Source organism: Barbatula barbatula (genome assembly GCF_947034865.1).
Source record: "Barbatula barbatula genome assembly, chromosome: 16".
In the NCBI taxonomy this organism is placed as follows: Eukaryota; Metazoa; Chordata; class Actinopteri; order Cypriniformes; family Nemacheilidae; genus Barbatula; species Barbatula barbatula.
In genome coordinates, this window is record NC_136779.1 from 14,899,096 (window position 1) to 15,127,577 (window position 228,482).

At 38.3% G+C, this 228,482-nt stretch overlaps 12 protein-coding genes and 1 long non-coding RNA gene across 21 annotated transcripts; 5 read left to right on the forward strand and 8 right to left on the reverse strand.

The window, feature by feature from the left end:
- Nucleotides 1-22,165: 22,165 nt before the first annotated feature.
- tob1b (transducer of ERBB2, 1b) lies at nt 22,166-25,987 on the reverse strand. The gene is made up of 2 exons (XM_079476068.1): nt 25,646-25,987; nt 22,166-24,264 (listed from the first exon to the last, which is right to left on the reverse strand). Exon 2 carries the CDS (start codon nt 24,119-24,121, stop codon nt 23,147-23,149), a length of 975 nt encoding a protein of 324 aa, XP_079332194.1. The 5' UTR covers nt 24,122-24,264; nt 25,646-25,987; the 3' UTR covers nt 22,166-23,146.
- A 33,959-nt stretch (nt 25,988-59,946) lies between these two features.
- On the forward strand, nt 59,947-61,056 carry LOC306905385. Its single transcript, XR_013787728.1, has 3 exons — nt 59,947-60,081; nt 60,744-60,841; nt 60,962-61,056. It is a non-coding gene; the product is annotated as an uncharacterized lncRNA (long non-coding RNA).
- Nucleotides 61,057-62,142: 1,086 nt separating this feature from the next.
- LOC306905940 (uncharacterized protein) lies at nt 62,143-64,964 on the forward strand (the record flags this gene model as incomplete). Its single annotated transcript, XM_079476933.1, has 2 exons — nt 62,143-62,343; nt 62,514-64,964. The coding sequence occupies 2 exons, from the start codon at nt 62,143-62,145 to the stop codon at nt 63,504-63,506; spliced, it is 1,194 nt and encodes a 397-aa protein (XP_079333059.1). The 3' UTR covers nt 63,507-64,964.
- A 10,981-nt stretch (nt 64,965-75,945) lies between these two features.
- spag9b (sperm associated antigen 9b) lies at nt 75,946-109,694 on the reverse strand. Of its 4 annotated transcripts, XM_079475984.1 has the most exons (32): nt 109,052-109,602; nt 98,900-99,020; nt 98,043-98,113; nt 97,738-97,829; nt 93,925-94,075; nt 90,316-90,399; nt 88,466-88,676; nt 88,064-88,157; nt 87,767-87,888; nt 87,467-87,478; nt 87,313-87,327; nt 87,134-87,191; nt 86,168-86,320; nt 86,020-86,071; nt 85,597-85,727; nt 85,467-85,523; nt 83,654-83,830; nt 83,425-83,554; nt 82,703-82,795; nt 82,459-82,632; nt 81,982-82,153; nt 81,670-81,879; nt 80,576-80,774; nt 79,937-80,059; nt 79,205-79,285; nt 79,033-79,100; nt 78,707-78,855; nt 78,386-78,557; nt 78,195-78,308; nt 77,838-78,014; nt 77,576-77,707; nt 75,946-77,496 (listed from the first exon to the last, which is right to left on the reverse strand). In XM_079475984.1, exons 1-32 carry the CDS (start codon nt 109,349-109,351, stop codon nt 77,378-77,380), a joined length of 4,014 nt encoding a protein of 1,337 aa, XP_079332110.1. In that variant the 5' UTR covers nt 109,352-109,602; the 3' UTR covers nt 75,946-77,377. The 4 variants fall into 4 exon arrangements, with proteins under 4 accessions (XP_079332110.1, XP_079332112.1, XP_079332111.1 ...); XM_079475986.1 differs by lacking the exon at nt 90,316-90,399 and having other exon boundaries at nt 83,654-83,832; nt 85,466-85,523; XM_079475985.1 differs by lacking the exons at nt 87,313-87,327; nt 87,467-87,478.
- A 546-nt stretch (nt 109,695-110,240) lies between these two features.
- daglb (diacylglycerol lipase, beta) lies at nt 110,241-118,486 on the reverse strand. 2 transcript variants are annotated; one of them, XM_079476399.1, is made up of 16 exons: nt 118,309-118,486; nt 117,993-118,214; nt 117,602-117,753; nt 117,341-117,515; nt 116,967-117,231; nt 116,571-116,693; nt 116,105-116,232; nt 115,363-115,489; nt 114,769-114,852; nt 114,368-114,445; nt 114,115-114,195; nt 113,893-114,020; nt 113,304-113,372; nt 113,034-113,106; nt 112,702-112,952; nt 110,241-111,020 (listed from the first exon to the last, which is right to left on the reverse strand). In XM_079476399.1, the coding sequence occupies exons 2-16, from the start codon at nt 118,085-118,087 to the stop codon at nt 110,825-110,827; spliced, it is 2,025 nt and encodes a 674-aa protein (XP_079332525.1). In that variant the 5' UTR covers nt 118,088-118,214; nt 118,309-118,486; the 3' UTR covers nt 110,241-110,824. The 2 variants fall into 2 exon arrangements, with proteins under 2 accessions (XP_079332525.1, XP_079332526.1); XM_079476400.1 differs by having other exon boundaries at nt 118,447-118,485.
- A 925-nt stretch (nt 118,487-119,411) lies between these two features.
- kdelr2b (KDEL endoplasmic reticulum protein retention receptor 2b) lies at nt 119,412-123,236 on the reverse strand. Its single transcript, XM_079475750.1, has 5 exons — nt 122,648-123,236; nt 121,832-121,932; nt 121,242-121,400; nt 120,891-121,143; nt 119,412-120,043 (listed from the first exon to the last, which is right to left on the reverse strand). Exons 1-5 carry the CDS (start codon nt 122,736-122,738, stop codon nt 120,009-120,011), a joined length of 639 nt encoding a protein of 212 aa, XP_079331876.1. The 5' UTR covers nt 122,739-123,236; the 3' UTR covers nt 119,412-120,008.
- Nucleotides 123,237-123,588: 352 nt separating this feature from the next.
- mettl9 (methyltransferase 9, His-X-His N1-histidine) lies at nt 123,589-126,797 on the reverse strand (the record flags this gene model as incomplete). Of its 5 annotated transcripts, none has more annotated exons than XM_079476599.1 (7): nt 123,723-124,667; nt 124,774-124,811; nt 124,902-125,086; nt 125,170-125,379; nt 125,469-125,659; nt 126,290-126,451; nt 126,605-126,769. In XM_079476599.1, the coding sequence occupies 5 exons, from the start codon at nt 126,449-126,451 to the stop codon at nt 124,789-124,791; spliced, it is 771 nt and encodes a 256-aa protein (XP_079332725.1). In that variant the 3' UTR covers nt 123,723-124,667; nt 124,774-124,788. The 5 variants fall into 5 exon arrangements, with proteins under 5 accessions (XP_079332723.1, XP_079332722.1, XP_079332725.1 ...); XM_079476600.1 differs by having other exon boundaries at nt 123,948-124,667; nt 124,788-124,811; nt 126,605-126,797; XM_079476597.1 differs by lacking the exon at nt 124,774-124,811 and having other exon boundaries at nt 123,589-124,667.
- A 413-nt stretch (nt 126,798-127,210) lies between these two features.
- cdr2b (cerebellar degeneration-related protein 2b) lies at nt 127,211-131,973 on the forward strand. The gene is made up of 5 exons (XM_079477061.1): nt 127,211-127,441; nt 128,076-128,188; nt 128,456-128,604; nt 128,690-128,854; nt 131,114-131,973. The coding sequence occupies exons 1-5, from the start codon at nt 127,363-127,365 to the stop codon at nt 131,694-131,696; spliced, it is 1,089 nt and encodes a 362-aa protein (XP_079333187.1). The 5' UTR covers nt 127,211-127,362; the 3' UTR covers nt 131,697-131,973.
- Nucleotides 131,974-133,468: 1,495 nt separating this feature from the next.
- Nucleotides 133,469-152,370, reverse strand: polr3e (polymerase (RNA) III (DNA directed) polypeptide E). The gene is made up of 21 exons (XM_079477060.1): nt 152,155-152,370; nt 147,892-147,972; nt 147,738-147,788; nt 147,480-147,557; nt 147,282-147,397; nt 147,119-147,201; nt 146,818-146,925; nt 146,673-146,722; nt 146,438-146,557; nt 144,716-144,801; nt 144,575-144,619; nt 142,749-142,840; nt 142,538-142,658; nt 142,243-142,324; nt 142,081-142,140; nt 141,833-141,990; nt 141,327-141,388; nt 140,774-141,252; nt 136,632-136,709; nt 136,420-136,545; nt 133,469-134,984 (listed from the first exon to the last, which is right to left on the reverse strand). The coding sequence occupies exons 2-21, from the start codon at nt 147,928-147,930 to the stop codon at nt 134,928-134,930; spliced, it is 2,091 nt and encodes a 696-aa protein (XP_079333186.1). The 5' UTR covers nt 147,931-147,972; nt 152,155-152,370; the 3' UTR covers nt 133,469-134,927.
- Nucleotides 152,371-154,930: 2,560 nt separating this feature from the next.
- LOC306905945 (WD repeat domain phosphoinositide-interacting protein 1) lies at nt 154,931-163,100 on the reverse strand (the record flags this gene model as incomplete). The annotated part of the gene is given in 13 exon segments (XM_079476941.1): nt 154,931-155,052; nt 155,147-155,239; nt 155,242-155,267; nt 157,002-157,084; nt 157,088-157,109; nt 157,416-157,574; nt 157,783-157,890; nt 158,523-158,593; nt 158,674-158,766; nt 158,853-158,950; nt 161,856-161,952; nt 162,028-162,194; nt 163,070-163,100. Coding segments are annotated over 13 exon segments (1,170 nt in total).
- A 2,016-nt stretch (nt 163,101-165,116) lies between these two features.
- Nucleotides 165,117-190,660, forward strand: LOC306905786 (arf-GAP with dual PH domain-containing protein 1). The gene is made up of 11 exons (XM_079476695.1): nt 165,117-165,533; nt 174,497-174,627; nt 176,535-176,626; nt 177,597-177,679; nt 185,431-185,543; nt 186,455-186,601; nt 187,991-188,074; nt 188,254-188,316; nt 189,158-189,229; nt 189,328-189,556; nt 189,717-190,660. The coding sequence occupies exons 1-11, from the start codon at nt 165,449-165,451 to the stop codon at nt 189,743-189,745; spliced, it is 1,128 nt and encodes a 375-aa protein (XP_079332821.1). The 5' UTR covers nt 165,117-165,448; the 3' UTR covers nt 189,746-190,660.
- A 2,418-nt stretch (nt 190,661-193,078) lies between these two features.
- On the reverse strand, nt 193,079-195,950 carry sox8a (SRY-box transcription factor 8a). Its single transcript, XM_079475981.1, has 3 exons — nt 195,344-195,950; nt 194,805-195,034; nt 193,079-194,433 (listed from the first exon to the last, which is right to left on the reverse strand). The coding sequence occupies exons 1-3, from the start codon at nt 195,727-195,729 to the stop codon at nt 193,763-193,765; spliced, it is 1,287 nt and encodes a 428-aa protein (XP_079332107.1). The 5' UTR covers nt 195,730-195,950; the 3' UTR covers nt 193,079-193,762.
- A 536-nt stretch (nt 195,951-196,486) lies between these two features.
- lmf1 (lipase maturation factor 1) lies at nt 196,487-227,395 on the forward strand. The gene is made up of 11 exons (XM_079475693.1): nt 196,487-196,725; nt 197,116-197,425; nt 197,610-197,620; nt 204,041-204,189; nt 210,350-210,415; nt 222,847-223,014; nt 224,044-224,224; nt 224,689-224,842; nt 224,975-225,158; nt 226,143-226,255; nt 226,620-227,395. The coding sequence occupies exons 1-11, from the start codon at nt 196,506-196,508 to the stop codon at nt 226,792-226,794; spliced, it is 1,731 nt and encodes a 576-aa protein (XP_079331819.1). The 5' UTR covers nt 196,487-196,505; the 3' UTR covers nt 226,795-227,395.
- Nucleotides 227,396-228,482: the final 1,087 nt, after the last annotated feature.

A 228,482-nucleotide genomic window follows, 5' to 3' on the forward strand; every position in this document is an offset into this window, starting at 1 on the left:
AGTCATGACTAACCACTGCTGCCAATATCTGGTCCGATGATAAAGAATAGGAAAGTGTCGGCTGTGTCAGTTGAGTCTCTGCCGAGTCTTCTTCCATGGCTCAGTCTTGCTGTTATGGCCAACTGAGATTAAAACCCGGGTCTCCCGTGTAGCAGGCGAAAGCATTACCTTTACTTGAAAAGGCAGGTCAAAAGTATCCACTAAGGAACATGCAAAAACAAAAGTAATCCGCATCAAACACAGGGGAAAATACTCTAACACTACTCACAGACAGGTTCAGTCAACGTGACTTCACCAGTGTCAACTCAAGACTGAGCAAGGAACTCAAAATGACAGGGGTATTAAATAGGCAGCTTAATCAAGGTTCAGGTGAAACCAACAAATCAATAACGAGAACATCTGACAAAAAGGAAACTATGAGGACCTCACATGGCCAAATAAGGAGCAGTCACATAATTCATGACAGCGTGAAAGCAACTCATACTAAATTGTACGAATGAGATCGTACAAATTAATTTAGCCACCTCGCTAAATATTTACATGAGATTTACTTTACATAATCATTCACTTACATTTACATTAACATTTAGTCATTTGGCATACGCTTTTAACCAAAGCATCTTACAGATGAGGAAACATTGGAAGCAATTATAACAACATAGGCAACAAAATACATAAGTGCATCAAAACTAGTCATTTAAAGCCTAGCACAGTATACAAAGCTAAGAATAGTGAGGTTAGTAATTTTTTTTAAGAAGGAAAGGGAAAAGAATTAGGATAAATCAATCAGCGACGTGTTGATGGAAGAGACGCGTTTTTCGGCGTTTTTTAAAGATGGCAACCGAGTCTGCTGATCTTGTAGCAGCAGGTAGATCATTCCACCAATGTGAAACAGATCCAGAGATGCTACGGGAGAGTGACTTTTTTCCTTTTTGGGATGGTACCACTAGTCGTTGTTCCTTTGCAGACCGCAGTGATCTGGCAGTGATCTGGCAAAAAAACGTACAAAAACAATTCTGACGTCCCAGCTGTCAGAATATAACAGTTTTTACCTTAATTGTTTTACTGTAAGGTCACAATGTAAAATTAACAATACATTTATGTAAAATATTATTTTTGAAAAGTAAATGTATCGCTTTCACATGATTCTTCAAGTTTTACGGGCAAACTCATGCTACTGTATTGGTTGACTCATTGTTCCTGTTTCGAGCCACTCAAACATATTGAAAATGCTAAAAGTGCCACAGAAACAGTGTTTACATTTGTCATATCTTTTCAATATGTGAATGGTTTGCTTGTAGTTTCTCTACATTATACTTTTCCAATCACGTTGTACATTAAATGGACATTGACGAAGCACCAGGTTCAAGCAGCAAATGTTAGGAGAGTCACGACGGAAAGCCATGTCATCTGCTCACACATGATGGGTAGATCACCGCTGACCTTAACCCTCTTTACCAATTGTCATTGTAATTCTGCTCAGGATCATCTCATGAGCTGGAGTAAAACCATGTTCAGTTTAATCTGTCCACAGAGTTCAGAAGAGGATTAAATCACACTGGTTATGATCCTGCCGTTATATGCATATATAAATTATTTTTATATATTATACAGTATATGTTATATTTATGTGGTACATTTTGTACAATAAATCCGATTCCCTTGCTTCTGTTCTCATTACACATATAAAACATGTAAATGCTTGAGCCATAGAGCTAATTTCACATCAATTACATTTATATTCCAATTGTTTTACTTTCATTTAATGTTCAAATAAATCCTCTTTTAAACTAAAATCATAATGATAATATATAAATGAACAATAAAAACAAATATATCACAACAGAAGCCTTTCTGTCTGACTTTATATTCACACACACCTTGAATGTTGAATATCCCAATATATTTGTATTTAACCAGGTTTTGTGTATGCCTGCATGGTGACAGTTTTGAGCGTGTTTGTGGTTTTTATGGCTACACATGTGTTCACTAAATGCATTAAGGCAAACATTCAGCCAGGGATGAGTGCAGCTGATATGGATGACTCACTCAGCCTCTCTTCCTTCTCTTCTCTATTTCTGGAGTTTATCTCCAGGCTTTTAGCCCAACAGCCCAAAAAAGAGGGTGACGTGGTGGTGGGTGTGCATAAAGTCAATTAAAGCTTGGATGTCCTTTCCACATCTCACAAAGCAGATGTTTACATCCACTCTTAACTTTATTTTAGGAATCAATTTGGAAAACGTAGCTCAGATAATTTGATATGAGAAGAATCTGACAAGAATTTTTTGTATTTTTGGCAAATCTGAGCAAACCATCTGACATATTGTTGAGATCTCTTCTAGAAAAACACATATGTAATGTCTTTTTTAAGAATAACCAGACATTTAATCTCATTCTCGCTAAGAGAAATAAGTTTGGGAGAGACTAGGGTGAGATCTTTCTATTCTTTTAGTCAGTTGAAATGGGATTATGATAAAATTATATATATTAATAAATGATAATAAAATGGATAGTGTGAATTAATGATCAATGTCATTGTTACTCTGTCTTTCCCATTTTAAAACTGCACACATAGGATTGAACTATACAACTGTAAAACACTGCTTTTAAAATCAACCAGATAATGATGTTTGTGGACAAAATGTTACAGAAACATTGAATTACATGCTGCTTGTGAAGGTAGCACTTCCAGCTTTTGTACCTTCGGCCCTGTTCTTAAACACCACCATTGAGACTACTTAAAATTCTTGTGGAAATGAAAGTGTGAGTGAGAGTTTTGAATGTTCCCTTGTCTCACCTTTAAAGGGATAGTTCGACCCAAAATGAAAACTATGTAATAATTTCCTCACCCTCATGCCAACCTGTGTAACATTCTTTCTTCTACAGAAAAGAATATATTTTGAAGAATGTTGGTAACCAAACATATTCCTTGTCATAAACAGATTTTGAATTACATGAGTGTGACATAATGACTGAATTTGTGTTTTTTGTGAACTTTTCATAAATGTCACTATTCCTGTAAGCACTGTAAATTTGCTCATCATCTAAACAAGTCAACAAAGGCTCTGGAAGCATCTGATAGATGACCAAATGCTGTCCATCATCAAAAGCCCATCTTTCAACACCATTGTCCAGTCCAAGCTTATTGCTCAGGTCAATCTTGAGCTTCAGAAAACTTCTTTAACTAATCTTCCACTTTCTAACCACAAATAACAGAAAATTCTTTATTCACTTTAATTTCATTACAGATATGAGCACCGGAGCAACACAGGGATGCGTGCTTACCGCTCTCTGGTATTTTCTTCTATACTGTGATTGCAAATTTTCCTACAGCTTCAATTATGTTATCAAATTTTCACATGACACCACAGTGGTTATCTTTATTACCAGAAATGATGAATCCGCTTACAGGAAGGAGACAGAACATTCCCATTTGTTTCCCAAATCTAATTTTCTGGACTAATTGTTTGCTTAGTTTTGCAATGTGCGAGTGATCAAGTTAAATATTTGACGTAGTCGTTTTTATGAATATCAACATCAATTGCTGCAGTGATGGCATCCGCATGCCTCCAGACTATAGAGCTAACTAGAAGTGAAGAGAAATCACCTATGATACTCATGGTTGATCAATACCTTCAAGGTTCTTCCAAAACCAACTCAATACTAGGCTTTTTGAAGCATCCACGATCCTTCCAGCTTACAAAATGGTACTGAATGGAGTGAATGGCACCTTATAAACGTGTAAAGACTCAGTTTGCTATCTGCACTTTGGTTTAATCAATAACTCTCTTAGTAATATAAGCTACTTATTAATCCCCACCTGTACCGATAGAAGACAGCTCAGCTGATGTGAGATATGGTTAGCAACTGCTATTGGATGAGGAGTATAGTAGATTCCCTATCATGAAGCAATTTATTAGCCATTTATTTCTGTAATAACCAGTCTTATGACTGAGGTGTCTTTTAGTGGCAGAACTTATCGAGGATCTCAGAAAATGTACATATAAGGATGTACCGTAGATGGTAAAGTTTTTAGAATGTAACATTTTAGACTCAAAGTGAAACGCTTTCTCGTTTAATAGAGGAACCATTTATGGCTCATTGCTGTCTTTTTGTGTTAGTGCAGATGACTGTCATTGTGAACACAGTCTCTCTCTCCCTTCTCAGAGCACTCACGACAGTCAATATACTGTCACTGACCTTGAAAGGGTGCTGAGCCTCTTACACTAGCCATCCCTGCAGCTTGGGGGAGGGGGGTCAGTGGGTTAGCACAATTAACTAATAGTAAAGTGGTAAAGCGATGAACCTGATAATCTCCGTGACATGCTTCCCACACACGTTCACGCAAGCACACACACACACTGTTCGGCATCTCGTTCTTCAAACTGGGCCATGTCATATGATTGCATCATTGACACTTGCCATGAAGGGAACAGGTCTAGGGCAACAAAGATAATGATCGTTTCACTCTGACCAGAGCCACTGACCTTCATGCGCTGTTTGTTTGTCTTCGACTGTGCATTATAGCGGCTTAATAGTGGGATACTGCATAATCTTTCCCCTAGTGGAATATTAGCAGTCCTATACTGTGTATTGTTAGACTCGGCTAAGCAGATAAAGTTTCTCTCCCGTTCTCTCACTCTCTCTCTCCTTCCATATTATCTCACAGCCTGTGTTTACACCGTAGAACATGATATGACCTACCAGCATGTGACTTCAGAAAATAGAGCGCTTCTCTGTGGTGCTTGTATGAGGAACACTAGGGTCTCTTTACCATCTGTGATCGAGGGAGACAGATTTGCTCAGCTCATCAGGTTTGCTTTTACCATGGGAACAAGCTAAAATATTATTTTACAGCAGAATTTTGAAGCGTGACTTTTTGTCCTACGATTGAATTATTTCTGATTTACTTCTGCAAGATGTTTACACTGGTCCAGCAGCACTTTTATTTTTGATCTTACATATTTAATAAAATCTTAAAGGTATTTGTTTAAGTTATAAAACAAAACAATACAATACAATACAAAACAGAATATGAAATAAAAAAACTATTTATATATTTGTATATATGTAGACATACATATATTATGTGACATATTTACATCTGTGGAAGCTTATTAATAACGTCACGAATGGCGCTTAACATTTAATCCCCTACTTGCACAAGGCTGACATCACAAGGTTATATCATTTTTCCATTTCTTACAGCAGATAACTGACGGTTCATTCCAGCCTGGGCTTCCGTTCCTCACAATGACTCATTCTGTAGAATGGGCAATCCTCTTGCCTGCATAGGCTTCCATGCATATGCAGTCATCTCGCTCTTTCTGAAAGAAAGATTCTGTTAAGACCTTAGGCAGCCAGTTTGTTATATGAGCTTAGCAGAGCAGAATGAATCGGACACAAAGCCAAGCACTGTGAACCTTAATTGCATTCCTATTAGCTAACCATTTTTATAGAAATACATAACAGATGATATTCAGAATGTTCTTTTCAAAGTACTTTCTTTCCAATTTCTTTTCCATTTTCACACTTTTTCACAAACTTCAAATTATAAAACGCGACAATATAGATTGTGTTATACATTATCAGTGGAATCTACTTTTACATTTGTACTGTGACCTTTGAACTCTGCTGTATTTTTGCTGTCTCCATACTATACAAACACATCGTCGGAAGGAGTTTCGCGCATGCTGTTTCAGTTATGACAGATCATACATTTAACTTGACCGCACATAACAAAATATTGATTTTCTACAAAAAATTGTCGTATGTCCACTAGTGACCGTTAATCATTCACCTTTTTGTGTGTTAGTTATTTGTGTGTGTTTGCTGGAGGTGGCGTGATTAACAGCCAGTTTTGCATATAGATTGGATTCGGGCTGAACTCACACCCATGGCAACATTTCATGTCAAAACAATCTGTTACAATCCATGCTTTCTGTGCTTTATTGGAGGGCATAGACAGATATTACATAAGGCAATCCCAGTAATGCATCTCAGGCTAGGGATTTACAGAGCAAGATAAAGGTGGGGGCAGGACACTTGTTACTTAACACTGGTCTACGGGCTATGGCCTTTCCCTGACCTGCCCACAACATAGATATGAGACGATAGAGAGTATAGCAACAGAGTGCAAAATCCTCACGAATGGTTCTAAAGGGATTGTTCGCCCCAAAATGTTATTACTCACACTCTTGTCATTTTTAACCTGCATGACTTGTGTTGTGCTATAGAAAACAAAAGAAGGAATGTTGGTAACCAAACAATGACAGTACCCATTCACTTGCATTGGTTTTGTGTCCGTCCAATTTAAGTGAATGGGACCCATGTACTGTTGTCCATTCTTCAAAATATCTTTGTGTTCTGCAGCAAAAAGTCATACAGGTTCGAAATGACAAGAAGGTGAGTAAATGATGACCGAATAAACATTTTGAGTAGTACATTAGTACAATATTTGTAGGTGTAAACACCCATGTAGGGAATACAAATATTAAGTGTTTATAGGTATCAAGTGATTTTAATTTACATACTTCGTGCTTGTGCTTATTCTAATAGAGTATAAAAACAATCGAATGCCAATTATTTCCATCTTCTTTTCAAAGAAACAAAAAGCTTCTCATTAGCATGACAAAGAAATGTGTAACTTTCACACCCCAACTCACTTTTCACTTGGTACACTTCTCTTGTCATCATCATCTTTCGTTACAGTAAAAGAAACCCTGCTATCTGCTAATCAGAAGTACGAGAAACACACAAAACTGGGTCTTGTCACGAATGTCAAGAACTCGCTACCATTAAAAGCGTCAAGAAGCTGTGGATTAAGAATCTTATCATCTCTATAAAAGAGATCCATGGCTGACGTTCATGTTTAATGTGCCCCTGTCATCACAATATAAGGATGCTTTGACATTACACACATCATATAAATATATTTGAGGCCAGGGAGAGAGAACAATAGATGCGTTCTGATTCACAGGGTCACCACACAGAGTTCACGACTCCCTACACTAAGCAGGGGTAGAGGTAAAAGTTCCTTTCATTACAAATAATGCTAAGAATCATGCATCTGAGTTTTTATACATCTAAGTGTACACATTATATAACATATATATTATTTAAGCAAGAAGGCAAAAGACTAAAACATTAACAGATGATTTAATATATTGGTAGTAAATACATTCCCTTGCAATTGATATTTTATGGTTCGAGTGAAAATGTGAAATCCATAACATCGTAACTGCCTGACTGTAGTCACAATTTGGCATTGCCTCCAGTGCCTTATTGCTTCTGAGCATGCGTTTTACTGTATTTGTCCATGTTTTGTGGCTTGCTGTCACTTTCAGGGGACTTTAAAGTCATTTGACATACTCAGTTAGTGTCAGATTTTGCAGTAATCCTTCATGTCACTAGAGTTTTACTTAAGTGGCATAAAGCTCATGTAAACTTAATAACAAGTTCTATAACTTAACAGTGCTATAACTTAACAAACTTAATATACGACTAATAATGAAGTCTTTCTCAAAGGTATCGTGAAGGCCATTAAAACAGAGGTCCAGTCTTGTCTCTTCACTCCTCCGCAAGAAATAGACTCTGTCATTACCTCCTGCTGAAAAACTTGTGATAAATTCTGTCCAATTTTACTTTCTGCTATGTGAAGGGAGTCAGTCGGGGCATTGTGCTGCAGGAAATAAATATAAATCGACGTGAAAGGAATTCAATCTGTGAAAAAGCCTATTTACCAACACCGAACAATCATAATAGCAGCAAAAGGTTGCCATTGCTGTCTTTAAAGTTATATGTTAGAAGACAGGAATCATTGTGAGTGCTTTACCGTCATCAACCATAATCCATAGCCCTGCAAATCTCTCTGTTACCATGAGTATGTTTATACTGTACAATGAGTACAGAAAAACTCTCTATTTTTGGTCAGGGACTCTGTGGGAATCTGTGACAATAAAACAGAATATCTTCCACGAAGAACTGTTACTAAAAATAGAACCTGATGTGTTCTTTCCATGTTTGCACTCAGTCTTTACGAAAAGCCTAAACATATATCTACTGTACTGCCAGAGAAAAATCATATGGTTGACTAAATGCTACAAATAGCACCCATTTTCTCCAGAGGCATAGTAATGTAAATTTCTTTGTGTTATAGATAATTCTTTGATTTAATACGACAGCACGATGCTGTCACAATGTTTAGACAGATGAATCGATGACTGCCTGCCAATCTGCAGCTGACTTTTAAGTATTGTACTGTGGAAACCTCATGGCTATTCTATTTCAAATCAAATAGAAGTCAAAATAAAGAAGTTATTTCTGTTTCAATCATTTTTGTAAAATATTTTTTGTCACATATTGAGGTCAGACATTTTTTACTTTGCATTGTAGTTTACAGTGTATAATTATTATAAAAAAATTTCATCGTTGTTTTATCCATTAAAGCTGTCAGAAATGTTTTCATATTTGGTTTTACAAATTGGCACACACGTTTATCCAAAACGATATTTGTGCATTTAAGTTAAACATGTTCTCATAAGTTTGTATTTTGCCTGCAGAATCAAACCTATAACCGTTCATGCTACAAGTACATTCAAATCTAAATGAAGAGTAGAATAATCATACGCATTTCAATATTCAAATTGTGTGAAAATAATATCAGTTTTTGCAAATATTATTGATTCTCTGTTATGGCATCGTCACCAACGATTCAATTCAATGTTATCGAATGTTACTTGGTTACCAAAAAGACAGAAATATCAGTGAACAGCATGCTTAGAAAATTATTCAGTTCGTCCTATAAAATGTGTGAATAAAACCTATATTCAAATTTTAGATAAAATTAAACTGTGCTCTACAAGTATTCGTGACCAAAAGTGTACATTTCTGTTCACTGAATTCTGCTAAATATGTTTTACGTGTGTTACGTAAGATGCTGCAGTACGTCTCATTGCTGTACGCACAAAATAATGAGTTAGAGAACACAAATAAAGCTGAAGCGAACTCTACAGTTGAGTACACACAGGAGGGTGATATCTATGTAGGGCGCCATCACTTTGGTGTCGCCAAGAATGGGGGTAATGCAACTTACAGCGAGCAGTGATGATGTTTAATGAGCACCGTTGCTCTTCTCTGTCTCATAGGTAATTTGGGAAGGGATGTTAGTTATCAGTTAAAATCTGGTGCTCTGACATTTGTCGGTGTCTGAGACACAAGCGCACTAAAAATAATTGTGAAGGAGATGAACAGACTTTGTGTTCAACGGCTGTTCTCATACCTCTTCCTTCTTGGCTCAGACGTCTCACACTTAGTCCATAAAGGAAGGTATGCACTTTATTTTTATACATGACATTTAGAGGGCATTCATCCAGTTTTGGCAATAACAGTCATATCAGTGTTCAAATATTTATGACTGTTTATGTTTTGTTTAAAGACAGTATACTGTATGTTAGGGGTTGGTGTGTGCTCAGTAATAACATACAGTAGAACTTAGACCAAGAAACTTAAATAAAGCAAACAAACAATTGTAAATAATGCAGAAAATATGCATAATATATAGTTTTAGTTGTTCGCGTCATTTACAGGGACCTTTAACCTCACAAACCAATTTAAGTCATTTTCATTATTGATTCAATTCATTTGTTTCATTAGATTTTTTAGTAAAACATGACATATTTTGACAGATCTTATTCTGTGGCATTCACCCAATGACTATTCAGCTGTTCATGTGATGATGGTCTAATTTAACTGTATTGTATACACTCACCTAAAGGATTATAAGGAACACCATAATAATACTGTGTTTGACCCCCTTTCGCCTTCAGAACTGTCTTAATTCTACGTGGCATTGATTCAAAAAGGTGCTGAAAGCATTCTTTAGAAATGTTGGCCCATATTGATGGAAGTAGCCATCAGAGGATGGGTACATGGTGGTCATAAAGGGATGGACATGGTCAGAAACAATGCTCAGGTAGGCCGTGGCATTTAAACGATGCCCAATTGGCCCTTAAGGGGCCTAAAGTGTGCCAAGAAAACATCCCCCACACCATTACACCACCACCACCAGCCTGCACAGTGGTAACAAAGCATGATGGATCCATGTTCTCATTCTGTTTACGCCAAACTCTGACTCTACCATCTGAATGTCTCAACAGAAATCGAGACTCATCCGACCAGGCAACATTTTTCCAGTCCTCAACTGTCCAATTTTGGTGAGCTCATGCAAATTGTATCCTCTTTTTCCTATTTGTGGTGGAGATGTGTGGTACCCGGTGGGGTCTTCTGCAGTTGTAGCCCATCCGCCTCAAGGTTGTGCGTGTTGTGGCTTCATAAATGCTTTGCGGCATACCTCGGTTGTAACGAGTGGATATTTCAGTCAAAGTTGCTCTTCTATCAGCTTGAATAAATCGGCCCATTCTCCTCTGACCTCTAGCATCAACAAGGCATTTTTCGCCAACAGGACTGACGCAATACTGGATGTTTTTCACACCATTCTTTGTAAACCCTAGAAATGATTGTGCGTGAAAATCCCAGTAACTGAGCAGATTGTGAAATACTCAGACCGGCCCGTCTGGCACCAACAACCATGCCACGCTCAAAATTGCTTAAATCACATTTCTTTCCAATTCTGACAATCAGTTTGGAGTTCAGAAGATTTTCTTGACCAGGACCACACCCCTAAATACATTGAAGCAACTGCCATGTGATTGGTTGATTAGATAAATGCATTAATGAGATATTGAACAGGTGTTCCTAATAATCCTTTAGGTGAGTGTATGTAATCTGTAATCTCATGCGAGTTAACATCACTTGAAACATGTCTGTATTACTAATTTCCTTAAGAGGTAAAGCTTTTTGGAAAAGGTTATTTGCAAAACCAACCAAGATCGCAAAGATAATTGATTTAACATCACATCAGTGTTGAGAATAACCAATTAAACATTGATTCAACATCACATCAGTCTGCTGTCTGTTCACCTTAAAAGCTCATCATCTTGTAAAACAAATGCATTTACATTTAGGCCTAATCAACTTTCAGCTTTTCCTATTTTGGTGTTCGCAGAATCCCTAACACAGCTGGCATCTGGTTTACTGAAGTTACATTAACGCCTTGTTTTTATTCTGCGCTGCTCCCGTTACCCAAAGCAGGCTTGCGTGCGCACATTGTGTTTAACATTCATGCGCGTGGCTCCCTCTCGCTGTTTAGTATTCTGCACCGCAAAGGGCTCGCACTCTCTCAGAGAAAACAAACAGGAGTTAGTGGAACATATCTTTATTACCCGGTCAACCTGGCTCAATTAATCACACCCCCGTGAACGCTAGGCCTACTGCTAAAATTAAAGCCAAAGTGGCAGAACAGTGGTCATTTACACAGCAACACTGGGAGGTAAAAGAGAGCAGAAATAGAGTGTTTAATGTGTGTTTAGTTAATAGTGCATTTATCTGAGCAGCAGAGAGATGTTTAAATAAAAAACAGGAGATGGGAAGATTCGATACTGACTACATTAAGTACTGCTTAAAGTCACCATAAAATCCAACAGGAAAATTCTGAATAATTCAGATACGTTTTTACTCGGTGTTGCAGTTATTATTATAAATTAAAAATCCGTGCACGCAAGAAAATAATTTGCACTTGTAATCTTTAATCAGAAACATTAAGCTCCTCTCCACCTCTCAACAAAAAGTCTTCACCAAATGACGTAAGCAACAAAAAAGAGGTAAGAGCAAAATAAAGCCCGCCCTACATTTTGTCTCATTTTCTCATCACGATATGGAAAAGAAGTAAATCGCATCTTCCACTTCATTGTATATTTAATGTCCAGTGTGTAATTTTTTGGAGGATCTTTTGATAGAAATGAAATATAATACACTTAAACTATGTCTTCAGAGTTGTATAAAGACCTTACATAATGAAGGATGTATTACCTTAGAATTAGCTATTTCTGTCTACATACACTGCGGGCCCCCTTGCATGGAAATCAGCATGTTGTTTCTATAGTAGCCCTAAATTAACAAACTGGTCTATGGAGTCTTTGGTAATTGCTTTATCTCCTTCGGCAAAGAAGTAATAACGTGACAACATCTTAGTTCTGTGTCAGCCTCCACAGTACTTGGAAGGGGGGGGGGGTGGTGAATGGTCGTTTGAGTCGTTGGTTGCAATTCACAACCTCACCGCCAGATCCTGAAAATTTTTATACACTGGACCTTTAAAGCAAGGGTAGGTAGTGTTTTTCATAAAAAAAATGTGTTATACTGCTTGAAAGTCTCTTCACATCCCAATAGAAATCAATAATAAAAGTGATTTAAATATTAAATAATACATCTATAGCTTCTGTGGAGGTCTTAAAAAGTGTCTAAATGCAATGGCGTCATCCCATGAAAATGCGCCTCTATGCACCCTGCTTGCACATTTGAACAATGACTGTATATACGTTTTTATTTTCATTTTACGTCCTTCGTATTGCAACAATGTCTGACAAATGAGACATGGGGAGGATGACATAAGGAGGCATGGCTTTAGAGAATACTTAAGGAAGGGTGAAACCTTCCGCTATTATGCTTTAAAAGCTAGCTTGAAACTACGCTACGAAACTGCCTAACACAGTCTCAGAGGAATTCGTAACTATTTTATGAGGTTGCTAGTTCGTATGAATTGTTCGATAACATTCGTACGTTTAAGTATTATTTGCTTCTGCGCTAGTGACGTTTAGGAGTGGGGTTAGGGGAGAAGCTTCAGTATTGATTTTTCTAGTAATTTTTTATACAAACTCAGATAAATTAGCCACCTTGCAAAATAGCTTTGAATTTAGGTTGTGTGAAATCAGGTTGGACAATATTCGACAATCAAGCCTTAAATAAAATGACCAGGAGAAAACGTCACATTTTTGCTTCTAAAGTATATAGAAACCAATATAGAGTGAAGGACCCTCACCTACTGTAAGTGACCCTTCTTGACTCCGTATCTAGCAATCATGCTCATTTTAGAGGTTTCACACCATTAAGCATTTTTTCATGTGTGTGTGTGTGTACATGTGTGTGTGAAAACAACATCCATGACCGACCTTAAAACTGAGTACCGCAAAGTTAAGCCCTTCACAGACCCATCCTTTTTATAACTGTGATGTTGTAGACTCCCAGCCAAAACAATAGGCAAAACAAGACACTGAGCATACTGACAGTCTGAACATTGAAGTATAAATGGCATGCATACAAATATCCATAGCCTGAGGGATTATGATGATATCAGCATTAACAAGCAGTTTTAGAGCTCGGTCTCTGACACGTCATGGGTTTGCCTTGCCGTCCGGTTCAGGTGCACATTGTACTGTAAGCCCAGTACACGCAAGTGAATGGAACATTCCATCCCATTCTGACTCTCTGGTTACAATCTAGTGGCCTGGACCTTTGAAACGGAGGAAAGAAACAAGACCCAAGCAGTTAGTGTGTGCTGAGGTAATAAATTCCGGACTAACCTTTCCTGTTGGTGAACAGATAGTAGGCTGGTGTCAGTTTGAGTCTAACGTTGTGTTTGTTTGAATGATGGTTAAAAAGGGTGCCACTTCTTTAGTCCTCTGTGCAGATAAACATATCCATACGGAAGCATCCCAACAATAGTTATTAGACATATTAAGTTGCAAATATGTTAATATTTATATTAAAATGTGCTCATGTGCTTAGCATTATAATATAAATATATAATGATATTTGCATCAATACTATGGAGTACGAATAAAATACAAGTAACAGGAGGCAGGAGTTTGTTGCATCTGCTATCATTTGTGCTGTTATGTGGATTTAGGAAATTACTTTCAACAATATCCTGACGTTAAATCAGAATCAGTTTAGGAAGGTTCAGATTAGAATTTTGTAGAATTAGAGTACCTTAAGAGCTTTATTATGTGGTGTCTTTCATCTAGTTCTTTAATTCAACTGCGGCCCGAGGGAGATGGGATTAGAACAAAGCTGTGTTTCTCTAATTGGACACGACAAGCTCTGGTCAGTCAGATAAGGTGAGGACTTCAGGCCATGGTTCGGTTCTGCTGTGGACAAGTGCCACGAGTATACACTTCAAGTGACCCAGAATGGATAGACGACTTCGGCAATGTTCTTTGTGCATGACCTTCTGATGCAGATGATGCATATTGAAATTTTGTATCTAACCTATAGGAAAGAATAGATAAAATCTATTATAGCTACATATGCACAAATTATATTTAAAGTCCTTGTGAACTTGGGATCATTTTTATTTCCGTATTTTGACGCAGTTCCATTACAGTGAAATAGAATTTTGAATGAGATGAATAGTGAACGTGGCTTTCGTCTCTCTATGCGATTTCATTGTATGCATGAAGAGGGCCGTTGCATTTTGAAATGGAACTGTGAGCAGACTGCCAGTTGAAGGGGAGGAGTTAACGGATGCTCCACCCAAGCCATCTAACGTACGTCATTTAAGATGGACAGTCAGTACAGAACAGAAGTGCATTTATCAGATTTTAACTGAAGATTATGAGGGCACACAAATTTTGTAAAGAGAATGACCCACATTGATAAGCTGTTTACAATAAACGCTGCAATATTTAATGAAAAAATAGGCATTGACATTTTTTACTTCACTAGGACTTTAATTACAGATGAAAAATAGACAAATAAAGAATACGTTTACAGTAACAATAAAGTTAACACAACATTTTCAACCATTTGTACTTATCAAATCTTTGCATGATATCCATCAATTGACTGGATTATGAAAAATTTAAAAACATTTGTCATGTCTGTGAAAACAAAGTTGTATCAAGGACCGGGCAAGTTATGACACCTTGATAAAAGAGTATCAAGATCATTTTAATCTTTATATTGATAATTATTCATTTTAATACCATTTACGGTTAATAACTGATAAATGAGACCCAAAAGACCAGGAGCTTCTTTAAAGTAAACAGGGTCATTGTCCACCTATTATAGCTTAAGCTTCATATTCTTTTACAGCCTTTACCTAATTAGACAGATTTCCAGCAACATATCTTTATTCAGTTGAGGTTTATGCCTTAAAAAGTTCAAAGTCCCTAGAGAATGTGTCAAGCATAAAATATTTCAGACAGCTTTGGCTCTGCTCCAGTTTCAGAGTATGGATGAGGTGATGCTGCTTTGTGCTGAGCGTTCGCATCAATCTTTTACTGCACTACATTAAAATGGTATGTCATAAAATTTCTCCCACTCATCCAACGAGACCCACACAAGATAACATTTGACGGTACTGACTGACGTTTTTATTCTAATGCTGTTTCATCGACGAATGAGATATGAGGCGATTGACACGAGGAGGCGTGGCTGTGGAGAGAGCTCCGATGGGAAGGTGACATTTTTGTTTAATAAATAAACAAAATTTTGTTAAACAAAATTTGGCTTGTTTCCTTTATTATATGAGTTGGAAAAGTTGTCACAAGTATTTTGGTTTTATAACTTTTTTGTTACCTTTAACACTTGACCATTTTTTTTATTATTTTTAACTTTGCTGAAAAGCCAATGAGTTACAAAATGTACCTTTTGGGTATATGAGTATCCTAAAAGGACCCATTGTGAACCATTAAAAGTACAGTCACATTTTTCGTAGCCTAAGAAATTGTACCTTCACAGTACATTTTTGCTAAAAAATTCTATAATTTTTTTTAAAGCCAAAACTTTAAGGCATGTGTCTATATAGAAATCGCTCACCCTGAGAAAAAATATATATTTCCCCTAAGATTTGGGCCTCTGGTGTGTTGCTATGTACTAGACACAAGCTGTTAATGCAACTACACACAAGTTTATTGTTCAATCCCCCATTGTCAACACCTTAATACATTTTCCTGTCTCACAGAATGTTAATGCACCTTTCTCTGAGCTCATGGAAAAGAAAGAAATCATAGTGCGGGTGATCATTAATCTTGAGTCCGAGAAGCTTTCTCATGTATAAGAAAGGGCCTTCTTAAAAGGGTTCCCAGCATGGTTACAATTATTATGTGCGCTCTTTTCTCAATAGTCCTTCTTTGACCTGAGCTATCCTTTTGGCTGATCGCTGGACCAAGCTGTGAGTTTAAGTATGTGCTTACCATTCAATGAACCTGTGCTGAAGCTGAGCAGTCATGACCACCAAACAGGGATGAAAGGCGAGTACTGAATAGTGACGCTTAACCGGTAATTCATCCTGCTTGAGCTGGTGCCAGGTATTCGGATAGAGTTCACACACATAGGCTACGCAAAGACATCCTGGGAACAAATGGGAAAAATACTTCAAACACAGGTAAACAGTTGAAAACATATGCAATGGGATTTCATATTTTGAAACCAATAGTTTCAGTATTTTGCATTCTTTTTTAGTCAGTAACACATTTAGTAACCTTTGACCAAAACAATTGCAGGTGGTTAAATGAATAATGTAAATATGTTCGCCTCTCTATTGCCATCTCAACTTGAAACATAAAATTGCAGGTTATATTTAGTATTTTCTTTACGTTCAAACTGAAATTACCTGCTAAATTGTAAAGTACAACTTATCAACTGTTATTATTATAAGATTAATATTGTGAATCGAGGTAAGGAGACAGACTTAAACAATAATGCTCAGTAACTGCTTTCTGTTCATTTTCAAGTGCAAGTTAGGAGTCGTTCCAATACTGTACATCTCTCTAATGGCTGGATATGTTTGCTGTGCTGAATAAATGCAGAGTATGGACTTATAACACAGCAATTTCTTTGAGGGTTGAAGGAGGTCAAAATCGACTGCAATCTGAGCTCCAGAGTATTCAACAAAGCTTCCATAATGTTTTAAAATGATGCCATGCCTTCATTCTGGGGTTCATAAAAGCCCCCAAGAATTTGATGAAAAATGGGAACATCATGATTGCACAGGATGCATTGGGTCCTGTGAAAGGGGGTCATCTTCCATACCCTTTATATAACCACACAGACCAATCATTTGACCTGTGACTCCCACATTATGGCTGGCCATAGCATTTGTGGATTCCATACTATGTTGGCGATGCACATTGTGGTTTGTAGGCCTCTTTTGCTGTTTGTTTTTTTGTTGTGTTTCTTACAAATCATGCAATGTTGTATGCTGACCTTAGATATAGGATATTACACCAAATATAGCGGATTATAGGATTTTCAGCTAATTTGAAAAAGAAAAAAAAATTGACAACCAAAAAAAATATTAAAACTGTAAAAAAAGGCCTAAAACCCCAAATTACCTAGACATTCTTGAGAGCATTTGATATGTCGCAAGCATCTATTAAACAAAATGAATCACAACTTTTTGTTAGTGTTGTCAACTTAAAGGAATTTTATAGATGGATTCAATAAACATGTTCTAAAAACTACAACACTTATAACACTTTATTACATATTGCTGCTGAAACGGTTATACGATAAAATAAATAAGCAAATAACACATTATGACATGGCTTATTTTAAAAGAGGACTATGCCTAAATTGAATAAGTCTATTTAAGCAGATTTTATAAAAAACACTTTAGTAAAAACATTACAGGTGTGCATCTTGAGACAAAGCAATGGCAGTGGTATATTTTAAGATATGTCGGTCCAAGTGATTTAGGTCAATACAACTCAAACTTGCATTTTAGACTGGGACTATAGGCTTAAGTCTGACTGTGAAACCAGGCTTTAATGTTTAAGTGAAACTCTATAAATAGAAGTTTATTTTCTGAAGATTTTCATCCCATTTATGACCTTTATTGAAAATCATATAGCACAGCAGTCCTTTACTGGTACTGAATCATTTGTAGCAGCAATGATTTACTTACATCACTGGGTTCTTACATGACACTACTGGTGCATTAAGATGATCTTCCACAGTGCCCAATTACAATAACATTTAGGCCAACAGACATTTAGCGTTACCATTGTTATCAGTTGATCATGTCACACGTGGCAACAGTGACATAAACAGTGAAGTCATGTCCTATGGTGGTTACTGCTTTCCTAAACATCACAAGCCACCTGACTGGGATTCCTTTGCTTTGAATCAGAGATGGATTCCTAAGCCGTATGGGGTGGTGACGTATGGGGTGTTCTAAATGGGCCTCTTTAGATAGGCCTCTGAGCTCATACCGATATAGCAAGACCAAAAGAACGGCTTACATAGTCATAAGAGTGGGCTTAAAGTCAGGCCATCCAAACATTGAGGCTGGGAAGCCAGTGTCTTTTTTTCACAGCCATGGTCCATGTGACGCTTAATGAACCGTGGAATTGAGTAACACCTTTTATTCATAATGTGCTTTTCATAACCAAAACATGTTCAGCAATTATTTTTTAGATAACACAGCTAACATTACAATGTTGCCCAGACAGTAACAATAACCATTAGCAAAGAAAAACACAGCTGATAAATCACATTAGCACATCAAATAATTCTGCACGTTTCAAGACACTTCAATGGACCTTTAAGATGCACTAAAAGTGTTGTGTCGAGAGAAAGAGTACTGTCCTCTGCCTGTATTTTCTTTGCTTTTAAAATGTTGAGGGGCGGTCTCTAGGAGGGAACTTTTGACAAGTGTGTGTGTGTGTGTGTGTGTGTGTGTGTCACCCAGCCAATAACGAGTAATGACACATAGTTGAGGGCGGGACTTAGAGAAATGCAGAACCATGTAAAGCAGCTACAAAAATGGCTGACGCTCCACCGAACAAAAAAAAAATTATCTAAGGCACAACTTCAGACAGACAAGGCTTGTTGTAAAAGTCAATCTAAAGATATAGTTTTATAAATTTGTAAATTTAAGTTTAAATTGACTAGCTAAATAATGAATTACCTTGTGGACTTTTGGCACTTTCTGCCAGATGGGAGGGGCCAAGTTTGAATGATGTGTAACTGAACTTTGCGTAACTCTTTTCTTGACACCACTTTTTTCTCAACTTTGGTTTCATTGAATTTCCCATCTCTGACGTATTGCCAATTAAAATGTAGAATTATGGAGCGACGCCTGGAGTGGCAAATCAAATTTTAAGGCACACGCGATTTGGACACGTCCCTGTGAAAAGTGATAATACAATGCATTTGATTATCCCATCTGTGTTATCTTAATTCAATCTAATATCAGACAGTACAAGATCAGTTAAATTCTGATGAAGTCAGGGCCAACATTCATTAACCCAGGCATAAAACTAACAACAATTCTCAAAACAAACTGCCGTCTTATCTCTCCTGAGCCAAAGTGGCTATATTAGAAGACATTGTGTTGCTGCGTATCGCTATAAGTGCAAATGTTATGGGCAAGAACGGTAGGGATCCGAATGCATCCGAGATTAAATTACACAGGCCAGGGACATTGAATACCTCAGGGACCAGCGAAGAGAAATGGCCCCCACTGCCACACATACACTCATAGAGAAAGGCACTATGACTGCATCTTACATCCATCACACTGCATCTGTGACGGAGTGCTGCTTGTCATTCATTGTGTATGAGGGTTTGTTGGAACTGCTGTTTGAGCTGAGACTAAAGCTTAAGCTCTTCTGTTGTGCCCTGTTACCGACTGATGGTTTTGAGTTCAACTATAGGCCATCTGTAGAAACGATGCTTCTTATGTTTAGGTCATAGCATGGATTAACTTGGCCTAAAAGGCAGCTTGTTATTTGTTATATAATGTTAAATGTTTAGGTGATTAAGAGAAATATGTAATGCAGTGCAATTACAGAGACCTGTCTTCAACCCATGCATAATTTAAGTATTTACGAGGATGTATTAGAAAGCAATCATTTTATGATTTTAGTACACCACGATTCTCCAATGAGCCCGATGTAAATTTGTTCTACTTTTAAACCTTTGTATTTTTTTCTAATTTTAGATTTCATGGGTGGCCCATAGGGAAGAGTCCCAAATATGTTTTTTTGTAGCGAAAGCTTGTTATGCTGTAACATTGATTTGTTTTTTTAAAGACATAGTTATTGGTTTACTGTGATAGTGCTAGATAATACATTTAGGCCTTGTTAAAAGGAAGTCTTTAAAGGACAAATGTGGCTTTGATTCTGGTTGATCCCATAATCCAAGGATAAATGTTGATTGAATACATTCTGTACCTTTGGAGAAAATTAAACTATTTGGAATAGTAAATAAATAATGTAATAGGCCAAATCTTGTTATGTCATAATCTGTAATGAACATGAAAAATAGTAAGATATTGAAGTTAATCTTTTGGACTACACACTTGAGTCTTACACTTTAATTACTGCATACCACAAAAAATAAAAACCTTGTATTAACCAGATGTTCCTGACTTTCAAGCTTTTCTCTAGCAAAGATACCATGCATTTTTACTCAGGGTGTTGAACGTCACACGGCTATGACTACACCTTCAGTCTTCAGTTATTTACATTCAGAATAATGCTTGTATATACATTCACTTTTGTATGTCTACAATGTTATATTAATAGCTCTACTAGTAATAAAAAGGCACATTTATTACCTGTGGATATATTTAATACAACACTGTGCTCGTATTTTCACCTTCAGCTGACCTTGGTGAAGTATTTTCACTATTGGACTAGTCTGCCCCTAAAACATTTAAAACATGTCAGGAAATATACTTTGAATGTGGTAGATTACATTGACCTGACACTGACGAAAGTTTGACATCTGCGTGTTAAAACACATTTTTTAAAACACAATGAATGTTTAGGCTCGTAGTATATTTACCTTTGATGGTACTGTATAGAGTATATTGGTTTTACATACATACAGTATATTGTTAGAAATTTCTATCTGGGATGAATCCTGCTACTCAGGAAATGGTTTTAATATCGCCAAGAATTCTCTCATATGTTGAATTTTCCTTGCCATTATACAGTGTATCTTGTTTTCCTTCATCAATGTCCCTATCCTACCCTACAGGAGTCCAGGCTTGGAACTGCTCCAGGTAATAGCAAATGTTCATCAGGCCTGGCACTGAATGGGTGAAATACAGGCCGCATTAATGAAAGTCGATGACTGGACTTGTCTGTTAACACAATCACACCAACAAAGTAGCCTAGCCTGGCTGTGTGCTTTCAGAATCTGTAGACAAACATGTGATGTGCTTAAGTTGCTACCAAAATAATTCACTGTGCCAAAACATGCCACACAGTCTACCTCAGAAAAGCAGATGGTGCTATATCGGTGTCCACGCTGGCATCAGCAAAGTCTCAAACTGCAGTATTAAAAATAAACAAGCGCACATTGTGAATGCCATGACCACTCTAATCTCCACTTTCCAAAGGCCACTGAGGCTTCAGCTGTAAAAACAAGCGTACATTTGAGGCTTAATTGTTGAGCTACGCTAGTATGTCCACAACAGCAATAAGCCTCTCACAGCAGGTGGTGAGATGGAGTAAGAAGGAAAGGACCACGAGTGAGTTGTTCTCAACCTTGCAACATGTGGGACTGTTGAGGCAGATATGAAGGCACATGGACAACGGCTCAGATTGCTGCCGCCTGAAAGCCATGCTTATATGAGGAAATGTCACGGGAGCATTTGTTTTAGTTATAACATGGAAATTAATGGGACAGTGAATTAACTTAGCTTCTATTCAGCTTTTAAAGGTCACCTACACCACACCTTGCTGAAACCAGACACATACTTGCACAGAAATGTGTGGGATGTGGAAAAATGGGTTTGCAAACGTGGTTATAAAATATGGACACAAAATTATTTCCAGATAAAACATATCTTTAAGCCATCTTAACTGTTGAAATGATTTCTGGGTAGGGCCAGGATGCAGCTTAGAACCGATAACATTGTTAGATTACATGAACATACCTTCTATGTTAGGGTCTGTTAGTTACAATAATGAAATAGGGCTCTTTGTCAAAAACCAGAATATTTGAGAAGCCATTTTGTGAAATAGATTTGGTATTCATATTCAACTTGAATCATCATCTTTCTGTGCCGCTCATGGATGCGGAACCATAGCAACTAAATGAAACCCAATCAGTCAAGATCTCAGAGCGTTCGACATAAAAAACTGTCAATAAAAGTATAAAACCAGCCACAGAAAAAACTGAATCTTAAAATAACAAACACCATCAGCTGATGGCCTCAGATGCCATTAAAGTTGTTTTTTTCCATGAAGACTACAAGCCATTTTACGATTGACATACCGTTAAAGAGATAAAAGACAACAAGAGTTTTTTGCCTAAATTTTCTTTTATTGAAAAAGGCCAGGGTGCAAATGTCAAATAAAAAAAATAAAAGACAAGCATATATTTCAAGCATTTTAATACAAACTTAATATAAACCATTTCAGTCCCTCTTGACATGTAAGACACTGACTCAAAATACTTTGTTATACCATATTTTATCAAGTATTGCACAATGTAGGTACAAAATTAATATATACGATTACATTGTCCATAATATAGCAAAAATCTGTTTAACTCTTAACAGAAAATACAACTCTTTTTGTTTCAAAAAAAGCAAATATTCCTACACTGAAATTCCAACACTAAGGAATATTCTGTACACCATCTTTATAATTTTTGATCTATTCAAAGATGAATTTCTTTAACAATTTAAAAAATAAACAAAAACAAAATATATTATAACATAAAGCTTCTGCAGCCATCACAGATCACTGGAGTAGTAAAAAGATATAAATGCAATTCCATGTTGTAGAAACAATATATATACTCTGATATTTTACAAACTCTGTACTCAATTAAATTATACAATTAGAAAAAAGACCACGTAACCCCCGATATATGCATTAGTGCCAATTTCTTAAAAATCAGCCAAGTCTTACCAACTTTAAAATACTGTAAGAGGCCAGAACTTGAAGCTTTTGTCTTTTTTTTCAATGTTTTAGAGTATTTTTTCCAAAAGGTAGTAAAAAAAATATTTTTTGCTTTATTGGCAAAAAAGGAAAAGAAAACAATGACGCGTATTGACTGAATGTAACCAAAGTTTGGACACATCTGTAACGCAAGCTTTTAGTACGAACTCAAGGGGCAGAGTACAACACTAAGGAAAAAAACACCCTTGGGCACATGCGCTTATCATTGTCTAATAGGGATTTTAGTTTTCTCGTCCTCAGTTCTATGAACTAATAAGGTCTTTAAACCAATGTGCGTCTTGCCTTTCGTTTTCCTTTTGCCAACAATCATTAACTCTTAAACATTAGTTAGCCATAACTGGCTGGAATTGCTGGTTAGAATACTGCATGTTGCTGAGACTGAAGTTTAAGCCGTCCATGAGGGACTTGTCGTTGATGCCTCCGTAGGCTGTGAACACATCGAAGGCATTATTATACTGAAGAGGACTGAGGCTTAGGGGGTTCTCGGTTCCAAACACTGCACCAGAGCTCCCTTGGCCTTGAAGGTTGGGAAACACAAACTCCTTGGCATTGGGAGAAAGAGCGGAGGCCTTCTGCTGTTGACCTCCGAGGCCAAAACTGTAGAGCGAGTGCATGGAGTTGGAGATGGCTTTCTGCTTAACTAAGCTGTTCACATTCAGGCCCAGGTTGGTGGGAGAAGTGCGTGCAACTTTTCCGCCATTACGGCTGCTGTTCTTCATCTTGGTGGAGCCGAACTTGGTGGCGGCGAAGGAGGCTGTAGTGAAGGTTAAAGGCTGATTGGAGCGTGGCATAAAGGAGGGGCTGACCGCAGCAGACTGGCCAAATGGCGGGGATGGAGAACTGGATTCTGAGGAGATGCCCACGGGGTCACTGATTGGCATGAAGACCTGAGCCTCAGGGTTAAAACTGTTTCGGATCTCTTTGTCCAGCTCAGACCCATTCTCATTGTTATCATCCACGTATAGCACCTTTACAGGTCCCTTTTCCCCGATTTGGTAGGACACCTCAAAGGGGTCAATCCAAACACTGAGGTCCTGAGGCAAGTTATTGCGGACATCTTCGATGTCCAGCCCACTCTCTTTGGCTGCTTCCTCCACTACCGGATCCACCTTCTCGCCCACATGTATACACCTGAACCCAGATCCTTTGTATGGCTTGTCGGGGTACCAGTGTCCTTCATATTTCTTCTTCAGCTGTCTATCCAACTCCTCGCCAAAGATGTTGACTCGCCGCCGCGGGAGTTTGTTGTACAGATAAGAAATGATGAAGTTCAGAGCTACTTGGATTTCAAGCTGCATAGCGATGTGTGCCTGTGCCGTCAACAGTTGCCTTAGACGAGTGTTGCAAAAACCTCCGAGGCAGTAGCGATCAGTGGGGACCAACAGAAGTGCTGGCAGATGAGAAAATGTTTGCTGTTCCACAGGAAAATCTTCTCACGCTCCTTGAAGAAGGAAAGAGAGGCAAGGTTTTCAGCTTTGTATGACAGTGGATGTATTGAATCATGACTTGGCCCTTCTGAGCATGCATATGTAAACACAAATGCTAACAGCTGCTTGATATAAAAAGTGATAAAAGGACAGATAAAAGACAACTAAAACTCAAAAAGGAAAAACTATAGCAAAGCCCAAGGACAATAAAAGAGAAAACATATTTTAGTGAACACAAAATATTTAAATTCGCCTTTTTTTGCCGAGTGGGGGCTGTACAAGCCCAAGTGAGATATCTACGGGATGGGTGAGCCGTTTAATAAACATTCTGCAGGAATCAAGAGACATTACATAATATGGACCCTCTTGCCGACTTATTCCGTAAACTGTTGCGTAAAACGCTTTTGTGTGAATATGGGGCATTCGAACACAATGCGACACATTGAGGCATCGTTGCGCAACAGATCGGAGATCGGATTTCCCTACGATCGCGACCAATAGCGTGACGCTGTATTCGGGGTGTGTAGCTAAAACGATGCTTCACAGAAGGTTTAACGCAGAAATGTGCGCAAACAAACGCGATTCTTTTCACAACGTGACACGAAATTCGATACACGAACGCCGCGAGACATATGGCAAGAAATAACGCCTTTACATGCGTTAAAAATAAATTTGTATTAATAGATATGGTCGTTTTTAGAAAACAGATGCTCGCTGACGAATCAACGAATTGACGGAACCCATGACTCCCAAAACCCTGTGCATGACTGCACGCTGAGATATTATGTATGGCCCCTATGAATATATGATGGGAACATTCTCACCGCCCAGGCTGGATCAAATAAACACAAACGGTTTAAACAGCTACATGTAAACAGAGAGCTTAAAGAAATCGCTGTGGAAATACACCACAAATGGTGCTAAGCTCTAGAAAAGTAAATGACGAGAGAAAACAAAATCAGGTTTCCAGCGGATCGTACGGGATTTCAGACGCACTGAACTTGGCACTGTAAACGAGAAGACGTCCTGGTCGTGCGTGCGTGTCGTGTGGTCAGTAGAGCTGAAACTGCCCTGATCAGTCATTTCCGTAAAACAAACTGACGACAGCGTTAACACGTTGAAGAGGAGCTCACATGACTACAAGGTTTTAACGAAGGCTACGTGGTCGTTTTACTAATACAAAGAATATCAACACAGCTGCTTTAGACGAAATGCGATAATCTCATGTCATCTTCCACTGTATCGACCCCCAGACGTCCATTTAATCAGTAATATCCAGTTTCTTCGTGCAATAACATTGAGGTAAACGCTTTTTTACGCCAAAACATACGTTTGCATACACGATCGGTATGAAACGTCACAAATGTGCAATGCCAAAACTCGCCATATACTTACATTAAACGACTTCTCCGTGTATTTCTCTTCGGTTGACTTGACAACAACCTTCCGCAACAATTCCTAGCTAACACTTATCGAATTGGTTATTCCAGTAAGGTTGCATGAATATGTTTAGTTGTTTGTTCTTCAGGGTGTTATGATATATATATTTGGTTGGAGTCAATCTTCAGGCAATCCTACTCCCCACTGCCTGGGAGTTTTTACAACTCTGCCCTTTAAACTCCTGACTGAATCTGCTTTATAGCGGCTCCTCCGCCACGGACATGATGGGGGCGGTGATGCGGTTTTCAGAGGTCAAAACCTCAGCGAGGCTTGGGATTGGACCGACGCCCCTTCGTCACACATTTGCCTCCCATGTCTCACTTCTTATTGGTTTTGCGCCGATGTCAATGATTTAAACGACCCACCCACGACGCGGCTAGACCAATGAACGAAAAGTACATTTATGACAAGCGTTTCTCGTTGTGTATTAAGTGTCTTCCTCCCACACGCAGGCTGCCTCCTTTATTATGATAATATGTTTTATCGAGACACCCTTGCAACATTGTGCTGTTCGCATCACGTCATTAAATCCTTGATGAATTTGTGCTGGAGCTTTTACACGACCTGAGAAGGATTCAGGCTAATATATTGCGGTTGTATGAAGGTCGAATTTAAGGTTCTGATAGTCTCTGTTAGTTTCAGAAATATGCAGCCTAATAGATCACAGGTAAAATCTATATACATACATTAACTGAAGAGTGCAAGGACAGAGCGGAGTGAGCCTGGTCATTTGGCTACCCAAGTCGTCATCTGCCCTTGTGTGTTTTGGTGGAAAAATACTCCAAGGCTATTGGCTGCCAGGGCTTTCGTCATGATGGTCTATAAAAATATATTACCATGCTCTGTTATATGATTTCAATCTTGTTGTGATCAAACAGTTATTTTCTTTCGCCATATATAGTATAGATATATGTTCACATGGGTGTATGATGTAATCAAGAATAATCTTTTTAATTTCAACCAATGGGGAGAGGGACCTATGCGTATAGGTGTATATAACACTTTTTAATCTATATGAAAATATACTGTAAGATGATATAGCCATGTTGTGTTGCTTTTTCTATAGCTTCATGAATAGAATGCTGACCCCCTCAGTCATCTCATATTTCATTTGTTGGGTAAGCCAATCTCCCATATGCAAGAGGTTTAAGGTTCTTGGCGTCATGAATTGTTATAAGCCCAACCAAATATGGGCTCTGTTTGCACAATAATCTGGCTACCAAATGGGTGAGTATTGGGAATGGTGTGGGGAAAAGCGATGCTTCTGTGAGGAAGATTGCATGTCATATCTTAAAATATTTGGAGATGAACGGTTATATCTAAATGTAGAAAATGATTCCAACATGTTAAATCAATATCATTAATTCAGAGGTGTAGAATGACACATTAACAAACCAGAACGTTTGTTAACATGTATTTTCGGGTTCGAAAAATAAAGCCAGTTTGACCTCAAATGGTGTATTCTATCCTAGCTTCTATTCACTACAATACTGTTTGTCTATGCAACATTTTCTTATTGGCCTAATTACACAGAGAGGAGGAACATGCAAATGATTGCAGAATTCTAAACTGGGTAGTCAGGATAAGCTCATTTGCTTAGCAGGGATATTGGGAACGTTCAAAGTTCAGAGAAAGGCATTGGGAGGAGGGAATAGAGACACAGCCAATGCATGTTTGGTTATTACATCCTTCTTTGGTTACTGATAAGGAGGGTACTGTGACTTGACTGCTTATGATGTGTTTCTCTAGGTTTGTTGTGAAATGAATAACATCATATGTTGCCAAGGAATCCAAACACTCTGATTTAAGTTGTGTTTGAGGGTTATAAGCCATTTCATTGTTCAATATTCTAATTCTCTGGGTTTTGCGAAATTGAAATGCCAGAAAGAGCAGGAAGTCTATGCTTATTCTTAAACAACTAAATTGTCACAAAGACGCTGGCTTTCTTTTCTGTGTGAAGTTAAAATTGAAAGCTTTCTTTACTGTCGCTTTCATAGGTATGATGGTAATGCTGTAACGTAGTAACAATACTTCAATTCAAAACAAACTCATGACAAGCAAGTCGACACCCTCACACCCTTGCCGTTCTTACAATGGCACAGTGACGTGTTTCAGGAACTTTCTACGTCTAAAGAAAGGGCCTCCCTGCATTCCACATTCAATAATTCCATGACAGTGTTAGAATACAAGTATGCAAACTGTACCTTAGATTGTATCTGTTTACAAAACACGTCATGAACCAGATATAGTCTACACATAAAGAGACAAACAAAATCCACATTACTAGCTGAACAGGTACAGAACGGTAGTAGATTCCAGATTGCTCCTCTGCAGGGGTGTGAATTGAAGCATGCAGAAGACACTACATAAGCATTTCCAGCATTGCACTGACTCACATTGTGGAATCCTGCCAGTATAAGGTGGAACAGGCAGTTTACGTGATATGATAAGAGTATTATGGTTTTCAGTGCCATTATAAAGAATGTAAAGCACAAGATTGCTATTCGGTACAAACATACCTATCTCTTTAAAATAAATGGATTCAGTTTGGATGTTGTATGGCTTTGTTAAAGGGATAGGAAATTCTATCATCATTTACTCACCCTCAATGTGTTCCAAACCTGAATACATTTCTTTGTTCTGCTGAACGCCAAGGAAGATATATGAATGAATCTTTGTAACCAAACAGTTCGGGGGTACCATTGACTACCATAGCAGAACCATACATTTCTTTGTTCTGTTGAACACTAAAGAAGATATTTTGAAGAACGCATGAAAGCAAACAGTTCTGGGGCTCTTTTAATACCATTGATTTTTTACTATGGTAGTCGATGGTGCCTTTAATCTGTTTGGTTACAAACATTCTTCCAAATATCTTGCTTTGTGTTCAGCAGAACAAAGTAATTTATAGAGATTTGGTGAGTAAATGATGACAGAATTTTGCATTTTGGGTGAACTGTACCTTTATTGTAAATACTTTTTTGCAGATATACACATATTCTAGAAAACTGAAATGGATCTAAATTATCACACTCACAGATGTATCCCCATTTTTGTTCAACCTAATGCTTTCTAGAATGAGTATGTGCACTGCCCCAGTACACTACCAGTGGCAAGTTCCAAATCATTGCTGTCCTTCTGAAACATCGGATGTCCAAATTCGGTAATTCGGAAATAAAAAACGCTGTACTTATTATACTTATTACTACATTATCGGGTAGCTGTAGAGCTATTATGATATGTTCAGATGCCCTCGAAAAACTTTTTCATCAAGTCAAGCTATTTAGTGGGATTGTTAAACCCTGGTTTCTATGAAAAAGACATGATTATAATTGTATCATCTTAAATCCAAGCCCATCTGAATGACAAGCATTTCACAGCACTGCCTATACCTGTTTCTCTTTTTGACATAATAAATACATTCCGAAATAATTTTTTCAGTTTTTGTCATTATTCATATCATGTTCACGCAGGTGTAATTTAGAAAAGAGGGCAGCTTCAGTGGTTGCTGTTTATAAATGAGTTGCCTAAAAGAGGGCTTTAGCTAAGTCACAAGTGCTTGCCAAGAGCTTGGAATGCCATCCGTACAAATAATACAGGCACTCTCGATAATATTTACCATCTGTGTTGCAACCCCTTTAGATGAACTAGACTGCTCTCAGTTACAGTTTAGTAATGATTTTGCACTTAGGAAACTGATTATGACATACGAGCAGACATATTATAGCTAGCATTGATCTGAGAGAAGGGAAGTTAGCGGTCAAACCGAATGTTCATCAGTAACTCGATTGCCCATGAAAGTACGCAATCTTGATTTATTAGAGAGGGCAGACTTTTTAAAAATCTTGTATTATTTTAATCGTTTCTCCTTTAGGGAGTTTCTCTCTTCATGAACAGCGCCGAAGTGACACTGCAGGTCTAACAAGGAGGCAGAGCTGATTTTCGCTGACAGATAACTTCAGAAAGAGAGTGTGTAGTTAAAGGAGATAAGTGTGTCGAAAGCACATACAGCTTTGAAAAGAGAGGAGTTATCACATATTCAGTAAAATAATTTAATGGGGAAAATTGTAGTGTGGCCGCATAACCTGCGGAATAACAAAACAGCCTGGAACCATTAGGATGTACGCACCAACTCAGTCTCACAGGAATTCGTGGCATTGTCACGAACTGTAATCTATTAATTTGTGTTTTTTCGTGTCAGTAAGCACAACTTTTTTCATATCACCCAGCACAACTTTCAATCGAATGTATTTTAATATGCTGTATCTTTCATATGTATAAATTTATCGACGCAATTGAATAGAAATTCATACATATTTTACAAGATGACTCATTTATTTGAATTCCTCTTTCCTACGATCTCATTGGTATGTTTGGCTATGATTTGACTTTTCCCCTGAGACGTTATAGTTAGGGGCGGAGTTGGGGAGCCGTTTATCATTGTTTTGCCACCACGTGAAACTCACGTTTTTAGCAAAATTAGCATTTGCGGCTGTGATTTTAGGGTTTGGGGTGAAGTAAGGTGTTGGTAACTCACATCCTAAAATATGTACGACTAATTTTATAATCAGATTATAAATATATAAATGTAAAGACACACGCAGTCTGTGTTTTGAAAGTCATGCTCACTGACACAAAGAAATTTATATTCGTGTCCATTAACACGAAATTAGCCTAATAGATTCCAAATTTTGTGTCTATGCCACGAACTGCCAAGAGACTGGTATGTTCCAACATACAGACGTATTGTTCAGATATGCTGCAATTCTTTTCACATCGCTTGATTAGCCGTATGCCTCCATCAAAGACATATTCATCTTCATAAACATCATGTGCTCCACTTTTGCCATCAGGGTCTGTCTGAGACACCTGCTATGGTAAAAATTTCTTCCATTTCCTTCATAGCATTCAATTGCTAATCTCAGTAGCTGTAGCAAGTGAGAAGGGTCAATATTTGAATCAATATTTACTGAAATATGCTCTTATATGTTTTGTTGAACCTGATTTGAATTTGGTTAGCAGCATCCAGTCCAGGTGTAGGCTACTAATGTTTGAGGGAACACATAGCCAAATGAATGATAAGTAGCAAGGGTCAGTGGGGTCTGACCTGTGCGCCAGGTTAGTCCTGTTGCTCTGGGCAAGTCCGTAGACTGTCATATCAGGAGGGCATGTCCGGCCAACCACTTTGTTAGTGATATTAGGTAAACGCCCTCCACAACAATGACCCAGTTTATTCGAACAAACACCAAGCACAGCCCAAAACAATAGTACTGCATGAGTTAACTCTTTCAAAATCTTGAGGTGGCATGGTAGGGCTCACCCCTGCCTAAACCAAGACATTGTTCTTGTTTTAACTAGTAACTTTGTATTAGCACCTGTTGTATTTTTGCTCCTGTATGACATATCGCTTATTGCTCCCTGTTCTCTTTGTAAGTCGCTTTGGATAAAGCGTCTGCTAAATGACAATGTAAAATGTAAATAATACTCAAAATACACTTTGAAAACTGCTGGGTTATTTTCAACCCAACGTTGGTTCAAAATGCTAGGTTGCTTTAACCCAAAATGTTGAGTTGTTTTAACCCATTGTTTGGTAAAATATATACATTCTCTGGGTTTAATTAAAGGTTGGGTTTGTCAATTTTGACCAAACACCGGGTTGAGGCAGAGAAAGAGAGAAAGACTTAGTAACCAGTTTGGCTCTAAAATGTCCACTATCTATTGTATCTATTGAAAAATATATAATATACATAACTATGTCTCCAGAGGTGTATAAGACCTTACAAAATGCATGGAATTCGGCATGTTGTTTCTACGGTAGCCCTAAAGAGACAAACTTCTCTGGAGCATAGTTTCATAAATATGTTATTTCCTTCATATAGAAGCAAAAATTTGACAACATCTAAGTTCTATGTCAGCCACCGTAGTGATTGGAAAGGGAGGGGTGAAGTGAGCCATCACTGCTAGATGCCGCTTAATTTCATACCCTGGGCCTTTAAGGCAAAACATTTTAATGGGTGATGCATTTTTTATGATATTATGTATGTAAGAAAACCACATTGTCTGTTATTGTCAATGCTGATATACCGTATACCCCTAGTTCCTATGATGCTATAAAACCCTTTTAACTACACAGCTCTTTAAAAATTATTTATGCACCTTTGCTTTACCCAGAACAATGATAGTTTTAACCAATATGCTGATCCGAAGGATTTTATACATCTCTAACAAACCGTATAATCAACTCAAGCGAAATTCATTATTGATAGGAGAAGAGTTCTTCAAATTTAACACTTTTATTCCTATAAATTTTTTTTGCTCCACTGGAATATCAGCTCTATGAACTTCGTTGACACTTTGAGGGTTGTTCTGTGCATCAAAGCGTTTCCTTGTATTCCTCTCATTTAGAACATGCTGATGATGATAATGTGCGTGCATGTGAAGCGGACAGTCTAATTACAGCCTCTTCATCGTAGAAAATGTCAGGGAGATTTATGAAATGTAAAGAGCTTCTCGTGGTGCGCGCTTTCGTGGCCTTTTTGTTTTGTCCTCAAATTAAATTACGTCCCTTTTGTCCCAGCCTGTCTTAAGTTGTTCTTTTAGATCTCTCAAGGGGAGTGCAGTTGGTCTGGTGCATCAACCTCTAAACTGACCCTTTACATCAAAATTTGATTTTCATTCTTATCCGATTGATTCACTGGCCACACATTTAGCTGTATATATTTTGTTTCACTCATACCAAACGTTATGTCATATCTTGGCTAGAATCTTTGACAATGTATACATCAGGGCTGCTAGCTCTGAAGCATTCACTGTGATTCGCTATTTACTCTTTTCTCACGCCACACATCCATTTTCTCACACAGGGTCAGACCCACCATTTTATTCTGTGGTGTGTAATAAAATGTGTTAAATAAATGCCCCAAAATCTGTATTTTCTAGCAGTGGACCTCGTGGCCAATTAAATGTAAGAAGGAAGGAGTTACTGTTTAGAGAGCTGAGCAGTGACCAATCAAATCTACCACCTTTATAAGATAAGTCCATTATATACAACCACAATATTTGTAATGCAAGGGGTTTGTGCTTTTTTACAACTTTCCGCTATCAAATACCTCCTTCCTTTAGTTCCCCCCCCCCCCCCCCCAAGGACCAAAAATCTCACTCTTAGCTTAACTGAAAAGTTGGTAGCCCTGTATACATTACATAATAACTTTAAAATAAGGCATGACATCATATACTGTAGATATTAGTATGGATCTTCCTTAAACTTTCAGGATCATGAAGTTATCCTACAGCAGGACACTCCACTTTAGATCAATCATTTCCTAAAGATCTTTGAATGAAACCCCCAAAAATTCCTCACATATTTTCTCACTGAGGGTTTTTTAAACACCCCAGTAGTGTGTCGTATGGCCGGGACCTCACAATAAAATCTCGATCTGACATGGAGTTGGCAGTTGTGTGTAGAGATGAGCTAATGTAAGAATGTCGCGGGGCTGTGCTGTCTGCTGCTGAGCCAGTGTGAAAAGCTATTCATCACCAATTCCACAGATTGAACCCATGAACGAAGCGAGGCACTTTAAGCCTTTCCTTCAGTGCTGTACTTCATGAGAGCCTGTGTTTAGGTTTAGCCCAAAGTAAACATGGCTTGTGCAAACATATAGCTCAACTGACTTTTCTTCTTCCCATGAACCATCATCTAAAGCATCACCACCACAAATATTTTTCAGGCATCCAAAGCAGTTAAATTGCAGCGTCCAAAAAATACTTTGTTTTGCCCCTAAAAATAGAAGTAATTAGCAGTAACCATTTGCGAATACGTGTGTGCGAAACTGAGAGGCAAATAGAGAGAAAGCATTGCCAGTGTTTCAGGGAAACACATGTCAGTTGTCTATATAGGCCCATCTGTTTTGAAAACAGCTCTTACACTGAGCTGTGTAGGAGAGAATATGAATATTTCATCTCTCCCAAAAGAAGAGCAAAGCAAACAAAGACGATCTTCAAAGGGACTATGTCGACCAGTATCTCTGGCCATCATAACAAAATCCTCTTTCTGTTCTGTTTTACATTAAACTAGGTGCCACGTCACAGACAACATATTTTTCTAAAACATATATTTTTTTAAATATTCAGATGATTTAAATGTTTTGTCTCCTTTGAGCCAGGCATTGACATGTGGTTGCAGGTCACTTGTGAGAATTGTGTCAGTGTGTGTGTGTGCGTGTGTGTACGTGCGTGTAGGTACGCGTGCATGCGTGTTTTGTCCAGACACTCATTAAGCAAAATGTCCTTATCACCCTAAAATTCAAAGCGAAACTTGAAAGGCTCTTTGGCCAGCAGAGTCTCATTATTCGTTTCTGTCTGTGAAAGCTGCAGAAGGGCTTTTTTCTGGTCTTCCTTATTCAGCGTCAGATAATCCAACAACTATTGATTAACTACACCAAGGCAACTTTTTAACGTGTACTCTTTCCGTGACGTTCATGGCGTTCGTTTACTTCTTACTAATTTGGCCAACATCTGATCTGATACTTTGACTCCGCCCACTTCCGCATTGAGACTGCTGCCATGGCGCTGCTGCCTTCTGACTGCTGTGACGTATGGTTCTGCTCTTCTGCAATCGGTCACTATTGGTGGAAGAACGCCCTCTGTAGAGCAGTTTGTCTGATTAGGCTACTGTAGAAACAACATGCCAAAACAACAACTGTAGAAACAATATAGTTCGTTGTATTATATTGCATTTCAACCAAAAAAGTACACACTGGACATTTAAGAAAAACATTTTTAAGTTACATTATTTAAACTCATCATCGACCAAATTTGAGATGAAAGCCGAAATATTTGAGGCAGTAAATTATTTTTACAGTGTATAATTTTTTGGGTCACCATTCCTTGAACAAACCAACAATAGAGAAAGAGCCGATTGTTGCAGTGTCTGCATTGTATATGTGTGTGTGTTTGTGTGTGGGCATATTTTCTCCTTTGAGAGGACGTGCTTCTCCTATTTCCAGCCTCTCTTTTGGTTTCGGCCTATTCCAAAGTCCACTAATTAATCATGCATTATTGAGAGCCAACGTTGGATGAGGTTTTACCCTTGTTGTAGTCCCAACACACACTTGAACAATACTGCTTTTAAAATCTCCTTCTGTAAACTTACCCCATCTGAAGGACCATGCTGGACTGTAAGAACATTCAGGGTCACGTTTGCTTGTTTCGAAAAAAAATATGTGTGCTGAACAGTTTATGCCTCTGTTTACAATTCCATCAGATCTCATCATGTTCATCAAAATTAGATGCTGTTTGCAATCTGGCTATGGCTGTACTCCTATGATAGGTCTGCTGTTGTAATGTTTTTAAAATGTGAGCAATGGTTCATTCTGGTCTTCATTGAGAGCAATATTACAGGATAAACTGTGGCTATTTCTCCTCTCTTGTGCAATGTTTGTGATGATCCAGGGCTAATCCCTGTTCTCCCCGGGCCCAGATGACCGTAATGGCGGACGATATGCAAGCCACCCGCTCAGAGCAGCTTGCCATCACGGGGCGTCACCTGCACTTCCTCTGTGGACACTGGGCTCTCTGCTAACTCACCGTCTGCTTTTACATTGCTCACCAGACATGCTGACTGTTCTGCCAAGTCTTTGCAATACCCACTGCCTGCAGTAACATGGCTCAGGCCTAGTGTGCAGGACTAGTAGAACTACATACCACGGACTGTACTGTTTTTAATTACATGCATTTTTGGGGCATAGGGTTGGCATAAAGTTGTGGTTATTTGGCAACAACTACTATAATGAATATCTGGTGCCAAATTTCAAAAAGTGTTATTACAAAAAAATGTCCATGAACATCAACATATATCACTTTAAACTATGTTGTTTTTTTCATCAGGGCTTGTCATCTTCCTTGTGTTAAATCTCACAGCTTATTGCACATTTGAATGCAGCAGGACAAGTTAACAATTTCGAACAAAATCTGACACTAAAATGACATGCACAATGAGGTTTCTCTTGGTCTAGAGCCAGGATCATGACAGAACCTCATGTTTAGTGTGGAGAGAGGCAATTATTGTTGTTATGGCTTGCCATACACTCTTCTCTGTGCCCGCCCTCTCATCTCCTCATTATTGTTTGTTAGTTATTTCATGCCCCCAGCTGTCCCTCTTGATTTGTTCCCTTATTTAATCCCCCTGTGTCTTCTGTCTTGTGCCGAATCATGTTTGTATTGCTACGTTTAAGGTCTTGCCTAGTCTTTGAAGGGGGGAGGTACATTGAAGGGGGGATCTCCTCAACCACCACCAATGTGCAGCATCCACCTGAAAGATGATGTTATACACAAATTAGCATATTCATGATTACATCATGTCATGTTTGCAATCTGTCTCAGCTCTTTACATGTGTTTTGCTTTTTCCTAGTCCGCATATGCAGAATGCCAAATACACCTGTTCTGGTTAACATTTTTTTCCATAACTGTTGTCAGACAACAGAATGAGTATGAAATTGTGACTGAACGCAACAGTCCAAAAAGTCTTAGATTTGTCGCTAGTCATATGTTTGAAAAAAAAAGTTGCTAAAGTAGTCTAAAGAGTCAAGACAACAGTCAACCTACAACACTCATAACGAATCAACAATGCCCAAAATGAAAAGGTATGTTGTGTGTTTGTACCAAAGTGTGTTTTTCAGCCAGATGGTAATAGAAAAGGAAAAAGATCTTACCTTCCTAACAGTGCTCCCCAGAGTAAACCTCTCAATATTTTATGCAGAGCAGCAACTCTGGATGTTACCAGACATACAGAGTACTTTTTAAAAAGGCTGTTGTTTGCTGTGGAAATTTGGCAAGATGAGCCGTTCAAATGAACTCTATGAATATCTGAAAAAGAAAGAACCGTTGATGATATTGTTGATGACTAAAAGCGAAGGTGAAAGGTTCACAACTGACAAGTCTTCCTTCCAGTTGTTTTTTCTGGAGAGCTTGCCTTGTTATTTTGGACACAGATATCTCAACATGTGAAAATAAAAGTACAATTAGAAACTGGCACAAACCGGTTGGAACAACCATACAGATTAGACAATGTCGTTGTGATATTTAGTCATTTTTATAGAACCAGAGTAATTAAAAGGTAAAATTGTGATAGACCTTGTGGATTATCTTGAAGTTCGTTTGTGCTATTATACTGATTCAGACTGCGTTCCCCTTTGGTTTGTGCACTTTTGTCCTATCCTGTCCCATGTTGTAGTCTTTTGTAGTTCTTTTGTTCATTGACCCTCTGTTAAATTCTCCCTCTGCGTTTTTTGTTACTTCATTTCCCCCAATGTATTTAAACCCCAGTGTTTCAGTTATTGTACATGTAAGAGTTCTGGTGTTATGTTCTCAGTTTGGTTAGCTTGAGTCCCTGTTCAAGTAGTTCATTTGTATCTTTATTTTACGTTTTTAAAAGCATTTGGATCCGCTCCCTTACCTGCCTGGTTACTTTTGTTACAGTACATCAAAGGAATTTTAGATATTATAATACAGATGTAATTATTGCAATTTTTCTAAAAAGACAGACATGCCCTTCAACGCCTCTAGACCTTCTGCAAAATATAAATACATGAAGAGGAAAAAAAAGAACCTGCTCTCCTCAAGCAACTCTGCCGGGTTTTAACTTGAAATGACTTTGAATGACATTTGTTTTTGCATGTGCTTATTGGCCCAGAAACATGGATTCAGACTGTTATTGGTCACAGTCATATGAGAACCGATACTATCGCCCCTGCTCACCAAAACAGGAAGCAGTTAAACCGGAGTGTGTCCTTGTGTCCCCGGGCATGTGTGTGTGTGTGTGTGTGTGTGTGTATGTGTGCAGGAGCTGACAGACACTGGGAAAAATAGCACCTCTCACATGACTAGCCAAGACACAAGACCCAATAAACACTCCCGACACGACCTCAACATTTGATCCATTTCATGCAAGCTCCAAGGTTGTTTACTGCTTAATTCATGGCGTTGGGTTGGGTGTTTGCACGGACCGTAAGCTCGGGTCTGGGAAGGATAACAGATGAAGCAGCCCTGTGTATTTTCAGGGTGGGGGTTGGAGCGCTTTACCCCACAGCACAAACAAGCTCTTTTTATAGACGAACAACCAGCTGAAGACTTAGGATCAGCAGAATGCAATTTACAGCCTGCAATCTCTTAAGTTACATCACAAGACTTGCTGAGGATGTGGCCAACATACATAGATGAACAATATTTTGCAGCTGACTCTTTTGGGTGCAACACTTGACAGTTTGGCCCAGAGGGGAAAAAAAGCACGCTGTTTCATGTTTGCCCTAAGATTAAGATTAGCCTAAACGGTGCATTTGCAACAGATGTTTTGTTATTTGCATGAGCCTTAGATGATTTTGGTTGTTTTGTGAACCGTTTCGGTTTGTTTTAGCAAGTCGAATGCGAACAGCGAAATCTTGCCCGTTCAGTGTCACAGTGTTTGAATTTCAAATGAGGGCACCGTATTTCAGAATACTGATGGAAAATATCCCAGAGCAAAACTGTTAAATATTTTGGACTAACAATTAGAATGTTATTTATTGCACATAAGATAATTGAAATTGATTTATCATATTGCTTCAAAACCTCGCCTGTCCACTTGCAGGAATTATTGTTTTTGAAAGCAATATAATCTCCAAGAGAGAAACATTATGAACAATATCAATATGGCTTAGAGGAATGGGAACAAGCTAAAATCAATCCCGGTGAAGTAATGCCTGAATGCAGAGGGGATGACCCTGAGACCTTCAGTGTTGAATTCATATGTGAATGTGTCGATGCTTTTTGTTTCATAACAGTCATGATGGTCAAATAACTGTTTTTCATCTGCTAGCCTGTATTTGAGTACAGATGCCGGAGCATAAACTGTATTTGGAGATATGAAAAGCTCTTGCTTTAATTTAAGATTGTTTAACCTGTTATGTCTCCAATTATCTCTTAGTTTGAGTGTCATGAGATTAAAAAGAGCAAAGATTGACCTTTGCATACATCTGCAAATTGCAAGTGTCTGCAAGTTACACATTGCACATCAAATCTGAGCTTTAAATAATCAGCGTTTAAATTACCTCACCACACTGTAAACATTAGAAGTTACTCGAGGCACTTGGTTTCTCAACTACCACATAGCAATTCTTTTGTCCATAAATGGAATAGAATGGAGCTTCCCGCAGCCTTCAGGTTCTTTAGTTTTTTCTAGTTTTCTTTCTTTGACAACAATTATCCTGTTTGTCTTTAAAAAAAACACATTTGATGTTTAAATAAAGCATACATATACACTTAAAAATAAAGGTGCTTCACGATGCAATAGATTTTTGGTCTAAATGGATCTATAAAGAACTTTTAACATCTGAAGAAACATGGCTCCTTATAGAACCTTTGACTGAATGGTTCTTTGCAGAACCAAAACCGGTTCTTCTCTGGAGATTGCAGTGCGTACACTCATTTCACACATTATATACAACGTCTTGCAATTTATTACTATGATATACATAATGTACTATACTGTATGTCAACATAGGAATAATAATAATAATAATAATTCATTATATTTATATAGCGCTCAAAGCGCATTACATTGAAGTGGGAATCTCCTCGTCCACTACCAATATGCAGCATCCATCCAAGTTGCACCAGAACGCCCACCACACAGCAGCATATTGGTGGAGAGGAGACAGAGTTACCAAGCCAATTGGTAACTAAGGGGATGATTTGGACGCCATGATGTATAGAGGCGAAAGAGCGAATTTGGCCAGGATGCCGCGGTTACACCCCAACTCTTATTCGAAGGACATCCTGGGTGTTTTAATGACCACAGAGAGTCAGGAGTAGTTGGTCTAACAGCAAGCTGGCTGTTGGTATTCAAGTCAAGTAGACACAAAGAAGGAAGAACTACAGTGAAAAAAGGACAATAGTGATCACTTTAGAATTACATTCACTTTTATTAGCCAATGCATTTGAATTCATTTTGATCATATTGTAAATCATTGTATGTCCAAAAGGCAAAAATGGATATGGTAAATATAGTTGCAAACATGCAAGGCATACCACCGAATACACAACCAATCCAATGTAGAGACAACAGGGAAGAGAAAAACACTACTGTACCTTAAAAATAAAGGTGTTTCACAATGCCATAAAATAACCTTTTTTGTCTAAATGGTTCCATAAAGAACCTTTCAAATCCAAAAAACCTTCTGTTTTTTCGAATTATAAAAAGAGGAGAAAAGGAGGGTTCTTTAAAGAACCTTTGACTAAATGGTAGAGTGAAAAGTGAATTTCTGGTTGTGGCACTACGATTGAATGACCCTACAAATGGCCTATGACAATAAACACAGTGATAATACTGTCCATATGTGTACATATAACAATAAACAATTTTATTTATTTTGCTTGAAACCAATGTACACTTAAACTATCTGTAAAATATTGTTCTGAATAACAATATTATAAATTATTTTTATTAATATAGTTAATTAAAATTCCTTGTTTGTTTGAACTAGTTGTTTAACCCTCTTCAAATGCAAATGAATATTTCAAAACATTAAAAATATGTTCCTAACAAATGCAGGAAGAAATAAAATAAAGAAAAGGAGAGAAAGAAAAAAAATCACAAAGCTTTGGAGCTTGGTCTCCATCTGTCACTGTTTTCATCATCTGCAATATCAGTAGAACCAAATGGCTTTAAAGTTAATACCATCTAAATTTGGCACCCAAAAACCTCTTTAACTTCTGGTGGAATTATTTTGCCCAAAGAGAAATCTCTTTCTAAAGGGTAGAAAGTGTGTTTACAGTACGTGTGTGGGAATGAGTTTACGCAACCATTGCTGTTAGTCCTGAGGGGAGGATTATGGGTAACAATGCATTTACATAGCTGTATGTGAATGGATTTTATAGTTCACAGCACCTGCTACACTGAACATGCATGTAACCTCTGCAAAGGTGAAGGTGCGCCCGAAATATTTTTGCCCCAAACCGCTCTCTGGCAGTACTATAAGACATTAGCATGTTGGATATAGAAATGTGTTCTGTGGATGACTGAACATAGATGTACATTACTAGAGCTGTCAGCTAATGCATGAGGTCACAGGAACGCATTGATTTGTCACAAACCACATACTGTTTAGCATGAGGAGGCATGTTCTCTTTAAACTCTGTTGAACTAAACAACTTTATAAAACCGCATAATATTTTCACATACTGTCATTAATAAATTGTTGAGTTCATTGAGTTCACGGAGAGAATATTTTTGATTGAAATTCATTTGCTGGGAACAAAGATTTGATGCAAGTCACTGCAAGGGAAAATATAATGCATTCAGTTTGACTAGACTTCAGACTCTCACTAGTAGTGAACATGCATTATTAATGTACTTTAATAGTACTTAAAGCCCAAAAAAGGTTCACGGTATTCATTCAAACCCACAACGTTGAAACACATACTGTAGGACGATGCATGGCTAAACATTGAATCCCTTTCATATTTATCTTGCAGATAATAAGATATTATACAGTAATTGTTATACAGTAAATATATAGATTTAAATAAACACGTGTCTTATAAATGTACAGATAAACACAGGATAATTATGCCATCACATCAAAGACATATTTATTGGATCCAATCCTAATACACAAGTATTTCATTAAATTATAACAAAAATGAAATGAAATCAGGGGAAGAAATTCCAGAATAAATAAATCTAAAACAAATGGTAATAAAAAAACAGAGGTCTTTTCCAACTGCCTTGTATAAAAAAACATCAAATTCAGCCAAAGAAAACAGCTGGACACTCCTACGCTCTCACTTCTAAATGAAACATTGCAATAATGTAAAAACTGGTCTTGGTCTGCTGATCAGAAGGAGAAAGCATGGATCACTACAAGTATGGCCCAAATTTACAGTGAGCTCTACAAAGTTTATTTAAAAACTGCCAATCCTGTGATTAGAGGCAGGAAAACTAAACGTATAAACACCTATAAAGAAAAATAACAGCATAGGCGGCGCATAAAACTTTAAGAACACGAAGGGCAGAACTCCCTCTGACATCTAAATATACACTGGTTTAAGGTTTTAATAGAGGCAGAGCATAAAACACTGAGTATTTCTTGAGAACATAACATATTCATAACATACAGGGATTGGAATCATACATTCTGAAAATTGTAGACAGTTTGGTCTCTGTTAACAACAAGGCGCAATGGAGCCTATGTAAACTTTAGACTGTCAAGCTAATAGAAAAGTTAAAGCTCTCTTCCTGCGGTTCCCGAGCAAACCAATGGTTCAAAGCAAATTTGGGGTATTTCAAGAAAAGTAGTTAGAAAAAATACAAGATTGATTTAACCCATGGTTGGATAAAATAAGAACAAACCCAACTGTTAGTTAACATAAATATAGAAAAAGACATAGAACGTTTAACCCTATTACTCTAACCCACCAAAAGTTTTTTTTTTTTTACTTTTCGTCACAAGTGTCTTCAGATGAACAAATTAAAACAGTTGGAGTTTTCTGAAAACTCAAAATGACGAAAAGTTATGGATCGAAATAAATAGAATTCAAATGAAAAATATTTAACCATTGATACGATGTTCAGGAGAATATGAAAAAGAGAGCTTTTTGAGATATTTACATCTCCAACCTTTGTTTCTCTGCAGTAGTAGTGCACATACAGGACTACAGGGCTGAGTTTCTTCAATTTATGTCCTCTAATGTTCTTCCCATAGTTCTTTAAAATGAAGAAGAAAACCAAAAGAAGTACAGCTAACAGCACCTTCAGTAAGTCATTGTGCTTCTAAACAGAGTAAGTAGGGGAAAGGGTCCTGAACCAAGGAGGGGATGTCAGTATGTCAGAGGGGACACGTCTATGTTGTTCACGCACTGGCTGGCCCTCAAGGACATCTCACACATGTTTACATGGTTCAACAAATGAGGGATGTGATTTATGATGCTGTTGAAAGGGCACAACAGCCACTAGGTGAGTCTCATAATATCTGACAGCAGTGTTCCATTATTTTACTCCATTCCTGGCACATGTTTCTATTATGACCATGTTGGGGCCTAAAGTAAACAGCGTTCATCCTTTATACTAGGTAGAGAGAAAAGAAAACTTAACTCATCTACATGAACATACTTCTCTGGTGTATTTTAGTGATTTTACTTCAGATGTTTACAATCTCCCATCCCCATCGTTTCTCTTGGAAAGAAATGGTCTGTTATGGCTATAGGACACCCCTCGCCCCTTTCTAATGATGTGATCCTGCAGAATCAGATGCAGACCAGCAGGTGCTGCACTGAATGACAATAAACAGCTCGAGGTTTAACAAACTTTCCATCATTATTACATCAAATAAAAAATGTAAAAGTTACGACGTTCAGAGCAAGTCATTTTTGCAGCTTAAGTTCAATAAAAGCTCCTTTTGGAACTTGAAAGTTGTGAAAGTTGCATTATGTTTCTATAATACATCAAGCTCTTTTATCTCCAAAGATCAAGGAAATTTGGTTCCCCGTTAAAAAACCCTTTTAGCAAGTTAGGAATTCTGCGAGTGCTCATCAGAAACTGATCAAAGGAGAACTTTGGAATGACTGCATCTTACAGATAAGAGCCGACCCTCCGTTCAGCTGATGAACAGACGAATGGGAATTTGAGCAGGTGGCGAGCTCAGTCCATTTGAATTCAGTCCACGATGACAGAAAAACCTCTTCATCTGTCTATCTTTCATTCTTCTCTCCCTCACCGTCCACATTTCTTTCCTATATTTACCATCCTGTCTATCATTAAGACCCAAGTGGGTGCAACAACCCCCGGGCGCTGTTTTGTGAAGTCACCATGCAATACATAGACGTGCATCACTCAATGTTTTTAGAAGTGCTCCATACTTATCCGCTTATTTGAGATGTGCTACGTAAACAATTGCTCACTTCGACCTGAGACAAAAAATCACTGGACTGATCAAAGGTGGGATTTGCACATCAATATACACAATAGGAGATGAATTAATGGAGCACGTGTTTGTTTCTCTCTCCATCTGCCTCTCGTATACACCGGCTTTCTGTATCGCTGAGATAAAAGGCTGGGCTAGTGCAGCTATTCTTGTTGCATTAGCGTGCGTGGAGATCTGACAAAGATATTTGCGTCATTAGAAACCTCTCTCGTGCGCATGACTGCAAATAGCACCCATAGCCATCATGCCCTTTGAGAGTTCAGTTGTGTCACCTGTGTTTGCTGTATAATGTTCGTGTAAACTCCTGACGAATGGATCAATGTAATGTTGGCAAATATCTAAATCATCTGCCATTGGAAACTAAAACACAACATTTCAATTGTTTCTGTTAGACAGCAATGAGATCAGATGGAGAGCTTCTTGAGACTTAAAGGGATAGTTTACCCAAAAAACACAATTCTGTCATTATTTACTCGCCCTCAAGTTGTTCCAAACTTTTGTACATTTTGTTGTTCTGCTGAACACGAAGAAAGATATTTGGAAAAAAAATGTTTGTACGTCAACAGCACTATTGACTTCCATAGTAGGGAAAAACCAAAATACTGTATAAAGAAATACTTTTTCTGTAATGTGATGGTTTTTACCACATCTTAAAATTACAGTTTTTACATTTTACACGAAAGGTCTGTAAAAATAACAGTAAAATGTGAAAAAAACAGTGGTGACTAGGAACAGTTGTTACCCACAGTCTTCAAAATATTTTCTTTTGTTTTTTAACAGAACAAAGATTTTTATAAAGTCTTGGAACAATTTGAGGGTGAGTAAATAATGACCGAATTTTCATTTTTGGGTGAACTATCCCTTTAAGGCTCCTGATTCTGACGTCTTTCTTCAAAACAAACCCCAGTGATCTAACACGTGTCTCCTTCAGAGCTTCAACTGTGTGCAGATTTTCTAAGACACCAAAGTCATAACTGCGATTTTTATTCTTTATTTATTAGCCCTGCATGTGCTATTCAGAATAAAAGAACAATACGCCTCGTCCATTATTATCTTCCCCCAGGCAATCCATAGTGTTGAATTAGAGCTGCAAAACCCTACTTTGCAAAAGAAACATTTGCGTAAGCTTTGAAGAGACTAGATAATTCCCACTCTGTTCTCTTGCCACCATCAGCCATTTAAATAAAATGAAAAGCTGCTGTGCGGTTGAGCCGACGTGCCAAAATCCTTTGTCACCAAAGCACCTGCCTCGGTCACATGACCCAGACCCTCTTCCCCTCTCGCATGCAGTATCCCATTAATGTTTTCAAAAGGTAGCACGTCCTTTAATAAGTTGTTTGACCTTTAAAGAGATGAATTCTTCTAATGGTTATTCAAGTTAAATGGCTACCAACTGCTGTAATCATTCATAAACAAATGAAGTGTAACAAGAGACTGGGTTGGTATCATGGGAAACCGAAGGGAACAGGTAACATTAGATCTTGACATCTACATTCTATATCTGTGCCAAACACTTTTTTATACATATCGCGTACATATGTAGCCTTGAGTATATCAAGGTCAACACAGTTGCCATACAGTGGAATAGAACATGTGCAAAGTGTACGAAAGTCAGTATTAACATTTGATCTGCTCAGTAACCTCGCCACAGAGAGAATAGCAGTTTTTGAGGTTGGAGCATTGGCACCTGCCTCTTGTGTTCTGTTCTGGCTGAATGCTTGAAGCTCTCTCTAGTATGAGCCTGCAGCGTCAGCTGTCCCCAGCAGCTGAGCATCAGCAAATGCTGGTGTCTGTCAGATACCAGATACCAGAATGACAGGACACATTCAAACCAGTCCCGCTATTGAACCTAGAACACATATCATTTTCCATCTATTCTCTCATATGTCCTATAAGCAGTTAGCTGTCTTTGTCAAATACAAGTTACGACCAGAGCGAATCATTCATACAGACTTATTAAGTTCATTTTAACGCCTTCAGTGAACAAACAAAACGTCTGTACAAACTGCGATATGCAGATTTGTACTTCATAAATAGCTGTTTTCTGCTGTGTTTTCTCTGAAGAAATTGGTAAACAAGCTGTAAATGAGCAGCCCGAAGCCAATTTGCCAGTTTCTTCATCCCACTGCATTGAGCCAAGTCACATTTCCGAATCCGCAAGAAATTGGTTGAATAACAAACTGCCGTGAATCCGCCTGTTAATAGAGACGAACACAAAACACACACACATACAGACGAGATGGGAAACCGAACATTTGTGTTCACTAGACATCTGGTGGTCTGGAGAGGCAACTGTCGCAGCAGGTTTGCGCTTCAGGGGATTGAAAAGAAAGAACGTATTCTCTCCTGATTTTTTCCCTCGACTTGTGCAGGGCAGGGGAATTGGCCTTCTGCCATACACTTTCACAAAGCGATCGCCAGTGCGATTTTCTCCAGCCAATTGACGAATTAAACCTCGGGAGGTTCTGATCTGCTTGTATAATGACGAGGAAGTGAAAAGGTAAATTAAAAACTAAAACAGCTACCTAAGCTTTTGCTGTGCTTCTGTCGTGTGTTTAGCTGAGTCATAAGATCCGTTCCAAGACCATAGTCACCTGCATATATGTATAGGCCTACCTACTGCCTACACAGGCAACCTAATGCTTATTGTCAATTTTAAATAATGGAAATGAGTTTTTTTACATACATTTCTCTTACATCCACTATAATTTTAACATCTCAATGCATACTGGGATTGCCTTTTCTACTGTAGTGGCCAAAGGTGGAAAACTGACCTCTTTTCCATTTATACAACTATATATTTAAAAATGTATTCTTTTTATGTGTGTTGCAAAGCTGTTTCGGGATTGTAAACTCAAGCAGCCTTTAAGATAATAAAAGGACGCTTAGAAAAAAGGGAAAAATTCCACACAACTCATGCGCAAAGCTTCTTCAGTGAGGGCCCGTGAGAATGGCTTGCTATTGAAAAAAAACAAGAGAGGATCAGTAAAATATGAATAACTTATAAAATCAAAGCATATATTTCCTGTGAGCTTTTAATATGTGTGTGCCTTTTTCAAATCACAAAAATATTCTCTCATATACTATAGTTTTCCTTTTTTTTGTAAAAATCTAAATCAAACAAACATCCTCAATTTAAATTTTCTCCATTTTGTACCCACGCCTTAAATTGAATCTACGATGCATCCATGCATTTGGTATGTAACGTGCAGTGCATTTAAGCAATAGATCCTCAAGCACTTCTGGTTTCAGTTTAAACATCTAAAATATTAGTTTAACATTTTAAATAAATTTAAAATATTCTGCTGATTTTATTTTTTAAAACGTTTGCATAGTGAAACAGGAAGTTTTTCTGGACCAGCGTTGATTACGCGTTGAATGCCATACGTGCTTAAAGTCAGTATTGATATAAGGTTTCAGTACATCACATACTGTACTTTTAAGCTGTGTACGAGCATGAGGCATCACTGTTATTTATTATTTCACAGCCAACATCCAACGCTGTGGCCCCAAGGTTATGAGCAAGCACTGAATGTTGACCCCATCCTTTGCTGGCATAATGTTCGTGATATGTTCGTGAAAGCAGGAACACGCTGGGCATTTCAGCAACAGCAGGTGCAAAAGGAAACTACACAAACTGCTACACAAAGGTCAGCCAAGTGGTCAACCTGTGAGCCATAGTCCGTCGGGATCTCTCTTTAAAATGCTACATTCCCTCTCTAGCCAGTTCGTGGCATAGGCAAGAAATTTGGAATCTATTGATTCGTGTTCATGGACAGGATTTCAACCTAAAGTTGGGCGTTTTAACATGGGGCTAAATGAGATTCTGCTCTGTTTTGGAGCCAGTCTCTAGCAGCCAGTCAATGAATTGCAGTTTATGTCACTTCCATGTTGGTTTCACGAGAGATACATGAAGGATTCCACTTTAGAACAGTAGAGCAGAGACAGAGAAAGTACAGATAGAGACATAGTCAGTGAAGAGTATCTACAGAAAAGCCAAAACACATTTTCCGTGTTTCACATGTGATCACATGTGTATGTGCACATGTTTTAAATGTTCTAGTACTTAGTACCTACTACATACTTAGTACCTACTACATACTGTATATAGGTGCAACATGTTATATGGAAAATATGTGATCACATCTGGAGACATATCACCACTTATTACACGGCTCATTTCAATGCTTGATTCTGATTGGCGACATTCCAAGGGTCGTTCTTTTCAAATAACAACCGCTCAAAACTAATAATACCGTGTAACCCGGATGCTGCAAATCATTTTGAGAGGGCCAGTTGAATAATACACAAAAATGAATTATAAATTTGTCCTTTAAAAAGATATATGACATTATATTTACAAATGATTAAACCATTTTGCCTGTTCGTGACGTTTAAACGTCGTTTCTTACTTTAAAAGAAGACGTCTGCACTCGGTAAAAATGATTTTATAAAATCATTTAAATTCACATTTCATGTCCAGTTTTTTTCTCATGTTGCAAGTAGCCGTGTAATAAACGGGATAATGTACAAGCAGCAGGCTGTTATCGTGAAATAAGCCCCTTCAGTGTGATACAAAACCCTCCCGCTTCCGGTCCTGAGCACAGTTTATGTCTGCAATAATAACCGGCTGCTTGTACATTATCCCTTACATGTTATACATGTGACACCATGGGTTATACATTGGAATATACATGGAAATCACAAAAAAATTACTTTATCACAATTTTATTACAACTTGTTTAAATGAAATATGTAAATTAGATAAGCATTTGGTGAAAGAAAAACTTACAATTGCAATAGTTTTGCATGCAGTAAATAAATTAAACAACAGTCAGTGTAACGCAGGATAAATCGTTTGATGTATATGCTAAAAAGACAAAATCACATTTCAGAACAAGAGCAGATGTAAGAAGGTCTATTGAATAATGCTGATATTATTTTTGACGGATACTCTTTCAATGAATTAATTTAAAAATAAAAGAGATGTTTTCTTCTTTGAACAGTTTATACAGTTAAAAAAGCATGTCATTATAGTCTACATATCATTCAAGCGATGACTGAAATTACAAGTTTGAATACAACAAACCTCTGTTCATTTATTCTAATTTTGTTACAAAAGGGTTCACAAAAATACCCCTAACCACAAAATCAACCTTGTCTGTTTGACAAAAATCTAGTTTATTAGTATTATTAGTACAAATATAGTAAAAATAAGAAGGTATGCTTTTGTCCTATATTATGTACATATTAATGTATACTCTAAAATGTTTAACTGTGATGTGGCAAATTTTGGGGGGTTCACACAAAAATGTAGGCCTACTGTTTAAATCTGAGTAAATCAATTATTTTTATTAGAATTCATAAATATTTAGGGTGTGTTCAAAATATAATCTGCTAGTTAAATCATATATTTGTATTAAATAAACTTGTATATGTGTACATTATAGGGAAACTAACCGTTGCATTTGTTATCATTATTTTGTCCCACTCAATGATTAAAAAGATTTTATTAAGGTAATACAGCATTTTACTTTGTGATATTTACTAAGCCACTGAATTACAAGAATGGCACTCACAAAAAGGATGTGTTAATTATTAACACATCTATGTTCACTTTGATTAAATAAATGAAAGGGACAGCACAAATCAAAAGTAACACAAAATGTGTCGTCCCAGAAGTAACACACATTTTGTGTGTTGTCCCTAACTAAACACAAAATGTGTTCCTTAACTGTTTTTAGAGTTACAACTAAAAGTGAGCCAATTTAGTTTCAAGTCAAATTTAAATACACTGCATATGAGTGTATACCAGTTCTAGTACTTACTACATAAAGTAGGCTATACTTGAAAATATGCTTGAAGTTTATTAAATAAACTTATTTGTGATAAGGGAAAGCATGACTGCCTCTTATTTTAATTTGCATTCAGTCCTTGCCCTGTGCCATTAACAGTTGCTAAAGATGTGCAAGATTTCCTTTTTCACTCCTGGAGTTTCACGGTAGGTATCCGTGCTGGCAACCTTGAGACGTCCAGAGACCCAGTAATCAATCAAGCTCTCGTTCACGTTGTCTGCCCACTTTGACACTTCAGCAGAACTATGTACGAGCATTACGTCCAATCACAGTACCTGCGTCTCTGTGAGCTCCAAATTAAAACCCCAACCCCCTCCTTCCACAAGCTTCATCGCTTAGCCTCTTACACAAGCGGAGCTGACGGATTAGTTGTCGTCACTGGGGCCACCAGCCTCCCGTATACATACTGAGGACAAGAGAGAGAGAGTGCGGGCAGGGTTTCCTAATGTATCCTGGTTTGGCCGGGCCTGATAGGTCGGGTGGGTTCCTGAAGAAGGTCAGATGTGACTGATCTATGGAAAGAAGCTCCCAACTGTGTGACACAGCAGCTGTGTGCTATAAACAAGAGTTAACAGGCTCACCTGACGCTACAGCATGGCAAGCAGATCATGTAATAGGCCTGTTTAAAATATAACTGTTTGTCACTTGTGTCATATCCGGTTATTCCTCTAAAAAGATGTAGGGGTAGAGCAGCTGGGAGCTTGGGCCCCTCTAGATGCAATGTTTTAGACATATAGAGCACTGAACTATGTATTTGGTTGTAAACAGACTATAAATACAGTCAAATAATGTCTCCAACCAGTTCCAAATCTGTATGACTCTTTCTACTGTAGAAATGTTTGTGGTTTTGTGTCCATACAGTGGATGTCAGTGGGTGCCAATGTTGTTTGGTTACCAGCATTCTTCAAAATATCTTCTTTTGCGTTCCGAAAGAAAGTCATACAGGTTTGGAATGACATGAGAGTGCGTAAATGATTCTTATTTTTTGGTAAACGTTCCCTTTAACAAATATGAATTATTTGTGGGATATTTTCTTGAAAATTGTTAACACTGTGCTTTGCGGCACTTTCAAAATGATTTGCGGCACTTTCAAAATGACCGGCACAACATTGCCTCAACATTTGGGACAGAGCTGTTGGTTTGTCGGACCACTCGAAGACGGTGGAAGATGTGTTTGTATCCTTAACAAATATGTTAAGACTAAAAAGTCTTTATTTTGGTAATTCTGTAATGTCACACTTCACCTTTAAAAGTAACTATTTGTTGATTCTGTTGATTCTGTATTTGCATGCTAAATTTTACTTGCCCTTCGGAGGCAGTGATGTAAATTCTGCACTAGAGACATAAACATTCTCATGCACATATTAAACAAGTGTCTGATTTATAAGAATGACTCTGCTGTAAAACTGGGGACAGACTAGGCTTTCAAGACTTCAATATAGCAGCTTCGTGAAGAGGGACTACGGGATTGTATTACATTGAATGAAAAGCATTTAGGATGTAAAATATCATAGGCTCTTGCAGATTAAAGGCTTTAACATGATAAGGTAACCAGAAATGATGACTCATCATTTTTTATGATACATTTTCAATCTTCGTTTTAATTGCTGTGCATTGTGTTTGTATTATGTGTGTGTAAATACTGTAATTTACAAATCCTGTATTGTTTATTGTGTACATTCTGTATCATCTGTATATTTTTGTACCATGCAAATGTTTTAAATACAATTAGATAGAACACAATTTACTGTATTACTATGAAGGATTTTTTCAGAATTTATTTGCACTGCCTTAAATTGCATTTTAGCATTTACAGAAATGTTTGTAAATTAAAGGAAAATGTACTGGTAATTTTCTGCCAGTACTTTATCTGTTTTTTTTTAAGGGGGGTTTGCTGTAGTAATGGAGCTAGTTGCCGGTAACTTACAGTAGATTTATATTTATGTAATTTATTGCCAACAGTTTGTTCAAAGATAAATTAATATTAAACATTAACAAGTCTTAATCTTTACAGAAAAAAAACAAGAAAATATGCAGAGCAAAGAATTCTGGGAACCAGAAATCCACAAACCTTTTTCTTTGATTAAAATGGATGGTTCTGAAGACTGCTCTTGTCTAAATATCTTAAAAGAACAAACTCTGAGTGTTTCAAAAGGTTCCTTGATGCCATAGAAGAACCTTTAACATCGGAAGAATAGTTGTATTTCACAAAAGGTTCTTTGTTGTTAAAAGGTTCTTTAGATTATAAAAAGTAAGAAAGAGATGGTTCTTTAGAGAACCTTTGACTGAATAGTTCTTTGTGGAACCAAAAATGGTTCTTCTATGGCATCACTTTAAGAGTGCGGATGGTTTCATATTCATTTCTTATATGGCCCAAACTTAACTTCTAGTAGACCTCTACCGAGAATCAATAACTGTTGAAATTGGTCTGCTGTATGAAGAATACCAGTTAACTTTATGTTCCTATTCTCGCTTACACAACTGAACCCCAGTGTCCTGCACACACTAGTAAAAACATTTTATACAATTATATCTGGTGTATGAATAATTTTTACACATACTGGAATTGACTGAGGTGTTGATAATAGTCCACAAGTACGTAAGAGGTCAAAAGGAGCTGGAGTTTTAAACTAGCTTTATCTGCCGTATATGAAACTAGGAGAATGTATAGCTTTTAATAACAAGCATGGGCTGTGTGGTATTTTTTGACCCTTTAACACAATATGTAATACATCTGCTGCTTCGTCCACAAAATATTAAGAGTTTTTTGTAAATGGTGGAGCATTTTTAAATACATGCTGGCATTATGTGCTTAAACAGATCAAGCATCTTATAAAAACAGGCCTGCTGACTTTATCAATCTCCTAAAGAAGATCTTCTGGAAGCCTGAAAGTTTAAGCTGACTTTAAAGCATTTCAACAAATTGGTATAATTTCGATTTGGCTAATTGATTTCACGGGAATTCGTAACTATTTTAAATTCCTTTAAATTTGTATAATGAATCGTACAAAAATACAAGATTATTCGAAAAAATCCAAACCCCAAATCTACCTGCCAGTGGTGCAAAAGCAGATCTGACAAAAAACGAATGAATACAAATTCATACAAATTGGCCACTTCATAAAGTAGTTGTGAAAATGCTATGAGATTGTGTTGTAGAATCCCAAGTTCAATTTTCAGTTGTAGCCAAAACATAAATAGCATTAACAGAGTAATATTTCATGAAGAGAGCTGAACAAAATGACACAGTTGTAGAAATAGACAAGACCGCAGTGATAAATATTCTTCTGGAAGTCTCTGAAGCTAGGACAGATGTCCATCTTCTAACCCTAAAAATATGTTTTAATAATAAACATGGACTGCTGTGACATGATGTTAGTTCGTCCAATCCACAAAGCAAAGGTCTGCTGCAAACATCTCAGTACATTTAGGCTGCCTTTTCAGTTGAATGGTTTGTATTTATAATGTCTGTCTTCCATAAGTGTTTGAAAGGTTTCCTTGTTCTCTGGGGTGACTTCAATCAGAAAACAGCAATGCTCTGATGTTCCGTGTTAAAATGCCGAATCGGCAACAACAGCGTACGGACAGAGAAATGCAAATGTAACCGAATGCTTTAAAGTTAAAAGTGACAAATTCATGAACATTCCTTTTGTTGAAAACATTTGGATCACTTCTTTAGATTCCATTGCATGTTTATGAAACAGGTGAAACTTGTCAATATGTTCCAGAGACGTTCTAAGAACGGGTCTGTCTTGCACACTAAATGAGAAATAGTCCCACTGTTTTGACATCAGATGGGAGCCTCCAGCCTCCTCTTGCTTCAGGACAGATGGGATATATTGAACAATGATAGGAGATAGCGCAGCAAAGCGTCACACTGGAACACAGTTAGCACGTCTGGTGTGGATCTTGATGTGAACCATCTGGATAAACAAATTGACCTGTAAGATTTTGTCTGTTGGCAATTAATAAACTTCACTTAGGCAGCTGTAGTACTAAGCTCTTGATAAAAAACTGTATGACTATACAAGCAAAAAAGGGTTTAATTGTAAAATTCAGAATCTTTTGACTCAATCTTCAGACTCAGTTAACATTGCACTCTAAGCCCTTACAAAAATGAACCATGTTTTTTTGTAATGGTGCAGTAACCATGTATTTGGTGCATTGATTCCAGAACCATGACTTTACTACAGTAACTATGGTTTTTGAAAACCATGCTTATTTTTCATAAGGGATACAACTAGTATTCTAGTTGTCACATAAATACTGAAAATTCAAGTACTACTCTGAAAACGTGAAACGGAAGAGTGTGACATTTTTTTGCCCGCATAAAGTTCAAAGCTTTGCTCCTGGCCTACAAGACCAACACCGGATCTGCACCATCGTATCTCCACTCGCTAATGCAGATCTATGTTCCTGCCAGATCACTGCGGTCTGCAAAGGAACAACGACTAGTGGTACCATCCCAAAAAGGAAAAAAGTCACTCTCCCGTACCTTCACTGGATCTGTTCCACATTGGTGGAATGATCTACCTGCTGCTACAAGATCAGCAGACTCGGTTGCCATCTTTAAAAAACGCCTAAAAACGCATCTCTTCCGTCAACACGTCACTGAATGATTTTTCCTAATTCTCTTCCCTTTCCTTCTTTATAAAAAAAAATAAATAAATTACTAACCTCGCTATTCTTAGCTTTTTATACTGTGCTAGGCTTTAATGGACTAGTTTGATGCACTTATGTATTTTGTTGCCTATGTTGTTATAATTGCTTCCAATGTTTCCTCATCTGTAAGTCGCTTTGGATAAAAGCGTCTGCTAAATGACTAAATGTAAATGTAAATGTAACCTCTTTTGTAAACAAAGAAAAGAAAAGAACGTCAATACACATAGATAGACATACAAACACATACTGCAGCCTACATATGAATATTAGAAATGTGGAAAACAAATGACCTGTAACATAATTAGTAAAAACATTTGTATTAAAAAGTAAAAACTACTTTGATGTAATGACAATACTGGCAATGGTATTTATAATTGCTGTGTGAATGCCCTTTATTGATTAATAGGCCGTATTAATAATAAAAACTAATGGTCAATACAAATATAATTTGAGTAAAACGTTTTGACTGAATCGAATAAATATTTTAATTTGTCCAAATAATTTTATGGCCGGAGTCTATTCTTTGACACCTCCTTCTTGTTCAGACTTGCTGAGGATCAAATGCTAATTTTAGCCCAATGCTAATCATGCAACTTTCCAATTCGTTCTTTAGCATGGACAGAGGGTACAGCTGACCTCAATCCCTCTGCACTGTCCCTACAGGTCGATGCACTTGAGTAGGAGACACCTATTCTTAGCATTAGTACTCAAAGACAAGCTGTAGGTACTGACTTCTATGGCCCAAGCGCCTGCTTGAAATAACTCATAAGAACTTTCACAGGCTGCCATATCTCATTTACCAACCACACAAACACTGGTCACTAGTGTTAGCTAAAACCATTACTGCTAGTTCAATTTGTTGCTAAGAAAATTAGCCAGTGACAGAAAGAAGTGTGGGGAAAATTGCCTTCAAAATATTTCGTATATTACACAAAATTGAAAACAAATTGTAATGTAATATTTAGAAATTCATAACAATTTTATGAGGTAGATAAAAATAATGAATGTCGTCCCTTTCCATCACCGGCATGAAAGCAAATGAGATCACATTAATTTGTACAAATAATCCATCTCGTAAAATTGTTAGGAACAGCCGTGAGTTTGTTGAAATTACACACTTCACTGAAAACTCAATGCGTGATTTATAGCAGAACAGAATTGCAAAAACACTGACTGCTTTCAAACACTCCTTCTAATCTGTCATCCTTTCAGGCAGGAGAAAGTACCACCTCCATACTCACATTGGTTTAACAAGTGTTGTTATACGTGGACCAGTTGGGTGTTGAGTGAAACAGAAACCTGACCTTAAAGGCAAGGTCTAAAAACCAACACTGGAAATGAATGTGCATGATCTTCGAAGTTTGAAACTGAGTTCCAAATTGTTCCTCCTCCGCATGAAAGTTTTATCAGAATGGCAGCTGTACTCTGCATGCCTGAGGTGGCACAAATCCTTGGAGTGGTGTCAGATCCACAGGACACTATTGTTCTTCTCTAAATGACCAGAAAGAAGCCCAGGAGAGGGAAGGAATGTCTTTATAACTCTGTTGACTCCATTTATAGGATCTGTTACTTTATCAAACAAAGGCATTACGCAAGTGTTTATGGCTTGATGGTTTTGAAGATTTGGGCAGTATATCTTACACCAGCTTCAGTAAAGCATCAGTAAAGAAGGTCAGAACCTCAGATTTTTTATTAGTCAACCTGATTTTCCTGCATATAAATGCAAACAGCAAAGAATTATCAGGTTTCTATCAAACGTTCCGGATTGTTATGGAAAAAACATGTTAATGAATGGAGGATGTGTGCCTACAAACACCATCCACCTGATCAATTATTCTGCCATATGTCCTTTAATGTTGTCATGGTGACCATCTCCATGTGATCATTTAGCCAGCCATCCACTGTCATGGAAATGACACGTGTGATTGGAGGAGCAGTCTGAAGGGGTGTGTCACAGGGGTCATTTCTGGGACAGCTTAGCAGCAAACAATAGCCGATGCTTTAAAAAACCCTGAAACACAATTTAGGAGATAGCCCTGATGCTGTGGAAATAAAACCACACCATCTGTTTAACTCATCTGGCATGACTTTTTCATGTATATTTCAAAGGAGGGATATCATGGACCAACAGCTGTGCGCTTGGCTGCAGTTCACCTGATGTTTCGAAACTTTTGTTTCAATTTATTTGTTTGCGCGTTTGTTTGCTGCCGAAGTCAACCAGCTGGGTACGACGGTGGCTAGATGCATAGGAAAACCTGAGATCAGGTGCTGAAACAGTTATTAAATGTTTGGCATCCGACAACACGACTAGTTTTATTACCTCTACTTTTAACGCCAAATAATCTGTTATAGCGTCCTGCAAATATATGGGAAAAGTTATTTAGTGGTGACAGAATTAGGTCAGCGTGAACCTGAGCAGGGAAGATCTCATTACCTCACATACTAACTACGACACTAGGAACATTGCTCCTGCGCTCAGCAGATTCAAACGTCAAGCACACCCGGGCAAGACAAACAATTTATTTCTGACCTGGCCCCATGCCAACCAATCAGATGTCCCACTGGCTGGAGAAATGTGTGGGGAAACTTTTGGCAACCGCCGAGTCATTAATGTCATTCAGGTTGTCAACGTGGAAATGAGTCTGTATGCTTTTCCAGCCTTGTTTCTGTATAATTTGCAATAATAAACTACGACTAAGCCAATAAATCAGATTAAAATTGTACTTTGTCACATCATATTGATAACGCAGGGATTGTGACGTGAGCCCCAACAGTGTTACTAATTCAACCATTTTGTAGGACGAAGCATGACTAAGCACTTTCGGTTCGATTTTTAACTCATAAAAACGACTCGGATTTTAATAATGCAGATGAAATATCAATACTGCTGGTGTTCTCGCAGATATCTCTTGTGGCGTGCGGTTCGTACCGCACCAACCATCAGGGACCTTGAAAAAAGTAGACGTGACCAAAGAAATCAGATATTGACATTAGATGTTAGTACGAGCTCAAATTTGGCCGTTTTGAGTGAAAGGGGTCCGTTTTCACAAATGTGTGTGTTTATCAAGGAGCTATTGTATTTCATCCGGCAAGCAGTACCAAATCGCTGGCGAACTAAAATGAAAATCAACAGCATCCATTTTCAGTGAAATGGAGAAGATCCTGCCATCGGAAAAGGTCAGCAATAGTGAGCAAACCGTGCACACTGACAAGCACGGGCTCACACACACACAATATTTTTACAGATAATTACTCCCACAATGTTTTCCACAGGGTCAGCTTTAAAGTTCCCATTTAATGACTTTAATGACGTTTTACCATGTTTAGGGATGGCATCAGAGACTTGAGGTTGTGAGACGACTTGGTGACACTAGCTCCATTTCTGTATACAGGGAACTACCTTCTAAGGCGGAATCCTATCCATCATGAAACATAAGCGACTTATATGGAACACTCAACATAGGTTGCAACCCCATAGCACTCTACACCGAGACTAGACATGCAATCCATAGTTTTCATGTGATGTCACGCACTTAGGGCAATGCCGGCTGAAGGGCAAGATAAGGCGATCTGCCATTGTCCGCCAGGTTAAAAGTAGAGTAAGTGGTATTATTATAAAAATACAGAGTCGGTTGCTGTCCATGCATCGCAACTGCCCAGAACTTGTATTGTCTTCATATCTTAGTTTTTCTTAGGTGGTTTAATAAGGTGGATTGAAAGAGAAGGAAAATTGACTAGCTTGTAATGTGTCTCTATGGAGAGCCCAACGTAAGTCGCTGCTTTCTTTCCCTCTGCTTTCATGCTAGCTTTAGCATAACGCTGACTTTAAATGTATTGTGTTGAGTATCAGGAAGTGTTTGTATCTTTTGTAACAGTTGTGTATGAGTCTCTCAAATACACATGGAGAATGTGCGAACAGGTGAATTTCATTTCAACATCATGCAGAAAAGAGAATCAAAGATTGTGGAGAATCTGAAGGATTTTTCTGGAGACCACTGGACAGTTTCGTGTATAGAACAATAGCCGCCTTGTTGACAAAGACTATTTGCACTGGCTCCGCCCACCAATATGTGATTGGAATACAAAAGGGTAAGAATGACACCATTTCAAACACCTTTTCTATCAGATTACAGATCCAGGCATTTGTTTTTACCAAAATTAATTTAAAACTTAAAATTCATTTTTATTCATAAAGTTTAGGTTTAGTATAAAGTTAGGGGGTAGGGCTTTTTAATATCTCAATAAGCTACCATCGTTTTAAATATTTTTTATAAATATAAGGATTTACACTCTTATTATTATTGCATGTTTAATGCACAATAATACTGAGGTGCAAATAGCAACGTTATTTGCCACTATTTATAAGTACCAATAGCATCTAACTACACAATCCACAGAAAATACTGCGGTTAGTGTAAATAGCATATCGCTAAGAAATGCTGCTGTTTTCACTTAGTGTATACAGAACCTACTGCTGCCCTATTTAAAAGTTATCACATTGGCTAATTCCTTTGAAAATGTAAGTTATAGTAGAATATGGTATATACTGTATATACATGAGCATGTTATGTCATGTAAATCGAAAGCGGCAACATAGGCCTACTGTAAGATGCCTTACTTTCTGGTTAAACATGTGTTGAAAGCACGATGCCTTAAAATGGCACCTTTCTAGGTCTAGTTTTTGGAACAGAAACTGTGTTTGTGTTCACCAGGCTCACTCACATATGTGCTTAACAGATTATGAAAGCTGAGACATGTGTGCTTTAATGTTAATAAAAACCTGAAAACTCTATCTGTTGTATTGCTAAAGACTGTAAATCAATACCTACCCAGCCTCGCCTGGGCATTAGATCAATATTCACTCCGCAGATGAGTGCATGCGAAAAAGTAACTATGCTAAAGCAGTATGTTTTCAAGGTTCTGTTTTCCCTCACGTAACCCGTATCCCAGCCGCTCCAGCCGGTCTCACCGTGGGAGAAGGAAACGGGTCCAGCTCCACCATCAAGGCGTTAATTGAGTAAAGCTGCAGGCTGGAGACTCCATGTGCAATCACTTGTTTGTTTGTGTTTTACTGACAACACATCAGTGCTCCCTACAGGCCATTTAAATTTACATATTCAGACTTATAGGACTTGTATTTGTACTTTACACCTCTATGCCTTCCATAAAGTCAAGAAGTAAGTTTGCTTCAGAGAATAATTACCTTTACTTCTTAAAAGTAGATGTTTGCATCAGGTTTCAATCACTCAATGTGCTGAAACTGCTACATTAAGCACATCAGATAAAATTTAAAGATTGCTCCAGAAAGCTGGACACAGACTGATGGAATGTCTTACGCGATGATGTCAGCTATTAAAAAAAGAAAGCGGATCCAAAATCCATCAAAGACACAGGAAAAGATAATAGCTATAGCCGCTTCTACTAGTGGTATCCCATTGATAGCCCATATGACAGGATCACAAACAATGAAGGTAGAGTTTTTTCAACAGATATTTCAGAATGCCAAAATTCTCGTCCTGCACGAAAGCTTTGCGACTGAGGAACTCGACACCTGGCCAAGGATGTCTATAATACCTAGAGAGAGCTAGTCCTATGCATTTTTGTTCATCTAGATGGGAATGCAACATTGTCAACATTTTTAAAGGCACAATATGTAAGATTTTGGCATTTAAATATCCAAAAAATATTAATATAGTGTTTTATTTTTTGTTCACTTTTGTCTTATTGGATTGATTCCCATCTGTAGTGGAGCTGAAGACTACTACCAAAACTCATTCCACACTTCTTCACAGCATCATGGAGCCATATCTTCGTGATTGTTTTGTGACATTTTAGTATCCTTGATCTCCACATGAAAGAAAGCCGCCATCCTGACAAAAAACCGAGCCATGGCAGCTGGGTGAAGGATCGACTATTAAGGTATGTGCAGCTGTTTCCACAGGTGTCCTGCCACCTCGAGATAAACGTGGACCGGGCCATTTATGGACAATGCCGTTTTAAATCGTTCACATATCTAGAGATGTGGCAGTGGTACAGCCTGCACAAGACCCTTCAAGCCGACCCACAAGCAGGGACCGCCCATGAAAGAAAAATGGCACAGGAAGCAAAGATTTTTTTATGTTTTCAATTATAAGTGTTATCGTAGCATGAACTGTTAAAGGGATAGTTCACCCCAAAATGAAAATGATGTCTTCATTTGTTCACCGTCATTTCAAACTTGCATGACCTACTTTTGTCTGCTAAACACAGAAGAACATATTTTGAAGAACAACAGTGATACCCATTGACTTGCATTGGTTTTGTGTCCACACAATAAAAGTGAATGGGGACCGCCGTTCTTCGGTAACACACACTTTCTTCAAAATATCTTCTATTGCAGAAGAAAGGTTTGAAATGACAAGAGGGTGAGTAAAGGATGACAGAATTAAAACTTTTGGGTAAACTATCCCTTTATGCATAAACTGAATCAAATAAGACAAAATAAAGACCCTTTGTGTGGCTGAAGCTCACTTCAGAATAATTATGTTGTCTTGCTGATTTAACATTGACTTTTGTCCACTTGTGTGTTTGTCCTCATTTAGCATCAGGAAAAGCAGGGGATAGAAAAAAGTCTCTGAAAACAAAGGCCCGTTCAGATCCACCACAGAAACCACACACATACTCTATTCCATCATCAACTGTAAGTCCATATACTGTAAAATCAAACAAGTTCACATAAATCATTTAAATTGAGAAAAGCGATTGACATTTGATTTTGTACACTTATTTTATGTGTTAATCTTGAATTGTTTAAAATCAGTCTGCACGTGAGGTTGGTCCTGATGGGACTGGTGATGCACTTCAGCCTTGTCCGCGCACAGCAACATCCCACACGGCAGCAGATACTCCACGTCATGGGGCAGCTGTAAGTTTAAATATGGTTGTTAGATAAGAACACTGTACTCGGTGGTTGTTACAAAATGTTTTGTCTTTGCTTTAATACCAGGTGACATTCGAAGGCTGGCATAAAACATGGGAATCTGGTCCTAATGGACTTCCCAAAGCAGACGTCGTGTGGCTAAAAGAGGATGAAGACAGGGGACTCTTTCAGAAGGCCATGTCCTATCAAGACAAGCATGGCAACAGAAGGTGGAGGAAAGTTCTGAAGGATGACAGGATGTGGTTTCATCCTCCTGAATTACCTGGGGTGGTGGAAGGGAAAGTCCCCTCAGCAGACTAATTTTTTCATAGCTCTGTGTTTTTCTGGAGACCAGTTGGAGTGTGGCGTTACAGTCTTCGCTGTCCTAGGTCTAACTGCCCAGCACGTTCAAGTCAGAATGCTTTCCTGTACCGTTGTGGGTATTCCAAAATGGTTAGACAGATCTGCCACATCTCTGGCTGGTACATCATGCTGACTGAGGTCCTGGCATGTAATGCATGCAGAAAGGCAGCCAATGAGTCAGAGGAACACTCTATCGGTCGTTTTCTGTCATGCGATGGGTGCATTATTGACCAGCTCAGTCCAGCTTACAGAGCTGTGTTCCCTGCTGTCTTAACATTACGGTGAGTCTGCAAATTTCCAAATTAACTTGATGTCTAATTTATTGAACTAGAAGAAAATTTTTATTGCTTGCAGCAGCCATCAAATTATTGTGCTTTAATTTCAGACGTGGTGTAGACAAGCAAGTGATCCGCCTGATGAGGGATCACACTGAGGGCAACACCATGGCCAAGGTGTGGAGACCTCGCCACTGCGAGGAATACCTGCAAAGAAAAGACTTATACACCACCCTCCTCAGCCAGTACAAAAGACCCGGGAAGATCACAAATAAGTCAGAGTTAATTGTTCTCTTAACTGTTTAGGTATAGACATATATATGACACAAACACGGCAGGGACCCTCACTGTAATGAGGAACAAATAACCTAATGAACCATCCAGCTGTTCTTTAAACAATCAGTAATGAGGTATGTGCATGGACCATTCAGTTTTTCATCAGTAATGAAGTCTGTGTGTTTATTGTCTCTGCTTTTAGGGGTTTTGTGCCAACAATTTCAGCAACAACCACCAAGGAGAGAGCTGCCATCACCAGGGCTGCTGAGGAAAGCCTTTCTTCTTAATGAAGTAGAAAACATTGAGGACTACCGAACACAGATCATGTCCACGTTTGGCAAAGTCTTAAAATACGACTCCACCAAAAAGGTTAATTTAACAACTTTGTACTTATGGCTTGGTATGCATAATGGAAAATTGTAATAATTTTTTTAATAGTATTTGCTTTCGGTAATAAAACTAATAACACCTGACTTAACTGACTTAAAATGAGAACAGGTGTAAATGTTTGAATCACTTTGTTTTGTATTTATTATCAGATATGCAAGAAACTTTCCGGAGGCGGAAAAGGCACTGCGGAATGGTGTACCAACGTGGCCAACGAGCTGGGTCAGATCCTCATATCGGTCCTGACCTGTGAGGAATCGCTGCACAAATTGCTGCCGATGGCTGAAGGCCTCATGAAACGTTACAGGAATGCCGGTGAGACACCTCCTGAGCTCATGTATGTTGACCGTGGCTGTTGTCGTGTCCATGGTGTGTCTTCAGTGGAACAGCTCTTCAGTGAGTGGACAGACGGAGGTATGCTGGTACGGCTCGACATCTTTCATTGGATCCATCGTTTTGACGCGGCTGTGCGGACGGATCACCACCCGAAATATACCCTGTTCAAGTCTGCCCTCTCTGCTGCGGTCTTTGCTTACAACAAGGACGACATAGCACTACTGGTACAGGCCATATGCGCAGGTCACCCAACCAGCTATGCTTCCCTGACTGACAGCCAGATCATCGAAATCCATGTCAGCAAGTCAGACTTGAGACATCACGTCAGGAGGATTAAAGTTGGTGCACAGGGAACATGTGCGCGTGTCAACAGCGCCATTGACATCCTTAAGGGAGCTACTGGGATGGATGAGAATCAGGTTCATCTTTTCAAATATGCTGCAACGATCGACCACGTCTGGGAGAACCAACAGAAGCATTTCGACTGCATACAAGATCCACCGGGGAGGAACATGTACACCATCACAAAGTATGTGACCCGTAATGGTGTGCGCCTTCCATGGTACAGCACGGTGAGAGGGAGCAACAGTCTGGAAGGCTTTCACTCTTACCTGCCCAAAATGATCCCTGGGCCCCACTGTGGAGCTGTCCCCTTCCAAGTGTATATCCTAGCTGGCATTGCACGCTGGAACTCTGACAGGGAGTCAGCAAGTGTCAAAGGTCAAAAAGGGAGAAAGCACATGGTGTACGTGTCTCCTCTAGTACATCGACTGAACCAGAGGTGTCAGGAACTGTTTGGGGAGGTGTAGGAGACAAACTTCAGGCCTCCAGTTCCCGCTGGTGATGAGCGGATTGGTCTGGAGTATCTGTTTTCTCAATCATCAGAGCCTTTCAGCGCTCCTGCACATTATGCTCAGACCAGAGAGACACTTCGAGCAGACAAAGATGAACCTGATGAGCTTTCTGCTGGTGTGGCAGAAGAGGAGGAGGAGGAGGAGGAGGATGTAGGCCACAGCTCTGACCGTGAGGGTGATAGTCTGACTCCACTAAAAAACAATCTGTGCCTCACTGACCAGGTAGTGCCCAGTGACTTTGATCCCTGTGTGGAGGATGTGTGTGGTCCTAATCATCTCCCTGGGTACCAACATGTAGAGGAGCTGAGCAAAGTCCTTGTTGAGATTGCCTTGGAGGAAGGAAAGCTGGCAATAAGTGATTCTACTAGACAGAGGGTCATCAGTGCCTGGAACAAGCTTGACCTCCAAATGGAGATCAATCAGAGTCGTCTTTGGTGCAAAAGCTGAAGTTCAGTAAGCGTTACTCGGCCGCCCACTTGGTTGACTCAAGAAAGAACCGGCTAATGTACTGCATAAGGAAACAGCTGTGGCTTCATCCTGCTTGTGGAAGAAAGGCGCACACAGGACCACTGAAGCATCAGATCACCAAAATGTACCAGCGTGTGCAGCAGAGAGTGACCGTGGATGATACAGAATTAAGTAAACTTGGTATTCCAATACTGAAAAATTAATTCTAAATGTGTGAGCGAATTCATAAGAAGACAAGAGGCCTTGTCAGCCAAAAAGGTGACAGATCAAGGTTTGTCTGTACTCCAAAGTCATCACAGTGTTTCTGGAGCCAGCCAGCCCCCAGCGACTGAGCTTCCAGATGAAAGGCCCCACACCAGCCGACCTACAGTACAGTTTAATATTACTCCATCCTTGGCAGGGACCCGGAAAATTAAATCCAGACTGCCGAATGTCATAGCTGTGCCCCCCACTGCTCTCACCCAGCTCTTAACAGCACCAGTTCTCACCACTCCACCAGCAGGTCTCCAGCCTACCCCCACTTCCAGTCAGCTGATGGCTTTACCTCCCACAGGACCTCCTGCTGTTTTCCTGCCGAAGGCATCCTTTCCTCCACCATCACCAGCAAGATCCACCCTCTACAAGAGGAAACGGGCAGAGTGAAGTGGCGTGGGACATACACCTGAGGTCAAAGTCTACATTTGTGCACTGTGTGGCCAACCCACTCAAGGTCATCACAAGTACAAAAAAAAACTTACTGTGAAAGCACCAAATCGTCCACATCCAAAGACATTGCTGGACAGACTTTTGCTAGTTTTGCAGACTTTAAAAAGGCAGTGGACAATGTCTTGGACTCTCAGTCCCAGCCCCTCGAGTCTGTCTAGGCAGTCAAACTGTATAGCGTTATATTTATGTATATAGTTCTCTCTCTCCTCGAAAATGTGTATTATTTAATTAACAATCTGTACTGGTTAAATTTTGTCAAATCTTTATTTTCATCCATCCCACATTAACAAAATGCATGATCAATTAAAAGACAATGAATTGACAAGGATACATTTACAAATCTGGCAACTATTCTATGATAACTATACTTTAATAACAGACTTTCAATTCTTAAATAATTGAGCTGGAAACACACTCTTTACTGTTCAGTACTGTTAGTGATAAATGAATGTAACATCCATATTAACTTTAACTTTTACTAATATAAATATTTCAGATGATAGCAATATATAAGCATCCACAATTATGTCTTTCAAAAGGGATATAATAGAAATGCAAATTATCTTTAATGTCATGGTAATACATTTTACATGCACAATCACAGCCATTCGCATCCCACATTTGTCTATAGTCTAGGTCAAGATTTGCACGTCGTACGGACCCTTCGCCATTCGCGCGAAAATGACATGTTGTTATGTTAACCACTCAATCCGAGCCATAAACACAATATGACTAATTACTATCAAACAGGCGTGTCTCAAGCATCCTGAAAAGTGAAGCCAAACTAATTTGATCGCCCCCTGGTGGCTGGCTGCAGTATCGGTCAAAAACCACGCCTTCTTTATGAAAACGAACAGGAATCATGCCAAACTATAAAATCCAATTGCACATAAAATATATTTTTGCCAAATATGGTTTCTATCATTACCATGTTAATGTATATGTCAAGTGTTTGTTTTTCTAATAAATTTGGTTTTAGTTAAGATGTTATGTAAAAAGGCATGGTAACATGATTTTGTCATTTGCGACTGAGTCATCGAGCAATATGGACGGGACCTTGATACCACGTCTCCACATCACGCTCACTACTGTGCAGACTCTGGCTCCAAATGATATCATCAGCCATATCTCAGATATTCTGCCTTTATTTTTTTCACAATGGTGAATGTGAAAGTGCATGAAGGTGCGTTGGGCATCTCTGCATCTCGGGCTATGCTCTGAAGTCACTGAAAATCATAAAAATGTGCACAGTCAAAAGCCCACAGGATCATGCTAACCAGTCAAACCTTGACCCTTCAGACCTGTCCATGCTTTAATGTGTTGCCTCAAGCTATCTGCTGCTATTTTTGAATGTACAGTTCAGCATTAGGAACATTTTCTTCTTGCACACAGGGTGCTGTTCCGGAGGGTACAGATGCTAGTGTGAATGAAACTGGCTTGGGGAACAAGTGTGACACAGCTAGGCCTCTGTATAGCAAATCACTTGTTTATGTGTGTGTTTTGAAAAGCGTGTGAATTCATTCTGACTGTGCTCTGGTATCCTACAGGCTATTGAGTCATTTCATACTGAACTCCAATGAGGCCATCTCGCTCTTGAGAAGGCCGGGACTCCAGCTGTCAAAACACAACTCAGAGCACTGAGAAAACTTTACAGAACTTTTGGAGCCGGTGGGGGAAAAATGAATGCGTTATCTTTGTGAACATTTTTTATCTCAGGTCGTAAACGTCCAGAGTTAGGTAGCCAGATCCAGATCAGCAAAGTTGAAATCATGCAGAATCATACCTGTCAACATTGAGATCTGAAAATAAGGGACATTTTATAACCAACACCCCCCCCACCCCGTCTCTCATTTTTTTATGTGTATTTTATTATGACACAATTCTTTACAAAACACAATTTACAAAATCTCTCGTTTGGAGACTAAAGTGGAGAACATAGTTAACACAGTTAAGTAGAACAAATACATTAAAGAAAGTAAATACAAATAATGTAAAATAAAATAAATTAAGCGAAGGCATTACAGTCCTTAAGGCATGTCAAAGTTGTTCACATTCATATATTTTCCCCAGTCTTCAAATATTCTTAAAATAAAGTAACATGGAAGCTTTACAAATTAATCTTCACACAGAGAGTAAATATTATCACTGGAATCTTTCAGGAGTTTCAAAGAAGCAAAGTGATCCCTCAATTCAATTTTAAACACCACTAAGGAAGGATTTTTTATCCATTTACATTTATGGATATGTTCGTCCATCCTCGGGATGCTGCTGTTCTTCTTCACGCAACTTTTTTCCCCCTAACTACTTTGCGGGAAAATCCCGCCCTGCAGCCGATTGTAAAGATTTTATTGGTCGTGTGAATCACAGTACTGATTGCCTACACCAAACACTGATCCCTAAACCTACCCATCATTATAAACCTAACCAATGAAATTAGCTGCAGGGTGGGATTTCCGTGTAACTGTTTTGCGCCCAGTGTTTATTTTTTATAGAAATCAAAAAAATACGGGAGAAATACGGGAAAATATTTAAACGGGATGATAGCGGGATAGCAAGGTAAAATACGGGACTTTCCCAGCCAAAACGGGATACTTGACAGGTATGTGCAGAATCGTAGAGCTTCATTTGTTCAATCCCAAAATGACTCTCCTGTTGCCTGATAACTTTTTCTAAGGTCCAGTGTGTGAAATTTAGCGTCATCTAGCGGTGCTCCCTTTCAAAGCACTACAGTGGCTGACATAGAACTAAGATCTCGTCGTTTTTGCTTTTTAGCGTTCTTACCAAAACCCGCTCTGAGTAGTTTGTCCGTTTAGGGCTACTGCAGAAATAACATGGTGAGCTCCATGCAAGGGGACCCGCTGTGTATGTAGATAAAAAAAAGCTCATTCTAAGGTAATAAAAACATAACGCTTCACACCTCTGAAGACATTTACATTTGGCAGACGCTTTTATCCAAAGCGACTAACATTGCATTGTCCTATACATTTGATTCTAAGTATGAGCAATCCCCTGGGATCGAACCCACAACATTGGCATTGCTATTGCCATGCTCTAACCACTGAACTTCAGGAAAGACATAATTCATTATATTGCATATCTGTCAATAGATCTTCCAAAAATTACACATTGGACCTTTAAAGGGACAATTTGTCATTTATAAAGATGTAACTTTATGATGCAGTGGAGCATGGAATGATGGGAAATGTTGGTTTCACCTCCACTGCAGATCGACATCAATCCGACAGGACATACAAATCATCTTCATTTATGTGGATATTTAAATGCAAAAAAACGTTAATTCGAAAAGATATGCACAGTAATGATTAAAAGAATAATTCAGCTGAAAACGTATATTTTGTCGTCACCCTCATGTCGTACTTTTTGCCATATTTCAAGTCATCTAAAGCTATACGAAAGAGACAGACCAAAACTGAAGTCACCATTCACTTTCGCTGTATGGAAAACAGCATCATGAACATTCAGTAAAAAAGCTCCTATTTCCAAAAAAAGACTGCTTTAGATAGACGGATGGATGCTTAGATAAGTTGTGATGTGCCCTGATATCTTTGGCCAGCGATGTGAGCACAAGATCATTGCTTGTGTGTGACAGACCATTTCAAGCACTTCCAGGCAAGAGGGGGGAGATCTGTTTAGCGGTCACAGAGTGATGGACAGCCACAGGGGTTTGTGGATGTAGGAGGAAAGGTGGCACAATACAGCGGGTGTTATATCCAGTTTCCAGATATAACACTACCTCATTAAGCTCTCCTATCATGCCTGCTGGAGCACTGATGTCGGTGGCACAGAGCCAAGAGCCAAGATGGCGGCTTCTACAAATTCCAACTATTCATCACACTGTTAGAAGTTTCCTGTAGAATTTACAGTAACTTACTGGCAGCAGTTTGCCAGTAACTTACTGTAAATTATACTTACAGTAAGAATACTGTATTATTATTTACAGTAATAATTAACTTGCTGTAAATGTATTTACAGTATTATTTAATTTGCTGTAAGGGTATTTACTGTACAGTATTTTCTTACTGTAAAACGTAAACTTTTTTGTAAACCTGTACACATTTTAAATTACTATATTTACCGTAACATATTTCAGTAAATAAAAATAAACAATGACAGAAATTCACTTTTTAAACTTTATTGCTCAATTGCAACAGTTCTTTCCACAAACTTTTCTCTTTGTTTTTCAAACATTTATACATAACAGTGTCGTCATTGAGTATTTTAAATAAATTCATAAACAATTTTAGTCTTAAAAACAATCTTCAAAACTTACAAATAAAAAAAGACTATCCTGAGTGTGCTTAACCGCAACTGTTGTTTCAAGCCTGCTCTTAGACTACTCTCAAACCTGCAGTCACATCTGTACACAATAGTGTCATATTGAAGTATTTAAAAACAGTTCATTAACAAATTCAGTCAAAAGATCAATCTTCAACACTTTACAAGTTGAAATAGAAAAATGTAGTAGAATAGGATGTAGTAAAATGTAATTGCTAAAACTAGCAACCGTTCCCTCAAAACTGCTCTCAAACCTGCAGTCACAAACTGTAATAACATCAATATGAACAATCAAAGAATCAAAGAACACTTAAAAAATTCAACAGACTCTCCTGTGTAGAATGCATTTGCTTAATAGTTTTGCCAACTGTAATCCAGAAACTCCTTGATGAAGGAGGATACATCTTCCTTTGCACCATCTTCCCGCTTCGTTTGCTGACTTGAAACTTAGAGGAGCACTTGCTGTTGTTGGGGTTGATCCTCACAATGAACCTTTAAATAAAACAAAACTGGTTCATTATCAGAACATAAATTCATTAATATTCTCTCTTCATTTTTATCTATCCAGGCAACCAAAGTCTTTTAGCAGCAAATCTATATTTGAGAAGTTAAAAAAACGAATTGGTTCTTAAGCACATTTGATATTCTGCTTATCATATTTGATGTGCTATGTATTTGGATGACCAGTGTTTGTATTCCAATGAAAGTGAAAAATTAAATGTATGGATAACATTATCTTGTGTGTTTGGAACAACATCATTTTTTATGAAATTCTTTAACTGTATTAACATATGAAAACAAAACATCTTTAAGGGTCATGAAACACTAAACTATGAGGTGCTTGTTACACATCATCTAAAACAATGTTAGCGTTTTAATTAGGAGAAACTTGGTTTATTATCAGATGAGTATTCATCAGACTATAAGTCTAAATATGGTTACATTTATCATGACAATGACAGTGGAGGTCTAATCAAGTGGTGTTGGTTGGTGGGCATTGAAATTGCCATCATCTTGTAGCTTGATTCACTGATCTCATCTGGATTGTGTGCTGTTGTTCCTGAAAGATCATTATACGGCTAAAAAGATCTGTGAAAACCACCTGCATATATGTGCCATTTTAGATGTTCACAGAGGATGGCGAATTTAGTCGACACGAATGTACAGCCTTCAACACTGCATCTAGAACTGACATCATGTTGTTCAGATCTGTTCGTTATTTTAGCAGGCTTTCTATGTTTGCGGTACATGTGCGACTGAAGTGCAGAGGCGCTTTGAAACGTGCACGGGCATTCAGGAACTGCACACGAGAACTTGAAGTTCGCCATGTTTTTGTGCCGTTTCACATGATTAATAAATGCGTATAATGTCTCCTCAGAGACGCCACAGTGTTTACACACGAACATTGCGGGTTTTACGCTAGCAGTAAATGTAAGCTGTACAATTACATGAGGTAATAATTTAACAGCAAGCGATAATATGATTTAGAGAACACAACTTCAAACCAAACGCACAATACTTCGCTTTATCAAACAATAGCTCGGTTTGTCACACAAACACTCACCTGCTCACAACTCGGTCAACCCCAAGACAGAGACAGGTTCCTTCTTGGGTTAAATTTTCTAAGAAAACGTGAGAGAGAAAAGAAAAAGGGATTTTTCCACAGACGGCTGAGTTTACTTTACTTCAGTCCACAAACGAGTTTTCGCCACAAACTTCTCTACTTATCTGGGCGCTAGTCTAACGCACGAGGTAATTACGCGACGTGAAGTGACGCCCCTTTTTTAAATTAAATAACTGAACCCAAAATATCAAATATGTTCATAAAACAGCAATATTTGTAGGTACCTTTGCACCTGGCAGATTCTTGCATCTGTTTTTAGTTGGTTTGCTTAAATTTCTTCAGGCGGACACCCATGCCTTTCTGTGATTGGTCAAATTTCGCGCTCAAATACATTTACTGTATTTTGATTTACAGTAAATTAACTTACTGTAATCTACTGTACTTTAATGGCGCAAAGAGGATTTTTCCCACAATTCATCAGTTGCGTACAGTAACATACTGTAAAACTGTTCTACAGTAAAATACAGTTCATATCACAGTTAAATACTGTGTAATTTACAGAAATCGCTAACAGTGCAGTTGATCGGTTCACTGGACAAATGAAACACTACTCCTTCATTTCCAAACTGGCTGTGTTTATAAACACATAACATGAGATGGCATTAAATTAACTTTTAAAAACTACATGAGACAAACTGTTGGAGAGTAAACATTTCCTCACACGTATTGATGCCGGAGCCGGTCTAATTCAGGCTCTTCTGAGCATGTATGAGAAGTCTGAAAGAGGTAAGCGGGAGATCTCTGTCCGTACAGACGAGGAGTCGCTCTCTTCTAAGATCCAACATAGCAGATGTTGAGAACTCACACCACATTACAGGATTGAAGTGAGCTGGTCTGTCTTATCTTGCCAAATAAGCACAGCTCATCAAATATGGACACTTCCCACAACAACTGACAAACAACAGTCATAAATCACTCACTGATAAACAAACCCTGAATAACATTTTCAAAGCTCAGATGTTAGACATGGCATTGTCTTTCCACAACTGCTCAGACAAACAAAATCAATCTTTCTACAAAGCTGTTATCCACAAACGAATACGGTGCTGTCTGCAATATCCTGATAAGAGATTTGATAACATAAATATTTATAAAGAGCCAAAGGAAATGAAAATGAATTTGCATTCTGCTTTGTTACAATATGCTGGTTTGAAAATGCAATGAATACATTTCTGGCCAGAGAAAAGATTTTCAGTAATTGGGTGGTTGAAGTACTTTTCAGCAGTTGACCTGCGATTTGAATATATTCTAAATATAACATTTTTAAACCGCATTTTGTTCTTATTGTGCGTCCAAACTTTCATTGTCTAATAATCATACACTCCAAAATATTGACAAAATTTGCATTTAGAAGACGTAATCATTTAAAATATACAGTCGCTCACATCCACCAATATACATCAATGGTTTGCATGACATCATCCTGGACTTCAGCTTCTTATAAAATTCCATCTTTATTTTGAAAAGCCTTCTTGATGTCCCTCCTTCCTGTTTCAAAGGAAGTGTCAACAAATAAAAATGCACATTTCAGGGGACTTCAGTGGGTCCCCATGAAATAAAAATATATCCTATTTATTTGGCACATTACTAGTATTGGGGTGCACATGTTAAGTAAATCCACATTAAAAAATAAAAAAGTTTGCAGAAGGTTTAATTTCTGCATGCAATCCCTCGTTTTTCAATTAAATCAAATTGCAATGGAAAAACAAGCAACAATTTTTCATTTTAAAAAAAAAATAATAAAATTTTTAAGATATTTATCTTTTAGAAATACAATATGGAAGTCAATAACTACTTCAAGGTCACATTGACATCAAATTCATATTGTTTAAAAAATCTACACTGTACAAAACAACTAACAAGATTTACTTTTTTTGTGTAAATTTGCAAATTTTACTTTTAAAAAACTGTGTGCAAAAACTCGACACAAAAAATAAGTAAAAAAAAAAAAAAAAAAAGTTTCTTTGAATGGGTCATGTAACATGGCAAAAAACAAATATTATCGTTTGTTTTAGATGCAATGTGTATACACGATTTAAGGTTAAAAAACGCTGTATTTTCGACATACTGTGCATGTTTCTATCTACTCTTTGCCCCGCCTTCTCTGAAACACACAGATTTTTAACAAAGCGAGGTGTGCTATGATTGGCCAGTTAACCAGTGCGTAGTGATTGGTCAAATACTGCAAGCGTGTGACGTAAATGTAACGTTTCTTACCATATTTGGAACATCTGGTACACAATTGTACTGACAGGTACGCCCATTTTACTTGCGTATACGGGCGGTAATTTAATCATACCACGAACTGACGTAAATTTGTGGGGGTGTGGTTACACGAGGTGTTTCAGGTAGGTTTGGGTGAGCATTATGCTTGAAAGTTGGGGAAAACTTACAGGCAATTTACAGTTCATAAAGTTAGTCATGCCCAATCTCTCAGGGTCAACTTTTGTTTTATACTTTACATGAATGGCAAGTTAGTGAAACAAAGCTGGTGGGAAGCATTTGGAATGGTGCATAATGTAATTTCATCATCTTTATTATGCAAAGTTCTCTCTTCTCTGGCAAGTTTTATCCAAATTATGAAAATTGAATCAGTATACAGTATAAATCTCCCAAGTCACAAGAACCGTAAGGGCTTATTTGGTTGATACTGTTAGAGGTTCTGAATATAAACATTCGCTACCTTCTGCATATTTGCTGCTTTACAACCTGACTGTGGAAAAGTCACTAGCTCATTGTTGGCTCATTGAAAATGTTAAAATCTCCCCTTGATGTGTAAGTCGCTTTAGCTGCGTCTGCTAAATGAATTTGAATGAACGTCATAAACGTACGTGCCTATAAGTCGATTAGGTGGGTAAACAATTCGATTCCACCAGACTTTCTCTCAACTATCCAAATATAGAAACTCCTCACACCTCATGTAGAGCTTTGAAGCCCATGCAGACTTGAGGACGCAGCAGCCCCAGGTGTCCTCACTGCGTCTGGGCTGCTTTGGGAAATGACGGTCCCTGAGCCCTGGGAAACCTCCCTGGATACACCAGCTGGCGTGGTTACATAAGAGCCGCTGGCATGACCATTCTATTACAGGGAGGTGGAGGACAGACAGAGACAGAGAGATAAAGGGTGGATGGTGGTTTTGAATGTATGATGAGCTCCTAACGTCTCATCCGATAATGCCTTTGCCTGGGCATGTGACGTCTTACTAGAAGAGTGTGTCATTGTGAGGACTGCTGTGATTTCTAGCTGAACTTTTACTTTTGGGAGATAGACAGTAGGTTAGTAAATAGGTCACAGGTTTAAAATAGGATTTGATATTAAATATATAATAGGATCTGGTCTCGGTTTTCTGTAAATAATTGTGCTAAAGCCTTCCTCTGTTGGACATAAAGTTTCCTTCACTTTAAATTCAGAGCTCCCCCCATTGTTATTGAATGCTTGGATGCTGATTCAGAAGTTCAATAGTGTGGTATGTCAGAACATGTACTGTGTGTACCCATCCAGCAGCCAATCGGAGAAGGGGGAGGACCACCTGGTCCCGGAGTGAATGTCATTTCAAAGGCAGCAGCCTAATGTAGCAGCACACTACCGCCCCCCTGTGACAAGTATTACCACATCTACAGCATTGATACACATTAAGGGGATAGTTCACCCAGAAATAAAATTTCAGTCATCCTTTGTTCAACCTCATGTTGTTCAACTCCTGTATATGACGTATTTTGCTGTGGAACACAAAAGAAGATATTTTGAGAAATGTCTCAGTGTTTTTATGTCCATACAGTGGAAGTCCACGAGGGGTCCGTTTTACAAGCATTCTTTCAAAATACTTTTCATCTCAAAGTTCTGAGATGGGGGTGAGTAAATGGAGTTTCCTCAAATAGTATTTGAACACATGAGCTACCCTTTTAAATATATGAATCTTGGCATCTATAAATAAATGATGCTAGAGTTTTACATACAGTAGCACTTACTTCAACAAACATTGAGCAATAACAGTAAATGGTCTTATGGTGATTTGTGGATGTATGAAGTTGGTCTTCAGCCAGGATTTAGTTCACAGGTGTGCTGGATTAGTAACCACAGATATAAATCCCATTCAAATATATACGTTCCACAAACTTTGACATGTGCCCAAACACTTTTGATATATTAATTATGATGTTTTGTTAAAAAAGCGTGTTACTCTTTAACACGCTATAGATGACACCTAGGTGATATGTAAGCGATAATGTACAGGCGGCCGGCTGTTATCACAGAAATAAGCCCCAACATGTGTGCACAGGATCCGAACCGAAGCAGAGGGTTTTGTATCACACTCTCACAAAGGGGCTTATTTCTGCGATAAAAGCCAGCTGCTTGTTAGACGGCTACTTGCAACATGAGAAAAAAACTAGACATGAAATGTGAATTTGAAAGATTTTTTACCGAATGCAGACCTTCTGCAAGGAGGCAATTTGGTTTAATCATCAATTTGGTTTAATCATTTGTGAATACCATGTCATGTGTTATTAAAAGATATATTTATATTGAATTTTTCGAAACAACTCTTAAGATGACTTTTGAGAGGTTGTTATCTGTAAATAACGGACCTGCAAATGTCGCGAATGGCCAATCAGACTCAAACATTCCAACGAGCCGTATAATAATTTGTCTATAAAGTGTGGCCCAAAAGTATTGTTGGCTCAACTGGTGACAGAATTGTTTCTCTGGGAGAACTATCCCTTTAAGGTTTCAAATAAGCAACTTAATATGTTTTAAGGCAGGGGTTTTCAAACTTCATCATGCCAAAGAACCTTAGATGAACCTTTGGTGAGGGACCCCCTTTCTAATATGCATATCTATTTCTATGCATAAGTAATATTTTAATTATGTTTTATAAATAGTAAGTTATATTATAAAGTCAACATAGTATTACCAACCTGATTACATATTAATTGCATGTATAAGAAGTCTCACGAAAGTATAAATAAAACCTTAGAAATAAATGTGAATAAAATAAAACACAGAATATTTAAAAGACTTTAGCAATTTTATCTTTGTCTTTTTAATTCTCTGAAATTTTCTAGGAACCTGTTAAAACCTTCTAGAGCTCCTAGTTGGAAAATTCCTATCTTGAAGGGACCATTTCCATAGCAAATGTTCGCAAACAAACCATATGATGTGAAGATTTACTTGATGTTGAACATCGTTTTAGTTTATTTATTTTCTTATTAAATTAGTTAAAGAGTGTATAATAAAGTGCATCAGTGTTGAATGTAAGTCTTGTAAATGTCTGTAATATAAACAATAATAGTAGAAACACATCAAGTTGACCAAAACTGTCAGTTTAATGGAATGTTTAAAAGTATAGGACTAAGATGAAGGATAAACATATGTAAGGGACAGAATCTTTCACGGCAATCGGACAGAGACAGGGTGAGAACGATGATAACACGCTCACAGAATGTGTCGAAGCCTATTTTTGAGATTCTTTTAAAGTGCTGTCTACCTGTTGCATCCACTTCTAAAATGCAGGCATACACACTCATCGACTCACAAAGCACACACACCCCTGATCTCAAGCAAAAAATAGTGCATAGCTCAGTAAAGGTACATTTCTGTAGTCAGTTATTAAAGATCCACCCATCATCCTCTAACAAGTGATGTGAAATACATCAATCCTCATAAAAAAATAACTCAAGCCATCTACATTTCATAAACAATTTTATATATATATTTATAATCAATGTACAATTACATTCGGAATTGCAAAGGCTCGTTCATAGAAATAAATACTGAAATGGCTAGTTTGCAAAATGAAGTCATCTCTGCTCTCTTAGAGAGAAGAAATAACTGCGAACAAAGCACTGACCCTTCAGTGCAGCTCAGCTCGAATGCAAGCGGAACAGTGCAGATTCAGCACGGCGCCTGACTGATGCCAGAGGCCTGCGATCGGAGATTAGAGTCTAAAATGTACAAAAGTGTCATAAAAATAGGCTTTTGTCTGTGCATGCTTATCTACACACAGCTCAAGGAGTATCTTTCCTTTGAAAACTGCTCTAGTTATAAAAAAGACAGCAAAAGAGTGATGGTTTTAACGGTGCAACGTGGTTGATGCAGAATCGCATAACAAGTGATTGAAATGTGTCTATGACCTTTCGCTTTTATATCTAGAGTTCATAAAAGGGGCTTTCAAAACATTTGACTGTATCCTTTGGTAACCGTGTAACATTCATTCAGATGTAAAAGTCGAACATTAAGGATATTGCATATGCGTGGCAGGAGTGATTTACGGATGAGAAAGCGCTTTGTATGTGCACATTTAGCTTTCCATCAACAAACAAACACAGTTTCATTTACACGGAACACGAAGCTCCTCTAGCTCCTCTTGTACTTGTGCTATCTTCGGAAAACAAATGTAATGCTGAAACTGAAAACCTGCCAAACTGTCCATCAGTAATATTATTTGTCGTCAGCATCTAGTTGCATAAGATAACAAGGACACAACAGAGCGGCTTGTATTGCCAAATGCGATGTGCAAAGATCTTCAGTAACATTCACTCATAATGAAGACAAATAATTGAAATAATAACCTTAATGTACTTTTAGCGTTTGAAAAACAGAAATACTACAGGCCGATGATTAAAATATCTTAAATAAAGCGAAACATGAGCACAAGGGAAAATATAAAGTTCATGATTCTGAAGGAAAGTGAGCATCTTTTGGATGTTTGAAAGACTGAGACGTTAAAACAACGTCACTCCTCATCGACCATAATCTGCCACACAACAAGGTGACTACGTTCAGCTTTGGCCAGGAAGGGCTGCAGCTTCAATGTGGGTTCATTCAAGTCCTCTGTTTCCCCCCCTTCATCTCCTATTAAAAGGAAAGAGAGGAAATGTCATCAGTCTTTAAAGTATGAAGATGCGAACACAAGGAAGTGTGTGAGTCTCACCCATCCTGAAGTCAATGTAGCCCTCCCCTCCGCTCATGACCAGGACAGACTTCATCAGCTCAGGTGTGGGTGACTCTGAAGACTTGTCGGTGCCGGTTTCAACCCCTGACCCTGCAGATGGGATCACTTGCCCTGCAACACACACCCAATATAAAAGAAAGCTTTTACAAAGCAGTCTTAGATGTAACAGCTAAAGCTACTTATTGTCTCTAACATGTGGACAGCAGGACGCTTATAGTCAATTATTCAGATGGTGTTGTACCTGGGACAGCAGTGAAGAACTTGACTGCGTCTCTGTGTCCATGGAAACAGAGCTGGGCATGTGCCATGGAGCAGAAAGGCACAAAGGTGCCTGCAGTGACTTTATCACTGTTCTCATCACCGTACACACGGATGGCGCTGCCAGGATGGTTTTGCGAGCCTGCTGTAACTTTGCAAGCTGTCACAGGAAAGAGAAAGGCTATAAACTGTGAGTATTACAGCATTAAAGGATCAGTTCATCCAACATTTTTTGGGAATTGTAAAAATGATAAGCTATTAAATAAAATGAAGTTTTGAAAAATATTAAATATCTGACACTGTGATTAGAGACACTAAGAGTGTCACATGGTTCACGCACATTCTGATAGGGGGATGGAGATGATGACACCATTTCCTGTTCCAACCCACAATCGGTTACATGACACCATCAGGGCAGTGATCCTCACAAAAGAGAAGCCCAGCTTACCGGTGCCTGTAACAAATACAGTGACATAAATGTGAAATGCTGTGCCTGAATTGATATCAACACTGTGAAGTTGGAGTCCTCACCGAGCATCTTGCTGACATAAGGCTCAATGTCCACATCCTGCAGATGCTGAAATGTGTGCGCATGGAAAAGTCTGAGGGTGGAGTCCAGACGGATAGATACCCAGATGCCATCTCCATCCCACGCCAGCTGTCTTACCTGGCTCTCTTTACGAGGGTGGGCATCAAAGGATTTCTACATATGAGAATTGGGACATAAAAACGTAGAAGGTAAAATACAAAAAGACATAAAATAACACAAAAATAAATGTAGTTCCAGTAGTTAACTACATTGAGCACTGCTTACTATTCCATTTCAAAACAGCTGTCGCTATGAATATTTACCTCTATCTTCATTGCTTTGGGCTGAACCACAAAGATCTTGTTCCTATAGCCGCACCAGACCTTGTCATGCACTACAGTCATACATCGGATAGAGTGGTGTGGCCGTCCCATATCTAACAGGTGGTAATTTGTCAAATCCCACTGGCCATCTGTGACATCACAAAAATCTGTCAATATAACAGCACTTCCTGCTACGGTGTGACCTGCTTTTTTCAAGTTGATTTGAAATTGTTTTACTTTGGAATGAATGGAAATTCCCTTCGTGTTTACAGTTGAATGGAAATTCCCTTCGTGTTTACAGTTGAATGAATAAAGACTACTCTTACCAACCCCTCTGTGGAAGATGGCAAGCGTGCCATCAGCCAAGGCTACCAGAACACGTCCTTTCACATGACTTTGCAGGAGAAAACAAGCAGAGATAAGCATTCAAAGGAATTTTTATTTTTCTTAATTGTGTGCAAAATGTAAATGAATGCAAAATGGTGCTTGTGCACTTACACAATCCCAAGCACAGAATCCTTAAGCTTGATGGAGTGAAGACATTTCCTCCACTGTGCCACACAAGAGTGCACGTACACACTGCAACATAGCATAAGAATCACACGTAATCACTTAATTGACCAATGAATTTCCATGGCTTTTCCATGACCCTTCAAGGATTTTTATAAAAAATAAATCAAATAAAAGACAAGTTTAACTCTAGACAAGAGTAATATCTATGATTAAATATTTTGGGAAATATATTTGCAGTTGCAATTTTTTCTTCAACACTGGTCAAGACTTTAAAGGAGCAATGTTGAGATTTTAGCAGCATCTAGCGGTGAGGTTGGGAATTGTAACCAACGACTCACTCCACCCCTCTCTTTGAAGCATTACGGTGTTGACACAGAACTAATATATCATCACGTTTCACTTTTTTGACGAAGGAGATAACACATTCCTGAAACACGGTCTTTAGAGCAGTTTGTCCATTTAGGGCTACTGTTGAAACAACATTGTGAATTCCATGGAAGGGGAGATAAAAAATAGCTCATTCTGAGGTAATAACAACATGACACTTCTTTATGTAAGGTCTTTATACACCTCTGAAGACGTAGTATAATACATTTCTGTCAAAAGATCCTCCAAAAAAACTACACACTGGAACTTTAATTCGGATACATAAAAAGGTAGACTGGGCCAGTTTTAATTTAAAAAAGTTGAATCGGATTCATTGAAAAGGCCACTCACCAGCCATTCTGAGCCCCCAGCCACATGGTGGGTAGCACGCTGCTCATCTTGCTGGCTTCCTCTCTCATGAGATCCTGTTCCTCAGGCACTGAAGTCACGCCATCCTTCACCAGATCACTCTCCCTACATCAACCGGGACCCACGATGTTAAACTCACAAACATCTTCTTCCAATATTACATAATGTCGCTGTCCTTTCGAAACCTCATATGTCCACATTTGCTGTTTTTCAGGACATGGAAATAACACTTTTTAAATGACTAAAAATAGTGTTGTCAAAGTTGACAAGCACTTTTTGCTACTTTTTATAGGTAAGATATTTGCAAAACCCAGTGACAAACATAAAGGGTGACTAATAATGTTGCTGACATAAGATATTATTTATTAGAATAATTGGATTTATTATATAACACACCATGTAGTGTGTTTTACACTTTCTTGGGTTTTTCGTTTTTCCCCTGTAAAGCTGCTTTGGAACAATGCAAATTGTAAAAAACGCTATATAAATAAAATTGAATTGAATTAATAATAATGATTTATAATAATAAAAATATAGAGTTTCAGGAGGACAGCAGCGAAATAAAACACGCCAGATCATGAAATGCTACTCTAAAGTTTCTTATCGACTGGAGCAAGTAACCTCTGTGTGTAGTTGGATGGTGTGTCTCTTGATGGTGTGTCTCTATTGCTCTGCACCCCGAGTGGGTCAGTAAACACATGTTCTGTGTAGATGCACTCATGGCTCTCATCTGCGGGTGTGTTGCTGCTGCTCTCTGTGGCCTCCAGAGCTTCTTCTGCTGATGTCACTGCATCCTGTATGCAGTGTCCCAAAACCGTGTCTGCATACACCAGAGAGATATAAGGTGAAACAAGGGTCTGAAGTCAACATGTAGTGCAGTTAATATAACACAGAGTTACATGTGATATTAAATGACATGAGACTTGTGGTCTTCTATGCTACACCATCCTTTGCAAACAAATTCATGATATGAACTATAAGAAACCTTTTATTGTAAACACTACTGCAATGATAATATAAATTAGTGTTGTTGGGATGGAGATGTGGACTAGAGGTCTTCACGGAGGACCCGGGACCCGTATGGGTTCGGGTCTATATTTTAACTGGTTAGCCGGGTCCAGATCCTATTACTTCTGATACCCGGTCTATTTAATATTTTTTATAATACGATTAAAATTCAGCACCGTTTGTTTTTTGTAACTTAGTTTCGACTGGTAAAATTGGGTAAGTAAAAAGTCAGTCAGGACTCAGTCAGCAGCAGCACTTATCCAATCCAGTTTATAGTGATATAAATAAAGCGTCTGGTTATATCTTAAATTGTTGTTCAGACTAGGCTCAGAGCACATGGATAATAGTAAAGTAATGCTGCTCGTTCAATCGGCAAGAAAGGAATAACATGGATACCACATTGGCAATGAATTGCATCACAATCCGATTCGAGTGAGTAACCTTAGTATGCAAGAGAAAAACTTGTATATTTGCAACTTGTTTACTGACTTAACAGCAATTTGCTGTGGAATTTGTGCTGATCGGGTCCAGGGTCTGTCTTTCCGGCCGGGCTCGGGTAGTGCATTTATGGCATTTCTCAGGTCTTAACGGGTTCGGGTCCAACTTTAAAAATATTGGACGGGTCCGGGTCGCGTCTATGTAGCACGATCACAGGTCTCAGTTTTTGGACCCGTGAAGACCTCTAATGTGGACAGAAGTTGTGTTACCCGATCCTATTGAGTTTGTGCAGACAGTTTGAACGACAGCCACAGGTCCTTCTCCAGAGCAGCCCACCACAGTGATGCCATCCAGACCTCCATCGAAGCTATTGGCGCTACTGTTGACTGTACAGTTGACTTTAGAAGCCCCTTCACCCTGACCGACCTCAATGTCTGCAGACACCTCCTCTCCAGCAGGGTAGTCTGTCTCACGAGCACCTGATATTGAGACACAAAACATTTCTGTTATGATCCAAAGTGTTTCTGCAAATATATATATACTTCATAGTGCATCTTTCCAAATATGATAACGTCTCTGACCTGGCACGCTGGCGATGCAAAGCACGTGAGAGTTGCAGATGAAGAAGTTCTCCAGTATGTTTCCGGGCTGGTTGGCGTCGATGACTACGACCTTAGAGGTGGCGTGTGTTGTGGTGCAGATCCACACCAAGCTGGAGAGTTCCTCCTGATGCCTGAGTTCCTTTTCCTGCTCCTGATCACACACTTAATGTCATATTCTGAACACAACGCGTCTTTAAAATAGAAGTCTAATGGCATTAGTAAAAATTTTTAAGATTAACTTTTATGAGCACAAATGCATATTAAGACCAATGCAATCCTTTTTATTGCATCATGTATTTAAGTACACTGCCTTTTCAGGTACAGTAGTACAGCAAAACTATTGCTGAAATATTGTGACACCATTACCAGTAAGGATGTATGTCTAAAATCCCATATTAAACAATGACATTGACACTTAAAAGTCATTATGCCACACACAGGAATGAGGCTTCTTACATTAAGCTCTTGCTCCAGTCTGTCTAGGCTGCTCTGAGAGCCTTTCTTCCGTCTGTTACTGAGGGGGTGGCTCTCTCCTCCAGACACGTCTTTATAAAACACACTCGCTCCCACGATGGAACCCCCGTCGCGCGTCTTACCGCCCGACAGATTCACTCCAGCAGCGCACCACAGCTACCAGACAAAGACCGATGTCAGAAAACTACAATGCAGGATCTCTGAATCGAAGCGAACGTTTGCTCACCTTCATGGAAGCATCTTTTTCATCCAAAGGTCGGAGGTAGACGGGCACTGGCAGATTTTTTACTCTATTATCTGCTTGTCCACCATTGGCAACCTTTTCAAACAAAATAGGGCTGCTTTAACAATGGACCTTACTTTATAAACTATTTAAGCGATAGTTCACCCCAAAATGAATATTTTGTCATCATTTATTCATCCTCTTATCATTTCAAGCCTGTGTGTCTTTCTTCCGCAGAACACAAAAGAAGATATCTTGAAGAATGTTGTTAATTGGCACCAATTCAATTGCATTGGTGTTGTGTCTATACAACAGAAGTGAAAGGGTGCCGGCACTGTTCGGTTGCCAACTGTGTCAAAATATTTTCTTTTGTGTTCTGTGGAAGAAAGAAAGTCATACAGGTTTGAAATGACAAGAGGGTGAGTGAATGATGACAGAATTTAATTTTTTTAGGTAAACTGTCCCTTTAAATATAATCCAGAAGCATAAAGAGGAAGCCTAACCAGTGTCCTAACCAGATGCAATAGAAGCTTACAGTGTCATTTTGATATCCTTAACTACAGTAAAATAATAGAAAATAAAAGGGGCTTGGACTACTGAGATTTACCGAATTAAAAGCTGAACAACAAAATATCTTGTTATATGTCACAGCTGGGTCGGACAAATATGTTGCTTTATTGAATTTGGTTGTACAGACTAGTTAGTACTTGAGTCTGAAATGTAACCTTGTATTTTGCAGGTAAACTCCATCCGTAAGCCTGCATCCTGCCATCCTCCTTCTGCACATGAGCCTTCACCTGTCTGTACTGAGCTCTTTTCTGCTCCCTACGTGACACAACCGGCTCAACCTCATTCCTGCACATCACACGGATAGAAAGAACCAAAACTAGTAAACAGACAAGTAGGGTAAAGGATTGAATATCTTAATGACAGATGGGGTAGAAATACACTCACTCCTCATTGAGGAAATCAAAGGCTTTGGATTTGTCGCTAGGCAGCTGAGCGAGAGTACTGCTTCTCTTTTTCACCGACGGAACGACATGAGAGGTGGGCGCGTTGTACTTTAAGTTAACCGGTGCATCTGGCTTTTTTGCCATTGTGCTGGAGGAAGAGCTGAAGAGCCTGCTGAAACTGAGGGATGGGCAGAGGGAGGGATGGAGGGAGAGACGACACAGAGACTCAGACGCAGACACAAGCGGTAGCAGCAGTGTTAGAAGTTAAAGGTTAACCGTTATGGGGTTTTAGGGTCACTTTTCCAAACATGTACCATGCCCCTCACATAGCTTTGCAACGTCTATTTCATATCAATACTTTACATTGCATCTAAAACCGGCATTAAAAATAAATATTTTAAATTAAACTTCCAGTTCAAATACTGTACATATGCAACCACAGGAAAAATGAAGAGACCATTCCAAATTTTCATTTATTTCTAAATGTATATTCCAAATATATATTTTGTAACTTTTCTTAAATACATGTACATATTACTGTTTAAAAGTAAATATGTATTTCAGATTATATGCAAAGCATCTTTTCTGTTATTTTGACATGTTTCTCCCGTTTTTGTTTCCGCAAATAAAAACAATATATTATTTGCAATTTGGGTGAAATAATGTTAGTAAATGATCATTTAACAGTAAGTGTAACAATAGTAAGTTCAGAAAAACTGATTCTAATTTTGGAATGGTCTCTTAATTTTTTCCACGGCTCCATTTTTGATATACAATTTTACTGTGAAACAAATTACATACCATCTTTATATAATAGTTATTTGTGTTAATTTAACCGTAATTTCATAAACTGCTACAATACTGCAAGTGAGCTGTTACAATATCAGATATTCCCATGGAATTCACAAATATCTATGAATTAACAAATAATAGTAAGTAAAGGTCCAAGTGTAACCAATGTTAAAGTGTAATACCACCATCGACTATGTTGGGGTGTCAACCATGTACTGGCTCTGTATTATTTACATTATTTACAGGTATTACCACGATCGATAATTACGGTTATCGTCAATATTGATGATTAAATTAAAATTATGAGACCCCTTAATGTAAGTAAAGAGCTGTTAACTAACTGCGACCTATATCTTTTAAAAACATTGTTGCACTTTTTATCAAACCACACCTTGCCGCTAACCATGCAAAGCGTTCTGCAAACATTAAAAGATCCAAACGTAAATTAGATACAAGTAGTCTGCTTGATTCAAAACCTAAGCAAACGTCCCTGCCCCAACACACCTCCTGCAAACAGACAGGACAACATAAAGAGGGTTACAGAGAGCACACAGGAGCACACACAAGAAGAATGAATGGGTTTAAAATAGATGCAAAACCCCGAATGACCCTCCAAAAAACAACAAGAACTGGCATGACCTGGGAATGGCATTTCAAACAACCAGAACAAACCCCCTACCAGCCGATTTCTGATACTAAAGTGCCAAATCCTTTTAAAAAGATGTGTAATGAACGCTTGAGCCTCAGACCGCCTAGTAAAGTTTAATGTAATGTAACAGTTTGGCAGTAAATTCCTCTTAAAACTTTTAAGAAACACTATTCCCATGTCCAAAACCACAACTTTGGATTTAAGGATCAAACCAAATCCAAGATTTACTAGCATTTAAAAGATTACCTACATCCTAGAAGAAAAACAAATAAAAATGGGAACATAAAATGAAAAGGGGGAAAACATAGTTTGAACGCCAAACCCCAAACCATTATAACAAAGTTTTTTATAAGAAAACTAAGGGGGGGCTTACAACTGCCAGATACTGGACTTTTTTTTCTCCGTCAAGGCTGGATTCTCCCGTGAAGCTCTATATGAGAAAAAACACATGTCAGTGTCACGCAGATGTATATTATCCTATGGAAGTTTGAAATGAGACTGACCGTATCATCTCAGTCCATCTGACGGCCTCCTGCAGCTCCATCAGTCTCTCTTTATACTGGTTCCTCTCCATGAGCACACGGGCCATTTCCACCCGTGTGAAGCGCTTCCTCTGGGCTGTGGGCACATCACTCTAAAGGGAGGCATTACAGAACATTTAATAAAACAAAAACTACATCTGGTGTGTTGTCTGCGCGTGGAAAAGACAAGTCATGGGCAAAAAGACTGAGTGACATTTGAAAGAAATAACCAATCAGCGTTCCAAATCATTAACTCTTATCAAAATATAAAGGGAATGTGACAAGGCAATGACGGTCTGATTTCTCAACTGCAATCGAATCGCATCCCAAGATATCCAAACATTTCCAACCCCATTTCACACAGCACCCATACAGATTCTTAATAATGCAAAGAGCAGCGCTTACATCATCTTCCCCTTTGGCGTTCTGTTTGGCCTCTTCCACCTCTGCACGGACTCTGAGTGAAATAAAGCACATAAGTTTTTCTCATACATACTGTAGAAAGAGGCATAAAGAACTGACTACTTCTGGTCTAAAATCACGATTAACTAACTTTTTGATCTCCTCCTCCAGCTCCTTGTTCCTCTCTTCTAGTTTGTCTTTGGCCTGTTTCAGGACCTCCAGCTCTCCCTGAAGAACGTCTTTCTCACACACCAGCTCATCAACATGTGCGATTAAATCATTCTTCACCACATTCAGGGCATTTCTGCGTCAAAACAAAATAATGATGCATTAGTATTTCTACTTTTGAGTATGTGCAATCCATGGGACAGAACCCATGATTGTGGCTTTTCTAACGCCATGCTTTTACCACTGAGCCCCAGGAAAGCCTTAATGCCTGGGCCTCCTCCGTTATCACTGTGTATGAGTCTTCTTTGAGTACACTGAATAAGTTAATAAATCAGAATCACTTTCAGTCATAACAGAGGAAATAAAATGTTATGTTTAAGGGTCATATTGTGGCTAATATGTGTTTCTGTGTCTTTGGTGTGTCCGTTAAGTTGTCCATTAATGTATTAGACACTTAAAATAGCAAAAATGTAAGTGTCAGAACAAAAGATGCATTCTTTCTAAAAGCTAATGCTCACCCAAACCTGCCTGAAACACCTCGTGTAACCACACCCCCACAAAACTAAAACTGTAAAATGAGAATGTTGTTGTCTGTGTCTAGATGCAGTAAAGTTCAGGTTCAATTTGATCAACACAAAATACAAAACTGATAAGTCTCCAATGACAGAGAACATGAGAACAAATGGATGGTGGATGTAGGGGTGGTGCACATACTACAGATCCCTCTTCGGGCCTTCTAAAGGAACACAATAATTGTGGTTATCTTAACTGTAATAACTGATTGATCAAATAACCGTGATCACTTGATTATTAAATAATTATGGCAGGCATATCGGCAACGATTTCACATAAATCATACTGTAGCTTTAGATCATTTACAACTGTAGGTGGCAGCAGAACATAACATATGAAGTAAACCAGCTTTTAGTAATACTGCACCCTATCTTACTTTGTCTCCAGTAGCTGAGTGTTTTCCTGGATCAAGTGTTCAACTTCACGACCCATACCTGCATGACAACACAAATACATACAGTATAACTGCTCAGGAAGACCTCATTGAAGACAATCACGAATCCTGAGACAATATACTTGAAAGAAAACAACCAAGAAAACAGAAATGACTCTTACCAACACAATTTAGGTCTAAAATTGGCATGCAAACAAAGGAACAAAGAAAAGATTACTGAGTGACAAAGACAAGGAACACTAGTTACAAATAACGAATAATGTTTACACAAAATATATGAGAGGATAAAATGAAAAGCAGTGCAAACATACACACCAGAGAACTCGTCTGGGGAAAAGAAAAGGCCATGAACGACACACATGAAGGGAAAAGAAACATGATTAGATGGACTGGACAATGAATGTTAATGAACAGTCATGAAGACATCCATTCAAAGAAAAAAAACAATTCACACACAGCAGTCAAATAAACACAAACATGCAGGTACAAACAGTCATTTCCACTACCTATTGACTGTATCTATAACTCAGAAATTACATTTAAATTAAACAGTAGTTCGCTATCAGGGCGGGAAACGCCACTTCCCATTTGAATTCTGGGTAATTGAAAACTCACCTAGCAAATCAGCACCTTCATCCACATCCCCGATGAGATCATTTCCAGCCGTGGAGAGCTCCTCAAACAGAGAGTCAGTGTTACGGTCAAAGGCCATGTTCTCGATTCCCTTAGTGGGAGTGCTGGAGAGAGACACAGATGTGAACGACAGAAAGAAAAAACTTCTTCTAATAACTCTTAAATTAAGTGGGTTGGTATGAAGCAGCTTCTTATCTTTAAACTTTGACAGTAGAAAACCTGCTTGTGACTTGCTGTGATAAGCGCTGTGTATGAGTGATTGAATCAGGGAGTAAGTACCTAGACCCTTTGCATCCACTCAGGTCCATGTCCAGTTCGGGTGTGGACTCTATGATCGCCTGCACTTCTGATCTTTCTCCGGTCTCACCTTGATCTGAGCCAGAAAATTCACGTATCAGTTGTTTTGGTAATACATGTGACGAACCAAGCACAACATATTCGACTTTGACACTTTGACAAATTAGAGAGCAGAATCCGATTCAGGTGACTATAGATATCTTTAGCTTTTATCCAAAGTGACCTACAGTCCATTCAAGGTATACATTTTATGAGTAAGTGTTCTCTGGGAAAACTTTTCGTGACTGACCAATCAGAATCAAGCATTCCAGAGAGACATTTAATTGGTCCATTACACGCAAAACAGTGTAAACAAAATATATATACTGTGACAGCAGGCCTGACCTGTAGATGGAGTCTCTGTTGCCACTGCATCCTGTACCCTGATGTTTTTACTGCTGTCTGGTTTATCGCTGCTGGAATCCAGGTTTCTGTTCAACCCCTCCGGCTCCTCCGTCCGGGGCGTGTCCACTGATGCCATGGCAACATCTGGTGCTGCTGTGGACACGGGAGTGGCAGATTTGGAAACTCCCCTAGTGACTTCAGAAAGTTCATCCTGAAAACAAACCCAGGTGGCTGTAAATATGACCGTGACAAAAGTCACATCAAATCACTTTAATTTTTTATTTTATGATACTCGAGAGCACATATGTGCGAAAATAAAAGGAGCAATGGAAAAAAACATAGTATGCAGGAAAACAAACAAACATTGATACACACACACATGAATGAAAAATATTTTTCCACTAAAGTCTACACACAGACACCAATTTCAACTCATCTCTCACTTGAATAAATAAACAAGAAACACATTTACAGTATATAAACAAACAAAAAATAGTAAGCTTTAATGTCAAGTCAAGTCAGCTTTATTTATGTAGCGCTTTTGACAATTTTCATTGTAACAAAGCAGCTGTTCAAGAAAACATTGACAATAAGCAAAACATATAAGGTTATGCAACCTTATAATAGTAATGTGATTACTTTTTGCTTTAAAGCTCCATAAGTAGAGTAATCGGTTTACTTAAAACTTTATTAGTAATATGTATTTTGTATATACTTTATTTTATTCAAGTACTTGAATTGTAAAAACACTAAAACATGTTTCCGATAAAAGTATGGTCCCCTAATGTACCCACAGTACATAAACGCCATACATAAAACCAGCAAATAATGAAGTTTCAGCCACTTTCTAACAAACACACACACAAAAAAACATTCCTTCAACTACAGAATAAGTGACACTGCTGCACACACACAAATCACTCACATAAGTGCTGACTGCAGCTCAAACAATAGCTCTCAAAAGCTTCCATAGATATTTGAGGTTGCATGCAGCAGTTTGTGGACTATGAGCTACTAGGGATGTAGCGATTCAAGGCAGATTTTTTCTTCTTTGTCGGATATGTAACAACGTTTCAACTCAACGCGGACCGCAAGCCCTGTGATCGGGCTGTTTGAAGCCCTCCCTCAGGTCAAAAAACTCTGCGATAGCTTTATGTTTTCTCAAATGCATTTCCAACTGAATTATGCAAGTCAATTTTTGTTCTTCTGTATTTAACATCTCAAGCAGCAACAAAAGTGACAATTTACTTGCCATTTTCACTGCTAATGCTTGCTTCTTCTTCAGTCTTGGTTACACAAGCAACACCTAGTGGTCATTGCCTGTCGACGCGGACAATGACTAATAAGTATAAATGAAAACCGACATGTAGCCTACGGCATAGGTCCGACTCAGAAGTAAAAAAAATCGGGCTTCACTCGATTTTTTCACTTTTTTTACAAAATGAGTTGAGACAAATTAGAAATGAACAACTGCCCCTTAATTATTTCTTTGTAAAATAAAATTTCAATTTTAAAACAAATTCCAAATCAAATTAAAATGAAAGTTTATTTAATATAAACAAACTTTGATTTTGTCTGTGCTTTTCTTAACTTGGATTTTTTTAAACAACAGGGGGTGGTGTTTGCATGCATATGTTCATTTAACATCTCAACCAACTTGAATCGTCGTCATATATTAAAAGCAATTTTCAACCGGCTCATGGTGAATCGTTACATCCCTATGAGCTACGAATACAAAGCAACACTTCTAACATCAACGCAAAATGGTGAGGAAGCCAAACATAACACACTACAGTGTGTTGCACTGATGCTGCCATGAAAACTATGGTAGGCCTAATGGACAGGGCTACCTTACTGGTGTCGGTCGACTGGGTTTCCAGATTCTCATGTGAACTCTTACCCTGCCCTCTCCTGAGGGACTCATCTTCCTCCAGCTGCCCAAAAAGAAATGTACAGTCAGCTATGTGCAAGTAGAACAGTGCTGCCCCCTTTCCTCTGTTTTTATAATGCTTTCATCCAGGCTGCTGATGGGCACTGCATTAGACACGATATGAAAACAAAATCAGGCCAGACTTTCCCTAAACACATTAGTAACTATCTTGTCAAATCCATTTAAAGTCGTAACCATTTACAAAAAGATCACTTTATATTACATTTAAAACCAGTCTGGTCTATGAAACCGAGTCTCATACTAGTCAAACCTAAACCTAAACCTCTACCTCTATATTTGTTCTTTTCATATGATGCACATTTTTCTAAATTAACATGAAATACCCGATGACGCAATGACATTGTATTCACAATAATTATCTACACAAGGAAAGCACAACATGGTGTATTGTGATGCTAGTTTCATTCTCGTAAATTGCTATATAATTGCTGTATTTGTGAAGGGCAACTGTGAGGCTGTTGTCCTCAATCTCTCTGAACAATAATAAATGTTTTATTAATGTGACTTTTCAAACAGCACCTGTTTTAAAAAAACAAAAATGTTCTGCCTACAACTCGCTGTCTTCCTGACATTTGCACATCAGCCAACAAAAGCAGACACACACACACAGGCAAACACAACCCTGTATGCAAGATGCTCCCATGCGCTCTCTGGTTGCTATGGTAGCATATGCCCACAACTTCCGAGCCATTTAACCTGAAGAGAGGCTGACATCAAGTCATCACGGCCTAGTTTTCTCACATCTCATGACAGAGGATGAAATGGAGAGAACTGCAGAGTCATGGAGCACACAAAAGCCAGTCTGTATCACCCCACAGGGAATCTTTGTGCTATTGCCCCCCCCCAGATGAGTCACCATTGGCCCTAAAGGAGTCTTCTAATGAGAAATGAACATTTATTTATATCTTTTACAAAATACAGTAGTTGATACTACAGTGTAAATAGTTTATATGAAAACTCTTCCTGCACCTTCCGTTCAAAACGTCCTCCTCAGTTCAAAGACCATTTCTTCATACCCAGCTGCAAAAACATGTTCAACCAAAATCTTCTCAAACTTTCAGGCATCATAAATGGATAAATGCATTAGAACATACAGTGTATGCGTGCATAATTTTTAGGTACATTTTCTGATCATATTTTTTCCAGGCACATTTGACCAATTCCTAACCACCTCAGTCTTATAGATTATATACACAATTCATTGTAATTATTAAGTGATATATAATAATTAGCAAAGGCGTGAAGTGAAAGACGCTTTATATTTAGGTATGCAGAAAGATTAGGCACTATTTTTTTTATCATTAAAAGCGACTCTTAAAGGGCCAGTGTGAAATCCTTTAATACAACTGTTTGAAGAATTTATTTTCAGGACTCAGGCACCAAGTTTTAGGAATTGATTTCTAGTCCATCTCAAACCCCGAGAGGTCTGTCTTGCTCGCTGTTTGTTACATAACTCCCTCGCCAAAGACACTGTTGTCTGACTTGAACTGGCGCTGATCCCTTAAAAGTCACCCGCAACCTATTTGTTCATGTACGAATAACAAGTTAATGTATTTCACAACTCTTTAGGATGTGATTCTTATTAAGTGGGGGTGATATTTTAGGATCCTTTACCTTAGCAAAGTCTCTGAGAGCCTGAGAACCTTGTACTTCTGGAGACTCCAGGTAGGTTGCAGGTCTAGTTTTTTTTACTTTACTGTGTATATTAAATCATTATACCTATAAAATAAATATGGTGTGATAATTCTGCGCACCTAAATATAAAGCGTCTTTCACTTCAAGCCTTTGCAAACTATTACATATCACTTATAAATGATTATATACACAATTAGTTGTAGTTATTAAGACTGATGTTAGGAATTGATCAAATGTTCCTGGAAAAAATATGATCAGAAAATCAATGTCCCTAATAATTATGCACGCACTTGTATGCTCGTCCAAGTTCATGAATTAACCTGATAAAATTGTTTGTTATCCGGTCATAAAGTAAACCATGCTTTACAACAAGGTCCATAAAAGAGAGAAAATAGTCCTGGCATAAGCCTCGTTTATGAAACCGGGCCTAAATGTTTAAGATAATACTTGCAAAGTGGCAAAAAAGCTAACTAAATAGGGCATTTCCAGTTTTATGGATGTGACATTTTCTGTATATATTAAACCATCTGTTCATATTTTACTAAACCCCTGATAATAGAGTCCAGACATCAGAAACATATAAGTTTACGCATGAGTTTTCTATTTAAAAAAAGGGGAAAAAGTTATGGATGGGACAATAAAGAATGAACGTTTCTAAGAGACAACATACTTTGAAGGAATTCTGTGAATTAAAATGTGCAAACCATAAGAAATAATCCTCCAAAAAATAGAGAAGTAATGGCTCTTTATGGAACATAAACTATAATGGAACTTAAACTATGTATTTTAATTTGTATGTGCCTATTCCATTATTGATGTTACAATTCGCTTCTTTGACTATGTAAAACTATGCTTTGAAAAACACAAAAAAGTGCTTTAAAAACTTTACGAGAGACCAAATAATGACATATGACCTATAAGTATATTGACAACCTTTGATGATTTTTCCATCTTCATCTTCTGCATAGAATTGCCCAAGGTGGGAAATTAAAAAAGTACAATAATAGGAAGGCCAGGTGTTAATAGGAAAGCACAAGAAGAACAAGGATTTATGAAAGCCTTCTATACCTTACATGACCATCACTGCTTATCTTAAAAATGATCCTCATCCTTCAGAAAGTCCGCCTGCATCAGAGACACTCTCATACAGAGACAGGCTTCAAGGTCAGTCTATACTAGGAGGTGAGGCTGGCAATGCCATTGTTGCAGAGAAAAAACGAATTTGCAGAGGCACACAAAGAGATGAGAATCAGATATCACTGTGAACTAGTGCTATTCACACCCAATTATGAAGCAAATGAGTAGGTCGGTTTCTCTTGAGTATTGTGAATAGAGGTTTGTGAAAATAGTAAAACTAGGCTGAGAGAAAATGATTGCTGCTTTAGCATGAATATGTATGATGGGGCCTAGGGCCGTGGGACTTTATGTGAAACCGAAGTTCTGTCTACAGTACAGAACTGTCCCAAGATCAGCAAGCAACCGCCTGTTTGTTTGGCTCTTTGCCATAGTCTGTTTAAGCATGCAGGGCACAGCAGGGATAACCTCCTTCTCAGAAAGAGCTTCTTCCCAGCTGGCAGTGCCCAGTTCCAGTCTGCCTGGATCCATTCAGACGAGGAAGCTCTCTCAATACAAACTAACCATGTCGTCATCGTCTTTATTCACCCAAACTCATGTTCTCTTTCTTGGAAATGGAGGGACGGCCTGATCCAAGTGTTTAGACTTCTATAGAACGGCAGTGATGGCACAATGATAATGATATTTTTCTTACAGTGTTTTCAGGGTTTTAGACAGCTGTACTTAAAAATTATACCAAATGCAACTGTAAGCAAACAAATAAGAGAAAACAACATTTCAATCGTGGTGTCCCTCTCACCTTGAGGCTGGTGTTGGAGCGCGGGTGGCTCAGATTGTTGTATCTCCATGTTTCAGTCCCTGGAGAATCCACAGCTTCCCGGTGCAGATCAGGAGTCATGACATCACTTCCCGGCAATGAAAAAATCCCCAAAGAGGCCGGACGATCCTTCCTGCGTGCACAAAAATACAATAAGCTAGATCTGAATGAAGTGGTGTTGTAAGGGTGTAGAGGCCAGAATGGTTGCTAAGAGGTTGCTTAGAGTGTTTAAATAGTTGCTAGAATGTAACTGTGGTATTAGTACTCTCCCCGACTAAAAGAACCCACCGTGTCTTTAAAACTCTTTATAACATTGTGATCCCTAAATATCTGGTTGGAGCGCTGCAGTAGCTGCATTCCGAGGCCAGAACATGCTGACAGTGCATTCTCTACACAGTGACTAGATCTGCTCTATTCAGCATACACTAACTGTACTGTATAGCGGGAAAATGCTTCAATGGGTAAAACATTGTTTGAAAACAAGAATTGAATTTCGAAAAAAGGGCAAGAGATATCACAGAAAATCTAAAGTTTGTAATGTAACCTATTAAAAGTTGATTCCCTTCCGAAAGTCAACGCACTGCAGTGACTAGAGTAAAGAGAAAATTAAAGAGAGGAAACAAACGCTAGGTCAGCATGATACAGTAAAGCAGAGAAATTGTCTTAGCATTGTGTGGGCTACACAGCTGTATCAGGTCTATCAGCTTTCTGATGTTTATGTCAATAGCCCTGCTGAGGGCAAAACATTGTGTGATTACACACATCAGAGGGCATGTGCTGTCAATCAAACAGAGGGGTGGAACTTCAAACAAAAACATCTTGCTGAGGCTTCCTGGTTATCAGGTTGACAGTAGTCATCCTGAGATGCACTGGGCACTCTTTCACTCAGAGAAATGGCATAGGTTAAAGTCTTAATCAATAATGCATTATATTTAATTTTCTTTAGCCAAATCATACCTTCAGGACATGCATTAAATGGAGTTATTTATAACTCTTATGTGTGCTTGTGAAGGCGGTCACAATCAAACCCCATTGTAACCAGAAAACACCACTTTTTTAAGTTTGGGTTCTGAAGATCGCAGTAAGCAGTAGGGGGTTTGACCAACATGAGGGTGAGTTAAAGTAATATGAAAATGCAGTGATCGTTTACTCGCCCTCTTGTCATTTCAAACCTTTGTGACTTTATTCTGCAGAACACAAATAAAATATATTTGAATATACTGTCACTTTAATAAAGACAAAATTATCAAATTTTGATGAACTATTCCTTTAACACCCAAGACTCAATACTGCAGTCAGAAGGTAAAATCTCATCTGTACTTCTAATCTCAGATCGTTTTGAATACAACTAGAGCTACTACTGCAAACATAGTAACATTATGTTATTTAAGCATATTTTTTGTTTATTTTTAAAAATCCAACATACCTCGAACTCCAATAAATACTACAATGATTTGTTCATAGTTTTCAATGTAACTTTTTTGCATTTCAATTATGACAGGATTCAACTATAGACAAATAAAGGTCTTAAAGGTCCTAAAATTAAAACACTATGCAAAAGGTAAGATTCGACCAAATTGAACACATGATTTTGGCTTTTAATTTTTATAAGATGAATAAATACAAAATCTGAACATATTGCTTTGGAGAGTGAACATATCACGTTCAGAAGAATTTCTTCACGATAGTTTCCTTTGAAACACAATTACCTGAACAAACAATACCCTTGCTGTAAAACCAGTTTAACATCCCTGAAAAACCTAAAACCGTTTCCGTATTTATATAACACTCTTTTATTCTGTATATTAAACATAACACGTGAATGGAATAAGAACCGAACTGAAACCAGAACATTATACTGCACATAAAAAGTGAGAATGTGTTAAAAGGGACAAGACAAGAGAAAAAACATCTAATGTATGAGTCTCTCTGACATGTTAGATCCTGCCGCAACATCCACTGACACAACACAGTACTGCACTTGTTTACTACGCCAGTGAGGTTTCAGTCGATAGAGTTGGCAGACACATGATGCTAAGAGCAGATTGAGATTTGGGTGGGAAAACTGACAAAGTAAAAAAGAGAAATTGACATAAACAGAGAGGAAACTGAGACAAAGCAAACAGAAGTCAATATATAACAGGGTGGAGGCAGTCTGCAAATAAACAAACCGATGACTATAAGACTACAAAGACTTTTAAACCTGGCACAGAGAAAGCAAAAAGAATGTGGCGTATGAAACTAGCTATCCACACACACACACACGCGCACGCTGACATCCTCTCTGCGTACCTGCTGATCCGAGGAAGGGAATGTGTGATGGCGGGCAGGCCGTTGGAGACAGAATAATGTACGAGCAGCAACACAGAGAGAGACACGAGCACAGCAGAGTTGATGACCACGGCTCCCCCCACAAAGCCAAAGACAAACAGCAGCATGAATCCTGGATTCATGGCTGCCGCCACGCGATGTGGTTTCCCGCCGCCCCCCGACACGCAAAAACCGTCCCATCAACACTGGCACGCTGTGAGAATCTTCTTCTGTGTGTGTGGAGCTCTGCAGCCTGTCAAAGTTGTGACATCATCCACTCTGGCAAGTGCGATGACCGGCTTTAAATCAGCTGTCTTTCTTGGTGTGTTGCTTTGCCCGCTCACTGCGATCTGTTCCTCGTCCTGATGCTTAATGAACAGCTTTGTTACTTCTGTGCGATACTGAGCTCTCTCTTCCTCATTAGATCTAAAGGCTACTTCCATTCGGTTTTCCTGCTTTTTATGCACAGGGAGAGGGAGAGGGAGAGAGAGAGAGAGAAAGATAGACAGAGCGAGAGAGAGAGAGAAAGATAGACAGAGCGAGAGAGAGAGAGCGAGAGAGAGAGAGAGAGAGAGAGAGAGAGCTGTGGGAATGGACGCATTTATGCAGATTGTGGAACACAACAAAGGAAACCTAAACTACACACTTGTCTCCTGGGAGCACAAAAGCTCAATCCACCTGCTAAAAGCCATCAGGTATAGGAAACATACTTGAAAGAAAAAAGAATTGCACTTACGCAATATGACAACCACAACTCATCTGCTTTTATGAAGATTAAATATGATTATTATGCTGATAATAAATAATACGTTCAGAGAAAAATATTTGAAATACAGAAAATTGTGAAATGCCAACTTTTTGGACCATAAACCTATCTCTTTTTCTAAATCGTCTGATCTGATAAAACCACATTTTCAACATAATCCCATAATCCTCATAACCATCAGCCATGTCCTTCACAAACAACCCACAACATGGCTCTCTGTCTGATACAAGACGAAATGCGGTCGCTAAAATTCTTGTTGAAATCATTCATCAAAACATGCTTGAAAACCAGCAAGAGATGCGTTTTGTGTTTAGTCTCCAGTTTTACACTGTCACACTGAATCACTGTGATCCTACAATCTTTATGAACACCAGCCAGACGATGCTCTCTCTCATCCCTCCACATCACTTCGCCGAGACACTGTTGACCTACATTACAAGATGCTCACAGCGGCTGTGTGAACATGTGGGTTCATTTTTGGTTATAAGTCTAACAAAATGATGCATGCCAACACAAGGAAAGTTGCAATTGCTCGTGAAACCTCACAAATATTGCAGAAAATATTACAGCGATGAAACATCACAAATATTTATTGACACATACAGAAACTGGTTAAGCAAAAAGTTTCCAACTGTGTGAGTGCATACAATATTGTATTATCCTAAAGGAATCCGAGAGCACAGAAAATTGTAAGAATAAGAATAAGAAAATTATCGCACCTAATTCTGCCCGGAGTTCCAGTGTCTGTGGTCTCCCCTGTTAGCTGCTGGTATTTGGTCCGTTCCAAGTGCTCCATGTAACTGTGGATCATCTGAAAATCAAAATAATGGGAGGATACACAGTCAGTGTGGTATCAAAGCAGCCTGTTTGAACAAACTGTTATAGACATCCACTGTATTGTTTTCATAACAGCTGTAGAAGACAGCTTTACACGTGCAAAACCACCTTTCATACTGGCACGCTCACAATATAAAGAGCATGTCATCTCCAGGGATGTTAAATTCACAGTGGTTCCGATTCTTACCTCTGTGTGTCTTTGATGGAGGGCATTGAACTCTTTCTTTAGCTCAGCTTCACGTTCTTCCAATCTTCCAACTAAAAAAAAGAAGTTGAAAGCATCTTAAAATCTTGCTTCCTTTGCCAAGCTTAGTGACAGTAATAAGTAGGATTTTTGAATATATGTTTAAAACTCTTAACTATAAAATCCCCTGTGCTATTCAGCTAATGACTGACTGTTTTTCCTGTTACGATTTCTCTTAAACTTGTTGTAGTAACACAACAGAGACACAAGGAGTCGGTAGAACAACAGTTATACTACTTCTGAGTGGCTCATGTCATGACCAGCCAAGCACAAAGCCGCAGAAAACTTAGAAACTGCTACTGGGACAGAACACTCACACAAATCTTGCAATGTAATTCTGAAAAACTCATTCCCTAATTTACTCTTTGTACTGTGATGTATATGCAAAACCTGAAGAAGGGTTTCTTTAACAAGTTTACCATGAAACTGTTATTTTTTATTATTATTTTATTATACAGCCACAGAAAAACAATTAAGAGACCAAAAACTATTTTCAGTTTTCTGAATTTACATGTATAGGTATGTTTTATTCTGTGAAGTACGCAATACCCATGCTGTCCAACTAAAGATGATAGAAGTCATTCAGCAAAAAAATCATATATTCTATTAAAGCAACTTTGTCTTAAAACATATTTTTATGCTTTTTACTGAAAATGTATATAAATGATTATATATATTATACACGTACAGGTGTATATATAAAAAAATATATGGTTTTGTTCCATTACCAACAAAACCATCACATAAACATTGTGAATATTCAGCATTTGGCATCTCGTGAGCTGAGCAGTTGAACTTACTCTGGTCTGCGTAGTTCTTGATCTTGATCTCCATCTGTCTGGTCTGAGCCTCCAGTAGCAGCACACGGTTCTGCAGATCTTTCCTCTCCTGCTCTTGAGAGTCCTCATATTCGATATATCTCTAAATAAAAAAGAACATTTCAAAAAATCTTAAACAAAAAATATATTTAAAAAGATACTGTATGCACCCTTTGTTTGTACTTGTGCAGTGCAATGCATGCAACCACTTGCTGATCAAGTCATACTGCAGTAGAAGGAAGACCGAACATAATAGTGACAAAACAGCTACAAAATAGTCCTGTTACTATTATGGATTTAAGCTGAGTAATAAGCAAAAAATTGCTCAAACACTTCGTTTTTAGACTCATTCATAGGGTCAGAAGGTCCAGTTACGTGGGCCTCAGCTTTCTGCACATGCACAACCTCAGTAAATGGCTGAAGGGGGAAAGATGAATATATGTAGAGAAAACTGATTCCTATGGCTAAATAAATACTAAATAAAAGAGAACATAAGGAACACTATATCCAATTTTCAATGCTATTTATTGTACATTACAGCCTCAAGCACAACAGGTCACATTGGATGTGACACTAAGACAAACAACCAAACATGGGGGGAACAAAAGCACGAAAGAAGCACCAAAGACTCAAATGTATTGACACTGCATGTTAAATAAGACACAAAGTAATTAAACACTCCTTAGCAGAGACTTCTAAAATCATTTACATTTACATTTATTCATTTGGCAGACGCTTTTATCCAAAGCGACTTACAAGTAGTTTTTTTTACAGTGACACATTACTGCAGAGCAATCAGGGGTAAGGTGCCTTGCTCAAGGGCACTTCAGTCATGACTTGCTGGCACTGAGATTTGAACCTGCAACCTTCTGATCAAAAGCCCAACGCTCTAACCCCCAGGCCACAACTGACCCAGTTGTCAGTTCAAGAAACAAACAGACTGGGAGCATGTGACTGTGTTCAGTATCTGAAGTATAGAACATTAACAGCTGCCTGATAGTTTAGTCACGTCTGATCCGGGAGTCAGTGACTCAATGCAGGCATTTGCCTGGTTTACTCATTCCTGCTTCACTCACTCATATGCCACAGATGAACGGGCCACTAATGGACTAGATGTGTGTGTGTGTGTGTGTGTGTGTTTTAAGGGGTGGGATGCAGCAGAGCAGCTTTAAGGAGGATTTCCCCCCTTCTAGACTCCAAACACACGGTGTCCTGACCTCTATTCTTAGATGTTACCCAAGTCCTAAAGCTATATGGACAAAGTAGACCAAAACACTAAAAGTTGCAGTTACTGCCATTGTTTTTGGCAGGCCAGGAATATTAAATGTTTAGCATTAAATGTGTCAATATAAAGAATTAATAAATACATTTATAAAGTGCACGTAAACTTACATTTAAAAAGTTAATTTGCAAAAACAGATAGAAAATCATGCTTTTATTGTGTTTTATTGTATTAGTATATTTGTGATTTATTGCTGATTTAAAACAAACCCAACTGCAGTTTGATTGATATCACTTGGAATGCACAATAAAATAACATGATTTCTGACATTTTGTTTGGGTTGGTCGTGTTTGGTAATTAAGCTTCATTTAGTTTTTGAAATTTATGACAAACTTACACCTTGAACTTGCATTAAGTTAAGTTGAATAATATTAATAGGAATAGAAAACATACATATTTCTAAAATAATATTTTGCATTTGTGATTTATTGCATTCATGCCAGCAGTCCACTTGTCTTTTTAGGATAGCAATAATGCACATTTGCATAACAATGCATATATCATAAATATTTCATACATTATCATATTGTTATTATAAGGCTGTCTGAATCACTGAGAAATAGAAATTAGGCAACCAACACTTGACAAAAAAGCAATGAGCCATTAAAGCAGATCACAACAAACACAGTCACACAAACTTAAAAGCTCATAAGCAAAGCAAAATAACTTATTATATACTCCGTGAACTCGTGAACTGACATCAGCCCTGGCTCCTGAGGCTCACAGCCAGAGGAACATCACCAAAGGGTCATCTTGTTAATATCAGTCCTGCAAACGGCTTAAAGCTGTACTGCATCACAACACATGTTTCACACATGCTACACTGACTTGATCATTATCAAACCCCACAGGCTGCCCTCAATACCATCTCACATGAGCTCTACCTGAGGATGTAATGAAGCACATTCATCCTTAAACCTCTCACAGAACAAAGAGAAGTCTGCCGTCTGTTTAGTGCATGTCCTGATAAACTATTTATTTGCTACAGGCTCTGGGACATCAGAGACTCCTGATGCAAGCGGAGAGGTCTTATGATCTTAGAGGCACGGGTCAACACGTAGTCATTGTCATGTCCTCATGCGAACTCTGAGGCCTATAATAAGGATATTCACAACAAGGAAGTAAAATAATAATGTTCCCAGTTTACAGTAATGAGCCCCAAAACGACAAGCTGTGACGTGCATTTTCGAGTACAAGATGATAGTTTGTGACAAATCTCTTTGAATCAGCACCGTCATAGTTGGGATTCAGTGTCTCACATCGATTTGAGTCTTTTGTTAAGTTTAAAGAAACAAACAGGTTTTCTTGCGTTTAGCAAACTTGAATTTGCACGTATTTAATATTTATAATGGAATAAAATTGATATTTTAAAATGCCAATATCAAACGTTTTCATGTCTTTTCTTGTCTTCTTTCTGTTCTTATCACCTTCCTTCTCTGTGTAGTGAAACAGTGATGCAGCTTTATCGGTCAAGTTAGCTAGAACTTAGTGTGTGTGTGTGTGTGTGTGTCATCTGGTCATCAAACAGACACGTATGATAGCATTCGAAGCTGAAAATGGTTTACATTTATTTGTGTAAATCCACGATACCCACAAAACATTGAGCTTTTGAAAAATAAAGAAAGCATTATGTTAACATTTACGGTATTTTCAATGCATCAGACACTATAATCCCTTTAAGTGGTCAGAACGGACTTGCAAAACATATTTTGAATTTAACACCTGGATGTGGATTCGGTCCGCAATTAAATTACCGCACGACCTTGTTGTTTGTCAAAAAACAATAGGTATCATTCATTTAATGATAAATGTATTATTGGTACATTTATCTATTTATTTATTTAAACTTAAGTCAACTTTAAACTTAAACTTTTTCAGCAGTTCAGAAAATACACTGCAAATCGGAAAGTGTGCCTCGCTTATTGATGTACAGTGTAAAATATCAGGTTATGACTACCCAGGGTTATCTCTTAACCTATAAATTGGTCAATTACATACAGTGTGAAACATGAAACAGAAAACCCAGGACTCTGTTTACCTGGGGTTTAGAATAACAATATTAATACCAATAAAGAAATAATATATCAGTTGTAATAGCAATATAATTGTTTGTAGTAAATGATTAGAAATCAAGAAAAAGTTGCAAGAAAAAATAAGTGAACCATTGTCATTTAATGAATGGAAATTAAATGTGATCTGATCGTTACAAAAGTAATGTCAACAAACACAACATTTCTAAGCTGATGAAACTTAAACCGTAATGATCTTTCATGTCTTTACAGAGCACACTCATTAAACATTCATACAATAAGTAAGTGAACCAGTAGACTTTTAGAGGCCATCCACACGAAGACGCGTTTAGTTGTATACGTGAAGATTTTGAATCGAATCTGCGTTTCGTCAACACGGATTCAGTGTTTTGGGAGCCTGAAACCTTTTGTAACGGGGTCCCAAAGTGGATTAATCTGAAAACGGCATCCTTGAGTGTTCGTGTGTACAGCCGATCTGTATATTTGATGTGTATGTGATGAGTATGCGCATGCGCATGCGCATAAAGATTGCGTGCTGGGGCTGTTTATGCGCATGCTCAATCTTTTTCTCTGTTTATAGGTGGTGTTTACATTAGCCCGTTGTCGTACAAAAACTGAGTTTTGAAACAAAAACGAACCCAGTTTGTACTGCCTTTTCCACATGCGTTTTAGAAAACAATCTTCGTTTTACCAAAGATCTTTGTTTTCGGAGGTTGAAAACTCCGGAGAAGTGTAAACACCTGGCGTAACTGTAGCAAGAATTATACGTTTTGAAGGAAAGCACCACAAAATACTGATTTGGCGTGTAAACTACATCGTTTTCAGTCGGTTCCGTGTGTACGCTGGTATTTCTTGAGACAATGCCGTGCAAAGGAAAAAAGATCGTATAGGGAAAGTTTTGGCTTCGTATTTTTTCCCTGGAGAAGCCGAATAAAATGTGAATTTATGTGAATTCATCCTTTAAAACCTGACCGCTATGTTAAAAAGTTCAGCAACAGTCTTGTGAACGTATGCGTTCTCTCTCTCTCTTTGATGCTCATTATATGATCCAGAGGACAGTGCTCATTTGACAGCTCAGCAGAGGAAGAGGGTCTGGCTGCATTCAGACTTAAGGCTCTCCGCTCACACAATATGCCCATTGTGCCCCCACAGATAGAGGCTGCTGTGTACCGCCACTCTATGGATAGAGCTCTCGCCTTCATTTGACTTCCTCGGGGGCTTGGAGCCATTGCTGATAGCTGCCAAGACACAGGCACAAGATACACTCTACTTTCAAGGTTTCACTCAGAGCTTGGACTCTCACTTTTGTGATAGAATTTAAGATGCATGCATTTAGTAGCTCTAAATAGGGTTAGGCTGAGTCATATGAGGAGTCATATGAGGCATGCGTCAATACGTGGAATTTAAAAAGGATCAAATGTGGAATTAAAGGCTTCCTATTTACCCATCAGTATGCTCTATGCAAGCATCCTCTAAACATTCTGTTTCCCCTATGAGGTTTACAATGGCAGTGAATAAACTGCTCAAAACCACTCCCAAATGAGAACTGAAGTCTCGGTCACTGTTGCTCAACAAGCGGTTTTCTCACTAACTCTGACTCGCTGAATGAGTCTGATTTTTGAATTAACATCTGACTCACTCACTGAACTTCCAGTGAGTTACACAGTTTGTACAAACAATGGGTAAATCCTGTATGCCCTGTTTCCTAGCATTAAGCGTATATCAGGATAGGAAACCAGCATTACAAGAATAAGATGTAACTCTGGTTGGGTAGTTAAGGTTTTATGTTTAACCTTAGACTAAAATAGTGCTATATAGTGGTTCTTGGCTCATAATCATAGGGGAACCACTTTGAGTGCTTCATAGAACCATATTTTGGTGCTTCAGTGGTTCTTTGGGAGGTGCTATATTGAAACGCTGAGGAGCCATACAGGGGATCAACAGGTTATTTTTACAGAAACTGTGCTATAAATGCTCCTTGGTAACCCCAAAGAACCATTTAAAACCCCAGATATGGTGCACTAAAAGGGGTTCCCCTATGATTACGAGCAAAGAACCACTTTTAGTGCAAGTACCCTTTGTAATGCAGAGGAAACAAGTTGACAGAGTTTGGCTTTTGTATTCAACTTCCTAGTGACTGAAAGAGCATTTTAAGGTTTCTGAAGTCACTCGGAAGCCTGACTAATGTGTCTAAACTTAAGCCACTATCCTAACTTGAGAACACAACTCAGGAAGCCCTTAATTCCGGTACACTTGAAGCCTCTCCCTTATGTTTCCCTCCACAGTCTAGAAACACTAATGCTGCAATCCTTAGCCACAAAAGTATGCAAATGCAGATGTTTGTATCTGCATTGCAAACGTTGCAACATCCCTAACCTGTGCTTTTGAATTACAGTGGTGTTTATGTAGGTTTACATGTCTGCTTGTCTTAATCTACCACTAGTTTTCACTTAGTCAAGCTGCTACATTCATTTCTACACGACACGGTGTGTAATTGAATATTTAAAGCTCACCTCTGTTTTTCGACACAGACACATAACATGCCATGACACGTCACACTTTTGTTTTTCAAAATCTTGTTCAAAGTTTGCTTGATTACAATAATATGCTAAATATAGTCAACTAATTCAAGATACAAACACATTATCCAGGATGTTACAGAAAACCAGACTTGTATGATTTTAGTAAAACTAAAGTGCTTAAGGTGATAGTTCAACCAAAAAAGAAAGTGTTGTCATCATTTACTCGCCCTCTTTTCATTTTAAAGGTGTAAGACTTGCTGTCTTCCGAATAACACAGAAGAAAATATTTTGAAGAAAGTTGGTAACCGAACAGCATGATGACTGAATTTTCATTTTTGGGTAAACTTGCACTTTAAAAGTGTAATGTTAACACTCTAACGGGTTGAAAGTTTCCCAAAATGTCAACTTAAAAATTTTATTTTTCAGACAGACCTCCTACTCACATGAAGTAACTTGCTAAGCAAGATTCTCCCCAAACAACTGCTCCAACTTGACAGTACATGTGCAGGGAGAAAAAGTGATATAAGCAAGAAAAAGTGATCCCATTAACATGCTGACTATCCAGCATCTAGGTGCACAACGCATTGAATTGTGCTCTGATACCATCTAGAACGCAAGAACCCATCAAAGTCGAGCTTGAATGGTCAGAAGCGTCTACTTATCTACATGCTTCATTTGCTGTGTGTTTTACACTGTCTGTGCACATGTAAAACATGCTCTATATTCACATTGAATACTGTTCAATTTTCTGCATTACAGTAATCCAAACATAATAGCAGCAACATGATGTGCAGCAGAATAGTTTACTGTCATTAAGGGGGCAATCACGAAATAAACCTTGATAGGGTGGTTTTGTATCCCCCTGAACGGGTTTATTTTTAAATAACAGGCTGAATGTATATTATCCCTACCGACTTGCCACAAAATGAAAATTAATTAAAATACATTTTTAAATATTTTATTTAGGGATGCAAGATAAATTAATCGGCCATATCAGTATCAACAGATAATACAATTTAGCCCAATAATAGCCGATAAATTAAAATAATTTCCTCTGGTTAAATTTCTTCAGCTGCACGCCGCTCACGGTTAAAATACAGTGCAGTATCTTTCTGTTGTGATCATTTACTTATTGCTACTAGCAAAACATTGTTGATGTAGGTACAGTATGTAGATACAGTATTTATGAATGTGTAAATTATAGGAACAAAAGCATATTGTTTGAATCAGACTGCTGTCTGAATCCATTCGGTCTTGAGACCCGTTTGACTTTAAGGCTTTTATGAAAGAAAATAAATTCTGGGTTGCTCTTGAAGAATATCTACAAATTGTTTTTAGTATAAAAAATATACCTGAAAGGTTTATTGGTTAAAGAATTGTTAACTAGTGTAAAGTAGGCTTGGTACATGATTTTCAGGTGAAAAAGAGAACTAAGGGTTACCTTGTTTTCTGTGGTGAATGTTTTCAAATAAAAGCAGTTGTTCACTTTTTGCCTTTTGTTTCAGTCTTTGAAATTCGTATATTAATATTTAGATGCTGTATATCGGCCAATATATCAGTTATCGGCTTCCAATATTAAAGAATTCTTGGTTATCTTTATCAGCCAAATTTTACATATCGGTGCATCCCTAATTTTATTAGCTCATTTGTAACAAAGCTCTTTTGCATGGACAAACCCAAACAAGAACAAAAAGTTTGGTTTATTATCATATGCTTTTAAATAGGCAAGTTTTTATTTATTTTATTTGTATGTACTGTTACTTATCTGTGAGGTCAAGAGAGATGACATGAAGTACCCAGATGACCCAGTATTATCGGATTTAGCGGCTGTAATCAAGGAATAAAATACCTTGAAATGAAGCAACAAGTATTTCTGAAAGCCATGTAATAAAGTCAAATTACAGGTTATAAACTTCAGGTCATGGGGCACTTTTAAGGGATGGTCTCACAAAGTAATGATGCATGTTTCAAAGTGAAGAACTAACTTAGCTTTATTCAATTTGCCGCAACAAAGATCAACCATACGGTCTAACTGATTTAACTGATTTCAAAGTAGATGTTCATCTTAAAATGAAAGTAATCAGTATATTACATAGAAATGATGTCTGTCTGCACAACTAGTCATGTTTATGATTCTTTGTCTATGTTTGCTATATGCAACTCTCCCAATGAAAACACAACAGGAGTTCAGGAGTGTGTGATACAACAGATGCCCTGTGGGTAGGTTTGGGTAGCCCCAGGCATAAAAAGCTAAACAAAAGTCTACGGTTTAAAGCAAAACACATGCTCATGTGCCAGGCTCCTCACTTCATTAGCTTTCAACAAAAGGTAACATGACCTGAAAATTAACCCATTTCAGAGGGGAGCGATTTCGTACAGACTTATAACTAAAGAGGACAGGCTGGGAGTGAGAGCAACAGAAGGCAGTGTCTCTCTGGCATAGCTCTATAGAGTAGATCAACTTTGGGTTTCTAAACAAACAGACGTCTGCTGAGTAGGAAGTAAAGACACTGGCATCAAGTATATGCACTTGCCACAATGACCAATGACTGGAGCTTGAAATGTGATTGTATTACTATTTTCACATCTCCATATAGGTATAGAAAGGGGTGAACAAATACAGAGACTTGTTGCATAATGTCATATTTTTTCTTGCTTTGAAAGAAAGAACATATGCCGATGACTTCTAGCTGATGCTGTATGTATACAATTATGAACAAATAACAAATTATGGCAAAGCAACATATGTGACAAACAATGTAATAATATAGCAATTTAGTTACTGCTATAACCAAACATACAAGCCTACAGTGTCCTTGGTAACATTTAAAAAAAATTAGCCCGTAAAGTTACACAAGGAGGTTACAGTAAATTGAATTTGTGTAATATAGCTCAAATAGCCATAACTTATTCTGTGCAGCAAATATACGTAAGGCATTTGAAGGCCCGTCCTTTTATTTAGGACACATTCCTCTTAAAGCAAATATTTTCAAGTAGAGACGGGAAATGTACAACCTTTAAACCCATCCCACAAACAACCGTTTTATATTTTCACAGTCCTGATAAAATGACTGTGTTCAACTCCATATATACCGACAGAACCAGCGTAGTTCACTTGTGTGTGCATTTTACATACGGTAGACGTGTTTGTGTCTAGTCGTGTGTCATACAGTTATCGTGTGACAAAATAAGCTAGAGTCCAGTCGGGCTACATTACATCTACATATCTGACAGCAAAGGCTAAAATACACTACAAGACATTTGCTCAGATTTTTCTCAGATTTTCAGTCTGGACTTGTAAAAAGTCTGCACCAGATTTGATCAGTTAGTTTGTTTCTATCCGAAACCTTCAAAAAGTCTGCAAGTGCATTAAAAGATTCTGTTCAGATTGTAGTGTATTCCAGCCATTACTTGTTTTTTTTTTATTCCAGCAACTTTATGTGCAAATAAACAACTGCAATCATGACCGGTGACAGTTTCCTTTGTAAATATGATGACTTGACACATACAAACAGAAATGACATTGTCATCTCACCTCTGGAAACGTTATGTACGAGTGTGTCCAAACAGTTAATGGGGTCATTTTCCTCTGAATGTACACACACCCTCTCTCTTTCTCTCAACAAGTAGTGGTCTGGCTTTTGTTGAAACAGGTAACTTTAGCACCTATTGTACTATTGCTCTTGTGTGACATATCGCTTATTGCTCCCCGAACTCTTTGCAAGTCGCATTGGATAAAAGCGTCTGCTAAATGACTAAATGTTAATGATTATGTAGGGTTGCCATGTTTCTCTCCAGGCCAGGGTTGCCACTGAAAGTCACAAAGTACCCCAAATCTGCTCTTATAAAGCAATTGCACGGGGGAAATGATCGTGTAAAGGTATCTTTATAAACTTCAGAAAAATGTGGTTCAGTACAGTTGTAAAAGAGTATATTGCAGGAACATAGCTGCCCTGTGGTTGATTCAGAATCCAGCACCACACAATAATAAGAATGACTGTAATGTTTAAATGATAAAACAGAGGGCCTTAGGCAGGGTTGGAGGAAATATGTTTATGACTTTGCATTGAGTCATACTAACAAAGCAAGGCAATACACCATTATGTTTAGTGTATTCAACAGATGACTTCCTAAACTTGTGTGGAACTCATCTGTATTCTACGTGTACAATATGCTTTCGTGTTCAGTGTCTGACTTTTACTACCCCTGCTTTAGCATCTACATACAAGTGACTTTATCAACTTTTAAACCTGTGGAAACTAGTAAAGTGGCCTAGTGTATCACATGTTTACGTCTGTACCTCTTCAGCGCTCTTCCTCAGCGCTTTCTCCCGTTCATACTGCGTGACAAGCTGCTCGTTATCCTCCTTCAGCAGCTCCAGCTCCACCTCGTGCTCCTGGTTGTCCGCAAATACCGAGTCCAAGTTCTCCAGAACCGCCACGACCAGCGGCATGAGCTCCTTGACCACGTCCTCGTCGTACTTGCCTATCATTCGCTCGAACTCGCGGTAAATTGAACTCGCCAGCCCGGACACCCTCTCGGACATCATGGAGGAAGTTCCCGGGTCCTCTTGGTATAGGACACCGTCCTCGAACTCCATGTTTACTGTTTCTCTTCCCCTCTCGAGCTCTACGAAAAGTCTGACTTTCAGAAGCTCACGCTAGCGGCCGGCTCGAGCGCTAGCTGCCCGCGGTCAGACTGCCGAGATAAATATACTTCGCGACGTCTGGCGTACGACTACATTTACGAGTAACTTTTTTGAGAAGGACTTGAGGATAAAGTGAAAACAAATCCGCTAAACTACCGAGTTAATCCGTCCGAGTCTTCGGAGGCAGTTATTTGACAGGGGTCATCTGTACTAAACGGGAATTGTTGTTAAATACAGTCCCTACAGGAGAAGTGTAGTGGAGCTGATCGTCACGTGATGACGTCACGCTGTATACGCGGGGTGGGCGGGGAAAGTATTCCCGCATGTAATTGAAGTCGCCCACCTGAGCGATTGTTGTGAGGGTCTTGTTCTGGCAGCGGGTCGCACTTTCTGTACATGGTATACAAGTGCCACAATGAAAATAGTTACGCGAGAAGGAATCAACAGGTGATCATTGTTTATACAAACAAAATTATTAAATGTGGCATCTCTTGATTTTCACGAAGACAACATAAGACTACCCTTCACTTGACTGAAATGTTTCTCATGATCTTCAAAGACATTTGATCTGATTGAATAAAAACAAATCTAGCAAAAGTTTGTAACATCATTTTAACTCATTCGTAGAAAAAGTCGAAATTCTCTTTCTGGGAATAACAGATCATAAGAAAGTTTGGATGGACCAAAAACACAAAAAAGGATTTTATGAATTAATTAGAAAAGATTTTAAAACACATTTTAGTAGTGGTCTCTTTTAGATGTTTGGACCCCGCTGCATATTATAAATTATTTTAGAATGAACGTTTAATGCTTTAAAAAGAATTCATGCACTAAACATAACGTCATTGTCTCACTTCTTATATTTATTAGCATATTTATTTTTCATAATGTGACTTAACTGAAATGTGTACAAAGTAATGACGTAAATGAAAACCCACACCTGAAGTACTAGAAATGTTTTCATGCATGTGGTCTCATGCATCAAAATCCCAAATCATGGATGTAGTTCAATGATCTACAATCCTTCCTTATTTCACTTTTCATTTTGTATAACCCAACTCGGATATGGCGAAGATACATCACAAAAATTGCACACAACCATTACATATACATTGCTGCATATTTTTTCTCTCTCAAGTCCAAACTGCCCTTCTTGAACAATAAAAAACTGTTCTTATAGTTGAGCAAGGCAGCGTTTCATATGCACACATACAGGTTTGTTCCGACGGGGGGAAGAACAATTCATGATGCCATTTAAAAGCAGAAAAGCACATTATGAAGGAATAATAATAAAATAAATACACAAGAGCTAACCTGCTCTAAATAAAATGACTGAGGGAGCAGTCCAACACGGTCATGCTCCCGACAGTTTGTTTGTGCATGTAGCAAAGTCAGTTTAAAGATCAGACTCCAGGCATTAAGAGCTCAAATGACATTCAGGTGGCTGTTGCTCATGGAAGAGGGGCAGAGAGCAAACGGGCGGTCACGGGTAATACTGTGCAGGGCCCGGAGAACCACATCGGGCATGTGATCGGCGATCATCCTTGGGCTGATCAGAACATTTCGGAATGCAGTCTCGCTGGACCACTCAGCACGGTACCTCACATGAGAAAAACAGTGTCTGTGAACAGAGTCAGAAATGCTGTTAGTAACGCAGATGATTTTGCAAGTGAGCACTACTTTACTACATTTTCTCTGCTACATTTGACCATTGAACATTTGAACCCAACCTTCCCAGAAACGCTAGACACAGTTGCTCCTCTGCAATTAAAGAAGATAAAAAATGACAGCCCGACACCGTGGTATAATGAACACACTCAGGCTCTAAAGAAAGTGGCACGAAAAATGGAGCGCAACTTTAAGAAAACTAAATTAGGGGTTTTTCGTACAGCATGGAAGGATAGTATTTCATAAATACAGGAAAGTCCTAAAACGTCTAGATCCGTCTACTTTACATCACTAATAGAAGAAAACCAGCACAACCTTCGGTTTTTATCTGACACAGTGGCTAAATTAACCAAAAATAAATCGATAGTGACTTCTGATTCTGTATGTCAGTCTTAGGGTCTATGCTCTTCGCATTACATTTGCTACCTCTAGGAGATATAATAAAGCGACACAGAGTTAGCACAGAGTCAGTTAGTAATACCTAGAATTTCAAAATCAAGTGCAGGCGGCAGATCCTTTTCCTATCTAGCACCTACACTTTGGAATAGTCTTGGAATAGGCAGACACACTCTGTCAGTTGAAACCTAGACTAAAGACGCATCTTTTTAATCTTCCATACACTACACCATCAAAATATAACTATTCCGAAGGCTTAGGCTGCACTAGTTAGATCAACCGGAACCAGGTACACTTCCGATAACAACTGATGTATTTGTTACATCAAAGAGTGCAGAACAGTACTCTACTCTCAGCCAGTCTTGTCTCATTGTTCCAAGGTTACTAGAGCGGGCAGGACGCAGTCCAAGGTTACCAGAGCGGGCAGGAAACGGTCCATGCCCAGACCTGACAAAAGCTGTGATGATAGAGCTGGACAAAGGAGGACGCGGCGACTTGACACGTCTTCACTACAAAATTTCAGCCGCTATTAGATAATTATTGATAATCTTAAATCTTTTTATTTAGCCTTGTTATGCAAGCACTGTCGAGCTTGTGCAGAGGCTACAGCTTTTGCTAGAAGGGAACTGGAATCCCCTGGTTAGGCCTGGTTTCCCTCTGAGGTTTTGTCCTCTAATGGAGTTTTGGGTTCCTTGCCACCGTTTGCATACTGTTTTGCACTGTTTGCCTGGCCGGGGGGGCTTCGAGAATTTTAAAGTTTTATTTAATTAGCACTGCATATAGGAAATTTAATTAGCCTGTTTAATATTTGACCTGTGTTTCTCTCTCCTTACCTTGGGTGTGTGGTTCTAGGTGATGGCCCCTGTTCGTGTGTGTGTGTCTGTGTGTGTCTGTGTATCTTGGTGTGTGCTTTGTAGAGTTTTTTTGTGTGTCTGAATCTGTGTGTCTGTCTTCTGTGTTTTCACCTTTTAATTTTGACTTGTATAACCTTATGTTTTGCTTATAGTCAATATGTTTATTGTACAGCCGCTTTGTAACAATGAAAATTGTAAAAAGCGCAATATAAATAAAGTTGACTTGACATTTATTTTAGCAAACAAAATCTGGTTTAATTTTTTCATCATTAAAAAAATCATTGTTAATAAACTGGGAATAAAGTCTTGCGACTAGTTAATTTAATATTCTTGTAAGAAAAGTTTATAATTTTACATTATATATTTTTGCTTTGGTCATATTACCTGCGTGTGGGACCGTCCTCTGTGATGTGCATAATACGTCCAGGCAGGCAGAGCGGTAAGTGCGTAGGGTGGGTGGGCGAGTCATCCGATGACAGACTCTGATAGGTGGATGAGCGCTGCACTAACATACTCTCCTCTCCTAGCAACGGTTGATTTAGCGCCTCCTCCCTACGGTTCTCCATCTCTGTGGGGAAATCATCAGGGGTTCCTCCAAACACCTCGTACCGGCAGCCATGCAATAATATCTTATACTGAGAGACAGAAAAGAAAACAAATTACTGATAATAGTCCTGATATTTTCAAAGTAAATGGAAGCCATTGCTTCATCTTACTTTTGGTTTACTGCAATTAGACACCATTTTTAATAGTCTTCTTTTTAAATCTTCCATGTTTGGAATACTCAGTCTAAAGGGGAAAAACAGGTTGTTAGTTTGAGAAGGTGATACTAAAACAAATAGAAGTCAGAAAGTTTGCATTACTACTCAAAGGGGGAAAAAAAGAAAAGAAAGCGGCTTTCTAAATATAGCCAAGCAATGACATATACAAATAGAACTAGATAGTTGTCTGTCTGAAAAAAGACTAACGATTTAACTAAATCTCACCTTGGAACAAGGTCTTTTCCCAACACCACCGAGATGATAAACTGCTTTGAATAATCGGCAAGTGCTTTACTAAAGGGAGACATGAAAAGTATAATGCTATTACCAAAAACTACACCAGAAATCAAAATTCAAAAGGTTTTTAAAGGTTTAGATTTTCTTTACGGTTCCAAAAACTGTATACCACCATAGGTAACTGGTTTGATTCGCAGGGAACCTTAAAAGTAACTTTATAAGAATCCAGCTTCCAAAAATGCATAGATAAAACCATGCATAGATAAATTTACAGATGGTAGTGTCCTTTAAATACATTCTACCTTCAAAAAATTATTGTTCCTCTTTTCTTTATTTTCTACTTCTGCTCTATGTGTAGTACTCAAGCTTTTGTTATTACCTTATTGTGAAAATTGTTAGCTCATATGATACCTTGCAATGTTTGTCATTTGTAAGTCACACCTGAAGAATGACTAAATATAAATCACCATTTAGGAACATCATAGTATTAATGACCAAACACAGTTTAATACATTGATTTTAGTAAATGCAAGATCTATATGTAAATAAGCTACTTAGGTGATGAGCTTTTTAATACCTCATAAGTCCCCCTGGTGGGGAGAAAGCATAGCACTCTAAGGTGGGATGCATACTGCGTAGAAGAACAGCCAGCAAAGAAGCTGTTCCTGCTCCAAGACTGTGTCCTGTAATGACCAGCTTATACTCCTGCAAATACACACATGCATACACACACATGTAACTCTTAAAGAAAATCCACCGAGAATGATACTGAACGTTGACCAGTGGTCTGTAAACTCACAGGTGCAATGTTGAACGCCTGGCTCAAAATACCATCATTGACTAGTTTCTTGTAGATGTAGTTTGCAGCTTGAGACATGCCCTGTAATAAAGAAAAAAACTATTAATTTAAACCAAACCAATCTGCACACACTGAGAGATTTGTGTGTGTCATTCATCACAGGAAAAGGAAAAGGAAATTTGTCTTTGTGTTTTCAGTTTACCAAAAATGATTCTTTGAATAATTCCACACTTTCGATTTAGTTTTTTTTTACCTTATGAGCATAGCAGGTTCCCGACACACCTTCAACAGCGAGATTTTCACATTCAGCAGAGAGGTCTGTCAACACATCCTAAAAATACATGCATGCAAAGCAGTCACAATCAAATAAAATATGCTGTATTACTAAATATCTAGACCGACCTTTTCAATCCAAGGTGAGCTCATTTCCTGAAATGGTTGATTTACAATAACTTTAACAACCCCATGAGCCAAAAAAAACCTTTACAAAATCGAATGTATAGTACAATGCAATGTAAGTCCCGTCTGCCAAATGCATACACGTAAAACAATTTGTTTAGGGAAATAACATCCATGACCATCTTGCACAAAAACCCTTAGGTCAATAAGAGTTTGTTTACCTCTTGATTTTCTGAGCATCTAAATATAACTCACCTTTAGTGAAAGAGTTCCCCTGACAGCAACCAGGACCGCTTCTCTTTTATGATCTAATGCCACAAAAAATGGGATTTCATATATCTGCGGGATAAAAGCAGAAATTCGGAATCAATATTAACACGTTCCCACTGAAATGATTCTGGTTCCTACCTCACATTTCCACTGATTTACTAACACCGGATGATGACAAATTACTACTTATCAGTTCAATCTTTATGACAACACTATGTGTTAGGTATTTAAATATATGCCTAGAATAACGAATGTGAAAAGCTGTACAGCAGTACAAACAATTCATTGTAAAATTATAATAAAATTAAGATTTTTAATCTGATGACAATCACAAGCGTCAATGCATAGAACCAACAAAGAAAATAAATAGCATTCAATTTCGCAAATATTTGTAAACAATATAGACATCGCAAACAAGCTTTGAGAGTTTGAGTGGAACCCTTATTTATGCCCCGAAAATATTTTTTCTGCTGTCAAGAATTGATAGGAAGCCCATTACCAGTACCACACAGTTGAAAAAGAGCTAAAAGAGATCATCCAACGTGTACTTATAGCAAAGGTAGAATCATGAAACATCACCTGGTTATGAAAGCTGATGTGGATGAAATCTCTATACTGCAGTCCTGTGCTTTGCAAGATAGAAGTAAAATGACAGCCAACGCTGTCTCCTCCCACTAGGTCATACTCCGCATGGCGATTTTGACAACTGAAATGTTTTATTACATATTAAATTATTAAATATGAATTTTAGATACATAAAATTGATCTTTAAAATAGTATGCAATGTTCAAAATTACGTTATTATTTCTATTGCACTGGAGGCACTAAATGGAATTAAAATTACTTGTCCAAAACCTTAGTTTTTAAATTACAGATGTTTTTAACTTTTTTTTACAATTTCAAAAATAACAAAATGTTGGAAATGTTTCAAGTGATATGACTAAAGCCAGACTCATGATAAAAATATATTTCAGTTCCTAGTTGTTGCTCTTAGTCTTAAACTAATACAGATAAAAATATTCCAACATTCAATAATTGCTCCACTTTACCTTTACTATTGTTGCTTTCGTTCTGAAAACTTGTATCTCCATATTTCGTGATTTTTGCCATAAATCATTATTATTGGTCACACTTGATGTTTGTCACTAGGTTTTACAAATATTTAACCAATAAGAAGTATTAAAAAGGGCTTGTCAGCTCTGACAACACAGTATATAATCATTTAAAAAGTACAGTGTTTTTTCCATTTCCTGAAGAACAGCGAATTTGGACATACAAGGTTTCACAAGGACAGCGACGATACGACAAATTTTATACCCACCAGTCTCCACTGAGTTTGCAGAGTCCGGTGAGGGGGTTTGAGTAGATGTACAATGGCCAGCCATAAGCCGCAACAGCAAACTGCAAAAAGTGGGCGGCTTTCTCCAGCTCGACCTCCAGATCTTCTCTCTAGGCACAGACACAAAAAAAACAACCGTATATTTTACTGTGTGCAAAACTGTAAGTTATCTTACTGTTTATCTGCCAACAATTGCAAAATAATCTCCATCCCATATCCACTGCTATCAAGTCAAGTCAGCTTTATTTATATAGCGCTTTTTACTATTTTCATTGTTACAAAGCAGCTGTGCAAGAAAACATTTCCTAGAAGCAAAACATATAAGGTTGTGGAATTCAAAACACAGGTCAAATATCAGACAGACTATAAATTCCTATATGCAGTGTTAATTAAATAAAACTATAAAATTCTAGATCAGAGCCAGGACACATTTAAAATGCAGACTTACAATGGGGGAAGAGGGGCTGTGGGTCAGAACCTCATCAGGATCTCGACAGTGTTCCATTTTATCTTGTTCTTGATGTAGAAGCGCCAGACCAGCAGCAATGTCACTGGGTACCAGGTCTGTATCCTAGACACAAGACGGTGCTAAGTTCTAAAGTTATATAAAACTTTCTTTATATTACCTTCTGCGTGAAGATAAGATCATTATTGGTATGTCACTTGATGTTGTATGGGAGAGCTGACTAGTATTGTGGAAGACTCCATTACATTATGCACCTAAAAAGGGGCAAGCATACAGCATTTCCTCATAGACATCAATTTCCAACTTCCATTTAGGGTGAAATACTGCCAGAATTTCCTTTTGAAGACAAGTGTATTTTATGGCATTGTCAACACTTACCAAAAAGAAGCCGCTGACCAGCTGGGAGATGCTAGAGAATGCAGCTCGGTGGTTGTCATCCTGAGGCAGGCAACAGCAGAGCAACCGTAGCCTACTCTCCCACACCCGTGCGGCCAAAGTGCGTGCGCGGTAAAATAGCTGAGAGGATTCACTGCTCTCCAGGTTTCTCAGGCCTGAATGATGGTCCAAAGCAGCCTGCTTGTGGCTGCCTATAGGGTCGAACACCATGACCACACCAACCACCATGAAGAGAAGGATGACTAAACTGAGGAAAATAACAACAGACCACAGTGACATCATTAGATGACCCCACATGGCAACATTCGCCAAAATATTTTCATATACTGTATGCTGATGATGGATGTTTTAGTTACCTTGAAATCACAGCAGCAATTACAGCTCCGATCTCAGCTGGCCGACATCCTGTGCTACTGTCAGATACCCATGCGGCCCCCAGACAGGCCCATATAAACTCAGGGATGTAAAGGACAGCACGGAGATACACCAGGGCTGGCATAGAGCGTCGAGGCCCTGGATTCATTATGGTTCCTACCACAAACGACAGCAGAATTCCATTGATTGACAAATATAAAGAAATCACAACTTCTTTTTGTCTAGTCTAATCTAGAAAATACCTTGTGCACTTGTGTAAACAATGGCACATAGTGTGAAGATGATGATAGCCAGCAGAACAAGAAGAACCACAAGGTAATTATGCAAAACCTCTCCACCCTGACAGTCAAAGCGTCCTTTATGGTTGGTGTATAGAACTAAGGTCCCGATCCACCTAGGAAACAAAATATTAGAATTAGATTTGCACCATATAACATTTTGCTTCAAGAACAACAAATGCTCAATTTACTCTCCCTCCTGCCACCCTACATTTATATTTTGAGTGTGATTATGGCACATGTATGCATAAATCCATATTTGTATAAAGGTGTGTTTACCAAAAATGTCTCTGTGAATTGTGCTTGGATAAACAACAGATGTCATGCGAACGACAGTAGCTAGTTGGCGTCTTACCATAGAGCTCTGATAAATAACTCGATGGCACCAGGAAACACAAGATCGTCGCTGGCGATCCGCCATCGTCGTCCTAACACCACCATAGCAGGCATCCTGACAACACTCTAATGAAATCTGGATTGCGAAATCCTGCCACCGCCCAAACCACGAGATTTTTATGTCCTGATATTAAACAGCTTCTCTTTGCGTCTGCCTGCTAGCTAATCTGAAAGCGAAAGCCTGTCATATTGAGATAGATCAGAGGAGCCGAATCAAATGACAGGTGAACACAAAACAGCCCGTTTCAACCTAAACGAAATCTAGATTTTCTTACACAGTCATGAACGACAGTAAACATTACGACAACCTTTAACTTTCCCAGTTTGTTATCGCACTAGGGATATTGATATTGGGACATGAAGGTATTTCAAAGACGATTACAAATATCTGACAAGAAAGACAGCAGCGCTACCCTTTGTTGTTTTCCTGTTTCTGTGCAACATTTAAACGTGTCCGTAGGATACTAAAATCCTACAACAGATGTTCCGAGAGGACACCAACAACGCAACGCTATGCAAAGAGATTTTTTATGTAGAAGGATTTTTTTAATCGACCCAAAAAAGGAAATATGGTTTCCGTGTTGTAATTATCAAGCCGTGGCAGTACAGTACAGTACAGTTCAAGCGCATGTGGTCTCGTTGCTTAGACATCAATGGAAAACGAAACATTTTCTCGCTAGTTCCACTTTGTACAAATGATCAAATTAGAATGATTGAAATAAAATGTCTAATTTATCTATTATCTGTATAATTGTTTAATTAAAATTAATTATCATCTTAAAAAATATAATGGGAACATTTCCTAAATGGACTCAATCAATTTAGCACCAAACTAAATAAACAGGAGATATATTCAAGTGTATACAAAATTATGGACTTTAATATGCAATATTAACATTTACAAAACAAGCATTTTCCCGTAAAAAACAAATATTTGAGTGTGTGGCATCATGCTTAAGTTCCAAAAAGCAAAAACCTTTGACTATAAAATAGTACAAAATAATAAAGTGGTAATTATCGGAATAAGAATAAAGTTGTGTATTTAAAGACGAAGCATGCTTAGTCAATGGCCACTCCCACAAAACAAACATGATCATCACACATCACGTTGATATTAATGAGCAATAGGCCAAGACAATCTGCTATAAAAACGTGATTTCCTGTATCATTTCTGCCATTTTTATCCTGTCATTATACACCAATGGGAATAAATGATCAATAATCAATGAACTCAAACTTTGGGGTGAACTTTCATGACAAAACAAAGTTTTCAAAACATAAACTGCATATAAACTTAACACGGCGAGATGCCTGTTATTTCATAAACATCCTTTTACAGTAAAAAAGGCAGTGTTAATACTGTATGCTGACAGACCCGAATGTTGAACTGTTTTATTGAAATCCCCACATATAAAAATTTAGATTGTACCATTTGAGTTTAATTTAAAAAAGCAAACCATTTTTTAACAAATAATTATTGCATTAAGAAGTTGACTGAGGGAATACAAATGATCGTTTTTGCTCATTTTTACCATAGAGCAATGCCCAACAAATATCAATCCTGCAAGTTTTTTGAAAACACATTTAGATTAAATGCGGATGAAAATACAAACAATCAATATTCATCAATTGAATCAGTCCCTGACTGTTGCCAGAATCAAGGCATTTTCAGCTCTAATTTGAGACGTCAAGTCAAATCATAGTAACACATTTCACATAGTTTGTTTTTTATAATGTTTTTCTTTATACAGATTTATAAAAACAGGTAAGACAAGATGCGTAAAACAGCAATCCGAAGACTGGAGAAGCAGTGATACGGCCACTGTTTTAATCCAATACTGTCCCCAGATCACTTGATGTAAAAGAGGGCATAAGTAGAACAGGAATGTATTTTTGCACTCTGTTTTAGGCATTGTGCTCGTCCGCTGTGTCCTGTGGCCCCTCAATGCACTGCCATGGCCTCCATCTTCGGCACTTAAGCTGGCAGACTCAGTTTCTTTCCTTTCAACACTGAAATGAAAGGTACACATCATTTACACATACTTACATCTATCAAATTAGAACAATTTAGTATAATGGTCAATCGTTTTAAAATCCCACAAGCCTGCTGCTCTTTCTGGAGTAAATTGACCGCATATTACAGCATGTAGCTGAATTGACTGGCAAAACAGCAGAGAAGAGTTCTGACTGCGTGCAGGCATATTAATCTAATCCACTGAAGTCACAAAGAACATCAATGTGATTTCTAATTGTAAACAGACAGAGCTGGGTATTCCTGATAAGACGATAATCCCATAACTGTGACTGTGATGCTTCATCTCCATAAAGAAAAACTAAAGAAAGCTCTTCGCCTCATTGATTAATTCATCAACTCTGTAAAAAACATATTTGAATCATTGTTGCATCTAAAAAGCATCTCAAAATGCCAGACTGTAATTTTCATGTTTAGTTAGGACTGTTATGTAGACTCACCCCATAAATGTAAATTTAACATTAGTAAGACCTCTGTATTTAAAACATTTATGTACTGTGGTGTGAATTTCTTCAACACTCGCATCTTTAAATGAGCAAAACAGGTTTTCTGAACTGTATTTTTGGTTAGTGGGCTAAACAGATAGCCCTGCCCAAACTCATGCTACTTGGTGTGCCAATGCGGTTTTGTGGTGGTCTGGACCCTCCCAATGTCTTGAGCTTACACTTTTCTGCATAAGTCAACCAACAAATGTGTAACCGAGTAGAGTTAGGGCCATATTTTAATATAAAAAATATAAACATGACTTTTTATTATAGAGATTGACAGCGCATCTCAAATATAAAGTAGAAAAGCACACCTGATGTTTTTCAAACAGAAACTCACCTTTCGTTACATAGAGATAAAAGAAATCGCAGTACAGGATTGTCTGAACAACGCCCGCCACAATGGCAATCAAATCAAAGAAGCCTTCAAAGTAGAAACGCCAGATCCAGTTAATGAGATAAAGGGCTCGGTAGAGGCCGAGGAAGAATAAGTAGTGTGTGGTGATGGTCTCGGCTTCTCCAGTTTTGCTGATCATAAAAAGCTGAGGAAGGATAGACGCAGACTCCAGGTATATGGAAAAGGTCCAAAGGATCTGTAATAAAAGAATATCACAGATGCATCTTAAATGTGTGGTATAGGGAAGGTTTCATATGGATTAATGCATGTGGAAGGTTGTTCCCCTATTCTTACTTCCAAAGGAGAGAAATCATGGTTGACAAGGAATGCCAAGCCACCAACTGGCACGACCAGGAATTCCACCCTGAAAGTGTCGTGGTTGCCATCGTATGTGGCCTTGAATTTAACGTAGATCAGGTAAACTGTGGCATAGGCACATGCGATGTAGATGGTCTGTGTGGGGGACATGCAAAAAACATATAGCGTTACATATTGTGTATAAAACATGTTAGAATCAGTGTAGAACAGTTTAGACCTGGTGAGACGCAAGGCATGTACTCTTTGACGTTTGAACTTTAAAGAGACAGTTCACACATACACAAAAATTCTGTCATAATTTTTTCACACTATACAATTCAAAACCTGCATAAATATGATCTGTGGAAAACAGAAGATATTTTGAGAAATGTCTCAGTGGTTTTGTGGCCATCAATAGGGAAGTCAATAGGAGCTATAACAAGATTACCAACAACATTCTTCAAAATATATTTATATATTGTGCAGAACAACGAAAGTCTTGCTTGTCTTGGTTTAAACATGAGGGTGAGTAAATGATGAATGATTTTTGGGGGAAACTATCTCTTTATGTGTCTGCTCAACCTTACCTTCATGAAGGTGTTGTACAAGGAAATGTAAGAAGTGAGAAGGTCCAGATAGCGGGTGGTGAAAACCAAGGCAAAAAGAATCTGACTCTTTCCAGATATTCCTTAAACACAAGATAAAAACACAAAGTTTCAGACCTACATTAAACCCCATTGAACACTTTCACTTTCCTTAGCAGCCATTGGGCAATGTTGTTATCAAAAAAGCAACTTCATGCAGTGCACATTCATTGCTTTTTTATAATAATAGTAATAATAATAATCTCATTTAAAAAACGACACAGGCCACTAAAATACACCCATAATAAAAAAAGAGATAGTTTTCTATTTGTCGTTATATAGTAACATCCTGCTGCCACGTCAGAGGTCAGAGCATGCAGTCAGAATGAATGAATCAAGACTAACTCAGTTGTCTTACCGATCCACAACAACAATCGAACAGGGCTTCGAATGATTTAAATCACTGATGTTTTTGACTCAAGCTTGACATTTATCTCATGTACCCTGCGAGACAGAAACTTTAGCTGCCTGAGGGTGATACAGGTCTGGCATAAGCGCAAGTTTAGTAAAACCCAAACGCATCACTTTTATGAGAATGTAGATGCATGCAATATATTATAACACACTTAGATCGACACACCGACTCTATTTGTGTCAAATGAGGCCTAGTGCATTAGTTTACTACACAAATGAGCAGATCCGCTGCACAGATGTGCCACATAAACATCCACCAAGTCTGAAGATCCAAAGTGCCCCCACAGAAATCCCTAAACAGTCCGCGATACAACAGACGTGCCAGTGTACCGATGCGCAACCCACCTGCACACGACCTGCTTTTCCATATTTTCAGTAGTAGGATGATGATGGCTGCTAAGTGGGATAGATCCCCAGTCAGTCTGAATATGTTCATGTTTCTTTAGATCTGTATAGCCGATTGAGATGAATCTGGATGACAAGCTGCCAGATGCTCTGCAGTGCAGAAGTTCCCCCCACAGCAAAGACGGCTTTCCCGACTGAAAGATGGCGAAAGTACCGCGACGTGGCCCGGGTACGTGGCCAACACTATGAGCGCTCACTACGGGCTGACAGCGGGTTGGCTGAGACTCGGGATGGCGATCAGAGTTCATAGTTGGGAGTTGCATTGCAGCCGATTACTGGTTTCAATGCGACAAGGTACGACTTTCTCTAGGGGGCGTATGGCGGCCCGGAAACCATGCTCGCATTTTGTCTTAAATATTATGATTGTTAAATCGTTGTTTTTCTATATACTAGCACATAGAAAATTATCTGCACGTGCAACCGATATAAAAAGTAACGTTTAAACAGTTATCACAAGCGATCGTTGTTTGGTTGGGCGAGAAAATCAACAAGGACCACGTGACCAACGCCGTTTACGCGCTCCTTCAGCACCGATCTCGATAATAATAAACACTCAAATAATGACACTGGGAAACTTGAATAACCATTCAATTGAAAACATACCGTAGACATACAACAATAAACAATTGTTAGTTTGTTCTATTTTAAGTGATCAATTAGATCCGGGCCGCTAAGCCCCGCCTATATTTATAACATGCGTTCCCATTCTACGTGTTTATTCTATTTCTATGGAGTTTGTGTGAAGGGTGTGGAGATTCTGTACAGCTGATACAGGAGTGTTGGATCCTGGTCACGAGGATCTACCTTTCAACAGAATTAGTTTAGACTTATTCAAACGAACCTAAGGTGTTAGGCAAGGATTGTACAAGAAACTCTTATTTCTCAAAACTCTTACTTGTATTTTACTATAATGTGTAGAAAAAACAGTATCTACAAATTCAAACGTAACATTAAGAATTGTTGTGCTGCTTTTAATTGACATGCATACAATTTTTAAATACTATATGTATAGTTTCTAAACACAACCTTTAAGAATATTTTCCTTTGAGTCGCTTTTTAATACACCCATATATTTAACATCAACATATAAAATACACACTCAAGTCTACACATATAACCTATATAATAGCATTTTATTAAAGTAGATTCCCTAAACATAGAATGTGACAAAGTACCAAAATGTTTGCCACTTTGTGATGTTTCTTGATAACAAAACAAAAAAGGGCTGAAACAAAATATTGATCTAAAGTAGTTTTAATAATCTTTGTTAGGAGACTAAACTCACAATCTTAAATAACAGAGCATGACACACATACATACCCCTGAATGTAACTATTAACGTCAGCTATATTTGTGTTGTGCACTAAACAACAGACCATTCATTTTATTGAACATTGTTGATACAGTAGGAATTTTTCAGATTTTAGAAAGGGTCTTAAAAAAATACAAACTCAAAACATGATAGGACAGGCACATGTGTAACTTACAGAACCACAGTATGAGATGTAGAGTTCCTTAATACCTTCATATTCACAAAACAAATATATGTTACATTATTTGGTCCCCAAGACCCCAACCAACCATACAACACAGTACAATTACAGTCAAAATCCTTTTGATTTAATGTATATTTCACAGGTCTCATTTTCCTGAGATGTACCGCAGATAAGTAACTTAATTGATCTTCACTTAAATGAATCTCTTTCATTTCAATTTGTCCAAAAAGGAAAAAGATTTCCATAAGCACAGCTTTAATCCTGAGGTTTTAACACAAATACTGCATCATCAAGCATGTAGTAATCTTTGTACATGTCTCCCTCGCACAAGTACGGCAAGCGTGTGATCGCCTCCACATCAAACCCAACCTTCTGGAAGACTTCAGTCGACAGATGCGTCACTTGCTCTTCCCACGTCTTCCCCTTGACCTTGATATGTTCCTTGGGTCGTACCCAACTCCCACCTGACCGAATGATAATAATATTACAAATCACACAAACCACCAGGTTTTGCATTTAATATGTTAGTTAAGCTATAATGTACAGTTTAACTAAGAAATAAGATTTCACCTTCAGGATTTTACCTTAGGATGTATCATGTGCTACATCTGTGGATATATTTTTGTTAATCCAACCCTACATCTAATGCCAGACAACAATTTATTGCACGGTAGTTTTGGTAAAACCGATCATCTCACCTGTTTCCACATATGGCTGAAAAGGTAAAACAGCCGCTAAGATGAGCCGCCCTGTTCCTGGCACAAGCGATTTCTTAATGTCGCTCAGCAGTTCAAGCGGTTCATCACACCGGTCCAGCAAGTTAAGACAGCTTATGAGATCGTACTGGAAGCCAGTTTTGTTCCATTCATCAATTCCTAACAATCTGCCAAATGAACATCATTTTGAAGTCAATTTTACAGTGTGCAAAATGCAAAGAAATAAAGGAGAATTTAGAGAAATCCCTACATGCACTGCTTTCTTTGGAGATGCCATTTCATGGGAGCAGAGACCTCTGTGGCATATACTTCCTTAAAATAGGCACCCATCACTTCTGTGACGCCACCATCGCCCGCTCCTAAATCCAACATTCTTTCCCCTTTCCATTCTGGGCCGATCCTGAGCAGACGCTGAAACTGTTCTTTAGAAAAGACAAACATGGAACCCCGTCCCAAAAAGCTGTGGACAAACATAGTACATGCCATTATATTTCTTCGCAAGTAAATAAAAAGTCTTCAACTTTGAAGAAAGTGGTGGGATGTAGTTACCCGTTGATTGACGTCCGGGACATTATAGGACTAAAGATGGTGGAGAACATTGAGTGGTACAGCTGGGTGAAAAGCCAACTGGATTTCTCAACACTTCTGCTGAGAAAAGCCTCCGTGTCAGCATCCAAATAGCTCTGCACAAACAGAGATCGGACCCTTTCTCCGAGCATATCCGGACAGCAGTGGTACCACTGCAAACAGCGACGAAGAATTACAAGCAAGACGACAGAAAAGAGAAATACAATTACGTTTTAAGAACTTAAAAAAGGACTTTATTATCATGTGCCATTTCCAGGGGAATTTAAAAGAATACTTAAAAGAAAAGAGTGTAAATAAAAAAAAATTTAAATGAAAAAACAAAGTCCTTAGTCAAATAACTTTGAGATCGCAAGCAAACACATTTCAAATACTTTAATAAAAGTTACACTTACATTTTTACACTTTTTGAATGAATGTAACAATTTATGCATAAATTGTAACACTTTATGGTATATTTGGTGTTGTTACAGTGTAATTACACAAATATGTACGAAGTAATATTTAAAACGCAGATTTGCATGAAGGTTATAGGGGTAGGTTTGGGGTTGGTTGCTTGTAATTATGTATTATTTATGGTGTTACCATTGTAAATGTTCAAATGTAACACAGCATGGCGAAGGTCCGCTACATGTCCACAAATATAGTTATTGTGTCTAAATGACCACACAGTACGTTTTGCGCGTATCAATTTCACAACAACCTCAAACATCTGTCCACTATTTTAAAAACAAGGACAACAAATACACTTCAAACGTCATCGTTACACGAACAGCTTCACTTACTTTCTGGGTTTCGTGTCCGGTAATTTCACTTTCCGTCACCATGTTCAAGAACAGATTGCGAGCAAGTGGACTGCGAACATACTTTCCAGCCCACATTCTTCTCATCGCCAATAGAAATGACACGTAAAACAACACCCACGCAACGAAAATCAGCGTCCTCATCTGTGGATGACACATATTACAGAGAGAGCTGCCGTGACCGGTTTGGGATGATGATGCCTCCTAAACTAAATGAGTGAAGCGCGATGCAAGAACACATGGTGCATAAGAAATACCCCTAGCCCCCCACTCCGACAGACAGACAGACAAACAAACCTGAAGGTGTGGTGGGATTTACGCGACGAAATCATTGTTAAGGGTAATCCGCAAAACAAACAATTTCTGCCACAGTCAGTGGAGTCTTCAGTCACACGTTCACTTCCTGTGTTACATGTAAAACCGTCCGTCACACACACGTTCTACACACGATGTCGTATACGAAACTGCCACTAGATGGCGGTACAATTGTAATGAGAAATTTTTGATTCCTGATAAATATTGTAAAGCACATTACAAGCCTTGTAAAATAAGATAATTACAGGAATTCATTTCTACATAGACTAACCACAATATAAATAATCAGAAATGTACTTTGTACATTATACAAAAAGCTCAAAGGTCGCCTGAAGGAGATAAATTGCCAATAGTTAATATGAGCATACAGGTTAACTACAAATGCACGATTAAGTGTTAATTTATACGGGTTAATATAAACACATATTCATTTAGAAAGATTTCTATTGGTTAAGGTTTTACAAAGCCATTCCTGCAGACACACAGTAAATATACATACAGTGTAACACTGACTGTTTATACGTCACCATTTCATTAAAGTACAAAGATCGCGTGATACGTTGAGTTGCTCCTCCTACACGCGCTGCTGAGGAGAGAGAGCGGCCGTTTCCATTCATTGCTGCCTGCAGTCCCAGACCAAGATTATTACGCAGACACATTTTTCACAATTCAATTTTCACAATTAAATAATTAAATTTAAACTAAAAGATCCAGAAATGTCACCCCTTTAAAGACTGAAAATGCTCACAGACATCGCAGAAGAAGAGTTTGACATTAAGGAGGAAGAACCGTGGTACGACCATCAAGATCTCGAACATGGTAAGATATTTGTATCTAATAATAATATTGTCAGCGAGAAATTGCAAAAAATAAAAGATTAAATAGAATGCCTCTACTTGGCTTTTTGCGGACAATATGATGATTAAATATGCAAATCGTATTGGTGTTATCTGTTCAGCTAAAACAACATGCCAAGGAGATGTGAGGTGAAACATGTTTGCTGTCTGTGCCACATGTGTGACCGTCTGTTTTACATAAAACTATGAATATAAGTCTTGTAATGAAAACTAACAGGTCAGTAGGGAAGTTTCGTCAGCAAAAGCAGAACTTAGCTACACACTGTCTGATATAATATGTCCTAGGATAAATGTGACAAATTGGCGCGCACGAATAAACAGAGTAAATAAACGTGAAAATAAATATTGTGATGATAGGTGACAACTTAATTGTTGGAATGCTTTTGACCACAGTGTGTGTGTGTGTGTGTGTGTGTGTGTGTGTGCGTGCGTGCGTGCGTGCGTGCGTGCGTGTTTACTTATAAAGCCATTACAACTGTGTCACAACCTTCGACCTGTAAAGCAGTCTGGGTATATTTGTATATCAACATATTTCTTCTTAGATATAGTTCTTATTTCTGGCCATTACTTAACACAGATGAGGTTTCTTTGTGCAGATCTTCATTTGGCCGCTGAATTTGGCAAAGATTTACTGGAACGGAACAGAGAATTAGAACAGAGACTCCAACAGACTCATACCATCAACCAGGAGCAGCTACAAGAAATAGAGGTTCAGTATCCCATTATCTTCACTTTTAGAAATATAGTCTAGTACCTACGTACAAAGTATTGAGTCACGAGACACGACAGGCTGTTTTAATCCATGTGGCTTTATCATGAATATTAAAATCAATATCTTAGTGACAATTTTGTATTAAGTGCAGGCGCCTTTGAATCCATTGGCACTGAGAAAAAAAGCCTGACTATTTTCCATTAGATGAGACATGAAAGATTTGTCCTTTGGAACTTTGGTCTAAGAGCCTTGCCTCCTTTTTAGCATTTGTCCAAACAGGTGGATTTACTGAGGTCGGTGAATGATCAGCATGCCAAGGTTTACGAACAGCTAGACTTAACAGCCGGAGACCTGGAGCAGAAAAATCAAAGACTGCATCTAGAGAATCGAGCTGCTCAGCTAAAGATTCAAGGGTATGAGAAACAGATTTTGAGGATCTAAAAAATGCAATGGAACAAACTAGCCAAGCAAACTAAAAGTAAACTCCTCTCATGGCAGGCTCACGGAGACTGTGGATGGTCTGCAGGTGCAGGTGGATGAGCTCCAGAGAGAAATGAAGAAATTTGTTTCTGCGGAACACATCCGGGCCAGTGCACACTCAGAAACCCCACAGCCTGATAATTTCCAGTGTCTCAATTGCTGCAATAAGTGCCAGTTGCACAAGTAAAGTTTTTTCTTCCTTTCTATGGTTGACTTTGGTAAACGTTTTTGTTGCAACTGAGGCTTTGTTGACATGCTGTTTCACAGATCAAATGCAAAATAAGAGTTCTAATGCTGTCAAGGTGGATTTGTGAAGTTGCTTATATGGCATATTCTGCAGCATTCTGTGTTTTTACTGTATGAGCAAAGACTGTTGCTGCGTCCCAATTGGCATACTATCAGTCCTAAATAGTATTCGAAAATAGAATTAGTATGTCCCAAATCTTGGTATGGTGAAAAGAGTATTCCACTACTTCCAGTAGAAATACGAAGTGCAGAATGAGGCACATTGCACACCCTAATGGCTAATATTACCCACAACTCACAGCGAGTAGTTGGAGTTTAGTGAGGCTCCACTGGATTAATACAATTAAATAACTGATGCGAATTGGGACGCAGCATGTGTTAAAAGGAGCAATGGGGAGATTTTAGCAGCGTCTAGATGTAAGGTTGTGAATTGCAACCAACGGCTCACTCCACTCCTTCCATTCAAAGCAATACAGAGGATAAAGATATCATCACATTTTCGCTTGCCGAAGGAGATAACGTTTTTAGAAAACAGGACAGGGCAGTTTGTCCATTTAGGGCTACCCAAGAGCCATTGAGAGAAAGAGTCGCGTCAACTCTGTTGACTCGAATGAAACAGTATTTTCACAGCAATGGCGGTTCATGGAGGCTCTCAATAGTTAATAAACGCATGTAGCTGTGGCTAAACAGACCAACTGAGGTAAACTTTTCACCCATTTAAAGACGTCATTTATTGATTAACAAAGTGTAAGAAATAAAGCATTTATAGAGAAAACATAACTTCCTGGAACTATCTGAAGGCTCTGTGACACAAGAACATTTTGAACTTTCGTGGTGCAACTCTCTCTCTCAATGGTGCTGGGGCTACCGTAGAAACAACATGGCGAATTCCATAAAAGGGGACCGGCGTGTATGTAGATAGAAATAGCTCATTCTAATGTAATAAAAAAACATAATGCAAGGTCTATATACACCTTTGAACACATATTGCATTTTTGTCCATAGATTCTCCAAAAAACGACACACTGGACCAAGCAATTATTGTAAGGAAAAGGTTAAATGTTTTTACTGTCAAAACATATATGCAAACAGAAGGTTTTTCTTAATATTTACCTCTGTTAAGTTGAATGGGTTGAATCCAACAAGACTTCCTGGAATAAAAGGATTAGCGGTATGAATTGTGCTCGTAAGCCCTGCTTGTCCCATCTGAATCCAATGAACATGACAGTTTATAGATTTAACACAGGCTATCTTGAGCCTGCTGTGCCGAACGTGACCCTTTTTTAAACCTGAATAGACCAATCTCAAAAAAGGACAGTTCAGGAGTCTTTCTTAAAACTGCTTTTTTTTACAAGGGACAGTATGTAGTGACAATGTTTGTCAAGCTGAAGCTTACTAGCCCAACAAAGGCCAGCATACTAGCTTTCTAACTTCGCAGTCATTATTCACTTTACTGTTGCCCTATGTCAAGGATGGCACCTATGTAGCAGGTTAGACATCAAAGGTCATTGAATGTGTTTTGATGGTGACCTAACCTCATTGCCATTAAACATGACAAGACACATTTTAAATGCAATATGTCATATGTGTAATGACAGCTGAAATGACCAACTGAAGAGATCAACCTAAATCTTTGATGTATTTCTCACAAAAATGTTATTCATGTTATATTTCACCACAGCAAAATCGGCAGTGTAAAAAAGATCAAATTAACTCTCGCGGTGTATATATAATTAACACTTTTGACCTCTTTCCAGTAAATTTCCAGTTTATTTTGTACTGCCAGCTTCTTTGTCTCAATCTGGGACGCTTTTTACACAGTATTGAAGGAATTTCCATCTATTATTATCACGACTCTTATTGCACTTCTCTTTCATTATTTTGTCCGAGTAATCCATTTCAAAATATTTATTTAAAAAAATCTAGTGTTCTAGAAAGAAATAAGTCATTTCAAACATTGAAACACCTACGTAGGTATGACGGCATGTTGGTAACTTAACTTCACATCTCATTGGTTCTTGAGTGTCTTGTGTCTAAGTGTTTTAGGTTGAAAATGTCTAAATTAAATATAGGCTGTAGCCGTATAATGTGATCAAAGCTTCCTTCATACAGGCATTGCACTAATAGTTTCAATAGTCCAGTATTCTTATTTTCCAAATGTTGGCACTGATTTCATCCTCGCTCCACTTCTTTCAGGTGTTCCTATGAGCACTCCTATTCAGCTTTGTGGGAGGAGGAGCACATAGATCTCCTGCGCTCCGTACATTCCCTGCAGACCGAGCTGAGCACAGAGCGTTTTCTTAGAGAGGCTGCAGAGCAAGAGGCAGAGGCTCTGGCGCACAACCTCAGCCAACTAGAGCCAAAACTGGCACTGCTGGGAGTCTACAAGGATCGCCTGGCTGAGATGGAGGCTGAGGTCGAGGAGCTACGGCTTTTTATGCGCTCCAACAACAGAGCCGAAGCCACATGCACCCACAGCCAGCTGCCTCACGGCATCTCTTTGCTGAACGAGGTGGATGCCCAATACACGGCGCTGCAGGAGAAATATGTCACATTGCTGCGCCGTTGTGAGAGTGGGTTGGTGCAACAGAACCACAAAGCCGTTCAGACAACCGTCGCCAGCTCTGCTCAAACACACACACTCTCTCAGGGCGTAAGTACACAGGATGATGCCCCGCTACCCGAGTATAAAGTCCTGTTTCATGAGATTTTCACCTTTATTCGAAAGAGCAAAAAGGACCTGAAGGGAAAGAGGATCAAGCCCAATCAGGTTGAATGAAGGACCATTACGGTCTACTTAAGATATTCCAAACCTTTGATGAACTTGGCTTCTTTGCTAAAGGGCCTTAGTCTGACAGAAACATGCCGGTTGCCTGAGCCAGCAGAAAGCTTAAAGGTATGAAACAACATGATAGAACCAGCTTTCACCTGAAATCACATCTGCTTGCATTTGCACTCATTGGACTAAACATTTACATTTATGCTATGCATTTTTTCTTCTTTCCTGGTAATCAAACCCATGAACGTTTAACGCAATGATCCACAGAAACAGTAAATTGCAGTATATTGTATATTTGTTATATATTATTCAAAATATGATATATTTCTTGTAAATATTATTGATTTATATAGATTATTTATGTAAAAATATACAGAAAATTAAAGATGAAATAATAAATTACTTATTTTACATACATATTTGACAATTTGTTTGAACAAACAATCAACGTCCACAAACAAATGATAGATTTCCTCATTAAATGCCAATTTGCTGTTATTTTAAACCATCATTCCCTAAGGTCATTTTATTGGGCTTATGAAGTTCAAACCTTAAACAATAAAGCTACGTTAGGCAATGTTTCTCATAACCACCTTATCACTTTTTCAAACAATAACCTGTGGAAGTTTAATGATACTAAAACCTTTCAATTATCCCAAAATGTTTGTATTCAGTACATATGCAATGATAGGGCTTGTTAACTAGTGCATTAGCATAATGCACCCTGCTCGCAGCTTATATACCGCTATTAATCATAAAAAGATAAGATGTCCATTGCTATTGCTTGGTGTTGTAATGTTCAAAACATGACATAACTGACAAACATTTTTTCTAACGGTTAACAACACACTCAATGTCACACAATGTCTTAATGTATGTACTGTAATGCTACGTTCATTTAAAAATTCCTTTAACCCAGAAGCAATCCGTTTTCACATATCTCAGAGATAAACAGAATATCAAAAGATAGAAAGATATAAGTGTGGCTATTTTTTTCAAATGTTGTTAACTGGCCCCCATTCACTTGCTTCGGTTTTGTGTCCATATAATAGAGGTGAATGGGGTCCAGTGCTGTTCGGTTACCAACTTTCTTCAAAATATCTTCTTTTGTGTTCTGCAAAAGAAACTCTTACAGGTTTGACAAGAGGCTAAAATTAATTTACATTTTTTGGTGAAGTCAGGCATTTTAAGTTTCAAAATAATTCCAGGGCCCCAAAAAAATGTTTTTTTTCTAAAGATAATTGTATGTAGCTGCATTTGTTGCTTTTAGTTTTAAGTTTATATAAATATTTTTTTTAAAGCAGACCTTAATCCAAAACATGAACAAAAGCAGACACATTATGTAATATTAAACATCATAAACTGTGACAGATGATAATAGTTGTGTGACAAAGAACTACTGGGTTATTAAAACTGTGCAGTGAAGTATAAAACATTTAATCTCTTCAAAACACAACATGGACTTTCAACCGAGGATAATTTTTAGATCCAGGACATAAGAGCACAGTCGTCTTCGCTCCTGGTAGAAAGCCTGCTTCTAATCAAAGCACTTGATAAGATTTCAGAGTCAACCTGTATGAAGTAACATCTTTATCAGACAGACGGATAACAGAACGCACTGTATGTGTGCTTAATGTCTACTTTATCTTCATCACAGAAAGAATGTAACTGTTATTAACCGTTGTCATATTTAAAAATGTGAGACAATCTGATTTCATACTCTGTAGTCGTGTCTGTTCTTTAACACGAAGAACTTGAAAACAACTGAAGACAAGATTTCAGCTGCAGTGTTTATTCTGAATGATACAAACAAAATAAAAAACCTGATGTCTTTAGTGGCTGAAACCCATCTCTGTTACAGTATACGAGCATACAGTGAGTGTCCAAATATGTGGAAAAAAGATATGACATTTGATTATGTTGATGATATTGAACAGATCAGACTTGTTCACTTTGGGTATGAAGAGTTCGTTTCAGCTTTTTAATGATATCTATTCAATAATTCCCCTGAATATGTAAGAGGCACTTTCTTATACACCCAAAGTAGTTTAGAAACTTCTCAATCTGCTTTACCCGCTAAACACAAATGTATCCACCAAAAGTCCCCAAACTTCAGATTAACATGCACATTCTTTACTGTAACCTTTATTGCAAAGGAGCCTACATTTTTTTATTTCACCAGAACAGAATGGGTTGAAATGAATTGGACAAGGCAGCACTTACACACAATTTAATCCAACAGCAAATTCCATTTGAAGCCTCAAACAGCCTCTTCTTGGATTCTTGGAGCAGCATCTTTAGAACCAACCTCATTAATTCAGACACCAATTCGACCAATTTCATTCACAAATCATGATTCATACATATATCTGTCCGCTTATCTCTGGCAATATTCAAAACCTTTTTCTATGATTCAAACTGCTCCCAGAATCCATCGGTTTCAACCATTTTGGTTGTCAAAGCTTTGGTTCGACTCATCCATGTTAGGAAAAGTGTAAACATTTCCGAGACAACACAGCACAAAAGTGCATAGAGTGAAAGGGAACCTTTGCAGACCTGACAAAGAAAAATGAACCTTTCATAAAGCTAGAGAAGAAATTATTTTATATGACCAAGTACCCTTTTATATCTTTTTATCTATAAGCGAAACTGTTTTTCCTTTGGGTTACAGTATCACGCTCAAGTGTGGGACAAAAAGAAAACAATAATTCGGGAAATAATATGCAATAAAATCTAGGCAACTCATTAAACATAATATCTTTTTTTTTCAGTCAGATTACTCTTCTAAACAAGGCCAAAATCTGTCAAGAAGCTCCCAAAGGCCACAACCATAAAACCATAACCATTGCAAAAATAACCTTCTTCTCTTCATTACTATTTAAATTCTCTCATAAAAATAAAAAACCAAAAGCAACTGACAGTCCAAACATCTCCTTTCTTTGAACTTAAATCTACACAGGATCAAACAGATCCAGCCCTTTCCCTGACATGGTAATGTGATTTGTGAGCTTGGACCAGATATGGTCTCAGACCCTTCTGTATGCATAAATGAGCGCATTTATGTATGATGCTCCGAAGTGATGGATTGATGTCCCCTGCCCTGGTCTTCCTCAGCCAAGGGCAATGATTGGTTTGTGTGTTTCCACTGCCTCCCTCTGTAAAGTTTTCTCTCACTAAACTCTGAGGGAGAAGCTGTGATTGTAAGGATACCCGGGACTCCCATGCTTCCTGTCAGGAGTGGACAGTACCCTTCAGGTACCACATCCCTCCTAAACTAGTACAGCATTCCTGAAATAAAAAAACAACACAAGAATTATGACACTCTCTTTATACAACAATTTATCTCTAGAAAAAACACAATGTTTTTTTATTAAATGTATTAGTGTTCTTTTTAAACAGCTTTTATACTCTTTTAAAAGCACAGCTATAAATTATCTGTCTTTCTCACAAGTTATGCTTTGTAAAATCTATCACAAATTTATGTTTTATTGTACATATGTTCTTCCATTTACCATTGTAAATAAATATAAAACTACGGTTCCTTAATTGAGGAGCACTACATTCCATTGGTTTATTTTTTATTTGAACATCCCCTTTTGATATTTTCTATTAGGGATGTCAAACGGTTTAATTGCATCCAGAATTCAAGTCTGGGTATACATAAAATATGTCTGTTTACTGTGCATATTCATTTTGTGTTCGTAAAAACATACAAATACATCCATATATTGAAGAAAAATTAAATATATACATTTCAATAAACATTTATATATTTAAATTATTGGTCAATATTTTACATTTACGCATTTGGGAGACGCTTTTATCCAAAGCGACTTACATAGCATTATCCTATACATTTTACATGGGTATCTGCAATCTCCTGGGATCGAACCCGCAACCTTGCATTGTTAACGCAATGCTGTGCTACAGGAAAGCTTACATTAAATATAAATAGAAACATGTAACGTAAATATTTGTATGTATGTGTGTGTGTTTATAAATACAAAATGAATGCACAGTAAACATTCATTACGAAAATACAGACTTTTATTCTGAATGCAATTAATCGTGATTAATCGCATGACAGCCCTATTTTATATACATACTTAAATACGAGTGCTCAATACCATAGATCGTGACAAATTAAATAAGCGTTTCCGATAAAATGCATTTACTTGTGCGGTCCACTCAGGTATATTAATGTCCGCCCAAGTATATTTTTCTCCGATATTTTCACAGTATCTGTGATCGTTAAACTAATGGATAAACAGAGCTTCAGCACCTTCTCGCTTTCCTTACTTGCGAGCCCTCGGCCTCTCGTCCGCACGTGCAGTTAGCTCCGTGCAGTGTATTTAACCGTCATTTGCATTTAAAATCAAATAAGCGTCTACAGTACAGCAACACATTGTCGAGAAAGGGCAAATAGCCGCTCTATAATGTAGATGTACTGTATTGCAATTTTGTCCGATGATGTTGCGTTTATAAATCAGGTTAAAGTGACTGCTGGTAATATTTAGTTGTAAAATACAGAGTAATGTGACCAGAGATCAAAGAGTAAAAGAAAAACAGATATCAAGCGCTAACACTAAGACAACGCCAAAAATATGCAAATTAGTTTGTGACATCACCAGCGCCACAAGTCTGTCAAAATCCTGTGGGAAACACTGTGAAATGATTATATATTTTCATCACATTGGAAAGATTATAAGTATTGTTAGGGTACCTTGAGAAGTCGATCCACATCTGTTTTAGTGACGGCATCACCCAGTTCCTGCGTGAGACGAGACTGGATCACATTTCGCCTGACACGATTGTTCTTCATGAAGATCTCAAACAAAACCTGACGGTGCTGTGGAGGACCAACAAATGCTGCTTTACATTCTGTACATAAAAAGGTGTTATTAAAAGACTCTAAAAGCATATCTGCAATATTACCTTGTCAAAGGTTTCTCCACTCTCCCACAAACCAAAGACTTTCTGCTCATCTGCAGGAGCATTGCTCTGAGGGGGAAACTACAAACATCACATTACATTAGGGCTGGATGATAAAGCAAAGAAGAGCTTATTATTCATAGGAAAATAAGAGACCATTCCAAATAGTCATTTAATCAGCAGTTCTAGATGTATTGTGGTCATTCCAGTCCAGTGTCTGTTGAATTTCAACAAAAACAAACCTCAGGAGTAACAAAGTCATCCACTAGCAATGTGAAAGATTGACAGCATGATAACCTGTCATAAAAATCCAAAAACATTTTAAACTTATTACTAATTATATGAACATATTACTGTTTTATTATTACATTACTGTTGTTTTGTTTTAAATTGCATATAAACTTGTTTTCTCTGCAGTATTTGAGGTCTGAAAAAATACAGACCATCTTTTCTGTTATTTTAATTTTCTGCAAATAAAAACAGTATTTGCATTTGAAATTTGGAAGAGATGAAATTAAAATGATTATTTCACCTAAACACATACTTATAAATAGTTAATTAAGTAAAACTAAAAATAATTTTGGTATAGTTTCTTAATTTTCTGCGGCTGCATCTGGATTCATGTAAGTATATTGTTACTATTACCGAGCTACCAAGACAAAGTGTGCTTTTTAATAATAATTTTTTTTGTTGGTTTAACATTACATTTTTACATTATGTTATATCAGTAACAGTTTACAATAAGGTTATATTAACAAGTCTACAACATTTGTTGATGTTATTTCGTGTTAATTACATCATTTACTAATACATATTTAAAATCAAAAGTTGTATCTACTACGTAGTTAATGCACAATGAACTACAGTAACATGAACAACTGGTATCATCTGTCATTAACAGAGATTAATAAATGAAAAAAAAAACTTTTGTGTTACGATAATATATAATAAATTGCATTTTTTACATGGACATTGAATTTTACAAAGACTGTGTCATAACACAAGTTTTAAAATACTTTCTTGTATCTCAAATGACTGTATCAGCTTTATAACAACTTTCATTAATAAATCATTAACAAACATTATATAATGCTTAACATAGCATTAGATACAATGTCTTCAAATAGCTAGAAATGCAAGATAATGTGTTTGTTAATATCTACTAATAAACTTATTAAGCATTACCGTATGATTAACAGATCATTATTTAATGTAAATTATTATGCATACAAATGTCATTCAACTTTTAATTCATATGATAATATTTATCTTGCAAACCTAGAAAAGATTTGATGTTATACAATGATTGAAAGCTTTTGTTATTGCACATCACTTTTGTTGCTATTGAGTATGTAATGGCGACAGTTAGGGACAGGTTTAGTGGTATGTGTAGGTTTAAGGGTTGGTTAAAGGGTCAATTTGATGATAATAATTTTTCCTGGTTGATGTATGATTCAAGCAATATTCTATTTAAATGTACACAATTGTATGCTAATGTAAATGTTGAGGCAAAACATGCCTTGCACCCAAATTACAATCAGTGTTAATGCCTTTAGCAAGCATTACATGTAAAGAACCACCCTTTACACACGTGTCATAAAAGTCCAATGCATTAAGGTACTAAATGATTAGTAAACATTTATAAACATTCACAAAAATGAAGAATAGTCAATTTAAGATTGGGTTCTGCAAAAACATGACCGTATTATTAATAATGGATTTTTAAAGATGTGTAAATACAGGTAATTTGGGACACATTTTACAATCAAGATGACTACTCATAAATGTACTTTTGATTAGTAAATGTTTATAAACACTTTAGATTGAGTGTTTTTCAAGTCTTCAAAAACATAAACAAAAATTACTAAATGATACGCTAAAATGTAAAAATAGTAGAAATCTACACAACAATAAACAAATATATTTTATTTAAAAAAGTATTTTTAAAAAGTGCATGATCATATGAATTGAAAGTTTAATGACATGTAAATATTAAAGATCCAGTGTGTAATTCGCCATGTTCTGTCAGCCATAGTAGCGTTTCGAAAGGGAGGGCAGGAGTGAGCAGTTGGTTGCAATTCACAATCTAGCCACTAGATCAGTGGTCTTCAACGTGGTGCCCGTGGGCACCTGGTAGCCCACATGTACTCTGTAAGGTGCCCGCTAAACACAGGGCTCCCCCGTAATGCTCAAGACAGCTGTCAAATCTGTGACTATACCGATCAGCCAAGGGCTACATTGTCAGGAAAGGTTATTATTAGCAAGTGTTATAAGCTTTAATATCTGATAGAAAACTGAATTAGCTGCTGTGAGCATAAAAATAAGGCATCACATGTTTAAAGTTTGAATGTATGTTATCAACAAGTAGCCCTCTAGAGGATTTTAAAGTGCATGATCATATACATTTTTTTATGACTAGTTTTATGACATTTGTAAGCATTTCAATTTACATGAAATGATGATCTGTCATCATTAGATTATGCTTTGTAAACTACATTTGTAAACATTAACAAGAACATTCTCTCATATTTCTAGCTATGTGAACATACTAAACTAATTATTTGTTAAGGATTTATTAATGAAAGTTATTATTAAGAGACACCTCTCCTTTTTTTCTATATATTTTTCATATCGTCAAAAACTGATTTTGATTGAAATACATTTTAACCTGAGTTTTTATAAAAGCTCATCGCATTCAAACGAACATCAGGCAAGTGTCAGAACTGAAGACGTCCTTGTTACTGAAATGACAACTTTTATTGATACCAGGCCCAGCGAACGCCATTTCCTGGAATGTACCTATCATGGGTTGAACACCACCTCCAAAGAAGAATGTCAACGTCTACTTCTCTGGCCCGCCCACTGGTTCTGAACTTAAGCCATGTACGCATAGTACACACTCCTGCATTTGTGATGATTGACAAACTGGTAACCAAAGCAAGACATTTTTCAGCTAAAGTTTTGTTTGTCCATCAGTTTAAACTAAACCGCTGATATGCGGCGTGTTGTGTTTATGCTCGGAAGGCTGCATCACACAGCGCTCCTTTGTGTTGCCACATTATTAATAAGCACTTTTATGCTGCTTGTTTGATTTTGAGATTTCCTGCTGTTACAAAATACAGCAGCAATTAGCATTTTAAGGTTTATTTTCATCTTTATTTGCTTATTGTTTCTGTGAAGATCTGGCAACCATTGCTTGTGTTTTCTGTGAAGATCTGGGAACCCTGTCACTTTGCGAAAGGCTCTCGCGAGTGGCTACCCCATGACATATGTGCAATAGTGAGGACTTCTTTCACTGGAATTTTTATTTAGAGCGACAAACATACAACATATTGTGCTGCGCCTGCTTGTGGAAGAACACAGTTGCTATCTTTGAATTCTGATATTAGGAATGCAGGGTTGAAGTTTATTTTATAAGACGTTCCAGCTTACTTCGTAAAAAAATTGAGCGTTAGTTCTAATCACTATTGCTTTCTTAGTGATCGCTTTATATGTCCAGAATATGTGTAATCTACGTCTCTAACCAAGTTTACAGTAGGCTCCAACTAAGCACGAACCTGGCCAAACAGACACACAGAAATGTACATCACAGGGCACACTGCTGTCGTTTGGAACTGTTATCCAATCAGATACTTCCAAGTCTTCAATGCGGCTTGGTTCCATAAAAATGCGGCTTAGTTCCATAAAAACTAGCGTTTCTTGAGCTGGCCTCAAAACCAGGGTAGAACATAGCCTATCACTAATTGAGTTTGATGTTTTTGAATGAAAAAAACATGTGAACGTCATAAATAGACCTCTGACAACAGTATAAAATAATATTCATGACACCTTTAAGCTATATTGTGCTCAGTCCTGACTACCAATACTTATAATCAGTGCTGACTAAGCCAAAACTTTAAAGGGAAAAAAAACCAAGCACAAACAATGAGACTCTCAGGACTTAAGTCTGGTAATGGGCTTTAACTCCATTAATAGCAATTACATAAGTGCTTCCTGCATCACACGCCCTAAATCCCATAAGCCCCAAGAAGGATTGTACCCAACCTTAAACTCAAACACAATACACCCTTCTCACCTCAACATTGGAGTAAATTAATTAAAAATAATGCTTGTAAATAAAAATCTCTGGATCAATGAGTACTTACAGGCACCAGGATTTGTTTGCACTGGCTCTGAAGGATGGTGTCCTGCAGCATCCGGTCTGTAACGTGACCATACACAGCATGCCCCGTGGGCAAACTGGCCAGATGCAGGTTAAAAAGCCTCTTCAATTCGCTCAGACTCAACACATAGTGTTTCAGAAAAATGTTTCGCACAAAGTGCTGGAGCTCCGGGGTGGGGGCGTTACTGCCCCCGTGTCCGTTATGAGGGTCTGTGATCGCAGAATCCGGGTATCCGTTGATTGTGCCGTTTGTGAGAGAGCCTGAGGTGTCCATGGGCTCTTCAGAGTCACTCATGGGTTCTTGTTTGACTTGCACTGGGGTGTTGGCTTCACCGGGAGCCCCCGGGGGCCTGGATACCTTTAATCTACGAGCATCTAATTCCCTCTGGAGAATGCAGTGCTTCTCCTGGGCGTTGTCCTTCGCGGCTTTGAGGCGTTGGTCTCCGCTAACTTGAACAGACTCTGGAATAAACACAGATCTGGTTTAATATATGTGTCTATGTTCCTGATAATGTGTCTGTGAAATAAGATCATACCCATGTGTGCATCCTTTTTAGGTACAAAGTCATCTTTGGAGAAATTGAAAACTTTTTCCAACCTGCAACAAATTATGAACATATCTCTTTACCGATATAAGATGTCTGAACATTTTTAAAACAATGCATGGGCCTAAATATTGTTGTAGGGGAATTTTAAAGGGATAGTTCACCTAAAAAAATTATTCTGTCATCATTGACTCGCCCTCAAGTTGTTCCAATTTTTTTATTAATTTCTTTGTGCTGCTGAACACAAAGGAAGATATTTGGAAGAATGTCAGTAACCAAACAGATCTCATCCCCATAGTAGGGCAAATATAAGTACTGTGGGAGTCAATGGGGGATGAGTTCTGTTTGGTTTCTGACATTCTTCCAAATATTTTCCTTTGTGTTCAGCACAACAACATAAATGACAGGTTCGGAATAATGTGAGGGTAAGTAAATGATAACAGAAGACAGAATTATAATTTTTGGGTGAACCATCCCTTTAAGAAGTGACTTCATACTTAGACTGAATGCCTAGCCAAAGCATGTGTTGTCTTTGTGCCACATCGGGGTGTTTTTTCACAAAGTCGTAATCTGTAGGCAACACGAACTCCCAGCCTCTGTTTAACCTAGGAACAGACATCTGCTCCAGGAAGTCCTTCACATCTTCTGGAGGCAGCTGTGGTTGGAATGAAGAGGACACATATAAGACGACCACATTGCAACAATTCACAAACATCACATCTTGTGCTAAATTCACAAGACAAACCTTTATGGTAGCAGCAACTTCTTTTCTCATCAGGGTTCTTTCTCGGGTAAATCTCCACATCTAAAAAAAAAACATAGAAACTTTAGGGCAGAAGTATTCGTTTTCAAACAAGCTTTTTTTTCCTTAAAGAAATCATATTATTTAAAAGAATATGACACTCACCACAAAGTCTCGACCACGACAGAGCACTTCAGCGGGAACTCCACTGTGTGAACTACATGTGTTCTTAGGATACAACACATCACTGTCAAAAAGTGAAAAAGAATGACAAGTCAATTTCTTTGTTTTTTGTATACACATTAAATAATAGAAGTTGATTTACAGACCGATCACAATATATCTATTTTTTCAGTACTATACGTCTTCCCCTGAGATCAAAGCCATGACCTAACCTTATAAAAGTGAATATACTTATCAGTTTAAGATTAATTTGCAGGGGAAAAGTAAACACACTCACCTCTTCACAACCCAGTTCCCCTGGACCAGCAGCGACACCTGCTGTATACAGCGCAGTACAGCGGTGGAGTCTATGCCTGATCCAAGCAGTCCCATCAGATTGGCAAACGGCATAACCTTGACTAGAAGGAATAAAAATCTTGCATTAATGAAATAGACATGGGTTAAACCTGACGCAATAACCCACATATAATGATGTAAGCTTGTCTAACCATTCTTCATTAGGGTCTTGACTTGATCACCCAAGGGAAGGGTGCGCAGCTGAGCCATGGAGAGTACGTTGCTAGGACCCATCGGCTTGACACTAGAGAATAAGGAGACACACAAAAATAAAACAGAAAGCAACAAGTAAACCCAGCTCTGTCTAATAGTAACCAACTTAAAGGTTGGGATTGTCATCCCAAAAATAACAATTCTGTCATCATTTACTCACTCTTGTCATCACAAACCTGTATGACGTCCTTTCTTCCGCAGAACACAAAAGAAGATATTTTGTTAACAAAAGAGGAAATTTGCTAACCGAGCCCCATTAATTTGCATTGGGGGCCAATGGTGTTCGGTTACCAACTTTCTTCAAAATATATTCTTTTGTGTTCTACGGATGAAATAAAGTCATAAAGGTTTGAAATGACATGAGGGTGAGTAAATAACTTTTGGGGAACTATACCTTTAATACTACAGTTACCAAGCAACACTGCATTGCAACTTGCTATGTGACATTGACAGTGAGGTCACAGCATTGCCTGCCGACAACAGGCAATACAGGCGATTGCCTGTGGGCATAGTAACAAACACAGGGCCTCTTAAACTCAAAAATAACTTTTCTATTTCACCAACTGCACAGACGTGATCGGGCACAAGCGAGCGCTACATGCGTAGGGACATTATAAATTAACATAGGAATCACAGAAACGGTCAAATAAAAAATCCACAAAGATTTAATAACAGGATAGACACTCCACACGACAATTGGGAAATGACAATAAATGCAAAACATAAAAATATATAAAGACATAAAAAGGTAAAGAGCAGAGTGATAACGGAGGTGCGTTAGGTGATGTCAAATACGTCTTATTGCACATGCTTGAATTTTTCAGGATTATGAGTAATGTAGTATCTCATAACAACGTAATGTTCACGTTACACCAAGAGCAGCCCGTCTTTAGAGATAAAGAAAGAACTAGACTAAAGAGAAAAACTGAAGAATGTTCTGCTTTACAATGTTTAATGAGTAAGTTAATGAGAGAGATGCCCATCACCCTCTATAATTGAACTCGCATGAAAAACTACTTTATTACACTATATTATTTACTAGTAAAGAGTTGTAAAGTTCGTAGAAGCTATACTGGAGTCTATACGGTTTTAAACCATGCTATAGTAAATATTATAGTAGGCTATTAATGTACTAGTGTTTTGTTTAATTTCAATTGTGTATTCAGTTTTGTTATTATGTATTATACTTATTTATATTTTATCTTCTTTTTTGCCTTCCTGATCACTTACTGTGTGTTCACATAGAGCGCGAATGAGGCGTCAAGCGCGAGTGATTTACATGTTAAGTCAATGCAAAGATGCGATAGACGCGCTTGCGGCGCGAATAGCGCGAATGAGGCGGCGCGAATGACGCGAATAGCGCGAATGACTTCCAACTTAGCTCTGTATATGAGACCAGTTTTTCATTGCACTTATGCTTTTTGTTGTCCTTATGTTGTTCCTATTGCTTCCATTGTTTTCCTTATCTGTAAGTTGCTTTGGATAAAAGCATAAGCTAAATGACAAAATGTAAATTGTGTTGAATATGTTGCACTTAATAAACATTTCTACACTTAAATATATTTTGTAAATATATTTAAATTTTTGTGTTTATACTTTAGTACCAGTGGGGCCCATTTTGCATGGTCTCGCCTATGGCCCCACAACCCCACGGACCCTGGGTCACACTCGAACATTTTTAAATGATGCTCATGCAATCAGAATTTAGATTCACTTTCATAATACTCTGTTGCGAATGTGAAACCAGGAGTTATCATCTACTTACACTTTTTCTTCAGCCAGTGGAGGCATAAGCATAGACAGATATTCACTGTGGGGTGAGAAAAAATATTGGTACATGCTATTTGGATGTTTAAATTTAGAATGACTTAAACAATTATGCAGATATTTCTCTCCATGTACTAACCTTGGGGTTTTCACCAGCTCTGTGTTCTCTATGGTATCCATGGCCTGACAGTAAAGATATTGACGCTCATGTTCAGAGCGCCCATCCTACAGGATTAACAGATTTGTATATCTATATTAGCATACACTCATAATTTGCATTAATATTCAATTGATTACTCAAGTTATTTTGGAACCATGGTATCATCATTTACCAGATAATACCATGGTACTTATAACGTCGTGTATAATACAATGTTGTACTGAAAAAATGATATACTAACAAAATATAGAAAGACATTTACATATTAAATTATGGTACATAGAAAATCATCTATGATTCTTTTGATTCTACTGAATACTACTTTATGATATCGAGTCTATGTTTTACATTATATTGTAAATGTGTAGCGTGTCTTTTGTAATATATGCATACAATAGGTTCCACTTCGATACGGTTGACTTGGCATGGCAATGCAAACTCTTGTATCAACTCTTGTCTATTGGTTACCGTCTGTGAAACTGTGTAACCTCTAAAATCAGACGGGGCCAAAGACCGCAATGCGTCTCTGTTGGTCGGGGAGTGAGGTTTTACACACTGCACAGCTCTTCACTAGCTGACCTCCGTTACATTTGCTTGGGGTAGAAAGCAGAATAGTATTTATTTATTTGAACAGTGCTTAACACGCAAACTCTCTTAGATGGTTGCAAATGTTTATTTAAAGACAGCATTGCCTTGAATGTAGCGAAGAGTGATGGGTGGTGCTCCCGTAGATGGGCTATCATATTTGACGTATTGCCTCCCCAGCAGCCACTCTTTTTAAAAAAAATTTACAAGTTGGATGTCCTTTCTCCTCCAAGCCGCTGCCGTCTGACCTTTTTCGGTACCCAAAAAATTCCCACACGGCAGACTTCGTCTTTTTTGACGGGGAAAAAGTTCGAAAGATTCACCTACTTCGGCCATCCTTTATACACGTGACTCACTCCCTCTGACTGCGTGTACCAACCGGAGAGGGAGGAGTCATGTGACTCGTTACGTTCGCACAAAACCTGAGGGATTCCTGTAACTTACTTTTCGTCTATGCGGACGAGAAAAAGCTGTGCATACCGCAGAGACGGTATAGCGGTCATTTTTTGTGGTTTTGAAACCGCGGGAATATTAAACAGCGGTAAACCTTGAAACTGGATATCGGCCCATGCCTAGCCAAGACCGCTCTAACAGGTGCAAGCTGCCCCCACTGTGAACGTCTTTGCCTCCCGGATCGCCCACTTCAGCAATCCCAATTAAAATATTTATTTTCTCTTAGGTTTCAATCCACTGTTGTGTCAAATATACAGCAAATGATGCAAATAATCCTCATAATGCCCCCCACAGACTCACAGTACAATCTGAGCAAGACCTAAAATGATGTGCAGTGAACACTGATGAATTTATCAATTTCCCCACTGCTCTTTGTATATGGTCAGGGTAATGTTTTATGCATGGCAAGTTTAATGTGATTTCAGGACCCTAGTCAAGTTTCACATCATGAAAATTCTGATTCTCTTAATAGGACTAGGTGTTTCCACTACTTCTGCACAGTTGAATTGCCCAATAGGACATTTCCCACGCCTTATGCACGACAGATGGAATATAAAGCATAGCACTAGTCAATGGCGAACGGACGCATGCTTGTTTGTTTTGAGATTAGTCTGTTAGTCACCTGTCAATAATGTTGTTACAGCCCGTCACGTGACCGCTTACCTTTACACCGTGATACTGCAGGTGGATCCAGGGTTCTTCCGCCTGTTTCTTCTGCAGGAACTCGTATGACTGGATACGCCGTTGACGGGCTTGTTCTGACTCGGGTCTGGAAAACCTCACCTGGTCAAAGATCGAGCGACAAGAAATAACAGGAATGTCAATGAGGATGTGAACAGGCTCAAACACACAAATCGCAGCCAACATTATAAGAAATAGAAGCATGTGTAGGTCATACAGTGATTTGTTTCACATCATCTTCTGCCTCATCCTGAGAAGAGTCTCCGGCTATAAAACAAACAAATGGTTATCAATCTTTAAACCAGAGCAACGCAAAACAAATATAATCTTTAAGACTTAAGACTTGAAAAACTCTGCCCTACCTTCATTGGCTGCCTCTCTTTCTCTGTGTTTAGTATCAGCTTTGTCCAAATATGCGAAACTCGGTCTCATCTGGAGAATTCCTTGCAATGGAGTGAGATGAAGTTCTCCTGTCAGGAACAATATTAAGAATAGTTAAGCCAACATAAATTGGTTACCCACTGACATGATTTCTTTTAATTTAATGTTACCATGAACTACATTCTGCCATTAGAAACCCATTTTTTTAATCTAAAAAATGAAACAACATGCAAACAGAATTTCAGCAAATTTACAGTTATGCGAAACTAAATAGCAACCTACCTTTGCGAAACACCGCTGCAGCATAGCGGGATGTATTTGTAGTAGCCTGGATTGATGAGAATGCTTGCTTGTCCATCATTTTCCTTTAAGAAGAACAAAGGAAAGTTACATCATACCTAATATGAAGGACTGGTTTTAAATGGAAAAGGCAAATGTTCCTCACGTGGAGTAAGTGTTGGAATCCTCTGAGGAAGTGCCATCTACATTAAGAGCGATTTGCTCCCCTTTACTGCGGCAGTAGTTTGGACTCATGGTATCCATGGCAACCTCAACTTCAACCTGGATATGGGAAAGAAAATCCAATGACCTCCAAAATAATTTCAGGCGACTCATTCATTCTACTTCAACCTTTTAACGTTACCTTTTGGTGTTTGGGTTTAATTCTTGCTGACAAATGAGCGGCATTATCGTACCTCATGCTACCAGGACGCACTGGGTACTAGAAAAAAATATAATAAATCAGCATTTCATCTAGCAGTATAAAAAACAGACAATATTCAGATATTCTGAGAGTTTATGCATAAAACAATGCACAATGAATTTACAGTGATTAGAAGTTGAAAACTTCTTCTGCTACTCTTCTTAACCTGATTGCTTTAATATGATCTTAGACTCTTACCTGAAACAAGTAAAGCTTTTCCACAAGACTTTTGGCCAGATAGACATCAATCTAACAAGAAGGAAAGCAGTATGCCTCAATTTGAGCAACGGCAGCAAAATGTGTTTTTTCTCTGTATGAGGAAATACAAGAAAAGTCAAGTGTTTAAGTGTACCTCTTGTATAATTGGATCATCATCATCACCACTGGCCATAATGAAGAAACCAGACGAAACCTCTGCTGGTGGATTTCAAACCTGTAGACACAGAATTGCCAAATAACTAACACACTGAAGCAAAGCAAATCACACTTTGTGTTTGTTTTAGACAGAAAATAACATAAAATTATATTTGCATTCTGACTTCTTTAAACTAGCTGGCTTCTCACACTTAACATGGTCAACTTGTCAAAAGATTTGTCCAAAGTATTACCTAGAATTTCTGCGCCAGGGTTGGGAAAGTTTTTATCTAACATGAATTTACCATACACAAACAAGGATTCTTGGATTCTTTCCCTTATTGATGGAGCGGTCCGAGCACTTAAAAGTTGCTGGACATGAATGCAGTAAGTGAAACTAAGTATTTTGTTTGCAATCGGCGTGTATGTGCATAATGGAAACAGCACAAACTTATAGGGAATCAACAGTTATGGAGGGATTATCCGGTGATGTATTGTGTGCTTGTGCTTTAGTTCCACCCACAGCACAGGAGCTCGACTGGTTTTGGAAATAACCTTAGGCTGTATCTGTCTTTTATAAATGTGATCAGACTAAATACTCTTCGAAGATATAAAGTAGGGGGATGCACCGATATGGAGTATGACCATTTTTTTCTGGTACTCGCCGATACCGATGATGCCTGTGTCAGTAGACGATCCGTTCCACCTGCACGATCCGTTCTGAGCATGCGCGTAATTACGTATTAGAAAACGTCATGGTTTTCCTACACTATTGGTACCGTGACGCAGGCGAAGAAACATTTGACGGCAGGCGGCACAACTGACGGCATATTTTTTGTTTTGTAGACTAACCGTTCACGGCGAGTCTGTTTTTATGTTTTTAAATGTTGCTTACGTTATCATGATTACGATGTGTTTATGTGGTTGTCAATCCAAAATAATAGAGTTGTTACATGAACATGGATGATTTTGGTTACATGTGGAATAAAGTATTTTTATCGACTGCAAATCTTCAGTTTCCTCCAAACTCCATTTTGCGATTCATTGCTGTATGGCATGTCTATTTACCTTACAGTGTTTCGATCTGAGGTCAGTAGTATTGTCAAAGACGGTTTTTGTTGTTTTTTATTAAATTCTGATAATACTAGTTAACTTTAAATGTAGTAATTTATTAGTATGGGTCTATATAGGCTAATATATCTATCTATTTAATCTAAATTAATAAAATAATCCCTTCAATGGCGTTTACAGAAGCCAATAAGGAACATAACACATATGTCTAACTAGACTATCATTTACATGAAGAACTACAAAGTCAGGGGAAACATTACAGTATTTCAAACTGACTTGACAGAACGTATAGTGAAATGAGAGGTGGACAGCAGAGAAGTAAATTGAGTATTGTATTTAATTTAACAGTAAAATATAAACAAAGTAAAACAAAGCTGCGCAAGCGTGGAACAGATCGTGCAGTGTCGTAAATCATCGCACAACTAAATCATCATTTGCGCATGAGCGGTTTCTACAACGTCGAGGTGCGCATGCGCGAAACGGATTGTGCAGGTGGAACGGATCGTGTACTGACAGCCTGTACCTAATAAAAATAGAATAGCATCATAATAACAAACAACTGCACCTTAAACACATTATGAAAAAAATGAAATTTTATGTGCTCGTCACAAACTTCACAAGGAAATTTCACATCAAATTTTGGTCAGTTCTGTCAGTTATGATACATGAGGTATCGCTCTTTGATATCGGTGCATTTTTACAAGTAAGAGAACATGAGCTTAATATCGGGTCCGATACCGATATCGTAGGGCTGGGCGATAAATCGATTTTATCGATTAACTCGAATTTGACGTTTAGGGCGATTTTTTTTCATGAAAATCGGTTTTCTCTTTAACTTCTACGACCGACGCTCTCGAGTGTTCAGACCAAACGCGAGTTGCGCGAATAAAACGCGCTATTCGCGAGTAGTTGGACGCTTGAACATTTTGATTTTACTCGCTTCATTCACGCGTGTAATTCGCGCCATTTGCGAGTGTAATTCGCGCCATTCGTAAGTGAAATACGCATCATGGGAGGGGCTTCTGGCAAGCGGCTCGCGTCTAATTGCGACATGGATTTTGTTGAGAGGGTAGCGGCACACCCAGACACTGATCCACTTCAGTGGCGGAAGCGTCACGAACCAAACTTCCCAAGGCTAAGTAATCTGGCCAAAAAACACTTGTCTGTCCCTGCTACAAGTGCCCCATCAGATAGGCTTTTCAGTGTGGGAGAGGGCATTGTTACATGTAACCGGGCATGCCTCAAGCCAGAGGTAGTAGACAGGCTTGTCTTCCTGGCTAAAAATGTGTAAATGAAGAATGTTGAAACTAAAGTAATGGATGTAGATGTTTCATTTTGTTTACAATTTCAGGGATTCAGGAAAACTGTTTAAAGTTTTGTTTGCACTTTATGAATACCACTGCTGTATGTATTTTTGTACAATCTAATTTAGTCATTTTTGCCACATTTATTTGACCAAAAAGGGACACAATTAAATTATTTTTTCATATTTTAAGTTATTTTGAAGGTGCATTGTGTCACTGTAAGTTTGAGGTTATTAGAAAACTGATAAGCTACATTTTCACTGTTTACAATGGCAGGGCCTGCCATCTCGTTTATAAGCATGTTTTAAGGCTTGTTTCCTGTTACACTTATGCCCCAATGGGAAATTTAGATTAAACTGCATAAAGGAAAATCAGAACAAAATAAAGAGTACATTTGTTTTGAGCAATTTCTTTGTCAGTTGTAGTTTGTTTTTAAATAGAAAAAATAAATCGATTAAAATCGAAAATCGGGTTTGTTGTGAAAAAATCGGAGATTTTTTTTTTAAGCCATATCGCCCAGCCCTACGATATCGGTGCATCCCTAATATGAAGTATGCAATACTACCGTATAGGTATTCAAGATTAATATGAGATTGGCAGACACTGCACGCGATACCGCCACTTTAAGGATTTCCAGTCCCTTATAAACACACACAATGTTGTAATTTTGAACCGGATGATGGAAAAGAAAAGACACTTATACACATGCTAATATTGGCAAAGCTATAAGAAACTAAATTATAGTTGCTTATTGTATTATGTACTTGAAATCTGTCACTTTTCTATTCTCTTTTCAATAATTCTGTATAAAACTTAAATTTGAAATGAAAATAAAAATCAATATCAACAACATGCAAGTTCAAATCTAATTTCTAAATGAATACAAATGCGTTAAAAATAAGGTAATAAGAGAAGAACTTACATCTATACATTTGGCAGACTCTTTTTTTATCCAAAGCAACCTGCAGTACATTTAGTGTATAAATGACTTTTATCATGTGTGTTCGCTGAGATCAAACCTATGCCCTTTTCATTCTCTACCAAGCCAGCTACAGGAACTTTACAAGAAAATAATATGATGTATTCAAAAAAGTATATATAGTTATATAGGCAATTACTCATATAAGTTATTCTTAGACTAAAACATTTACAGACTTAATCATTTCTTTGTATATTTGGTCAAGGCAGATACTGCTTTTAAATCCAGAATAAAAGTAAATCATTTTAAGTTTACAATCTATTTTGTTGTTGTTGCAAGAATTGGTGAATTGGCTTAATGTCAATATTAGTCAGAATTCATTATCACAGATCATAATGTCAAGACATTATTACACAGCCTATGGAGTTAAAAGTATATCACTGTTCAACTACATTAAACATGGATGAAACAGGCCAAACTTAGTTACATTTACCCAATATCCCCAATAAAAAGGGATGTGACATTCTTAAATTGAACTGTCAATCACACAGCTTCATTGAATGATGCAAGTGCATGCAAGTACATGCAAGAATACACCAAATGCCAACAACTGCACACAACACAAACTCAGAGTACCCTACAGCACCCAGCCTATCGATTTAAAACACGAAAAAACACACACAACTAAACTCAAAGCAGCACGCGACAGTCGGCAAAAGGCAGCATGCTAAACTGTTAGCAGCTCTGGTTGACAGCATAGACACGTTTACATTACCCAGACAACCACCTGCTTTCATCTCCACACTGTATGCATGTATATAAATGCCTCCACGTGTTTCTAACTTTTGATGCAAGTGTTAACATTATTATCATGCTCTCGGTACAACTGACATAACGTTACACACCGAGGCCTCTGTGTTGTTTCACTAAGTAGACAAATGTCTGAAGTTAAAGTGATTACACTAACCTGCACTTTGCTAGATAAATGTAGTTAGTCTTTTAACGTTGTGGAGTTGACTTCTTCCGTTCCTCCGGTCAAGCGATGTGATCTGTGTGTGTGTAAATCACAGAAGCCGCTGTCTCTGTTGCTACCATGTTGCTGATCTACAGTCAGTCAAACACGTGGGGAGGAGCTGTGTGTCCATGCGACATATCCCAGCGTGCACTGCGCCGCCGATACACTGGATGCGTTACATTTCTTATGGTGAAATAGCTACTACGAAGTGTATATCTTTGCCCATACTTTGAGAAAATGCTGTCTATGTAGGTAGTGGACTACGTTTTGGATCCTAAAATTATTTCCCTTTACGATCCCAAAGACTTTTAATTTGCCACGTGTTATCAAAACCATAGAACAGTTTATGGGACGTTTATAAAATTGACAATAGATATTTTTAGTAACATTACTTATAATATTGCCTAACAAAAATACATTTATTAAATAAATGTGTATATAAGCGCGTTTACTGTTCTGACCATTATAATGAATGATACATCCATGCATTTAACAGCTCAAAGAAACTATTTATATAAGAATGGTCTTTATAGAAAATAAATCAGGTAAATTATATAACTTTTGTGAAAAGAAAAAATTACAATAATTTTAAATCAGCACACCAAAGACAAATATGTAAACGCCTAACTTTCATTTCGGAAACTTTTATTAGACAGAGGTTCCAAATATTTTTTTTAATTCAGTAGACTACTGTCAACATAGTCTTAGGCCATCTTTGAAATAAAACAGTAAAAATAACATGTTATATATCATCCTAAAATGTTATTTTCCCATCTGTCCATTTGGGGCTATTGAAAATAAAATCCCTGAATATTGTTTTTTAATCTGATGAACTCAGCAATGTCTCAAGGTTAGAAGGTTGTAAACTTGTAGGTAAACTAGGTCAATTGAACTAAACTCAAATTTAGTTTTCAGTGAGAGTATTCTAGTTTTACATGCGTGTCTTACAGTTTTTCTCAATTGTTTACACACATTTTCTGAAAGCATAACTCATATTCTCAGAACTCTACACACAAATCAAAAAACACAAACACAATGGCCAAAGCCCCTCAATTCTCCTTCAAAATGAAACTTCACATTCAAAACAATGTTCTTTCTTCTCAAAATGGTATTTTGTTTTCAAATGACACACACAAACCATCATATGAATAGACATTTATAAGAACCAGTTGATCACTGATGTGCTCTATATAAAACACTATGATGAATGGAAAACACTTCTCCATTCATCATAATGACTTTGCTCTTTATTTGGTTCAGTGTTACACTTACTACAGACAGTACATATATAAGTGTGTAGTAAAATATTTTTTGTATATATATATATAAAATAGTTTTTATAGTCAGAACACACAAATACACGATAACAAATATATTTTATTTTTCCAACAAAAACAATGTACAGTGTACATCCCAACCAACACAAAGTTGCACATACAGTGGTGTACATACAAAACAACAAAAAAATTTACTGTATACAGTTACAGTAAAAAAACGATGCTGCATCTTCTCTTCGGTTTGGGTCTGACCACAGAACCTCATCCACATCACAAGAAATGTTTTTCAGTCCAGCCATGAAAAGCATCAGCTGCTATATCTCGACATGCATCTTCCATAGCTTGGAGAAGGGGTTTACACATTTGTGACAGGTGTTTACACATGTGATGAGTCAGTGTTCATATTTGAATGGCAGTGTGTTCCTTGTGAAAACAAGAGATTTTTCTGCCTGAAAATTGTGCCAAATGCAGAGAATTGTGTGTAGTGTATTGAAAAAAGTGTGTTTTAGAACTGCAATGTGAGTGTAAAGCAGGAATTGTGCTTGTAGTTTAGCAGAATTGGTTCAGGGGGTTGGTGAATGAGTTACATGTTGTGGTCATTGTGTCTCAAGTACCAATATTTGTGTGTAAACAATCGAGAAAAACTGTAAAACAAGGTGAAAAGAGTCCCCATCATGATGTGAATTAATTTCACAGTTAGAACTGACCGAATTGACTTATGTATTATACAACACCTATCATTTGCCCTAGATGCTTTATAACATACCATGTCATTTGAATGTATTATAAATTTAGCCTATGTCTGTAACTCTCAATCCCTGCATTTGAATTTATACTTCTATCTACCACGCTTTTGTGTTATTGAGAATTTAAGAATGCCATTCAATTTTAAATTAATTTTCTAAATTAAACTGAGTATAGCAAATAGGATTCAGAATTGAAATATGTGATTCAATATTTAAAGTGTTAACAATAAAAACTATTAAATGTATATACGGTATATATTTAATTAATGTGCAATTTGTTTTATAGAAAATCCATTCAATTTAATAAAATAAATTTCATCTCATATAGAACATGGTAAAAGAACAGTTTGGTTTCACAATATGTGATTCATTTTGTGACGGTATAAAACATTTGTTACAATGACTGCATTCGTTGTTTTGAAAGGATTATCTGATGTATGTCATTTTGTATGTTTTGTCAAGACAAATTTTGCTTGACTGTGTTGATTGTCTGTTTAATGAATTCGGTTCAGTATATTCCTTGACATATCAATTCCAGTTAAACTTCATGTGCCATCCCATTCAAATGATAAACATGATTTCATCAGCAACTAGGATATTTATATCCAAACCCAGCACTGCATATAGCATTCTGCACTGTGCTGTGTCTCTGCATGAAGACGGCGTCCAAATGTTCTGAAGATAGTACGAGCAGGTTAAAAGACTTCAGGTGTTCTGAAAGTTAACAGGAGGAAACTCCTGTCCATCATCAAGACGGACTGGTCCATCTGCAAACTCATGTTCTGGGATCAGCTCTCCTTTATTTGCGCCTCCATCCTCAGAGTAACCTGAAAAACAGTTTTGGATCATCAAAATCATTTGTCTAAATTAGACTGCGATCTTATCAGCAATGTCTATTTCCGATTTAGAGCTCTGACAAACCTGTGAGTGAACTGGAGGATGGAGAGTCTAGGCTTGAAGTTGTAGCAACAGTTGAGGCATAGGATGGGCTTCCAACCTCCAGATCTGACACCCTTGATTTTCATTGTCACTCTCAAACAATCTTTCGGATAAATATGATACAAAATTCATTATTATTCATAATTCATGCATTATGTTAAACTATTCAGATTTCACACTAAAGGGCACCAGATCAAGGGAATATTTACATTAACATGGGAACACGTATTTGTTACTAGTGTATTTAATGTAGAAATCTTAAGATTTTTTCCTATTTGATAACTTTACATTTAGGCAAGGCAAGTTTATTTGTATAGCACATCTCATACACAATGGCAATTCAAAGTGCTTTACATAGAAGAAATTAAAAATATCCATTTGATAAAACAGTTAAGAAATAAGAAAAATAAAAGTAACCAGTTAAGAATAAAAATAAAATAACATAGTTTAGAAGAAATAAGAAAAATAAAAGACGGCCAGTTGCCTCTGACTCCAGAAAATATTGAAGTTGTCAATGTAGTTCACTCCTTTTATATTGCAGGTTTTTTGCAGCCATGTATTAAGCCCAAGCAAACGTGAAAACCTGTTTGTTCCTCTTGCTGGGAGTAGTCCACTGATGAATGTTTGAACATTCAGTCTTTTTAGTGTTTCAAAGAGTTCATTGAAATCCTTCTTAAGAAGTTCTGACTGTTCTTTATGAATATCATTTTTCCCCACATGAATGATGAGTCGATTTACAGTCTTATGTTTCATCAGAATGTTCTGAAGTTCCCTACATCAGAAGTTGTTGCTTGTGGAAGGCAGCATCCCTGCTACTAATGTTTCTGATTATGGAGTCACCCACTATCAGAGTCCTGGACTCAGCTGCGCTTTGAGCTGAGTGCCGCTGTCTGTTCGACCTCGAGCACCTGTTAAAATCAGAGTTAGCTGCTGGCTGATTTAGTCTGTGTTCGGACACATTCATCAAATTTGGGGATTCCTCATTGAATAATACTTCAAATCTGTTCTCAAGATGTATAGGCGGTGTTCGGAGACCAGTGTTTGCAGTCCTTGTAGCCGTATTTGGGGTAGAGGATGCTGCTGCGGCAATATGTGATACTCGTGACAGTCTGATGTCTCGAGTGCCTTTAGGTCTCGCTCCCTGTTTATGCCATCTATTTGTAAGTCGATCGGCTTGTTGCTCTACACTCAGAAAGGCCGGTCGAGGAGTACTAGATTTATGGGACTCACCGGCTGTGTGCTGAGGGCGTCTATGACGGAGCTCTGATTTGTGTTCCGTCTGGTTTGGTGGTCCCACAAGTAACTTTGTTTCAAGAACTGCAATCCTTTGTAAAAGTTTGTGGCAGTTTATGCAGCAAGTAGATTCCAGAGAAGGCATTTTCTCTTATCCTTATGAGTGTAGACAGTTGTGTTTTCTCTTCCCCGGAATGTAAGCTTTCAGTTGGAGGCTGGTCAAATAAGATAATTCAGATTTTTGTAGTAATACGTTTGAGCACTGTGCCGAAGTTAAAATTAGGTGATAAAAGGAGATAAAATATAAAAGTATAAAAGCGACAGAGTAAGCGCGGAGAAGTAAGCAGGAGCGTCCGACTGCGACTTGACTCCTCCTTTACATTTAGTCATTTAGCATTTAGTCATTTATCCAAAGCGACTTACACAGAGTTTGGGGAGCAATAAGCGATATGTCATACATAAGCGATATATATATAGCGATTTATATCATTAAAACACAAAAATGGATTCCTAATAAAATGAATCCATTGCACCAAACATGTATACAATGGTAATACAATGCCAATACAATTGAGATTGCAGATAATCATAATAACAGGCTCACCTGTGTTTCTTTACTAAACGACAGTGTCCACCTTCCTGGGGATCTAAACTGTAAATGTAGAGATGACCATCTAAGGAAGCCACCTAAAGATGTGGAACCTTCTGGAAACTGTGAACAATGATAGAAGTACAAATAACAACATTTAGGTACTTTTATGTGCAACGGAGGCCAGCGAGAGAGAGCTGTGTGAGTAAACGTCACTCCTCGACCAATAGAGGTGCTCTAGCCTAGAGGCTGCAGCCTTTAGCCTCCTCGTTAGAAAGCCCTCTCCCATTCCGGACCGATGCTGGTTCGAAGCCGCTCGGAGTGAAGCCAGTAGGACCAGTACACATGCTTACAACTTCTAATCTACTCTGAAATCATCTCCATACACTCGCAATATTACCAGTAACACCTGTTGTCTTTTCTACTCACATGGCCAGAGCTGATATTTTCTTCAGTCCGGACATACTGAGACGAACGGTAGCAAATGCTCTGTCCTGATGCATGATGTCTGACACCTGAGATGGAAGGTACGTGCTGGCAGCAGAGAACATCTTTTCCATATATGAAGACCATGAGGGAGACTCCTTACTAGTTCACAAGTGCACAGAGGACATCATGAATAAAGGACAAGCACTGGTTGTCACCAGCAAAATATTGTGTTTTGTGATGGAGGTTGGGCTAGACTACTGCCAGTCTGAAGCTCTGTAAAATTAAAGGGACAGTGCATATGCTATTCTGTTCTATTCATATTATTATTGATGATATTTAAATAATATGGAGTAAAATAAATGTGTACCTGGGACTGTGGGGTTCCAGTTTGAAGATATGAACAGTCTCTGTGTTACTGGAGGCACATAGAAACTGTCTATAAGCACTGAACGACAAGGAACTGATGCTAACGTACCTGGATAAAAATAACTACAGTATACACATTACTAAAGATACAGTTTACCCAAACAATTCTGCCTTCATTTACTCACTCTAATGTAATTCCAAACCTGTTTAACTTTTAATTTTTTTATGTTTTTTAAAGCTTTAGAATTTAAAGACTTTAAAGCATCAAAAAAGTCAGAAGAAGCACCATAGATATATCCCAAAAATATTTGGCAGCCTTACAAACATTATCCATAAGGAGTTGACCTAAACATAAGTCGTGGTTCACCTCTTGCTCTGGTGACCTGTTAACTGCAATAACTGCATAAGTACTGTTCAAACATTACTGATCAAACTAGACGATCTGAATTCTACCAAACTTTTTTGCAAAGTCACACAGGTTTCAAATGGCCTAAGGGTGAGTGCTTAAAACAGTGACAGAATAAAAATAAAAATACTTCTACAAAATACTTTGTTTTATAAAATAAATAATGATCTGTCAAGTAAATCACAGAAAAATGTAAAACATATGCTTGCGATGAACTAACATACAGTACATCTACCCAACCAGAATATGTGATTCCCCCAGTCAAGCCAGCCTGTGGTACCAGACCTGTATAACAGCTCTTTTTAAAAGAACCAGATTCATGTTAGTACACTAACCTCTTCATTCCTCTGCGGAATTCAAACAGTTTGACTCCTTCAAGTACGCTGAAAACTCTTATAACAGTGCCCTGTATTATGACAAGATTAATAGCTCCAACAAAGTCCGTCATTAAGTATATATTCAAGAGCACTACTTTCTTCAACTCACTTTTTCTGAAGCGCTGGCCAGATTGGTTCCTGACGAATTGAATGAAATTGCTGCCACAGGGCTGGCATGGGCGGAGATCATGGTCACCATACTCTAAAGCAACATAATTGGTACTGTGAGTGTAGATTTCCTTTAAGTGAAATCTAAGTTAGTCACAGATGGGTTCTTATCGTTCTCACCAGATTCATAGCATCATAAAGTGTAATTTCTCCAGCAGTGAAACTCCCAGGGTATGCCAGGTAATAGTTGGAATGATTGACAGAAAGTGCGCACAGACCTAACAGAAAGAAGCTCTAATATTGTTACTATGAATGGACAGATGACGATAAAACAAAATTGAAATTATGACTTTTAATGACCAGAAGCGTATCCAGAGGTAAAACTGGGATTGTGAAGGTGGGGAAACCTTAAATCCTTGTTTTAAGTGTGAGTGGCCACGGTTCAGCTTTTCTTACTGAGCATACACATGATATGAAATGGATATAAACAAATGAATGAAAATAATCAAGAAATGTTCAGCAACTGGTCATGAGCTCTCTTAAAGGTCCAGTGTGTAAGTTTTGGGATAATCTATTTATAGAAATGCAATATAATATACATAGCTATGTCTTCAGAGGGGCGAAGAAAAAAAAGGTAAAATGTTGTTGTTTTTATTGGTAATTGTTACTAATGTCATGATCACGGGTGGTGAGACAAGGACATAGGACCCCACTAACCAAACCAAACTAAACTAGGCAAACCTAACTAAACAGGCAAACCTAACAAACTAAACTAGGCAAACCTAACTAACTAAACTAGGCAAACCTAACTAACTAACTAATTAACTAACTAAAATAGGCAAACCTAACTAACTAAACTTGGCAAACCTACACAGTAAAAAACGATGGGATATTTTTCTAACCCAACCGCAGGGTTGAGCTGAGTGGGTCATTTTATTTATTATTATCATTTTATTATATGGGTTATTTTCCAAAAGTTGTGTAGGTTTTGAGTAACCCAGTTCTGTGGGTTACAGCTTGGGTCATTTTATTGGGTTATATTTTCCTCAGTACGTTTGCTAACCCAACACGCTGGGTCACATGTTGGGTCATTTTCACTGTCATCTGATGCCGGAGTTTACAATCGTCTCGGGAAGGAGTGGTTTACAGCGACGGCAAATTTGTTGGATTAATAAAAAGCTTTATATCTTTTACGTTTTATTACTCCAACCAATGGAGATTTCATTGCTGTGTTATCTTACAATTTTTGACGGTCATTTTTATGTAATTAGGATATTCATAATTATAATCCAGCAGATGGGTTAAATTCGTTTCCCGCTCACAACTGTTCAAATCTTAACGATCCCGTGGAAGACAACAGCAGCAGCCTGATTACGAAAGGTGAGCACTATCGTTTTATAATGTCTATAACTGTTTTAAAATTCCTGTGTATGTCAAATATGTCCTACACTTTATTTGCCTTATTTGTAAAAATGAAGCTGTGATCTTTAGTCAGTTTTCTCTTCCTCCGATTTCCGACTAATACTAGTTAAGTTCACGTTACTCAAGTTTGCCCCAGTGGTGATGGCTAGCATTAATAAAACATTACCAGAAAGACTATGGTAACGGTTTAGATAAGTTTTGCATAATGTTCATAAAATCTGTACCGATAAAGATTGTACATCACAAAAATCTCTCAACCAGTAATCTTTACATCGGACGCTCGGACCAGTAAATTACATGCTGCAGTAGTCAGACACCATAATCAGTCCCCGAAGGATTTTGCGGAGATTTTAGGGACTTAGGGTTCTTCTTTAAAGCTATTACCTATATGAAAACATTATTTATGCATTTCCTATGATTAAAAGGCATGCTGCAGATCAATGCCAATTATAGTTTATTTTTTCTTTTAAGGTTCTAATTAATATGGTGCAGTACCTGAACAGTGTGACAAGCCAGGATACACATATCTTGGTGCTTGGAAACAAAGAGAAATACTCTCAAGTTTTCACCATTTTCAAAGGAGAGGCAGTTGAACAGGAGACCTTACTTAAAGCAGTGGATTTATGCTTCAAACTGTTCTGCATCTATGACATAAACTATCTATAATATTCCTGGAGGAGTTCCTTCAACACATTGCCGCCTCCTTAAAAACTTTGTATTCAGTAAGTAGTTCCACTAACTAGCAGACATAAAAGTTTTGGTGTCTGACACAATGCATAGATTGTAAAATTTTTATTATTGTATGCTTTTTTAATTTACTGTATTTCTTTTAAGTTAAGTCCTCTGTGTAGACAGATTTTGCCTTCTGAGTTTGTGTAAGGTATGTGCACATTTTGTAATTTGCATTTGTGTTCAGTTTATGCACATGTTCTGAATTGGTGCACAGTGTGTTTACAGAATTTGTAATTGAATGAATGTGTTTATGGAATGTGTTACAGTAAATGCTCATTTGTGTTCTGAATTAGTTTACAGTATTGGTGTGTGCATTTGGGATATTAATGTGTTAATAGAATGTGATATGCATTTTGTATTCGTGTAATTTGTAAGTGCATATTTGTGTTCAGAATGTAGTGTATTTGTTTTGTTTTTGTGTAGTTTTTTATTTTTCTTTGTCTAATTTCTTTTCAGTGCAAATATGAAATGCCAACCTCGCCAAAAGTTGACTACATTGTATTGTTAAACAAATTGTACAAATAAACTCTAAAATCTGAATTTGAAATGTATGCTGTATCTATTAAAATGTAAATTTACAGTAAACCCAACTGTTGGGTTACTTTTAACCCAATGACTTTAACCCAATTCATTGGGTTAAAATAACCCATAGTTGGGAAGGTGCTATACCAACCCATAGTTGGGTTACTTTTAACCCAATGACTTTTTAACCCAATTCATTGGGTTAAAATAACCCATAGTTGGGAAGGTGCTACACTAACCCATAGTTGGTAACATTTTTTAGTGTGTAACTAACTAAACTAGGCAAACCTAACTAACTAAACTAGGCAATCAAGAGGGGAACAGGTGTAGGGCATGAATCAATAACGAGGAGACCAGACCGGAGAGAGTGTATGGAAGGCCATAAGGGCCATAACTGCCTCTCTCCACACAAGACACGAGACTCTGTCATGATCCTGCCACTTAACCAAGAGAAACATGACATGATGCGGCAGAATCATGACAACTAAGGTGATTGTCAGTGTTAACCTTTGGGATTTGGAGCAGTGTTGAAAACAGACTTCAGAATTTTCATGTCTTTGATATTATGGATGTACAGAGCCTCCTCCAAACAAATTACAAGTCTCTGAAAAAGAAAATACATACTATTTGCATACAGCTGTCTTTAAAAATTCTACCTGTCCTTTGAGCTAAAGGTTATCTGACGGTTAAGTTTGACAGCGAGGATGTTGCTGGAGTAGCTGTAGTTACAGATCTCTGTGCCCTTCTTAAAATGGTCCATGTTCATTCGAAATGGTGTAGTTCTGCTCACAACCATCATTAGACTACTGGAGAAGAGCCGCTCAGCAATGTACACATCAGGGCTTTCTACCAATAGCACAAACACGAAAAAAATCATTTTGTCAATACTAAAAATAATTCAAATCTTATTACTGCGTGTTCAGTGGTGGACAGTAACAAAGTAAATGTAATTCGTTATTGTTTTTCAGTAGTTTTTTTGTGTATCTGTACTTTACTCAAATATTTTTAACATTTTGACTGCCAATGTCTTTATAAGTTGAATCATGGAAGAAACTACCGAATCTAACTTGCCACAACCCCACCTTATGCGGTTTTTTTAATTGTTGAAGAGAAGAACGAATCTTTCATTTTAAGTGCCTTCTCTGAGTGAAAAGAATGAGAGAGGAGGAATACACCTGTCTCATTTATCAGGAATGAAGATGGGCTAGATACTTACATAACCAACAGTCTGCTTTCAAGAATTAAAGTTGGAGAAATGTCTGATTACTTAGAATGTGCTGTAATACGGTCCAGTGAATCCACTTAGTACATATTTGTTTTTACGATCCTTTTGTTTTATTGCAAGTTTAAATAAAAACTTGGATTAGAGTTACAAATAATTGTTAAACCAAAACTGCCTGCTCCCAAGTCCTCTTATTTCATTTTGTTCTAAAGGAAATTGTTTGGCTTCAAGGTTTTGGGCTTATTAAAATTTAAATAAACATCAGTGTCTGTCTGACTAATTAATGTCATTTTATTAAAAGGTTGGTATGCCAAGAGTGACATTAGAGTCTTCACATAGACTGAGTTAAGCAAGAGTCTTGTGACAAAAATGATAATAGGACATTATAGCCATGATACTTGAGTACATTTGAGTGTACTCAAATGCAAATACTTTTGTACTTTTACTCAAGTGAAAGTTTAAAGGCAGCACTTCTACTTTTACTTGAGTAATATCTTACCTTGGGTATCTCTACTTTTACTCAAGTACATGGTTTGTGTACTTCGTCCACCACTGTGCCTGTTAATTGCCTCTCTTCAAGTACATGTACATATGAGTCTGAGATGATCTGACCCTTGCCTTTGTTCTGTTTATTTAAGATACTTCCCAAAGCTGGCACCAGTGAAATATTTGTGTCTGACCTTTGGCCCCAAACAAACAAACTTTGTGGTTAAAAAATGAAACAAGGATAATATAATGTAACTGGTAGGCCACGCGAACATGGGGTTCAAATCATAAACAATTCAGTGCCTGTATTTGGTTGACACACTATACAGGTTGGGGCTTTGCACCCAAAAGAAAATAACTAAAAGAGAGTTACAAAGTCTCCCTCTTTGCCTCCCTACAATTCTATAGCCTAGGTAAAGAAAATATATACTGTATGTTCATTTGACTAAGACACAGATTTTTTTCTTTCCAATATAAATATTGCTGATTATTTTCCCATAATAATGAAGTAGTGAAGATCTTTTATTGTGAAAGCTCAATATGTATTTATATATGGTCATATGAACAACTGAAAAACATCCAACCAGTAGGAATACATGTTTTCCAGTATTTGAGTAAGACGACAGAGGGTTCTAGAACATTTAAGATTAAACTGGTTTTACATCACCATGCAATATAGAATTTAATTGGAGATTTGAGAAGGCCACGATCACTTATTTACATGATAATGTAGCTTACACTTTTTTATTCTCAACAGTCTTGCTCGGCTGCCATTTAGAGCAATAGATAAACATTAATAATAAAAACAAACGCAATCATTTAAAATTATGTTTATTATTTAAAGTCTTAAGCTTCTGTGTAACATCTTGACATAAATGAAAGCCTCACGTTACGTCCTGGTTGAAGGAGACGCAGAGGAGCGAGTCTCTAAAGTTTTGGAGAGCCATCGGTTCTCTCCGTCATTGGCAGTCAGAATCGGATATCTGTACCTCCTCTAACGGTTCGGCAGCCTGGGATCGGTTCGATCATCTCAGCAATGTAAAATGTAAAATGTAAAAAATAATAACTTCCCCTCTTGTTGTCTCAATTATCAATCATGTTAAATTATTATGACGTGCTTTTTGTTTACAACGTCCAGTTGCTGACAGGTACAGTGATCAGTTACAGCAAAAACAAAAACACATTACGCGATGTTCTTCTCGTCAGGGCGCTTTTAAGAATCTTATTGGTTAAATGACACGTCTATATCGCTTGGGCTGGACTACTGATCGAAAGCTCTGTCTGATTGGCTAACACTTGTATAGGACGGTTAGTGGGCGTGGTTTTTAAAACGCCGCTGGTGATTGGCTGCTTTCACTCTTAATAACAGCACGAGGAGTTGTTATGGTCGAACGCATCAACCGCAGTTGGACCGAGACGTCTCTGCCATGCCTACACACGCGCACGCACAGACACAGTCAAGAAAACATGTGTTAATAATACAAATTAATTAATGTATTATTATGTGCATTTACAATATAACATTAGTATATATAAGAAGAGAAACAAAGAGCACTATGACACAAAACAAAGTGTTATAAAATCGTGGGGAAAAGAAATCGCATGGAAACTTCAAACAAACACACACACTAACACACAAACACACACACATGTAAACATGTGTACGCATTTAAATGCATTATTGTTTTGTTTCTATTATTTCTATTGCAGAATAAAATGTAGACACAGATGCTTAAAAACGGAAATAACATTTACATAAAAAAAATTAACGAATACTGTTGAAACAAAATACAAATCTTAAAAAATGAATTGTATTACTATTGTGTAGCTATAAATCCGAGGGAATAAATAACCATTTTGATGAATGAGTAAATGAGAAAGTAAAAACATACATTAGGCAACAATTTTCAGAGCAAAGTGTTTAGAGATTTATTTAAATAAATATAATAGATCAATAAATAAAAATTATTTAATGGTACGACACGCAAATTCTGTAGGACGAAATGTCAGGACTGTAAATCTCAACTCAGATTAAGTAACAGCAAACCTCACCGCTAGGTGTCTCTGTTTATCCTATCTTTTTTTAAAGGAGGGAGTCGGTAAGACGCTCAGTTCTCTAGAGTGAAAGAAAGGGATCTCTCTCTCTCTCAACCGCCAGAACCTTAAGCGCATAGACAAAGAGGAAGAGAAAGTCATTTTAATTCCAACAATTCCCATCACTGTACTATTTGGAGCTAAACAACCTCATAACAGACTTGCTTTCAATTCATTCTGCGGCGATTTTGCTTGAAATCCTTAACGCGATCATCGCTTTCCTATTCATCAAGCTGCTCGGGATAGATAAGCCCTGCGGAGACGTATCGATCCCTTCCTCCGGTTCCGAAGACGAGTCATGGCGAAAGAGCGGAACAGCTGTGTGCTGCGCGATCTCCGGGAGCGGCCCGGTAATGACATCTGTGCGGACTGCGGTGCTGCAGGTAAGGCCATCTCACCTGGGCAGCTGCTATGTGCAAAACGCTCGTGCCGCACCTGTCAGTGATAGATCCTTCTGGTTTCGGTTTGTTGGGTTCTGGTATCTGCTGTCTGAGATTTGAATAGGTTCATATTTGAAGAATGGGACACTTTTCAATTCTATTGTAATGTTTTTTGTTTAGATTTTAAATTAAACATATTTATCTTTAGCGTTGTTACTTAATTCTTTTCTAATTACAATTTCATAGGTAGGCCTGCATAATGTAAAGTGTGTCGAGGGAATCTTTGCCTGTGACCACATGTGAATCTGGGGACTTCTAGAGTGTCATTGAAGTGAATCAGCATTACATATGATGCTACAGTCACATGCCATCATTGTGTCTTTGAGGGAAACTACATGGACCTTTCATTGTCACTAAGCTGTTCTTAATGTTGCTCTGTGTCAGGACTCAGGAGCAGACCTGTGTTCCAGATGATGTGATAATAATATAGACTTACAAACATATAAACACCCACTCGCCCCAAAAGGTTTTAACAATAAGTGGTTGGGTGACACATAGTATCGAGTCGGTTGTTTATGTTGAATGTATTGCGGCGGGTCGTTTGCAATGACATTGTTGCACATTTTAAGGGGTGTTGTCAGATTCTGCCTGCGTGTGTTTGTGAGTCAGAGCGGGTGACTCAGCTGTATTCTCAGGTCTCTTTGGATATACCTGTAAATCCTTTTGAGTGTGTGTTTACGTATTCTTAGATTAGAAACCAGATGTCCAAAGGTTTAAATTCTGAGATACAGTGTTGTACTGTAGCCTACATTCTTCTCTGCATTGCAGCTTTTCAATACAGTTACACACACACTCACACACTCACATACTCAACCTTACACACACCTGTCCTATTAAGACAGTAATAATATGGTGACCCTCACAAGAGAACTCTGGGAGTTTTGCCCAGCATTGGATGTCAGCCCGTTCGCTCTGTTTTACAACTTCGGGAGGTTTATAGGCTAGAGGAGAACTCAGCATATAGGCTAGACAGACAGCATAATTCATATCGGACACACCAATACCCATTACCCACCGAACGATTCACTAGACAAATGACAGAGTAGGTTTTTGATTTAAAGTGGGTTAGCAAATGTTCAAAATCTTCACGCTCCTGTTTTTTCCACTTCTGATTCTGTATGTGAATGTTTAATGGGCATGTGTTATAAATTTAGTTCAGAAGACAGATTTTCCACTTTGAGAAAATCCATGAGCCAACCCAAGAAACTGTTGGTTTGGTACCTGCGGAATTCTACTTTATGTTATTACGTCAAACTAAATAGACAGATGTCTGGCTCACTTCAGACAGACAAGGGTATCATGAGAAGGTTGTGAAACAGTGACAAAGAAATCCTCTAAAATAGGGAACGTTCAAACTACTTCTTTTGCTAAACAGGCTGGCTCAAAAGTTATTTTTAATTCACTAAATAGGGGTTGAAATTTTAACAGAGCCTTGTCAAGGCCACACCGAAGCGCCTTAAAATGTGCAGCCTTTTTGCAGTGACATAACTTACAGGAAGTTAGGGAGACATTGATTGGTTCCTCCCCCTTTTGATAGAGCCAGTAGCGTTTAGCTTACCTCACAGCCTGGAATCTGACCAGACAATGAATGCGAGGAGATGCCATAAATATTGCTGATCTGTACTACTGGCAGAAGTGTTAGACTATTTCAAATGTGAATGTTGTCAATGTTTTGGGGCACAATGATTTATTTTAATGCAATTTGTTTGAGTAGAAGCGTGATAGTTCTCTATATCTGCCTGGCTGTGAATAGGGCTGCAGGCAATCACAGCCTTGCTGATATAGAGTACTATCACATGACTACAAGAGATACATTGCATTTATACTACAGTTCGATGGCACAAGTGTGTAGATAAACCAGAAACAACATTGGAGTGTCTTTTTAAACCCTCCGGTTTTTAAAGGAAATGGGGGAACTGCTTTCTTTAGCCACAAATTCCAACAGTCAAACAAACCTCGTTAACTCTGCTACTAATTCCAAACCATCACATCATTTCAATTTGCGCTGTGTTTTTTTTAGTGAAGTTATAAGTGAGAAATAAGGAGACAGGAAAGGACACAAAGACTGCATTATTCCCATTGCACTGTGTCACTTTCCATTGTTTTTTAATGTAAACATGCGCTTGTTTACTGTAATACACACCTTTAGTCCCTGACGTAATTTCTTAAACCATTCCTGAGTGCTGTGAATTTCTCTAAGAGACTTTAAGTGAAGCAGAGTGAAACAAACGGTGAAACGCTTTAATGGTGGAAGTAATGTATGGCTCTCAGCCAATCAGTTTCAAGAACCAGACATTTTGTATAAATAAGATTAACATATTGATATGAAAATAAAAAAATAATAATTTGAATTGAATTTCGTGGCGACTTAATCTTTTGTCACTTGGCGACAAAAAATACAGGAAAGCCCTAAAAACGTCTAGATCCGCCTACCTTTCATCACTAATAGAAGATAACCAGCAAAACCCTAGGTTTTTATTTGATACAGTGGCTAAATTAACCAAAAATAAATTGTGGGCGACTTCTGATTCTGTATACCAGCATAGCAGTGATGAATTTATGAACTTTTTCACAAATAAAATCGAAGATATTAGAGAGAAAATTACTATGCAACCAGAAGTGCAACCCGGTGAACAAACGACTAACTACAGCGGCCCTAAGGAGAAATAGCGATTATTTTCAACTATAGATCACAATGAACTCTCTAAAATCATTAATCATCTAAATCAACTACATGCCTGCTAGACCCTATACCTACAAATCTACTGATAGAGATGCTCCCAGAAATTATAGATCCTGTTCTTAGCATTATTAACTCATCTCTGACACTAGGACATGTGCCTAGAGCATATAAGGTGGCTGTTATAAGGCCCCTTGTCAAAAAAACAAATCTCGATCCTGGAGAACTAGTTAACTACAGACCTATTTCGGATCTACCTTTCTTATCTAAAGTTCTGGAAAAAGTGGTCTCAACTCAAATATGTTCCTTCCTCCAAAGGAATGACATTAATGAAGATTTCCAGTCTGGATTTAGAGCACATCACAGTACAGAGACTGCTCTGATTAGAGTTACAAATTATCTGCTTATGGCATGTGACCGAGGTTGTATCTCCTTATTGCAAATCGCAAGTCCAGTATGGGTACCACAGGGCTCAGTCTTAGGGCCTATGCTCTTCGCATTATACATGCTACCTCTAGGAGATATAATAAAGCGACACAGAGTAATCTTTCACTGTTATGCTGATGATACGCAACTTTATATTTCCTCGAAGCCTCATGAAACACAGCAATTTCATCAAATAGTGGACTGTATAGTCTATATAAAAAAGTGGATGAGTAGCAATTTCTTATTACTGAAATCAGACAAAACTTAAGTGTTACTTATTGGACCGAAAACCGCCATACGTAACAACCAAGAATACTGCTTAACTATTGATGGATGTTCCATAAAACCCCCATCTTGGCGTTTTATTCGATAGTACTCTGTCATTGAGAACCAGATCGCCAACACCTGTAAAATTGCGTTTTTCCATCTTAAAAATATATCTAAACTACGTCATATGCTGTCACCATCAGATGCAGAGAATCTAATTCGTGCCTTTATGACATCAAGACTAGATTACTGTAATGCACTATTAGGTGGTTGCCCTGCAGGCCTATTACAAAAACTCCAACTGTTCCAAAATGCGGCAGCTCGAGTTTTTACACGTACAAAGAAGTATGCGCATATTAGCCTCGGTTCTGTCAACCTTGCACTGGTTACATATAAAGCATCGCCTTAACTTTAAAATCTTGCTTATTGCCTATAAAGCCCTGCATTGTTTATCTCCACACTACTTGAGTGAACTTCTCACGTATTACAGTCCTTCACGTGCACTATGCTCTCAGGCGTCAGGTGAGTTGGTAACACCAAGAATTTCAAAATCAAGTGCAGGCGGCAGATCCTTTTCCTATTTAGCACCTAAACTTTGGAATAGTCTTCCCCGCACTGTCCAGGAGGCGGACACACTCTGTCAGTTTAAATCCAGACTAAAGACGCATCTTTTTAATCTTGCATACACTACACTATCATAATATATATATATTCTGAAGATTTAGGCTGCATTAGTTAGATTTGTTGCATCAAAGAGTGCAGAACAGTACTCTACTTTCAGCCAGTCTTGTCTCATTGTTCCAAGGTTACTAGAGTGGACAGGACGCAGTCCAAGGTTACCAGAATGGGAAGGGCGCAATCCATACCCAGACCTGACAAATGCTGAGACAATAGAGCTGGACAAAGGACGTTGCGACTCTACAAAATTTAAGCCGCAATTAGATTATTAATGATAATCTTAAATCTAAACCTTGTTATGCAAGCACTGTCGAGCTTGTGCAGAGGCTGCAGCCTTTGCTAGAGGGGAACTGGAGTCCCCTGGTCAGGCCTGGTTTCCCTCTGAGGTTTTATTTCTCCTCCAATGGAGTTTTGGGTTCCTCGCCACCGTTTGCATACTGTTTTGCACTGGCCGGGGGGGGGGGGGCTGCTAGAATTTTATAGTCTTATTTAATTAACACTGCATATAGGAATTTATAGTCCGTCTGAGATTTGACCTGTGTTTTGACTTGCATAACCTTATATGTTTGCTTATAGTCAATGTTTTCTTGTACAGCTGCTTTGTAACAATGAAAATTCTAAAAAGCGCTATATAAATAAAGCTGATTTGACATGTCAACAACATTCCATGCAAGGGGACCCGCTATGTATGTAGATTGAAATAGCTCAATCTACGGTAAGAAACCCATAAATCTCATTATGTTAGGTTTTTATACACCTCTGAAGACATAGTTATGTACATTATATAGCATTTCTGTCAATAGATCCTCCAAAAAATGACACACTGGTCCAATATCAATGCTAATGTTGCCACATAAATCGCCCCACATTGTCTTTGCTTCAGAAGTGAAGTATGATGTGAGGTGTGCTGTTACTTTTGTAAGATGTACAGTTTTGTTTGGCAGTCAACAAACATTTACAAAATAGAGGGTCGGGAGCTATCTTTGAACAAGAATGTCATATACTTGAAGGTGTGCTTGTTTAACGGAGGGGTTAAATAAGCCGGTTCTTATGTTAATCTTGAGTAACTGTAGAGTAGTATTGCGTTCTTCATATCTCTGAAAAGTGTTTAGTTTTCTCACATTTTCAGAAGATAGATACAGCTGTACGATTATTTCCAAAGAAAGCCAACGTCCCCCCCAACGTCCACCAGCTGTTGCATGGATGTAAATACTTAACGTGCTCTTCCGCACGCCTTCTGGTTCATTCATGGGCGTGCTCTTCCAGGAGGATGGCCAATAAAACCTTAGGATCCTTGTTTCGAAACAGGGATCCAGACTTATAAAAACCTTTCCCGAAACAGGTTGTAGTGCTGGCGGACAGTATCGAGCACAGAAATACTACGTCATGCCTCTAACTCGTATTTTAACAAGTTGACCATGTTAAGCTTGAGGACCCATCACGATTAACAGTATAAAGAAGGCACAATGGATGGAATAGCATGTTACTCCTCCTTTAATTTGGGCCATTAAAGCGATAGTTCACCCCAAAATGAATCTTTCATTATTTACTCTCCCTCGTGTCAATCCAAACCTGTATGACTTAATTGTTTCTGCAGAACACAAAAGAAGAATGCTGTTAACCAAACAACATTGCCCCCCTCTGACTTACATTGTCTGGGCACAAAACCACAGAGACATTTATCAAAATATATCTTATGTGTCACTGAGGAAAGGATGTCTTAGGCTACACGTTTTGAACGACATGAGGGTGAATAAACCATGACAGAATTTTTATTTCCGGATGGACTTCTTTTAAGCATCCACCTAGTGTGTATGAATTAGTATACTCAGTGCTGACTCTCTCTTTCACTCAACCACACAAACACACACAGACAGACTGAATCTTTCAAAAATGTGACAGACACAACATACATATGGTACCATATATCTATGAGATGGTAAAAACAAACACAGAGTGATTCAATCTATATTCAGAAGGCTGCAATTTGGTATGAGTCTCTGGGTTTCATAAGCACTCCTCGCAACTAATGTAGCAGTTTTCATGCTAGATATTCACGCTTTGTCACCTTGGCACACACTAAGTAAAGGTCAGAGAGTATAGTCTGTGCAAATGTGTTATCCTGCCTCCTCAACAGTCACTTTTGATACAAATGTCACTGTCTCGACAATCTCAACTCCCTCTGTGCTTTGTGTTTAATGAGCCGTTACAGAAACACTTGCTTTGAAAACATGATAAGCACAATTCACAGTTTCACCTTATTTTGCTGCACACTCAGGAGTTTCCTGGTTGCAGACGGAGCCGCACCTTAAAGAGCTGATAATTGGCCAAGAATACAACCTAAGTGGGTAAAAAAAAGAACAAAGTCCATTTCATTTGGTCACAAGTCTCTTTATCTCTTTTTCCCCTTTTCTCCATCGTCCTCTTTCTTGCTCAAACAATACCGTCAGTGTTATTTTTTGTACACTGTGAGTCACGCATATGACACAGTTTCTCACAGACTGCATCTCTTATCTGAAGTCAAAAAACCTGACTTTCAATTTATGTCAGTCTGTTTTGTCACAGTCGAAAGCCGGCACTCCCCTTCGTGCCCTCGGGGCGTTTAACTCTGGGGAAGAAGTTCTCAGCATTAGATACTAGTCACACCTGAAATGTGCAAAACGTCATTTTTTACATCCCCGTTGTAGTTTCTCTAATGGGTGACTGACAGACTGAGCTGCTGTGGGGGGTGTGAAGGGGCTGTCTGTGCCTTTGTGTACATGAAGGCGCGTGTATGTGTGAGTTGTGGGTGACATTACAGACCTTCCTGTTGGCCTGCTTTTGTGGCTTTGCTGGTGTTTAACGTTTTGGCCTGAATTTATATTTATAAGTTGACACGAACGGTACATAATTAGCGTAGATGACTTATGTGCTTTGTATGTGGTTTTTAAAGCCACTGAACATTTGATGAACACTGAACACAATATGTCTTGTTGCTGTTATTATTTGACACCATAAAATATACCTATAAAATCTGTAATATTCCAGCAGCTGTGGCAAAAATGTGTGTAAAATAAAAGATGTAAAAAAAATTGCATGTTTCTTTTTTTTGTGATCAACTTTTTAAAATAGCATGTTTCTCATGCAGAGGGGCATTTAGCTGCAACCTGTCCAACCCTGCAGCCCACTTCCAAGTGTGATGTCAGCAACCACGTCCATGTCGCAAGATGTGTTTGATTTCATGCGGTGATGCTCAGACCTATCGGCGGCTGACTTGAAGCAGTGCATGCCGGTTAGAAATTTTGTCTGACTTGAAACTGTGTCATGACAATTGACAATTCGGCCCCCGTGTGAATTGTGTCAACTTAGAACCCAATTTAGTTGGTAGTAATGCCTGATCAGAAAGTTGGCTAACCGAATCTGCGTTAGCTTCTAACAAGCTAAACATGCTGGGTAAAATAAGAGCATTGAAATGACATGTTAAAATTTAATAGGACGAAAACCATATGAACATACAAGCTTGATACACGGCAGTATTTCTAGGTCAACATCGGCTTAACAAATAAAAAACATCACTTTTGATACCATGGTTTTATAATAGTATACTGTATAACTAAAACAGTAAGAATGAGTTTGTTTGATGTCACATCCCATAGCCTCAATTATGTAATATTATATGAAGCATTTAATGAAAAAGACAATAATGGTCATTGTAACAAAGTGCTAGCGACATAAATGGTAATGTAATTTTGTGAGAATTGCAATCAGGCCCTAAAAAGATTATCTATTAGAAGTTATCTTAGGCAACAGAATCACGCGGGGTCCTAAAGGGAACTGATTGCGAGATGGGACTCGATTTGTCATGACACCTGCGCCAACGCCACATGACTTTCACGTGTGGCATCAAAGTACCGTGAGGCCGTTTCAAGAACAGCCGGCTTGCTTAGCCAGCATCTCAGGAGCTGTTGCACCAGGACGTCATGACCTCATAGCTTTTCATGATTGGCTAGAGACACCGCGCGTTTCGGGTTTATTCTAACACCTTCAGTTCAACTAATACGTATAAATTTTTTAGACAGCTAAAACTCTGCTTGTATAATCATAAAATTTTATTTTGTGTCTTTTAATAAAATAAAAATTAAACGAATACTGATTCAACTCTGTTGGTAATTTAATAATATATGCTTTTGTTTACCATTCTAGGCACACAGTGTTAAGCAGGACATAAATTACGCAATATGAAGTGTTTATGGTTGCTACATTTTAATTAAAATGTTTGTTTATTGGAGAAATCCACTATCTAATCCACTTCATTTGCGCTTTGAAAAGGAAACGCAGCACGAACATCACTACGGCAAGCAGTCACTACGGCAGTCTGACTTTTATTTCCGGTGTCCGACTTGACTTCTGCCGAAAATTTTGTGCAGTTTGTCAAAGCAGTGGATAGCTATTTTCAACAGGTTGACAAAGTCTTCAATTGTATGGACACAAAACCAATGCAAGTGAATGGGGGCCAGCTAACAACATTCTTCAAAATTTCTTCTAATGTCTTTATACACCTCACACAGTTATGTACTATATCATATTGCATTTCTGTCAATAGATCCTCCAAAAGAATACACGTTGGACCTTTAAAAGGATACTTCAGGCAAGAAACAAAATGTCCCCATGAAAAAAAACTAAAATGACTCAACTAGTTGTCCAACATTTTATTATCTGACATTTGGAAATGATTATATGTGTGATACGTAGTGCTTAGAACTTTATAGGTCACTGTATGTTCTTTAATGGTTAAAATGAACAATTACACGATAAAGAGTATGTAAGTAAAAAATATCTCTTTCCTTTTTTCTACTTTTCTTTCTCTTCCTCACAGAGCCAGATTGGGTGTCTGTGACTCTGGGTGTTTTCGTGTGTCAGGGATGCTCTCTCATCCACAGAAGTATCCCCAGCCTCAACCAGGTGAAGTCTGTACTGCAGGACACGTTTGATGATAAAGAAACAGAGGTGAGTCATAATGATCACAGACATTTTGTTTTTGTGTTTTGGAACTGTTTACTCAGATTTGTTTGGGCTGTTGGCTCCTACAGAGATGATTTGCCGCAGAAAAGCAGCTCTCCTTGATCTCCTGTAAACCATCCAAATCTGCAGTAGAGATTTATTGGCACTTTGCCTTTTTAAAGGATTACGGATAAAATCATTAAAGAGTCATATGGTCAGACTATGGCTATTAGACGTGGAAAATTGCCCAAATTTAAGTGTCGGAACTTAAGATGCATTCAATCTAAAAGCAAATATTCTACCCAGACCTGCCTGAAAGCCTCGTGTAACCACAACTAGGGCTGCACGATTAATCGAAAGAAACAGCACGCGATTTGGCGGTTGGCTGCGATGTTTTATGTGCAGTTTGTCAGTGAAATACTGTTAAATCCAGCTGCATCCGAAAGCCAGAGGGCACTCTAGCACAGAAACTCCAATGCTCCATTGAAGAAGTACCACATGTATAACCAGGAAATGTCGTCTTACTATCACTGGCAACAAATGGCAACTTTCTATCACGGTTTTTCAAGCCTCCTCGGGTATTTTCATGATAATAGAGTATATTTGTAATGATGATGTTTTACGAGTGTTGCTTTTTTAAATGCACTTTTTAAGCGCACAGTGCTTTCAGATGGAGCAGCATTTCCCACAGATCACAGAGCTGTGCTTCACGACCAAGCTGCGCATAAAACATAATAGCAGACTTTGCGATTTCACAATCGCGATTTAATGTGAAGCCCTAACCGCAACCCCACAAATCTACGTCAGTTTGTGGTATGATTTGACAAAGACCAAATGTTTACGCAAGTAAGGTGGCCTTACCTGTCTGTACAATTGCTTTGGAAACTGATGTTCCAAATATGGTAAGAGGCGTTACATTTCCATCACACGCTTGCAGTATTCGACCAATCACTACACACTGGTTAACTGGCCAATCATAGCACAACTCGCTTTTCAGAGCGATGAGCTTTGTTAAAAATTCACGCATTTCAGAGAGGCGAGTCAAAGAGTACACACAAACATACAAGGTATGTGGAAAATACATCGTTTTTTTTAACCTTTAATCGAGTATAGAGCTTGTCAATCAACGTCACGGCGCATTGCATGCTGGGGCGGTGCCATCTTTGTAGGTTGTTTACTAGCGATTGATACATAATATTTGATCCTCAATGTGATTTCCTTTGCGTTGTTTGCAAGTCCGAAAACAAAAGAAACGTATTCCGTTGTCTACTGTAGTTTCTTTCCTAAATGACTGTTTGATCTGCGGTTGCAGTTTATAACAAAGCACAACCGACCCACCATGTTTATGTCTTCTTAATTAAACGGAACAACACTGAACTGAACTCACAAGCAGAAAAGTGCGGCTACTACCTACAAATATGGCTGTCACATTCCCTATACACATTGCATTACATCTAAAACAAACGATAATATTCGTTTTAGCCATGTCATATGACACCTTTAATGGACAACATGAGCCCGGGCATCTAAAGATGACGTTTGTGATAATCTTAACATGGACATGATGGCTAGAACAAACCATTAAGGAAACACCGAATAACCAGAACATGGGCAAACCAATGGCAGCCTGTTTTTGCATTTACTTGATGATACTTGATTATTTATGATAATAAAAATCGTGATGTATCGATATAGTAGGCCAAACGCCATAACATGAAATACTGTACATCAGAGAAAGGTAAGAATCTGATATGCCATACAGAGAGAGTCTAAATGTATTTACTGTCGCATCAAACAATTTCAAGGTAGTAGTCTTTTCAGAAAAATGTGAAATGCAAGTCAATCTTTGTCGAGTCAATTCTATTATGACGCCAATCTGCTTGTGCTTTCCTCCATATATTTTCTTTATTTAGTTCATTGCCTCTATGGGGAATGATGCAGGGAAGGCGAAGTACGAACAGCAAGTTCCAGCATTTTATTGCCGGCCCTCCCACACAGACTGCAGGTAAGACTGTATCACAAATAGTCTTATTACAACATCTCTTGCACAAACCGATCAGTCCAGTCTTGTTATTGAACGTTTTTTAAATGTCGTGTCAAAGCACTGAAGAGTCACTCAGAGAGGCTGTCGTTTTTCAGATAGCTTAATAAAGAAAAATGTTGTCCAGACGTGTAAAGGTTTATTTCCTTCCTGTTTGGGTTTCATTTCAGTTGTGTTGTGTGGTCTGTGGTTCCTTGTTCACACCAGATATTGTTCGTCCTCATAGTGTGTTTTCGTTTTAGATCAACATGAAATCAAATTGATCTAATCCATACATCCTGAATGCATGTCTTAATTTCAAGAAACCACCAAACGGAATGGCCTGTCATGTCGCAACATTTATTGTACCAGATTGAGTCTACAGCTAGGCGACAACTGTAATATCAGTATCCCAGGGTCATTCATCAGTCTATATTTTATACCATGTTCATTAAAGCTATGATATTAAAGACTAACATGTTAAATTAATACATTTTATGCACAGGTTTAAGTGGCTCAAGGCAGCAATAGACTAAGAACAAGAATATTCTTTTCTTGAAGTATCCCTTTAAAGGTCAAATGTGTCATTTTTTTGGATGATATGCAATATAATGAAGTACGTAACTATGTCTTCTGAGGTGTAAAAAGCTTTAGAAGATATTTTGATGAATGTTTTTAAATGGGCCCCATTCACTTGCATTGGTTTTGTGTCCATACAATTTAAGTGAATGGGGGCCAGTGCTGTTTGGTTACCAGCTTTCATTTACATTTAGTCATTTAGCAGACGCTTTTATCCAAAGCGACTTACAGATGAGGAAACAATGGAAGCAATTATAACAACATAGCTTTCTTCAAAATATCTTTTTTTTAAGACAGTCATAAAGGTTTGAAATGACAAAAGGGTGCGTAGTTTTGGGTGATCCCTTTAATTCCAGTATTTTTTTTTGATTGGCAGAATATTGAGGGAGCAGTGGATCAGAGGCAAATATGAGAGACAGGAGTTTATACACATCGAGAAACAAGAGCCTTATTCAGCAGGTAAAAGCCAACACACACGACACTCTTTGTCTCCTCCTCTCTGTACAGTTTGCTCTTGTTTTTGTGGGTGACGGTAATATGAAGTCATTCTCACATTTCAACCCATATAGCCTACTTCTCATCTCTCTAGTTTGTTTGTTCCTGCTTACGCACTATTAACCCTGTGAAGGTCCATGCAGCCTCTAACCGGAGGAGTCCGTTTTATTACCACTTATAATATCCTGTTTCATGGCTTTATAGTCTTATTTATCGAGTAGGGAAATCTTATTGGCTGACAATGATGTCATCTTTGTTACACACAAGCATGCATACACCAGCAAACAAACGAGATCATGAATCTGTGTTGTACTGGATTTCAGACCTTTTGTTTAATCTCCAAGAGATTTGCTAAGGCCTGTGTTATGGATGTTTTCAGACATTCATGCCAGGTGCGTTTCTGTGTGTGCTGTTGTTTGAGTATTGGGACTGTGTGTGAATAACACTGGCTACACAGCATGGCTGTTAGTATTGTAATAATGTTGTGAAACCACAAACTACAAAAAATCCAACTTGGAAATGAGAAAAATGTCCTGGAGGGTAGATACAGTATGTGTTGGTATTTCTGCATGGGCGACCTGAGTTTGAAAATGCTTTGTGATTCAAACTGTTTTCCCTTCCACGTTGTTTCATGGTTTGACAAAATGTAAAACAGTAAATTGGACTGGAATTACTTGAAAGTCAATTTGATGATTTACCTCAAAAAAGGCAGCAAATTGTTTTTGACGATTCCACCAAATGCCAACCTTTAGATGAAAAATTATCCCAAAGTTTTTTACAATTCTGATGCCAATACTTGGTAGATTGAATCCTCACGTGAAGTCTTTAGGGATTAGTTTAAACCAGAACTAGGCCTTGGTTAAATTAGGATATTTCAGTTGTTTGACATTTAAATTAGTATGAGACTAGGCTTAAACCCTGTCTGGGAAACCGCGCAATAAAGTTTTTTTTTTAAGCTTTTCCATAGTCAGGTAAGTGAATTGTCACATCCATAATCGTCCATATTCCTATGAAGTATGAAGAGCCATCCCTTCTCTATTTGTTGGGTATAATTGCTTCTGGTTTGTACATTTTAATTCAAAGAAATCCTAAAAATTATGTTGTCTCTTTTAAAACTTGTCCATATGTTTACAGACTATTTTATAATATTTTAGATTAATAGTAATTTTGATAAATTAATAGTATAGTATATTATATACTGTAGTAAATGAATTAGTTGTAGTAATATTATGATAAATTAATAGTACATGATCCTATTTACACTTGGGTCCCATTTCTACATAACCCAGACTGGATCCTGAACTGACTGATTTTATGAAAAATAAGTAGACTCACTCAAATGCCCCCCTCTCTCTCTCCATCTCTCTCTCTCCATCTCTTTATCTCTCTCTCACTGTCACACCCTCTCTCCCATCTTTATCCTTTCTGTTTCTTTGCTCAGTCCTGCAGTTTCCAGTTCAAATCAATCATTAAGATGTTTTGCCACAACGTGTCATCATTGTCTCTTCACAGAGAAGAGTAGGTACTAGCCACAGCTAGTTGTGTCAGTACAGTGAATACCCACACATTCTGGCTTCACACTAGTGTATGTTTGTTTGGAAGTCTGTGTGTGTGTCCTCGTCAGCCAATCAATGGCGTTATTGATCGGTCATGTGGAGAAGGCGCGGTTATCGATTGATGAGGTAATGCTGAGTGAATGATTCATGAGCACTTGTGCTGTGTAGCAGAAAGAGAAAATAAGAGCTAGAGAAAGAGAGAGAGAATGGACTATAAATGGGACTTCTGGCTTACTCAGACTTAACAGATTTGGCCCTTTAAAACATCTACAGCCACCCAGAATACCCCAACAACAACATAACACTGTACGGCTGGTGCCAAGGGGTCCACAACAAAAGGGCACCCCTTCCTGAGAAACACAGAGCTTCACCCAATACAATGAACTCCCCACAGGGTTTGCATCTCCATCTCAGATAAGCTACAACAATGAATTACCAACTTATACCTTCACACCTGTCCTCTCCTCCCCTTCGCCGCTTCCAACTCAGAGCTCTTCAAAGCTCACCCATGAACTGGATTTGACAAATATAATATCCTTCATGAACACAGAATCCTCATGTGCATATTTGGTATCATTTAAAATGTTTTATTCAAGTGCGATTGGTACAATGGTCTCATTTCCACAGCAGCAGAGCAGATCATAACATAGGTTTGAGGGTTTAAAGATATTCTGCTCAATGTTGAGGGTGGGTCTTCATGTAAATGCCCATTGGTGTCAGGACTCTGTCCTTCCTGTATCGAGCTTTCTAGCTCCCTGGGCAGAGTCATGACATTGCCACATTTTTGTTGTCACTTGGCATCACGTGTACTACTGTTATGTCTCTCAGCCCCGCTCTCCTGTCTCCCATAATCATATCGTTAGAGTTTCATTCCCATCACCTATCGCCACTCTCCCCGTGTACTTACTCCGCAGGCGTCCAGTCCTGCCCAGACACAGGCGAATCAGCCGGCCTTCCAGCCAGTGCCTCAGCCGGCCCTCCAGCCGGGGTCTCAGCCGGCCTTCCAGCCGGGGTCTCAGCCGGCCACTCGGCTGGTTCTACAGCCCCGTTTCCCCTAGCACAAGCCCCTCTCCCTAGACCTTTAAGTTCCGTCTCGTCTGGTCGGTTCAAGTCCCCGTCGGTCTCGTCCGGTCATTTCAAGTCCCCGCTGGTCTCGTCTGGTCGTTTCAAGTCCCCGCCAGTCTCGACCAGTCGTTTCAAGTCCCTGACTGTCTCATCCGGTCGTTTCGAGTCACTGCTGGTCTTGTCCGGTTGTTTCAAGTCCCCTTCCATCCCATACCTAGTGTCCTCAAGGGTTGGCCTCCCATTCTCGAGCTTACTAGCTCCCTGGGCAGAGTCATGACATTGCCACGTCTTTCGGGTTTCTGTTTGGGGTGACACGTGGCTTTTTGTTTTCACTCTCACAGGTATTCTCCCCTGTATACCCGTTCCTGTGTTTTTGGATTACCCTTGCTCTTGTTTCAAGTTTGTGGACTTATTATTAAAATTTTCCTAAAAGCCCTGTTTCGTTTTGTCCCCCTCATGGGGAGTGTTTGTTTGCTTGTTTTTTGTCCATGTTTCCCCCCCTGTGGGTTTGTTTTTTTAAATAAAGTTTTTTTCATTAACCCTTCGTCTGCCTGCATCTGGGTTCTGTCCAACCATTATGTGACAATTTGTGGCCTGATCAGATCCAGCACAGAGTTCTTTACATTGTAAATTGTTGTTGTGTGGAGGAAGGGTACTTTGGTCTTGGTATTTAAGGAATGCTGGCAAAATGTTCTGGGGAATTATTACTAAGATGAACCCCATGGTGCTGTGTGTGCCTTTTTTTCCGATCACATCTTTTTCTACTGTCAGGTATGCATCTTAGACTCGTAGATTAATCTTTGAGGATTTGGTGTTTTATTTTAGTATTCTCTGAATTGAATTGAATTGAATTGATGTTAGGGTTGTGGACAGAACCCAAGCGCAGGCAGACATGTGTCGAACAACAAGACTTTATTTCAAAACAAAGACCCTCGATGGGGAAAACATGAACACAAACAAGACTGAAAACTAAAACTTCCCACAAGGGGGACAAAACAAACAAGGTCTTAAAAATAACAAACTAAGTCTACAAACTTGAGTCCAGGGAACAGGAACACGGGTAATCCAGACAGACGAAGGGTAAATGTGCAAAGTGTGCAAAATGCAAAATGAACCGACAAGAGACAGAGGGAAACTGGTGCTTGATAAGGGGAAACACTAACATGGACTGATGACACAGGAAGAGTGGCGGCAGGTGACATGGATGAAACACTAAGGGAAAGATGGATCAGGGCTGGAGACAAGACTAACACTAATGGACCGCTAATCGGGGAAACAAGGGGGCGAGACTAAAGGACGCGACACTGGAGAGAGAGCATGGCTTCTTAAACCAAAACAATGCTCTTTCTCCGCACAAAACACATGGGACTGACATGATCCTGCCACAAGACTCGAAAACCAAGACAAGGAGAGGCAGGATCATGACAGAGCGCCCGCCTTAAAGAACTCCTCCAGGAGTTCTTCAAGATCACACTAAACATGACAAGACTGACAGACTGGAGGACAGACACCATGAACACAGAACAGAACACACTAGGGGCAGGGCTGACATGACTAAAAAGGGATTGGGGTTGGACAATAAAATAAACATCAATGGGAAGAGGGGAGGTGGAATGGGTGGGACAAACTTGGGAACATAATAACTGGGTGGGGACTTAGGAGGGACAGGACCCTGCTTCCTAGAGCTGGGCGGAGGGGTGGGGTAGGAAGGCCGGGGCATGGTTGGGATACCTCTCTTGGAGTAGGAGGAACTAGAAGGGGTAGGGCATGACAGGAAGGCCGGCTGAGAGGCCGGCTGGACAGGACTGGGTGCCGGACTTGGGACCGCCGGACTTGGGACCGCCGGACTTGGGACCACCGGACTTGGGACCACCGGACTTGGGACCACCGGACTTGGGACCACCGGACTTGGGACCACCGGACTTGACGCCTGGGCAGGGCTGGATACCGGCTGCTGGGCAGGACAGGATGGTGCCACTCTCCTCTGCTTCTTCCTCTTTGACCGGCTCACAGGACGTGTGGCCGGCTGCAGAGTAGCGGTGGGGGACCCCACTCTCTCCGTGCTGGAAGAGTCGGACGGGGAGTCCCACGACTCCCGCCGTCCACGCCTACCACGGAGGCTAGCTGGTGGTGGAGCAGAGTGTGTGGTGACGCCCAAAACCCCAATCCTCAGGGAACGACCCTCTGGGATCGGAGGCAGGAGAGAGCGCGAAGCCGAGGGGCAGCTGGAGGCAAGACTGCTGACCAGTTGCTGAAAGGACCCCCGGATCAGCCACTCCCGTTCCTCCAACGGTGGAGGCTTAACGAGGCCCGCCAGGAAGTAAGCATTCATGAGCGTCTCTGGCAGAAAACCCTGTCTTGCCACAGACACTCAATGATACTCACCCACGGTCCTATCTCCCTGAGGAGGGAAAGGACCATCGCCACGCTGGATTAAGTCAGCGGTCGACTGCCACCAATGCTGGTGGTCCTGGCTGGCCGAAGAGGCAGAGGACTGCTCACAGACGCTGGTTGCCTGCTGGGTTCTCTGTGGTCGGTTCATTCTGTTAGGGTTGTGGACAGAACCCAAGCGCAGGCAGACATGTGTCGAACAACAAGACTTTATTTCAAAACAAAGACCCTCGATGGGGAAAACATGAACACAAACAAGACTGAAAACTAAAACTTCCCACAAGGGGGACAAAACAAACAAGGTCTTAAAAATAACAAACTAAGTCCACAAACTTGAGTCCAGGGAACAAGAACACGGGTAATCCAGACAGACGAAGGGTAAATGTGCAAAGTGTGCAAAATGCAAAATGAACCGACAAGAGACAGAGGGAAACTGGGGCTTGATAAGGGGAAACACTAATAAGGACTGATGACACAGGGAGAGTGGCGGCAGGTGACATGGATGAAACACTAAGGGAAAGATGGATCAGGGCTGGAGACAAGACTAACACTAATGGACCGCTAATCGGGGAAACAAGGGGGCGGGACTAAAGGACGCGACACTGGAGAGAGAGCATGGCTTCTTAAACCAAAACAATGCTCTTTCTCCACACAAAACACATGGGACTGACATGATCCTGCCACAAGACTCGAAAACCAAGACAAGGAGAGGCAGGATCATGACAATTGAATTGAATTGAATGAATTGTAATTGGCATGAAACATATACCTGACTAATAAATTATTCTGAACCTGCACTCACGTTCTTATATTATGTTATAAGAAGCTTTAGCAGTATAAGAAGCTTTTCCCTTTATAGTAATATTATTCTAGCTCAAGATCTGAGTCTATCTTTCTCTGTGATAGTGGTCATGACCTCTGGCTAGAGAAGGTAAAATCTGAGTTTATCTATCTCTGTGATAGTGGTCATGACCTCTGGCTAGAAATAAGTGTTGCTTGTAATTAAGTGTTAATAATCTAAGGTGACCATAAAGGTACGTTTGAGTTGTGGGTGGTGTAGCCATCTTAGATGTTACTGGTCAAGTGACCTCTGGCAGTGACCAAGACTGCCGAGTTTGTGATCGTGAGATCCGCTTATAAACGGCCGGCGTGAGGCTCTAAGGGACAAGAGAATCGAATGAGTGAATAATATGATGCATATAACGCATAATATAATATAATATGATTAATATAGGGCATAATAATCAAATAAAAATAATATCATTCAACAAGGTTTTCTTTTTATCTTTTGAGTATTTTAACAATAACAAACCAGAGTGCTGGGAAGACAGAACGTGCGCAAGCCTTCACCATTACATTTACATTTATTCATTTGGCAGACGCTTTTATCCAAAGCGACTTACAAGTAGTTTTTTTTTTATACAGTGTCACATTACTGCAGAGCAATCAGGGGTAAGGTGTCTTGCTCAAGGGCCCTTCAGTCATGACCTGCTGGCACTGAGATTAGAACCAGCAACCTTCTTATCACAAGCCCAACGCTCTAACCATTAGGCCACAGCTGACCCCGTGCCACCATGCCACATGGACTCCACCATTGGGCCAGTGTGTGGTTGGTGGTTCTTCTTCTATCACATTTTTCCACCATGCAAAAAACATAGCAACCACTAACAACATTTTAAAACTGTGAGATTGAGATTTTTATTTTGGCTTTATATAGTAAGCTGTACAGGAAACTATTGCTTCAATAAATATTTTAATTGAGGAAAGTAACATATTGCATAAAACAATTAACAATACACAAAAAATTCCTCATAACACACAGGCCAACCCCCCCCAAAAAGAGTAAATAACCACATTAAATAAATAACAATTTACAAAAAAATGACGTAGAAGTACTGATAATACAGCCAATGAGGAAATAATTGACAACATTGTTAGCCCATGATGTCTGAATAGATTATCCATTCCATTGCGCACTTACCAACCAAACTATCAAACCAAAAGAATGACTTTGATATATTCTCCTGTCTTGCAGCATGGGCAAGCTCTCCTGTCGTTCCAGTCTATGGTGCGTGTTCACAAGATGCAAATTTGGTTTGAGAATATATCGATTAAAGACGTTACTTTGGTTTGTGTGGTTTGGTTTACAAATTTGAGGTATAAGATGTGTGGCAGCTTTAGATTTTAACTGGTGAGCTTAAAGTCGCCCTGCTTTTGCTCCATGTTCATATACTGTATATAGAGTATCCCTTAGAAGGTAATAAATACCATTCTGAATTCATTTGTTGACAACAGATTGTACTGAGCTTGAAATTTTGAACCTGTCCTTATACAGTTCGGGTGAAGGAGACGTGGGATATAGGCAGTCTAACCTAGAATCAATGAAAGCATCCAGTTTTTGTTGGTGATTATTGAGAATTGAGGTGTATGGATTGATTTCTCCTCTGATAACTACTTAAGGTGTATCCCACAGTGTGAATGCTGATATAGAATCTGATCTGTTGTGTAATAGAAAATGATACATAGCTGTTGACAAAAATTTACAAAATGCAGGATCTGATAACAAGGTTGTGTTTATTCTCCACCATTATACCGCAAACTTACCTTCTATAAATAATCTAAAAGGTTGTTAACATTTATAGACACCACGTGTTTAAAACTCATGTCTCATGCTTCCTTTCTTCACTCTCCTCGCTTTCCTAGGGTACAGAGAGGGGTTTCTATGGAAACGTGGTCGAGACAACGGGCAGTTCCTCAGTCGCAAGTTCATTCTGTCTGAGAGAGAGGGAGCGCTCAAGTACTTCAACAAGCAGGATGTTCGTTCTCTTCTTACACACACACACACGCGTACATTTCTTCATCTTAATGAGGAAATGTCATGACTTGTTGGTTTTATATAAAACGACAAATTATAATTACACATTTCTTAATGACTTATTATTCTAACCCAGGGGTGTTTGGCTAGGAAGATATGGGATGGGAAAAAAGATGAGAAATTTAAAAAACAAAACAAATGTTACAAAATAGGAAATGAAAAGTGCATATTTTTTTAAATAATTACCAGATAAAGTTTCAGACAAAAATAATGTTACTCTCGCCTTCCTTTAATTTGCCGATTAGGTCAAACGGGCTACTTTCATTGCCCCTTCAATTGCTTAATAATTTGTATTCATTACATTCATGTAATATGTACCTCATGTGTTTAGTATATTATTATGATTTGCAATATAATGAATGCTGATATAATATATGATTGGCCAACAACAACAACTATAACTGTGTAAAAATGAAACTGGACATTATTATTATTGTTTATTTTTATTATTTATAACATTTGTATTTCTAATTTTATTTTCTTTGTCAAATAAACAAAATACTACTACACTTCTCCAAACCCAATAGCTTTTATAATAAAAATAACAAGACAACATGTTTGTTTATTTTATTTATTTTTAATATATGAGTCATTTTTCCTCTTGAGGCTCCGTAGATGTTTCCAAAGGGAGCTGTGGGAGATTTAGCTCACTTCTGGGGACAATTTTGCCTCTAAAGCATAGTTAAATATACGCACAGGCACACACTCATACACAATAAGTTGTGTTACCCAAACATCAGTCAGCGCCATAAAAATATAATGCAGGTCTAGGGACTCTCTAGTTGGTTCCCAAAATGTTTTGCCGTTCAGAAAGCATGTGATTATGGCCGACTTATTTCCCTTATCTTTCAGGGGAAAGAACCAAAAGCCACAATGAGGATTGAAACTCTAAATGCTACTTTCCAGCCAGCTAAAATCGGCAACCCCTTTGGACTTCAGATCACATATCTCAGAGACAACAGCACCAGAAATATCTTTGTGTACCACGAAGACAGTAAGGTATCACGCAAATGTTTTTACTACCCACTTAAAAATCTCTAGAATGTGCTCTTGAATCTTTGGGCTCCATGGGTTTTATATTTACATTATATTTACCTATTTGGTAGGTACTTTTCCACAAATACTTTTATCAGTATGTAAGAATCGATCCCATGACAGGGATAAGGTCTTCGTCAAGGCTGTATTTTCAATTATATATTATATATAATGCAATATGGTGCAATCATTTTATGTTTTCCCTTGCGATTTACTTAATGTAATGTGAGTTCAGTGTTTTTAGTAACATAATCAACCACGGTGTATTTTCTCTCATACCTTTAAAATTAAACACATTGCTTTGCAGCTATATTTTATATATATTTATATAGATTTAGCATGTGAATGTATTTTATGAATTTCATTTACAGGTTTGCTCCAATAGTTTTAATTGCTTGTCATGTTTCAACACTATATTTGTAAAGCCTGCAAATATTTCCTCTGGTGTGTATCTTCCTTCCTCCTTCTGCCTTATTACCTTTTGTGACTGAGTTAGCAAAGTTACTAAATATTAAATAGATGTTGTTGACATATAAATAGGGAAATGTATTAACACCATAAAGATACAGAAAGCGGTTTATGTTGATATGTGGATGGTATAGGGCGTTGATGAATATTCAACACCACAGGAATGACTCCTGTTTTTGTTTAGAAAATTTGAAGCTTTTAATACCTTGCATCACATTAATTTCTTCAGACTTTTATTAAAAAATATTATAGAAAAAGGTTCGTCAGTACACTGCGTGGGACAAAACTTAATCTCAAAATTAGATTTTTCATTATATGAGCTATTCAAATTTTGGTCAAATGTAAATCAGATCAAACCATCCATGTAAACCTCTTAGACTTAGCTTTTTAATTTGTTATGCTGTGTTGAAGACAAACTTGGCTAGAATAGCATGTTTGGGTATTTGGGGCATTTCTGGTTTGTAACCTAAACCAGATGATGTATGGCCTCATTGGTCATTTAAGCGGTTCTATCACGGCAAACAGTACATGGCTTTTTGTTCTAAAAAACAACCCTTTTTACTACCTTTGTGCTTTATTTGTTTCCCTCAGTCTTTGTTAACCAATATTTATAATTCCAACCTGAAACGTGATTTTATTTTAAGATACAAGCAAGTCTACAACAAAAACTTTATCTACTGGAGAAACAACACGATATGTTTTTAAACAGGATAAATATGTTTTGCTGTTAACATATGAAAGAAAGATTTGACTTTTCAGCACCTTGTGAAAGATGCACAATGTGGAGGAGTAATAGTATGGTAAAGCAGCCTCTACTGGACACATCTTAATACTGCAGAATCCCTGTCATTCTTATTGTGTGTGTGTGTGTGTGTGTGTGTTCAGGAAATGGTGGACTGGTTTACTGCAATCCGGGCAGCACGGTTTCATTACCAAAAGGTGGCATTTCCTGGAGCTAATGATGAGGACGTATGTGAACATATAATGACACATATACATAAAAATGACTTATGAGGGTCTCTGTTAATACATATATAATGAAAATATCATTCATGTTTTCAAAATCAGTGTAATGAGGTGCTCACACAAACGCATGTACCTCTTGACATTGAGTATGTTTTTCTGCTCTGTGCATGGTTTTCATTTAGCTGGTACCAAGACTTACACGAAACTTCATGAAGGAAGGTTACATGGAGAAAACGGGTCCAAGGGTAAGTGGTTTTAGGGTTTCATGTTTTGTGGTCTTTCAATATTTCAATGTATATTTTATCTATTCTCAAAGTAGTCACGTAAAAAGCTCAATTGTGTTTGTTCATCTAACGTTTATCTTAAAGGGATAGTTCAATCAAAAAGGAATATCTGTCATCATTTACTCATCCTCTTGTCATTTCAAACCTGTCTGGCTTTCTTTTTTTTCTGCACAACACAAAGAAGATATTTTGAAGAATGTTGGTAACCGAACAACAGTGGCCAACCAACTTCTAAAGAATGGACACAAAACCAATGCGAGGCAACGGGGCCGTCGATGTTCGGTTACCAACATTCTTCTAAATATCTTCTCTTTACAGGACAAGAGGGTGTGTAAATGATGACAGACTTTTCATTTTGGGTGAACTATTCCTTTAAAATAAACTAATTTAGGGTTTAATATGTGATAATGACCAGCTGTGAATCCCTTAAGGTGTGTTCAGATCGCCAGCGACTGTATCGCTATGTGTCGCTAAGTCTCTTGCTACGAGGTCATTAGAAGGCGTTCTTAGCTTTGGTTGCTTTAGTAACATTTATAAACAAACCCTCCAGTAATTGACGAGAGAAGGATTACGTGAGATCCGCTGCTTTATTCCTATTGGTAGTCGCTCCCAAAAGTCGCTCATCATTTGAATAAAGTTAAGCACATCTTTGTTGCGTCGCTTGACACGCCCACTTCCTGTCGCCAGTGGTCACCATTGTCGCCGGCTCTCCATTGACATGATTGACATCGCCTCGCTTTGTCTCTGACTGTGTGAACGGGGCGTTATTTATGCTATTGTTAACGTTGATATGCTTTTTTAGCATACAGAAGGCTTTAAGAAAAGATGGTTTACTATGGACGACAGGAGGCTTATGTATTTTAAAGATCCCTTGGTGAGTAAATGATGCGTATTTTTCTAATGAAATAAATTGCATTTTCCAAAAAAAGTGTTCTTTTATTTTAGATCATATATGACATTTTCGTTTTTTAGGATGCATATGCACGTGGAGAAGTTTTCATTGGCAGCAAGGAGAACAGCTACACAGTCGTACCCGGTCTTCCGCCCTCCATCCAAGGCTACCATTGGAAGTATGGCATCACCATTGGAACACCTGACAGGAAATTTCTGTTTGCATGTGAAACAGAGGCAGAGCAAAAGGACTGGATCGCTGCCTTCCAGAGAGTCGTCAACCGACCCATGATGCCACAGGAATACGCAGGTACAGTATATATTTATCGCACCAAAAACAAACACGCCCATGTGTGCAAGATGAGTCATCGGTATTCCAATAGAGATGTTACGGTTATTAATGTAAATTGTAATAAAGCTACAGTAGTTGAATGCTCATAAATTTCAACAAAATGATTTCCTGTTTCCAGTTGAGGCTCATTTTAAGCACAAGCCTTGATGCCAGCTGTAGACTCGCCTACGTGGACAATAAACAACAATTCTGTCCAATGAATCTGCTGGACAAATGGAATATGGGGTTTGGGGTGAGATCCGGAACAAGCAAGTCTCAACACGAACAAAGGAATGGCTCCCTTGCTCCCTTCATTTAATGCTAATTCACTGAACTGTTGAAAACGTCTTTGTGTCAACAGAGCGATGACACAGAGGATCAATTATCATGAATATCCCTTCGTATGTGTGAAAACCAAAGCAGACATACAGTACTGGGTGCTGTTAGCCAGGCTACTTTATAAATATGGCATGTAAATGTTGTTCATCCCTCTTTCACCTAACATTTAATCTCAAACTCAAATCGCAGATACTGTTTTGCAAAACTCCACAGAGCTGTTGCATTTTTTCCCAATAACTGACTGATATTGACTGATGTAATTTATTGGAAATACTGTATTGTACTGTATATCCAAGCGAATGCTGCTGTGAAATATACGGAATCCTCATATGCTACGCAAAGTGAGTTATTGTTGAATAACCCTAATGTTATTTCTGTTTATATGCGGTTAAAGGGATCTGGGATCTGGTGCTGAGTAAACTACTTAATATTCATATTGTGTTACTTCTGTGTCATTTTAACGAGGAGACAAAATCATGTTAGAAACCAAGAGCTTTGAAAGGTAGACTATATTCATATTTATGGCAATGATGGTAGTTCTGGGCTCGATTCGTCTTTTTCCACTAGATGGCAGCATATAATAGTTTCAGATGCGTGTTTTCATTTCAAATGCATCTTTTTATGCAGAATGAGTTAATATTGGTGATTGCGTGATATATCGGCCAATATTTGGCCATTTTGAGATTCTTACCATTGGCCATTAACCACATTTACAAATAAATAATAAATAGATAATACACATTGATTATTTTATTGAATGTTAATCTTTATTTAAGTCAGCAATTACATAAGCCATCAGCAACTAGGCTCTATTGATCCACATATCAACATCATTCATCATTCATTCTGTAAAAGCTGAGCACTAGTAACAACTATTTAAAGAATGGATAAGAAGATTAACTTTATGTTCATCCTAAAAGTTCGAGTTCTGATATTACATTTTCTCCATGCCTTACAATTTCAGTTACACTAAATGTGGCTCTTCTGTTCAGGTTAAGATGTTTATGGGTTTTGTCTCGTTTGAAATAGGAGTTTATGAATTTTCACAACCAAATAGTTGTACCATGGCATCAATTCGTTTTTGTAAGCGTTAGCTTTAGCCGTATCTGGTCGTAGATGCTTTTGCAGTAATTTAAAACCATCAGGAGTTGCAGAATACAAAAGAAGATATTTTGAAGAAAGTTGGTAACCAAATTACATTGGTCCCTTATTTGACTACCACCGTATGGATAAAACCCTTAAGACATTTCTCAAAATATATTTTCATAGAAAAAGAGACACAATGTGGCTTATTAATGACATCAGGGTGAATGAATCATGTCAGATTTGATCATCTTTGTTGAACTATCCCTTTAAAATGAAAGCATGCTTTTTTACTTGACATTTTATGACCAATTATTCATTTGGTGCACTAAGATTACCTGTGCAGAAATCAGTGCAAATATTAAAATAGCTGTATATAATGCAACATGATACATTTTATTTAATTGCATAATGTTCATGTTTACAAGATGCTAATTATAGTACACAAATGTTAATGTACCATAACCAACAGCACTAAACAGATCTGAAAAACACCAGGATGTGAATCATTGTAGTTGTACTAAAAATTATAAGCAGAACAGTGTGTGTGTGTGTGTGTGTGTGTGTGTTTAAGGGAGAAGGAGCGAACGACTATACTGTTGATGTTTGTGTGTGTGTGTGTGTGTGTATGAGTTGGGGGGTGTTTTCAGACCCTGTTGCCTGGCCTGATGCATTCCACGGCCTTCCATCCCCATCAGCCTGGCTCCACTGCCCTATGGAATTGTGGGTAAGTCAATGTTGGTTCTGTCTGGCTGCTTGTTGTCATTGGCGGCTGGGCTGTGCAAGCGGACTTGGGAGACACTAACTTACACAGACACAGCAGGAGGCTGTTTTCAACTCAGCAGGAAATCATTAAATTAGGGTGGAGTCGCACAAGCGCCGGCCATCCTATTTACTCCATAAGAGCTGTCCAAGAAGGTAAGGACTCAGAAAATCATCGTACCAACTGCCAATCCTAACATAAACATAAACTTCTGAAATTACACCGTGAAATCACACAAAAATTATTTCTTTATGATGATGAATCTTACAATGAATTTTGTATATTTATTAATATTTGAGATATTAGTAATATTTGTATGCATATTTTCATACATAATTGGCAACAAATAGAGCATAAAGCTTATTCTTGTCATACAACTACTGATATATTGACTAAGATAGATCAATATTGTGTTTGTACAATGATATATTTGTATATAAAATGTTGTGTTTTATTTAAAAAGTGTAAATCAGGTAATTTAAAATGTTGTAAAACATTTTCCAATTGCTTGTCACCTAATATTGCAAGACTTCCTAACACTGGCAGCATTTCATTACAACCCATAATGGAAATTTTGGATCACCAGTCCAGTAAGCAGCCCGACTCCATGTGTTATCCATTGAACTTCGACCTTCTGTAACCAATTTCAGCTTTTCCCCTTTAATGATTTTAAATTGTTTTACGTTCCCTTTATGCGGGGGTCCCTTGAATGACATAGCATTGTTTTCTTTTTATTGTTTACTAGCTTTTGCTCTCCTCACATGTCAATAGAAAAAATAAGAAAACTTAATATGTATCTAAAATTGTGAATATGTCAATGTAATACACATTTTGTTAAAGAAAACTTAGTCCTAGTCCACCCACACTGTGGAATCACTGGATCATATCCACAGCATGAACTTATTTTGCTTTCCTGCACTCAATTTATGCATTTTCTGCTGGTTTTGTTGCTGTTTACCTAAACAGCAGTGGGTCATGTTTGATCCTGTGTTCTTCAGTGGTAATGATTTTCTGCTTTCTATTTGTTTTGTGTCACTATTCCCCCCCCTGTCATTAATGCCTCTTTTATAATGAAAACAAAAGGCCCTTTGAGAGAGTGTCATTAGGAATCAGTTCTCTTTTCTGCTCACCCTCATCCGCGGTTTGAAAAGCTTTTTGGAACTTCAGGATTTTTTTAATGGATTAATGTATCCCGACCGTGTCAGGACTGTTTTTATTTGCTGTTTATTTGATTTGTTATTATATTTGATATGTTGGTTTGAAAATGACCCCACAGTGAGCTTATAATTAAAAATAAAGACATCACACAATAGGGTAAATTTACTTTTTTAATAGTTTTTAATAGTTTAATTAACAAGATGTCACAAGAAATCTGTGATTGTGTTTAAATAATGTGCTGAATTTAGACTAAGCGTGGCTTCCACAGCGTCCTACTTTGTATTCAGACCAGAAAGTAATAAAACAATAGCCAAGCCACGGCCCGCTTCGCTCTGTGACCCTTTTCTCGTGCTCAAATCGCTGTAACAAAATCACTGTGGCTCGAGTGGCTTTTAAAAACTGCAACATGATATACGCAAGTGCCCTAAAACAGTTACATTTGTTGATAATAATAGTTTGGATACAGTTTAAGTCTTCCAACACTTAATATAATTCATTATTTGGAGAAGTTTTGCTGTTGTTTTAGACTCTGAGGTTACGGTGTGTTTAGTTTACAATGGATTTTTATACTGCGATTTCGTCTTGTACTTGTTTATATAAATGTGAAGAAAACTGAGAAGTATACCAAAAAAGTTTAGTGAAAATTCTAAAGCTCTAGACGATTAACTCAAAAGTCTATGAAACTGTAACATACTGAAACATTTATCCAGACACGTCTGAGAAAAAAACACTGTCCCAAATCAGGGGGTCACACACCATCTCTCCAAAAAGTGAGCTGCCAACAACAGCAATTTTTGAGACTCATATATACATTCAAATGCCACGTGTAGTCCCAAAAATCTTCATGGTCGTGTCAAAGTTGTGTAAACAGGCTGCTCCCAGCTTGAACCAGGACTATGAGATGGACTGGACAAACTGTTCAGAACAGGGCTTACATAAGACCTCCTGGAGGAATGGAAGTATGGATATTGGTAGATGCCGGAAGGGTACCCGGAAAATGTAGTGTAGTAACTGGAGTTGTGGAGGTCAGGACAGTCGCTCAGGGAGTTGGAGCCCAGTTCAGATGGATGCGGTGACCCGTGTGATTCTCCGTAATGAGAGGGGCTTAATTGTTCTGTTTTAATGAGTGGCCTTTGTTGGGTTGACTCATTTGTACCATTATGCAAGGATGTGGATGGCGATTCAGAGCTTTTGTTCCACGTGGAAACACTACTGTGGGGATGATGATGATGATGATAGGACGTGCCGAAGCAGCCAGGACTGGAGTGCTGCCCGCTGTTGTTCTCAATGTTAACCGCAGCGTGACCGTTTAACGGCAGGTACTGATCGAACTCGCGGACGTCAAAGGGCCCCATGTTGCCAATTACATCACTGCTGAGCTCCGATATGTCCAAGTTGCTGAAGTCGATGTTCGGCCTCGCACTCTCCGACACACGCCTGGACTCCAGTTTGGCGACTTGATGCTGATCAGCCTTAGGGGTAGTAGGAGGCGTGGGAGGACTGTGCGATTGCACTATTTTAAAAATATATGGGATGGGTATTTTTAAGTTATATAATACCCATAAAGTTATATAATATCATTCATATCACGATATTGTTTCAATATTGAGTTGCATTGACAAAAGGTTAAAGAACATGAGAATATTTTAACAATGAATATTTCTGAAATGTTATAAATGGATACTAGGGTGTTAGATGGATGCTAGGTTGATTGCTTTAGCAATGCAAATTTAATAGGTTTGATCAAAGGGTACATACTGATAATATGTATGCCTTGTAATGCACTTTGGATAAAAACATTGCATAAAATGCACAACAATGGGGTTTAACATAAATTACTGAAGTAGTTCTACATGTTCTACCGTAAAGTACAGTTAAACTCACCCCCATGGACCAGTGGATGATGCATGCCTCTCGTACCCGGTTCTGTCTTGTATATTTGGTCCGAGGGATGGTCATTCTTCTCAGCTCCCATGTCCGATTCACTTTGACCCGGCTTAAGGCTCTTTCGCCTTCGGGGCTGGTACTTGTAATCCGGATAGTCTTTCTTGTGCTGGAGCCGCAGTCTTTCTGCCTCTTCTATAAATGGTCTCTTCTCATTCTCAGAAAGCAGCCTGGAGAGTGTCAATCCATTGCAAAGCACAGAATTGAATGAAACGTTTTTATAATCCATTTGAAATATTGTAAGTGAAATATATAAAAACAAACCTTTTTCATTAAAAACAACTAAGTAATATATATATTTCACGAGACTACTGCATATTACACTGTCCATATTACACATACAGTACGAAATGTTCATTTTACTACTACAGTAAATACTAGCCTATTATTTCCCTATGCAGCACGAACAATGGGACCCACAATATCATTATGGCATCGACCCCCAAAACGTAGACAAGTTTTCTCAAATGCACACTCACCTCCATAACTTGCCCAATGTCTTACTGAGTTCTGCGTTATGCAGATGAGGATACTGGTCTGCCAGCTTTCTGCGCGCTGCCTGTGCCCACACCATAAACGCGTTCATGGGTCTCTTCACATGAGGCTTATCTTTCAAAGACCTGCTACCCTGCATTGGCATCGGAACCAGGGACCAGTCGTAACCTTTGAGAACCTGGGACACAGCATCTCGAATACACGGGGGAAAGCGCTCATCTTCGCTGTTCGGCTTGTTACTGGTGCCCAGCTGAGACTGGGATTCCTGGTCGTCAGATATTGATGGAGACGACTCCGAATCAGAATCTTCATCGCCAATGAAAGCTGAGCTTTCTGTGACAGGAGAAGTTTTATCCGGTTCCTTTGACATTTTAAAATCCTTGTGGAAGAACGTCTTGTACAGTAAAAAACGTACAATTGCCAATTATTATTTTCTATGCGCAAGACGCTTTGGATGCTGTTACACGATCTGGCGAACCGGTATATTCCATATAAACGTACTGATTTCCTTGTTTCTTGTGTCCTCGGTGTCTTGTATATTGCGCGATCAACACCAGCCTATAAAATAGTCACATTTCACAACTTGTTGGTATGAGAGAACTTTTTTTAGAGGTTTCTACACTCTTGCACTCCTCCTTCTGTCATCTGATTGGTGGAGAAGCTTTTGGTGGAGTAGCATTCTGGAATGTCTGGTAAATCAGAAACTTTTTTCAGTTAATTGAACACTGACATATTCACAAATTATATCATAATTCCATGCTCAACCACTCTCCCACTTAAAACACTTTTGGTCAATTTTATAAACGTTATAACAGAGTTGTGCTCGATTATCTGCTCATACATATATTAATGAAATTACTAAAAAAACATTTTATGTTTTAAACTTTGAATCCAAAAGGTTTACATTTGCTACGGTTGGGTTTGTCCAATCACAGTTTGATGCAATTGTCCCACATATAGCAGTTTTTAATTTAAAGATTATTAAAGTAAAATGTTACATTTTAAAGCATCCGCTTTTAAACAGGATGAAAGTTTATAGAATAGGTTTCATTCTGTCAGACCGTTGTGTCGGCAGAAGCGCGCTGTCCTTTGATTGGTCAACAGGCTGCGCGTAAACGTTTGCGCATGCGCAGACCATCTGAAAATATGGCGACTTCCAGTGAGAGCTCACAAAGTAGTGAAAGTTTTGTGAGAAAACGACGTGGCGAACCCCTCATTTCAGACAGTCATTCAAACGAAGAGAGGAATGAGACGGTGCAAGAAGAAGACTTAAGCAAATATGACAAGAAAGGGGACGTATCGCTCCAAACAGGGACCTATTGGCTCACGCGCATTGTACTGCTGCGAGCCATCGCTTTCATCTACTGTAAGTTTGACAGGTGGCATCTGACAGGATGCAGTTGCTAGGCGATACGGGAGTGCCTTTGATAAAAAACATATCAGATTTTACATCAATATTAAAGCTGTATAATTGCATATAGGCCTAATGCAGTATATACACTACAATAATTTTAAGACTTTAATATTGTGGAGACAAAGTTATGGACTTTATCTCTGAATACAAGGTGTAGATTTAAAAGTATAGAAGTACGGAAGGTATGCTATATTGAAATATGGTAAACTGAATATAAGGGGACTGATAAAGTGCAAAAGGGTCATCTGAAGGATTGTATTGTTTATCAATATATTGCCCATATGTCGATACATTTGGTATAGTGTAAGTCACATTAAAAATACCTCCTATTTCTTCTTTCAGTTGTGGCCTTCGCTGTTGCATTCAACCAGAACAAACAGCTAATTGGTGAAAAAGGGCTCTTGCCATGCAAGGACTACTTGAGAAGTGTGAAGCGCTATGTGGGTGGCAAGATTGGTATTAACGCCCTGGCATATACTCCTTCAATCCTCTGGTTCATGGACTGGAATGACATGGATGCCAATCTGGATGGTATTGCTTTGGCAGGAATGACAATTTCAAGCTTCGTCCTGCTAATGGGATGCGCCAATATGATCATAATGGGATTGCTATGGATATTATATCATTCTATTGTGAATGTTGGACAGATTTGGTAAGCACACACGTAAAACCAACAGTCCAGTATTACACATGCATCAATTGAGTAATGGAATTTCTAATGAGCAACATTCCACGACTTTTTGTTTATACCACACTAGACAGCACGCATGCAGATTGTATAACTTGTGAAGAGAATGATCTTAATCTAATATATTTCTTTGTCTTCTCTGCTGCAGGTACTCTTTTGGTGAGTAGTCATCTCTCAAAGTAGCAGAAGCAGTGAATGGTTTCCAGTATGTCTTTGATTTCTAGTAGCAAAATATCAAAAAGTCCACATGGAAGCAATGTTTAATGAATCATTGGAACGCACACATAAATTGCAGCCTCTCCCAGAATTCCCTTAAGTGTTTAGGCTTTTGATTTGGAAGATCCACTAGTGTGACTGCTGCAGGCGTGGAAGCCAAATCTGTTTAGTAAAATGTCACTGAGCCAAGTCACAGTGGGGAAATGCACATTTATGCGTAATGATTCATTTGAACTTTTACCCCAACTGCATGTGCGCTCACCCACTTTGATTTTCCAATCCATTCCTAATCCAAATTCTCCATATAAACAAGACCGCCACAAGTTAGCTGAAGTGGCCTGTCGGGATTTAATTTAAGTCTATTAGTAAATTCAACCAGTGCGTTCAATAAAGGCTCTGAGACAGAAGGAAATAATTCTTCTTTTGTATTTTACACCAATTTTATTTGGACTCTTGGACTTAAGGTTAAAAAATCGACATCAAATTATAACATTGGTATGTCATTATGTCAAGTCAATTTTATTTATGTAGCGCTTTTTACAATTTTCATTGTTTCAAAGCAGCTGTACGAGAAAACATATTGACTATATGCAAAACATATAAGGTTATGCAAGTCAAAACACAGGTCAAATATCAGACAGACTATAAATTCCTATATGCAGTGTTAATGAAATAAAACTAAAGTCTATGTTATAGACCTTATGTATTTTTACATGCACCCATTTTTGTGAATCTAAATGAATGAAATAGATTACAAAAGTACTGTTTGCACTCACCCGAAACGATGCACACGAACATGATGTTTGTTCACGTACATTGCACAGTATAAATTCTTAGCAAAACTTCTGCACAAGATCATAGCATCTCTCGTTGAGTACCTTTTATCACCGAATGAAGGTTCAAAGTCAAGATTGATGGAAGTGTTGTTTTAAGGATATCACTGATGTGGATTTAAATTCAGAAATGCTAAATCCAAGCCTTTAAATGCTCAATTTCTCCTATTAATTGTGTTATTTTAGGTGGTTTATACACCTATTTTAAGTATTTTAATGGTTTCATCGGACACACGCTGGCCCTAAGTTAACTTCCAGTCTGTGTTTGGTTATAACATTTTTTTTATATTTAGTTTATATAAATATTTTATTGTATATTAATTGTACAGTTATTGATTCTTTGTGTAGGTCTACCATTAAGTTAGGTTTGGGCCACATAACGTTTGTTTATGTTGTTGCTGCTAAAACCGTCTATACCACACTTTCCAGTCTCGTCAAAAATTATTAAAATCTGATCAAGGTCAGTCGGATCGAATTCTTTTGTGCCTGATTGAGACAATACTCTTATTTACTAACAGTTGGTTAGATGTAAATATTGCTTTTGTGATACATTTTAGACAAGGATTAAGGTAGACTGGGGGCACATATTCAGTTCGGGCAACATTTTTCTAGTAATATACTCATAGTTCATTGCATGCATAATTTTGACATTTTTCAGTTATTCATTTGACACATCGTTATTTAATAGATAATACATTAGAGAAATATTCACGGTTTAACTTTTTTAATTGTCAGATGGAAATTTTTGAAGGGGCCCAAAGAAAATTTGTGTAGGGGATTATGAATCTTTTACATTGTAATTATGAATATTTACATTTTCTTTATTGACAATAATTATTGTTGTTGTATATACACTACCAGTCAATTTTTATTCATATTGTCTACGTTTCAGAAATAAAGTAAGCTCATCAAAACTTTGGGATAACTTTGGAACAACACACATTTTTTTTACCAAAAAACCTGTTATATTTTAGAGAAGGGGCCGTGGGGAAGATGGCTCGTCCTCGATCTCGCGAAGTCATGGGGTGCTTGTGCCTTGAAAGTGTAATACGCGCCGGTGCCGTGTAAAGATTGGAGTGTCCTTGCATCGTCACCCCCTGGTCTCTAAGGAAGGGAGAAATCCACACGTTAGTCATAAAAGTCTCTGCGGAGAACAAGCTCACCCTTGCCCTTTTCTTCCTCTGTTTATAAAGGGTGAGCTTGCTTGATGGGAACCAGTTGGTGACGATCTGCAGGTGTGTTGGCTTCATTGCGCCGCTGATTTGCCACTGGCCCTTTCGTCACCCCCCCCCAAGCGTCGACCTGGTACGGCGGTTCACCCTGTACGGGATTAGGGGAGACTGGGGGGGACTTTGTGTCCCTGACCTTGATGCCCAACCTGACCACATCTGGGAAAGCCCGTCGGCTTTGCCATCGGAAGCCCCCGCCTGCTGTGTGACCGTGAAGTGGTAGTCCTGGAGTGTGAGGAACCACCTGGTCACCCTGGCGTTGGAGTCTTTGGCCATCCAAGTCAAGGGTGCGTGGTCCGTGACCAGCGTAACGCTCCTTTCCAGGAGGTAATAGCGGAGCTCCAGGACAGCCCACTTTATGGCGAGGGCTTCCTTCTCCACCGTGGTGTACCGGGTTTCTGCTGGGGTGAGCTTCCGACTCATGTAGACAACAGAGTGTTCCCTCCAGTCCTTGTCCTGAGAGAGGACTGCTCCCAGCCCGGTGTCGGATGCGTCCGTCTGGAGTACGAAGGGGCAGCCGAAGTCTGGGGCATGGAGTATACTATCGGAAACACCGGCAGTATCCAGCTACCCGAGGAAAGCACGTACCTGGGTCTTCGGGGTTGGTCTTGGGGCACTCAACTTTTTGGGGCTGTTGGCAGATGATCCCACGTCCAACTCTGAACCCGAGGTAGAGGGCTTCCGCTAGACCCAGGTGGCATTTCATCGCAGATCGAGCCGGATCATCCGTAGCCTCACCAAATGTTCTTCCCATGTCCCGAGTGGATGACCAAGTCGTTGAGGTGGGGCCGCAAAAGAATGGCAGGTGCCCCATGGAGGCCAAAGGGCGACACCCGGTACTGCCAATGTCCGGATGCTGTACTGTCTTCTTCTTGGTGTCAGGGGAAAGGGGTACCTGCCTGTAGCCCTTGGTGAGGTCCAATGTTGAGATAAACTGGGCCTTCCCTAATCGTTCCCACTCGGGGCATGGGGTACCTATCAAAGGTGGAGAACTCATTGATGCGCCGGAAGCCGTTGCAGAACCGCAATGTTCCATCTGGCTTCGGTACCATTACGATAGGGCTGGACCACGGGCTGAGGGTTCAATAACCTGCAGTTCTTTCATCCAGGTAATTTCCTCCTCAATTGCCAGCCGACGAGCCTCTGGGACGCGGAAGTGCCGCTGTCTGACGATCACTCCCGGGGGCGTCCGTATCTCTGCTGGATTATCCGAGTCTGCCCGTGTCGTTCCTGGAACACATCGGAGAACTGAGGGACCAAGGACTCTACATCGGTCCTCTGGTCGAGGGAGAACTGCTCCGCAATGTGAACAACTGGTGGTTCCGTTGCCGCGAAGGCCGCCACCCACTTTTTTTAGGAGAGTCACGTGGTAGAGTTGCTCCACCATGATTTTGCTCCCAGGATGTGTTTGTGACCCCGAGCAGACTTCGGCAGGGGCCCTACCAGGTCCAGGGGAGTGGAATCAGGGGGCTTGGGGAGGTTGCTGGGGTGACATCAGCTGGCAGGTGGGGCATCCTTGACCGAACCGTTTTACTTCAGCCTCTAGTCCCGGCCAGTGGAAGCGGTCCCGTATCCGTTGAGCCGTGTTGGCGGTCCCGTATCCTCCGAGGTGTCCGGCCATTGGGTGCACATGCGCAAGTTCCTTGATTACCCCGCCTTCCCCTTTGGTACCACTAACAGGGTCTTCTCCTCCCCCCTCCTTAGGGCTACACAGTACAGCAGACCATTTTTCACTACGAAGTGCAGATCTTCATCATCTACAACCCATACCTGGTTCCGTTGCGTAAGTGGTCATCCTCTCGCTGTTCTTTCCAAAATAATCCGCCTTCCGTGACCGTCTGGAAGAGATCAAAACCAAGGTTAGTAGAACGAGAGCTACAGTGGCCATCAGGGCGAGCTGGGGTCTTGGCGTGCGTTGGTGTCATGGGGGCGGTTTTTCCTGTGGTTAGACTGCCTTGCCGTCCAAGCATACCACTCGCTCTGGGGCACCAGGCGGAACCTTCCGGTGGTCGAAAGCTGGGCGGCCTGCATCCGAACAGGAAGTTGCTCGTTGTACACCCACTGATGGAATTGTTGTGCCCCGGCCACTGGTGACAAGCTAACCCGGGCGAAGATTTCAGCCTTCAGCCTTTCGTAGTCATTCTGGTGCCGGGCTTGGAGAGCAAAGTAAGCCCTCTGTGCCTCGCCGGTCAAGATGGGAGCCAGCATCCGTGCCCAATCGTCTTTGTCCCAGCCCTCCCTAGTGGTGATTACCTCAAAGGTGTGGAGGTAGGCATCGATTGTCATCCTACTCGGTCAACTTGGTGAGGTGGAGGATCGCCGTGGCACGGCCATCTGGGAAAGGGACTCGAGCTCCAGTTGCTCTTGCCGGCGAGTGAGCTGCTCAGTAAACAGATTTTGCTGGGCAGAGATGTCCGTGAGAGGGCGAATGATTTCCTCCATCTTGGTCAGCCGTCGGGGGAAGAATAGCGAACGAGAGCGAGAGATTCCCTAGGGACGAAAGAGTAACTGTGTCGTCTCAATATTGCCTTGGCGACGCTGATTTGCCACTGGCCGCTCGTCACAATCTTTAGATCAAAAAATGTTAAGCTATCGAGAAACATTTCATGCAAGTGTTCTAAAATGTTTGACAGGTAGTGTACGTAATATTTAATATATAATATTTAGGTCACAAATCTGTTCATTTTGTCACATTCAAACTTGGTACTTTAATCCTAATGTTATTTTGATGTGATTCCCATGTAAGAAGTTACTCGTGAACGCCTCAGTTAGTCCAGTTATACATAAACTAAATTAAAAGCAAATGGAACATGATGGGGTCTTAAAAATGCTGAATCTTTTGATCGTCTCCCAAGACTCAAATTCAATCAGTGAAGCTGCAGATCTAATGATGTTCTTGCGCCATTTCTCCCAAGCCGAATAATTTTGTCTCGCAATTTGATTGCAGAGATGGTGAATAAAATACAGATACAGAGATACAACACTGATAAAATCAAGATATTTTTAAGACAGAGTTTAATAAACCTCACATCCATGTAATGCATTGAACACTTGGGTTTTCCCACTGTCTAATGTTAGTCGCACACAAACTACCAACAGGCTGTATAAATAAACAAAGTGCTTTGATGGTCTACATGCATGTTGAAAGGCCATGCCAGAGAGACTCTGCATTTGTGCCAGTGGTAGCATAAATTCTGCCTGGCAGCTTTTTGCAAGCGATCCAATCGTTGCAAAACATTTTGATTTAATCTCTGTGATGCAATGGTTCCAATGTGCTGAAGGCCAGATGAAATCCACCAGCATGACTCTTTTGTATGTAGGCTTTATTCTCTGTATAGAGCGAAGTAATACAGTGTGATCATTTTATACTCCTCCTCTGCGATACTGATCGCTGAATTTTGCACGGATCGGATCCCCAAGGAGAAGTTTAGGTGGCGGTAGTTAAAGATTCAGAGCACATCATCCTTGCTTTAGGGTTTCTTTTAACAAGGCAAGACACAAGGAAAGGGAGACGTGGATGGTGTTGAATGGTTAGTGAAATGCATAAAAGAATGTTTGCTAAATGTTCTCTTATGCTTGGTTCCCACCAAACGCGAATTAAGAGATTTGCATAAAAACACGTATAGACCTGCGTCAATATCGTCTTACGTGAAGGTTCAAAATATTTCTCAGATCGCGTCACTCATGTGAAAATAATAAACATTTCCAATGAGTAATAAAAAGCGTGGAATGCGATTGTTCGCGTTCGGTGTGAATCCAGCATTGGAACTTTCTTTTTGCAAGTTACCTGTTTGATTTCGAATAGTAGAACTATTAAAGGGATAGTTAATCCTCAAATGATTATTTACTTGTATGACTTTAAAAGAAGATATTTTGAAGAATGTTGGTAACCAAGCAACACTGGCACCCATTGACTTATATTGTATGGACACAAAATCACATTTCTTAAGATATCTTATTTTGTGTTCCATTGAAAAAAAAGAGACATATACAAGTTTTTAATGACATGAGATGAATCTAATCGAATATTGCCCAAGAGGTGTGGGAATACTGTGTTAAGCTTTGTCAGTGGGAAGAATTAAGATACCACAGCATGCGGAATGATTTAGATTTCATAAACAGGCTTTCTGTAGTGTTTTGATTAGCACGCCGTGCTGTGCTGGTTTTATTTTTGTGCAATAACATTAATTTTCCACTCTCATTGCTAACTACAACCTTGTGTAATATGATTGTGGTTTGGTTGGCATTTTTAAATGTTTTTTTTATCTGTGAATGTGTATTTACTCTTTACATGTGTTCAGGTTGGGAGAGTCAACTTCTGGAAACCGGGTTCTTGGGTATCTTCCTGTGTCCGTTGTGGAGCCTGGCACAGATGCCACGTCGCTCCCCGCCTTCCCTTATCTCCATCTGGACGTTCCGCTGGCTCATAGTTCGCATCATGCTGGGTGCGGTCAGTACACACACACACACACACACACACACACACACACCCACACATACAACATATATTTTTTGATTCATATAGTGTGTATTGCTAATACACACACTGTCAGACGACTTCTGTCTGGATTTTTTATGGTTTCTATGACTGCCATAATGCTGGCCCATAACTGTTGCCATGTAAATGAAAATGTTTTTCCAATTAGAGACATAAATTAGGAGGAATGGGGAAGGGGAGCTGCACGTTCGGTTAAACAAGGCCAAGAATATAATTGCCTTTAAGTACTTACAACTGTAAAAACCCTACAGCCATTTCCCCTCAGACACAAGAAGCATAAAAACTCCTGTATGACTCTCTCAGACTGAAAGGTAAAGTGAAAAGCTGGTTTTAATAGTATGGTAATGATTATCGTTCATTTGCGCTGTCTCCTCAGATTTCTCTGCGTCCGTTGCGTGAACGTTGATGGAAATAAAGAACTGTAATGTAGGGCTTATGATATGAAAGAATCTTGTCCATATCACCCAATCCTCTAATTGGTTTTATATGTAATGCAGTCGTTAAAATGATTCCCCACTTGTGAATTGAGAATTTACTGTTGATGGTGTTTGTCGATGTCGATTATGAGATTTTTTATTTACTAGTTTCATGTGTGAGACTGGTGACGCTAGGTCATATCTAATAAGCAGGAACTAACAGGTAGTTCTCACTGTTGTTCTTGGAATTTTAGCTCGCTGGATCTTCATTCCAAACGCGTAAACACTCATCAAGGGAGGTCAATTACACGCACACGGGATAATTCGCCAAACGCTTTCTTTCGCACTTTAATAGTACGATTAAATCAAAACTGTTGTGGCAAAACATTCATTAGCACCAGTAATTTGCTTTGTTAGCCAAATAAACACCAAAAGGGGTGTTTAGCATTTCACAAGCCACTCTTTGTTCCGAGAAGAACTGAGATGAACGCCAGCGGTTTATGAATATAGTCTACCCAAGGTCGTAGCCGATTCAGTGGCCAAGCTGTCGTTCACGATAATTTATTTTCCTCTTTTTTCCGTTTCTCAGCAAGGGACGTTTTCAAGCACACATCAAAGCGGCTCTTGAAATCTTTCAGTCTTGAGGCTAGGATTTCTGACCGGACACTGTTTCTTGTGGTTCCTACGATTCCCCCGACTCCACACATTTATTATCTGCTGAAAACTTTGCTGAAAGTTATTTTTAACGTCCGGGGAGATTTTCTTTATGTTTGTCAGATTGTTCAAGGAATCTTTCACTTAGCGACTGAAGTTCACACATTCCACCAGGAGTCAAACCTCTCACGTTTAAAATGTTGTCGAGTGTCTTCACCATCTGTTCATATTCATTAGCCATCTATCTCTAAGATTCGTTTGAAGTTCGCTGGAGCCATTGCTTGAATATTCAAAATGATAGGGGAATAGTTCACCCAAACATGTAACTGAATTCTGTCATTATTTACTCACCTTTATATCGATCCAAACCAAAGATTTCTTTTTCCATGTAACGAATAAGGAGAAATGTGGAAGAATGTACTGGTGGACTGGTATTTTTTCATTTTGGAGTTTGACAGCCTACATACTGGAATATATAAAGGTTGCAAATGTCAGCATTTATCCTTTTGTGTTATAAGCTTAGATGTCATGTGGGTATATTTCATTCAGTATTCATCATACTGCTCATGTAATAACATTAATTAATACAGATTAAATGATAAAGTCCAATCCAGATCACATCACACTCCGAGACCGCGATCTCGAATGGATTACAGTATAGTTTGGTAGATTTAAAGGAGTAGTTTACCTTCACAATGAAAATTCTGTCATCATTTGTGATGCAATCTGGGAAGAACTGGATGTTTTCAGAAATATACAAAAATAGATTGAAAGTAAATGTAAAAAAGTAAAAAAATTATAATATTCTATAACCTCTTGTCTATCATCTCTGAAAATATCGTATCAAAATTAACTTTTTTATTAAATTGTTTTGTAGAGTAAGTCTTTTACCACTGTAAAGTGACTTTATCTTGTGATACTTGACTGTTGTGCTTAAATTTAAACCAGTTTGCATCAAATTCTGTTCCTGAAAATCATAGCGCTCAGCATACTTCAGATAACTTTTGTTACACACAAAGTATGAGTAAAATAAAAAGTGATTCAGAAAGGGCTGAAATGTAAATTTTCACCACGTGTTAGGTTTTCCCAGATCACATCACATTTATTCAACCTCTCTTGTCATTTCAAAATTGTATGACTTTATTTCTGCTGCAGAACACAAAAGAAGATATTTTGAAAAGCTGGGAGCAGAACAGCACAGCCCCCCATTCACATCTATTGTAACCAATGCAAGTAAATGGGGGGGGGGGGGCTGTTAACGACATTCTTCAAAATATCATCTTGAAATTATGACAGAATTTTCATTTTAAAGGTGAACTACTCCTTTAAATCGACCTCAAAATACTCTTTGTTACTCCAAGAGTCCAAGAACTTTGGATGTGAAATAAACCGTTGATTTGTACTTTTATTCCGACATTGCAAACTAACTTGGCCTGTTAAATGCTGGTCTGTTAAAGATTCTATGAAGAATCCAATTAAACATTAAAGAGCAGGAAATCATATCCCAGTTTTCCCTACATTCATCATTTTACCCACTTAAGCTCATTGCATTATTGTCTGGATGACCCCATTAACATTAGAATTGGTAATTGCTTTTAGAAATTCGATGAATCTCATTCTTTCTGCATAGATATTTTGTTGTGTGTCTCTGACAATCTGAAAGGCCCTTATTGTCTTACATACATTAACAATGTAATTACAGTCTGCCCTGGATGTACTCATAAACTCGTCTACGTACTGTGGATTCCACTGTTTCTGCTTTCCAACGTGCTGTTTGCTAGCATTTTGCAGTTTAGGAAATGCTTTCTTAAGCAGTTTAATATTATTTTCACGCACAAAAAGGTTCAGTTCATTTAATTCAGTTTGTTGTGCACACTCGGTAAGAGACACTTTGTTTTGGTTTAGTATACGTTCTGTTTTCTGGCACACTTTTCTTGTTTGAGACGTACGTTGTGGCTTCGACGTTTCCTCTTTTGGATGGTTGGCAAGAGTTTTTGGCGTTCTCTGAGGTTGTGTGTCAAGCATGGCCACAGCAGCTCTCTTTTCACTCTCTCCTGTCAGCGAAACTTTTTTAGAAGCGAATTGCCGGTTGCAGAAGCTAATGACTTTTTAATTCATCTATTACTGAGCGCCCATCAGATAAGTCTGGTTAAACTTCCTGTCACATGCACCTGTGCGCTAAACACTGAACCTTTGGATATACTAGGATATACTATACCAGGATTGACAGTAATAAACTGGAATGACTTTTAGATGAAAAAATTGAAATGAAGAGAAATTGCTGTTGGCTTTGTAGGCAAGATGTGGATGTATGCACAGCTAAAATGTTTTAGGATCATAGTACTAACTTTAGTGTATTCTTGAGTTGCAGTATTTTTGACTAACATTGCCAATGGTTACTGCATGTTAATCTTGTTTTAATCAGACAGTAATAATAATTTGAGTTATATTAAACTACAGATAGGCCTGGCTTCAGAATTCAGGGGCCACTGGGCACTAGTGTCTTGTAGACCCCCCCCACATACGCACAGGATTACATTGCCAAATTAGAAATTATGACTACAACCTGAAGTTTTCCATCGTACAGGATTTAGAACACCACAATGCTTTTCTGGAGCAGCAACAACAATATCAAGACATTTCCCAGCATACTGTAATTCACTGACATTTGCAAGCACACACTGCCTCGCCTCTACCTATTAATTCAGATTACATCAGATTCTTCCATAATTCACAAACAAAACAGATTTTCTAATAACGAAGACCAAATATTGGTAAAGTATGGCAGTTAGTCCTTATCAACATTATATCAAAATTCATTTTTGGTGAAGAAAGCCTCGAAAACCGGCCTCGGACCGGCGACTATCCGGATGGGAGACGGGCGCTCTAATGAGGAGGCTAAACACTGCAGTGTCTAACTTCTGTCGCTAAAGTGTCTCTGTTGGTCGGAGAGTGAGGTTTACACACTACACATCGCCTCACTTGCTGACCTCCGTAACATTAGCCTCGAGATTATATTTACGACAATAAAGCCGTTTTCATTTACATATTTTCTGTCTGTGATTTTGGCTATTTTCCTTCCCAGCCTCTAACCGTGTTCATATTTACAGACGAAATGTGTTCCTGTTTATACATTCAAACAGTCGATAACAACGATACGCTGTTTTGTCAACAACAGCGTTCATTTCATTCAGGAGTCACCTGTCTCCACTGAATGAAAGCATTATCGGAAGGTCGCTGGATATTTCGCAGTGTGCTTCTCCTGTGCAAAAGCTGCTAAAGGTCTTGTAAAAATTACTAAATAAAGAGACAGACGTGCGTACGTTAGAAACACTGTTTTGTGTGTGCACTTAATTGTTTGCGGGCAAGAGAGGCACACAGAATTAATATAGCGAAAACATTGTTATGTGAAGAAATCCCCTGGGCCGGTGCCCATAATGCCCAATGGATAATCCAGCCCTGACTACAGGTTAAAAAGCAAGGATGCCTTTTGATTCTTTTCAACATCACAAAAGGAAATAAATCCTCATGGGTGAAATCTATTGACCATGCTAAGAGATGCAATCATATTTTAATCAAATTATTTGTAATTTTGCTAAATAACAAAATAGTACATAGGACATGAATTGCTGTCATTAAAGTAATGTGACTTTCAGACGGCACCGCTCCAGTTGGATAGTCCGCATTCTGGCTTTATTTATTGGCCAGCTGATAGGTGGGTTGAGGGTGGGAGGCAGTCATTTTCACATTAGTGCAATCACATTTTAAGGAGCTAATACTCATTCCAAGGTTCCTTATTGCATTATCCTTAATGTCATAAATGAAAGAATGTACTTGATAAACAACAAAATATCATGATGCATTCATTTCTCGCTCTGGGATGTGAACATGCATGTGATGCATGTCAGGTCACAACTGGGGACAACTGGGCATGTTGTCCTGGGTCCTGTGATGAGGGGTCCTCTTAGGACCTCTATGGCACGGTACATTGGGTGAGCCAAAGTTGTTCTCTAGGCAAGAAAATGTGAATTATAAATGCATTATAATACATATTTTAACGTCACATTAAATTTCCCGCCATAAGAAAAACGGATAAAAATGCTAAAGGGTTTTTACGCAAAATTTAAAATGATTGCATCATGTTATCATCCTTACATCATTTCAAACCTGTATAACTTTTCTTATTTTGCATAATGCAAAAGAACATTTCTGGAAGAAAGCTGGTAACCAAACAACTTGGCTCTTACAGTATGGCACAAAACCATAAAACCATTTCTTAAAATATCTTCTTTTGTGTGCCACAGAGGAGAAAGCCATAAACAGATTTTAAATGACATGAGCTGAATATATTGTGAGAGAATTTTGGGATAAACTATCCCTTTCAGAAAATGATTCTTATTTTCACATTTCAGTCAGGAATCCCTATATAGCACATATGCCACATATGCAATGCATTTAGCAGCTGTATATATTTGACCTTTTCTGAGTAGCTAGTAGCTTTTCATTGGGCCCCTGGGTGTTTGGAGCGTGCTTATAAAAATGTTGTCCCTGCACTGTGAATTTAAGCGACAATCCTGATCCGGCCTGTTTTTTAATGGATTGCAAGCAGAATTGCTGAAGCTGAGCGTGTTGTTTATTGTGATTCAGTGTGTAGCTGGCATTCCTGGTCGATTTACAGCGAGATCCAAATCACCTCAGGTTAAGAAAAACAGCTGTCAGGAGTTAAAAGTGTTTAAAGTCTGCCATCAGTAATACAGTTGATGAGTGAAGAAAACGCTCTCTTTTCTTCTACATTAATTATATTATTTCTAAAGCAATGATGAGCTGTACAGTATATATGAATGGAGCTCCAGAGGATACAGTGTTTGTATGCAATGTGTCACAAAAATGTTATTTTCTTTGATATCAGCTATCAAAAACGAATGGGAATATCACAAATAAATTCTCATGGCTTTGAAATGCTAGTTTATTTAAACTTATTACTTTTCTTATGGCGGTAAATGTGATGTACTTTGTTTGTTTGTCTGTTTTTTCCTTATCAGGGACTTATAAAGATAAGAGGGGATCGTTGTTGGAGGGACCTCACCTGCATGGATTACCATTATGAGGTTTGTGTATGCAATTTATGTGGTTTTCTGTTTATTTCTGTTCAGAAACGATTCACAGTTTAGTTTAGTTTAGTTTAGTTTATCCTACACTTCTACACTACCAGTTTAGCTTCATGTTAAATATTTAACATAAAAGTCACCATGCAAAACAGAGAAATTTCTAAGTGTTTTACACAGTACTGCAGTGATTATTATAAATGATTTATCCATGCACATACAGATTATTTTTATAAAAATGTCTTTGCTCTTGTAATCTTCAATCAAAAACGTTAAGCTCCTCTCAACAAAAACTCTTCACCACATGACATCAGCAACCAAAAAGAGGTAGGACTATACTGACTGTCCAATGGCTGGCCTTTTTAGCCTTCCCTGTAGGCCAAACTTACAACAAACCAATCAAAAAGGAATTTTAAATAAAATTTCAGAAGCCGTTCACTCGGATACACATCACGATATGGAAAAGAATTCAATCGCATTTGGTATAGAAGATTTCAGCGGCAACAAACAATATGTGGCCCAAACGTAACTTCCGGTAGACCGGTAGTTTGAGAGTACGTTTATACGATAAAAAATTGAAAGGTTTTCCTTTGCGTTTAAAAAAAGAATTCTCGTATACACGACAGCAATATCAAAACGATCTGCATTTACATACATCCGGGAAACGAATAAAAACAATGTATTATGCATGCCAGGCCAGTGGATGGCACTGTTGCACTTTATCCTTTATGAGCTTCCGCACATCCGCATACATCGTAGTATTACAGTTAATCTACTTTTTGTTGGAGAAATGATAATAAGTATGTCATGCGGCACAAACATGCAGCATGGAGGCTGCCATTATTGTTTGGGGAAGACTCGTGCTTGCCTACAGACTGAACAAATCAGTTTTGGCAGAGTTTACACAGAAACAATAATGCCGTCGTTTGGAAAAACTTGTACTTTGAGACCCGTTTTCAAAAGTTTGGTTTTCAGTCCCCCAAAACGCCGTTTTCGTGTAAATGAACAGCCAAAACGCAAAAAAAGTTTTCCGTTTTCCGCTGAAAACGTTCTCATGTAAACGGCATCTTAATTTAATTAAATACAATAAATATACAATAATTGTATAAAATAAATATACTCTAATAATAATCTAATATCCAATTATAAAATAATAAAAACAATTATATAAATTAAATATAAAATAAATTGTTAGATTATTACTAAACACAGACTGGAAATTAAGTCGGGACAGGTGTCTGATGAAATCATCTATAGAGAGACCCGAGTGTTGGTTTATAGTTGTATGTTTTTCATGGTTTTAGAATAAGGCAGTGGATTGTGGCCCTTATATAAATCTACCTAAAGCAGGCCATCCTCAAAAACCCAGTGCAAGATAGCGGCAGGTGGAGGAGGCCACCAACAGACCAGTGTCAACTTTGACCGACCTTCATGCTTCAGCGACAACTTTTGTGCTGCTACTTCACCAGTTACACATTATTGAAGAGTGGTAAAGAGAAGCCATTGTTAAAAACATGTCATGTGGCAACTAGGAAACTAGTTTGCCAGAAGGCATGTGGGAGACTCTGAAGGCAGCTGAAACGTTCCTGTCATCTCCTGAGGCCAAAATTCAACTTTTGGCCATTAGATTAGACTGCATGTTTGGCACAAGCCGAATGCTGAGTATCATCAACAACACATTATAAAAAACGGCGGTGGTCGCAGGCATGCTTCTCTGCAGCAGGTCCTGGATAGCCTGTTAGGGTAAAATCAAAGGAAAGTTCAAGGAATTTTTGTTGGAAAACCTAATGTAGAAGATGTTTTCCATCAAGATAATCACTCTAAACACAGAGCCAGCATTAGACGGGAATGGACGAAAAAGTGTGTGAAAAAGCAGTGGCCAAGTCAGAGTCCATCTTAAATTACAGCTGAGATTTATTGGTGGACTTGACAAAAGCTGTCCACTCACAATCCCAGTGTCGCCGGACTAAGCTTGTGCAGAAAAGGGGAAATTGCAGTTGCATATGTACAAAGGTGATCAAGACAGACTTAAGGCTGTAAAGGGGTGCCAAATGTGCACCATATAATCAAATGTAAGCATCTTATTGGACTTGATGACATCATCAAAGTCCATTTCCACAAGCAGAGTTTGTTCCAGTGATGGGAATAACGGCGTTATGAGTAAACGGTTTCTAACGCTGTTAGTTTTTTCAGTAATGAGGAATCAAACGAATTACTGTTTCCCCCATTACAACGCCATTCATGACAATAAGTCAAGTCAAGTCAAGTCAGCTTTATTTATATATTTATATATTTTAAAATTGTCATTGTTACAAAGCAGCTGTACAAGAAAACATTGACTATAAGTAAAACTTAAAAGGTTATGGAAGTAACATTGACAATAAAATGCAGCGTTACTATAATTGAGCTCGAGTATGCTCTCTCTCCTCCAAAGGACCTGCAACGTTTTTTTCTCTGCTGTGTGTTTTGGGGGCAGGGACACATAACTGATGATGATTGGTGTGTGTGAGTGGGGTAGGAGATAAGCGCATAACTAATAATGATTGGCAAATAATATATTTTGCCAACCAGAGGAAGAGTAGGGCGGGTTTTCACACACAAACCCAGTGACATACGGTACACCAATGCCTACTAGGAGTTAGAGAGCGATAGCAAGAGCAACAAGTTCAAATGTAGCAAACTGGATAACAGGAATATATATGCACTACTTTTCCCTCGCTATGGTGAAACACAAGAAATGTGTATGTAATGTGCAAATTATGCTCAGGAAGAAAGAGGCTCCCACGTCGGTGGCAAGTAATTGTAGTCTTATGAAGCACCTACCAAACACATCGTCACATGCCGCCACAATATTAGATTGACCATACGTGTCCCTTTGAAAACAGAGTTTTCATTTTAAAACGGTCTTCGACCATACTAGCGTTTTCAAGTGTTTTCCAAATGCTGCCTATCCACACTGAAACGTGCTGAAAACGTATACATCCATGCTGTGCAGTAAAGAATATGATGCTATAGCCTGTTTGGGCATTTGTTTACTTTCTACATTTATGTTACAGCGATGTGAAATAGAACACATTTAAATGAATGGAATGGAATAATGAGCATGAATACAGACAAAACAGAGGATATTATTTTCTACCCCACAGTAACTCTTTAAGAGATTCTGCTCACCTTGGTGACCTTCAATCTTCGACAACTCTCTAAAGAGACAAATATATCGGTTCTGTAATTGGTACCAGTTTTTTTCAACTTCGATTATTAGCTATATTATAGCTATAATATGTACGATTTAAGCCATATCTATCTGAAAAATCTCAGGAAATTGCCGTCCATGCATTCATTACTACGAGACTAGATTATTGCAATTCACTTTATAATGGTATTTCAAAATCTTTACTCTCTGGTCTACAAATGGTTCAAAATGCTGCAGTTCCATTTTTGAAAGGTTACAAAACATTTTCACATGTGACTCGTCTTCTAAGAGACCTTCACTGGTTACCAATTGAATCAAGAATTGAATTTAAAATCTTTTCATTTGTCTATAAATCCATAATCTCCCAATTAATTTCAACTTTACTCCTCTATTATCGCCCCTCTCGTAGTTTAAGATCCGAAGACTATCTCTTTCTCATAGTCCCCAGAACATGGTTAAAGGGTCGTGGTGATTGAACGTTTCCGGTGGCTGGTCCCGTTCTATGAAATAACCTCCCATACTATATTAGAACCACCCCCTATTTGACAGATTTCAAATCAAATCTTGAAACATATATTTTTAATAGGGCTTTTAATTTATTGTAACGTTATATTTGTCTCTGTTGTTTTGAGTATGCTTATGAATTGTAATATTTGAATGTCTTTTTGTTTACTTTTTTTATTGTTTTTCTCTTTCTGTAATTCTTTTATTATTTTGATGTACAGCACTTTGGTTCAGCTTTACAGTGGTTTTTAAACGTGCTATAGAAATAAACTGAACTGAACTGAACTGAGCTGAGCTGAATGTTGGCAGGTTTCAAACAAAACGTGAACAAAAAAAACTGTTTTTGTCTAAGACTCTGTCCAGATCAGAATTACAATGATGATAAAACAGATTTTTTAGGATCTGTAAATGCTGTATTATTTTAGAAGATGTATAACAGCACCCCATACTGTACAACAGAATAATATGAAAAGCTGAAATAACTTATCAACTTTATTGTTATAAAAGACAAAAAATCGTACAATTTGCGGACCCGTTGTCATAAATTACGGAAAATCTAGAAAAAGATTAAAAAGCGTACTGTACACTTTTAAAAATAATCGTGTTTCACGATGCCATAGATAATTTTTTTAATGGTTCCATGAAGAACCTTTCTGTTTCACAAAGGGTTATTTTTGGCGAAATGTTCTTCAGATTATAAAAGGGTAAGAATGAAATGATTCTTAAAAGAACCTTTGATTGCATTGTTCTTTATGGAACCTAAAAATAGTTCTTCTATGGCATTGCTGTGTAGAACCTTTTATCACCCTTATTTCTAAGACTGTAGCTTAATGTTTCTCAACCAGGGGCCCCACTAAGCAAAGACTGACTTAAAATTGTTTGAAAGAAAAAGCAAAAATAAGCATGAAAATATCTAAAACAACTAAACACCAAGTGTGTTAGTGTTTTATTATTTTGTCTTTCCTTAATATGTCTTTCTAGTTATACTAAACTTATGGTGTTGTTATTTTATGGGGCATCTTAAAATATTGCTGTAGACAAGTCCATCGCTTTGCGGTCCCCCAAAAAAATACCAAATCTTAAACTTCGATTTTTATTTCAACCCAAAACATATTCAGTCATACAATGCTGGAACATCAATTCTTATTTTTCTCATGTTTTATTGCATATAATTTATGATCATTTCTATGATAAAGTATCACCAAATCTGTGGCCCCTCTGGATCCATCTTGGGCACACCAGGGGTTTTTCCCAGTTTGAGAACCACTGTTGTGGACAATGTGGCAAAAAGGTTTGAGATGCACTGATGTAGCTGGCTCACTAAAGTGTGTTGATGCACAATGTGTTGTGCAAAGATGAAAAGTTCGGGCTATTGATAAGAACTGTGGTATAAAAACAATATAACCAGTTGTGTTGTTGTGCTGAATACCAGCACAGCTGAGATTCGACCATTGGCAAAAAGTCGCAAGCTGACTACAACTGAACGCTTTTTTTCATGTGATGTCACTTTAACTAATAAATAGAGTCTTTATCACCATGTGACTGGAACAGTTGGAGTTCATTACAGTGACTTCCACATGACATCACCGGAGAATGATGCCATGTTAGGTCATGAGGACAGTCCCCATGAAGCAATCTCAGGTTAGAAAGTTAGCAAATTAACCAAGTTCTGTCAATATTTACTCACACTCTCACGTTCCAGTATCAACTACACAAAATAAGAGACTGGGGATTTTGAAGAATCTCTGATTTTTTTCCATTAACTGAAAGCAGTACTATATAATAGTGTATTCATATGACTTGTGATATATTCGTTTTTATACAGTAGGTAGTTGTAAATTATTTATAATCCTGCTCTCAACCTACACTCAAATCTTACCTGGGCATACATATTCACAAATTTATATTTTGTATTGTGGCCTATTAGGGAATGGGGCAGAGTCAAAGGCGGAGTTTAGCTTAGTCACATAAGCTTTTGGTTTAAGCATTGCTGTGGCTGGATTTACACACTTTATGAGTCAGAGGACATTTTTAATGGTTAAAAATGACAACATTTAAACTGCAAGACACAAAGGATAGTGTCCCAAACAAACCCTTTCAACAAAAAGTTTTGGGCACGTCGTCATTTACACCAGAGTTGTGTAATATGGGTTTTGGATTTTTGCTGTTGAACTGATAGTGGGAATGCAGTAGGCTATATTGAAAAAGATGCTGTTAATTTCGTATGGGATTCAAAATATCTTATCTTCTTTTCCACTGAAGATAAAAGGTCACACACTCCCTCTGTATTAACTTGAAGTGCATGTTTTAAGGACACAGTGGTCAGTCCTCTTGCGGGATATAAACCTGCAACCTTTTCGCTCACCAAATCCTTAACCACTAGGCCAAACCACCCACATCAATGCTTTTGATGTGGCGTCAGAATGCACTTGAGCAGTTGTACGATAGGCAGGATTAGGAAGAGCCGCACAGTCCTGACAAGTGGTTTCTTTGTTCATGTTGAAGAATTCACTTTTTGTTTGGCGTCTGTGAAGCTTCGTTAGCTGTTTGAGTTTGATTACGCTCAGGGCAAAGGCAGAGGTTTTGGAAGAGGTTCTGGTACTCTATTTCCATGGAAAAATGAAAACAGAACATGTATCATTTCCAGATTGGAGGAATCATTACAACGGTTTGAAATGACTTTTTTCGCTTGGTCCTTTTCCCCCAAAACACACCGAAAAACACCGCATGGCCACAGATCAGAAACCTGTGAATCAATGGAGACAGAAGAAAAGGCCAAACTATGTGTACATGTGTGTTAAGGTCAATCCAAGCAGAAAAACCCCTATCAGTGTCCCTCATGTGATCTGGATTATTCCATTACTAGACATCTATTATGCTGCCAATTCACTGATTGACTGGAAAAAACTATTGTTCAAATGCCATTACACAGAATTTCATCAGAATGTGTGTGGATATAGTTTTTTTACCTCACAATGTTTGCATATATTCCGTAGTTATATACATATGTACATATTTATTTGTTTATTTATATTGACATTTCATTATTTATTGTTTATGAGGGATGCTATACCAAAGTTTGTTTACGTGAGTCGGGCCACTTGGCGGCCATGTTTGGAACGCCTTCAGGCAGCTATTTCAGTCATAGCAAAACCACAGTCCTATCTCGCTAATATCTATTATCTTTGGCTATACGCATGTTGTCGGTCACATTGGAACATTCTGCCAACACTGCCAAATTGACTGTTGCTTGCATTTGCATGTATGGATATCAAAAGTTAGATGTTGTTGTTTAGATCCAAACATTGTAGTTGTTAAACTACAAGACGACACAATACAAGACGAAGAATTTATATTACTATTCTTTATTAAGCAAGGTTTCAAAATGTTTTATATTGAGCTACACATCTAAAACATATAAACACACAAGCCAACACATTCTCGCATGTTAAAAGGTTATTCCCTTTGAGAATTTAAATCTCTGTGGATTTTTCATTCAAAGGCTGTGAAGTCTCGAAAAATGCATTCATTTAATTTTTATTGTGAGAGACAACAACAACTCATGTTGCACAGTGTTGACTATTCCAAGATGGCGGATGCGTCAACGTATCTTGTGTGCTAAAGTTATAGAAAGGATAGTCTCAGCCTCACACATCATGCCCACGGACCGTTTGTTGAACGTCTGATGCAGAAGGCACACAAAGTCAGCACGTTCAAAGTCGTCATCTGATTGGTTGAACTTTACAGGATTTTCGGGAGACGTGTGTGTCATGCTCTTAACGGTCCGCCTGGAAACAACACGAAGCCGTCTGATCCAAGAAGCTGTCGTGTTTTATATCAGTTTCAATAAGTATTCACCACAATTGACAAAGCGCTTGATTCTTCAAAGTATGGGAAGATCACGGCATTAACTTTTAAAAGATGTCTTTTGACAAGTTAGTGAATGTACACCAGTCTGTAACTACGGGGACAATTCCACGCCTCTATACATGAGCACAAACCTAAACATGACTGGTGGCTTTACCTGTCAGTCATATGGCCTCTTGTGGCAGGCCTTGGTCAAAGAAAGTTCCCAGACCTTCAGTATAAAGGTCTGGCTACGCAAGACTATACAAAGCTGAACCAGCCAATATCACAAATTTGCTTATATTTGCTATGCTATATTAATGTAATATTACATAATATTAAAGTCATTGTCCTTCTAAAACCTCAATTTTGCTGTTTTTCAGAAAATGGGAAAAACACTATACTTTTTAAATTAATAAATTGACTAGCACTTTTTAATACTTTTTAATTGTATTAGTTATATACTTGCACAATCTATAACAAACATAAAGGATGACTAATAATAATGATTTATGGCTATCACAAGGACAGTAGGGATGTATTAAATACTTGATTTTTTTTTTTTGTCACGTTTACAATTTTTCTAAATCCTAAAATAACATATATGTTATAACGTATCAACACCGAACTCGACAAAACGTAACAACAAATTAGAAAATGTAACTATTCCATGATATTTCGAGTTTTGTCCGCATCAGCCGTGAAAGCAAGGCGCAACAAGCTACAACGGATATCTATATTAGAAACTGTATTTTTTTATACTTGCACGTCACGTCTGATTTGGACGCAGTGTAAAACGCATTTGTGTGGCCCTCAGCACTGGTCCTCGTTCAGATGTCTAGCAGTTTGTGGTGGTGTCTCGGCTTAAAAAATAACGAGCCCTAAAATGCTAATGTCTCGAACATACACCGGAATTTAACAGTTGACTTGAGTTAACAGTGTATGGAACTAATTTGCACTAGGGTTTTAGGGCTAGAACCGAACAGTGTAATAAGCCTGAGGATTTATGTCCATACAAAACCAGGCCGTTCCCTAATTACAACAGATCTGCTTTTTCAATCATAACGTTTCACATAAACCCACTAAGTTGTGGGCCAGTAGCCAGCATGTTGCCGAACATATGTGCAACTGTTTATTGCGTCTGTTTACTGCATCTGTTGTTTTCGGTCGCATCATTGTACCATCCACAAAAGCTTTCAGATGTATAGATTCACAAGGTCATCACTCTTCTCTCCTTCCTGGTCACTCGGTTCTTTTACCTCCGCTGCTTCGATAGACCTGCTTTCTGGCGTACAGCCCATGGCTCTTGTTTTTAATGTTTGAATGCTGTATTACAGTGACTGGGCAGAGTCCCTGGTTCTTTTCCTCCCCCTTCTGTTTTTCACTTTGGCAAGCTAACAGGAAGTGATGTCGAATTATTTTGTATTAATCCCATAAGGGAGTCCCCAGTTCATTATTTTTTTAGCTACGCTGCGCTCAACGTTCTTTTTTTTGTTCTCACAGGAGCTTTAACAGGTAGAAGGCTTTGGCTGTTTGTTTTATTAGCTCAAGATTTGAATGCATGATCTAACAGATATCTTGGAAGTGAAATAGTAAGTCAAGGACTAAATGCATAGCCATTCAGGAGTTTTCAAAGCAAATCGCAGTAGATCAGTCAGAGCGTCTGTCCTTTCAGGAACCATCTTGCATTAGTACATTGCCGTTTGGCACAAATGTGAAACTAGAATATGATCTCAGTAAGTCTGAAGTGGCTGGCTCATAGAAACTGCTGATACCTTTGGATGAAATCCTCATTTCTTTCGCTAAAAGCTTAGAACCGTTCCTTCTAGGATGCTCATGGTAAATGGTGGAGATTTATGATATAGTTTATTAGATGTATGTGTCCAAAAGTACCGCAATTGTAAAGGTATGCTTTAGGGGACTACAGTATGCCACAATGTCAGAATAAAAATTATTCGCTTGTGCTGTTTGCTTTCTCTGTAAAATAATGGTGGATAGAGTGGGACCAAAAATATTTTTAAAAGTCACATAAAGGCAGTCTATTTGACTAGTGCGCTGTGGTGTATTACATGAATTCTATGGCCATAAAGTATCTGAGGAAGAATAGTGCTGTCACAGTTTCAGATTTTCACTGCATAGTTATTGTAGCCAAAGGAATACACTAAAGTAATATAAATAACTGTACTGTGTAGCGATATTTGCGGTAAGGTCAAGGAATATACTTTTAAGACAAATTAATCTTAAATGTTACAGACAATAAAATGTGGCGTTTTCTTCCAAATTGTGACGTAAATCTGAGTAAAATGACTTGTCGAATGAGGAAAAATGTAGGGCGGGGCTTGAACTTTTTATTTGAGAGTTGATAGGATTGTTAAAAGCCTGGCCATTGGACAGTCATAGTCCCACCCTTAGACCAAGATGTGTCATGCATGAGTTTAAGAGGTGGATTTAATGTTTCGATGAAAATTTATGAGGGCACATTAATAAGAAAATAATGACCTGCACAAATAAATAATTTATAATACATTCTGCAATATTCCATAAAAGTTTGAATTTCATTTTTGATTTCATGGTGACAAAATGACAAACAGAATTTTCAACCAGGTACAGGATTTATGCTAATTTTTTTATGACATAGATGTAACCTGATATCAATAAATATGGTTATTAAAATCATGATTTAAAAAATTCCGCTCTTTTGTTAGTGAGAAATAAGTAAGAAATAATTGAGACAGATCAGAGTGTGCATTATTTTATAGTAATACAATTTTTGATAGGATAGATTTCTTATTATTTTTTATAATTTCTTCTTGATTTCTTTGGAACTGCTTAGTGTGTGTGTTTACTGAAAAATAATATAGGCCTTTCATCAGCCACAAATTGTATCCAACATTTTAATTCAGTAGGCCTTGCAAGACCAAGTTGACCAAGCAAATACATGGCCGATGTTACCCCTAAATGAAAATTCTAATTTTCACACCCTCTTGACATTTCAGACCGGTGACTTTCTTTCTTGTGCAGAACACAAAAGTAGATATTTTGAAGAATGATTGTAACAGAAAACCCTTGGTCCCCATTGACTCATTTGTTTTGTGGCCTTACAATAGAAGTCAAAGGGGACCAATTGTTTTGGTTACAGCTTCTTTTTTGTTTTGCAAAAGAAAGAAACCCGTACAGGTGTAAAATCACAAGAAGGTGACTAAACAATCTCAGAATTTTCATTTTGAGGTGAACTACTCCTTTAAGTAGAAACCAAGAAGTGAGAAGAGGTGATTTCCTCCTAATCCTAATCCTGGTATCTGGGTCCGAATCCCAAGAGTCACAGATGACTTCCTCCACAATCTCCCATGACTTCAACACTCTATGTGACGAAGGCCACCGCAGGCGCCAGTCACACCACCCACCCTCCCACCACAGTGCTCCCATTCACCCTTCCCAAACACACAAGGCATCTTGGGAAGGGGTAGCCAGTAGGTGAGAGAGCTACTGTTTTTATGTTTATTCAATGAAGGCAACAGACATGGTTTTAGTTTAGTTATTTAAGGTAGTTTTCCTCAGAGGCATGGGCTAAGGTGGACGCAGGGGAAGGAAAAGGTGAGTGTGTGTGTGCAGGACTGAAAGACGGCTCTGTTTGCTTTTGTGAGTCAAGCTTGTATGTTTTAATACATGACCTCCTCATTATCACGTTGCATATCACAATCAACACATAGAGACACATTTTATGATGTAAATCGTTTCACTTTGACAAGACTAGTCAACACCATTAGTTATACTGAAGGTGTAAATGTATTCGGTTTGTGCAGATTGGTATCGGCAAGGTTGATCTACGCAAACACACCTGTCTTGACCTTATGGTCTTAAGAGCGTTGTCTTAAGTACACAAACACATGCACACACACCGGACTTTGTCTGGCTATAAGAGTTAAGTTGTGCCACCTGGGTGCCAAATGCTTATGATTGGTGTCATATGCCTCCCATCAGACGCAAGTTCCATTTGCTAAGCCATGGCTCATTTGCTGCCACAACTGAGTACAAAATTGGCTCGAAAACTTTTAAAATCAACCAAGGTTTCAAGCTAAAAGCTCACAGGCTTTTTTAAGCAACACTCAGAAGCCTGAGGTTTGGACCAGAAACGCTCAGGGGCTTTTAAAGCAGCGATCATAAGTTAAGATTTTATTGCGACAGATTGCTATAAATGTGATTTGGATTTTTTTCTGCTAGCTGTGGTATTAAAAGATACATGGGGGTTTCTAGGGGATTATGAGATTTGCTTTAAGCAAATGTCACTGGTAAAGAGATTGGCACCACATGATCGACCTTTAATGAAGATGAAGTGTGTAATTTCTAAACCACTAGAATGGTACTAGCAAAAATAATGGCGGCTTTCAAACAGGGTTATCTGTGGCAAACAGTAATATTGTGATGAAGTCACAGACACAGACTCACTGTGTTCATGTAGTGTTCCATTGCATTAGCAGTGCAAGAATTGTGGGATTGATTTATAGGGAACACACGCATTATACCATTCTTAAGACCAGAGTGATTAGTTTAGTTCACCCAAAAAATTAAATTCTGTCATTTTTTACTCACCCCCTTGTCATCAAACCTGTATGACTTTCTTTCTTTGGCAGAACACAAAAGTTGTGGTAACCAAACAACATTGACCCCCATTGACTTCCATAGTATGGTATGGACACAAAACCACAGAGACATTTCTCAAGATATCTTCATTTGTTTTCCAGAAGAAGGAAATCATAAACAGGTTTAGAATGACATGAGGGGGAATAGAAAATGGACAGAATTTTTATTGAACCCCATCTGTCAGAAAGTATAACATTAACAAAATGACTCTTCAGCTTTAATGTGTCTTCTATCTCGTCCCATGTTTTAGACTCAGCCGGTTCCTAACCCCGTGTCCTACTACATGCATCGTTCCCCATGGTGGTTCCATCGGTTTGAGACCCTCACCAATCACTTCATCGAGCTCATCGTGCCATTGTTTACCTTCATGGGACGCCGTATGTGCCTGGTGAACGGGGCGCTTCAGATCCTCTTCCAGGTGGGTTTTCACATTCACCGAGTCATAAGTGACGTAATACTGTTTCCCGTTAGCATCAACGTGTGAAAGCCCCCAGTTCTGCATGCTATTAAATGGTTTTTTTTGTGTGAGGTTGATGTGCCTCAAGCTTTGTTCAGAAAGGCAGAAAATATTGGCCTGACTCAAATCAGTTCAGTTGTTTGTAGTCTGAACAGCAAACGACCACATAAAATCAGTTTTTTAAACCTTATTAAAACCACATCTATACGCGGTTTAATATCAGATTTAAATCAGATTTTTGGAAATGCATTTCAGTCGGACCCGTCAGAACACATTTCATATTTTTCCAGTTATTTGGGACATGACCTGACTGGAACATCATAAACAAATCTACAGCTGTACCTCAACATGTGGAATTCACTGTGTTAAATAGTGAGTCATTTCAGATGCTGTTTATGCATGGTTATGTAAAATACAATAAATGGTGCCCATAACACCAGCAAAATGTCATGATAGACACGAGCAAGTTTTACACCATGTCTTTATCAATGATCGCTACTGCATAATGTCTCCTGACTTGATGCTGAAACAGAAGTCATTACTATGACAACCGATGTAGATACATTGGATATTGACAATGCCGTCTGAAAAAACTGATGTGATTTTATCTATTGCATTATTTGGATAATATATATATGACAAAGTCAACTTGTCAATCACAACTATGGTGCCATCTAGTGGTGGTTTGGTGTCACTAACTTAAAGAAAAAATATTTTATAATTGACTCACCTTTATGTCCTTCCAAACCTGTATGACTTTTTGTGTTCTGCACAAAGAATGTTCTTTAAAGGATGTTGGTAACCAAAGACATTTCTCAAAATATCTTCTTTTGTGTTTCACAGAAGAAAGAAAGTCATACAGGTCTAAACCATCCCTTTCAGCCTACACGTAGTAGAGTAATGTGTGGATGCCATCTCCTGTTTTTTTCATAGTCTCAATTTGTAATATCTATGTGTACATTATACCGTAAAGAGTTTATAACTTTACAGATTGCTCTGATTATAAGTGGGAATCTCAGTTTTCTGAACTGGCTGACTATAGTGCCCAGCCTGGCCTGTTTCGATGATGCTGCTTTGGCTTTTATGTTCCACCGCTCTGGAGCAGCCAGACAGACTTTACTGAAGATACAGAAGGAGGCGGATGCAGGCCACATTCCGCCGCCCACTAAAGGTAGCCTATGTGTCTGTTTATGTACACAAGCAGGCAATACTATGCATGCATTAGAACCATTTAACCTTTAAAGTTTTGTAGAAAATATGATTGCACATACATATGAACATATGTTTGACAAGTTTGACCAGTGAACAACAAGCAGCTAGAGGTGTTTGAAATGTTTGACATAATTTTGACTCTGTATCAAAACAAATTTATGTGATGCAGAATGTTTTATATACAATCACATTAATGGTTGACAAATAAATCAGACAATGGACAAGCAGCTGAGCAATATCACTGTAGTTGTGGTTTTCGTCGGTCTTGAAATAAATCATTTTAGAAAATGGCCTTGAGTCCACTCTTAAGACCCCAAGGCTGGTCTCGAGTACTAAAACATCTACTGTATCTCTTATTTATCATGCTTGCCATATCTCTAATTTTACTCTGTCATGGTCCCTTATCGGCTTCTTCTGGCATAGGCATGCTGATAAGACGCGTGGTGAACGTGTCTCTGGGTGTTCTGATTGCATATCTGAGCATGCCAGTGGTGATGAACCTCCTGAGCTCCAGACAGGTGATGAACACCTCTTTTGATCCCCTGCGGATAGTCAACACGTACGGAGCCTTTGGCAGGTACCCCATCCATCTCCGTCTGAGCTCCACAACATCCATCTATGTCTGAGCTTCATAAAGTCATAAATCTGTGCTTTATGAACCTCATCAATAACCTCAGGATGGCTTTTATATCTCTGCCTGTGTATGTAGTGTCACTAAGGAGCGGACCGAGGTGGTGTTTCAGGGCACTCTGAGTGTGAACCACACTGAGGAGGGGGTGAGATGGGAAGAGTACGAGTTCCTTTGTAAACCAGGAGCTCTGAACAGAAGACCTTGTCTCCTCTCGCCGTATCACTACAGGCTGGACTGGCTCATGTGGTTTGCTGCCTTCCAGGTTACAAAGGGCTTATAATGCCACTGCTGTTGTTTCTGTATATTTTTTATACAAATTCTGGGCTATAACCTTAAAGCTTTTAGATAAGTATTTTCCAAAAAAATGGACCACATAAATGGAGAATGTAGGAAAGTAGTTCTGGGGCACTTTTGACTACCATTGTATATTTTTCTACTATGGTAGCCAATGGTGGCCAAGAACTGTTTGGTTACAGGCATTCTTCCAAATATCTTTCTCTGTGTTTATCAGAACACTGAGCTTTTTATATGCATGCTATTCTATGTTTGAATGCATTTTAACAAATGAATGTATTAGTGTGTATTAAAATCTGCCATGTTACACTCGGTAGCTCAGTCAAGTTAAATCAAACATTCTTTATAAATTCAGGCCGACACTTGTCTTCACACTTTGATCCTCATACAGAAGATGAAATGCACTGCAGGACAAAAATATACCTCGACAATAGAGAATGTGCTGAGGGGAGTTAAAAGATTATTTGTAATCCTTATGTAACACTTAATAATACTTCAGTTTCACAGACAAATGCGTTCATAAATCTTCTTCATAAATCCTATAAGAATGTATTGTTTCTTTAAAAAACTGCAGGCAGATTTCAATTACTATGTTATAGTTCTTGTTTCACTGTTTCTCCATCTTTATTTCTGGCAGCTTTCGAACAGCTGCATTTCAACATTTCAATATACTGCATAACGGAAGCTTTTTACAGCAGCTCTCCGACTGGTACTTTGAGCTCTTGCAAAAATCCAAATGGCTCTCCAGTCCACTGCAAAGCCCCATCTGTAGCATCTGCCCCCTGCTGTTCCTGCACCTGTGCAATAATGGGAACTTCTAAAATGATTCTCAGTTCTGCTGTCGTGCGCTAGATTTAATAGTGAAAGACGTGGATTTGTGCTTGCTTTGCCTTGGTTTGATGGGCTGGGCGTGCTGTAATATGGTGATAATTGCCCTCTCTCTCTCTCTTAGACATATGAACAGAATGAATGGATTATTCAAATAGCAGGCAGATTGTTGGCGAATGACTCTACAGTTCTTTCCCTAATGGGACACAATCCATTCCAAGGCAGAGAGAAACCAAGGTAAAACTCAATACACCTAGATGACATTGAAAAGCTCTGAATATGCTAAAAACATATGCTTGGATTGCTTTTAATATAAAGCGATTGCATCATATCATACAGTATAAGTATTATTAATCTTGGCTTTTTAAGGGAGCCTGAAAAAAGGATTTCAAAACCCTTAAAACATATCCATATGGGTTGAAAAATGATCCAAGTCTTTAGCTCCCTCCTGTGGCACCTTCCGTAAACCGCCGAGACCAGTTGAAATTCAATGCTTTGCACTGTATGTGAATAGCTACACAAGCATCTTTCTTGTTACCTTGAATGTAAAAATTAATTTAGCTTCAGATGTGTGTTACGCTTGATTTATTTGCTGTTTCAGGTGGATACGAGGGGAACATTTCAGATATAAATTCACTCGGCCCGGCAGTAGCGGTGCCGCCCAGGGGAAATGGTGGGCCAGGAAGCGCATTGGGCCCTACTTCCCCGCTGTCAACCTAGAGGGCCTCAGGGGGTATTTTCAGTCCAGGAGCTGGCCATTTCCAGACAGCTATTAAGGCATCACACCAGACTGAAGGGTGCAGGACGTCTCAGGCACTGAATGTCTGGATTCTATTTCTCTGTGTCTTAGACTGAAGTCATACTTTGCCGATGTACAGTGCCGAATAAGATCTTACATAAGGGATTTTAAAGGCAACTGTTATATCAACACCATCCAAGGAATAAAAAGGTAAATGTTTGTCAAAATGGCCCATATGTACTTTTAATATGATTTGGAATAAAGTAAAACATTACAATGTGTAAATGCTATCAAGTACTGAATTCATTAGTAAGGTGTTTTATAAAATGTAAACACCAAACCTGTTTGTAGTTTCACCATGGCTTGAATAGTGCACTTGTAAATCATGAAAACTTTATAAACACAACTTTGTCCAAATAAAACGTAAATTGCCCAAATAAAGAAACTTTGTTTCCTAAAGAGATAATCAGATGAAAATGTCTCTCTTCACGATGGAATTTTTGGGGGGGGGTCTGTGATCTCTCTCCTTTCCAATGATGGTGTACTATTTTTTATGTAACTATACAGTAGACATATACATTATATTTCTGTGGAAAACAAAGTAACCAATAAATCGTGTACCAAACCTGCTTAACATTACAACCTAGATTCTTAAAAAAAATACTTTTCTGTTGTAATGTTTTTTTAATAAGAAAATGAAAGATGTTCTTCCAGAGAACCCAACAAAAATGTTCTTAATAGCCACGAGTCTTAACAGGTCTCAAGACAGAAGTCATTCAGACAACAATCGAATATGCTCATGACAGAAAGACTGGGTTTAACTGTGAGCAGCGTGCATCTGAAGTGGTTTAACCAGAGAAAATTATGTGTTTGTGTTCGGTATATGAAAACAAAATGAGGTAAAATGACAGCCATCACCTCTGTGTTGAGAAGAAAGGTACACTTTTTTAGCTTTTTGCAAATAACATATTTCAAATGTACAGTATTAATACCACTTCTTTCAACACTTTCAATGATTGATTACTTGTTCACACACACATGTGCAGTATCATCAGACAAATCTTACCAATGTGGAAAATATCTATGAAACAAAAGCCTTAATTCTTTTTAAAGGGCTTGCATGAACTGTGAATTAATTTCACAGTGCTTCATATAGACCAGATATGGATCTATGGAAAAACAACTCGTCTTACAATAACTTGAGGTTTCCATCTTTTATTCCTCTATTCTTTTAGCCGCAGATCTTTAGTAAATGTACAATAATAAAAGCTGGTTTTAAACCGTAGAATGTAATGACCCAAAGTTGGCAAGCTGTGTCCACAAGCATAAGACAGACCAATCAGTGTGGCCCTGGCCTGCTCCAAACTGAGCTTTCACAGACTTTGAGCATCTGTTTCTGGTAATTATCACTTCTCGTGTCAGCTGAGCTGTTATAGCTTTTGGACGGATACTTTATTTACTCCGACAAAGAAAGGAACGGCTCAAGACAAGTAATTATATTTGGGTTATGACAGTGCGAGGAGAGGTTAGGTAAAGTTTGATACGCATGTTGGACCGAGCCCGAGAAAGGAAGACATCAATTAGAATGTAACTATAGCAACTGTTCCAAGTGACAGGTGTAGGCTAAAAATGACCTTTGTGGGATAGTCATTTACAGCAATGCATGACAGACCAGATGGTGAGTGAGAAATCTCAAGTCTGCATATAATGAGTGCATACTTGCTG

Coding starts and splice junctions, on each gene's coding strand:
- daglb (XM_079476399.1), bottom strand. CDS start 118,087: ATGCCTGCTATGGTGGTGTTAGGACGACGATGGCGGATCGCCAGCGAC. Junction 117,516..117,601: donor TGTTTACACAAGTGCACAAG/GTATTTTCTAGA, acceptor CGTTTGTGGTAG/GAACCATAATGAATCCAGGG. Junction 113,373..113,892: donor CCACCAGGGGGACTTATGAG/GTATTAAAAAGC, acceptor GTCTCCCTTTAG/TAAAGCACTTGCCGATTATT.
- kdelr2b (XM_079475750.1), bottom strand. CDS start 122,738: ATGAACATATTCAGACTGACTGGGGATCTATCCCACTTAGCAGCCATC. Junction 121,401..121,831: donor TGTACAACACCTTCATGAAG/GTAAGGTTGAGC, acceptor TCCCCCACACAG/ACCATCTACATCGCATGTGC. Junction 121,144..121,241: donor ATGATTTCTCTCCTTTGGAA/GTAAGAATAGGG, acceptor CTTTTATTACAG/ATCCTTTGGACCTTTTCCAT.
- polr3e (XM_079477060.1), bottom strand. CDS start 147,930: ATGGCCAGTGGTGATGATGATGATCCAATTATACAAGAG. Junction 146,926..147,118: donor TGCAGCGGTGTTTCGCAAAG/GTAGGTTGCTAT, acceptor TGTTCCTGACAG/GAGAACTTCATCTCACTCCA. Junction 142,659..142,748: donor CAAGACCCTAATGAAGAATG/GTTAGACAAGCT, acceptor TATTCCTTCTAG/TCAAGGTTATGCCGTTTGCC.
- LOC306905786 (XM_079476695.1), top strand. CDS start 165,449: ATGGCGAAAGAGCGGAACAGCTGTGTGCTGCGCGATCTCCGGGAGCGG. Junction 174,628..176,534: donor TTGATGATAAAGAAACAGAG/GTGAGTCATAAT, acceptor TTCTTTATTTAG/TTCATTGCCTCTATGGGGAA. Junction 186,602..187,990: donor TGTACCACGAAGACAGTAAG/GTATCACGCAAA, acceptor GTGTGTGTTCAG/GAAATGGTGGACTGGTTTAC.
- cdr2b (XM_079477061.1), top strand. CDS start 127,363: ATGCTCACAGACATCGCAGAAGAAGAGTTTGACATTAAGGAGGAAGAA. Junction 127,442..128,075: donor CCATCAAGATCTCGAACATG/GTAAGATATTTG, acceptor TTCTTTGTGCAG/ATCTTCATTTGGCCGCTGAA. Junction 128,855..131,113: donor AATAAGTGCCAGTTGCACAA/GTAAAGTTTTTT, acceptor CACTTCTTTCAG/GTGTTCCTATGAGCACTCCT.
- spag9b (XM_079475984.1), bottom strand. CDS start 109,351: ATGGAGTTCGAGGACGGTGTCCTATACCAAGAGGACCCGGGAACTTCC. Junction 80,060..80,575: donor CCATCCAACTACACACAGAG/GTTACTTGCTCC, acceptor CGGTTGATGTAG/GGAGAGTGATCTGGTGAAGG. Junction 79,101..79,204: donor GATTCTGTGCTTGGGATTGT/GTAAGTGCACAA, acceptor TCTCCTGCAAAG/TCATGTGAAAGGACGTGTTC.
- sox8a (XM_079475981.1), bottom strand. CDS start 195,729: ATGTCAAAGGAACCGGATAAAACTTCTCCTGTCACAGAAAGCTCAGCT. Junction 195,035..195,343: donor ACATTGGGCAAGTTATGGAG/GTGAGTGTGCAT, acceptor GACACTCTCCAG/GCTGCTTTCTGAGAATGAGA. Junction 194,434..194,804: donor TCATCCACTGGTCCATGGGG/GTGAGTTTAACT, acceptor TTTTTAAAATAG/TGCAATCGCACAGTCCTCCC.
- tob1b (XM_079476068.1), bottom strand. CDS start 24,121: ATGCAGCTTGAAATCCAAGTAGCTCTGAACTTCATCATTTCTTATCTG.
- lmf1 (XM_079475693.1), top strand. CDS start 196,506: ATGGCGACTTCCAGTGAGAGCTCACAAAGTAGTGAAAGTTTTGTGAGA. Junction 224,843..224,974: donor ACGTACGGAGCCTTTGGCAG/GTACCCCATCCA, acceptor CTGTGTATGTAG/TGTCACTAAGGAGCGGACCG. Junction 225,159..226,142: donor TGTGGTTTGCTGCCTTCCAG/GTTACAAAGGGC, acceptor TCTCTCTCTTAG/ACATATGAACAGAATGAATG.